The sequence below is a fragment of the Manduca sexta genome, chromosome 12 (assembly GCF_014839805.1).
Source record: "Manduca sexta isolate Smith_Timp_Sample1 chromosome 12, JHU_Msex_v1.0, whole genome shotgun sequence".
In the NCBI taxonomy this organism is placed as follows: domain Eukaryota; kingdom Metazoa; phylum Arthropoda; class Insecta; order Lepidoptera; family Sphingidae; genus Manduca; species Manduca sexta.
This window is the reverse complement of record NC_051126.1, coordinates 14,337,341-14,599,344: the sequence shown is the minus strand read 5'-3', so window position 1 is coordinate 14,599,344 and position 262,004 is coordinate 14,337,341. Positions and strand designations below refer to the sequence as shown.

Genomic DNA, 262,004 nt, shown 5'->3' with positions numbered 1-262,004 from the left:
TGAGGAAGCTTATTCAAATTTCTTTCTTTCCAGACCTGACGACAGAAGTGATGCCTACTACTGCTACGAAGATCCTATTGTAAGTATTTTATTTTATCCTGTCATTGAAGTGACTGGATTCATTTTTTATATAAATGAATGAAGAAACGAGCAAACGAATCGCCTAGTGGTAACCATCTCGACGACGTTAATGGAACAGTAGCAATAACACCCGAATTAACGTAGAGGAAGCCGCGTGTAAACACATGTATAAAATCTACTCAATGCCCTCCCACAAGCGAGTGTAATTACATTATTTTTCATAATAAAACCTTACAAACGCCACAGCAAATACACGAGTAAACCCACCTCGATACCAAAGGATATTCTTAGAAACACACAGCGGTGTTTGCGTTCCTTTATCAAATGTCACATTTTATTTCCAACTGAATACACTTCATTTGTAAGCTTTCAAGGAACTTCATATATTTTACTTGTTTGAAAATTATTTTTATTGTTAACTATCGGTGTATAATACAATTAAATATGAAAACTACTACTACGCAGGTGTATATCGTACTATGTACGATATACACCTGCGCTGGTGACTTATCAGATCTATACTAGCCAGAAAGATATGACCGCAGTTTTGTCAGCGGATTTCTGAATTTGTGTATGGTGGGGGTAAAACGTTGTGATCGGAATTATAATAATAATAATATCAGCCCTGTATTATATACTTGCCCACTGCTGAGCACGGGCCTCCTCTACTACTGAGAGGGATTAGGCCTTAGTCCACCACGCTGGCCTAGTGCCACACACCTTCGAAAATCTTATAGAGAACTTCTCAGATGTGGAGGTTTCCTCACGATCTGTTCCTTCACCGTTAAAGCGAACGATAAATTCACAAAGAATACACACATGATTTTTAGAAAAGTCAGAGGTGTGTGCCCTTGGGATTTGAACCCGCGGACATTCGTCTCGCAGTCCGTTCCACACCCAACTAGGCTATCGCCGCTTTTTAAATTATAATGCTCAGTAATTAATATCTCTAATGGCCATAATACAAGATCCTAATCTTTGCACACGGTTTCATAGTTAAAGTAATGCGGTACAACCCATACTCTCATACAAAATATTTCACAATTAACTCGACCTAAAACTTAGACTATAGATAAACAAACCGAATTAAGTCCAAGAGTTTCATAAAACAAAGATCAAATGTAAATTGCAAACTGAGTTAAATCTGCATAGGAGTGAAGTTGGTAATGAAATATACAAGATCAACACTGACCCGAAGCCAGTGAAGTTAGCCGTGCATGCAACGACGGTAATTGATTACAAACCCCGACAAGAGGAATACTATCTTTAACAACTTGGTTAGCCAGTCGTGATTTGTTTAGGTTAACCTTTGAAACGTTTTGGATGTTTAGGCAGATGATGGATATATTATGAGCTACTTTTTAATTCCGAGGGAAATACCTTTTAAACGGTCGGAGCGGCAAAAAATATTGTGTAATTATAAAAATAACCAATATAATAATAAGGCACTCACTTTAGATTCAGGCGGGCTCTCACCTATGACATACTTACCACCGTAGGTATCTCATATGTGGGAGTCCGCGTGGTAGGTACCATAGTGGGTAGGTAGCAGAGTGTAGTTATAGTTGTGTTCCGGTTTGATGTACATTGTAGCCAGTGTAACTACTGGACATAATGAGACTAAACATCTCATGTCTCAGGATGGCGAGCGCAAAGGAATAACAAACAACAATACTTTTAATTCAAGGAGTTCGATGGTGTTTCTACTATTTATGGGCGGTAGTATCGTTTACCATGGGGTCAACGGCAAGCTTTTCTCGTCATTTAAAGCAATAAACAAAGTAAATTTTTGTATAGATACATTTTTATACATTATAATTTATTATGCAAAGCGAACTTTTCAATAAAAACCACAGAAAAAGCCACAAAAAATATAGCAATTTTAATTTCATACACTAGTATGAAAAAACATACGTTACCAACGTCTGTCTCTCTTTCTGGGTTTGTAACATTTATTTATGAGCAAATTCAAAAAATGCTATTATATTTAGGGTAAAGTACTTAAATATTCAGTAAGATTCACGAAAAAGGTCGACTCAGAATAATACGTCTCAAATTTTCTAAGAAGTCAAACTCAGACGCAAACTATCTTTGCTAAAATGATGAGTTATCGTTTTCTAAACTAGGCAAATAAGAATTCAAGAATACCCGTTTGATTTAGAATTCAGATTTTCTGTATTCTGAGCGGATCTTAGTATTTGTAGAATACGCCAAACAACGAACATGTACGATCTAAAGGCTAATAAGATAATTGAGCTATATAGTCTTCTAGATGGTTTAACATTCAGAGGAACAGATCAAGTGCAAATAGTCTGCATGAATGGATCTGCTTATCTGGGGTGGTATCAAACACATTGAACAGTATAATTAGATATAGACCGGGCGTCAGGGCCAAGTTTGTGCTCCAAAAGCTATTACTAATCGATAATAAGTAAGGGTCTTACGTGAAACGTCCGTGTGATAAGAATTAAGATGTCATAGCGTTCTTAGATATTAATACAAAAATAACAAATACTAATATGCGCATTAAAAAGTGTAAATTACAATATGGAAAAAATAATAGCTGCTAGTTAATAGTAGTTTACATTGGTGTTTTGTTAATTAACGGTAGATTGAATTATCATCGCAAAATTTTTGTATGACAATGTTTTCAATGTACACTGGATATAATTTGAACTCTTTGGGTGTTGCCAACGTTCTAAGAGACAGGCGTATTAGGTTCGTTGTAAATGTGGAAGATAACGGTAGCGGTAACCAATAACTCTGTTAATAATAGACAATTTGACATTCGATTTTATCTTATTTGCAATATTCACTGTTCGTTGGAGTCATTAATTAAGAAACAGCAGTGTAATCAATCAAATGCGAGCACGTTTTGATAGATTTATTGATTTAGTAAGCAATTAGGCGGTTTTGTGAGCGACTAGCAACCCGCTATCTTGCATATTTATATAATAATGAGATGAAAGGAGGGCCAAAAAGTCGCGTCGCCTTCCCAATTTGAATTTACCTTGGTTATGTTTGTAAGTATTGTAGTCATCATCATAGTTTCAAAACCTATTTGCCTACCCTATTATATAAATTATTTATAGATTTAGGTTCAATATACCCAAATCCTATCAGTTCTGGTGAATGCAGTATTTATAGTCGTAATTCTTGGTACAAAGTCACTTAGACTTATAAAAATTTACCTCGTGTACCTTCTTACTATTCTTAGAATTCCAAGACGTCAATACGCAAAAAAATACAGTCTCATGATGGGTCTGAAGGATTTCGGTAAATGATCTATTTCAAGCCTTTTCGGTAAAAGCCCATTTTAGAAGCGCTCCAGGAATCTTAATTTGAAATTAAGTATTACACTATTTATTTCGAGCGCAATATTTTTACAATGATTTATGGCGTGGCGACTGCCTAAAATACAAATTGGTTGATCTGTTCATACACGGTGGCGCAGTGTCCGGTCAGTGTCAGGACCGTCGTCTGCCAGGAATGACAAGTTTACTGCATAATAGTGCAAGCATAACCTGTCTCATTTGTTTTAAGTCAATTGTCAAACTAAGAAGGCCTATGAAAAGGTAGAATCCATCTGGGTATCCAAAATCAATTTATCTTATCGTTGTACAGCTTTGAAGAATATTATAACTAATATTATCACTGGGAATATGTGACATAACACTCATAATATGGTGAAGAAGTTTTAGTCACAGCGAAAATGTGTTCTGAAGCGCCATTTTGGCGATATCAATAATCTTATTTCAAGATAACTGAAATAAAAATCTTCAATTGTCTGTGAAGTATAACTTCCTTACGAAGATATATTTTTGCCGTTCTTTCACTGCACGGCCGCGCGCGACGAGACGTTTCGCGAAAGGCTGGATTTGAAACGGTTTAATGTTTTTGTATATAACATTTAAATGGAAGCACGTACTGCCGCAGTGCTACTTGGCACCGACTGCAGACGCCACGCTTATATTTTCTAAGTTTCTTTAAAAGAGTTCCAGTAATACTCTCTTAATTCCTGCACTATACTTGGCGCGCCTGCTTGAAATGTAGTTTTTAAAGTATTCTACTTATAAGCGTAAGCCCCGTCTTTATCACCGCGGAGGTAGAACGATGGGTAATATAAATATGATGTTAGAATTTATATTCAGTTTTCTTCTTTTACTTTTTTTATGGACTTTCACCGTTTGTCTAATAGCTTTAGTTTTAATGTTATGCATTAGTACTAAATTATACTTTTATATGTATAAGACAATAAATAAATGAATACAACTATATAACACATACAGTTCGCCGAGCTGTATATTATTAGGTCAGAATTTTATGTTTGTTCATATTTTTTACATCGCCTCTCGACAGCAGAATAGTTGAAGGCGGTTCTTTATGACTCGTATTTAACAGTGTTAAGTTATTGCCGTTTTATATCCACGCAAGGCGTAAACTCCACTCTGTAAGGCTGAATGATTAACTGGTAGTCTCGTTACATTGTTTCTAAGAGTAGTGTAAGGGCGAGTAGCAATGTTATGTACAAAGAAAAAAACTTATCCAAGAAAGACATAAAGAAGCAATCTTCAAAAAACCTGTGGGTGGCGATAGCTCGACTAAGTCCATAGATTAGCGGACTCGAGATTAGCTAATAGAATTGGAAGAAATTTGAGAAAAGGGGGAAGAGATATATTTAAGTCTCCAAATATATTATTACTGGAATCACTGTAGCTTCAAACATAATTGAAAGAGGAACTGACGGGTTTTTCTTTACTTATGTAGTGGTTCCTCTCTAGTCAGATAGAAAATATATCCATCAGTATAACCTGAAATCGAATTAGGCATAAAAACGGTTCAGTTGTAAATTATGACGATCCACCGAGTATGGTCGGGAAGCTGATTTTACGCGCCATTTGTAACGGAATAAAGTCGCTTCTATATCAGCAATAAAAGAGGGTTAGCCTTTGAACATTCAGAAGCTATATCGTCCAACTGACTGGATTTATTTGTAGGTCTTCATATAAATTTCAGGTATCTACGGATTCTAGGTTACCGAAGTAAATGAATATGTAGTTATTTTATTTAAATCATGCTTCAGCCAATAATTTTCTTTTATATCGGCAGATCGCAGAGAGAAACATTGACGCAAAGAACTTTGTTAAGTTTTAAGCATTCACTTTATTATCAAGGACATATTTCCCTTCTTTAAGCTGTATCTCATCAATTTAATTATCAATTTCAAGGTGGTAATCACATACCAGGTGCTTTATATGTTATTTATCTGTGTTACATTATTACAATGCGTTATAATATGTGAGCACCAGAGTTACAGTTTAACATTCTCTGTAACGCGATGAAAACGTAAATTATTATGATTTCCTCTTGAAAATACGCACTTGGCATTTCCTACCGCAGTTAGACAGGGATATATATATAACAACAGCACCTCACTCACTCATAAGCATGGTAGATATGTGTACAAGACTTGAAATGTCGCTTGTTATTTATATTTCTAAGCACCGCCAACGTTCATTAGCCTGTGAAATGCCAGGATTTGCAAACATGTTTGAGACAAAATAAAAAGACGGCAAAATATATTTTAACACACTTTCATATTAGGGATCAGCCGATACATTCCGTAAAGAGACATTATCCAATTGAGAGATGAGTTCTCTTATCCAGTAAGGTTATATGATTGGATCTTGTCAGTATATGAGCGCTTTGTCTTAACACACCAAAGCTACTCTCAAAATACACTTTATATCAGATGAAACTACAATATAACACATCCGCGGATAACACCTGTGTCATCCGCGGATTTTGTGTATTGCATAATTAAATAACTCGAGAAGTTCTGAGCTGAATTAGTGACTAGTTATTAACGTCATGTTTTAACGAAGTTAACGCGCGCAAAGGAACCTAATGGATTTGGATTTTCGAGAATTCTCAGTTTTCTTGATAGAAATGAAAGATACATTTATAATCGCATTACGCTTAAAAGGAATTATATTTTAAGCTTTAAAGTGGTTTTAATAATTCATACTGATATTTTTATAAAGTTGAAATTTTTATACAGTTTAAGACTTAATTCGTTGGATTTGCGATGTCTGTCCATGAATAGCATTGCTCAGAACATAATTCAAATTATAAATAACGATACAGGTCCTTTCTCATTTCGGTATTTAGCATCTTTTTAGAGGGAGTCGTATACGACCGATCAATCTAGCATTGGACAAAAAGTTTCAGTCTCAGGAAGCGACATGCTTATATTAGGTACAAATTCCAGATTCCAGGCTTATACTGAGCAGAAAAATCCAATATCAGGTCCCAATTAATTAATTTATTCGAACCAAGTAACTCAGATGCTAACAACTACGTTACTGAAGCATTCCTTAAATAATAAAACAGGTGATGTTTCTTGATCCAGATCGATGAGTATGAAGCCGAGCAGGAGCGGCTCCGGGCGGAGGAGGCGGCGCGTCGGCGGCAAGTGCACGCCAAAGTTGTGAGTGCTTGTTTACTTCGTTAGAACTAACCTAACAACTATTTCATTAAGCATTCCTAAGGGTTTTTTTCACTATTTTTCTTGGATGCTACTGGCTCGAGGCCAGAAGCAGTGGTATGAGAGAGGTCTATAGTCAGTAGAGGAACCTTAAAGGTTGTGAACGATAGATGCTTCATTTGGTATCGCCTTCCAAGTCTAATGTCATTGATGGTACATAAACTGTGTTCTGAAGTGCTGGATTTAATGTGGTTTTTAAATATTGTGGCTTTGATCGGATTCTTCAGCGAAGGAAGGGAGACTTTTGTTCCGCTTTAGATTTTTCTTTTGTCATTAATTAAATTACGTTTAATTGGGGGACGTATCAGGTAAAAAAAAATGTTAATTAATTTCAGAGCTCATACTGGAGTCTTCAGTGGCCCTGGGTCAGTAAAAGAAGGATAATATGGAGGGAATCCAACTGTTTCATGGTGCCCAGCAAATATGAGGAAAAGCACAAGTTAGTATTTTAATTATTATGTTTTACATTATTATAACATTATCATCCCTTACTGTTCCTCAACAGAGAGCTGTAGGTACAAGTTATAACTCTTTACCCACTTGTTTTCCTACCTACACATACACCCACATATAGGCAAACATATACGTACGCATATAAACACGTACACACGTCCTTTATCCCCGAAGCGGTGGTCAAAGGCGCAACTAGTGCGATCGGGGCGGAAGTCTATATCGGGCTAAATTCCACACTCCAGGCTGATACTGGTAAGAAACCAATATCGTTTTGCCCGACCCGAGATTCGTACTCGAGACCTCAGAGCGGAATGGCACCACGCACGCAATACGCCATTGTGGCAATTATTTCCTACCTATCTTAAATAATTGTATGTTTCTATCAATATTGAATGTATTTATTACTTAGTAATAATGTTGAGGCTCTTAGTAACTAATGGCAGCCTAATAACCGTAAGATTCTGGGTTAAATTACAGTGCCAGGCAAACAAAATGATTATGAGTTATCGATTTGATAAAGTTCGATATGGTGATAAGCTTGCCCCTATCATATAAATGCGGCAAAATTCACAGGTCTCTACTAGTTGCGTCTCTGCCGATGCCTTTTAGATAAAGATGTGAACTTATAATTATATAACTAATAATAGTAATATAGGCTATTCATTTAAAAAAAATACCATTCATCTAGTTCCTTTGTAGCAAACTCATTTTATGAATGGCAGTTCTAATTTAAAATAGGAAATGAATGATTTGAAATATTTATTGATAAATTACTTTTCAATATTACATTTCTAAGAAAACGGACGGAGGAGCTCTTGAATAGAATGTCTTTTTTTTAAATAGAATGTCTTTTTTTAACAAGAACAATGTTGTAGCGCATTTATTTTAGGTCTGGTCAGGGATGCACCTATCTAGTGGTCATGGCCCGCCCTAGAATAGATGCTACGAGTACGCGACCTCGGCCCCCGAGCTACTGCAGTCACTACCAACTTTCCCTTCCATGAGTGCAGTATCCACTCCTACAGGCCATACTTTCCTTTCCCATAACATCCTCTACCCACAAACCCTATTTCTTCTCCCCGGCTGATGATGGGCAGCAGCGTCATCAGCGTGAGTCCCCTCCTGCGCTCGCCAACCCGCCTGCAAAGCGTGGCGAGTATTGGCAAATACCCCCCAAAGATGGCGACACACAAAATGACCAGGCCCCCAGTCCCCGGCAGCCCTGCTATTCCTGGCTCCGGTAGCGGCCACGGTAACGGCGGGGCAGGGGGTGCGAAGAATCCCCGGGTTGGACCCCGCTACCACCCTCGACGACGACTGGCCCTGGTAACACACAACATTCGCACTTTGAGGACAGACGAGAAGATTGTCGAACTGGAAGAAGAATTGAGTGGGTTTCACTGGGACATTATGGGGTTATCGGAAGTCCGAAGAATCGGGGAGGATACGATAACCCTGAAGTCCGGAAATCTGCTCTTCTACCGGGGGACGACCAACAGTCCCGAGGAGGTGTCGGATTTCTCGTCCACAGGTCTCTCATCAACAACATCGTATCCATCGAAAGTGTGTCGAGCAGGGTAGTGTACCTTATACTCAGAATATCAAAACGATATTCGTTGAAGGTCATACAGGTATACGCGCCGACCTCGACACACCCAGATGAAGAAGTAGAGGAGATGTATGAGGACATAAGTCGGGCCATACATACTTCCAAAACCTACTTCAATGTTGTTATGGGGACTTCAACGCAAAGTTAGGCATGAGAAGCGATGCAGAGTTGAAAGTGGGGAAATTTGGATATGGGCAACGGAACCTCAGGGGTCAGAGGCTGGCCGACTTTCTGGAAAAAGAGGGACTCTTTGCGATGAATTCTTTTTTCCAGAAGCCGCCGCACAGGAAATGGACCTGGCTGAGTCCTGACGGTTCTACGAGAAACGAGATAGATTTCATCTTGTCGACGAATAGACGGATGTTCAGTGATGTCTCTGTGATCAACAGGGTGAAAACCGGCAGTGATCACCGAATGGTTAGAGGCTCATTAAATATCAACGTCCAATTAGAAAGGCGTCGCTTGATAAAGTCTACGCTCCGACCTACTCGCGTCCATGTCCAAAACCCCGAAAGCTTTCAACTTGAGCTGGCAAATCGCTTTGATTGCTTAAAAGAAAACCTTGCAGTCGACGAGCTAAACAGTGGTTTGGTAGAAGCTGTCCATACGGTGGGATCTAAGTATTTTAGACCTCGCCGTAGAGATAGACCACAAAACTCTCGATCCACACTCTTGACCTCATGGCCGAACGTCGATCAATGGCGCTGCAGTCTTCCGATGACGCCGAAGCATATCGGCGGCTCAATAGACGGATCTGGAAGTCCTTGCGACACGATGTCCGTGCTCACAATACTGTGAGCATTAAAGAGACAATTGAGCGGAACGGAGGCTCCAAAGTGTTTGCAAGAGACTTGTCTATTGGGCAAAGCCAGTTGTCTAGGCTGAAGACGGACGGCGGCCGCATGGTATCGACGAGGGCAGAGGTATTAAGGGAGATCGAGAGGTTCTACGGACAGCTTTACACCTCGGTTGCCAAACCGACTGCTAGCTCGGCTGAAGACCCGAGAGCCGAGTTGATCCGATACTTTAGCGATGATATCCCGGACATCAGCCTGTGTGAGATTGAGATGGCCCTGAAGCAACTTAAGAACAACAAGGCGCCGGGTGAGGACGGAATCACTTCAGAGCTTCTGAAAGCGGGCGGAACGCCAATACTGAAAGTCCTTCAGACGCTCTTCAATTCCGTTCTCCTCGAGGGTTCAACGCCAGAGGCATGGAGCAGGAGCGTGGTGGTACTGTTCTTCAAAAAAGGTGATAACACTTTGCTGAAGAATTACAGGCCCATCTCGCTCCTGAGCCATATCTATAAGTTGTTTTCGAGGGTCATCACAAATCGTCTCGAACACAGGTTTGATGACTTCCAGCCACCCGAACAAGCCGGTTTCCGAAAAGGCTTTAGTACTATAGACCACATTCATACGCTTCGGCAAGTCATACAAAAAACCGAGGAATATAACTTGCCGCTTTGCTTAGCGTTTGTGGACTATGAGAAAGCCTTTGATTCGATCGAGACCTGGGCTGTGCTACAGTCTCTCCAGCGGTGCCACATTGACTATCGGTACATCGAAGTGTTGAGATGTATATACAATAACGCCACCATGTCGGTCCGAGTACAAGATCAGAGCACGAAGGCTATTCCACTACAGAGAGGCGTGAGACAGGGAGATGTTATATCTCCGAAACTGTTCACTGCCGCGCTGGAAAACGCCTTCAAACTCTTTCAGTGGAAAGGATTCGGCATCAACATCAACGGCGAGTATATCACTCACCTTCGATTTGCCGACGATATTGTAGTCTTGGCAGAATCGCTGGAAGACCTTAGCACTATGCTTGAAGACCTTAATCAAGTCTCCCAACAGGTGGGTCTTAAAATGAACATGGACAAAACGAAGATCATGTCGAATGTCCATGTTGTGCCCACCCCCATCGAAGTTGGGGCTCGACTCTCGAAGTTGTAGACGAATATGTCTATTTAGGACAAGTGGTCCGGCTAGGCAGGTCCAACTTCGAGAGAGAGGTCAATCGTCGAATCCAACTCGGTTGGGCAGCGTTCGGGAAACTTCGCAACGTCTTCTCATCCAAAATACCTCAGTGCCTTAAATCGAAAGTCTTCGATAGTTGTGTGTTACCAGTAATAACATACGGCACCGAGACGTGGCCTCTCACTGTGGGCCTCATTAGGAGGCTCAAGGTCACTCAACGAGCTATGGAGAGGGCTATGCTCGGTATTTCCCTACGAGATCGAATCAGAAATGAGGAGATCCGTAGGAGAACAAAGGTTACCGACATAGCCCATAGGATTAGCAAGTTGAAGTGGCAGTGGGCCGGACACATAGCTCGAAGAACCGATGACCGTTGGGGTCGAAAGGTTCTAGAGTGGAGGCCACGTACAGGCAAACGAAAGGTCGGACGCCCGCCTACAAGGTGGACGGACGACCTGGCTAGGGTCGCAGGAAGTCGCTGGATGCAGGCCGCTTCCAACAGGTCGACGTGGAGATCCTTGGGGGAGGCCTATGTTCAGCAGTGGACTTCCTGTGGCTGATATGATGATGATGATGATTTATTTTAGACGTTTCTTTTACTTGTATTTGGTTGTACTGATAATGATATTATTAGCTCTGCTCAGTATGTACCCCAATGTCTATTTCTTCCGCCAAGCACTATGCAGTCACTGTTGTGTTCCGGTTTTAAGGGCATTGTAGCCAGTGTAACTACTGGACATAATAAGACTTAATAGCTCATGTCTGAGGATGGCGAGCGCAGTGGAATACCAAAAAATACTTTGTATTCAAGATGTTGGATGGTGTTTCTACAAAATAAAATTATTAAAACTTACATGACTTAATAATGACTTCGTTATTATATTTCAGGGACAAATTCTTATCCCGCGAAGCAACAAGAAGAGAAGACGACATCGTACTAGATCGCGTGAAGAAACCCTCAGACCGAGCTACGCCTCCGAAATTTGTCAGAAGTAAATCGTATGAGTGCACAATTGAGGATAATGCACTTGAAGAAATGGATGACGAATCTAAAATAAATGGTCAAGAAAATGGAAACGAAGAGAAATCATTGCAAAACGGTGAAGTTAATGACATCGATGATAGCGATATTGAAGAAAACTCTGTGATAGAGAATTATGAAGTAGACCACATTGACAATGAAGTTGACGATAATAATAATGTTGTGGAAACAAAAGAGAAAGATCCTACTGATTCCGAAGTAAATATAGAAGAAATTAACGAAGAAGAAGAAAACGTGGAACAAGACGCAGAAAATAAAACAGAAATACAAAATGTTGAAAATATTGAAGAATCAAATGATATTAAAGAAAATGGCGATATTGTCAATGTACATGGAAATGACGAGATTTTAGAAGAAATCCTGAAAGCGGATAATGATGTAACGATTTCTGAAGAAGATTCTATAATTGATAACGTGTTGAATGAAAATGGACATGAAGCCAATTCTGAAACTACGAACGAGAGATAAATAATATTATATTATATTTAAATATTTGACTGATTTAAACGATAAACTAATGTAAAGTAAAATAAATGAGAAAATATTATTTTTATTGTATCTTTTTAGTCACGACAAAAATGTGACATTTCTATGCAATAAATATTATACATAGTTGCACTAATAACAAGTCTTAACAATTTACAATAATGATTCTCCAATGACCAAAAATCATACCAACCACCACACAAACACAATTCACGCATTTATCCCCGAAGGTGTATACAGACGTGCAACCAGGGCATCCAATGCCGATATATAATTGACCGTATTTTTTTTATATGCAACACATATTATGCATAAATTTTATTTTTTAATTTCCATTAAAGAAAAAAATATTAATCTCTTCTCAGTTTGACCACAGACTAACCATAAAAGAGTGTACATGTGTGTCAAACATATGGAAGTAGTAATTTATATTACACAAAATTATTAACTTCTTGATCTCCTCTATACAAACTTTAACTACCCCAAATTCCGTACTGCTCCATGCGCGTAATTTTCGTAAAAAGGACTACAAAGTTATTGCTTCACATATTAATACTGTCTTTGTATACAAATAACAATTTTAAATTTCTTATAAACTAAGAGTATTTACAAACATTAATTATTTTTAAAATTGAGTATTGGACATTCGGAGCCCGGTACATGTTGTCTCCAGCTGTCTTTATGAGTTAGATCGGACTATTTAATAATTCCTAAGTGGTACTTCGATTTGGCATACAGAAAGTATCTCTTCAGAACAACCTATAGCAGGTCCAGTCAAGTAGAATACATGTTCTTTCTATCCCCATATACATTGCCATCAAACCAATGGCGATGGAATAATGAACGCATATACATAAAGCAATGTACGTTCTACATCCTGAGTACTGTTTGAAGGTCGAAAACAATCCGCGCCCGTAACTGAGATCCCAGCTCCGAATAAATAGACAGTTTCTAACTTCATTGTTAGGATTGCGATCCCTTCCAAATTTTACCCGAATAATAGAATTCTGTGAATCGCAAATGGGGTTTCCTCATTTTATTATTTATCTGCACCTGCCAGTGTACCTGATAAATCATGTCTAGCTTCTACCTGTTCATAAATTTGACTCAATATACTTTATATTTTCAGACAATGTATTTGTTTATTCGAAAGCTATTTATTATATATAAGTATTAAATTGAAAGAAGTTATCTATATTTTGGGTAAATTTTAGATTTGGTAATTTGGATCTGAGTACACTACGATAGCTTAGTATGAGTTGGCGGGAGTATTCGAAATCCATTCTGAGCATTGTTACGTATGTATTCCTTATGATATATTTCTTCACTTTCAAAGCGAGTGATAATGATAATTGTTAAAGAATATTCTAGAAAGCACAGGGCTGATATACGCCACACAAGTTATAATTATAAGTGGTGTTATTCCAACATACTTCAGTTTCCCAACAAAGTATGTACATTAATGTCGGAGACACTATTTGCTCATATTATAATGGAATCAACATGCCTCGCGCCCTGATTACCAGAGTAATGAACGAGTTCGTGCAGTTATTTACTTGTCTTGTTAAAATAATATACGTGTCAGGTTGGGATACATCAACGTCTAATGACATTAATTAATGTATTAGTAGATGTATCGATATATATGTACTACGTACTAGATTTGGTGTTCCGAACATTCACCGTGTTCAACTGAATTGAAGGTGTATGGTTTATCGCGATGATCTGCCAAAAAAGTCTATATTAGGAATTCGAAACTTAATTTAACTTAGTATTTTATACGTAGCTAGCTGTGCCCACGGCTTCTCCTGCGTGGAAATCATTGTGTCATAAAGTTTTTCCCGCGTGAATCCCGACCCACGAGATTTGTTAAAATCACAGTAATCGTTATATTTCAGCCAATTTACATTAAACCGTAATTTACTATATAACTGAACTTTCCTCAAGAATTGCATTATATTTTAGTAAAAACCGTACAAAAATCCGTTTAGTCGATATTGAGAAAATCGATCACATACAGACAGACAGCTTTTTGACGTTTGTTTTATAATATGTATAGATGGGATAGAGAGCATTGAAACTAACTATAACGTGCCGCCAGCATCCGAGAGATATGAAATTGAAATAATAAGTTATTAACCTAATGTAGAGTTTAAAAACCTCTATGGACTCTCGCTGTTTATTTCGAGGCACACAAAGATAAATTCTTTTCTTTTTTATTGTACAAAACATCGCTTTATTCATTCTCTCTTAATTATCTGTTCATTATGGAACAGTGCTCTTTTAAACGTCAACATTTCAACTTGAAAAGTAATATTTGACATATTTTCGCATAAAAATACATCGAATTTCGTTTTAAAACAGTTTTATGAATAAATGCTGTATTGTTTGAATGTTAGGACTTTGAAAATTTCCTTTCAACGCGTACCTTCTGCGTCATGACAAGTTACCCAAAGGCTAGTCTACATAAAGGCACGAACAGCTTTGAAGCGTGAACGGGCCGGTGCATCTAAGGTACCACTATCTCTATCAAGATTTTGCTGAGAGTAATGTTAGGTTTTTTGGCCTGTTAGAACACTTAACACAAAAATTGTCGCTAGCTTAGTGACTGCCTCGGTGGACTGGTCGCGGTATAACTACCGGCTATCCTGAAGTCTTGGGTTCGAATCCCGGGATCGGTAAAGTGATGTTGGATTTTTCTACACAGTATCAGCCTGGAGACTAGAACTTATCTCTGAAATGGTGATAGACTTGCCCCTACCACATCATGGGAGTGAACACATAAGGCTAAAATCAGGTGCCCTGGTTGCACCTCTGCTTACCTCGTGGAAAAAGCCGTGATTTGTGTTTGTTTTGTGTTAACGTAAACAGCAAAATACCGTGAAAATTATCCAAAACGATCACGACGCGAAAATGTAATTTCCATGGTAATACATCAAACGTAATGTAATACAGCGCTGTGTTGTCTCGCTTACGAATAACCGCCCGTAAGAATGATGAATTACTCTGTACATGTGTTGGAGGATATAGCTACATACTGTCTGTAGCATGAATAGTAATACTAACTATTACCTACCAGCTGTTATATCAGTTATTCCTTAATAAGAGACTGTCTTTGTTTTAACTTCACGTCAAAGTGACCTCCTACATCTAAGCGTAAGTAGAGTAGGTTCCAAAGAGAACGTCGACTGACGAGAGATGATTGCCTCTCACCAGTCTACACAAATGTTGGTCTGACTTCAATAAAAAGTTAAAATAATCCAAAACTTCGATGACAGAGCTCTGTATGGATTGGCTAATGTTTTAAGATCCGAGGATGATTACGCTACATTGGTAGCAGTATCAACCAACTTTGAAAAAAAGGCAGTAATAATCCGAAGAAAGTGAAACCTACCAACCTCAAATTTACTGAAACTTTTTCTACCTCCATCCAGTTAACCGTTAATTTGATATCTGTCTCCACCATCGTACATAGCAATAGAGTTGAAAATAAAACGTATTTCCTGCTTTTATTTGACATAGTACCCCTTGCCCAATCCTCATAACTCATATAACCATGGTCGTAAAAAACGTCAATACACGTTCTTTAAACAGCAGAGCACTAAGGGCAAACACATCGATGCGGACAAACAACGACGACCTAGACACGTTCGATCTCAATATTTGCCCGGAATGGAATTAGGGATGGGACATTCGAGGACGAGGTCCCTTGTTTTGTAACTAACTCACCGAGGTTTTTAAGATCACAAAATTGCCATTCATAAATTCATTGTTGGTTTTGTTTCGTAACTTACGCAATCCTGCAGTAAGTATTGGTAAAATTTTATGAATATTTATGGATGTTTCTTACGGATAAGGGCACACGGCGGAGTGAGTTCAGATCAACGAATGCTACATTTTATTCCGCATATAAAGTGGGACATTAATTCCAGTAAAGATTCGCGTGAATCTGCGACCAAAAGCTAATTTAAAATTGAAATCACTTTCGAAAGTGTTTAGCAAATAAAAAGGCACCAATTTCCCATCACTGAGTATTTTTTTTCTGAGAGAATCCCCTCTCTATTCGAGGGATACAGTACGTCATCAGAGGTAATGAGGGCTATTCGCTCGCAACGGACAGGTCGCATATAACTGAGACGATATCAATACGATATGTACTGTGTGCTTAGTCTTATTTGTCCACGGAATTAGATTCTATTATATTGTGATTGTTTTTCTTTGAATGCTAATAATCTAGTAATGATGCGAGCAACACTTGTATTTTATGAAATTATTGAACAGTGCAAAAACTGATTTTTAATAATGATTTATGTTGTATAAAAATCCTAGTACTTCGAAACCTACTGAATCCATTGATAATAATAAATAAACAGTTCTAGAAACTTTCATTACAAACTAGGCAAGGCCCGCTTGAAATGCTTTTACCAGAATAAAAGTAATCAGAATAAATGAAATATAGCATGTGTTATTTGAGGATTTGTTTTGATGTTAAAAGAATTTTGAGAATTGATTAATTAATATAGACCTTCTTAGTATCGTAGTTTTATGTACGTGCGCGGTGTGGCGCCGCTCTGAGGCCCCGATTTAGAGCAACAGAGGCCGAAACAGCTGTTTTTAGAATTTTTATCTATCAGAATAATCATGTACATATATCACGCAAAAACTACTGCAAAACATTGAATGCAGTTTTCACCAATGAATTGCTAATGTAACTGAAAATGTAGGTATCATTTTACAGTGGGAAAATATAAAGCAGGGTTGTTATCCAGGAAAGCTTTTCTTTTTTGCAAGCCAAAGCTAGTTATACATAGAAATATTTTTACCCCTGTATCGAAATAGATATAGCACGCACTATTAACATTTTAACTCTTCTACGGTCGATTTGCGCTACAGCATCATTGGATGTGGTGAAGCTGGGCGGGCGGACAATCGTCTTCAGCCACAAACCAATTTGTATACATAATTTTGCGGCTTCTATTGTCTGTGGGCCGGTGAAACACTATTTGCTTGAATTTGGATACATTTGTTTGATGTTAAATGAATTTTAAATGCATATGATTGTAATATGGATTGAATATTGTTACAAGAGAAAGAAGACAGATCAGTTAAACAGTCCGACGACAATAACTACAAAAGAAAATAAAAACCAAAGAATTACAAACCAAAGAAAATAACCAAAGAATTACAGCTTTTCAAATAAGCCTTTTATTTACATATTTTGCCCGTTATGTAAAGAATAAAACAGGTAATATTAAATAGTGCGTCGACATTTATTAATATTTCAGTTTTCCGTTCCCTAAATAAGGACCAGAATTATCATTCCTCGCTTAGTGAGACTAAACCTAAAAATAATGACAATAAAGTCCAAATACAATATACCACAAGTAGCTTAATTACGGTCGGCAATGTACAATACAAACAATAATTCAATAATACCTGAACATCACAAGGCTTCAGCAATTCTCATATCTTTGTGCAAAGCAAATGAGGTAGTGCTGGAATAGCCGGCAGTCGGACGGACGCAACGCTGCGGACCGGAAATGAACGGGCAGGTCGGGATCGTTTCCGACCCTCCTTCTGATCTCTCGGAACTTGGAGTTAAGGATTTGTATTTCGTTTTAGTCTGCACCATTGTATAATTCAAGATCTCGTTGTAGATTACAACCAGTTGGAGCTGTAAAGACATGCTTAGTAACCCGAGGGTGCCTATGAGTTAGTTGCTACTGGTAAAACAATGTATCTGTGGGACAGATTACATAGTGTCATGTATATCAGTGGCGATGGGTGAACTTTTTGATAAGGGAACCCGATGAAAATATGCCTTAGTTAAAATATCGCGGGCAATTTAATAGAAAACGAAGACGAATATAAATAAACGTAAAAGGGAAGCCGGTAGGAATCGGGTTGTATGGACTTTTCACCACTGATGTATACACATGATTTTGATTTAGAGCGTTTCACATCTTCTGAGTAAATGCTACTACACTTAAGTTATAAGCCGACCAAATATAAAAGTCAAATTATCTATGCACCCTAATAAATAGTAATAAAATGAGTATCTGCATTAGCTGTTTAATACAGCCGTCATAAAAATATTTGAAACTGAAATAGGCCCTTAAGTAGTTGCTCAAATTTAATATTGTTCAATATTAAACATAAATTCATATCGTCTCCTTAATTTGTTCTTTGTTCGTTGTTAGCCTAAATAAATTAATCTCTCTTGTTCTTCAAATAAATTGAATAACGCGAATTAAACTGCTCATTAAAAAGGACTTATCAAAAGAAATTAATAATTATGAACTGAAGCTATAAAAAATGTATTTTGCAAATTATTTCAAAACGAAAGTAGAGACTTATCTTTCGTATAAGTATAACTATAATTACTAGGCTTTTTTCCAAGCTCCGCCCGCGTTATGTATTTTCTCAGTAAAAAAAAATATGTTAATTCCTCGATACCGGCTTAACCTCGAGGTCATACATAGTTCTGGTTTCTCTCACTGTCTAGAGAACCAGGACATGAGATAAGATTATCGGAACAATGGTGACTGTACCACCACTCTCCCCTAGGGTTGGCAAGGTGTAATCTAAATGGACTGGCACAAATTTATCTCCAAATTACATATCTAATAAAAATGACACCCCGACACGGCCTTAATACTTTTTTATGTAAGTGATATCAAATAAGTGAAACGAAACGAGTGACTGTCAAAAATAGTTTGCGCCATTTCGTTTGTTATTTGACGCGAAAGAGTTTCCCTTTGATACGTGAATAAAATAGCATCTCACTTTACTTGTCTGCGTTAGAGAGGCAATTTAGAATTTTTACTTATTAAGAATTTATTATGCATTCAATTTAATATGAAACAGATCTTAATACAACTCAATGAAAAATAGAAGAACGTGTAATTTGTTTCTATTGCAATTTTAGTGTAGATACTTATTTCAAACTGGTCTTGAACTTATTATAATAAAAATAAAATAATACTTAATCTGCTGTATATTTTATTTATATCCGATTGAAAACTTATTAAAAAAACAGTCTATGGTCCTACGTGCTGTACTTTAGGACCAAACAGCAACTAAGCTTCAATTAGCCGAAGCAAATTCTTCGCTTCGCACGTACGCTTCTTGTGGCCATCAAAAGCGGCCCGTCAACATAATAGTGACGCAATCCTTGCTTGCATAAATAGACGAGAGTCGCCTTAAGAAAGTTGCTGCAAGAAAATTACTCCGTCTCTTTAAGGCGTTACAAATGCAGGTCGGTATAAATCTAGCGATCGGTGTTAAGATTATGTAGTCTTCAGATGACCTTTTTTATTGACTTTGTAGGAAAACGAGCAAGCTGTCCTGATGGTAGGCAGCATCCGCCGCTCATGTACTGCAAACCCTTTTTAGGTCTAAACGGTATACCAGAAATAGACCGACATAATTCGGGCGATTGAAAGACGCAGTCTCTCGTTGATCGATATAAAGTATAGAAGTATTATAGCTTGTATATATACTGTACACTACCAACTCATAATAAACATCGTTCCGCAATTGCAATCGAGTCTCTTTTACTACAGAGAAGGCCTTAATCCACCGCGCTGGCCTTTAGCGGGTTTACAAACTTCATATACTTTCGAAATTCTAATGTAGAATTCTAAGGTAGGTTTCCACACAATATTTTTTCAAATTAAATCTCCACCGTTTGAGGGCCAAAAATCTTTAATTTAATCACATTAAATCAACAGTATTATCATTAATGAAAGAATATATAAAACAAAGGAACGTTTGAAGCGCACTTAATTGAGCCTACTTTCAGGCCTGCGAGGCATTCATTCATACACATTTTTCTAAACTAAATGAATCATTTTCATTACAAATATTAACTTAGGGCTGAACCTGGGTAAAGAGATTAGACGAGGGAAGCGTAATGCTGGGTCCTGAACACACACTAGGTAATATATAATAATAATATCAGCCCTGTATTATATACTTGCCCACTGCTGAGCACGGGCCTCCTCTACTACTGAGAGGGATTAGGCCTTAGTCCACCACGCTGTCCTAGTGCAGATTGGTAGACTTCACACACCTTCGAAATTCCTATAGGGAACTTCTCAGATGTGCAGGTTTCCTCACGATGTTTTCCTTCGTCGTTAAAGCGAACGATAAATTCACAAACAATACACACATGATTTTTTAGAAAAGTCAGAGGTAATATTAACCTGGATTTTGGATATACCAATAAACATTTGAATATTAATAACTAGCAATTTTAATTAGTCACCAAAACCAAAATTGGTAACCAGTATATGGGTAATGTTTAATTACTCTTTGGGTTTTTGAAAGCGGTACAATTTTTGTTAAAAAGTTTTTATTTTTTGCTTTTTTATGTTAGTAAAAATCAGTATACGTTGACGTCAGTATTTTAAGAGTTTTCTGATGTATTTTCGAAGTCAAGGGTTCAACAATAATAAAATTTATATGGGACCACAAGGGAAGCACCATCTTTCAATAAAAAAAGAATCATCAAAATCGGTTAACCCAGTCACAAGTTCTGCTTTTACAAACATAAAAAAAATACAGTCGAATTGAAAACTTCGTTATTTTTTTTAAAGTCGGTGAAAAAGGATTATCACTTTCTTTTGCTTAACTTTTAAAGGTGCAAGAAAGGAAATGACGAAGATTTAAATATGACATTAATATATTTAATGTTTATTACTAAGCATTTTGTACAGAGCGTGTGGTGCATATTGCCAGCCGTCTGACTGATGTAAAAAAACCTAGTATTGGCAACGAACCCAAAACCCCCTACTCTGGAATCTATTAAATCACAATGTATAAAAAAATACATTAACTTTGCTCATATTACAACTCCTCAGTTGTATCCTGTCCGTCAATGTGCGTCGGGCTTAAAGAAACTCGGCCGTAAAGTTAATTAAGAAGATTTTAGCGCCATTTTCTGTTTTAACATTTTATTTCTGCTCTAATTATTTTATTCATCTTAAATTTAGGTTGTTTAGAGTCCGCTAAAAGGTATCTGATGTCGCGGGGGCAAACAATTTTTAATTAAAAGACATTCAGCGGCTTCCGGCAGTAATATCCAAGAAGCCGGTAGTTGAAACATCATTATTTGTAAGAAACGGGATAGACAACACAGCAAAATAAATATTAAAATGAATAGACAGTGGTCGGTGTCCGCCTGTTGATTTCATGGTTCTATACTTCACCATTAAAACTCACCCTCTTATTCATAGAAATACAACAAATTAGCCAATCACAACGGCCCTATGTCTACGCACTGCAAAGGCTACCATGCCATCAGCACTGAGAAACAGGCTTGTTATCACAGCTTTATTCCGTCCTGAGATAAAAAAACCTCTATGAATAAGGGGGTAAATCTATAGATGGTTCTTCTTTTTTTTAGGATTATGGCTTCTCGGTTACAGCGGTGATTTTACCAATTTCAATAAATAGTGATGACCTAGATGATTTTTTTGCGGTCTATCTACATATCAGTTTGTTGTATAGATCGGGCAGTATTATTTGTTGGTGGTAGGATATATTTGCTCAGATAGCGACCACCATACACAAGTTTAAAATCCATTATAGTGGTCCATTTAAGTATTCCGCGTGCCGAGATCAGTCTGTGTATATCCAGTTCTAACAGGCCAGCATAATTGTGTCGACTGTCGAGGGGTAATCATCTCTCGTCAGTCGACATTCTATTGGACCTCACTCCACTTATCATCAGGTGCAGAGAGGCCAATTTGCCATGACCGTACCAAAAAATACTTCATGACATTACATTCAGTATCTACCCTGAGATAAAATAGTTAAACAAACATTTTAATTACGTTATTATTAAATTATTTGAAAGGATCTTATCTTCACCTATCACATCAACTCGTGTAAACCAAAATAAACTGTAGAACATATTTTATTACACCAGTTAATCAAAACAATAAACCGTCTTATTTTCAGTGAAGAAAATAACAAAACATCCATTAGTCAAAACATTAATTAACGTTTATAGACGTAAACACGAGCTCCAATAATACCCAGTAATTACACCGGCTTCAGTAATCATAGCGAATCTATGATTGAATCCAAATCATACAAAAGCGACATAAACAAACAAACGGAGATTGAAAGGGAAAGTACGGGCTTGATTAAGTAATCCCCTTCCGAGAACTGGAACGGACTTAATCACAAAAGCCCTCAAATCGTAGCGAAGTCATTGCGCCAATCAAACTTTATACAAACTCACTTGAACATCTGTTTCTGTTACTGATCTTTAAAAAGTAGGTCAGAAGGTGCTGGGGGCAGTGGGATAGTATTGATGAGTATTTTTTTATGTGTTTTTTCTAAATATAACATTGATTAAGGAAGACTTGGTATCAGTCGCTAGAATAGTGCTGGTCTGGGATTAGAGGTGGTGGTGGGATATTTTTATGTCTTTTGTTTATTTATTAATATGGGACAGCTAGTAGTTGTTATAATATTAGGTGCATAATAGAGAGTTCCAAAAAGTTTTTTTGTCTTAAGCAACCATCTGCGAAGCGTCTATATAACCGATTCCTGCCGGCTTCCCTTTCGTAATTTATGTAAAATCTAATTATTATTAAAGCCTTTTGTAGACCGCATTTATGCATATACCTTTGCCACTGATACAAGGTAAACCTGCCATAGTGGCGCACGTGTGTTGCGTACAGGGATCACCTTGTGTATATTTGGTTTCAAACAGACCGGCATAATTATGTCGATTAGCGAGGTGACATCTCTCGTCAGTCTACAATCTATCACGACCCTATTCCACATATCATCAGGTGCAGTGAGTCAACTTGTCTATTACAAAAAAATAATCACTTTACATGTCTTTCAAAGAAGTGGTAAATACAATTCAATTTATAAAAATATCTAAAGTCAACTCTTTATCCTGTCACAGGCAGGTATCTCAGGAAGGTGCTTTTGTTAGAAAAACTTATCTTAACGACGACAATTAATCTAGGTGTCACCTCCACAAGTGACGCACCACGCAGCTTGTATTAGACAAACTTTAATACAGTGGAGTTTTTGTTCCGGCTTTAATACAAGCAAACCTAGATCTTAAATGCGATAGATTTAGAACGCATTTCACCTAAAGTTTACGCCTTCAACTTGACTGCGAAATGGCGTAACTAATACAAGAAATTGACATTATTTTTCATTAATACAGTATTATTTATATTAGTTCTTGGTTTGGTGCCGTTATTTTTATCATACAATGAGATATCCAAGGCAAATAAAGCGCTTTATAAACAATATTTTTTCTTTGAAAAATCCTAATGTTTTGATCAAATATAGAAATCAGGGTTAAAGCATGATGCAGAAAATAAACGAGCGATTACTTCACCTGACGAAAACTATCGTCAGCCAACACTAATAAACGCGGGTCCTTCCGCTAAAGGTAAAGTTACTGTTGGATCTCCAAAAATCCAAAAAATGTGGTAATTATATTAGGAAGAACCGGTGACCTGAGATGCTTTGTTCATTCCTGGAGCCGTTTGAAACCTACGCCTCATTAAATTCAATTTGCATTTTGTTCACGGATTCTTGTTTCGGACAAATACCGCTTTGATTAAATATAAAGGCGTCTTTATTTCATAATATGCTTTGATGTACCACCACTTTAATTTGTAATCTTTTATGTGATTCATAAACACATTCTCACTAAGCGCATATTTTATCGAATATCATAGGTACAGCAAACTTATGCTTACTACACTTCTAGATAAAATATGAATAAGTCAGTCAAATAAGTATTATTAAATCAGCTGTATTTCGTTTTACTGACAGATATCATTTACTTAGACATTGGGGAAAGGCTCAGGCGCTCAAAATAATACAGCCTGTTTTTACAATAGTCTGATAAAAGGTATCCATCAAATAATGTATACCCCGATTGAATACAAAGGTGGGAGAATTGAGCAATTAAGTTTATACAACTGTAAATTCGTTCGTGTTATCCTACTAAATTTTTATTTGATGATTGAATAACCGGTCCTAAGTGAATTATAATTGCATCGTCTGAAATCTTCGATTCTGTACGTCAAGAACTAACGACATGTCCTCGACTTCAATTTCTTTACTAATTACTAGAAAGTAATTAGTAAAGAAATTGAAGTCGAGGAGTTTACTCATGCCCACGGAGGTAGGCAGAAACGCAACTGGCTTTCCGCTGTGTGTATTCTATTCCAATAAACCCATATCGGGTACAAATCCAGTCTCCGGTCTAATACTGAATAGAAAAATCTAAACCATTTGACTGACTCCGGGATCGAACCTGCGATCTTATTACTGTGTCTTACTGTAATAAAACTACACCACCTAGACAGTGACTAGTATTTTAATTAAGGAACTGAATTTAAAATTTTCAGCGTACCTCGACCACTTCTGAAACAATGGCGCAATTTCGCAAATAACAATCGCATTTAATTTAGTTTGAATATGAGTTAAATTAAAATGAAATTACTCCGTGCAACACATTGGTGATTGAAAGTTCGCGCGACAGGTGCGCTCAATTCGGTTCGCGTCAAACTTCAACTGTTCGTTACGGGTTTGCAGATTTTTATTTTTTACTAAACATTCCTTGCTGCTCTGCTCTGAAACACTTTCCCAAATGTCCTGTGTTTTCCGGGATGAAAGTAGCTAGTATATCCAGTACATGATCTATTTGTCGAATGTCGAAGTTGTTTGCAGTTTCCATTCCAGCATTATTAACTTGAAATATCGTTAAGATTAGTTTTATGATCATGTTTGGATTAATAAATGTTTCAGTGCATTAATTTTGTAATTTAGTATCGAATCAATTATCCACTGCATATTTATTAATATTGTTATTATTTATTGTTTAATAACTATAAACTACGAGGCTATAATAAAGGCATGGTTTCAAGATTGAGTAAGATTCAGTATGAGTTCATAAGAATAATATAGTCAGTATAATACTATAAACGATATGAAAAAAAAAATACATTTTATTTTCGTCAACAAGTATAATATGTTACATTTCACTTAAAGGTGAAGTCTCCTTTTAAGCAAAATATTGCTTGTATTGGGCGACTTCGCTCTTCAGTACAGGTTTCCTTAAACTTTCATTATATTTAGTAAGAATTGCTGTAGCAATATTACATAGGACGAGATATAAATTTTGTCAAATTTGAAACTAACTCAAAAGAATAAAAGTTGTGTAAACTAAGCGCACATATACTAAATACATATTTAAATTTATGGTCTAACGTTAAAGGGTTCACACTAAGCCATTTTGATGTTCTGAAGCTGATTTGAATCTCGACTCGTCTATCCCTTGTATAAACATTTTATGTTAATTAAATAATTAGCTAATTTAATGGGACTGGTGTTATTGAATAAGTGTCGAACAGTAATTATGGTTCAATCATCAGTCGTGAGATACGTCTGGCGCCGAGATAACTGACTGTGATTAGATTATGTTTAAGGAGTATTTTCACTGTACGTCGGAAAAGATACATTATTATCTAATTAAATACGACACAAAATATCGCCAACAAAATGTTTATATTCCATTTAAAACAAACTTACTCTTAGTAATAATATAATCGCGAATTTTGATAAAAAATTTGGAGTATTTATTAAAAGTATACGCAGCATCAGTGGCACCAGATTTGGATGAAATTTGCTACATGCATAGACCAAATATGTGAAGTCTGCCACATTAGGTCATCTTGGTGGACTAAGGTCTAATCTCTTTCAGTAGCAGAGGAGGCCCGTACCCAACAGTGATTAAGGCATATTTGTACAGGGAAAAGGCAAAGTCAAGAGTAAAACGTAGTTGACAATCAAAATGACGGTTATCTCAAACAAATACATTTATTTACGTTATAAAACGAAGTATAAGCGAAGTAATATTAAGATATTAAAACACGAGTAACCTAACAAGTATAGTTTGCGTAAAATCACTCATAGAATCCACAGCGTGATGAATATAATTAAACTAGAACTTCACTCGCCAAGTTTACTCAGGAAGTTAAAGTTCAACGTCATAACGGCGGTTTTAATCTATCAGCGAGGCAACTCAAGTTAGCAGTTACTTGCGACGCGCTGCAACCTCTGTGACAGTAACTTGGGAAGGAGTTACGTCATGCTGTCATGTTTGTGAATTTTAAAATGCTTCTAGATTTATAATTTGAAAGGTAATATAGTAACTAAGATTGAAAGACATCCCGGCATGATTTGGGATGATAATGAGAGATTAAGAGAGAAGAAAATTAGAGATTATGAAGATGATGGACGAGAGACGGGCCACGAAAGGTATTTATCGAATGTGGATATGGGTGGAAGGGGGCTTGAGGAGAACGTATACTGATCAAATATGATCCACGAAAAGGGCAATTCCGAAGTACCCTTAACCGGTGAAATTGTATGAGGAGAGCTATGAATTTGGTAGGGGCGAAAGAGGTTTGTCTAGATTGTACCATGTGACGCGCAATATGTTTTACCCCTATGGGATGAGAGTATGTGTGGCTGGTAGTACGTGGAGAGTATGCATGTATGGTTTATTTCTCCCATTTTTTTTTTTTTTTTTTTAGGTTCACAAAACTGGTTGTACACGGTAAACAGAGTTCAAGATAAAAATATTACATTATGTTCATTAACAAAAGTGAACAACCTTCTTGAAGTGAACACAACATGCATTAAATCTAAATTTCGGCTTAAATTATATTAAATAGCAAGAATATAATATAAACAGTTAGGGTAACAAAGTTTTTTAAATTTTAAAAAAACATTGTTTGTATGAATACTGGCGTTTATGAGACATCTAATGCCATAGGATGATACGCGCACAGCTTTGCAAAGATTAGTGATAAAAAAAATCCGTGGGATTATTACAATTTATCGGTATTTGTCACGTTTTCCATGTATCGAGCAGCTCGCTCGTCTTGACAAACTGCACCCTTAGTCAAAACACCTTTTTATAACCATTAAAGCTAATAAAAAAAACTTGTGGCATACCCTTTGGGCAACTCTTTCGTTAATTATGTCATTCACATACATTTTTTTATTTTTTATTTGATTTAACGGTTGTAGTAAGGCATCCTGGCTGCAGCCCCAGTGGTATAAAAAAGCAATCGATTGTAGTATTAAGTTCAGTCATTCGATAATAGCCTCAAACAGTGTGCAAACATCTTTAAACAAAAATTTATCACTACTAGTTAATTATTAATGATATATACATTAACCATCGCAGTAAACATGTTTAACCCATTACTAAACGTAATTAGCTAGTCATTGTGTATTTGAATTTAATCAGTTTGAGTTGGAATATCGATGTCAAGTCGAATCAAATGCGGTAATTGGTAATCAACTATGGCAGAAAAGCTAGTGGGCCATTTATCCTGCTATCAAATGTAGCTGTGAAAATGTTTTTATGTTGAGATAATATTTGTCATTTTTAGGTATGGCAAAGTGATCTCAGTGTGCCTGATGTCAAGTGGAGTGGAGTATAATAGATTGTCGACTGACGAGAGGTGATTACACCTCGGCAGTCGACACGATTATGCCGGCTTGTTAAAACCGGATATACACATGCTGATCCCAGAACGCGACACACTTATGTGGGTCACTATAGCAGGTTTTAACACTTTTGTACGGTGGTCGTTATTCGTCCGGATATAAAATATATCCTACCACACAATGCCAAGACATTTGTCAGTTGCCAGTAACTACACAGCATTTAATTCTAAAAGGAACAACAGACAATCCCACTTCATAAAACAATAGTATCTGCCCAGATAACGGAATAGCCTATAATACTGAAGTATGCAACACGGGCAATGCGGAAATCAGATATATATCATAACTTCGGCCATTCACAGTATTGTTTTAGAGAAGTCACGTGCGACAGTAAATCGTAAATTGGGTTTATCGTTAAATTGCTTACGCGATTTGATAATTCCGACCAAATGACGTAAGTTTCAATAGCTGTGCGCATGCAATGTTTAATTAAAGTCATGGCAATAATATTATGCGTTGGTTAATGAGACAATAGCGTTAATTTTAATAAATTTAAAAAAGTAAGATGTCCTAAGGAAAATTTAAGCTATGGAACATAACAGCGAGACAAAGGTCTCGGATACAATTCCACCTCCTGAGCAGATCCTAATTTTAGAAATAAGGTCCGCTTTTATTGTTAATTATCACTCTCTAAAAATTGTTTGGACAGAACACAATATACCGCGCTTTATTCTAGGACGCGTGGTGCAACCAGGGCACCCATTTTCCGCCTTGTGTTTTCCATCACATGATGTGGAAGAGGTGATGCTGACGCCATGCCGGGCATAAACCCAGACACTGAGCAGAAAAACCTAATATCACTGTCTGACCCGGATTCGAACGTGGGAGCTCAGAGCAGTGTCGTACCACGAACGCAAGATAACTGAGCCACCGTCCTTCAAGCGGAGCGTGAAGAAGCAATTATGCAGGCCGGCATGACTGTGCTGACCGTCCAGAGATGCTTGTATTTTTGGTCAGTTGTCATTTTCTATTGGCTTCACTTCGTTTAACATTGAAGTGAAGCCAATTGCCGAGTCCCCATAAAAAATGGCAGCAATGACTATTTGACCATAAGCCTTTTAATGTTTTTCCTTGATCTCTTCATCAATATTAATTTTATTAAATCCGCGTTAGATTAATGTTGGGAGACATCATATAACTTTTTACTCAAATAATTTCTTTATGGCTACCGTTATTTTATTAGCCCAATAAAAATAATCCGTTTTAGCCAAGTATCAAGGACCTGAAACTCAAGACTCCGGAGATTTCGAGTAATTTTTCTTGTGCCAAAATAATTACGATTCACGCCAGTCTTGTCACAGATTAATGGCAGAATCTTTCCAACTCGCCACTTTATGGCTTAAGTTGAAAGGACCTGAATATTAACGGCGCTTACACATGGGGCGAATGTTTGCTATTAAATCGCGTGTACGCGTTATTGCAGTTCGGATAGCTGTGATGGGTAAAGGATAGTAGTAGTATTTATTTTATTCAAATTGGACAGTATCTCACTACCTCGGTGGCTTAGTTATATTGCAGCACGACTGTATTTCTGAGGTCTCGAATTTGATCCCCGGGTCGTGCAAAAGGGTATTGGGTTTTTGTATTCAATATTGAAATGAAATGAAATGATTTATTTGAATCTGTAAAATGTTATACAATATTTAGATTCCGTCAATATTAACTCTACCACCAGTTCGGAAAGCAGTTTTCACCAGAGAAGAACGGGCAAGAAACTTTGGTGTTGCTCTTTTCAATCAGTTTAAGGTAAAGACTACAGTACATGATAAAGTGAGAAGAGAAAAAAAAAAAGGTTTAGAGCAGTTCATTTAATATTATCCTGGAGTCTGAAATTTCTGCCGATATCTACTCAGTATCAGCCTGGAGTCTTTCTGTCCGTTATGGCGATAGGCTCGCCCCCTATCACATCATGAGACGGAATACGCACGACGGAAAGTGAAAGCTCCAGTTGCGCGCATGTCTACCCCTTTGCGGATAAAAGATGCGAGAATGTGTGTTCATTAGTCAGTGGGTGTTGTACGTATCCTGAAAAATCCACAGTAGTAGCTAGTTTCGTGGACTCTCATTCCGGTAATAAATAGTAAGAACTTTCGCAAAAAAATTATAAGACCGACAAAAAGGCCTGTGTGTAAGCGCCTTAAATTAGTAATGAAATCCACTGGATTAACAGGAGTAATGTGAAAGCCCTAATGAAATGAATGCAGTGATAATTGCTTTGGATAATTTTGTGAACTTACCTCGTAGTTTAGCATCGTGCTGTCTCTCTCGCACGCTCGCACCGTTATTGCGGAAACGTCATCGTACACGATGACGATGATGTATAGAATATGCACGAACTACAGTTGGTGCATCTTTTATTTATTTAAACCAACAGTTGTTTACACATTTCACAACAAATTTAAATCATTTGGATCCATTAACTTGTGTAACGACCACTTAAAGGCTAACACAACATGCACACGTAGCAGTTGTAATATATATTGCAATTATGTGAATTAGTAATTAAGTGTGGTTGGGTTTATCTGTTATATTACACTATTTGCTACTCGAAGATTTCTACATTTTCAAACACATTATTTATTTATTTTTATGGGGACTATAATTAAATTTATATATTTTTTAAATTTTAGACTAGATTATGTAATTATTTTACAAAAGTCTTAATATATCAATTAAATAATAAGTCGATAAATGCTATTGTGTTCTCTAATCAATGCCAGTCTTAAACCCATATATAACTTCCTAAGCAGTTATAATTCTCTCGCTACTTTCCAATTACAGTACTTATTGAAGAAACTTTCCTCTTTCATTTTTTCCAAGTACCTCACGAATATCAATGAGATAATAACAATTTAGAAGTTTTCATACTTTAGAACTCTGTTCAATCAATATGCTGTCTTAGTCAAAGTGAGTGCGGCCGGCAGTTCGTAACGTGGGCTGTGAGACGAAAACCTGTGGGTTCAATGCCTTCACTCTTTTGTAATCGAGTTAATCTTAAATTTCTTTACAATATTTTAAGCTCTAATATTCATAAAATAATATTCATAAATTTTTTAGATCAATAACAAAACGCCTTATTTAAGCAAGTTTGGAAAAGTAGTCATATAGGAAGCATGAAGGTAATCATGAGAAGGTAAAAAGCTGTTGTATTTCCTTTTCAATGTAAGTGAATTCTCGTTTTCCGGTGCTGCTCTGTCAGGGCTGAATGCCTTTTCTTCTTATTAACCCCATTCAGGTTATAACATAGCATTGTGTCGACCTCTATTGTCATAATGCAAGCGCGCAATGGAGAGATTTTTTTTATCATTAATACTAGGTGTTGCTCGCGGTTCCGTGCGCGTGATAACCCATTCCAGATATGAAATATTTACTTACTCTTTACTTTTTGGGAATAAGCTAATCCAATTGCGAAATCAGAGTGCCTAAAGAATATCAGATCTGTGTCATATATTGCCCTAGTGCTGGCCACGGGACTCTTTTACTACTGAGAGCATTTAGGCATTTGTCTACCACGCTAACCTAGTGCAGATCGGTAGATTTCATATACCCTCAAAATTCCTATAAAGAACTTCTCAGGTTGCAGGTTTACTCACGATGTTTTCTTTCACTGTTAAAGCAAGCGATAATCACATAGAATATACACATCGTTTTAAAAAAGTCAGAGGTGCATGCTATTGGGTTTTGAATCTGTGAAAATTCGTTTTGGTGGTCTATTCTACTCCCAAATAGGTTATCCTCTGTGTACCAAACTTCATCTAATTTCATTCAGCGAGTAAGGTTTTTACTTCTACCAAATATCCGCAAATCTTAACAAATTTCAAAATTACTTTAGTAAGGATAAATAAATTACGTTACACGTAATATTTTTAAAAATAATCCTTGTATTTATTTATTACCGGTGCCCGCGGTTTCGCCCGCGTCACAAAGATATCCTCACGAGATTTTTGCAACTACGCAACCTCTTCAACAGTAGTCGTTATATTTCAGTCAATTTACATAAAACCGTAATGTACTATCAACTTAAACCTTCCTCAAGAATTGCACTACCTTTTAGTAAAAACCGTACAAAAATCCGTTCAGTAGATTTTGAGAAAATCGACCACATGCAGACTTGGGACTTTGTTTTATAATATGTATAGATTATTAGGTGCCATTTGCAATCTACCGGCTTACATATGGAGGTGCGCTCATACCAGATTTTGAGGAGATCGCACGTGCAAAAACCCGTAACAACATTGCAGATATGAATCACATTGGAGATGCACAATTCGATTTCCATCCCATCAAGAGACGCGGCCGCCATCTTTGCCTCGTTATCGTTGCTGTGCGATTAATATTTGCAAGATGACGTTTGCATACGTTTGTGGATTGCATTTTGGTAAGTAAAGCCCGAGCAGAAAAATAAAAAATGTTTTTTTAATTATCAAGAAATTAGCTCCATATTTTATTTTTTTGTCTTTTATGTTTCCGGTCAGGTTACAGTTTATTTTCGGTGTCAAACTGTGACGGCGAGAATTCGCTTTATTTTTTATTTAAATTTAGTTTACTTTCCGTAGAGTATACTTATTACAAGTGTAAGTAATAGAGAAATTTCATGATTCCTGAGAGGGTTGTGCAGTCATATAAAAAATTTAATTAATTTATTCCTTATTTCACGAGCCTATAAATGAACTGCTCTAAACTTTTTTGTTTTTTTTCTTCTTACTTTATCATGTACTGTAGTCTTTACCCTACACTGATTGAAAAGAGCAACACCAGAGTTTCTTGCCCGTTCTTCTCTGGTGAAAACTGCTTTCCGAACTGGTGGTAGAGTTAATATTGACGGAATCTAAATAATGTATAACATTTTACAGATTCAAATAAATCATTTCATTTCAGTGAATGCAATAATTATATGCATTATTTAACACAGGAATGAAAAGCAATATCATTGAGAAATTGTTAGGGCTAATGTCATTAAATTCCCTATTTCGTTGTGAAAAACATTGTTCTCAATGAGTTATTCAAATTTAGCCCTTCAAAGCAAGCCACTTAAAGCAGATTTTCTGTACGACAGTAGTCAATCTGTCGAATCCGTATGTTGTAGATAAAATACTTTACAATTATTCGACATCGACGCTCTGCCAATATTTCGTAAACCTTATTTAATTTACATGATTGTTTTATTTTTCCCAAATGGTATAAAATTCGTTCCATTAAAACAGAATAAAATTCAGTAAAGCAAATTAGTCCCCGATGACAGTTTAAGCTCAAAGTTAAATGTTTAACCCCTAGGGCGGTTAATGTTCACATTCTCACACCATTATCGTATAAACGGCAATTATAATATATCTATATGCAGAACAGTATATTGTTAATTTGTTCGTACGTCAAAATAACTGAACTGTTTTTGATAAAGGTTTGGTTCTGGCTAAGTAAGATTTTTTAATTTTATTCGAACAGTAAACTTCTTGCTTTCTATTAATCTTTTTTTTAATGAAAAACACAAAAATATTTTAGCAAAACACATAAAAAATTACATACAAAGAAAGTTAAACTTTAAAACAGTATAACAATTTTTTTGTTGATCACAATGTATCTGCGAACTATTTCCTTCGATTTCCTCAAGCCTGTATCGAGGAAATCGTCTAAATTATCGTGAAGATGCCTGCGTAGTTAATCACCTACTCTGTAAACTTGATGTTCATCAATTATAGCATTAAACTACCATTTGTTTTTTATACAATGCCCGTGGAAGTTACAACAGACGCTTGCGTCCGCTAATTAAATACATGAATAATCACTCAATCCCCGAATCAAAATACCTCACAACCAAAATACGCCACTACACCAACACATCAAATCTATTCTATCATGTTTTCCTACATTTGTATGAAAATTTCGTGATGGATTGTTTAGTCTCTGTGTGTTCAATATGCCAGCGCGTGCACTGTCATATTTCCTAATATTTATTGTAAGCGATGTTGAGACGAGATCGCTCGCATCCCGCGGGACATGCTATCTATTCCGGGATGGTATTTGCGAACAATGTTTGGCGTCTAGTTGTCGCCTGCAGAGTTAGAATTTTATATACGGTCGCTTACGGTTATCCGTTACTTGGGTCAACCGGGATTTATCGTATGTCGTTTAGTCTTAAGGTAGCATTTTGGTTGCGCATAGAAAGTTTTTGGTTTCCATTCCAGAATAAGCTTGTCATAAAAAAGGCCGGGAGTTTTGAGATGAGATGTTGATGATCAATCAATCATTATTTATTCACTTGTAATACATAGATAGTTACATAGTTAGAATTATAAAATTATGTTTCACTAAACATAATTTTATATGCCAGTATAAGGGTCATTATAGAGCACTCTCTATAATGACCCTTATACTGGCATATAAGTGTTTCTGATGAAATGAAATGCTGAAATGATAATGAATTTGTTTACGTTTTTATCTGGGATAGAATTTCAAACAGCGAACTAAAGCGCTGGTGGCCTCTGCCTACCCTTTCAGATAAAACCGTGAACCAATACATGCATAATTATGAGAATTTTGAAATACTCAAGTCGCGAACGTTATTCAAAAAGTTTGCAAAGAAAAATATTGTCTCAAATTATTCGCGTGAGTTTGAAATCAAAAGCAATCTTTGTTTTACTGAAGTCAAATATTAGGTTTTTTTGCTGTTTTTTGTACTGAAAAAATAATTTTCATTTGTTTTTGATAGTTAATACTAGTTTCTGATAAAACACAGTGCAATATACAATATGTATTTTTTCGTGTACAATATAATATACTAGCGGCTTCGACAGTAACTTATTTCTTTTCAATTATTAAAGCACATTTTCATATATTACAGACAAATAACCTTTGGAGCACAAATTTTGTCCTGATGTACAGTCTATAACTAACTATACTGTTTAATGTCTTTGTATGCTAACGTCCCAAGTCGGATAATATAGTCATTAAAAACCTTCGCATAACCTATCCTCTTTAATAATATAAAATATCATTTTCGTCATATCAAATAGCTGCATTCAAAAAACAGATCTATTCAACGTGAGAAAATGCAGTTCGCTTTATTCTATGAGTTAAAACATTCTTGTCACAAATCAAACGGACCTCGGCGGACAGCGCGGCCCCACACGTTACAGCCGTACTGCAACGGGCTGCAAGAATCAATTAACTTAGTTACCTACAGACTGCGGGTATCCGGTTGTAAATGTCTAAAGTAATTACTTTAAAGCTTTCCGTGATTCTTCTGGTATTCAACGGGGATATCACTGGTGCCTGGCGTTGCTCAGTCCATATATAATTACAGTGACAAAGAACTATTACAAAATGTAAAATTATAAAACGAAATGATGATTGTAAATGACGTATGCATGCTGTACACCGTTTCATAGTTAATTACGGGTGTTCTCCTTTTTTTTTCTTGTTATTACCCTAACTTGTAAACGTAATGAAGTTAGCCTACGTGATGCATAAAACATTTTTTAAATTAAATGTAAATAATGTTAGGGTGGAGTGGCTCATAATTTGGACTTTCGGAATTTCACTCATACCAAGAAATAAGCTAAGTGACTTCAGCTTAGCTGGCATAGCTGAGATATGGTTTTTATACTTGCGTGCAGACAGAACACCGTGACAACTGAGCTATACTCTATGTGTATAATTTATTCAGCTTTGCGAGATAAGCTAAACTAATTTAGCTTAATTATCTGTTGCCTCCCACATTATGCTGTAATAGACTATTTGTGTAGACAAATTACATAATTACACATTAGTGTCTATTACTAGGTACCTTCACTTGCAATACTACAAGTTTAAGAATTAAAAAAAAGTGTAATATTATCAATATATTTAATACATAATTCGTACATTATTGTTAAATACATATTTGGCACTTTGGTTAAACTTATTTTGCACATTGTCTAGGAACAACGAGTATGAAAATTTAATAATAATAATATAATTATTTATTGGCCAACCAATAAAATACAAAGAAAAGCAAAAGAAAGCAAATACAAGAAATGGTTACACAATGGGCGGTCGTATCGCTAAAAGCGATTTCTTTCAGACAACCTTTGAATGGACAGAAACAAGTGTAAAAATAGATGGATGTAAAAATAGAATTAATTTTTATTTACATTTTCTGGCTCGGAAAACCTAGCATTTGACGTTGCAATGCAGTTGAAATAATGAGAAAATAAGCATTTTGACGCAACTTCAACAATTATACCGGCTGTGTAATTGGACAATATCCTCTAAACGCAGTATAGCACCTAACACCTAATATAAGGCAAGAGGGAACACAGCCCGCAAAGTTTTCCACAGAGTAATAGCGTGGTAAAGGTAACTTGCGAACTTTTTGGTGTCTCCAGGACACCACGAAGCTGTGGTTCCGCAACCAGCTCTGTAGTTCTGCCGTGCTCGGACGTTCTAACTTTAAATTTAATTCCGTCTAAATTTATGTTGCGGCTTCCATTGAAATTTAGGAGATATTAACGCTGTTTAGTTCAAGGAATTTGCTTTTGGCACTTTGCTATGCTAGTTTTGGTCACAATTCGCGCGCGAGAGATATAATTTTATATTAGAAAATTCCAACTGCCATTTTACCTTTTTAAAAATGGAACATACATATTTCATGACGCTATAATCAATTAGCTTATCATAATTGTTTTCTAGTTATAGAATATTTATAATTAATTTAAAACATGTTGCTTATTTATAGATTTATCACAATTAATTTTGCGTAAGAAGTAGTGGACGGGACGTAATAAAAGAATCATTTTTGTACAAGTGAGCTAGCATTGGGCGGGATGCGGTTATAGTATATTATTTTATATATCTGCATGTAAAAGGTGGTCAACAAGCAAGTAAATGTCGACGTGGTAAGTTAAAATATCCGCCATCTTTCTACTAGACTCATATTTCAGTCCGTTATTATCGATCTGATTGTAATATAATTCTGACATTTGTGCGTCACAAATTTTTTCGTTTGGAATTTAAATAGACCCATTTCAAATCTTACTTCTAATACATAATTCATCAATATCAATTTCTTTGTAATCATAAAATTCTTATTTAAAAATCACTCTTATATCACAGAAGTAGAGTTCAGAATTCCCCGTGACATCTTCGTATTGGGGTGTTTTCTAATGGTTCGGAGCAGTTGGTGACGTCCAGATTGTACCTCTTGTTGTACCAGAGGAGGACGAGCAGGCACACCAGGCAGAGGATTATGAAGAACACCAGCATGAAGAGGAGATACAGCTAGAACAAACATTCACATATATTTTTTGCGTCCCTGCAGTTAACACTGGGAGAAACCTGCGAACGAGATGCTGGAAATGGGGGTAGAAAGAATGGAGGAAGGATGGGAATATTCTAGGATGTCCCTTTAAGGCCCTAATGTGTATTCGGACCACGAGGTATTCACACTTAACTGTGTGTCGCGACAAATGGCCCCAAATGCATGGGCGTGCATTCTGTGTGGAGACCGAGCGCACAAGTATTGCCCTAGGGGGGCATTAACTCGGTTAGGTTCGGTTAGCGCCATTCAGTATATAAGTTTCGAATTATCTCGCCAGAGGTCGTGTGGATAGACTCTAGGTACCACGGTAATATTTCTTCTGAAGAAGTTCACGGCGGGTTTTGGTAGGTATGCCGGTGGTATATAGGAGTAAGGGACTCGGTCCAATGCTCGCTTGGATGTTATACTCCCGAGTGACATTGAGCCGTAAGACCGATGAAACCGTAAACCAATATAACCGTAACACTCACCAACACCACTCCAAGTAGTGGAAGCGATAACGCGTTTTATCTTTAACAAAAAAAAGGTAAAATTTTCTACAATCAAGTTCTAAAATCAAGTATTCGTAGCTTTGTATTTGGATTTGTAGAACATTGTAGGCAGTTACTAGTCATCATGAGATTGAATGTCTCATATCTTAGGGTGACGACCGCAGTACTGTATAAATCAAAGTTACTATTATAATGAGCAGGGCAGTTGATTAGACAGCTTAACATGGCGCTAAGCTATATAAATAAATAGATTGAAGACATAAATAAACAAAAAATTAAACTGCCTTGAAACGCCACTAAAAACCAAAAAATGTACATAACTGGTTACGAATTTTGGAGTCAGTGACTAAAAAATTGAAACAATTCGGTGACAAATAAAACATGATATTTTCCAAATCGGTTCAGAAATTACCGAGTTTTGAGGTAACAAACACAAAAAAACACGTCAAATTGATAACCTCCTTCTTTTTCTGAAGTCGGTTAAAATACATTTCTAGCGCATGTTACACCCACAATGTTTGCAATTAAGGTTCTTTTTCGCGCGTATCCTAATTTATCCAGCCAGGTATTCACGGTTGTTTCAAAAATCTCTAAAAAGACAAATAGCAGTAGTTAAACAAACGCGCTATAAACTCGTCGTAAACCTACTGCCGCGGAGTAACAAGCGACCTCTCCACGGCAATGAATAACAAGCAAATTTACAACTTACACGTCTAGATGGAAAGTTGAAAATAGCTTTCATTAACTGTTAATGGTGTTTCGCGCCATTTCATCGACGTGCTATATTAAAATTATTATTATTGTATTTCTATTGGTTTACTGCCGGACTAGTTGCGAGATGTTAGGTCTCTCAAACATACTGGGTTCTTCATCCTACCCACAATAGCACATGGAACTCGCGAACAAAATTACTTTTAAAATTTGAGTACCTTTATTAGCGGCTACCTTTTTCTCTGATATTTCATTTTACGTTCCACTTTAACGCAAAAAATACTGCCATTGTAAATTTAAGGAGATTCTCACGCAAGCCTTTAAGTTATCAAATATCAAAACCACATTACCACCCGGCATCTATTCGCGACAATGTCCATAGCGACCTACTTTATTGTGCAGTGTAAACATTCGCCAATAGACGCGCTGAAGAGCAGACGTGACATCATTCCGGAAAACAAAGTACAGCGCATGCGCACTCACCACCAACGGGAAACCAATGGAATTATTTACAATAACCACGCGGTTCGGACAGAGACACGCTTACAAAGGTGCAGGTTCAAAAATTTTACACTTTTTTCAATTCTTTAAACACTTGATTACCTTTAACCATCATGGGAAGTACACGTTTTCATAAAACACAAGTCCTGAGTTGAATCTGTTTATGTTAATGTAACTGACTATAACACTTTAAATACTTAATGATGAAACACTTAAAACAAAATCAAAAACTTACCCCGAAATAGAAGAACATCGTCGAGTATGGCGGCATGGTGTTACCGTCGTAGTTTCTTATGGGCTACTGACGCATGCCATGGCAAACGAGGCATCCTGCCAACTCCGTTATGTAACCATTTGTTTGGTAATTTTTTATTGATTTACTTCTTTTCTCTGACGTTGTCAACATCTCGTGACGCAATCCGAGCACTGGCTGTTAAACAGCCATTCCTTTTATTCCTTTTTACTTGTTGTTCCGTTTGCTTCTATTTTTAAATAAGTTCCTGTTTATTTTTTTTATTTTTAATTAGTATGGCATTCTATTTTTAAAAACACTGTCGTATTCAAATATATTTATCTATAAAAACTATGGTTTTTAAAAGTAATATTAGATTAAAATCACCTCCTTAGTTTAAAAGAAGTACACTTGGGCTACGAAGGGTCTGATACTGGGTTCGATTTCAAGTTAGGGTAACAAATATTGTCCAGGGTTGTCTATTTGGAGAAAGACAACGCAGCTGACCAGGGTTAGAATTTGTGCTCGGTGCAGCGATAGATACACCATCAATAATATCGTCGGATGCGTAGACGCCGGGTGAGGCTGTTTCAGTATTTACACCCCTTATTTATGTTAGCATTGCAAATTAGTATACACCCTGTTTCATTATACTTTAAAATAATCATACCCTTCTTTATGAAATGTGCAATATGAAATGTGCAATAATTATACTAGCACTATTTTGTTAACCAATGAAAATATATAATATACTTTTCTTCGTTTTTAAATACCTACTAGCAAAAAGAAAACAATTTTAAAATTCGTAACATAACAATATAGAATAGTTAAAACCAAATATTTACTTTTACTTAGCCGAGTGCATGTTACGTTCTAGGCTACGAAAAACAGCGCTACGAAAATGTGCTACGTAAAACTCTACAATTAGCTACGGGTGCTATACTGCACGTAATGTGTTTGACATGATGTGGAGTTTTAATTAGCGTAATTTTGGGCTTTTCATCACGCTACCTCGTTTCAACAGGGTGGATACGCTTTGTGAAATAAAAATATACTACATTTAATTATGAATTAATTAACTACGTAGAACATGGAAGGTCTCATTTTCTCTATTTAGTACCGTCGCGTTTAGTTTCTGGACTCCTACCTTTGAGTGCACAGTCGGTAGGTAATTGAATCGGGGAATACAAATTAAAATTTAAAAACAAAATCCACAATCAAGGCTGTGGGAGAGGAACAATACGAACTAAGAAACTATTGGTACTTATAAACGTATATCAACTAGATATTAATGAATATAATATTTACGAGATACCCATATAAATACATAACTGAATGTTGAGGCTATACGTTTGATTTTTATCTTCTAAAATTATTTTTATATGTATTTATTTTGCAAAAATTATTTGCCTAATCTGCTGAGACGCACAAAAAAATTTATAACAAGGTACAAAAAAAAACAAAAATACAGAGAGGGTTTAGGCAACGTGCATCCCACGATACTGCCGAAAAGGTTCCACTTCAGGGGCCTTATTCTCTATCCCGCACGTTATTTTGACAGTGCGTAACAAGCACTTAACACAACGCATCATGTTTAGGACTATAGAAATTTGGCTTACAGAATACCATTTCACGCACATTTCTCGAAGATAACATGACACGGCCGCGTTACGCGTTTACACTAACTTACAGAATAAGGGCCCAGCACTAAATGCCGGGCAAGATGTGCCTGGCGCTGATTTTCTACTTGAACCTTTACCTAGTGATGAGTCAATAGGTAAAGGTTCCATTAGAAAATAGGATTGTGTTCGAAGAATAAAAAAATAAAAAATATATAGTTAAGACTGACGGAAAAATGTTGATCAAACCTTAAATTTTTTATTTCACATCTACAAATCCAGTAATTTGTTGAAAACTTTATTCTGAGGAAGATAAGTATAAGGTATTATTTACTATCGCGATCTATAATGACCCTATATACTGTCTGATTGAGATACCTTGCGCACTCGAGTTTATCAGCTCGGAACAATTTTAATGTTATTATAGGGCAAGACTGTCTTCGCTTCCATAACTCTCTGTTGTACTTTCTCATATCGCTTGTTATGAAAGTTTCCAAGTGAATTATGTTGTTACAATTTTAAAAGCAATTTCTTGTTCGAAACTCGGAATTTGCTGGAAAATCATTGGTTTAGTGGTAGGAGCTTGTGCTAGAAAAGTTTTCGGTTTGATTCCGTCGCCCAAAAAAAATTTTTTAAATGTAAATATATTCCCATAAACAATAGAAACACCATCCGACACCTTGAGTTACAAAATATTGTTTTATTTTACTACGCTTGTCATCATGAGACATGAGATGTTAAGTCTTATCACGTCCAGTAGTTACACTGGCTATAATGTCCTTCAAACCGGAACACAACAGTGACTACACACTGCTGCTTGGCGATAGAAAAAGACATTATGGTGGTACCTACCCAGACGAACTCTAACATATGAGAGCTCTACCACTAGTAAATCAAAAAAAGAACAGTCAACAAGTATTATGAACTAAACGTATTAAAATAAAAAAATGTCTAAATAAATAAAGTTTATGTTGCTGTCATAACCTAAACATGTTTGCAAATTTCTCGCGAGCGTGTTGCAGTCAAGAATGTATTTGATTTATAATATTTTCAAAGGAAATATATGTAGGAGTTAGATTATTTCCGACACGCACTGGATGGGTACGGCAGCCATAATTTAATAATACTATCACGCTTTTATTCCCATAGGGGTAGACAGTTTTCAGTGTAAATAAGTGTGCAAATTGTTAGCATTATATGTTTTATAGGTTATCTAATAGGTGATAGAAAAGCTTATAGAGCATTGATCAACTCCAAATTGAAGACGTTGTGACAGTATAAAAAATAATTAGTTTTTTTAATGTCTGTCAAAACGAAATACGACATTATTTCCAATAACAGCAAAATACAATATTTGTGGTCGCCCCTAAGGTTGCATAATATTTTTGACTAAAAGAACTTCTAAAACAAATATAGTTTCGTTGGAAATGGCAAACATGTTTGTTAAATTGAAATATATATTTTTTTATGTTATACGGTGACAACCGAGCACACGGTTCACTTGATGATAAGTGATCACTGCCGCCCACGAACATCTAAAATCCCAGAGGGTAGAAAAGTGCGTTGCCTTTTAGGTGGGAATACACTCTTTTTTTGAAAGTCGCCAGGTCGTATCTGTCCGGAAATGGTGCTAGTGGCAATAGCTTCCACAGTTTCGTAGTACGTGGTAACAATGTCGGCAGAAACGTACTATAATGGATCGCAAACCGCCGAGGAGGTGATGTGGATGGAATTTGGAGTTTTGTCGCGTTGTACGGTGATGAAATTCGAACTCGTGGATGGATAATTTCGAACAACTCTTCAGAGCACACGCCGTGCGATACTGAAAGATTTGTTTAATGTTTGCATGTAAATATATCCTCAAATTTTCTTGTAGTTGATACTATCTACGAAATTTCTTTGTGTTCTTTAATTGGTCGGTGAAGTTTCCGATGTTATCTTAAATATTATTTACAAGTTTTTCACATCCCTCGGTCCAGGCTAATAAAAGCATTATCAAAGCCCGGTCCTTCCAAAAACAGTAGTGACAAAAGACAAACAACGTTTGATGTCCTAATTTAGGTAATGGCAATAAATATCAACAAGTTTTCTGACAAACATCCCCGACTTGTCTCTAGGCTGAGTAAATTTGAACAAGCAATTATTTCAGAGAAAAATACTGCGTCAATATACGTTCTTTTAGTTAGAATTATTAGGAACTGAGTTAAGCTAACGGACTGAAGAAAATATTACCTTTTGCAATATTTTTGTCAACGATGTTTTTTTAGCATGCTGTGAATGGAAGATATAAATGTCGTGTTGAAAAATTTGCTTTTAGTTTCTCATATATCTTAAATTATTTCAAAATACAATATACTTATTTTTAAAATAGTAAAGGTAAAAAAGCTTCACCGAAAGTAAATTGCTTTTTCAGCATATTGTAAATGAAACTAATGAAATATAAAAAACAAACAATGCACGTATAAATATACGAAAAAACAAAATATTACGTTCGAAATATGTTTTTCCAGAGATCTGTTTATAAAAAACAAATTTCATTCATTTAATATTCTATAAAATATTTCGCAATTCGAAATTTCGCCGAAATTTTAATAACTCACTAGGGGCGTATTAATGAATCAATCTCACATATGAGTAGGATCTCAAGTATACATTTATTGTATTGAATCATCAATACAATTTGCGTGAAAAGCCGTTCCCGTTATAAAAGTATGTAAATTACTGTATCCACAGCACTATTTGTAGGACGCCAGTGCCAAATATTTAAAAAAAGGAACAGTTAGATAAAAAGTAGCATTAATGTCAATCCAGGACATGGCCTATCCATGTACCAAATATGTAGGTATGCAGTTTAAGTATGAAAAATAGACCACTTTCGATTTGACAATAGATTCACTCTCTGCTACATAAAACTTAACATTGCTAGCAGAACGTGTGCGTCATAAAAGTCTATTCCGAAGTTTAGATGCAATATTCTGTTAGTATTTTCTGTTTTTATACCGATATGTTCGCTATTTCTCGAATGAACTCGGCGATAGGTGCACTATTTTCTCTGCTTACTACGAGAGATCAGATGCGTGGGTAGCTATACCATGATACGAGTATAAAATGTCTTACTCATTCTCAGTGGTTAACAAAACGCTAAAGATATTATGCCATCTCAAGCAATCAGAATGATGGCTTTAGTCTTAGATATCTAGAATATTACTGTCGCGTGGCTACAGCCTTTTAACTTGAGTGCCGTTTGGGCAACCTTTATGTACACCACGCCAAGAAGAGATGGGGAATTGTGACATGACAAGAAAAATGTATAAATTGCTTAATAAAGACTACCGAGAGGCATTAGGTATAAGAGAATAGTTTTGTTTATATCTGCCGCCAAGCACTTGCTACAGAGTTCCGATTTAAATAATATTAAAGACATTATTACTTGGCATGTCGGAGTGAAACTCTTTACTTGATTATTTTTTACATGACCGGTAAAGTATCACCGGTCTATATTTATTTATTGAGTCAGTTATTCAATTATTGAAACACTTCTTTACTTCACTAACAATTTACTGCATAGTAACACTAGCGGAATGCACAATGTGCTCGGTTCGAGCGTCGAAACAAGACTGCTGAAGACTACTACAAGACTGCTACAAGACTGAGCTCTCGTCGTTCGGCCGGTCCTTATATTGACAGCAGTCAACCTCCCTCCTTTTGTAATACTTCCTCGATGTAATGATAGATGGCGCCAGTATTGCTCCGAAAAATCAAAGACTAACGAGGTTCTGCGGCGACAGGCATTATAAGAGCTATGTTATCAGCTATGAGAGACGAGAATAGAGCAGTACTTTATAAATATTTACTTTGACTTACCATCAGACGAGCAATTTACTGCCAAAGTTGCCAGTTACATTCTTTGTATAATATGAAGAATAAAATATAAAGTTTTCGAATAAAGAGAATGATGTACCCTGCACTCGATGTTTCTAGAAAAAAATCTCAAGAATCGAGAAAATTCTAGAGAAAATTGTATTTGCATTTGTATTGTGATATATATTTTTCAATTCCTTTTACGTTCGGGAGCGATTTGCGAAAAATCCAAGATAACAAAGTTCGACAACACGCGTTAGAGATGTTCTTTACATTTACATGTCGGGATGAAATTGAATTGTCGTAATAAGAAATATTTATAGCATTGAAAATTGAATGTCATGATTCTAGGATTCAAATTCTGGGTTGTTTGTTATAAATTATATTTAAGAATCAATTCCGAATTGTTTATGTTCTAAAATAAGCTGATTTTGATCAAGGCTGGAGGTAGTGTAAATTTTTCTGAACAATAAAATTTATTAATTTAAAATAAAACGTAATCTTGGTTACTAAGTAGCAATTTGTTTTAGTAACCATAATTTGTAGATTTAATAATTTAATTTAGGAACTATCTACCAATTCTTCATTAGTCTAGTAATTCAATGAAAGCAACAGTCAGCTATAAGTAATTGTACAAAGTATTGTTAACATGTTCCTGCATTTTTGTGTTTCTATCGGTACTCAGTGACAGAGTGTGCGTGGCGCCTAAACGTGGCCTCACGTGACGTGACACCACTATACCATCTACGCGTCATTACATACGCCTTGTAAATTTTAACACGCGCGCCTCCATTACGCTTTGGGAACATTTTTAATTTGTCAGATTGTGAGGTTTGCATGCTACAAGAGTTATGGCGGTTATTAGACGCCCACGTTGACGTTTAGGTAATGTAGATTCAATATCATTTCGCATTTAAAGTTTGAGCGTGATTAATGGCTTATTAATGCGTAAGCTTCAATTCTGAGGAATTAAATAGTAAAATTTCATCTTTATCTCTCAATAGGTAGGTAAAGCGCTATTTCACAGATGGTGTGGTACACTTACTTCCATCGTGATGGTAATGAATCCATCGCCATTTCGGAATCAAATTATAATCCAGCATAACTCACATATATCGCGGGCTTACTTTATAAGGTTTTATTTTATATTTATATGAAACTGTAATTACATATATATCACATAATTCAAAATATTTTTAGTGAAAATTTCTAATAATCCCTAACGATAAATAATGGGGGAACCATGGATAATTATTGTTTTTAAAATTTTTACCAACAAGAAATTTTTATATCTCATTTTTGGCAACATAAATAGAAATTAACATTGGACCTTGTAAAAGTGAGCTAGCGATACGTTTCAAACGCGAGTTTCTAAAAAATCAAATTTCCAATGCCCGACTTTAGAAAACAACTTCGAACATCGCAGTATACAGGCCAATTGCGTCCCACTTGCCATTACGCGATTTTGTAATTAAATGTTACATAAATAAGGATAAAAAATTAATAACACCATACAAATATCAGAAATGCTATAACTCATCGTCCGTTTGATTTACGATCGCGATTTAAACCTTTTATAACCGCAAAATGGCGCGCAAATTATACGAGAAAATTACATTACCCAATGGCAAAAAAAGATATCGTAAGAGCGAAGACCCTTTGTTAATATTTAAAATATTGACGAGCGGAAGTAATTTCTGTAAGAATTTGTGATTAGTGTATTTTTTTTGGCAGGATTGTAATTAGATTTTATTGTCTTGAGTTTTGAATGAAAATTTTGTTTAAGGATATATTTTTCTTTTTCATTCTATAAATTGACAAAAGAAGTCGCTTGGCTGATTGTGAGCGTTAACACGGACACTAAATTCAAATAAGACCATCCAGAACCTTTGCACTTGCACTTTGTACACACAGTTGTAAAGCTCTGGTACCACTGAATTACTCTCAACATTTGATATTTCTTACTTAGTAATATAAATGCAAATCTTTCTGGAAATGTTTGGATTTTTGTCCGCAGAAACCTGTGAACGGATTTTGTACATGGATAGACCATGTCCTAGGTTAACTATTATCGGCTACTTTTTATTACAATAATTTGCTCTACTAGGATATATGATCTTTTTAGTCTGGTTTTTGGGTAGATGGCGCTGGCGTCGTAGAAATGGTATTATGGATCGCTACAATGATTAATGGGTAAGAGAGTTATGTGGCGGGAATAGTCACGCTATAGTCGCGCGCAATACCCAATAATATTATATGTCTCAAAATACCTAGTCTCGCATGGAAGAATTAGGTTCTATGTGTGACCAACGCTTTGTCTATAACTGCCAACAGTCTCAGACCTGTTTCAATTCAAAGGATAGCGAAATAACTGATTAAAACTAGTACATCGACTTATTGGTTTTTGTTATAATGTATTTTTTAAGTTTTGTTTTTTATACCCGAACTAAATATTCATTCTATTAGAAGAGCGACGTGTTCTCGTCGTAGACTTGTAGAAACATATTGAAATCAAAAGCAGAGCTCAAAGACTTCGAGACCTCTATAGCACGATTCAAAGGCCCTTTGTGTTTGATATTTAAAAAGGATGTTATCTCCGAAATACGCTCGCGAAACATGTCATATCATTAAAAATAGATTATATTTGCGTTACAAAGCGAAATTGTTTTTAAATTACCTCGAGTTTTGTTCTTCGTTTAAATGTCAGACGAACGTTTAACAATGTTATTAAAAAATCATATTGAATATACACGTTGTATTTTGATATGTTTATTAATAATATATAATAATAATATCAGCCCTGTATTATATACTTGCCCACTACTGAGCACGGGCCTCCTCTACTACTGAGAGGGATTAGGCCTTAGTCCACCACGCTGGCCTAGTGCGGATTGGTAGACTTCACACACCTTCGAAATTCCTATAGAGAATTTCTTAGATGTGCAGGTTTCCTCACGATGTTTTCCTTCACCGTTAAAGCGAACGATAAATTCAATAAGAATACACACATGATTTTAGAAAAGTCAGAGGTGTGTGCCCTTGGGATTTGAACCTGCGGACATTCGTCTTGGCAGTCCGTTCCACACCCAACTAGGCTATCGCCGCTTACCTTGCTTATTGGATATGTTTATTAGGTGAATGAAACTATGTTTTTACTACCGCAAGAGTATTAAGCATTCATGTTGTGGGTGTAGAGATCTTGGTGGTGGGATATATTTTGTATTATATAGAAGGCTCTCTACACAAGGTGATAAAACCCGCCATAATAGCCCACGTGAGTGTTTCGCGTTCCGGGATCAGCCTCTGTATATCTGGTTCAAAGGAGCCTGCATAGTTATATCGGCTGGAGTGGTAATCCTTTCTCAGCAGTCGACATTCGATTGGACCTCGCTCCGCTTATATAAATAACAAAATATTCTGTGCAATAAAATAACAAAATATCTTTTCTTGGTGAAAAAAATGTTCTATATTGATGTACAGGTGTTTTAATGATGATACGTCCTATTTATAAATTAACAAAATAGTATATTTTATTAAGTATAAAAACAGTGAGATGATTTCTAGTAGGATATTTTTTTTCATAACTTTATTTATAAAAATAAAATTATATATAAATAGCTAATAAATAAGTTTATAACATTTGATTTCAGGCGTATAACGCATTTTTACAATAAAATTATATTGTTTAATAGAGATTGTTATTGCATAAATACATAATTTTACAAATGAATCTAACAAAAATTTAAAATACCCATAAGTTGATAGAATTAGCCCATCTACCGGTCATGATAATACATCCGCTCTCTATTAAATCATGAGCGGGAAATGAGATCGGCGAACCGTGAGGTGTAGTGGCGTCCTTACCCTCTCGATGACGTGAGTTATAACAGTTTTGTCCGAGCCGAAACTCTGTTTATGGGAGGGTATTACCACGCTATTTTTTCTGCCAAACATTGCAACGTTCCAATGAAGAACAATGGTGTCAGTTAATTACCATGATTTATAAGACATAGTGCCTCTTCATAAGTTCGGAATAAATCAGAGATGTCAGAGTAATAAACTCCTTTCTAAGTGTGGTTCAAACTGCCGATATACATTTTGATCCCATCAGATGTTTATATAAGTATAACATATTTAATTTAAGTAAATTATAATTGTTAATTGTACTTAGTATAGTGAAATATTGTGAGCGTTTTGGCTTAGCTGTAAGTTCACAATTGTGTATATTTAAAATAAAATAAATAAATAATAAAATGCTTGTCGTATAAATGTATAAGCCGACAAAATATAAAAGTCATACGCTAATCTATATTGCCAGATAAATAGTAATAAAATGAGAACTATCTGCAGTAGCTGTTTAATGTAACTGTCAAATAGAATTGTATTGAAACTTGTGAAAAAAGCTCTTAGCATTACTCAAGTAAAAATAGTGTAGTATATCTTATGAATGAATCCCTCCTAGCCGAATTTCGGCCACAGCGGCCGATGATAAATATATTCGTTATAGATGTTTTTGGCACAAATTTAGCAGTGGTAGTGAAGAAGTATGTGGTGTTATTTACTAACTCAATGACCCTTATAAAGTTGACACTAATATTATGATAAATAGTTAGAATCAGGCGACTCGCTTATCTGCAGTAACTATGAATAAGACAAAAAAAATATATTTCATTCGCGGTTTCGCACTCTACAATATGAAAGTGTGTGAAGTCCCCATTAACAAGATTGCCGTCCCATTCAACATCGACGGCCCATTCAGTTTTTAGCCGGGATTTTGTTTTATTACGCAGACGTAGCCTTAAAACCCTTACGATGTTTTATACAGGATGGTTCGAAAAGAGGGTACATAATTTTGTTCCTAAGGAATATAACTGACCTGCGGGTGATTTCAAGACAGATATTTGTGTCTTCCAGGGCTGTCTTTATCCGGGCGCGCAAGGGACGCGTAGCACCCAGGCGCAGGGACCAAGGAAGCGCAAATCGACCACCCGCCACAAAAAAAAAACCGAAAAGAAGCGCCAGTATCTTTGAAACTTGCAAAAAAAGGTTTTTTTATTTTACAAGGGGTTTGTAGCTTTATTTTCACGTCCTAGCGCCCAATATATTTATGAAGGGCTAAAGACATAAAAATGTGTCGAAATAAAATTGCGGCCATATAAGTATACTATAATAAAATTACTTAAAGTAACACAACAATAAAATGACGTCAGGATCCAATAAGTATTATTATTTACGATTAAACTAATAGTATGATTTATGAACATAAATATATTAATAACAGTATACTAACTACTATAAAATGTTTACAGTCCAAGTTTTATTTTTATTTACTTTAAATTTACTCATTTGTTTTTACCTTTGTTCCGTTAATTTGCATCATACTGTATATAAGCCGAGAGTCGTCGTTCTAAGTTGAACGTTTTGGAAAATGTACACTTTGAATTAAATTTTCTCACAGATTTAGATATAACACTTCTGTTTATACACTGCGGTAAGATTTAATTTTAAAAAGAGAAATGCTCCTAAGTTTATTAAATCAAATAAAATTCCTTATAAACAAGTGTTTTCTTTGTCATAAATGACTGTTAACTCTAGCTCTATATCTCATTACAGTATCAAAGAATACAACGTAGATTACGTATACAAAATATACAAAATTGAATATGAATTATTAATTCAGTACGTCTCATCGCGCTCCGACTTGATATTAAAATTTAATTGTATCAATTCTTTTTAGTCTATGCATTAATATTAAACTCACACGAGGCGAGATCCCATGTTTGAGGCAATCAAGTCTTGACGTTGTATGCGAAGAATTCTTTGTGTACCGCACTTTGGCCTTTGTTCTTATATATTATTGTTATACGCGCGGCCAAGCGACCCCACTGCACTTAATTGTAAATAGAGTGGGGTCTAGATAGAAAATAGACTGACAAGAAATGATTACCCCTTGCTAGTCGACATAATTATGCCGGCTTTTTGAATCGGATATAGACAGGTTAATCCCGGAACGCGATACACTTACGTAAGCACCTATGACGGGTTTTACCACCTTGTACGGCAGTCGCTATCCTGGCGGAAACGGAATATATCCTGCCATCAGCAAATTTATATGTTGGTACATTGATCGAGAGGCCTCTGCGACGCAACGTCCTCTTAGCACTCGCCCCTGAGGATGACCTACTTAATAGGTCGAAACTGGTCGGCGATTCCGACTACTTTTTATACGTGAGTAAAACCGTGTTGTTTTTGACTAATTTAATATGTCTCGCGTAAGTTTTAATAATATTGTTGATAAATTGCTTGGCTTTTTAAAGTCCTCATTACAAGGAGTTCGTAGCAAGTAGTCTCCATAGCTAAATCTACCAGTATTATATTATATAATCACTGCTTTTGAAAGTTGAGGCCATTACAATCCTTACGTAGAAGACAGCTCGGGTATATGAGTCATGAATCTAGAACTTCTCGTTTTATAGCACACGTAAGACCCCGTTAGACTATCGAAGTCATTGTTAATAACAATGAAGGTAAAAGTTTAACTTTAGGATAATTCCTTGATCCTCATATCCTATTTGAATTTCGGGTCGACACAACATATTTTTCTTAAACCATGGCTGGGGAGAAATTAAATTACTGACAGAAACTTTTGCTCTTTTCTAAGCAAGCAAACAATTTAAGTATAACAAAAATATTGTTTGAAACAAAAGTATATACATTAGTGTTCGTAAATTAAAGCTGAGGTATAAAGATTTACGGTCCCTCCGTCAATAATACGAGGAGGAAATTAGAGTGAACATAATTATAACAATGTTTACGCTCGCACTTCGAGTTAATATCGTGGATTGCTCGGGGGATTTCCGATGCCTTAATATCTCAGAGATTGGTTTTATTTATAATGTAATCTTTTATGTATGGGGTTGGTTGAATCCTGGTTCTGGCTACGTATAGTATTAGCGACTTTTGTAGGGGGAAAGGCTTTTCATACGAGCGAGGCCGCGAGAGATTGCTCGTTTCTAAGAAAACCATATAAACAATCACAATACGTTAAGGAATAGCTGCAGATTGTAGATAACTAATATATTTATAGGCGGTATTTCGTTTTTATAGATTTGTCGTGTATAATTAAGATACTTAAAGTACACTTTGTACCTGTTAATTGTTTATTTAATGTTTTGTTTAATTGTAAGGAGCGACACAAGTTTTAAACATAGTGCACATCCTAAGTTGTAACCTATATTATATTGAAACAGGGACTTTGACTGAACATTTCAGTAGCTTAGTAGTAGCTCTAGTAGTTTGAGGTACGTTCTTTGTTTAGTTACTCTATTATTTATTTATGCACTATATATATAAAAATGTGTGCAGACAGACTTAATACCGAAGGCATTCTCTCCTAGTCAACCTTAGGGTGGTTATTTTAAGGAAAAATTTTATCGTCGTTGTCAGCTTTTAGAATTTTTTTTTTGTTTTATGCTATTTTATAGCGATGATAAGATGATTCTTATTCAAACTGAGAAACATATAAGCCTTACTAATTTTTTATTAGATAAATTCTTTATTTTTTTATCTTCATAATATTGACTTCGCTTCGCTATATAATTATTGCAAAATTTTACTTTAATTATTGTGTTTGGGACTTCATTGTTTAAAGTAACAATTTCACAACAATTTCCGCGTATTATTTCAAATCCAATTAACTTATAGTTCTATGCACGTGACACGTTTCTAACTATAATTGCATGTCAATTATTTTGAGTGTAATTATACAAGCTTAGTTTAAATTGAATGTGAAGCAGAAAATCGGCATTTGGCCTATACTTTGCAAGTTTGGTTTATTTCAACCTAATATATATAAAGTTAATGTTTGTAGCTTTAAATATATACTTTTAACGTATTTTTACGGAATTAGATATTTTTTATTTCCCATATTTGTAGTAAAAAGACTTTCGATCACCTCCAGTTTGAGTTAAAGCTGGTGTTATAATGTTAGTTTTATTGTTAAATTTTTCAATAAATTTAGATGTTTGGTAAACCGATAGATCATCTTTTGCATTCATAATGTGAGGATATTAGTTTCAAGCATTCCTATATAAAACAATAGACAAATCTGTATCAAGTGCGGTGATTGACTCCGAGTGACACCGGAGCCCTCTCAGGGGATACAACAGCACCTGCCTTATCCGTTACTCAGAGGGCCGAGGATATAGAGTATTATGTGAGGGCGCGAACGCTCCTCGCTTTACATTTAAAGTTGCAGTCATGAAATTGACAGAGAAGTATGGAAGACAGTGACTTTACCGCGTCATTTTGATAATGTGTTGATAAGTGAAAACATATATAGAACGATGTTCGAATGAAGTGTGGAAGGAATAACAGTATGGAGATAATAAAGTTTATTCACAAGACACACAGAACAGTTCACACACAGTACAGTACTAAAGAAATAGAAGGAGACAAGAAGAGCGACAGTAAAAATACAGTGATAGTTATACGAACACAATTCTATTTGAAATAATACTTTAGCATATGTTAGTCTAACCATAGATGTGAAATTAAAATATGTCCTAAGGCAGTTAGTACTACATGAAGAGCGTTCTGTCGGAGGGGCAACATCAAACTTTCAGTACAAGTACTCCAAGTACTTTTTTAGGGTTCCGTACCTCAAAAGGAAAAACGGAACCCTTATAGGATCACTTTGTTGTCCGTCCGTCCGCCCGTCCGTCCGTCTGTCAAGACCGTTTTTCTTAGAAACGCTTGGAGGTATTAAGCTGAAATTTATATCAAATACTCTAGTCTATTCTCCCTTGGAGCTGTGAAAAAATCAAACTTCAAAGCTAACGCAATCAAAAGATACAGCCGTTTATGTCGCAAATTTTCGAAATTCGCAAGGGAATCAAAACCTACAGGGTATTTCCCGTGAACTCAGAAACTTGAAATTCGATATTTATCCTCAAAGGCTCATCCAGCAAAGTAAAGTCCTTGTCAATCTATTCCCGTGACTCCCGGGGGTCGGACAATGTCCCCCATCCGTCACGTGTGATATCCGTTACACTTACTATCCGGGGTAACACTTCAGATATCTTGACAAAATGTGTGTTGACGTGTATGAGATTGATAATGTTTCTGTCGCATACAGAACCGGCACGCAGGTACGTTATATGAATCACTAGGAGTTTGCGTTCCTGTGAAAAGCCTTTCTCGCTACACAAGTCCCTATATCACAGTAGCGATTTACAGGCCAGTATCAACTATTTCAAAATCAGATACAAATTGAATAATGTCTCACGAAAGAAAATTACCGGCATAAAAAGAAACCTATGTATTAATCCGAAACATTCTGTACAAAAAAATTAAATCGACAAAGCTGTTTCTGCATTTACTTCTAACAAACATCTAATTATTTTAAAAAACTTTTACCGCTATAATATTAGTTAGAAGTTAAGTAATCACGCCTTCATCCCTTAAGAGTTAGACAGAGGTGCATACAGTACTTAAACATTTCGAAGCGCTATCCGTTTCATGTCATGAAATCTCAAAATTAGATACGAGGTGCGAAATTGCGTTATGCACCGGTTATTTTTGATACTCTATAATATAATAGTGTGAGTGAAAGTAGGGATTATACCCTAACCAGCACCTATTTAGTAGTTTGTTGCCATATCATAAAAAAAAAACAATGTTATATTCAGTAAAAATAGTGCACCAATTTTTAAAACTGAATAGATAAAATTGTCGTCATGTCAAAGTGTGCTATTGTAAATTGTTTTTCCCTATATCAACTGAAAGTAATTAGACTAAACGTAGAATCAACAGCTGCTAAGTAACATAAACAGTCGTGCCGGATCCGTGTCAGGACCGTGTCTTCTCAGTAATCATAGCTTTGTTAATACGATCATCGTCTACTTTTAAAATAACTTGTAATCCGCTCATTCTATCCTGACTAGTATAATCGATATTATAACATATCAATATTATAACTAGTATAATCGACTGATACGTAGCTGAACGGACTCGAAATTCCAAATCTTTTGTGTTTTCACCAACATTCGTTTTTCCTACACAAACATAAAATAAAAGGGATTAAATACTTTACGTGACATAGAGAACAAAAAATATTTCAATTATAATCAAGAGGCTTTATTCCGTCTAAGGGGGCATATCCGCCTATTTACAATTATGGGAATTCGTATCGAATGATAGCTTTGGTCGTCATATAGTCATAAGAGTCAATAAATCCCCTAGTTATCTATTTGGCTATCAAAGCCATCCTTCGATAAAAAAAGCCCGTAATTTCAAAAAGACGGGTATATCCTCCTAGACGGAATAGGGCCTGACTATATATTTAATGTGCATAGGCGATTCGAAGCTTTGAATTTGTTCAGCTATTGTGGCTGATAACAATGCAGTTGATCTCCACTGTTCACACTGACACGGCGTGGACATTGCCCGGACACTGCACGGCTGTATGTAACCCTAACGTGATTGTACAGGTCGGCAAGAGCTTAAGGCATTCCTTAGCAAATTAATGTTACTTCGCAGAACTTGTTTAGACAACAATTCTCGGAACGGATGTAACATTAAATATTCTTTAATAGTGAACGGATACGGCTGAATGTAAATGCATAATCATCGTCCCAGGGGTAAAAAAGGTACGGAAAAACTAACTTAATAATTATTGAAGTAAAAATTATATTAATATAGACGCCATTTAATATTTTAAGGTTTTAAAATTCAATTATTTTATTTAAGTGGCGATAGCTTAGTTGGGAGTGGAACGGACTGCCCAGACGAATCTCCACAGGTTGAACACCCCGCACATACCTCTGACTTTTTGAAAGTTATGTGTATTCTTTATGAATTATCGCTCACTTTAACAGTAAAGGAAAACAACGTAAGGAAGTCTGCCTATAGGAAGCGTACCTGAGAAGTTGTTTATAAGAATTTTGAGGGTATGTGCAGTCTAATCCGCACTAGGCCAGCGTGACGAACTAATTAATGCCTCTCAATAGTAAAGGAGGCCAGTGCCTAGTAGTAGGACAGTTTTTATTTAATACACAGCTGCATTACTATTATTAAATTCAAATTAAAATTATCATGTTTTCTTCAGAAGAAAGATTTTATAAAAACAATTGCAATACAACTAGACTACCGAGAAGTTGAAGAACTCTTAAAGATATAACTTCGATAAATTTTACAGTACATGTCTGTATATTCGATCTATATTACTTTTTTCTTAGCATTTATCAGATATTTAAGCTGTCGGTTATCGCACAGATGGATTTTACAAGCCCAATGACCCTAGTGTAACAAATTAAATTATATTTAAGATGTCCAGATTGGTTTAATGACTTTTCCCTTCATAATTTAGATGAACAGCTAGAAATTTGCTAAGGTTTTAACACATGAACGTAATTATCACACACGAAATAATTTTATAAGGTCTCAGGGCTCACATAGGGGTTGTGGATACCGATTCATTTATGTCTACCGCTGAGCGATGTGTGAATACTGTTACGTTCCCTCGACATTCTATCCAATAAAATTAATTAATAAATAAAAATAAAATACAATGACTATTAGTATCAGAGACGTGATTTTTTTTGGAGATCTGCCGTGTTTACCACCGGGTGTACCCGGCGAACGGTGTACAAGCGATCCGCCGGCTTAGCAACCACGGCAGTCCCTGTGAGGATTTGGGCCCTACCGTTATCATCGAAGATACCAGCGGACCGTACGCTGGCGACCCACGGCTATCCGGTCTCAAGGCTTGGGAGGAAGAAGGGAGGGGATAGGGCGAAGGAAGAGAAGAGGAAGGAGAAGGAGCCATCTCAAGATAGTTGGAAGGGAGAGGGAGGGAAATGTTCGCGAACCCTTATAGGCCACAATGTGTATTTAGCAACCATGAGGTATACATACTGAACTGTGTGCCTAGCATATTGGCAAATGTGCCCTCATGCATGGGCGTGCATTTGGTGCGGCGACAGAGGCGTGATTTGCTAATCATGTCATAATAAAAGCAGACTGTTTTTGCCTGCCTGTCTCCTATCAGAATCATCATTTTTCAGCCCTTGAGTCGTCCACTGCTGGACATAGGCCTCCCCCATTGAGCGCCACAGGGACCGGTTCTGGGCCGCCCTCATCCATCGGACTCCGGCGACCCTGACCAGATCGTCGGTCCATCTCGTGGGGGGCCTGCCTACGCTGCGTCTCGTCTCTCTCGCCTATTCCTATCAGAATATGAGACTGAATACACGTGGCCACAAGTGAGTGTACAAGCTGTACCTCTGCCTACCCTTTTGGAAATAAAAGGCGCGAGAGTGTGTGTGTGTAAAGACGTTGTGTGTGTGTGTGTGTGTGTGTGTAATAGCTGATTGCAATTAAAAATCTAATTACACGTTGTTTTTAATCCAAAGAGGCGAGCAAACAATCTGGCCACCTGATAACCGTTATCAGCTGCACACACTTGAAAATACCAGCCGGTGGCTAAACCTGTTCAAACCACTTAAAAATAAAAACCAGCGGAAAATCTAACTGGGAACGGATTCTAGTTCGTGGAATGAACGAGAACATAATCATTTTGTTCCTATAGCGTAAGTAGCAAACGTGCAAGGATGACCATCGCTTACAGACACCCACAATACAAGGAGTATCGCGGATGTCCTGCCAGAGGGATTGAGGACAGGAGGAAAGTTGCCTGGGTTCCCGATATGTCGATTACCATATGAAACGTAGCAAGCCCATTCATGAAGTAGAGTGTAAACAAAATCTACAGCATGGAACGACAACTTCAAGCTCCTATTGTTAGAATAAAATCCTATTCGCCCTATAAAATAATCCTAGTTTTAAATTACATGTACTTTTGTAACTAAGTATTTCGGTATTATATACTGTAAATTTATATAATTGAAATATAATTGAATAAATAAATATAATTGAAAACATATAAATGATGTAGAATATCCAAAATGAAGCCGTCAATTACACGTCCTAAATACATCGTCGCTTGCCAACATCAATAAGGCATCAAATGAAATCATTAACACAATTTTATAACTAACTTTAGCTCGTACCGCGCAATAGTCCCAGTGGGATGGCGAGGCTTGACTCGCTAGCGGACAGCGTAGGCCCGCGGGAATGATTCCACTTCGGTGCAAACCTGTAGGATTACTCGGAGTCCCTGATGACCGTCCGTGAATGCTCCGTCAAATCCGAATTGATTGGTATTCCTTACCCTAGGGTAGCTACAAAATACCGATCATAAATGTTTGAATATCGGGAGAAACAAGTCTGGTCAGATTTTTTACGCGCACGTCAAAATGGCCCTACAATTGGTGGTGAATTGTCTCCAAGATCAGAATGTGGCGATTGATAAGAGTTACTCACCTCTCATAACATCGAAACAAAAATATAATTAATAAGACTCTTCATAGACAGTTTATTTTAGTTTATTTATATATACATAAATACCACCGTATACCGGTAAATATGTGACCGACATATTTACCTAATAACTATAAACCTACAAATCTTGATTAATGCTCCAATAATAAAAGCAATTTCGATAATACAGGACACAGGTAATTTGGGCACGTCGGCGACTCTTGACAAAACATTAGACGAGAGGAGTTGAGGGCCGGTCCTCACTCCTCAGTCCTCGGCACTCAGTTGATCGCTAGCCGCCGAGCTGAGAGCACGCGCCTCACTGCCTCCCCGTGCTATCGTAAACGTAACGTTTCGATTTCGAAATTTGAAAATTATTTATTTTTAAAACTTAAAGTAGAAAAGTTTTTTTCATTAAAATTTCAAGCTGTGTTTTTTGTGTTTAGTAGTGATATAAGTTTTGTATATTTTGTGACTTTTTGGTGACTTCGATTGCAGCATGTAAGTTTTTTAAAACTTTTTTAATAATTGTTTTATTTTTTTAAACGTGTTTTCTTTAAGAATACATTAATTTTTAAAGTTTATTTAAAACTTTTACTGACAATAGCACACGTCGCGTCGCGGCATCTGTTTAAGAACTATTTTCTTTCAGGTTTGATCACTGTAATGTAGTGACATTATTAATTAGCTTCCTTTGTGGGTAAACAAAAAATATATTACGTGTTAATAACGTAATAAACTTAAACAGATGATGACATTTTTAACGCGAGTTTTAAATGTTTTATTTAAATCTCGTAAAATTTTGCTAGTACCTACATTGGTTTTTTATAAAAAAACATGAAGGAGATTATTATTTGTTTTCCTATTTTCTATAATATTATTCCTTATTATTTGATATAATAATATAAAAATATAAGTACCCTAATTACTTTTTTGAGCGCGCAGTATTAGATAATACTAAACGCAGATGCGTTTACTTACTTCTAAACATTTCTTAGCAAAAAACCAAAACGGTTTCAACACGTAGATACAAATATTCTTAATTTTTATAGAAAAAAACCTGATATTACGGTGTTAAGTTATCTTTTGAATAAGAGTTTGAGGTTGAATAATATATCAAGTAAACTTAAATTAAAATAACTTGGGTCCAATTTGATTACCTAATTTCTCATATTTCCAAAAGCGTTTATTCAAATTGGAATCGCAGATATCTTGGAAGCCCTTCAAGGTAGACCCTTTATTGTTTAATTAAATTTTAAATTGGTTGAAATATGATAAATTATGTAAGAGAGGGCCTGAATAGATCGTTAGTTTGATTCCCGCAACAATTTATAAAATAGAAATATTAAAGGGTACATTAAGATTATTTTGGCTTCAGTAACTTAATACATATAACAAACGAATAATAAAAAGAACATAGAAAAGGACGAAACAGCTAATCACGTAGTTTGAATCACACAATATCGTAATCATCAAATACATCATCATGTTATTTAGCAAAACAGTTTTGGACGCTGAGTTTTCATAAGATTTCACGCTCAGTATAGAGTTTTAACACATTTATGACATAGTTGTTCGTTTTGTTCTAATATTCCTATAACTATCACCGATGGTAGGTCTCCCATATGCGAGGGACTCTCAGACGTATCACTTGATTTATCACTTGTGGTATATCTGCCGTATGCAAGGGACCGTCTGAGAGGTACCATCACAAAGTATATTTCTACCGCCAAGCTGCAGTGGGTATACATTGTTGTTATCCGGTTTGAAAGACATGGTGGACAGCGTAATTACTGGGTGTTATTAACGCCTTATTTCTTAAGGTGATGCACGTAGCGGAGTGCCACGCAATACTTTGTAATTCAAAGTTCTGTATGCTGCTTCATATTGTATGTGGGTGGTCGTATCACTTACTATGAGGCTAGCGGTAAACTCGTCTCATCAATCGATTGTATTAAAAAACACGATAATTAATTAATATAAAGCAATATTTTAGATTTTATCGCTTTTTTGTATTACAATTTTCTTATTTATTCAAAAACCGCGATAAAATACGAAAAATAGTTTTATTTTAATGTTTAATGCGCGTAAACATTAAAAATCTTTATGATAGATAATACCTACTGTTTGGCAAAGTAGCTTAAATATGTCTGCAAACTTTACTAACTTGTAATGCCTACAAAGTCTTAAAACTCAGTACAGTTTTAATAACTTTTATCAGTTTTAAATTGATTATACAATTCTCTATCGACATGGTCATGTAGGAGGCAGGTTGAACTACTATAATGGCACACGTAAGTTTATTGTATTTTTGGATCAGCCTGTATGTAACTGGCATAAACAGGCCGGCATAAATATCTCTCTGCAATCAATATTCCATGAGGAACCTATTCCTCTTATAATCAGGTGCAGTGGGGTCCTTACTGTGCCTGTATAAAAAGGATTATATGCGGATACGGGAATGAGCGTAGCACAATCTGGCAGGCTATAACATGGAATAAATATATCGTAAAGAATGCGGCGTACAGAATTGCATATGTGGTGTCGAACAGTCGACAATATTTTACAACTTGGCATAAAGATAGTATAAAGTATCCGGCGTAAAGAATTGTTAGCTGGTAATGAACAGTCGAATATTGCGTCGACTGTCGAAATATAATTATTTCTCAACAATCGATATTGTATCTGCATCAATATCATGACATTAGGTTTATTGATATCACTTCGCCGTAGCCATATAAATGGTGCCTATTATTTCTCTGCTAATCTTAATACTTACTAAAACAAATGCGCGAGTTTGAGATAATGTTGGATGTTCCTTAGAAGGACCTTCGAAGACTTGTGGACAGTCCCCCCCCGTGACCATGGAGCAAGAAAGTCACAATATAACACCGCGATAACATCCGCAAAATAGTTTTATTTCAATGTCTAACATTCGCGGAAACATAAATCATTATAAAAACTCACGTCGAATTGAATAACATCTTTTTTGAAGTGGATTAAAGAGTAAAAGAATTTCTAATCAGTATTTTATATACCGATTGTAACAGTGTTTCTTCTGTAACACATCCTCCCGAATGTTCTCCTAAAGGCAGTAAAACAATCTATTCGGTACAAACTATTTCGTGAAATAGCGCTATAAACTGACCTCCACTTTATTGTAATATTACCTACATATATGAGGGATACTGCGAGAAAAACAATGTGAGAGTCAACACACAGAGAGTATCAATTATAGTTATAGGTACAGAGTGTGGGGAATTTAATTTTCTGAGAAATTAAAATGTAAATAATACTTGGAAATTACTATCAATATTTTTATTTTCGGTCTATTTATACAAGTACTGACACCAAAGATTACCACCGGTTGTAAATAAGACAAAATGGCGATTAAATTATTTAAAGTAATTCCAAATCAGGCAAAGTGATATTGGGTTGTTTTACTCATTGTCAACCCAGATTCTGGCATTTGCAATATAGTGATAGGCTCGCCCCCTATCACATCATAGGATAGAACACACTTGGCGAAAAGTTGTTGAATTAATAGACCGAAAACTAAGCTACTTTAATTCTTGGTCTACAACCTATTTACATTCACATCGAAGTATTTATTGTATTAATATAATTTATTCTGTAAGCGTTTCATAGCACTTAATGCTTTCACTTAGCTTTAAATAAGTTGTTATCATGCAACATGAAGAGATGAGAATTACAGACGACGCGTTTGAGAATATAAAATATAAGGTATCAGTCCTATAACCCTGCAGTTCAATTATATTTTGTATAGCTTTGTATTAAAAGTGTTTGTTAATAGACTGGCACGTGGTCTTGTCGATACTAGACGATTTTGTGCTCGCCGGTTACTATTTAGTATCGATACTTTGCCGTCCAAAATTTTTAGTTTACCCACTCAGTCTTTATATACATACATAATCTTAATTTATTATAGGTAACCATCATTTTATTTTATAAATAGTTTTATCTGTAAGTGAAATTATGTAATTCTTTATGAGGAAATAAAAGATCTTAAGCAAAAAAAAAAAAATATTTTTTAACCTAGTAGCATGGTAAAGGAAGTTTACAAGAAAGATTTAGGAATTATTATGAGAAGCATTATATTATATATTCCTTTGGACACCTCACCCATCATATGATATGAAAAGCAAGCAGTCACATCAAGTCAGATTTCTGTGAGAATGTTATCACAACAAAGCTAGTCCGACCTTTCAGACAAATATCCGTTTATAAAGTAAATGTTATATACGTCATACTTGTATGTTAAGTCGCTTTGTAAACCTTAATATAACCAGACCACTTAATATATACTATAATGTTACAGTGCTAAGAAATAAGTACCCACTTTACTAACATGTGAATTTAAAAGGATGTTCTAGGTCACAATTACCCACTACTAGACCTAGGTTCTTTAGTACTTAAATCTATGCCTAAAGCTTTAAGATAAACTTTAAGCTTACGACCTGAGCTTAATTGCCCATTACTGTAGACATTATATCCGAAACGCAAATTATGCGATTATCTACAGAATTAATTCAGGAAAACAAGGACATTATAGTAATCGGAGAGATTACTTTTCTAAAAACTCTTTAAGCTCAACGAGTAATTCGGCTATAAAATAAGAATCTGCGGGTTTAATTCCCGCGGATATAGTTTTGCTTCCAAATATTTATTTAGGTTTGCGTGTTTTGTGTCAGAATTATGATGATTTGATACTCATTTGTACACTAATAAATAGGATTCTATTTACAGATAGGTCCATTACATATTTTCATTTATGAAATATAATTTAATCAGTATTATTTGCGACTTGCGAGGCTCAAGACTTATGTAAAGTTGGAATAAAACAATTTACGGATTCTATCACGATTATTTGAATTATTATTTTTTCGAACACTGCAGCCTTCATGATCACAGGGCGGACTGAGGTATTGGTCATCCGCAAAATCAAAGTTACAATATCCACATACATTTAACAATTACACAAATTTAATTTTAATATCTAACCTTCGCGTAAACATAAGAAATCATTATTGAGAATTGTTTGTGTGACAATATACATTTCGGAGGTAGGCAGAGGTATATAACACCATGTTAGATCCCATGTAAGAGGGCGAATCTATTTTTATTTAACGAGCACTGTTCTCCATTCGATTGTATAAAACATTGTATTTAGTATGACTGCAATAAGCGTGCGATGCATCGTATAAACGAGACCTAAGATCCAGTAAAACCTAGATAGAATGTGAAGCTGCAATGTAATGTGCTATTACGGGTCTAATGGCGCACTCTCTACCAAGAAACGGTATGGTGTTGGAATTCGCAATAGTTTTAATGGAAGCAATGTTTATTGTAATTGTTTTTATTGCTGTGAAATTACACGTTGCTTTGTTTTTTTTTTTAATTTATTATAATGTTGGGGTCATTTCAGCATTTTATTTAAATTTGTTATTTATAAGCGTCGATAGCCTAGTTGGTTGTGGAACGGACTGCCAAGACGAATGTCCGCAGGTTCAAATCCCAAGGGCACACACCTCTGACTTTTATAAAATCATGTGTGTTCTTTGTGAATTATCGTTCGCTTTAACGGTGAAGGAAAACATCGTGAGGAAACCTGCATACCTAAGAAGTTCTCTATAGGAATATTCGAGGGTGTGTGAAGTCTGCTAATCCGCACTAGGCCAGCGTGGTGGACTAAGGCCTAATCCCTCTCAGTAGCAGAGGAGGCCCGTGCCTAACAGTGGGACAGTATATAATACAGGGCTGATATTATTATTATTGATATTTATTGTCTTTGTAGGCAAACGAGCCAGCTTTTCGCCTGATGGTAAGCAGCATTCGTCGCCCATAGACTTAGCAATGTCAGAGGCACAACAAGCCATTGCTTACCAAAATATATTATGATTTATAGACTAGGTACAAGATTTTGTCGGAGTTGATGTAAGGTGGTTGGCTAGTCGTAAAATTGAGTCAAGTTTCTGCAAAACGTTTGAAAATATGTTACACCGACCCCACATTGGAGTTGAAAGCAAACGGTAGCTGTAATGTTTTATATGCTTGATAATTAACTTTATGATTATACAATGTTTATAAACAGCCGTAACTTTGCAATACGTTGCTCTGACAGCCTAAGATGGTAAGTGTTCAAATTATAATTAATTAAAAAATATTATAAGAACATATAATCTTATCAATAATTTCAAAACATTAGGTGAGACTGCACTTATAAAGTTAATTCACGATATTGGCATAAACTTCAAACCGAAAACAATATACGCGTACCACTGCTCAGTTTTCTTAGATATAGTCCTACTGTACCTCTACCAAGAGTTCGCGAGTTAATTCACTTTTTATAGCACTTCAGCTATCTATAATCTTAACTATTCTATATCCAGGAAATTAATATTGTATTTGATGAATTTGATAGGGGACACAAATTTATTGAAATGAAATAATTTATTTGAACTCGTAAAATGTTATACATTATTTAGATTCCGTCAATATTAATTATACCAGTTTGGAAAGCAGTTCTTACCAGTGAAGAACGGGCAAGAAACTCTGGTGTTACTCTTTTTAAAATCAGTTTAAGGTATAATCTACAGTAAATCACATAGAAAGAAAAAAAAATTATTTTTTTATTGTTTAGAGTAGTTCATTTATTTTAAATTATTATGAGGGTTTTTACGTTTCTTTTAATTCCCTAAATAATATTGACATTGAATTCTGACCGCCCGCACATACAATACACAAGATGGGCTATTGTGAAAGATATTTTTATCACCAATGATTCACTTCACAATAGGTGACAATAATCCTCAATTGGTACAATCAATTACCACTCCTTAATAATTGACAATATCAATTTAGGTACAATCTAGATTCATAGTTGAAACTAGCTGTAATTGGCAAGCTCTTAGGTTAAATTCTAAGCCCGCGCTGCAGTTGCAAAGGGTTTATAGGATTTCTACCGGCTTACCTTTAAACTTAATTGAATAAGTATTTTAAAGTATTACGCATTCATGATAAATGAGATGAATGGCTAAATTCACTAAAACTCCTCCTTTTTAAAGCCGTTTGAGAATAGTAAAATATCGGCTTTCTTCTTAAACTATTCATCTTTGACGGCATCATTTACGAGGCGGGTTAGGATAAAACTTACGAGTTAGCACTGTCTCATTGAAAACTAGCAAGACGTCATCTTTGCTGCGTTTCGTATAATCATTAACATTGCCGAAGGTCTTAATAAATGTTCTTCCATCGGCAATCATTCTTTATCCTCAAAGATTACTAACGAATTCCCTTTGCTATGTGATAGTTCGAAGTTCGTAGGCTATCGTCATTTGTTTACAAATGTTTACATTATAATTCTTGATCAAACACCATGACCTAATTTTAGCCGGTAATCCAGTATATTTACCTAAGACCCTAACCCAGGTTAACCCTTCTATTAGTTTTAATGAAGGACCCCCACCGTCCCTCGTATGTCCTTATATGCAAATTACCTAAGCAGTTAACACTTCGTCGAGTTATTACCGGGATTTCATTAAACCTTCTCACATTAAGTGTGTTGGAAATATTGGGTTAGTCAATCATTTTGTTTGTCTATTCCGTAGCGTGAGACGTGTTAATATCGGCTTCACCTATTTGCGTTAAATTATAAAATGATAACATTGAATAATCTGATATAGTATTGATATTTTAATATTTAAATAAAGTTATTCATAGGTAAAAATAGAGTATGCATTGGAATAAAAATTATAGTCGTATGATTGCAATAATATAATTACTTCATTAATTTTGTATTCAGTCAGGTTAATAATATGTATTCAAGTACTAATTATAAAATATAATTGTTAAAATCCAGTCCTACGATGGCTTCATTTATATTCACTTTCAGATTATTACGATTGATAAGTATTTTTTTTATCGTAGCACGACAGTGGCTTCACTGCAGCCGATTCAAAAGGAAGAGAAGCCAAAAGAAAATCACGACTGGCAAGACAAAAAAGCGTCCTTAGACGATCGGCACAGTAATGCCGGCTCACCTAATTGCTTCTTCACTCTGTGTTGAAGGAGCTTCCACAGCCTAATGGTGTGGCAAAAATATAAGTCCTCAAACCTTTTGCTTCGAGGCAGGATGAAGACAAGGTTGGGGATTCGACAGCCACACCGCGTAGTTATGTTAAAAAACCTTGTACACGATATAAAAAATATTCTTTCGGTCCCATTTAACATAAACAATTACGTTATAGCTTTACTCGGGCACAACTACTGGACACACGGTTTACTAATGAAGCTTCTGCAAATGTAGTTGATATTTTAGTCTGTCAATTTATGTAACATTTCGAGTAATCACATCAATCCTTATTAGTTCGCTGACGTGGATTTGATTCCATTACCAATAGCCGAAAATAGTGGACGTATCAGTTAAATTATATGTGGGCGTTTCTCACAGTCTCGAAGTTTCAATGTGATTTGATGATGAAATTTTTTTGTGCTAAATTATATTTTTGGTACAAAACAGCGATTTTTATTTAATACAGACTAATTTTTCAACTCAAATATATTGACAGGCTCGCCTCTTATCACACGGAACGGACAGAACACACATGGCTTAATTTTTTATTTTTTCATAGTCGGGCGGCAAATTGGCTTCATTGCACCTGATGTTAAGGGAAGTGAAGTCCATAGAAAGTGCTGACTGCTCCAGGTCCACCCTTGGTTGCACCTATGCTTAATCCTTCGGGCTTAAAGGCGTGACGTATTTGTTTTTTAAAATTATATGCTGCGATATCCAATATTACAATAGGCTGGCCATATATTACCATTAGGTATTATCTTCGGATTTGTAGGCAAACAATTTTTGAAACAATTGTGAATACATTGAAAAAGTTGTGCAGTTTTGCGCAGTTATCCAGGTGCTGTGATACAAAAATGTCTGTTAATCCGTGCTATTATACGCTCCCGAAAGTATTTTAATGCTTAATATACCGAAACTGGTATGTATTTGCGGCTTACATTAAAGCGCTGTTGGTAAAATCACTATTTGAGAAGCATTGTTATCATAAAGTAAAATTAAAACAGTTTTAACCCAAATTTGTCGCTCGGATTCTACCAGTTCTCATACTACTGCTACGTAGGATTAGTGCAACACTTTTTCGAAGCGAAGAAGATTTTGTTTAGGTTTTACGGCCGACCTGTCCGATGTAATCCTTTATTGGAAATACTATCTAGAGAGAATCGAATTAAAATACCCAAACTAAATATGCCTGACCTAAAAATCGAACTAAAGACCTCTCAGTCCACAGCCCACGCACAACTCCTAGACCACGATATCACTCAAATTAGAAACAAAATACATTAATCTAACAAAACAAAGCGTGTAAATCTTGGTTCAGTTAAGAGCAGGCGTGAGTCGTGACGCCGAGCCATCTTGTCTTGTAATCTGTAACTAACTTTGTACTTAATTGCAAATTGAATTTAATTAACATTCTTGTATATATATCTAACGTTGTAAAGTAGTGATCTATATCTTTAGACTAGTACAGGGAAAACAGATCCTGTACTATATACTGACTCATTTCTAAAAACAGGCATTATTATCTACTACATTTTTAGGGTAGTAAAGTATGGAAACCGCGAAAAAGGTCTGATCTGAGAGAGATCCTGTATTATGACTAAGAACAGGCCTTTCAATTACTGATAGGATTTTATATTAAATGGTCTTTTGCGAGTTTGTAGGACTTCACATGATATCTTCGAAATGTATACTTAAACTGATACACGACAAAGATTATACACACAACTTCGAAAAATTAGAAGTGTGCCTTTCAGTGGCAAAGGGTGAAATTTTTCAAAAGGTAACGCGAGGCAAAAGAAAACCTGAGTTTAACATATCGCAGCCAATTTAACTGAAAATCAAAACTAAGACAAACGGAAGTAAACCTAAAAGGGAAGCCGGTAGGAATCCGGTTGAATGGACGTTTCGCCACTGGCTTGTGTTTTGAACCTGCAGATCTTCGTTTTAATCCCTATTCTCAACCAGGATATCGCAGCGCAACATTAAAATTATTTTTTACTAGTTTCTTCATTGATACTTTGATAAATTAATTGTTTATTTTACCTTAATAATGATGTTTGCATTGTTGAAGATTTTATGGCTTTAACTTTATCGATGTTTGTATTACGGCAACTTTTTTGGATTTTGCTTTAACGCATTTTCATTTCATGAATAATGTTCATGCTGTAAATATAATTGCTGCCTCGTTAGCGTACTTGTACTGCCTGCGCGCTACGGCAGCGCTCTGAGGTCTTGGGTCTTTTTCTGCTCAGTATCAGCCCAGAGTCCGGAATTTTTGCCCGATATGGCAATAGGCTCGCTCCGTATCATATCATGGGACGAAACACACTTGGCGAAAAGTGGGTACCCTGGTGGCGTCTCTGCATACCACCCTTTCAGGGATAAATGCGTGATGTGTGTGTAAATAAAAATAAAAAAATGGTATTCCCCGTTTATCGCCTACTTATTATAGAAAACAGTGATATTAATAAATGAACCGTAACATAAAAGCAAAACTGATTGCAATGATTATTAAGTCTCGCTAACGATTACCAAATGTGGTTCCACGAGCGAAGCGTTAATGTAACGAGCTTAATGCGTTCATAAAATCTATTATTTTACTAATAAAGTAAATTTTACAGTACAAACATGCATTGGTTTAGTTTATCATTGATAGATAAAAATATTGGATGTATGTCATGGAAGTTAATATTGCTTTAAATATTACTGCCTACATTTTTCGTGTTATGTTTCTATATATTTCAATTCGTTTCTAAGTTTTAGAAATCCAAACAAAACCGCGTACCAAAGCTAAAAGAAAACAGAAATAATTTACTAATTATTTCTTATTTTACTTATACGTACTATACTTGTTACTTACTTTACTTGCTTATACTGAGGTACTTACCTAATATTAAAAATGCGAATGGTTGAATAAATATTTGGATGTTTGTATGAAGTAAACTCGGTAACCGCTAAATGGATTTGGATGAAATTTGGCACACAGATAGACCATGTCCTGGATTAAAATATAGGCTACTATTTATTGTATTAATTTGCTTCCGTAGAAAATATTTATAGCAGATTACGCTGGCGTTGTACAGATGGCGGTAGTGGTAGCTAAAGTGATTCACGTACTTTTGTAGCGAGAAAGGTTTTCCACGCGGGTGAAGCCGCGAGCAACACTGGTCATGAACGGCGACAACAGACAATTTACTAAAGATTTTAGCGAAATCCCGCCCGCTCAGAATCTAATAACCCAGTCTACGAAGTTAGATATTTGTTTCGGCTTAAATGCTGTAACTAGATTACTTTTTTTACTAAGAACAAAGTAATCTGCCTTCGATATAAAATATTCATCTTCATTCTGGATTTCTGTTGTGGCCCGAATGACTGAAGGTTGGTTGTATTTTGCTGAATAACGATACATTTTGTCGCCACCTTGATTATAGTAGAAGAGTATATAAGGATGTAGACTACCCACTGGAAGCCCCTCGATTCACTTCCCAGGTCGGGCACTTTGTATCGGTTTTTCTAAAACAATATACCCGGGGTGGGATTCACTAATCCAACTGTTACTGTAGTATTTTTTAAATTGCAGTCACCCCACAATTATGCGGGATTAGGCCAGTTTAAGGAACGTTGGAACTGAATGACAATCGAAAGAGCGTCAGCTACATCTGACAGACAGAGAGAATTCCAAACCGCAACAACACTCTCATCATACCTATCAGTTTTATAATATACTTATGTTGTTGTTATAATTGCTAGTCAATGTCATTATACACTTTGATAAGCAACATATAACTTTGGGATTGTATAACTGGGATTATTTAACTTAGAGGTATATAGATCTCTTCACGATTTATTGTTTAAACTGTAATGAGGACTACAAAACCCTGAAAATTTACGAGTGCTTGCTCTAACAATATCAGCCCTGTATATACTATCCCACTGCTGCGCACGGGCCTCCTCTACTACTGAGAGGGATTAGGTCATTAGTCTACCACGCTGAACCAGTGCGGATTGATAGGATTCACACATCCTCAAAATTCCTTCAGAGAACTTCTGAGGTATGCAGATATCTTCACACATAGTTTACACATACAAACGTCAAAGAATTTTACCCTTCAGACTTGAACCGGCAAAAATTCGTCTCGGCAGTGCGTTCCACAACCAACTAGGTTATACACTAAAGCTTGTTCCGCTCTAACCTACCTTTACCACTCAACCGAATTACCATAACCTGACCGTTTATCTAAGACTACATTATCTTTAATACCGAAGATGATTGGTCATGCAAAAAAGGATCCTATTTTTATAGCCTATTTAAACAATCCACCCAAGTCCGTAACATCCACTTTGAATTCACCGTAGCACAGATTATAAATTTGATTTATAAGAAATGTTTACGAAGAATATTTTCTAGTTAATTTTAGGCTTAAGATTTTGAATCAAAAATTTCTTTGTATTTGCTTATTTAGTTATTCCTTTGTGTATTGTAAGTCGTTTAAAGGAGCCCTCATTTTAAAGCTTTATTCGTAAAGGTATCTATTTTTAAGACTATACCATATTTTTATAAATTTTATGACGAGACTAGCAAATTCGTCTGATAGCGTCACGACAGCTCATTAACAATAGCAAACCTACAATGTTTCTACGTTTATTTGCGACTAAATTTAATCGCCTTAGTTACTCGTTTCGGCACCTATCACAATATGATGTGTCGTACGTTAATAAGTGATGCGAACCGTAGGTGTGCTTTACATGCTCTTTTCATAGATAAAGTTGTTATTTCGTTGCATTAATATGTATGGAAATAAGTTGATGTATTAACATATTTGTAAAACCACATTTGAAAAAAGAAGAATTCATTTAGGCATTAGTGGCGAAGGGTTCATACCTATAACCTAAATTATAATTAAAACAACTTACCGACCGTATTTTTGCATATTAGTACGTATATGGGTTCCCTTTTGAAAAAAAATACCTTTCGCCACTGTTAGGCACACATTACTACAGGCGACCGTACACAGCGTGTTAAAACCCGCCATACTGTCGCGTTCCGGGATCAGCCTGTGTATATCCGGTCCCAACAAGTCGGCATACTTGTGTCGACTATCGAGGGGAATCATCACTCGTCTGTCGACATTCTATAGGACTCCACTCCACTTACCATCAGGTGCAGTGAGGTGCTGCCGTGCCTGAATAAAAAAAATGTTTTCATGATATAAAATTGAGTAGAAACGGCCATAGATCCTGCGCATTACGGTTATAATATTTATTTAAGTCTGCAGCGGCATCAAAGACAAGCAGGTCAAGTGGAGGATTCCTGCGTCATGGTTTTCGGGGCTTATCGTGATTCCCCGTTCATTACCCGTGGCTTCTCTCCCGTCGTAAAGTTTATCGGTCTTACTTGGATTTTTTTCGAGATGAGAATTACGTTAGATAAATCAGGAAATTTATTCAAAGGTAAATCTTGCGTGAGATTTCGCTTGTAAGACATTTTTGATATAAATCGCCAAGTGGTTTATATACTAACTAGCGGATTACATTCCTCTGCCTTGTTTGAAACCTTATCAATCAATCGATGTTTGTGAGTTGTTCCTTTCCATAAATAAATAAATTTAAATATTGAGAAACAGACTATACTTATCAGGTCTACTATACTTAATAAAATTCAGAATAAGAAATAAAAAAGGTCAACACAAAAATCATAAACAATACGCAGTTGAGTGCTTCTCATGAAATTCGAGTCTGAGTGGGGTGAACGCGTCAGCTCGAGCTGTGAGAGCTCTCTCCAAGGGCGTGGTGGAGGCACAAATTACGAAACCTCCAATGAGTGAGTGTGATGTTTTAAAAGTGTTTCAACCAGCGAGAAAGTCACCTGATATGTAAATCTGTGTTTAAAATTTGGAGGACGGAAAAAGTTATCATTGCCTGTTCTGGGATTGACCCTGCACTTCTATCTGCAAACCACTCAACCGAATGACCGAAAATTGCATAATTTAAGATTTGTGCTTGTAATAGTTTCACTGGCTGGAAGGAACAGCAAATCTGCTCCTTTACTGTTGTAGTAAAGCAACTAGGGACCCCGTTGTTTATTCTAAATATTAATAAATGAAGCAACGTTCATGACTAAGCCTAAGTGAATAGTCTCTTATGTGAAAGTCCGTCTGGTTTATTTTTTTCAACATGCTCTATTTACAATGTTTAGTTCCTCTTCAAGGATATTGCAGCTACAACAACCACGAAGTCGTAGTAACTTTTGGTTTTATAAGTTGTGTAGAAATGGGTCACGTCCTGAATATAGCAGACCGTAAATGTGTTTCTAACCTTATTTCCAAACTAAAAACATTTGACATACGAGCCCCTGCAAAACATATCTGATTACTAAGCTATGACGTCACGCATGTTATGCAGAATAGTAAAAAATAGATGGCGGCTATAAAACTCGAGGCCATCAGTTAGATAAAGCGGTTATCAAAGAATTGTATTAATTACGCCAGGCATTCGAAATACACATGTTTGACAGGAATTTCCCCATACTATCAGCGTTTACAACCACAGATATTGATAATAATAATAATAAATCTTTATTTGGAATAATAATACACGTTTTTTTAAAAACACAATGTTCGGAAATATCTGCATTAGTTGGGTAACTGTGTCGCAGATATTAACGCCCACCTCCGTACAGTCAACAGTTGTATTCCACAATGTATAAAACTTATAAAGAACACTTTCTATAGGTACTACAAAACAAACAAAACAAAAAAAATACACAGTTATCTTCAGATTGATTTCGAAAATAACTACTTGTCGCAATGTTCCGTCCGATGTGATAGAGGGCGATCCTATCGTCATATCGAGCACAATTTATATCGTTTATTAACACCACCACTGAGGCAGTCAATAAACTAATTATAGGGATATATAGGGATTATTAATAACGGCATTATGTGAGGAGGATCGCTCGTCTGGAAAGCATTGTGTCCATGAATAGCAGCTAGATTTTAATAAAACTGGTACAGATCTTTGAATACACAAGTCTACGTTTTATTACGTTTGGAATTCTAAGCCCAAATCAAGAATATGTTCATTAGGATGTTTTAAATATCTGCTTTAGAATGTTATGGCTTTGACGAAGAAGCGCTGCGGAAACTCTCCCTCATTATATGTGTTTTATAATACTTATTTATAGAATGTACACTGGCAATTGTTTCAGCTCATAACTGTGCTTGGTGGGTAAAATAGATACAAACGTCACGCCTGTATCTCCGAAGGCGTAGGTAGAGTTGTAACTAGGGCACCCACTTTACGCCTGTATGTTTCGTCCCATGACGTGATGGGGGGTTAGCCTATCGCCATATCGGGCACTAATTCCAAACTCGGGGCTGATAGAACAGAAAAAGTGGGTCAAATAGACATACGATATATTATAAACTATCTGTAAAAAAAAAATTATAGTTACAAAACTGTGTAATAGGTATTCTAAATTGTACTCTAATGGTACGCAAATTAGGTATTATTGCTTCTAGGAATAGTTAAATCTAGGCTTAATATCAAGGTTGATGGAACATATTTTTGATTCCAACCGTAACACTAATGCTATACATTAGCAATGGCACAAAGTTGTAATAAGTATGCAGAAATATTTCCAAGAGGCCATGAAATAACCGTTAATTTTCAATCTGTCTTTAAAGAAATCACGCGAAAAAATAATTTATAACATCAATAACTAGCTTCTATAAGCAAAAACCTGATATTTATTATATTTTATACATTATTAACCGACTTTATAAATAGGAGGAAGTTATGAATTCAATGTGTAATTTTTTTTATCTGTGCTGCCTAGTTAACTTGCTATACAGGAACAAATATACGGCAACAACTACAGAGTTCAATTTTAATTAGTCACCGGCTTCAAAATTGGTTACCAGTACATACTTGTTTGTTAAGTTGTTCTTTAGTTTAAGTGAAGTGTGTTTTTGAAGGCATGTAATTTTTGTTAAAAGTTTTTTGCGTTTTTATAAAAGTGACTAACAGGCAAGCAGCCTGATAAACACTACGATTAACAATAACAATAATAATGTTCATTTCTGGGAACTTCAGATTGCAAACATAAAACATTAGATGCTATTGCACTAAGATTGTCAACATTAATTTTTTCCCCACTCAATAAATATGCTGCCTATAGCGTCGTGAAACTGGTATATTCTTAACAATACTTGGACATATTCGCTCAGACTAATACCATAAAAAAGTTTTTTTTCTCACTATTTCTCCAATTTTTTAGTTTATTAGGTTTATTATCAATAGTGGATCATAAAATGTACTCTAATTTATTTAATCAAATCAAATCATTGAAGGTTGAATAGAACGCCAAATATATCTTCTTTTATAGCCTTTTATATAAATCCTTAAATAGATTGCAAAATGTGGGTATCACGTCTATCCCCTAATGGCGTTACGATACGTAGAAAACATGGCCTATTTTATGTGCAATCGGGCAATAATGGAGGAGTTTGGGCCGCAATATGCTAGCTCTTTAGCAAGCCGTGCGTTTCGAAGTGCAGCGCAAGCCTCAGGGTCGATCGAGCACTTATGCAGGTTTTACATGAGCTGGAATTCGTGAAGCAAATCAACATATTTTTAATATTTTTGAACCTCTTAATTTCGGAATAATAATAAGTTACGCTCATAAGTTAATAGTTGCTTACATCAAACTGTTGCCATGGAAATTCACCAGTTACGGAAATACAACAGGTCTTATTAGGAATCCATAGATGCAGTATGGCGGTTGATAATACAAGTAACTCAGAACAATGACAAGCAAAGTAAGCTCTAAACAGAAATATTTTTTGCAAGAAGCATAATGTTTAGTCTCACGTCAGTGTGGGTAAAGGCAGAAAAAATAGGCGACAATATTCAGCATTTATTGAGACTTTAAACCTTATCACATTAATTCCTATATAACATACCTGAAACCAGGTAAGATCAGTTCTTCAGATTCAGATATTCATTTGACACAGTATCTCATGATTTGTCGACGGCACACGAATGTACTCGAAAATTCTAATGCATAATTCACTGCGAAGGTGTGTGATGCAGATGGCTCATGAATTATTTAGGGCTAGCATCGCGCCACATTCTTCAAGTTGATGGAGTTTCAAAAACCGAAAAGTGATTTTTAAATATGTCGTGTTATGGGAATCAAATATATCTTGAGAACTCGTGTTAATTTATTTATTTATATACTTTGTATACAGAGAAATATACCTTAGGATGACGCAGAGATAAACCAGGTAGGTGCATCTATAAATGGTGAGAAAGATAATTTTACTAAATATATAGCATATCACATATGTATAATAATAAAACAAATATGTATATATTATACAATAAATTTAAATATATAAACCTTATGCGTATAAGAATAAGATAAATAAATAAATATATAATATAATGTAAATCACGACGGCGATTTCTCCATTTTATTCCGCAGCCGTTGTCTGACTCTCATTTTAAATGCTAGCCGCGTGGTGGACCTTCTGATTTCGAGGGGCAGTGAATTTCAAAGGATTATAAAATTAGAATTTAATTTATTTGTAACACGTAAATCGTATTAATGTATTATAATAGCAATTGAATTCATCGCAAAGTTATGGCCTTCACTAAATTAAAAGCAATTATGAAAATAATAAATAAAGCGTTTGATAATTATAATTAATAATGAATACACATGTAACTTTGAAGTTCATGCTCAGAGATCCAATACTTCATATTAGTAATTCATCATCAGCCCTGTATTACATACTGTCCCATTGCTGGGCACGGGCCTCCTCTACTACTGAGAGGGATTAGTCCATCACGCTGGCCTAGTGCGGATTGATAGACTTCACACACCCTCAAAATTCCTATAGAGAATTTCTCAGGGATGCAGGTTTCCCCACGATGTTTTCCTTCACCGTTAGAGCGAGCGATAATTCACAAAGAATAGGCACGTCATTTTTTTAGAAAACTCAGAGATGTGTGTCTTTGGGTTTTGAACCTGCGGACATTCGTCTCGGCACTCCGTTCCACACCCAACTAACACTGACACTAACTCAAAGCCGGCAAAATATAACAACATAAACATCACTAGACACAATTTCGCTTACAAAACCAAATGAGACCTTCCCCTACCAGAAACCACTTAAACGCAGCGTTCTTAGCAAATGTTTGCAGTCGTAAAAAAGACTTCATTTTTTCCATTTCCAAGATACGAACCCGCACACAACGCTGACCGAGCCAAGCGTAAAATGACTTCTCCAAATGCATACTCTGGATGTAGGTCGACAACAATGGGAAGATTTTATGTCCGGGATAAAAGCGAATCTTTGGAATATCCTTGGGGTCTCAAAGGGGTTTTATATGAAACGTCAAACTTTGCTATAGAATATGGCTATTGAGGTCCAGGGACGTTTTATGAAATTTTAAATAAGATAAATATTATGCCAAAATATTTCGTAACTATATTTAAAAACGTATATTTTTTGTGTGAATTACTTCTATTTGCCTCATTGATCAAGTGGCGGTGAATGGACCATAATGTCCGACTTAATTTAAGTTTAGACACTTAACTTTTAAACGATAATATGTTATTTAGATAAATTATGTTTAAACCTATCCTAACCTAAGTCACCGACTCCAAAATTGGTAACCAGTATGTAGGTAATGTTAAAGGGATTTCAGATTTTTGATGGTTTTTGAAGGCGGTATAATTTTTTGTTAAAAACTTTTTATTTCTTTATTTTTTGTGTTAGTAATCAATACTGTTACTGTTTTTGTTCCCTCCTAGCTGAATTTCGTCAACGGCGGCCAATCTCAACGGAGATCAGCCAGGCACTCAGGATATGGTAACCCCAGCATAATCGCTCAGTCGCCCTCCATGAAGGCTGCGCGGTAGTAATAAGGGACTTTCTCCGCGAAACCAAAAACAAAAAACAAAGGTACTCAGGATATACTATAGTGCACAAGTATGTACGTTAAACTCGGGTTCACTCTCTGTTCCTTCACTTTCATTGTCGTTTTAGACGGCAAATCCGACATGACCGGAGAGATATCAGGTGCAGGACTTATTTTCGCCCCGACCCGAGATTCGAACCCAGGACCTCAGCGCGGTAGTCATTACAGCTACGCCATCAAGGCAGACAATTTTCAATAATTAAAATATCAAAGAAATAAATATAAATGTCTGAAATATAACTAAATAGTACGAAAGGAAAACCATTGACTTTGACATTTACGTTAAAAATCTTTATTAACCCAATTATTACTAAAGACATCCATAATTTCAGTTTATAATAGATAAATCACCTATTGTTCGCAGTCCTCACAGCGTTGTAGAAACCTTGGCATTTTGCCACGCTGTAATGTGACCCCAGAGATATATCTTAATCGAGTTCATCTTCATTGTAAACTAGCTATTTCTAATACATTTGACAATTATTGTACATTATTGAGTCATTAATCCCGTTCTGGATTCGACCTCTTGTTAGGCAATTATAATTGTGAATTTTTGATTTAATACATTTGATTAGTGGCGATATGGTCGGTACCTATCATATCATGGATGGATCTTACACGTGATGAAATGGAGTATTAGGGCTATGTTTACCTATTTTAAACAGGCCGGCATAATCGTGTCAACTAACTAGGGGTATTTATCACATCGTATCCCACTCCGCTTATCATCAGGTGCAAAAGCTCACTTTGCTGTGTCCGTGCATAAATAAAATTGTCCGGGTGACTCAATTCTGGTCGAAAAAGTGATGAACCCAATATAACTATACATAAAATAAAATAACCTTCCAGGCCCGGTAGTGGCCATTACACTTTCTCCTCAAACAAGTACATTAGGAATACCAAAATAACCCTTTTAAGGGATACATACAAATATGTTTGTATTGGTATTGGACTATATATATAATTATATATTTGTTAAGAGTTTTGTAGAGAGTTCATTGTCAGCTGTGTTCATCTCTTATCATTACAAAAAACTCTATATCGTATAACAAAACAAGGACCAGATGCCCCATTCGATTCACGTTAAATCGAGGCTTATTTAGTTATCGGCTTCGGAAAAAATGGCGTCGCGTCAACTGTCCGTCTCCATTATACCTCCAGTATACAGTGACTAGCGTTCCGACAAACCACGCTCACAAAATCTAGTTAACAATAACCTAATTCGCTATTCAATTTAGCCAATAACGAGCGATTGAAATGGATTTTTACTTTTAATTGTTATGGCAAAGAGAATTAAATTTATACTCGGCTTTTAGTAAGTCTCAATATGAATATAATGTCGGGGAAATATGCTCCACGTCTGCTTAACTGCTCGCGCTTAATGCGTGAGGTTGAGTTTTGTACAGTACATTGTCCATAATATATAAAATATACACAATACAGATTCTTATTAAATTTCTCATGTTATAGTGTTTACAGAATTAAAATCTATCCAATATTCAAGAAAACAAACGGTTATATCAAAATTGACCGTTGTATTTGTCTTTTAATCATATTATGGACCCTCTCGTAAACAAATACTTCCTCAAAACTAATTCCCCAGTTCCTACCTTATTTTTATTCTTACACATTCTAACATCACAAAGTTTAAATGTTGCCAGACCTTTTACGACGTCGCGGAAATGGACCAGGCCTCTCGGCAACGATTTCGAATCGGCGCACGAAATTCTTCGGAACATTGAGTGGAATAATATTGTCAGGTAACTTGAAAATGAAGGGGAGGTTTGAGAGAGGTTTGGAGGGATATTTTGTTTCAGGAGGAGGTACGGGCTAATTTAAAAAAAGAACTAATATATAGAGGCAAAGTTTGTAGCTACAGTAGTTACGGACTTTAGGTTTTTGTACGCTTAAGTAGGCGATTTAAAAAACCTGCTGAGTAGTGAATTTGATTACTTTTCCTAAACTTTGCTGGTTGTAGGATATATTTTATATCCGCCTGGATAGCGACCACCGTACACAAGGTGTTAAAACCCGCCATAATGGCCCACGTAAGTGTGTCTCGTTCCGGGACCATCCTGTGTATATCCGGTTCCAACAGGCCGGCATAATTATGACAACTGCCGAGGGGTAATCATCTCTCATCAGTAGACATCCTATTAGACACCATTCCACTTATCATCAGGTACAGTGGGGTAACTTTGCCGTGTATGTATGTAAAAAAAACTTCTTTTTAACGAGAAAATATTTTCCTTCAAGTAAAACGATAATAAAAAGTTTGTGATAGCTATGCAAAATACTTATAAATAAATGACAATAATTACTATATGTACGTACGAACTTCAAGCCAGTAAAACATTCATATATTTTTTGACTTGGGCAACACTTTGTCAGAATTAAATTCTTACCTGTAAACAAAATAGGCTTCGCATTAAGGGACGGAAATAACTAGTTTAAATTCTACCTTTACAAGAATGATCTTATTTTTCCCAACGAACGATGAGACGAGCAAGACAATAGGCTAATAGTACATGTTAAGCTAGCCGATAGAAATCATAAAGTGGCATTGAGCATTCAAAACCCATGAAAATTTCGTAATACGTACATACATTACGAAATATTTACACGTCAACAAATGTATATACAATAATTTGATTAAATTATTTGGCATTAGTTTGTGAAACGTTTGTATTGTACGGGGCGAACAAATCAATTAATTTGGGCTTACGGTTGCCATGGCGACCGAGTTTAATGAATAGAATTGTTGCGGTTAAAGCTGTGGGATGTTCCTAATTGTTTGCCAAATATATCAAAATTTGATATTTATTAGATACATTTGTCATGTTAAAGACAATTACAAAATGTAAGCCGCTAACAAACATGGGACCTGTTCCCTAGTAATTAAGGTATACATAATTGTTTGCCGTCCTCAATATATTGTGAAACGAATATAAAATCTTTAAAATGTGAATACAGTAATTGCGCTCCTGTCTTACTCTCCGGGGATAAATATCTGCGCTTAAGGCTTCTATTTCCTAGGTAAGGTCTGACTGTAATGAGTCTACAGAAGTTCTTGGAGGATATATTGTTTGAAGTTTTTACCTAATTTTATTTGCTAGCAAGCTAAGTAAATACACAAAGAATTATTCAATTTAAATCAAGCGGAGATTTAAAAAGATATTGATAGTCATATAATTATAAAAAAGGAAAGATTACATTGCCTGTGTTTTAATATTTATTAGTAACCCATATACAAAGTTCAAACATTTATTGATTTGTAGTGGTTTTTAAATCGCTTTGTTTATTCAAACATTTTTCAATAAAAGTGAGGGAAATATTTTTGGTTCTGCTATTTATCATAAAAAAATCCTTGCACAAGTGTTTTTTAATTAAAAACTTGCCTAGACAACTTTGTTTAACGAGTTGCCTACTTTGCAAGGAAACCATAATGATGCAAAATATATGCTTACAAAAATAGTGACCTAGTATCGTCAGCTGATTATAACATTAATTCATAAGTCCAGCGTCTAAGTCATGTGATATTTCATTGAACGTGACAGGACGTCGTTTAAAGAGCACTCGACGTCATAGCACGTTACCGTCAAGAGAACGCAACGGCGTAATTAGACGCGACACGCCTTCACAAGTCTTAATATATCTTTATCGGTGTAGAATTTAATGCTTTTCATGTTTTAATTAGAATATTTTTATAGAACGAAGCAAGTATCACAAATTAAGGTTTAAATCAGTCTTTTTACAGCAAAAATTCCTAAGATAGACGTTGATTAATTATATTAGGTTAATGATATTTTTTATTGTAGTTCAAGTCTGTGTGAGTAGGTATTGATTTGTCTATTTTTGACGACAGTTGTAATTTTGAATATAACTTATAAGCATATTTCTTACTTCAAAAGACTAATTAAAACTCCGGAAATATTTTGCTGTTGTTAATGTATATAGCACTCTTATCGCTTAATTTAACAACAATTGGTCAATTCAAGTTATAGAAAAAATTGCTCTACAATTTTATTTTTTATAGTTCTGTAAATACCTCGAAGAAGAAACTTATAAGATCACTTTGTAGTCCGTCCATCCTTTCAAGACCCTTTATCTTAGTATGGCGTAAAGGCATCATAAACAAACAAAACAATATTAATATGCCGGTCCGTTTTTGATATATATAGAATTAGACCCAGATATACAAGCTGATCCCGGAACGCGACAAATTTACACCTTAAAATACGTGGGACACTATGGTAGGTTTAACTTGTAGGAATGGTAGTTGTCCAGGATGAAAATACCCTACCACCTACAATTTAGTTTTCTTGTTCTAGTAGCAAAGTATACCGTGAGCCGAAGTTATTGAGGATCAGATTCCAAGAACAAGCAACTGTGTGTGGGTTTGTAGACCATTTCTAATTTTGTTTTCCCTCTAACAATGAAATTGCGTAGGTGTAAACATTTGAGATATTTTTCTTTATTTATTCCTCCTGTTTTAACTTTAATGAGAATTTCTTTGATGTATTTTTGTAACTCATAAAAATAAACTTAATCAAAGTATTTAACATTTACATTGTGACAATAAAAGTCCTTAAATACGCAAGTGGGCGGGAAAAACTGGCCTATCTTAAGCATTTCTGAGAAAATCACTTTTCATAAGACTAAGTGTTAACCGCTACTTTTTCTGCTACCAAAATCTTAATATCATACGACGCTAGCGTGATTTATTTTCAAATCAGATTAAAAATACCATTATTTCCCATGAGAGTAGAAACACGCTCACACACATCATAATATTCGCATTAAGTTATAGAAAAATTTGAAAACTAAAACCGGGATTTTTGGCGAAAATATTCGTTTAATGTATGGATTATTTTTAGTACTGTGTTAGTCGAGTAAAATACGAGTGTGTGGTTAATTTAGTAAGGTAATGTCGAGATGACCCTGTATAATTTATCACATTATAGAATGGAACATACGTGGCGAAAAGTAGGTGCCGTTGCACCTCTGTCTACTCCTTCGGTGATCAAGGCATGACGTGTGTTTCATATGGTTTGTAAGATTGTCAATAACTGAGAAGTCAGTCTGCTTAACGATACAGTACAATAGGGTATTTGACTTATTTTTTTTTTATAACTCTTATAAAATATACGTTGAATAAATTATAAAACAGAAGAAATAATTGAAATCTGATGAAAAATCCACAAATTATAAGCCATTGAAATTTGATCGTAGGAGTAAGTGACAAATAACAGAAAAGAGACGAAATACTTGCATGTGACGTCAGCGGGTATTACGATGAGTGCGAAAGAAAGAGACGGAGCGATATCCCTACTCTACGCCCACTCCTGCACGTAGCAATATTTGAAATATAAATTACTGCTTCAGTTCTGATCGAATTTTAATGCTGTTTTCACAGGATTTCTTTTTCGTACTAATTGCTTTTACATATTTAAAAATTCCCATAATCAGACATAGTCAAATACCCTATTCAAGCAATGGGTTTTCATCGAGAGAAATCCTTTTCATGTCTAACAAATATACTGAATGAATGATATCCCGTGACAAGTCTGGGAACACTAATTAGGCGGCCTTGTCGAGCTCCAACCAAATTTATTACAAGACGAAAAGCAGAGTAGACAAGTTTCTTTGTTATTTTTTGCTTTAATAATAAGAGTGTTCATTCTTCGGAGATTGAATTTTTTAAGAATTTCTGTCATTAATTATGTTAGATATAAATCTACTGAATTTGAATTTTTTTTAAAGGAATATATCGGGAATGAGTCTGAGATAGTAAGTAAAAATTGGATTAAATATTCTACCCGCCTTAGGTTAGGATGGTGGATGAAATACATAGGATAAAAAAATATTGAGTTTCATAGAAATCCGTTTAGCCGTTTTCATATATTGCCCGAACGAAACAGTTTGAGAGATTCTCTTAGTATGTCCTTAACTGTATGACCTCTCTTAAACCGAATGAAATCGGACACTTATCTCGTGAACACAAAGACCTTAATTACTATCTTAAATGAGATCACTTAGAGAGCATAATATAAATGTTTTTGCATTTTCTTAGAATAGTAATTTTCTTCTTAATAAGGTTTATGACGTGAATATTTGAATACAAGTGCCCAAAAAATATTTTTCTACCTACCTTTCTTTTATTGTTTGTGATATATGACTTGCATTTGTCTTTAATAAAAACACAATATACATAACCATAAATTGTTGCGGAAATCAAACATGTTTTTAATCTAACAATTTGTTAGATTAATAAAAAGCAAAACAAATAAAAAGCAAGTTACGTTATTAAAATAATATTTAAAATTGGAATGCAGTGTTGTATTATTCTTGTTCGTTTAAAATTGGAACAGTGTTTTGTGTTTACTCAATATTTTTTATCACATTCAAAAGCTATGCAGCCAGTAAATAAAAAGATTTTGAATTCACAATATGAACTGTGGCTGTACGGTTTACTGCCTTTAATCATCATGGTTGAGGAACGAATCGTTACTCTATATTGTAAGAGGCAAAAATATATTATTCACTGTTTTTGACGGTACGACAAAGTAACCTCACTGCACCTAATGGTAAGTAAAGAGAAGCCCAAAAACATGCCGTACCCGTAAGAGATAATCATTCCTAGACGGCCGGCACAGTTTTACCGCCCTGCTTAACCTCTTTACGCTCCGCTTGAAGGACCCAACTTGTAGAAGCCGGTACCACGTATTCTGGCAAATTGTTCCACAATTGGGACAGAAATATGAATTACTTTGTTTAAGTATAACAGTGGACTCAAGATTACTTTAGGATTTCTTAATTAATTCTATTAGCTTGCTCTAGGTCAGTATAGTGTACGAATGGTCTAACACTACAGAGTTAATTACACGGCTGATTACGTTCAGCGAGACAGACATTTCTAAAACGAACCCTTTTATCTCTAAATAAGGTCTACCTTTGTTTGATAATTCCGGAAGAGTGAGGCCACAAAAAAATAACGCAATAAAGAGTCGTGTCCCTCGTGTACACTATTTGAAAATGGAACGTAAACACAAATGTGTTGGATTGTCACTTCTCGCGCGGCATCCTGGGCTAGAATTCTGTATAGACAAATTGATTGAATTCCCCGAGTTCTTAGTATGGAATCGTAAGTGGCTAAGGATTTCTTAGTCTGATTTTTTATTACGTGAAATATCTAAATTATTTGCTTTTAGTATTTATTTATAGAAAGATTATTACAACACGGGGGTTAAAGTAGTATCGTATTATTTTATACAGTTAGAATGTAATTTTGGCGTGTCTTTCTTAGCCGTATTTTATTTGGCGACAGAATTAGGTACTGAAATACTATATTTATTCTAATATTATAAAAAAGGTTGTGTGTTTGTTTGTAAAGGCTATTCTCAGGAACTACTGAGCCGATTTTGAACCATTACTTCGGAGCGCTTTAGGTTTCTTTTTATCCCGAGAAAAATATTTGTCCGGAAAAACTTTATCACGCGGGCGGAGATGTGGGCAAAAACAAAGCGACTGTATAAATACCTGTTAAGTAGTTAACATAATTCAACGTGTTTTCTGAGTAATATGAATTCCGCGTGAAATCTAAGTTCTCACACGTAATAGTTCCGCTATATCTCGTTAAATATTGTTTCTATTTATGCTTCAAAGGGGCCTATAATTGGCTCCCATTTCTGGACACTTTCTTTGACCTCAAAGGTCTATGTGATAACTAAATTGGAATTGGTTGTGTCAATGTGAAGGAAATAACGTCCTTGACACTTTAATTAGGAGTGGTAAGTTAGAATTGAAGCATGGCCGAAAAGGTTATATCATCTCTTTTGTATATTGTCACCTCTTTGGTTTAGAGGCATATGTGGGTTGTGAAACGGGGGTCATAAGATTCAGTTCCAGGCTCTGGGACTCATTCTCTTAGTAAGAGTTGAAAACAGAGATACCTAACAAAGTACGGTCTGCAACCCACGTATGGAAGTGTATTGTGCCGACTACACATCATAATGAGATTACAGTTTGATAACCCTGAAAAGAATATTTGTATTTGTTGATGGAGAGCTCGGAATTTTTTTGTATTAGATTTTATTTCACCGTAGCAACACGTAATATACATATGAGTGCGATAGTGTCTTTTGTCTTGTTTGTGTCATATAATATATATGTCAATTATAAAATACTAGCTGATCCGACAGACGTCCTGGTTTAGTTGTGAATATTCATTTCAAACAGGGGCTTTACAGTTTGTTCTTATTCGAAGCCATCGTGAGAACTAAAGTTATATAATTAGTTCTTATGTTTACGCGAATGTAAGACATTAAAATTAAACTGTTTTTCAGATTTTATCAGATCGGATTTTTTTTTCGGATGAATAACATCTCTGTCCGCCCCGTGACCATGAAGGCTGCAAAGTCTTCGAAACGTCGGGAAAAAACTTAAACACTAAAACCGCGATAAAATCCGAAACTAGTTTAATTTTAATAACTAAATTTTTATTTCAAAATTCACATTCATCCAACGCGCAAAGTTAATTCCATTCCGATCATGTTGCAAAAATCCAAGCACACATAACCCTACCATTAAACCAAACCAATAATCTGCCCAAAACTCTCAAAATAAAAGCTAGCAAATTGCGCGCGGGGTTGTGAGCCGACCCATTTGTTCCTGAATAAAAAGAACATTCTTCGAATGGGTGAGAGTTACTTCACGTCCCACTTAGGTTTTGTTGTTTATTTTACGTTCAATAAAACATACTGGCAGGTTTCTTGTACGAGTCTGCATATCATTGACTATTTCTACCAAGCATTGTGCATTTACTGTTGTGTTTCAGTGTGTAAAGTGATGAATTTATTGCGCATTTAAATAAATAAAAAGCTTTGAGATTCATATTGGATTATAATAATATTAGCCCTGTATTATATACTGTCCCACTGTTGGGCACATGCCTCCTCTACTACTGAGAGGGATTAGGCCATAGTCCACCACGCTGGCCTAGTGCGGATTGGTAAACTTCACATACCTTCGCAATTCTTATAGAGAACTTCTCAGGTGTGCAGGTTTTCTTACGATGTTTTCCTTTACCGTTAAAGCAAGCGATAATTCACAAAGAATGCACACATCATTTTTAGAAAAGTCAGAGGTGTGTGCTCTTGGGTTTTGAACCTGCAGACATTTGTCTCGGCAGTCCGTTACACACAACCAACTAGGCTATCGCCGCTTTTATATTGGATTGTCTTGTTATAATTAAATGTCGAGACAGGCATGTCGCTCGCCTGATGGTAAGCGATACGACCGCCCATAACCAGTAACAACACCACAGAACTTTGAATTACAAAGTACGGCATAAATCTTTATAGCGCTCCACCTCCTGAGACATACGTTGTAAAGTCCCATCAAGCCGAGCGATTAAGCTGGCTATATATCCTTCAAAACGATAAATTGCCTTACATTGTGTTAATTGATTTTGACTATTATTTGAAAGACGACAATGTCGATAATAGTTTGACAGTAAAAAGTTCTCTGCCATACATGCGCCGGCGCTTATTTACTCTTCACATTTATTTGTATTTGTATCTTCTCACTCTAACCAGAATAAATGTAAAAGCTTATGGAAATGTATGAATGTTTGTCAGAAATAAATGCAGGAATCGCTGTAGGATTTTGGATGACATTTCGCACACGGACAGACCATATTGTCCTGGATAAAAGCTCCTTTCATTCCAAATTTACTCCTGGAATAAACATTAGTTTTTTTTAACAGCAATAGCGCCGAACTGGTAGCTTTAGGGATCGCTAGTTAAGGATATTTGTAGCTAGAATTTTCACGCAGCCGAAGCCGTGAGCAAAGCCTAGTTAGGTTATATAAAAAGTTACGCTAAGTAAGGATACGCGAAGACTCGCAAACTCTTTGTGCGATTAAAACTTATCCGTCTAACACAATCGAGCGTTAGTTAACCAACTCCTAATACCTACTTTGTTTTAATAAACTCAGTTTCTGTTGAACGAAAGTTCGATGAAACGAATACTGAGCGATAAAATAGAAACTTCTTTGAAATAAAGAAGCATAGTTGCTTCGTAGAGGATACATTAATTGGCTCCGTTAGGTTAATACTGCCTATCAGAATACTGACGTGGGGATTGAATCCGAGACTTCAGAAATGTCGTCCATAATACAAATACGCCACCAAGGTAAACTCCTATTTCTATCTCCATTTTTTTCCTTTAGACCTACGACCGAATGTCCTCGTATTAAATTTTGTAGATATGTAGAGGACATCATATAAAAATTTCATTACTAGCCTATGCTTTAACAATAGTTATCAGTCTAAGGCTTTAATATGACAGCCTCAATAACCGCCTTGGTGTCGGCGTAGTTGTAATTCTGCAGGGTACGACTACCACGCTAAGGTCCTGGGTTCGAATCCCGGGTCGGACCAAAATAATTGGGACTGGGTTTTTCCATCTTAAAAAATTACTCAGTCGCAACTCGGAGTCAGGAAGTTGGTGGTTTCATACCCCCGTGTCTCGGAAAGCACGTAAAGCCGTTGGTCCTGCGCCTGATTTCTCTCCGGTCATGTCGGATTGCCGTCTCACCGAACTATGAGAGTGAAGAAACAGAGAGTACACCTGTGTATTGCGCACACACATTATGTCCTGCGTACTTGGTTGATCTTTGTAGAGATTGGTCGCCGTGGCCGAGATACGGCTAGGAAGGAATCAAATTAATCAATAAAGCAGTCGATAAAAACTATCGATTGATGCGAAGTCCCTTGTTCAGCCGACATATTCGAAGTATATCTCTACGGGACGGTGTCGTCTCTTTGCCTTAGCAAAAAATAAATAAAAACGTCACATTGATGAATGCGAGCCGCTTCAATCGCTTGTAGACAATGTCAGCTTTTTCATCAACTTCAAACGTATGAATATGTATACTATTGAGACGTAATTTTTTTTTTATAGTGGCACGGTATAGTGAGTGCACTGTACCTGATGGTAAGTGGAGGGGGCTCCAATAAAATATATCCTACCACCAGTAGTTTCAAAGGGCCTTTGAAACTACTGGTGGTAGGATATTAACATAGCTCTGCTTTGCGAACCCACTTATTACAATATGTACTCGGATACTAATAATAAATATTAATCAATAACAATCCGTATGTATATGTACTTCATAGTGGTACGAGCGTGGAACAAGCTCTCACAGGATGTGGTCGCAACAGGAAATGTGAACGGGTTTGAGAACAAACTTGACCAATATTTTGGTAAGAAGTGAAAGCGGAATCAAAAATTGCAGGATACAGGCATATCAGTTAAACAAGCTGCTTGCCTGATAACAAATAAGAATAAATAAATTATTAAAAGATGGCAAGCATTATGTATATACATGAAGGTAACTTATCAAATATTATAACAAACAAATATGCAGTAAAACAAAATATGAAAGCCCACAAAGCCATTAGAAATTTAATATATGGAAAAGCGTTTAAACTTTAAGAGAAAAACAGGAAAATTTCAATTGAAACCGCTATTAAGTATTCATAGCGGCAATCCGGTTCGTTTTATTGCATTCTATGCGATATATCTGCCACAAACGCACAATAAATATGCAGTTTGTCATACAAGCGCGTGTTCATCGCATAATTTTTATTATTTTTCTACTTGAAATAGTACGACATTTGTTATGGATGGGACTGCACATTAGTATTGACTAGATTCGATGCTGACGTTACGGATTCTAAATTTGCAATGAGGAAAGTAATAATGGGTGTTTCTGCTTAGTATCAACTTGGGGTCTTGATATTAAAATTAAACTATTTTTCGGATTTTATATTTTAATTGTCTCCCCATGTTTTAAAGACTTTGTAGCCTTTGATAAATAGAAAATAATTCGGAGTCGAGAATTGTACTCGATAAATTGAAATAAGCTTACCCTTTATTATATAGGACAAATATAATCGTAATGCGATTTGTTGCACGTCTACCTACCTCTGAAAAGAGAAAGGGACGGGATGCTATATATGCATGTTATTATTGATAATTTTTCTCTAAACGTAGGCTGTGAAATATTAAGTTCGATCTCTTGCGCATTGGTTTTGTGTTCAAGAGGTGCTACTCGACATAGAAACTCTTTGGTTGCATCCAAACTGTAAGAATTTTGATAATTTTGTATTAAACGTTTATAAAATTTAATTACTTCTAGATTTGTACTCATTTTTAAGGCGGTTTTTGTATAGTTTCTTTTTATTAAAAAACTAAGTGAAACTTATATTAAAAAATTAAATCTCGTCCTAATTTAAACATTTAGTTAAAGATTTCCCTCTGCATCTTGAGGTCCATTAGTCTATACCAATGACAATATTAAAATGGAACCATTCTCAGAGTGTACAGACTTCAACGCAAATATAATTATTTAAATCGGACTACAGGGTAAAAAATTATCGCTGAACAAACGAAAAAAAAGTCGAATAGAGTAATCTCCTTTGTAGTTGGTTCAAAAATTGGGTCCTTTAAGGAGAAGCTACTTAACCTTTCTAGGGCTTGGAAGTATACAGCGTGATATTTTTTGACTTAATACCGTCAACAGAGATATAGTATAATATATATAGATATAGTAACATAAAACCAAAATGTATATTTTTTATTCCTAGATCCCTTCCTGACAGATTAGAATTGATGAATGAATTTACAAAACGTGGACAGACGACAGGTTGGGAAGACCTCCATTTTCCGACAAAGTAATCCACTTAGGATCGTCCGAGCCGTCCCTTAATATTTAGAAATGAATTTTTATATTGTTGAAGTAATTGTATTTTCTTATTTCTTAATCCGAGTTTAGTTTCAAGATTTTGAGATTACCGTTTAACCTAAATACGGTACATAGTTTTGTAGCGTCAGTAGTGATTTGCAGTAATGTTTAATGAATAAAACACTAGATGTAATTCAGTTGATTTTAAACTAGTTAATATTATTTCAGTACTCTTAAGAACTTACCTCAGCGTTTCACTAAAAATATATATCTTTGTCGACGTAAACATACGTTCCATTTATATATATTTGCGTTAAAGATTCTGCGCAGCCGCTATTATATTGTTACCGCAAAACAAGAATTGTACAAAATTCTACATCGAGGTGTAGTCTCTACAACACTCTGATTATAATTATATATACATATATCTTTATATAATAAGACTACTTCATTCCCATATTACTTTATATTGGCCACTGCTAGCACAGGCCTCCTCTAATAAGTACTAAAAGGGTTTAAGAGCGTTTACGCATCCGCGCGCCGTATGTCTCAAAAACAGCACTTTTCGAAGGAGATAATATCCATCAAAACATTATTTTGAAAACATATGAATTAGTAATTATTATAGAAAATTTTGTTGTCTAAAAAGTTAGTAGAGAACATTTTTAGATTTATTGAGTATTTGTAAATTATTCAATGAAAACTGAACATAGGTTTTCAAATTTGCGCTTCGAACGTCTATTTCGAAGCTCAAAATATCTTAAACCACTAAGGAACATAACAATATGTTATTTTTATCTAACTAAAAAGATCCTGAAGAAAAAAGTTAGTAGAGAAAAATATCTTTTTATGTTTAATTCATGAGAAATAAAAATTCAAAGAATTCGAAAATTTCAGAAATGTTGGTCATTTAAATGATTTTTTTTTATCACTATATCTTACTTAATTGAATATAATATTGGATTACTATAATAGAAGAACATCTCCTTAAAAACATACAATTTAAAAATTCAACAAAATAAGTTCTGTTATTTTTCTATAAATATTTTAAATACCACTATAAAATGCAACGCGCAAATCGTTTCAAATTAGTCCGCCTTGAGGCTTTCTAGAGAGAGGACGTATCGCTCGTCGCTCCGGCCGGACTCCAGTTGGCCTTCGCTGTGCGTAGAAAAAATAGTCACGTGTATACAGTGATTGCCACATCTTAGTACTTTAGTAAGAAAAATATTTTTTCTTTAATGAGTGACAATCATTTTAGTAGTTACTATAAATTATTATTATATTATTATATTTCAGACACAATGGGAAGTAAAGCTATTTCTAGGCAAGAAAAGGAAACGCAACAACGCTGAAAATTCGGCTAAAACAAAAGCTAAAAGATTGATGTACTAATGTTATAATATGCGTCTGTAGTTATGGTTGTTGCTTTTTTTACTCATTAAACACTTGAGCAACAGTTACGCGAAGGAAAAAAATGGAACCTTAAGCTAAAAACAATTAGCCCATTGAAATGTTACATGAGCTTTGTATTTTTTAGAGGACCCAAATTTATTTTTAGGACATGTGTGGGGGGTCAATAGAAGCTTAATCTCAAGTTTGTGGGGTCGCCCCCTTGTCCCCTGGCCGCCATCATGGAAAAGGGGTGAAAACACTTTTTCGCGATATCTCGGAAACTATGCGTCTTACATAAATTTTGTAAAGTCATAATTTGTAGCAAATTGTTTTGCCTATAAATATGTTTATATAACTTTTTGCCCTAAATTAAAAATTAAAGAAGTTATAAGCAAATTGTGAGAAAATGTTTATAAAAGTTTTCTTTTTTACTCTATAACTTTTTTTTTACATTTTGCAAAAAAATAACCTCAAACTAACTTGATTATTATTTATAATTTTTTTTTATTTCATTCATTTAAAACGCTGTTACAGCGCTCCAAAGTTTACCGGGTTCGTCAATGCTCATGAGAATCCGGTCGAAACAAAATGTTTAACTTATTTTTGATTTTTTTTATTGTAAATATATTAGTACAATTTTTTTGTTAATTTCGTACAACTTTACTTATTTATTCCTAACTCTTTTCTTTGCCATAGAACTTACCAAATTTAACTTATCGAATGTTATGCAGGTAGAAAAGGTATGAGTTACCATTTGGGGATAAAGGAGAAAAAAAACATATTTGCAGGCAAAACATTTTGCTACAAATTATGGCATGGAAAGAGAATAATGTTTGCTTGCAGTCAACATTTTTAATGAAGTGTAATATGTGCAATATGGAATTTAAGCGCTAAGAGATATACTGATAGTATGGACGTATATCGTGGAACTGTGAATGGAGCTATGATGACTGGAGTTGGTAGATCAAATTTAAACGAACAGTTAGCTTCCATAGATTTACCAATATTAACGCAAAATGTTTACATGAAATGTTAAGACGAGTTAGCTAAATGATTGAAATTAGTTGCAGAGGACAGGATGCAAGAGGCCGCTAGGGAAGAAACCGATAAAGATGTTGCCTGTGGCGATGTAAAAGACGGTATTCCAATGCTTACAGTCATAGCTGACTGCTGTTGGTAAAAAAAAAGTACAGAACCAACTATTTTGCTTCGTCGTGTGTCGCAAATATTATTCAAAACTATGGATACAAAACTGGTAAATTGTTATACATGGATGTACAATCGATCGATTGATGATCGATGTCACTGAGAAGCAATACCTATTAAAAAAAAACTATCCAAAAAAATATAACCAACTTCCGAAAAAAGAAGTCTTTTATTTCTCACTTTTTAGTTATACACCTAAAAATGACATCTCATTACATACACCTTCTGACTCAAAATATAAATTCCAATATGTAATTTTTAATGACTTAATTTAAACTTTCAATACGTTCAATATTAAAAACTGCAGATCTATGGAGTAATTATGTGGTCCATTATAAACATCGTAGCACAGTAATTTTCTTGATTTACTGTCTGATTACGGAGTTCTGGTGCCTATCTTTCGGCTTCATGACGAGCTCCACTTTACTAAAGGGTACTTTCTAAATGCAAATGCTTAAATTTTTTAAGCATTTGCATTTAAAAAGTGAAAATAACAATTTGTAAAATTGCCGTTAAAATTTGTTAAAAATGTTTATTTTTTTTTTATAATTACAAAATGATACATATAAACTATTTCATGATGAATTCTTATATATTTAATAATAGAATTCATCATTTATCATAAATTCATAAATCATAAGTTACATTCCAATTAGATAATTAAAGCGAAAAGATCAAAATTGGTTGGTCTGACTATAAAGATAGCCGACGCGCTAACTCTACGCACACAGCTACGCACGCTGTCTGTGTGAGTGAATTTTGCGAAGAATTACCTATAGTTGACTTCACGCGCGGCACGTAAACGCTCTTAAGCCTTAGTCCACCACACTGTAATAGTGCGGGTTATCCTTGATTTATTTTATGTGTAAAATGTTAAAATGCACGATGGTAAGTATTTAGTCGAGCGGAAAACATATACAGTTTCCACCCAGACTATATTCAGGGGGTTGTTTTTGCAGGCCATGTCGATCAAAGTTGCAGCGAACTGCGGAACGTTAACTTTGCGGTCGGAAACTTCATAAATTCTATATGCATGGATAATGAGCTAATTTTAATATTAAACTGACGCGCTTTTGAAATATCGTAGAGAATGTAGATAGTTTTATGTGATGCATAATGGGGCATGGAGGGTACCATTAAATACGTATTTTGAAATTTATGAATATTTATAGCCTAGTTGAGAGTGGAACGGTCTGCCGAGACGAATGACCGCAGTTTTCAAGCCCAAGGGCATGTCTGACTTTTCTTTTTCTGTCATCCCAAATCAGGCGACATTATAGATTTCCTAACACGATTCGCCCGAATCCCCAAGAGGCGACATGTTTACCCAAACCTTATACATTAGTCATTAGAAGCCGTCATGGCCGAATTACCGTCCTGGCACACTCCCAAGCCCTATAATTAAGATGACGCCACTCGCGTTACAAACGTAACGTCAACACGAGCCGAGCGAGCGGAGCCGCCGTTCGCTGTTTTCAAAATAAACAATAACTTCTAAGAAAATGTAGCACTTAATTCATTATGTTTTAGTTGTTTCTGATTCGTATGGTGGATAAGATAATTTTATTTTATGATCAGATAATTTGTTATTTATAGAATACTAGCTTTTGCCATCAGCTCCGTCCGCGTGAAAAGTTTTATCGGAATAAAAAGTAGCCTATAGCACTCCGGAATAATGTAGCTTCCTATTACAGAAAAAAAAACAAAATCGGTTGAATAGTTCCTGAGATTAGGGCATTCAAACATACAAACACTTCAGCTTTGTATGTGAGCATAGATTCAACATAAGAGTTGTAGTAATGTTAAAGGTTTAATAGTTTATTTTATATCCAGTCATGTTAATTGACCCCTTACACTATTCAGTAAAAAATGACAAGAATTGTTAATAGGTTTTATATCTGCCGCGTACACACATGGAACAGTGCCCAATGTTTTGTCTACTTTTGCAGCTACGCAACAGTTTCAATCACTGCTTGCTTCCAATCATGTAACCTTCATAGAAAGATCATGAGTATAACAGAATACAGTATATTATTAAGTCCTAATTGCCCTTTTACTTATAAGCAGGGCTATTAACCGAATGACCCGCCTACATCAGTCAGTCGTACAAAATCTTCATTTCATAAAGTGTTTGCAATTTGCTTAATACGTTAAATCCATATGTAAATTGCATTAAATTCTCATTGGCGTTTTACATGTGAATGGTTATCCCTTTTAACCCTCCCGACACATTTTAATTCGTTTAGCGATAATGAAATCAGTACGCGTTACATTGCTCGTACTGGAGAGAATACTTCCAAATTAGAGCGCGTAATGTAATTTGTGCGGGTAATGGATCTCGTATTGCTGAACATCTTCGAAATTCGTTTTAATTGGAATTGTGATGGATTTTATGCTAGTTCATTATCTAATTGCGACTCCGAATACGAATGATACTATAGTGATTTTATTACGAGAAATGTAAGGATAACTTCACTGAACACTTTAAAAGTGTGAATTAAATAATAAAGTAGCAAATTTGAGTAACTTACTAGTATAAATGCGATAGTATTTTGCTCGTTTGTATATCTTCCGCATAGAAACAAAAATTAAAATGATATTTATTTAGTTTGTAGCAAAAGAAAGTGATATCGATTACAATGGCGAAGGGATTTTTTTTTAAAAAGAAACCCGAGGCAAAAATGATCTTTGTTAACATATCGCGACCAATTTAACAGCAAACAAAAATGAAGACAAACCTAAATAAACCTTAAAGGGAAGCCAGAAGCAATAGAGTTGTATGAACGCTTCTCCACTGATAGGTTGCTTTTTATTCCCAAAATATGCACGGAGCCTCTAGAATTTTTATTGAGAAACTCAAGAAAGGCGCGAATAGCCGAATAGCTATTACATTATTTAAAATGACAACAGTCTCAAAATGGCGGCAAACTTATGCTTTAATATGAAGTAAGAACTTGATGTTCATTGCATTTTCCATATTTCATTTCCTACTACGCAGGCTACGCTCCAGTTAATAAATGACGAATTCTATTTCCTAGTTAATAAGGTTTTGTATCCCATCGTTCCTTATCTTGATCGGAAGCCACGGAGTTTCAAGAAATATAATTAAGCCGGCACGTCGCGCTTCCATAAGAGAATTAGCTCCGCATTATATATTGTTGGCTATTATTTTTTAATCCCCTGATAGGTAGGTCGGTCATCTGATAATCTCCTTTATTCTGTAAGGGAGATATTTAAGTTTGATTGTAGTTTTCGAGGGAGAAAACTTAGTTTTAATTATGATGTTTGGTATATAGGGTCATTTTGACATTGTGTTACTAAATGAAACCACATACTCGTCTTCACCTTTGCAGACATTGTGCCAAATAACGAATATTTTCACGTAAAATCCTGGTTTTACTCCTCTGATTTTTTGATCATTTTGTAGTTTAATGCGAATATGGTGTGTGCGTGGATGTATTTCTAACTGAAAGTATGATGTTGCCGCTGCAACGAATTCTCTTATAGTAGTAGTGGCTTTAAGGCGCGTTAAATTAAAATCACTTTTTATTAATGTTTCTTTTATTCGAAACTTACACTTTTTTATTTTACATCTAAAGCTCAAGTAACTTATTGTAAAGTGTTATTTCCAAGAAGATAAGTATGTAGTTTCATTTAGTAACGCGATGTCAAAATGATCCTGTATACCGAAATCATGCCTGAAATGTGTATGTAGACATAACAAGTACTGTTTACAGAACGAAATAGCTGGCTTAGAAAAGATAACTATTAAAAAAGGACAAGACAAAAGTATTTTAATCCTACAGCAATGTATAAGGAAACTGAAGAAAGTAAATGAAGCGAACATAGTACTTACTATAAGTAGGTATTGTTACGTTGATTCGTCGACCAACATCTAAGTCCGCCCCGTGACCAAAACGACTGTAAAGTCTTCGAAACGTCGAAATAAAATCATATTATAAAAACGTGCGAAGATCCGAAAGTTAGTTTTATTTCGTTGTATAACATTCGCGTAAACATAAGAAATCATTATGCAAACATAGTTACTAATGAGTCGTAAAATGTCGGACAGCCCATTCTCAAAGCCATTGTGTACTACAGTAAACTACCAAAGATAACTTACAGCGACAATATCGCATCAATTTGACGTTGACCGTTATAAATAATTTGCGCCGCCGAGCTAACTCCTATACATTTATCACTTTATTTAACGCTTTCACGCAGGCTTTATGCTAATGCATTCGCTAATGACCCACTAAACCTAGGATCAGCAACTTATCTAACAAAGATATAAAATTACCAATGTTCAAAAGTACACAGATGCATTGTTAATTCGATATTTGAGAAGGAGAAATAGGGATAAGGAGGTAGATAAAACTTCAACATTCTCATTGTTAGTACAAAGCCACCAAAACTATCAGTACCTCGGTCGATTTGCCCTAAATGCTCTGGATTAATATGAAACCTTGATTGTACGACTTCAGTCCTACAAACAGTCATCACGTCATTTAAGGAAGTAAGTACTAGTACTACTAGTCATATTTCACGGGATATGATGGTTCACGTTCTTCGCCATTTACTGTCCATAATTCCGAAATTCGGGCTAAAAGACACGATTTCATGAAAAACCCAAAATAATTTTATCCGATTCGCGAAACAGTAGTTATACTGCATATGCAATACACCATCGAAACACTTTCATTGGTCATTCAAATCTGTAGTTTAATCACTTAAACTTTGGGTTATAAATACACTGCCACGATGCGTCAAACACCTGAATCACAGGATTACTGATAAACTTTATCAAATAAAACGGGATTTGTAGTCCATAGGTGCGAACGCGAGTCAACAGAGTTTGACGCGAGCCGCATTCGCTAACATATTGACGTATTGCTGACCTCATGTGTGTTGACGTTCAATATAACGTGATGGGTTTTTTGCCTCTCCGACGAATTGACATGGTGTTCATGGTAACATATATATGGTAAGTGTGGGGTTTGTGTGACTATGCTTGAGTAAGGTTTTTGGTTTATTATTGTAGAATACATTATAATTTCACACTTACTTGTAAACGAAAATAGAGAAAACAAATGCGTCTGTGTTTCCCTGAGGATATTTCTTTTATATGAAGAGGTTGAAGATCATCATCATAAGCACAAAATTAGTCTCGATTATCTTTTAATAGGCAAGGTGTTGGCCGCGGTGCTGTCTGTGCGAAAGAGTTTTTCCGGGATATATTCCCACTATGTACATTTTTGAGATAAAAAGTTAATTTTATTATAGTTCAAATTACTCCGATGTCATCACAATTCGAACTAATCAATGAACAATTTCATGTTATAAATTTGACCCTAAAAACACAGCATAATAAAACTTGTATATCTAAATCGAACTCAATTATCGGACTAAAACAAAATTACCATTTATAACCCGACTAATTTAAGAAGGCCCGACGGTAATCCGACTCGCGCAGGCGGCTCTTTAATTTGACAGGCTTTTATCCTAAATTGTTACAACTTTATACAAACCTTTCAAGGGCTTATTTTGTTTATTTTTAGTTTATTTGCTTTCAGGCGAGTTATCGTCTGGGCAAAAACGCGTTAAAATTTTAGTTTCCAAGCAATGTTTTTATTGGGCTTTCAATATAAATATTACGTTTAAATGGGGCCATTTTATTTCTGAATACTAATTCGAGACTCAAAGTAGTCACCTAAAATGTTAATAATGATACAATAAAGCAAACAGAATCTGCACAATTTTTCTAAAAAGTTTCTGCTAAAATTGGTCACCCTAATACCTAGTACATTTTTTATGTCCAAGTCTTTACGTCACCCCTAAGTAAACAAGAGAGTATACAAAGGCGTAACATATCGTTGAGTTTACTTCCTTTGCTGGTGAATATATTTTATATCCGCCCGGATAGGGACAATCCTACATAAGGTAAATGTGTCGCGTTCCGGGATCAGCCTGTGTATAGCCGGTTTCAACAGGCCGGCGTAATTGTGTCGACTGATGGGGGGTAATCATCTCTCGTCAGTTGACATTCTTTTGGACTCAGTGGGTTCCAATGTAGTGCCACTTACCATCAGGTGGAGTGCGGTCACAGCCGTGCCCGTATTAAAAAAACTTCCCTATCATGTCAATGAACTAAGGGATACACTTACTTTATGTTCAAAAGGCAATATCATGCAATTCACAGGTTAATAATCAAAAACTTAGGTCTTCTTCTTCTCAGTCGTACACTCCTGACGGAGTGACCGTGGTTATGGATCGTCTGAAAAATGTATTGCGACTTTTGCGAGACTTCTCCATCTCTCTCTATTCATGGCACTGCGTGTAAATCAGTAAGGGAACACTTTGAAAACGATTTAATGACGTCTGCCCATTTGGTGAGTATTCGACCGCGAGGACGTTTACCTTCTACTCTTCCCAGTACCAACAATTGTTCCAAAGAGCTTCAAAAACTTAGGTACATACATTTTAATAGTACCTCCCAGGAGTCGAGCCCAGAATTTTCCTGCTAACAGTCCAATAACTAGTTCAATCACAATTTCATTAAAATTACCATACAATTCTCACATAGTAAGCCAAACGGTTCGAATCAGCGCTTTCCAGCTCCCAACAGGCAAGTCAAATGGATTACAATTTGCGCTCGATCGAACATTTGCTCCGAATTTACCAGAACAATTTCACTTCCAGTCATTACCACTTTGTCGTAATATGGTAAATTTTAGGATTCCGTACTGAATATGAGGCAAATGGTTTAGTGCATGGTTGCACAGACTTATTAAGACTAGGGGCCACTCGGGCAAATCATGAACTGATGGTGGGCTGGCCGCCAGAAGTATAGGTAATTAAAGCAGGGCCGTAGCTAGACTTGAATTTAAGGTAGGGCAGCTGTTTTTACAAGCAGGGCGGAAATAAAAATGTTATTAGATCTAATTTGCTCAATCGATTTTTGGTTTCCTCAACTTGTGAAGGTGAGCAAAAAAAAAAAAAAAAGTTCATGAATTATGATGGGTATTTCACCCATCAATACGAATAACACTTACTATGGGACCAACTTCCAAATCGTAAAATAAAGCCGCTGCTCCATATATATTAATTATTAAGGTAGGGCATTAGTATTTTAAGGTAGGGCATTAGCATTTTAAGGTACGGCATTGCCCTCAATGCCCCCCCCTAGCTACGGCCCTGAATTAAAGACAATAAATAATTGATAATAAATTATTAAAATTGAAAAAGACTTTATTAATTTGAAGCGTGGCACTGCATAGTGCTTACAATCTTTTTTTATATTTGGCTCAAATTTACTTGTAGCAACACGTAAAACTGCTTCCAAACTTTCATTTGCAAGGCGGTTTCGATTTTTTGTTTTATTATTATTTTGCCCGCGGCTCCGCTCGCGTTATAAAGTTTTTCAGGCTAAAGTTTTCCATTATAAAAGTAATAGTTTCCCGGGAGCCTATGTTCTTCCCAGGGTTTCAAACTGTCTCCATACCAAATTTCATCTTAATACGTTGGGTAGTTTTTGAGTTTAAGACGTTCAGGCAGACGGATGCAGCGGGGGACTTCGTTTTATAATATATTTTTTAGAACTTTTTAAGAGGAACAATCCCGTCATACATCATTGTTGCATAACTTTAACCGTTTACGCAGCGCACGCAACGGAAGCTCTCAAAACTAATAAATTGTCCCCGCATTTGCAACATGTTCCATTACTGCTCCGCTCCTATTGGTCATAGCGTGATGATATACAGCCTATAGCACCCCACAAATAAAAGGCCATCCAACACAAAACGAATTTTTCAGTTCAAACTGATAGTTCCTGAGATTAGCCATTACTGCTCCGCTCCTATTGGTCATAGCGTGATGATATATAACTTAGAGCACTCCACAAACAAAGGGCTATTCAACACAAAAATAATTTTTCAGTTTGGCTCGGTAGTTCCTGAGATTAGCCATTACTGCTCCGCTCCTATTGGGTATAGCGTGATGATATATAGCCGATAGCACTCCACGAACAAAGGGCTATCCAACGCAAAAAGAATTTTTCAGTTTGGACCGGTAGTTCCTGAGATTAGCCATTACTGCTCCGCTCTTATTGGGTATAGCGTGATGATATATAGCCTATAGCACTCCACGAACAAAGGGCTATCCAACACAAAAAGAATTTTTCAGTTTGGCCCGGTAGTTCCTGAGATTAGCCATTCTGCTCCGCTCCTATCGGGTATAGCGTGATGATATATAGCCTATAGCACTCCACGAATAAAGGGCTATCCAACGCAAAAAGAATTTTTCAGTTTGGAGCGGTAGTTCCTGAGATTAGCCATTACTGCTCCGCTCCTATTGGGTATAGCGTGATGATATATAGCCTATAGCACTCCACGAACAAAGGGCTATCCAACGCAAAAAGAATTTTTCAGTTTGAACCGGTAGTTCCTGAGATTAGCGCGTTCAAACAAACAAACAAACAAACAAACAAACTCTTCAGCTTTATATAATAGTATAGATTGAAAAAGTTTGTTCACATATATAGGTAGAACCAAATAAGCTGGCTGGCTGGAATAGAATTCAATATTTTTCGAATGTACGAGAGTATTATTTTTGCATTTGGTCTGTGCATCCGTGGTTTAGTGGAAGCGCAAGTAATTCATCAGAAAAGGATTGTACTTTACCACTGGACATATTTAGTACTTACCGAGATAAGCTGCTGTCAATATCTTGTTCAAATAGCTTGATTGTTTCTTTTTTTTTGGAATTGTGTTGGAGAAGGGAGTAAGATTCTTCAACCTTCGACCGACCTTCGTGCTTGTTTTTTGTCTTTGCAACAAAAATAGCAATTTGGTTCGCAAGCAATCTAAAACTAGAGCCTATCGAAATTAGTTTCGTTTGATATTGCACGCCTTTGCCGCAACCCCACCGTAAACTACGTGATCTGCTGCCAGTTTTTAATTCAACTGTAAAAATTTTTCTGCACTGCAACTGGGCGCAGTTTTCAATTCAACAGCAAAATGCGCCTGGAGTTCGATTGGATCCAGGGCTCCAACTTATTGACTATTTGTGTGACAAGCACTAACTTTTCAAATAAAATCTTTTTCTGATGTCTTTTTCTCCATTCCTATATGGAGTCGTAACTCCATTGTAGCTATCTTGCTTATCTATCTTGTAGCTATGTCTCTTTTAGCTCGTTCTTGATTATTGTTGTCTCATATTACTATTTATTATAAAATCTGAATTATCACTTTCTGTTTGATCTACTATATCGACTTATATTTTATTTCTTTACGTTCCAAAAACAAGTTAAAGGAATGAGAATCAGTCATATTTTTTTTTATTCTATCGAAGACTGTCAGGCCTTTGTTAGACAAGCTATTCAAATCCATCAACCCTAAAAATTATAATTGAAATTCGTTCAGTAAGTCATCAAAGAGAGGATTAAACTTTCCAAGGAATAATAGAAATTCAAGTTTCAATCAGTTACAACCGTTTGTACGGAACTTTAGCTTTCGAGTTCATTTCTCGCCTAGTGAGCATTATTTGTGTCATCGAATCCCAGACGGATTACAGCGCGTCGATGGAAGTGAAGCATGCGTAATGATCGAGCAGTTCACCCGTTATTATGCAGATTGTTGGCTGCTAGCTGATTCGTTTGACGTCGTCTTTATCGACATTTTTTTACTCGAGTTGTTTTCTAGATTCTGACGATTTAATAATATTTTCCACGTCGTTTAATATACGATTTCTTATTTTGAAGGTAAACAAGCCATTTACCTATCACAGTTGCCGCAGAAAGGATGATGCTTAATTTTTACGACAACTGTGTCTTAATAATAAATAATAACAGCCCTGTATTATATACTTGCCCACTGCTGAGCACGGGCCTCCTCTACTACTGAGAGGGATTAGGCCTTAGTCCACCACGCTGGCCTAGTGCGGATTGGTAGACTTCACACACCTTCGAAATTCCTATAGAGAACTTCTCAGATGTGCAGGTTTCCTCACGATGTTTTCCTTCACCGTTAAAGCGAACGATAAATTCACAAAGAAAACACACATGATTTTTTAGAAAAGTCAAAGGTGTGTGCCCTTGGGATTTGAACCTGCGGACATTCGTCTTGGCAATCCGTTCCACACGCAACTAGGCTATCGCCGCTACACCTACATCAACTGTGTCTTACATCATCTCATTTTAAAAGATTTAGTCCTGAGCTAGTACTAGAAATACTCCCACAGCGTACAGCCAGATCTGGGAATTCATTATTGCGTTTTCTATTTACTAGTATTTAAACTACACTATCTAAAGACCACGATATACTTTTTCAGTCTTATTGGAAGAACCATTCATTCAAAGTTAACTGAACTAAGGCTGATAAGAACGTGTGAACTAGTTCGTGAAACGTATCAACGTATTGAAAGTTATTCAATAAACCCGATCCGGACCCTTGTGGATACTGAAAGGAATTAAACGTGAAATATTGCTTTCACAACTATTGGAAACGTATTTCACTCGTGTTTTTTTTTATCGTGTGAACGAGTATGTGGGACACCGTAAATATTATGAACACCTACAATGCGATCGCCGGTATTTGGAATAAAGGAAAGGAGTCGAGAGGATTTGGAGTGCTGTTAGAATTTGTTTTTTTAATGTACGAAAATTCATTTTGTATTCATACAACTTATCTTACTAGAAACACCATCCAACAACTTTAGTTACATATGTTTGATATTCCACTGCGCTCGCCATTCTGAGACATGAGATGTTCAGTCTTATTATGTCCAGTAGTTACTATGTTCTTTAAACGGGAACACAACAAATGAAAAAATGAAAAAAAATGAAAAAACCTTTATTTAAAAATAAGAAAAGTACAAAGAAAATTACCAGAGGTTCTCAAATTAGGCTGAGCCTGTGTCTTGAGAAACCAATTAATTAAATTGCATTAATTTGTTAAGCGCGAGTTAGAGAGCGTCATATTGTGTGTGTGTGTGTGTGTGTGTGTGTGGGTGTGAGTGCGCGCGCGCGCGTGTTTGTGTCTCTCTCTCTCTCTCTCTCTCTCTCTCTCTCTCTCTCTCTCTCTCTGTGTGTGTGTGTGTGTGTGTGTGTGTGTGCGAGTGTGTGTGTGCGTGAGTGTATGTCATGTGGTAATAGGGTTAATATACCTAAAAATAGAGTTGTCTAATTCTGGATTTCGCAGTGTAGTAAATATTTTACAGTGTTCCAGTGTGAGCTAAAATATTTTCAGTCTCCTCGTAATTGAGGTTCAGGAGTACATTCCTTATTTTAGTTTTTGCTTCTTTAAGCGTACACTCCTTAATATCACATATTTTAGCTATAGAATTATATGTTGTGTAGTGACTAATCCAGGGAAATCTATCGGCAAATTTTGTTCTAGTGGCAGGAATAGGGAGCCGGAAAACACGCTTAACCCGTAATTCAGAGAGAGAGTCAGAATTTAGAATGTTTTTATGTACTTCTAAAGATGCGGATAAAATGTAGAGCTGGCGAACGCGTAATACATTAACTTCTTTATATAACATGTCTGTAGGGAATCTGAAGGGTTTCTTAAGCATCCTCTTCAAAAAAGCGCGTTGAGCTCTTTCTAGATTCAGAAAAATGGTTTTATTCGCGCTTCCCCAAACGTTGACGCAGTATGTTAAGCTCGACTGACAGATGGCAAAATATACTTGTAATAAAGTATTTGTATTGGCGCAAGTGCGTAGTTTAGTTATGATACCCGATAATTTACGCACTCTATTAGACAAATTGATGATGTGCGGTTCGAACGTTAAGCGTTCATCGATTTGGAACAGTTACTACACATTACTGCTTGGCGGCAGAATTAGACATTGCGGTGGTTCCTACCCACGCGGACTCTCACATATAAGAGACCTACCACCAGTAACGTGTTTATTCATACTGCGCTTTCCGTCCAGAAACGTCAATTTCCGTTAATTTCTTTTCAATGGCCGACACTCGACCGTATTGGCAACAAAGCGTATACTTGCAAGCCAAGTTAAATGCCTTATTTACATATTTGAATTTGTGATGTTTTTGGTGGAGTTTGGCAAGAGCGGTCAAGTTTGTTCTAAAAATTATCAACCAAGATTCCATAGAAAACACGAGAAAGAAAATTCTTAAGGAATCGCACTGCTTAGCAATACAATCCCTACAGATAGTACGTGTCGAATCCCTACTGCAGTCTCAATTAAACGAGATTGGCAGAATGAAGGTGTTATGTCACAGATCCTATTTCTTATCCAAGAAATAGGTATTAAAAGCATCTGTAAAATTCAAATAACATGGAAAGCAAGTCATTGAAGATTCAAGTAACATCAGCAGTGAATGATATTGCTGTTTAAACGGTTTGTTTTCACAATTCTTTAATGAATTTGCATTATGGATATTAAAGATCATTGTATAACTAAGTTGCAAGTACAAGCGTATTTTCACGCACGTTATTTAATATCTACCTACTATTTAAATATTTCTAGTTTAGTATCCGCTATTCTGTTATATACCTTACGTTCATAAAAATCCCCCCAAGAATTTTGAAGGTATGTGAAGTCTGTCAACCCGTACTAGGCCAGGCCCATGCCCAGCAGTGGGTACGTAATCCAACGTTAGTATTATTATATTGCACTATGATAGATTTCAGGCCGGTATTAAATCGTTATTAGAGAGACATCTTTACGATTTTGAAATTAGTTCTTTCCTCGAAATTCCACAAAAATTTCGAGCACCAAATTAGGAAATAATATAACAATGCAGTAAGCAGTGACAAAGTAAGCTGACGCACCGCAGAGCTCCACGTTGACAACACAATGCTCTTCGCATGACAAGGCTCCGAAATTAAGCGCATTGTCCACCCTTAGCCGATATAATTAAATTCCTTGGACTACAAAATTAAAAAGATTTAACGTAAATTGCAGCATTATTTATACATAACTATTAACTAAAACCAGTCAGTGAAGTCTTTTATAAACGTTGAAAATGTCAGTTAACATTAGCCATAAATAAATAAATAATGCACAAGAAATAAAAATCGATTAGATCACATAATAAGTGGTCACCATAATTGATGGATACCTACAATCCAATAGGAATTACTTTATCAACCTTTAAATTTGGAATACATAATGGAAAGACATAAATCTGCATGTCTACTTTTCTTTTGTATTCCTTAGTTCAGAGAGACATCAAACCAAAAATACAGTTCTTCTTCTCACTTACACTTCTCACTACCACTTCTCTAATCTGGTACAATTTATAGTATTCGCTTAGGTATTGAGCTCGTCTACTGATCTGCTATAAAATAAGTAAAGTGCAAATTCTAAGTGCATTGTCCGACCGGTACGAGAACATACTACCCTCAGCGGATTTAGTTCACGATAAAATTGCGACGTAGCTCCCGAGGGAATCGCGTGATAAGATCCACGTCATGTAACTTGTCAATATTGATATCAAGAAAATTATTTCAGGATCTTGAATTTTTATCTTCTTTTTTTTGATAGATTGATGAGATGATTTATTTTATTTAGCTAAACACTTTTCAAACTAATTGGGTGAGACGTGGATAGATGTAATTCCCAAGTTAGTATAAGTTGTAACATAGTGCACTCGCGTTAAGCACTCGAATTCACATACAATAGAACGCCAGCGTTGTGTCGCCGTGTCGTCCCGTCCGTTGTTTGTCGACAGCTTTAGTAGTGGCCTCAGTGGTAGTCTCGCTATAAATATAATTATTTATGGTAATAGACAAGCTGGAAGGAGGTAACAGCAATGTATCACCGAAAACCAATGTGTAATGTCAGTTTGTTGTTGCGTTTCGAATGAGTAAGATTTCCTGAGACTTAAAAGACGGGTATATGACCCTCTTAGTATTTTAGGTGTTCAGAAAGAGATTATTTTACACATAATCATTTACAAAGGACATGTCCAGTTTCTGTATGGCGCTGTGCCTAATTCCTCAAAGCTCATGTACATTAAATTTGCGTTCTTGAAATTTAGTTTGCTCCAAGCTTAAAAGTACAATTTAGTAAATTATTTAGGGCGCGTATTATCAACTGATCTAGGAGTTATGAAACACATCACTGTCAATAAACCTTCATGTAGATCGGAATGATAACGCATGTTCGGTACTTGAGATACGTAAGTTACATAGTGAACGACATATGCGTGCTTTTTTGGTAGCGTTTTGGTTGTCTATCTAGCGCCATGTGCTGACCTAAGGGAAGGAGTCTCAGGTTTAATACTTCAGTCGTACAAGAGAAACGCATCACGCCTTTATCCTCGTAGAGTTAGAAGTGAAAAGAAAGCTTCCACTTTCCGACTTCAGTGCTCCATTCTATAATGGGAGGGGCAAGCCTATTATTATCTGGTGCCAATTCTAGACTGGTGCTGCTACTAAATATAAAAACTAAATTATGATATTGTCCTTCCCGGGATTCGAACTGTGATATTACAGCAGTGTCGTAATGCGTTTGCAATATAACTACGCTAAAGAGTCATACAATATATTCTATGCTACAATATGCTAATATGGTACCCGCTCCGACCACGTGAAAAGCTTTTCTGGAATAAATATTTTCCCAGGATAATAAGATATCTATAGCTCTCAAATGTAATGTAGCTTCCGATTAATGCAAAAAAATCAAAACCAGTTTAGTAGTTCCTGAGATTAGCGCGTTCAAACAAACAAAATCTTCAGCTTTATACATTAAGTGTAGATAAAAAGCTTAGCCTCTTTGAACTAATGACTTCGCATGTAGGCAATGGATCGCGAAGAGTTTGGCTAGTAACCCGAGTGGCACTACACTTTGTTAAAAATACCACTGTTACCCTAATTAACATACTAATAAGAGAAATATTCTGAGGGTGAATGATAATCTCGAAACACATATACCACAAGAATCAATGTTTTCCAACATTAAAGCAAAGGAATTTGATTTTCAAAGCCTAACAAAACCTGCATACTAGCGGCGAAGAGTCAATATAACACGATTCTTACCGGTTTCCATTTCGTAATTCATGTAAAATGTAATTATCATTAGAATGATTTGCAGACGGTATTTATACATATTAATACTATTATATCGGGTTCTCTTTCAGAAAATTTCACCCTCCACTGCTGTATACACCAGAATATAAACTCGAGAGCCTATCTAGATAAACGGCACGTGTACTCCGTTGTACAAAGGCTGTTCACAAACTATTGCGTGACTTGCATGCATGATTGTCATTGTGAAGCACCGATCGACTTCGACTGCATTTGAATATTTGGGATTAACCTAATTCGTGTTTAGCACGAGCGTGGGGGACAGCCGAGTTTATCGTTCTTATAAAATAAAGAGTTGGACAATTCCCTCGCCTGATGGCAACCGCCACGACTGTATATTGATTTATAGAACTTTGAATCATAAAACTTGTCATTGTGCTGCTCTCGTTACCATGAGAAACTTCGTGATCAATAATTATACTAGTGTTAGGATAAAAATATTTTTGTGAGGGTATTTGTGACACATTTTGCTGTAAAAACACTCGGCATTTGACAGACCGAGGCAATTGATCTTGAATGAAAAATAAATAAATTACAAGTGTTTGGAATCAGTTAGAAATGGTAACTGTCAAAATGGAAAACAAATGAATGTACACCAGCGTGACCACGCCAGGGTTCGTCGCCAGGATGCCTTTCTAATCGTTAGCGCTAGTATAAAACAGAAAAAATGTGAATGACATATCCAATCGATAAATCTATCGCTAGGATATGACATTCTTATACATAATGTTAGCGTTAACGATTGTAAAAAGGTATCACAGCTACTGGCAAGGTGTTTAACAATTGTACTGTTACGCCCACAAAAGAGATGGAAAGATATCTGTTGTTATTTACAATATGGATTTTATACCATATGTTTCTATCAATTTTGATGTTTTCGCAAAATTGATTCTATTTTATATTACTGACGTATAAAATTAAGAAATGAAATATGGTCGTCCACTCAATTTCAAATGACATAATTATAAATATATCCTTCTTCCATATTTCGGTTTCATAAAATTTACTGGTGGTAGGTCTCTCATATGCGAGAGATGGGGTTCCTACTGTTTATGAGCGGTAGTATCGTTAACCACCAAGGGAACGGCAAGATCATCCTGTCATTCAAAGCAATAAAAAAAAATATCGCGTCGTATCGGTTTTTTTCTATTGCCAAAATATAATACAAATTGATCAATGGACTGCCAATAATTCCCTTTTCCATTCAGAAGAAAGGTAGTTAAATAATGCTTCTCGGAATCTTATTGTCGGTGAGTTGTCAGTTTTGAGTGACGGCTAAGTAGAATTGATATGCGTTATATTTCGAATATTTCCATTTATTCCAAGAATGGAGCATCAATATTCGTATAAATAATATAGGCCGTGATAAATCCGTCAGTTCATTTTAAAAAAGTATAATTATTATGAATTTAAAATAAGTGTTTATTTTTATAGCCGCGCTGTAAAACGTGAAAATAGAGAAAACTGATGGTGAGCTATGATTTATAATATGTAATGTAACAACACTTCCTTCTTTTTCCAACTTAGATTCCCAGACAATTGTAATTTGTATTCAGATTTTATTAATAAAATACGACGTTCACTGAGATTCACCTGAGTTGCCCGAAATTATATCAATTTACCCACTGCGCTATACAGTTAGCTCATCGATCCACAAACTAGACCTACTGCTTACCTCTTCGAGTACAAAGGCGTGATAATAGGAAAGAAACATACATGTTTATTTGAGACGTAATAGCGCAGTGACAAATTACCGGCTATGACACCAAAGAGCATGAGTTGCAGAGGACATAAATGAGTATATCAACATTATGTGATTGTCAGACGCACGACGGTTACAAGGCATTACGTACAGAAGGATAGATGCTGTTATTAAATACTGATATTATTAAGAGGAAAAGTTGTTGAGTTTGTTTGTTTGTGGATGTGTCGGAGCTAATCTCTGGAACTATCGAACAGATTTTTAGGAAAACAAAAACAGTAATAGGATTACTATAGCTACATTACTCCTGAAAGCTGTAACTTTTCATCCCAGAAAAATAAACGGCGGGACTTTTTCCAGGAAAAGTCACGCGGGCAAAAGCTACTTTTAAACCTATACGAAGGTTTTGCTCATAGTTCTTTTTCAGTATAAAAGCATATAATAAAAGTCCCACAATAAGTTCCCGTTTGAGAAGTAGTGTAAATGGTAATCCAGAATTTTGTTTATGTTTACCATATTTCATCCAAATCTATTCAGCAATGCGAATACTTCTAATAAACATTTTAACAAATTTTCGAATGGTGTTGCATGTCAATTACCACCAAGCGGTATGGCTTCAATTGTTTAAAAAATATCTAATTAAACTAATTAAAATATTTATTGTTAATGCTCGAAAATTTCACATCTGGCTGCGACGACGTATTTTATTTAACCCTGCTGTTCGTTGCCGGCTGTGTCCAAAGTTTCCAACTACACTCACAACGTAGTTGGCCTGTGAAACGTGGCTTTGATATAACTTCTCAGTAATGTTATTGTATTTTCTTTGTTACAAATGCTTTCGCATCGAACAATGAAGCCGGGTAATAAAACTTAACGGTAATATGTACCGACTTGCTACTGTAATTTGATTTGAGTTTGGAAACAGGTTTTTTTGTAAAAGACCCTGCAGTCTATACTAGGGGAAACCTGCAAATAGGATACTGGAATGCCCTGGTTAAGGGACTGTAGGAACCCGAAGGAGAGTTGGGAGGGAACAATTTGTGGAGAAAGTGTGGAGGAAGGATGGGAACCTTCTTAAATATGGGCGGAGTGGAGAATGAAGGGAATTGTTCGTAGGGCCCTTATAGGCCTCAATGTGAATATAGCAACTATAAAGTATACACATTTAACTATGTACCCCGGGCCGCACCAAATGTCTCCCTGTGCATGGGCGTGCATTGGGTGTGGAGACCGAGCGAACAAGAATTACTTCCAGGGGCCGATCAGAGGGTTGAGTGGCATGACTTGAAGTTAAAGATGAAGGAACGGAAGTTCCTTTTTTCTTTATTGTTTGTTATTAGTCCTCTTGGGGTAGCATATATAGACTGAAATAGAAATCCCTAAGCTCGAATCCTAAGTCAAACAAGATTTATGCGGATTTTTCTAATACCCGCGATAGGATTTCACGGAATGTGTATATTTGTTTATAATACTCTATTGTACATCAATGGTGAAAGTACAAACATAAAATATGTCAATTAGATTTAAAACCCTCCGCCAGTTATCCATGCTATGACTTCTGTATTTTAGGCGGTTTAGATTACTTGATATTAGCTAATAAAAAGCTCAACAAGCTTAAGGGCATCCAAGCTGACTTACCCACGACAAAATTAATCAAGAAGAAAGACGCCGCGCTAGAATTATAAATTACCCAATCTCGAGCACAGTAAAGCGCGACAATAATATATTGGACTGAGAAGTTAATTAGCCTCGTGCGACGTTTACAACTGGAACAGTCTGATTTTGTTATATGTGCACGGCAAAATGACCCTTCTTTACCTCATGGTAAGTGGAGTGGGGTCGAATAGAATGTTGACTGATGAGGAATGATAACCCCTCGACAGTCGACATAATTTTGCGGACCTGATGGAACTAGATATACACAGGTTGATCCCGAAACGCGACACCGCTCCGTGGGCCACTATGGCGGGTTTTAACACTCGTGTACGGTTGTCGCTATCCGGGCGGATATAAAATATATCCTACCACCAGCGAAGAAAAGCATTAAAGGAAATAACAAACATAAAAAAAAAATATTACGCGTCAAATAGATAACCTCCTCCTTTTTTTAAGAAGGTTAAAAATAGAGCCAACCTGCCTAGGTCGGTTAGCTATTGATTGATCATGTACTGGAATCAATAGTTGCTGCTAACTCATATGGGTACAGGTATAAATGATTATGTAAAACAATTTTTTCTCAATATATGTTTTCATAAGTATTGGATCAGCATAATAAATATGCTTTTTATAGTTATTTTATATGCTCTCAATACATAGCGTAACCTACATCCTTCAACATTGTTATTCAATTATAATATTTCCTACGTGTGTATCCTGGTTTAACGGAATGCGGCAAAATCTGATGCTAATCTAATTTCTAGGCAATCCATAATCTTGCTCTTGGGAAACATATATAATTTGAAATAAAAAAATAATTATTTTAAGTCCCATTTTCGCTATGATACGTAATGATTTCCAGCAGAGCTGAAAATTTCGATTGATTGTAAAAAAAATCAATACAATAATAGGACTGGTTTTCACTATTCGTTTAATATCAGAATAAACAAAATATTTACTTACGCTACAATAGATAGATACTGCAATTTTTACTCTCAAATTCTAATTTAAAAGATTAAATTATATCTGTCGGGAATTCAAGACAAACACCTATTAAGCGAATATATGCTTTTAAAGTATATTCTTGTTCACTTTGTATCGTTTAGTTTTTATGTAACTTGAAGCCAATGTGTTAGTTGCGAAATGTCGAGACACCGCGGAGAGCTCTCGAGACTGACTCGAGATCGTCGGGGGGCGTTAAGCGGTCGGTTCAAGATCCTGTCAAGCGGCGCTCGTGACCTTCACTCAACCTGGAGTCATCGTGGCTCGAGTTTAGTGAATTAATATCGTGAAAAGCTGCCACCGATAAAAGGTCATAAAAATGTACATAATATTGCAAATGAGAGGGTTTTGGTAAGCAGTTTTTGTTTCAGAACAAAAGTGTATAACGCACTCTTAATAAAATAAATACCTATTCCAAAATTGTTAGTTTGTGGAAATCTTCATGCTATAGGTTTCATTTTTGACCTATCTTTAATAATTTCAATTTTATAACAACTTAAAAAAAAGTCGCAAACAGAAATGAGTTTTTTGACATGGTCATTATTTTATTAATAATGCGAAATATTCTGAGAAAGACTGTCTAGTAAGGCTCATGGCTTTGCCTAATTCTACAGTCGATTACATTTGTGGAAGCAATGTATTTTTAACCCTGTGAAAGAGGGTGACAACACATGTCGGCTAAGAAAAAGTTACTATCAAACCCTAAATCTCATGCTAACAGCTTTAGTAAGCTGTGACTAAATCAATGAAGAACATATTTTATAATCAACAATAACGGGAATTAATACCTGTAAGAATTTTAGACAAATCATTTTTTTTTCAAACCATTGGCAAAACAGCGACTTTCAATTATTGGAAACAGAATTTTATGAAAAATAATTATAATAGGATTTGTAGCAAACCGCTTAATGGCGGACGCAGACGTAAATAAATGATAAAAAAGGGTCGGCAAAATAAAACATTGAATACTCCAGCGCACACGGAAAGGGAACTAACTAGAATTATAGCAGTGAAGTCAAGATTCTCGTTAATTCGTATAAGTTGAGTATATTATTTAGAAAAATAGAACTAGAAGAATATAATCTAGCAATGTCACCTCAAACATAAAACTACAAAATATAACTTAAGGTCCACTACGCATATACCCTAAGACGTTAAATATTTCGGAAACAATAATTACGTATTTACAAACAATACTATGAGGACGCACTGTACGCCAGAACGCTTACGCTAAACTTCGCTTAGCAGTAAGAACATATACCACGTGATTATCCAGGCAGACCAAGGCCTTACCTAGTAAACATGCGTGAAAACAGGCTTCACTACCTAGTATAAAACAAAGTCGCTTTCTCTGTCCCTACCTTTTATATGCTTAAATCTTTAAAACTACGCAACGGATTTTGATGTGGTTTTTTTTTAATAGATAGAGTGATTCAAGAGGAAGGTTTATATGTATAATAACATCCATTAAATAGTGGAGAAATATTGCACCCGTGCGAAGCCGGGGCGGATCGCTAGTACTAGATGAAATACATTGATCGTTACCCAAGTCGGACAGTTAAATATCGGTCACAGACGAAATCTGTAGTCTGCGCGCGGTCTACATGGTTTTTAAGCCAATGCCCTGTTTCAGATAGGTCGGTAAATTGTTTTTTGAAACAATTTATTTGTAATAAATAATCCTCTTATAGTTAAGCTTAAAAAAAACGGACTTAGGCCTGTGGGCGTATTTAGACCTGAAATATAAATTGACTTAATTCAAGTAACGTAAACTTTATATTTGGTGCAGGCGTGCATGTGAATCGTAAAGCTGTGACGGTTCCTGAGTTAACTCAAAATATGTTTTCTTATCCACTTACGGTGTTGAGTTGTATAGCGCAGTCAGTGTATGTAAATGACTAGTGAGAGTATGAGTGAGTGATTAATTAACAAAGCGAAGTGTGAAGAAGCTATTAGTCCGGTTAACACATGTCAGTAAGATAATAATATGAGTTCCACTTGTAATCTAGGGTAATGTGGATGGTTGTTGTTACACCTCTATCTACCTTTAAAAAGGAAAAAAGCGTGATCCTATTTATGTTTTATAATATATCCTACTTTACAACCACTCACCCAACACATGCTCAAGCTTTAGTGAGGTAAAGGTGCGAAAAATAGCGAGCAAAAGGCACGATCTATACATAAAGGTGCGAGACATCGCGATTCCCACAGCCATTATAGCATATCGAATTTATTTTACGACGCAAATCCAATTTGTATTATAAATATTACGATTTTCGAAAATGATTATCCAAGTCTGGTTTCGATATATTTAAAATTAAAATAAATCTGTCAGATTCCAGCATTATGTTCTGGAGATCATAATAGATCATCATGACATGTAATATTTCTCGTTCCATATTATAAATTGACCAAAATACATCCCCGTCATGTGTAGTCAGTAGTCATCTTAACGTTCAAGAAAATAAGGTATAGAATAGGGTAAAGCAAATTATATTTCATAACATGAGTCAGGATGCTGATTCGAAATTCAAATTTCAAAATAAGTATTAACTTCTATTTATAAACTGTACCGTATTGTTACACTGCTTAAGTCCATTTTTCAATTCAATTACTGTCTCTGTGATAAGTCTGCATCAACCTCTATATGTCGGCTTTTGACACACCTTAATACCGCACAAAGTGACAACGTGGCTTTTCGAGGCTTAACTTTTTTATTTTCTTGCAATAGCTATTAGCTTTATTGGGGTTTAAAATGTTTTGTAAATGGAAGGAACAAATTGTGCGGAAGGTGACATGTCATTTCGTAGACAGAGAACACGTTGCATGGATTCACGTCGCATTACGGAAATCAAAAATATTAAACACTTATATTATTATTATTATATCGTCTTGTCATTAACTAATGCGGGTGACAATATATTTTGAATAGATAGTGACGTCACACACAGAGTAAAATCACAATGGCTTTTTTTTCACCAGGTTTTTTAAGTTTTCAAATAAAACTATTTCCCGAATTCCATCGCCATATTTTATATTATTATTTTCTTCCGAGGCTTTTAAGTCTTGCAGCCTCCCTCGTGAGGCGAGAGAGAAGAGAAGACTGATAAAAACCGCAACATAATTCGGAAAATAGTTTTATTTAAATGTCCAACATTCCCGTAAACATAAAAAAAACATTAGGTTTCATCATCATCACCAATGGTGAACATGGGCCTCTCCCTAAGTTTTCCAGATCGACTTACTGGAAGCGGCCAATTAGGTTTATTAATGTGGAATTTGGCACACAAATAGACCATGTCTAGACTTAACATGACTGCTACTTTTTATTCCAAAATCATCACGATAGTACTTTTATTCTATTACAGGCCATTCACACGACCGAAGCCGCGAGCAACACCTAGTTAATAATTCAAATTTGTTAGTGTTACTACTGTTTATGCTAAGCGCTTATCATTTGCCTGTGTACACAAGATAAAACAACCAGCCCAGATCTCAGGCACCTGGGCTGATCCAAACAGACATCTGGTTTGAATATTCATCAGCAAGGAAGTAGCATGAACTAAATATTAATGAGATTTTCTGATTAATGACTTGGTTAAGGAATGAATTCTAGAACACTCTTGTGTTTCGTGAAGGCAATATACTAGCTTTTATTTGCGGCTTTAACTGTATGACACTTCTGGGCAAATAATGAAAACTATATAAAAAAAATTAATTAAGGATTACATAGTTTTTTTTCTTAGAACGAGTTAACACTTCAGTAATTTCAAAAATGTATTATAATCGAACTCAAAATGGACCTAAAACTACCCTCTATAATATTAATATACAATATTCTTGCATAATTTTGCGCAACGCATTAGCGCCCTTCGGGTGCCCTCTATCTAAAGGAGCTAGAGAACACAATCATATAAAATTCCCTAAGGAACTCTAATTAACAGCGTTCAATCCGTTACTACGATACTATTAAGTAAATCTGAACCCAGTCACACTGGATCAACCACTATCAAGTCAGAAGTAATTGTCATTCCTATGGATTCCGTCTCAAGTTTTGTGACAGGTTATTGAGAATAGATAATGGAACTACGGACTTACCTGACTCGCAGGTTCTCCCGAGACATTTATACCATGCTTCACTGACTGCTTTCTGATCACAAACACTTATTACACACTTCACATTTAAACATTTCACACCAACAATTATTAGCATAGATATAAGTCATAGGCATAGGCATTAAGTTCGCCTTTATACTTTTTGTATATGTGTAATTAATAAATAAATATCATAATACATTAGAAAACACGAATAAATAACTGGACATAGGCTAACCATGAAAACACAACTACTGAAGCTTGGGGCGCTCTTTTTCGAACACAGCTCTGTCATTTTGAATATAAAAGTGTTTAAGTGTAGTCTATGGAAGTGTTCGATATTTGAAAATGAAAATCTCGGTATTGTTACTCGGCGAATCTCTCGTTTGCGTTTACGGCTATGAAGGAACTGCAATGTCTCCGAGAGCAGGCTGCTTTCTGCAAGTACTGTGAATACACTTAGCAAGTAATGTCTTAGGGCAGAGCAGGAGCAGGGATGGCGAACCAATGGCATGCATGCCAATGGTGGCACGTGACAAAATAATTCCGGCACGCGCGTATCATATCAAACGAAAACATAGTTGGGTCATAAAAGTCGCTAAGAAAGGGCACTCTGATAGATAAAATCAGTCCTAAATGGCATGGTACATGCTATATTTCTTTACAATATAAATGGCACATTAACCATTGAGTGCGCAACCAGGTCTGAAACATCTCGTGTATAGTGTATAGTGCGACAAAGAAAAGTATATATTTATGACCAGGTGTGAAATGCCTTGTGCAGGAATGAAAAGTATAAAAAATCCGTGTCGCTTCGAAAGTGTTAAGGCTTCGAGTGCTGAATACCACTTAGTGTTTCCTAATTCAAAGTTGTGAGTAATGGGTACTGTTCATTTGAAATGATGACGCTTTCCATCAGACGAGTTTATTCGTCTCGTCTAAGGTCTCGTCAATTGTCCAAAAAAGAGCAACGAAATAACTAACAATGTACAAAGCCGCTCTGTCGATCTTAGCTCACCTCTGTTCACTATATTCGCAGAAATAAAACAAAAACATGAACACTAAAAGCTGCCAAAAGAACGAACGAAGTAAAAGCTTCTGGGAAGTAATTTTTAACTCCCTTCCATTTATACAGTCCCTTTCAAACTAATTGTCTGAGAGTAGGGATGTACTCAGGTATTGAAGCGAAGATACTTAAAAACCAATTTAATTTATCGCATGTTTAGAACGATATTGGTTTTTCTACTCAGTATTAGCTCAGAGTCTGGAATTTGTACACGATATGGTGGTGATACGGAATACAGACGGCGAAAAGTGGAGACTCCAGTTGCGCCTCTGCCTACCCCTATGGGGTATTGAGATATGGAGATAATGCGCATGACTGTCAACTATTATGTACTTTATCAATAACAATTGCAGGCTCAAAATAACTTGATTAAAACGAAATATTGACAACTTATTACTGCAAATTAATATCACACAAGCTGATAACAAAGTAACTGACCTACATTTCGTAAAAAATACAACATTATTATCGATAGTCACATCTCTATCCACAACCAATAGTGCGAGCAATAAACACGGGCCTCACATAAATCTCTCCATAGCTCGTAACTCTGGACACAAACTATGTCGAGAGCTGGGAGCGTTTACGACAAATCATATTTCAAATATGTCTGCCAGAGTTCTACTGTTTTTATTTTCTTGTGCGTAAACTTCGTCCCAGTCTCCAGGTATACCTATATTTTGTTATACTGTTGCTAGGAACTTCTGTGTAATATTTATGAATGATAAAGGCTCAAAACGTTTTAAAGATTTTTCCATTACTATCAAATTACTAACCACCATACACAAGATGTTAAAACCCGCCGTAGTAGCCCACATAAGTGTGTCGCGTTCCGGGATCAACATGTGTATATTCGGATTCAACAGGCCGGCATAATTGTGTCGACTGCCGAAGGGTAATCATCTCTCGTCAGTCGACATTTTATTGAACCCCACACCACTTACTATCACGCCATATTGTCACTGCCGTGCCTATATTATCCCTGGCATTGCTTTAGTCGATGGGCAGCAGATGCAGAAATAAAAGAAAATATTTAATCTATTCATGTTTTCATTCGTGGTTTAACATGGCCACTGTATCGGTATTGTAATTAGTGCAATATCTGCACGTGATGGTACGTGGAATGGCGTCTTGATAGCGTACGAATTAACAAGATATGGTTACCCCTCATCTGATACAATGATACGTTCAAAACCGTATAAACACAAACTGATACCGGAACACGACTCACTTACATACAAAACTATGGCGAAATTTACAATTTAAGAACGGCGATACCACCCACAAATATAACGTAAAATTATTATATGTTTTGCGGAGTTGTGTATCACACATTTTATCAAACAGGCCGGCATAATTGCCTACTGGCCAGGCATAAACATCATTCGCCAATCAAAACTCGATCTGGACCACACTTCAGTTATCATCAGATGGAGTAGGGTCACTTTCCACATAAAAAAATAAATCATTAACCAAATGAAAATTGTGATTATCTACCATCTACCTTATCATAGCGCCGCTCTCCTAGCAAAAAACCTATTTACCATCATTAACTACATGAACCTATAATTTATCGTCCGATATAAACCCAGGTATTTGTTATTCTCCCGGCTCTTCAATAGCAACCATTGTTACTAGCATACGATTATACCGAAAATGTATGTTGCCAACTCCGAACCCAAATTGAATATAGTTTGTTTACTTATTTAAAGCTTTATTTTTGGAACCGCTATAGTTCTCTAGAGCGTGAATGAGTTAGTTTGAACTGAAAGCATTGTTTGTAGAAAATTAAAGAGTGCGATGGCGTACTATGCTTACACGGGAGGATTATTGTAGTCAGGTCTCGGATTCTATTTCCGGATCGGGTATAATACGTTATCTGACCAGTATTAATGTGGAATTAGGAATTCTGCTCGGTATTATGAACACCACCAAGTTATTGGTATTATCAAAGAATACGTTGACATCTGGAATTTGTCAGTTATATTTATTGAAAAAATATAAATAAAAATACTATAAACAATAAATAGAATGTACATAAATAAGTATGGTACCTTCTTTTCAAATTAATATTTTGTCAGTTTCATGGAATAAAAAAATTTAAAGTGGGTAGATATTGCGTACATTTATTTTTTAATTTCCAGCAGAAAGTATAAAATATGCAGCCAATATATTTGCAATCACACCAACATAATTGGTTTCAGTGCTGGGATCAAATGCGCTTAACTTTTTTACAATACCAATTTCATTCATAGCACTGCACACGTAACAGTCTTTTCATAAGGTCTGGGTACTTCGACTGGCACAAAAATTGACTATGTGCTTAAGAAAATTCATCTTTCTATGTACCAAATATTATAACCTATTCGGCGATATTTGTATTTACTTCAAAATTTAAATATACAATTTGAACATCTCTACAAGACCAAATATTTATCAGAGTAATCTAAAAAAACTGTAACATGAACTCCAATAACATAATTATGTGATTTGACATCAGACACATGAGGCTGAACGATATTCATAGAGCGATATCGCTTCGCGCGCAATACAAGTACGCTGCCGAGCCAGTCGCCACATTTAAAAACACATACATTTATCCCCGAAGGGGTATACAGAGGCATTGAGGGCACCCACTTTTCGCCGAATGTGTTCCGTCCCATGATGTGATAGGAGGCGAGCCTATCGCCACATCGGGCACAAATTTCAGACTCCAGGCTGATACTGAGCAGAAAAACCCAAATATCACTTTGCCCGACCCGGGACTCGAACCCTGGCCCTCAGGGTGCTGCCATATGGCGCATGCAGTACAACTACGCCAATAAGGCAGGCGCCATATTTAAACAGCTGAAACAAACTGACACACTTTTTTACCTTATTACCCTAATTAGATCAGTAGCAACACTGACGCCAATGTAATGACATATAACAGCACACCGTACTCCAAGTAATATTTCCTGTGCCTGAATTTTCCCCATTCCCATACCCTCTGATTAATGTCTTGGTTAAAATGTATCTCGGGATATATGAGAGGCACCTGTCTGAGTCCTGTTGTATCTAATTCAAAACCACTGTTTTAATTAAGTTAGTTTAGGATTCATTGCAGTAGATAAACTAGGGGTATGTTATAGTCAAATTGGGTGAAACGAAACGCGTAGTAACCTTCGTGTGACTACGTTACCATCGTTTTTGTCATCAACATAAAAATGTTTAAGCTGTAAGTATATTTATTTTTTACTAGCTATTGCTTGCGATTCCGCCCGCGTGATAGAGTTTATCCAGCAACAAAGCCGAGGTTTATAATTTCTCGGGATAAAAGTAGCCTATGTCCTTCCCAGGATCCCAAAGTATCTCCATACAACATTTCAGTGGAATCGGTTCAGTAGTGCTTGAATTTATCACGTTGAAATTTGGCACACAAATCCTCAATAAATTAATAGACTACTTTTTACGCCTTGTGTACCTTGTATTTAGAGAAAGGATTTTCAAACAAAAACTATCTTTTATATAACCGAATCTATGTTTTTTGTAATAACGTATTTTTTTCTTTGATTTTGTTTATGTCCGAAAAACAGCAACGTTGACTACTATCTAATGCATCAACTATAATTCCTTCTTACCCTTTAGCGACTCATGTAAACTTACAAGATATATGTTTTAAATTGAATTTTGGACAAAGAATAGTTTTTCTTGTAAACAACGTCGTAAACTGCAGGTTGTGTTGTTCATTACAGCAAAAGAATTTAAAGATGTCATTAGAGATGCGAGAGAACGTTAGGAATTCTTACACAAAGTACGTCTGTTCATACAAGGGACTTTAGTATGTCATACTGGCAGATAATGACCGGCTCTAGACTTCGTGACCTATTTTAATTGATAGGTAGATATAATCTCTATAATATGTATGATTTAGATATCTTCGACTTTGTAGAAACCGCGTTGATGTAGGTTTGGGGGTAAATAATACAATCTTTATGTAAGTACTACGTTGTCTATTCTTGTTGGCAAATAGTATAACTCTGCTGTTTAAAAACATGGTAGCCAGTGTAATTATGGGTGCTTGAGACATAATATAACTCGAAATGTCGAAACTTGTATGTGATATTCTATCTTTTAAACTACTGGGTATACATATTGTTTATGAGGCAATGAACACTTACCATAAGGCGTTCAATAGCGAAGAGAGATCGAAATGAATAGACTTTTCGCTAATATATTAAAAAGAAAATTGTATTTTCATAAAATGAATAGAAATAAATCACCTAAAATATTAATGAATCAGTTTAATTTTGTTATAAAACAAAATGAACATCCATCATGTATTAGTACGCTGTAGCGCTCTTTTTTAAAATTAATTTACGTTCAAAGTTGTACATATATGCGTTTAAAAGATATCGAATACTTTGCCAGTATACGTATTCTCTCCTTTCCACCACTCACAATCGAAGAACGTGAAGAAGCGAGAAGACAGGCTGACATAAAGGTACCGACCGTCCAGTGATGTATTTATTTCTTGCCGGTCGACATTTTTTGGGCTTCACTTTACTTTACATCGGGTGCGGTGAAGCCTCTTGCTGTGCCTTCTATTAAAATACCAATTCTCTTTACTTAAAATTACCCGCGATCCTTTTTTATACAAGCACGGAATAGAGACCCCAACGCGACTGCAATCAACACAATTATGCCGACTTGTTGGAACCAAATATACACAGGCTGATCCCGAAACGCGACACACGTGGGCCACTATGGCGGGTTTTAGCAACTTGTATACGGCAGTAGCGAAGGGTGAAGTTTTCTGAAAGGGAACCCGACACGACATAGGTACTAATATGCATAAATGCGGCCTGCAAATCGCTCTAATGATAATTAGATTTTACATAAATTACTAAAGGGAAGACATAAGAAGTGGCGATAGCCTAGTTGGTTGTGGAACGGACTGCCGAGTCGAATGTCTGCAGGCTCAAATCCCAAGGGTACACACCTCTGACTTTTCTAAAAATCATGTGTGTATTCTTTGTGAATTTATCGTTCGCTTTAACGGTGAAGGAAAACAACGTGAGGAAACCTGAACATCTGAGAAGTTGTCTATAGGAATTTCGAAGGTGTGTGAAGTCTACCAATCCGCACTAGGCCAGCGTGGTGGACTAAGGCCTAATCCCTCTCAGTAGTAGAGGAGACCCGTGCTCAAAAGTGGGCAAGTGCATAATACAGGGCTGATATTATTATTACTAAAGGGAAGCCGACAGGAATTGAGTTATATGGACCCTTCGCTACTGGTATAGGGTGGTCAGTATTCGGGCGGATATAAAATATATCGTAGTACAAGCAAAAATCCTTCATATATATAGTCTGTTCAGAACAAGAACCGTCGTGGGATTTGAGGTCGCTACTGTGCTTAATTACCTCTTTTGTTTAATTCTAGGTACATACAAAAATCCCTAAAAACAACACGCAAGATCATTTATAACAATGCAATACATGACAATGAGTTTAACATTTACCAAATGGCAGGGAAGGGTTTATTTATTTATTTAAGGACCTTCAACAAAGGATACGAGGCATATAATATGCATTATTATAGGGTACAACGCGAAGCGAATCGATTAGATGCTCAATATCAATCAATAGTTGCTCAAACAAGAAGTTTTTTTATTATTATAGGTTTGACTATGTTAAAATCGAAAGTTAGTTCACTTTTCGGCCACGACGGTTCTCTTTCTGAACACACTATAGTTTTTTTTTTATTTATTTATTTATACATATATTATAACACCATAACAGTTGAAACTAATGCGATGTTATACAGATTTAATTTTAACAATTTATTTCATTGGGTGGATGAAACTTTTAGCAGCAATTGCTTGTTTAAAACACGGGGCAAAGTCAAAGCCAACAATAGTTCACAATGAAATGTAATTTTACGGGGATTCAATTACAATCAGCTCTCATCAGAAGCCGGCATTATGAGGCTTCATTTTATTAACAACGGTCTGAATAAGTTTCTCCATGTTGAGTTCATACTGGCTTTTAATAGTGATTCTATTGCGAGACCGTTTTTCCTTTGAAAAAAGGAGATTTGATAAGTCAATTTCACTCAGGGATAGTTGGTCTATTTTTTAAGGAAAAAAATTAAACTCAATATATAGGTAATATGTTTTATTAGGAAAAGCATTCTTTAATTCTACTCACTACAAAGGAACTTATAAGCTATCCGTTTAAATGTCATTATTTATTTGTCATTTTTGTTTAAAACTATTCCATTAATTATTCCCATCATTATATACGAGTACATCAAATTAAAATGTGTTCCAACACACAATGTTTCTATTCACATTTCTTATGTGTTCAATATAACCTATACATATTATAAAACAAAGTCCCAAAAAGCCGTTTGTATGTGATCGATTTTCTCAAATTCTTCTGAAAGTATTTTTGTACTGTTTCTACTAAAAGATAGTGCAATTCTTGAGGAAGGTTTAAGTTAATAGTAAATTACGGTTTTATGTAAATTGGCTGAAATATAACGATTACTAAAGAGGTCGCGTGGCTTTAAAAATCTCGTGAGTCGGGATTTACGCGTGAAAAGTTTTGTGATGCACTGATTTCTACGCGTGCAATGCTGCGGGTATAGCTAGTTATTGAATAAAATTAATTTATTTTGAGACTACTTTTCCCACAAAATCCGATCAGGTTAAGTGAAAGGTGTGCTCCCTCCGCTCGGTGTCTCAACAGCTCATTATAAAGGCAGGTGAGGACGCTCGCCTCCGTGTCTTGTCATGAATCCCTCTGAATAGCTCTCAGGAACTCCCCGCGCACCTCACTCCGCTTGCAAACGTAGCTTCAATTTATTAACGTTTTGTATTCTACACCTGGTGTTATTTTGTTCGGCTTCAAGTCCCAGTTATTATATATTTTCAAATTTGGATGTTTCTCGTTGAACAAATTCGTTCCCAAAAAAAAAAATATATTTAAATGTAGAATTTTCTTCAACCTCACCCATTTAGTATATTCAGATAACAATCAAATTAATATTAATAGCAAAACAATAGTACCCTTTTCATGGTTTACGGTAAAAAGAACCTTATTCATTCGATTATAAAGTGCTGTTTCAGATTCACGCGATACTTTTTTATTAAACTGTGTTTAGCTCCATAGACAACAAATTGATTGATGGCCTAATTGAATCTCCGTAAATTGAGTCTCGGCGGAACCCATTTGGGTACCTCTCCCACTGGCAACGCGAAGCGAATCGATTAGATGCTCAATAACAGTCAATAGTTGCTCAAACGATAAGTTTTTTTTATTAATTAAACCTCTATGAAAGGAAAAGTTATTTAACCAAATTAGATAATAGCACAGAATACATAATTTTAATAGTATCTTATTTCAGAAAGATCTTTGGTTAGAACCTGTCAGTTATAGATGAAGTAAATGATTTGTACAAGGCAATTAGGCATTTTTTAATAAACGAAACCAAATACTTTTATCATGACAAAAAACACTTTACATTAAATTACTCGAACCGTAGAGGCAAAATAAAAAAGTGTTAGTTGCGAACAAAATATTTATATCACTTTCTTTTAACTTTAACTCCGATCGATTCCACTTACCTAATGGAGTCTGATGCTCTGAGCGATTCCTTATGGTGGGGAATTTACAGCCACAAAGCGGTGATCCGTGAGTCATCCGGCGGGAGGCGACCAGCAACACACTAATGCCACTTCTGCTCTAAGAGAATTTGCCGCAGTGGCAACATCACTCTTTTTGTCATAAATACACTCAAGCTCAGGCGATATTCACAGCTAACTACAAAATGATAAAAAATAAAAGTAAAACCAAGATTTTTGGTGAAAATATTCGCTATTCATGAACGATTTTTGGCACAATGTTACCAGAGGTAACGACGACCACGCGATTTAATTTATTAACGCAATGTCAAAAAACTCTTCATATTGGCAGCCTATTTACCATAGTGAAAGGGCAGTCTATTATTCGTGCCATTTTCTAATACAGAGTAAAATCATATAATCAAGTAAATGCTAGTAAACGTTTGTATCAAGTGTCGTTTAAAAGGTATTCAGAGCGCCAAACTATTACACTTCAGTGCTTATAACTATTTACAAATAAATGTAGCGAGATTTACCATTCCCTTAATCTGATTATACATTTTCTCAGTTATGAGAATTACTAGTAGCTTTACGTTTCAAAAGCGATAAAATTGTTTATAGCGCATCGTCGACAGTGAAGCAGGGCCCTAGGTACAGTTCGCGGATGTTTGTTTGAATTAGTAATGAGTTTGCATAAAGCGTAAGTGCTTACACATTTCCACAGAGATGGGTAATATGTATTCTGACAATATAATTTGCAGATATTTGCAATTAAATATAAACCACTCGTCTCGTTATAAAAAGGTACGAAAAATACAGTCACCATTCATACCGTATAAAAGTAACATAGTTACTTGTCCGTACCGTAAAAAACACGCAACTAACGAGGAAAAACTGAACAATCGTTGTTCCCAATCACAGCGCCGCAAACAAGCCACTGTCACAGAATTTTCGGCGAAAACATAAAATGGATCTGCAATACAATATTTGAACGCGAAACCATAAATTGAAAAACTACCTGATGTACCAGATTTTTTTTTTTTTTAGGTCCACTAAACTAGTCTGTAACACTAGAAACAAACTTTAAATTTAGAACATAGATAGTTAAGAACATAACCGGGTGCTTGACTTTCTAGAAGTGAACACTACATGCTTAAAAGTGAAATAAGAAATAAGTTACACTGTGTCTGTGATAGCAATAACAAATTAGCTGAAAATCACAAATTATGAACGGAATGAATTTGAAGTTTCTTAATCTGAGGGATTTTTACATTAAAAATATCAATTTCCTGAAGCATATTATTATATGATTTACACATACGCCGCAAAGGCGAGTGTTGACCATAATTGGTCGTCCGTGTTGGCAAGTTAAAAGTCACTCTATTATGGAGACGGCTGCTAGAACAAGGCACAGCAAAATTAAGCTTCATTAGCAGACCAGGGTTATCAATAACATGCATCGATACGCAGTGATATGCAGCGCTTGACTGCCTCGGTGACTTGATCTAGAAATAGATTCACCCCTATTACATTATAAGACGGACTACACATGGCGGAAAGTGGGTGTACTGGTTGCACCTCTACCTACGCCTTCAGGGATAAATAGCGTGAATGTTTGTGTGCTTGCGTGGGAACTGTTCGCTAGTCGTCATAGTGGTTTTGACAAGTCGTATTCTAGGATTTGTTTATGTACATTCAGTCGTTTTACACGTAATGTCCTCTCTTTAGATTCATATTGTGAAACGTGACGACTTTGATATAGTTTTCAGGTCTGACTATTCATTTGAATTGAAAAATTATCACGAATCGCATGCTATTGAAGTTTTTGCTAAATATAGTGATAAACTCGTCCATACATGTTCTGAATAAAAGTATAGCGTGCCTGTCGCTTTAAGTCCAAAAATATGAACTAATGTATGTAACCTCGATATACTTTTATAGTAATAAATCAAACGTTATGAACGGCTGTCGTTTCGTATGACTGCCCATTCTGTCCGATCGAATTTCACGTCGTATATCAAAACATTTTCATCAAGACCCGTCACGCGGCCGAATTTCAATTTGTAAATTTAAATTGCTAGAATGATTTCGTAGATTTGTATTGGAAGGTCCAGCTTGACTGGGATGGTATCACTGTTTCGCAGAAAGTTGTAATGAATACCGATTATGGGCAAGTTTTTGTTTATCAAATAACAAATTTGAATTGCCTAATAATATTATAGCTATTCAATATTTTAGACATAGGACAGCATAGTTTGCGCTCTGCACACAAATAAGAAAATACATCTCATCTATGACAGCTAACTTAAAAGATCATGAAGCCTGCAAAGTCTTCGAAATGTTGTGAGAAATTTGTAATATGTAAAATAGTTTTATTTTAATATCTTAGTCGAATAAACTTAGTGTCTGATCTACAACCCTTATAATACCGACAGGAGATAGCCAAATAATACTAGTTGTATCTCTGCTGTCCCTAAGAACAGTCGTAATATGGCGTAAAAGGGGCAGCGCTCAGTCATTGGAAGTTGATGAAAATTCCACTCGCAACACACAGGGGAAAGCGGGAACGAACGGTGCAACACTTTGTTTCAACAATTCTGATTCTGTTTATTGAATTGTTGGTGAGAACAAAAATTAAAAGATATTTGAAATTGCTGTGCAAACATACAATGGAGTTTCTCAGGCAGAAATAAATGGTTTAAAGGTTTAAATTACTGCGATGAATAGCTAAATTAACCTAAAGTTGATTCGTAATTAGTTAAAAGAAATCTTAGTGTATTTAGATGTATAAGAAACATTGATAGTTGATTGCCATCATTTTGTATCACAATGATGCATTTGATAACTAGTTCTGGCAGAGAAAGGAAGAAATAAAGCCAACGTGTCTACTCGGCAAAGGCATAAGGATATTTCAGCCAAAGAAACTCAAGTTTTCAGCTGATTCTGTCCTACATAAGGAATATGACATCTATCTTTAAGAACATGCAACAAGTGAATAGCTTCAACCAAATACATTCAACTATTGGTCCCTTATTGTCTGCCAACTGCGAAGCGGTTACTGGCAGCGCTTTGAGAGCGACCTTAATGGACATGAAATAAAGTTTAATTTTGTAAATTGTTTTGGCAGCCAGATGGGTTGCGTATAATTGAATTATCGGAACTTGTATTAATATTGAAAGAATTTGGTCAATTAATTTCGATCGGACGATATCTCCAGTCTATTAATAACAAGTCTAAGAATTCCTACCCGCCATAGTCTAGCCGCATTAAATTTTGGGTATTTCGGGATCATCCTGGCATTCGGAATGTCGACTGATCGGAATACGTCGTACATTACCCTTTTATTTGAATTCACGAATCAAGTAAATGATATAAGACGATTCCGTGAAAAGAGGTTGGTCTTTATATTCATTATTGAATTCACGCCTGCCTTTGAAGGGTTCTGGGGACGCAACTAGTGGGTCTACATTTCTTCGAGCTTACACATCATTATTTTTAGTATATTTCAACCCGAAATTAGTTTTTCGAGACTCAAAAGCACAATCCATTTCACCAATCTTTAACATATGGTATATTTTATCCCAAAAACATAAAAATTTCGTTGTTATTATTATTTTTGTATTTGTGTGATCTTTTACATAAAAAATTAATTTGGGTGTTTCGGCTTTATGGAATACAAAAAATACTTCCTATGATGTGATAGGGAGCGAGTTTATGACCACCAATATCATCATCATGTGACGTGAAGTCCACTGATGAACATAAGCCTCGTCTAAAGATTTCCAGACGGACCGAAATTCGGCAACGTTGCGTATAACCATAATGAGCATAAAATGCAATCCCGAATAACTGACAATTTTTCGAGTCAATAAACTGACATAAATTACAAACACACTATCATTAAAAGATCAAGAAGAATCTAATGACATTTCCACTATCAAAATCTTCCAGAAAACATTACTCTTTATAATCGGTTAAAAATATTCCATGACTCAGTGAGACTACAAAACATTATTCAGTTTCGAAATATTTGCTATTATCAAAACAATAATTTATACTAGTAATTTACGATGGAAATGAATTTTTATTTCCCACTTAAATTGAAAAGCAAATAGACATAAAAATAACCAATAACTCATCCTGTAACAGCTGTATTGGGACTGAGTAGGTATCCCACGCTAGGCAACTATTCGCGTGGGTTTGTTTTGGAACCATGATTATATGGTTTACGAGCTGGTGATTATAGTATAAAACTAGCTGTGCCCGCGGCTTCGCCCGCGTGGGAATCAGTATCTCACAAAGTTTCCCCGCGTAAATTCCATCACACGAGATTTTTAACAACCAAGCGACCTTCAACAGTAATCGTTATATTTCAGTCAATTTACATAAAACCGTAATATACTATCAACCTAAACCTTTCTCAAGAATTGCTCTATCTTATAATATAACTGTACAAAAATCCGTTCAGTGGATTTCGTGAAATCGATCACATACAGAGGGACAACTTTTTAGACTTTATTTTATAATATATATGCACACATAGGGACAGAGAAAGCGACTTTGTTTTATACTATGTAGTGATTATGGCCCCACGTAAAGGCGTCAGTTCATCAAAATTTTCGATAATCATTTCTAGACTGTATACGTGCAACTGAAAAAGCCCAAAATATGCAACATCATTTAATGAAAATAAACTATTATCAGGTCTTTTTATTCAAAATCAACGTACAATTTGTGCGTAACAAATATTGTAACATAATATTCATACAAGTAAATGAATATTTTGTTTTCCTTAGTAATTTTTTGTAACTTTATGTATTATATAAAAATATTTATATATTAACATGTTTCTCAACAATTACTTTGCTCCACACTTGCCAATTTAGACCAGCTTGGCGGACTGGTTTCCTCGAGACGACTGACTCCCATGCAATACAGGGCTGATATTATTATTATTTATTATTTATATATTCTGAAATTCTATTTTAAGGAACCAGTACACAGCGACCCTAGTTCATGAACAACCCTCAATACATCTGCAAATGTTTATTGCTGTCATACTCTATTTGCCTTCAAAATCGCGAAACCCCAGATTTTACAACCCAGTCTAGCCCTCTTTACAGTTATGATGTCATTGAAAGAGATCCGGTATACCATCTGTGACCTATTTCGTAACAGTTATTGGACCCTGGGGTGCGATTTATTCGTCTTGCGGCCTTTGTGCGTCCGAATAGACAAACTTTATTAATTTAAGCCCGGTTGCAGCATTGATACGGTTTGAATTTATGGCTGCGTGGTATAATTGCGCTTGCAGACTGTGGTCTTGATAGTAAAGACGAAAATGAGTGACGAAAGAAGGTATGTTTTTAATTTGTAATTTCTAATGGGGTTCTGTTAATAAAATAGTGGCGGTGTGTTGACATGAGATGTTGCAATGCTTTCAGAATTTGTAATACATTATTCGTTTAATAATTAAGATACATGTATTATATATTGCCTACTCATGAGCACGGACCTCTAATACTAGAAAGTTTGGGGCTTCCACCTGACTTAGTGGACGTTGGCTGACTTCGCATAGCTTCGAAATTCTTTTAAGTAAAATCTTAGGTATGTTTCCTCACGTTTTCCTTCACTTAACTTTAACTTCAAAAAGTCAGTGTGCCTTGGGTTATGACCAGACATTCGTCTTCGCAGACCGAACTAGGCTATTGTATATTTTATTATTCGTTTAAGGTTATTTAATTAAATTTCTTATTACAATGAAAGAAGACAAATGATGGAATATTTCTGAAATTATAAGATATGTACCTATATACCAAATTCACTCATTTATAATCATGAGAAACATTAACATTTAATAAGGTTACCAAAAAAAACAAGATTTTCGGTAAATAACAATCTGGCATCTTCGATATTGACAATATGTTAATATACCTAACTGTTTAATCGCCTTGGAATTGTATCAAGGTCATATATTCCAGCTCTAAGGCAATGAAAATCCAGACTTTGGGACATTTCATGCCTCAATCAATCAAGCAATACATTTAACGATTTTACCCGCATTGCTTATTCTGGCAATAAATTTCGTTAACAAATGTATTGTAAACCAGCTCGGGATTGCCAAACGCTTGTTCTAAATGGAGAACACAAAATGGATAATGGTTGACGCACACTTATCTTCAGACTCAGGCCGCAGCAAAACATCAATGAAAAACTTATTTGATTCTAACCATTTTCTATAAAAAGTTAATACAGGATTTGGTTTGTCTGTGTACCAAATAAGCTCCTAAAATAATTTTGGCTATGTGCTATTCACTAACAACCAAATCTTTACATATACATAATTTATTGTTAAATTACTTTCGCAAAAATTTAAATGGTATTCAACATATAAGCAATCGAAATTCATTAAATTGTTCCTAAATATTTTGTGTGATGCCAAATTGCTGCATTTAAAAATGAATGGCAATTATTATTTTTTTTGCACTCAGTTTTATTTTTATTTATAAACTGGCCAGTATCAAACCTAAATCACTTAACGGCAAAGAGGACTGCATTGAATCGCTTCGAATCGTGCCTAACGGCTGACTTTGATCGACGACCGATGCCAGCCTGAGACCTAGCAGCCGACTGTCAGCCTCTAATGACGGATCAATCATTGCATCATACGTCAGTGACGCCTACATCTGTCATTGTGGTTGCGAAAATGTCAGCGACGTTACAGTGTTTCAGGTAGCGAGGGTAGCCATTCGATCTCTCACTTTACATAATCTGTAGCGCTTTGTCTGTGCGCGTCTAACTTTTAGTTCTATGATGGACAGCCATTCGATTTCTCAGTTTACATTATCTGTATTCTTTTGTTGCTACGTGCGCGCTTGATTCTACGATGGAAAGTCCTATTTTAATCAACCTACTAATTTATACAAATTATAAACATAAGTTTAAGTTTCCTATTTGCTAAGTACCTATAGGCTACAATTTTTATAATATTAAAAATATTATAGTGCTAAATATATACGCTTACAGTGTTTATAAACTTAAAAACACTATAAGCGAGACTACATCTCAAATACTTTGGAGTCGGACTGCGCTACGTATTTGATTAGCTCATGTTTTAAGGCGCCGAGAATTCGGTTATTCATCTGCTATCAGCCACTACATGTGTAACTATAAGCCGGGTATATCCGGATTTGGCGGAACTTACCCGGGCATATCTCTTTGTGTACTTATTGACATTGGATCACGATAGCTTTGGCTGTGCATTACCTTTCGTTCCGTCTCCCGGGTAAATATAGTGAGGTGTTATGTACCTATATTTATCGACTAATCGGCTTGCTTTGCGACATATTGAAGGTTATTTATGTTGTGGATAAGGCGCGGCATAGATGTGGCTAGAATTGCTTAATAGAAATACAACACAGGTCATATTAATAAGTGAACATTTTGTTTTCGTATATTTACTATATTAATTAGCCAGTAGCATTAACAAATTGTCAACCTAGTTAACTATACATTGTAGATTAAAGTCGCTTGTCGTTCCCTCTTTAAAACGTAAGTTAGGCTTTATTACTTACTAGCTTCCGCGCGCAGCTTCGCCCGCGTGGATTTCGGACTTCAAAAATGGAGCCGGTCGCGAATGTTCGAGAATGTTCGTTTTACGAAGCTACTCGCTAGGTGATTCGCTAGCCTCTAGGTACCAAGCAAGCCGCCTGCGTGTGCGTTCGCGACCTTATATATATATACAAAAATAATCCTTATAGCATGATTCAGTATTCACGCATGATGACTTATTATAGTGTTTCTATACCGATTTCTATGATTCTTTTTTATGGAATATTTAATAATGTTTACTTTTTAAATTAGGGATTACTGAGAGTGTTATAAACGAAAGAGTAGACAAATATAATGAGAAAGCTTCGAACTGCTAAGCTATAGGAAGTTACACGTGTTATTGTGAGTCAACCATAAAAGATAGACATATGCTGTCGTGGGATATTTTTTACATAATTTTAAGGAGAACATTTCCCTCATACATGATTTCTGTGTAGCTTTAACCATTAAGGTTGCACACGCGATGGAAGCTTAAAAAATGGAGTAACTTCTCCCGTTTTCCCAACATTTCCCTTCACTGCTCTGCTCCTATTAATTGTAGCGTGATGAAAAGTATAATATAACCAGCACAGAAGTATGACAAATAATTGTACCAAGTTTCGTTAAAATCCGTCGAGTAGTTTTTGTTTCTATAACGGTTATACAGACAGACAGACAGACAGACAGACAAAAATTTTACTAATTGCGTTTTTGGCATCAGTATCGATCCCTAATCACCCCCTGATAGTTATTTTATTTTGGAAATATATTTCATGTACAGAATTGACCTCTCTACAGATTTATTATAAGTATAGATATAGATATAGATAGATATAGATATAGCTAATATATATGGACATCAAATGGTAAGTAGTATGATATATTTTATTCAAATGTAGTCCCTCGTTGTTGTTTCCTTCTGGTTGATACTTGACCGTTTTATAATGTAAAAAAAATATGTACTATTGACTAAAAATAATGACCATCGAAGGCTAGCGCTTCCATATTACCTATCGCCATTGTTTCGGGTCTCATTTCAGAAATAAATGTTGTCGTCTGCGCAGCGCCTACCAGCCGTACGTATCAGACGGTAATCCGTTCCACATCATGTCGGCAAATGTTATTTGTCGCCACTAGGTCAACAAGATAATGGTACTGTTCCATTTCTCTGTATTATAAATATTATATTACGCGTCAGTGGCAAAAGGTGAAATTTTCTGAAAGGGATATTATGCGTCAGTGGCTAAAGGTGAAATTTTCTGAAAGGGATATTATGCGTCAGTGGCTAAAGGTGAAATTTTCTGAATGGGATATTATGCGTCAGTGGCTAAAGGTGAAATTTTCTGAAAGGGATATTATGCGTCAGTGGCTAAAGGTGAAATTTTCTGAAAGGGATATTATGCGTCAGTAGCTAAAGGTGAAATTTTCTGAAAGGGATATTATGCGTCAGTGGCTAAAGGTGAAATTTTCTGAAAGGGAACCCGACACAACATATAAGTACTAATATGCATCAATGCGGTATGCAAAAATATCGTTCTGATAATAATTAGATTCTACAGAAATTCTATATCAAAGAAAGCTTGAAGGAATAGGGTTATATGGACGCTTTGCCATTGTTCTCTGTCATTATATCATTAATATGCAAGAAAATGTACACATATTATAAATAAATAACCCGCCTATTAAGGTTCAAAAGAGCTCTTTAAAAATCCATATAAAATGATAGTTTATACAGAGGTAATTAAAAAAATACACCGACATCCTCCAGTTAGGGAACCCTAAAAAGAAAAACCTAAAATCAGACATTGCTAATACATATTTAAATGGAGATAAATGTACTTCAGGACGTAGCGATGTACAAATATGGTAGCCAGGTGTAACGGAACGTGCACGAAATGTTTATATTCACTACGCGAACAAATTACCTCGTAATTGAAACTCCGCCTTGTTGCTGGGTTTCGGTTGTTTCCAAACATATTTCATACGTATTTGCAATTTTAGAAGGGTCCTACAGGATATTTTAAACTTTTATAATTTATGTTTGTGGGGTTAAAGGTCGCGAAATTTTGAGGTTCTAGCTTTTTATAGGTAAAATGAGGTGGTGTGATGGTAGGTGAAATGTACGAACAGCGGCGATAGCCTCGTTGGATGTGGAAGGGACTGCCAAGACGTGTTATTGTGTTTTTCATCCCTATATTGATTCCTGAAGGCGCATTAAAAAATCAGTCAATCATAATAAAACAAAAATCGGCCTTCGCTTAGGAGGTAATAACACGGAATGTTGAGATGAAGGTAGGTAGTGGGTTTGGAAGTAACTCCTACAGCAAACAACTCTGAGTTCTGACTACAAAATTATTAGCCTTTTAGAAATTTCGATGGCCTTGTTGGATGTGGAACGGACTGCCGTGACGGATGTCCGCAAGTTCAAATCTCAATGGCACACGCCTCTGACATTTCTAAAATTATGTGTTATTCTTTGTGAATTATCGCTTGCTTTAACCGTGAAAGAAAACATTGTGAGGAAACCTACATGTCTGAGAAGTTCTTTATAGGAATTCTGAGGGTGTGCGAAGTCATTCCGCACTATACCAACGTCGTGGACTAAGGCCTAATTTCTCTCAGTAATAGAGGTAACCCGTGCCCAGTAATGAGACAGTAAATAATACAGGACTGATATTATTATATCATCATAATTACTTTCCATAATTTGTTCAACTCCTGTGAAATGAAACAATATTGATTGCGTCGCATTTAACGGAGTTAACACACAAATCCTTGTTAAACATTTTGAAATGTAGACAGATAAATTGCAAACTGAACAGTGAACTATTTATTACGAAATAAATTTGAATTCGACACGAATTAATTAATTCTGTAATGGATTTACATAATTACATTAGTGAATGTTGGTTGATTACAGTGGTCAATCGATACGTATTTTACATAAACCTGATGGTGAATGTGCTAAATTTTGTCTAGAATCTAGATAGGTTCAACAGATATAATATAATATAAACCTAAGATGACTGACGAAATCACATTCGATTTAATTTCCTCATGAACAGGAACATCATTATTCTTACACATCACTGAGTAAGTGAGTGCCTCAGTAACATAGTCGTACTGCGTGTGTGATTACTTCTGCTATGAGGTCCAGGGTTCGAATCCCGGGTGGGGCTATGTGGCATTAGGTTTCTATTCTTCATCTATCATCGTGTATTATAGAATTTGTGACATTCTTAAATGAGCCTTGAATTTGAACACTCTATTTGGACCCCACTCCGCTTACTACCAGTAGAGTTGTAGAGCCGTAGGTGTATATAAAATAAACACGAATACGCATTTTACAGTATTTCCATTTGTATAGATGTTTGGGACACGTTCGGACACTTTTGAAGTCAGCAAACGGGAACACTTGACACACTTCCTTTGTCGGCCATCTTAAATGACAGCGGGCGAGTCTCTCCAGGAAAATAGCGTTTGGAGTGTAAAATTTCTTTCCTGAACACAACAGTCAGCGAAGAGTAACAATAAAGTTTCTGATGTATTATTTATTTTATACTAGGTGTTGCTTGCGGCTTCGCCCGAGTGAATGACTCCGCCTTCAAAAAATCCTAAATAACTTAGCGATTCATTGAGTAATCTGCACTATCTACTTAAAAATCAATTGGCATTCTTGCAATTCTGCTGCCAAGCAGCACTGTGTAATTACTTTTCTGTTCCGGTTTGAAGGACATTGTAGCCAGTGTAACTACTGGATATAATGAAACTTAACATCTCATGTCTCGGATGGCGAACGCAGTGGAATACCAAACAATACTTTGTAATTAATGTTGGATGGTGTGTCTACTGTTTATAGGCGATCGTATCGCTTAACAGGCGAACGGCAAGCTCGTCTCGTCATTTAAAGTAATAAAAAAAATCAGGCTAAGTCTTAAAATATTTCAACTACAAATTTTAATATTAATCCATGACATGGTCAATGTGTCATGCGACCGAATCCGTTCAGCGGTTGCTGCGTTTACTTCTAACATCCGCATTTATAATATAAGAAAGTTAATATAAATTATAAATATGGGTCTTTCTGTTCAATATCAGCCCGGAGTTTGAAGTTTGTGCCCGATATGGCGATGGACTCGCTCCCTATCACGTCATAGGATGGAACAGACTTGGCGAAAAGTGGGTGCCCTGGTTGCGCCTCTGCCTACCCCTTTGGGGATAAATGCGTGATGATATGTGTGTGTATAGAATTAGTAAGACATTGTGAATAAGATAAAAATAAAGCTCATTAGTTGTATTTATTACTATATATAAGTGCAGCGGTACATGTGTACATTGTCACATCTGCACTTACTCCTCCAGGACGTGGAGGTCGCGGAGGTACAGGAAGAGGTTCATCGCCCCCTATCTCACGACCCTGCTGTAAACGCATTCAACTTGCATCTTCGCTAAATTCTTAATTTCTTAATGCCTTGCTACAGATAATTTATTATGACATCAGACGGCGTACATTTTGTAGTCACGTCGCAACCTGCTATTGCATTGCATTAAGGTTCAATTTAGTAGAAAAATAAAGTGGGATACATGATCTCCGGTGAGAATTTACATCTAATATTTCGGCTTGTATTGTTACTGTTGTTGAATAACGCTTACTATTAAGGCTTCTTTGTGTTGCTATTAATTTAAAAAAAACAAATACCTAAACATCGAGATAATACATAATATCTACACAAATTTATGTATTATTCCAAATCTACGTTTAAAATATAAATTGAATAACTTAAAAACTTCAAGCCAATATAATCTTACATAAACATTTCAAACAAAATCAACCTCTAAATTACATGATTTTTTTAGTTCATAAAGACTTTTTGAACTCATCCGAGTCTTAGAAATGTTTAAAAGCAATAGATTATTCATGAGATGGGCTCTTGTAAAATACGCGAGTGAGTTCAAAGAATTCATGAATCGACGTTAAATATGTAAAACTTTGTTAGGAGGTAATATGTTGATATAACTTTACTCCCCTATATTGCATGGTAGAGTTACTTTATTTAATACAGGCAAGTCGCTCGCTTGATAAGGGTTGCTAACTATACTATAATATATAGTGTTATACTATATTTGTATAGTATATACTGTTGAAGAAATATATGGTACCCAAAAATATTATATTTTCAATACCCATAGCTAACAAACAAATCCTTCATTTTAAAAATATATGAACACTCCTTTGCTTTAACTTTTGAGTGATGGGACGTGTATCCGAACTTTTATAAAAATAAATCATTAACAAATACATATTTGTCTATTTTTTGCATTTTCCGTAAAATACTATAATTTTATGAAGTGTGTATATTTTTATAGCTTATTTTTATATATTTCCTCGAAGAAGTGTTGACAACCCTACGCCTATAGCTAAAAAAGTATATCGCGAATCTTAAGCCAAGTATAACGACAGCCCTAAATCCGCAATAGTGGTCCACGAAGTGTGTTGCGTTCCGGGATTAGCCTGTGTATATCCAGTTTCAAACAGCCCGGCATAATTGTGTCAGCTGGCGAGGGATAATCTCTCGTCAGTCGATACTCTGTCTAGACTACACTCCGTTTACCATCAGGTGTAGTGAAGACACGCTCTCGTACGTATGAAAAATACAAAAAAAAAAACACAACAGAAACTTTGAATTGCAAGACTCAAAATACCCAGCGTCCTGCAACACTTACAATAAATTTGAATGCGAATTTAAACTTTAATAGCAGGGAAAAATACACATAAAGCCGTGAAAGGCGTTATGTCTAAATCATGCATGTCAATCATTAATTTATTTGTATAGAACGATGTTTAATCGGCTTTAATTATTTGTCAAATTAAATAGCTGTTTATTGGAACCGCAAGTAATCAGTTAAAGCGTTCTGTGCCAAATAAATGTGGTTTGCATATATTTGCTACTAATTCTATGTTTTTAATTAATAATATATAACAAACGCACATAAGCTCACGCCTTTACTCTTGAAAGGGAGGTAGAAATATAACTAGTGGACTCAGGGCACGTTGAACCTATTTGTGTCCCCTTACAAATATATAGTTTTCTTCAAATCGGAGTATTTTTAAACATTTTTTTTTTACATTGACTCGACTGCCTCTGTGGTGAAGTTATACCGCATTTGCGGTACGGCAGCGCTCTGAGGCCTTATGTCCCAATACGGGGCGGATAAGGCGTATTTCAATTTTTCTGCTCTGTATCAGCCCGGAGTCTGGAATTTGTACCCGATATGGCGATAGGCTCGCCCCCTATCACATCATGGGATGGAACATACTTTGCGAAATGTGTGTGTGTCGATGTGTGTATATTTTCACATGTCGAAGAAATTCAATTGCCTTCAAAACAAAACTTTCTTCATCTGTTACTTGTAATCCCATATTAACACTAATCTAGCATTGTAGATATCAACTTTGAGGAACTCATAATCGCATATCATACAAATATACGCAAAACACAAACTCATTTTGTCCCTCTTCGGAAATAGAACTCACAACCTATCTTCAAGCGTCACTACACCGCGTCAAACAGAAATAGGGGCAACATTCCAATAACAAGCTGTAAAGAAGCCAATAGCTATCGATTTAGTCATCGCGCGAATAAAGCGAATCCGATAGTTTACTCACGTCAACACTTACGCACATTGATGACGACTGTTTTGTCTGAATGCGGATACAAACCTCTAGATGTGGTAGAGAAATTATGCAAATAGCAATCGGCCTTGGTTTTTATTGTTGTACCGGACTCAGGACCCCGGACCCCGGACCCCGGACCCCGGACCCCGGACCCCGGAACCCCGGACCCCGGACCCCGCAGTCAGCAATGGGGGAAACCTACGAAAGGTTTAATTTTATTTATTAGGGAAAATAAACAATTGTACATTACAAATAAGGTACATAGTATATTACGTAACGTTTAAGCAAATGCACAATCTACACCATTTTCCACGGATTTTATAAGTAGTATTATTATTATACTTTATTGAATACTTGATCCCCCCGGCTTAGCAACTGTAGTGACCTAGTTGAAAGACGGGAGAGGATGTGTGGATAAAGAAGAAGGAACTCTTTTAGAATGGGAAGAGGGTAGAAGGCCAGGGAATGTTAGCGAGCCCTCGTAGGCCTCAAAGTGAATTGGCAACCATGAGGTATACACACTTAACTGTGTGCCTAAGGCCGCGACAAATGTCGCGTGCATGGCCGTGCATTCGGTGTGGAGACCCAGCGCACAAGATTTGCCTTGGAGGTGGAACCGGTCTAGGCATCGCACGGATAGCATTATTTATTTATAGCCACATGACTTCACAGGATCTCCCGCTGGGCTAACCTGAAGATTACCTAAAAATCTCAATGAAACTTCTCCAGTAGTTTTAGAGTCCATAAGGTACATACATAGATATAATATGCAGATTTAGCTTAAATGACAATAAACCTTTTTATTAAAGGAATAGGGTCGTAAACCTCTTCATATTATAATAAGGTCGCATAAAGAGCGCCCTCTCCTGTTTTATGTTTTTGTTGGTCTCGATTTTTCTTTAAATGAAGCAAACATTTTTAAATTTAATAATATACCATGAATGTTATCTTTAAATTGATGTAAAGAGGAATCTGACAAAATCGTGAACAGTGTACACCTTCCACGATTTTTTGCATCATATTGCCTACATGATACATTCTCGAAATTACATAAATGTGAACAGCGCTCCGTGAGTGTATTTGGTCTTAAAATAGGGCAACATAGACTTTACGCGCGTGTAATGTTAAATTGTAAATCGTGTAACCATAGTAAGGGTAGATTCAAATTCTATGAAAATGAATACAGTTTGAAGGATATGTATCCCGTATGAACACTGAAGTGTGAAGTTCTGATTATGGCATTTCTAGTAGAATATACTTCATAATATAAACATCAGAGCCAATATTTTTTGTTTACCCACCCATTTAGAACTCCATTATAAATTACGAACGTAAACACGGTGTAAAAACGTAATCTCTTTGGATCTCAGACAAGATGTTTTCATTTAGATTTGTGAGTTTAAGATCAACTCTCGATTTATATGTTTTTTACAGAGCTTCTTGTTTATATTATTAAATTAGAGTCTTTTACTGTAAGTGCTGTCTGTCCATGAACAATATAAAAACTTTGTGCTACAGGCGCTTCGCAAGCATTGACAACTTTTTGGCATGAAAATTGTTGATTTCGGCATTTGTAGCCAATGTAAATAAGACTTAACATCTCATGTCTCAGGATGGCGAGCGCAGTGGAATACCAAACAATGTTTTGTAATTCAAGGTATTGGATGGTGTTTCTACTGTTTACAGGCGGTCGTATCGCTCACCATCAGGCGAACGGCAAGCTCGTCTCGTCATTCAAAGCAATAAAAAAAACTAAACAAGGACTGATAACCCCAATACGTGGAATGGTTTTCATAGCTCCGTTTTGGAACAATTATGGCGACGGTCAAAGGATGCCGACTCTCATTGATTGAAGTTTTTAGCCAGCGTAGTCATTTACTATGACTTCCAAAATCATCATTGTGTTATCCCGAAATCCTTGAAACATTTAATACTAAATCCATGCATCCTTGAGACATTATGTTAAAGGTCATGTAATTATGTTGGCTTCCACAACCTTCACAGAAACTTTTATACTTTAGACAAATAAACGATGTGATGGTATTACGACAATAAAATACGTAATTTACTTGGCTTCACCAATCATAGTGCCAGACGTGTTTTCTAATATATTTTTAAGTTTTTTTAAATATAAATGGATATATAATAATATAGCTTCACTGACTGCCATACCGATAGTTAAAGCAAGCTAGTATTCCGCGTTTTGTCTCTTCTAAAATACAAAATAGCAGCACACAAGTATATGTTTAAAATAATATTCATAAAGTGTTATAAATATTTTTTTATTATAAGTATTATAAACCCATAATCCAAATGGAAGAGTGTTGCTTGTTTGCGGCAGTAAAAAACAAATATTGGAATGACCCAATTGCTGACAGCCGGCCTGTTCTGCGGAACGTAAACTACAGAACGTGAGGGGATAACGAGCACTAAACATTACTTCTGTACCGTAAATACTAATTATAAATACACTGCGGTTGTAGTGTTAATTAGATTTGAATATAACTAAATTACAGTCGATTTATATAAAAAAGCTCTTTGTACTGATTGATTGACTGACAGTTTTCTAACAAATAATTTAATAACATCAGCCTTATGTTTTATACTGTCCCACTACTGGGCACTAGCTTCCTCTACTACTGAGAGAGATTAGTCCTTAGTCCACCACGCTGGCCTAGTGCTGGTCTAAACTTCACACGCCCTCAAAATTCCTACATAGACATTTTCATGTATGTAGGTTTCCTCACAATGTTTTTTTTTCCTTCACCATTAAAGCAAGCGATAATTCACAAACAATACACACATCATTTTAGAAAAGCCGGAGGTGCGTGCCCTAGGGATTTGAACCTGCGGTCATTCGTCTCGGAAGTCCGTTCCACACCCAACTAGGCTATCGAAATTTCTAAGTGGCTCATAAACTTGTAGTTACTTCCGAACCTTCATCTCAACATTCCGTGTTATTACATACTAAGCGAAAGCCGATTTTTGTTTTATTCTGCTTGCTTGATTTTTTTTATGTACCTTAAGGAATTAATATAGGAATGAAAAAAAAACTAACTATGTAATACGTTTATTGTCAAAACCTAATAAATTTTGGCTGAGATTGATGACTAGGCTATTTAGATGAAGGTGACCTTATTACATGATTTATTGTTCAATATTAAACCCTTACCGTAGCAATAGTGCCGAATCTAGCTTTATTTTCGGGGACATTTTCTGCCAACTTTTTTCATTAATCAGACTAAATTCGAGTCTTTTTCGGTGTTATTTCAGAATCAGGAACTAGGTTGATGATACACGGAAGGTATTTTCACACCTCTGAGCAATCGGTTAAGTATACTACACAAATCTTTAACTTTTGTAGACTACTCTATGAGAACTAACAAAGCATACATACTGAAAAGTTTAATTAGGAATTTTTTATCCTTGTCGACTGGTCGTCCATCACTGGACCGGTGGGCCTCACTTTGTTTCTCGTGGGGCCTTGATTTAGTACCTAACTACGCCACTGCGCACCGCTGATTTTCCATCCATCACCTTTATACTTGATAAAATTCATTGCGAATAACTAGTAGAGTTGCCGAGTTTGTTTGCCTCCATGCAGTATGTTATGTACCACTGTTGATCCTTACAGAAGTTACAAAGACACTAAAGTCAAAGCTATAATCAAAAGCAACGCGCAATATCTTGAAAGGCACCATCTAAAACACGCTCAATTCTTCAAGCAAAATGGGCGTCCATTCGTCAGCATTCTGCTCGTTTGCTCAGCTTTTGTAAAAAAATCTGGCTATAATAGAATTTAAAGGCATGGGGTAAATATTGCAAAATCACGTTAACTTCGCTTTTGGCGACCAGGAATGTATAGTAAAAGGTACGCAAAAAATGGCACTAGATAGATTTAGGATCTAAAGTAATTATTAAATATTGAGTAGGTACATATACTTCTGAAGTTTTATGTTTGAGAAATATAATAATTATGTGGATAATGTGGTAATGCTAACATGTATTGTACACTTAGTTGAATAACTGCAAAAGTTGCACTTTATATATTTTGATTTAGTGTAGCATTTTTTTGTGAACCAATTACAATTTGAAAATAACAAAACTATTTCTAAACTACTTCACTACACTCACACACACGCACCCATTATTCTCGAAGGCGTAAGCAGAAGCACAATGAGTGCAACCATATTTTACAATGTGTATTCCGTCCCATGATATGATATAGGGCAAGCCTAACGTCATATTGGGCACAAAACCAGGCTCCGGGCTAATACTTAGCAAAAAAATCTCCATATTAAATAATATATGCAGTTTTGCTCTAAGATATTAGACATTAAAGTTGTAAATGGCCAGTAAACAAACAAAATTTGGTTATAGCGTAGGTGTTCTTAACTAGTAGCTTAGTAACACCATATTATGATAATGACAGATTTTAAAGTTCCTGAAATAGTATTAATTTTCATAATAGGGTATTATCTTGGAAACAGGTTGTTAGCTCCTGTGCAACGCATAACATATATTATACTAGCGACCCGCCCCGGCTTCGCACGGGTGCAAGGCTGACTATTTAATGGATGTTATTATTATACATATAAACCTCTATCTTGAATCACTCTATCTATTAAAAAAAACCGCATCAAAATCCGTTGCGTAATTTTAAAGATTTAAGCACAGGGACAGAGAAAGCGACTTTGTTTTATACTATGTAGTGATCATAGCACCAAATATTTCTAAAATTTAAACTGCTATAAACAAACGGGTTTCATATTTATTACTATAGCCGAAAATGCTAACTAGATTCCAACAACTATCTGGTAATTAAACTTTTTGTTTCCGTTATTTATATGAAATTTTAACTGTTTCGGAGCGCTACAAACTAATTTAATTATTTTCTATGAAAACGCATTGGAACATTTAAACTGTTTTAAATTACAATACAAACTTATATTTTTAACCCAAAGAGTGATCAGACGCTAGTAATAAACCGAAATAAGTTATGATGAGATAATTTCATAATTATCTCAGCTTATAAAACCCGTCATAGTGGCCCACATAAGTGTGTCGCATTCCAGGTTCAGCGTGTGTATATCCGCTTCCAACAAGCCGGCATAATTGTGTCGACTGCCGTGGGGTAATCATCTCTCGTCAGTCGACATTCTATCGGACCCCACTACACTTACCATCAGGTAGAGTGAGGTCACTTTGCAGTACACGTTTAAAAAAAAATAATGCTTTTGGCGTAAGTCGACATACCTTCAAATAAACTATATGATTTGACAATATGTTTTGATTCCCCTGGACATACCCTTAAATGTAGTTTAGGTACTTTACCCGGGTAAAACTGTGAGCATCACCCGGACGAAGTCATTACCCGGCCGAAACTACACTTAGCACGGGCTTATCTATCGAGCTCATTTGGGAACAGCGTATGGCCCAATTCAATGTAACATTTAGGTAATCTCACAGTTCTTTATTACTTAAGGCTTCGCGCAGACGGCTTGTTTTTATTCATCGTTAGAGTCTGCAAGGTGCGGGACATTTTCTGTTGACGCACGCCATAGGGCCCGCATGCTGAGAGCGTTTGCATCGTTTGCATGGTGTCTGCGTGCAAGGTGTGGAAGATTTCTGTTTAACCAAGCCATAGTCTCCGCATGTGGTATAACGACTGAGTTAACAACCAGTGAAAAAGAGGCATAATGCTCAAAAATTCACGATAGAAATGGAAGCAAGAATCTGTCATTTAATTTTCGTATAACTATGAAACTGATATATTTTTCAATGAATTATAACTGTTGATTACTTAGGAATATGAAATATGAATATGAGTATTTATATTATTATTTTTTTTATTTTATTATCTTTCTTCTCATATTATGACTTTGTTATTGGTATTTATGTTTCATTTCTTTTTAATTTATTATATTACCAACCTATGACATTTTTTATTTTTGAGGTAAACTGTAGATAACGTTGTGCGTTGTAAACTTATATAAATATTGATTTCGTGACAACCGTTTATAAATTTTGTCCTGCAGCTGCTTGTTTTCCCAAAATAAATAAATAAATATATATCCTATCTTAATTATCGCCTAAAATAGAAGCTTTTCCTTACCTACTTTAATGAAACGTTCGATTTGACTTCATGATTACACATATACACGTAAATTCACAATGAATCCTCAACGGGTTAGCCAGAGCTGCAACTTTATCATAACCTTAAGGCAAGAGCCTTACTTAAACCTTCCAAGTACCAGGGTAAATGTTTGGAAGTCAATATTACACATTAAAGTTACGAATGCCCAGTAAACATTAATATTTGTATATATCGAATTATTTATATTGCTGCGTTATATACATCGTATTATTGCCTTGACTTATCATAAGCGCAACTATGTTCGCCTACGTGAATAATAAAGCATTTTATTTTTTTTATTGCTGTAAGTCATAGATGTTAGGGCCGAGGTAATATTTTAATTCTTGTCGACGTAAATTCGAAATATTCAGACACAAGTTAATTTGTTAAGTGACATTAATCTTGGACTACAATGTATTTATAATAATTAGATCCAGCTTAATCATTGTCCCGTGCCAGATAACAAAAAAAGTCTATGTAATATTCTCAAATACAAGTTTATTGTGTGTCGCAATCTGATTTCGCTCCGGGTCTGCTTTTGAACGTCATAACTCCTCATTAGGAGGATTTGTATATCTGTCGTCTGCGTCCACTGTTATTCTAAATTGAACCATTTGCAATGTAATGAGACTGGCCGTTAGCCAAATTAAATGTCCTGCCGTTTGTGCTAATCGAACGGATAGGTAAGTTATGGAGCTATTCAATGTAGTTACGAATTTAGATATCGTGTAGTTTATTGTGAATAGTATTGATTAAATGGCGTCCTACTTCCTATTCTGGAAAGATGTAGGATTATACTAAAAGTGTATCAATTACAAATAAATTTTGCACATAGATAAACTAAGTGAAGAAATATAAATTATATTGTACCAACATCCCAGTCCGCCCCGTGACCATGAAGGCTGCAGCCGTCGAAACGTCAGAACTAAAAATTAAACAAATTAATCGCGAAAATATATGCGTGAATTTTATGAGTCAGAAAACAAAAAAAATATATTCCTTACCCAGTACCCACGCTAGGAATCATTTCTAGGAACTCAGCTTATTCCAAACACACTACATTTTAGCCTGATGCGTGAACACTATCATAGTATTCCAAATTTCAAAGACATTATACGAAAACTTACAAGTATAAAATGACAAGACAATATGATAATGTCATTTTATGACATTAAATTATTTAGTATTTTTATAAGTAATAGCAAGCTAATTACAAGCTTCGCTGTCATCAAATTTAGGCCTAATTATAATAGTTCAAATATTATACAAGTAATATTATACGCCTTTACATTTTTTTCATACCTAGAAAATCAGAATTTCACTTAAATTAATAACCCTATTTTCGTTGTTACAGGTAATCCCATAAGTTCATCAATGACAATTAATTTGAAAACAATAACAACTAACCTTCAACTGTAATATGAACCTCTGAATATTCAAAATGGAGTCAACAGACGACGAATTTTATAGTATATGCCTGAACCTCACCTCTGAAGAAGCGATTCTTGGAAACTGTAACTACAGCGCTGAATTTGAAAATGGAGAACTGCTCGAGAAAGTGGTGTCCAGGGTTGTGCCAATTTTCTTCGGTTTTATTGGAATAGTTGGTTTAGTTGGCAATGCTCTGGTCGTCCTGGTCGTTGCTGCCAACCCTGGCATGCGCTCCACTACCAACCTGCTCATCATTAATCTGGCCGTAGCTGATCTTCTCTTCGTGATATTCTGCGTCCCTTTCACCGCAACGGATTATGTAATGCCCAGATGGCCTTTCGGAGACTGGTGGTGCAAAGTAGTCCAGTACTTCATCGTTGTGACGGCCCACGCTTCCGTATATACCCTGGTCCTCATGTCCCTCGACAGGTTCATGGCAGTTGTTCATCCAATCGCATCGATGTCGATTAGAACCGAGAGGAATGCGCTGCTAGCAATAGCCTGCATCTGGGTTGTGATACTAACTACAGCTATTCCTGTGGGAATCTGCCATGGGGAAAGAGAGTACTCGTATTTCCACAGGAATCATTCCTCTTGCGTGTTTCTGGAAGAGCATGGATACAGCAAGTTGGGATTTCAGATGTCCTTCTTTCTGTCATCATATGTGATACCTCTCGCGCTGATCAGCGTCCTGTATATGTGTATGCTGACAAGGCTATGGAAGAGCGCTCCCGGAGGGAGGGTGTCCGCGGAGAGCAGGAGGGGGAGAAAGAAAGTGACCAGGATGGTAGTGGTCGTCGTTGTCGTCTTTGCTGTTTGCTGGTGCCCTATCCAGGTAACTATTTTTTATAAGATACAAGTAATTTCAGAAGTAAACTTACATCAACTGCATAAATATTATAGGAAGGACATGAACTTGCAGTTGAATAAAATGTTTCACATCGCACCGCAAAATAACAAAAAACTCCAACCCGTACAATTTTTAAGCGGTTTTGCGGAACTTTCTAACCGAACGCTTCGAATGTTCTAGATTTTCCGAAGCATGTGTGGATATATTTTTGCCCCAATTAACACCGATGGTGGTATTATATTTCATTTATTTACTTTTAATTCCATATAAAATTTAATCAGTTTTTATTGATTTCGCGGCTATGTGTTATATTTAACTAATATGCGTGATAGCAGGTCTACCGTTTTCAAATATTTTAACACTAAACTATGTATGAGAATTAGTTGTTATGTCACTGCTTTATTCGGTATGCAAACACTGTTTAATTCTCTGGTTTATTCTAGTTTAACAACCATTGTATATACCGTTCCGAAGACAACGTAGAATATAAAGTTGCAAGCAAAAGGCAGTAGCCTAAAATTCAAAATGAATTTGTATAAGAACAAATATTAACTAAAACTAATAGGAAACTTCGTATAAGGAAATTTTTCTACGAACACTAATGCGATCTGACTGCTGAAGGACGTAAATACTGCTTAAACTAATTATTACCAGTACTGCACGTAATCTCAGTCGAACGTAATTACCTTGGCGCCACGGAAATCTTATTTTCCCAAAAACCTTACGAAATTGGACTTATCGGTCTCAGTTCAACTATGTACTTGAGTAGCTTTGCTTGTTGCTTCGTCTGCGCTAAAGGCACTTCCAGGAAATTGATGTGATGAAATAACATAAAATTGGTTTCCTTTTTATAAAATACTATCACTTGACACTATGTTTCTACATTCTTGAGATAGCTAGTAAGTTTTACCTATGTACTACACGCCATGTTTACAATTTCGTCTCATGTAGTCGAAATTATTATGAGACATTCCCAATTATACAGATTTTCTTTGTTTTTTTTTTTACTATTAAATGATCTGCTAAGACACCATTTTTCTGTTTCAGAGTAAAGATTCCTTTATTTCTGTCTATTATTAAAACTTATCAAGAAAATTTTTGCACCCAAGCTAGCCTAAAGACAGCCTGTGCTACAATTAATTACCTTCAAGATTTATGTAAAAATTTATAATATTATAATTGTTTTCTTAAACATTTTAGGTTGGTAACAGAATTAATTTAATTTTGCAATAGTAGGGATAACTCCAAAGTTCTAAGATTCCACTGAACTTTCCTTTAGAACTGATCTCTTGCACATTCTGGCATTCCTTACACCCTCCTTAAGGTCATTATTTCTTTCAAGAATCTTCCCCATTTTCCACAAATTTACCACTCTACTCCTTTAAAGCCAGTAATTACTTTTCTTAATGAAAATTCCGTTTCCACTATTGTGTTTCAAAGGGTGTTTACATTTCAGGCTTCAGTTGAACCGAAGATAATTCGTTCTAAACAGACTCTAACTGGAAAATTAAATCTCGGTTAAGTTGGTTTTGAAATTGGATCCTCAATAAGTCCTATTGAAATGGGAAGCTAGATAGAACTCAATGCCGCATAATAAAATCGAGTTTATTGTTTGAAATATGAATATGCAGATTTTATGGTTTTGAACAATAGTGTATGCTGCAGGTGTTATATCACATAGTGGTCGTTGTGAACCCATAACACCCAATGGCGAGCATTGGGGTTCAGATAGTGTCGACTGACGAGAGATTCTCCCCGCCAGTCGACATAATTATGCCGGCCTGTTTAAACCGGGCATACATTGCTAATGCCCGACACGCGACACTCTTACATCAGCTAGTATAAGCCGGTAATGATGGTTAACATTTCTCGCGAACTGCTGTTTGGCGGCAGAAAGACTCCAATAAGTAGTAACGAGGACTCTAGCAAACGACAGACCAATCATCTAGTGCTATTTGGAAGCCCCTGTTTTTAATACAGATTTATGAGGTATACTATTTTTTGCTCTCGCTCTGGCCGCGTGGCAAACATTCCGAAAAAACACTCTATATAATCTAGGACATGGACTATGTCTTTGCCAAAAAAATAAACCAGTAATTTCAGAGATTTCTTAGTCATTTCAAATCAAATAATAATATATAAATACCTAAACATCTTTATAAACATGTATTCAATATTATATAATCGGGCTGTTTTTATTTTTATTATACTTTAATAAACTCAATTCAGAGAATAAAATTCTTGTTTGAAAATGTTTTCCTCGTAAAATTGTTATTATTTCAACGAATTCATTTAATTATTCCCTGTAAATATGATTGGTTCCGTGTATTCAACTATAAATTATTTGTTGTTCCAATTTTTTAAAATACTGTTTTACTGGAATGAATTAATGAATGTATATTCATATGAAAATACCTTAAGGTAAACAGAATATGAAAAAAATTTGAGCCTTTACAATTTATTTCTTGATATTCAGGGATGGAATAATAATGCATTTAAATAAGTCCCAAATTATAAGACTCATAACACATATCAGTGCTGGCACAATGTACTTGGAGGCAATGTATTATGTATATCCTTCCTTTTGACTTAATTTTATTTAAATTAGGTTCAATGAACTTTGTTGTGATAAAATAAACAAATAAAGAACTCCGTAAAGGTACTGTTGAAACCCACATCTTTTTTGCAATAGAATGGACAAGGCATGTAATGAGGCGATGGAAGACCAAAAATACAACAACAAAACATTTTTTTTTTATTAGGGGTAACAAACAATAGTACATTATATTTTTTTTACAGTTTTTTACATATATATAGTGATAGTTAAATGTACTACCCACAGCGCTACCCACCGATTACTTATAAATGATGTTTATAGCAGTGACGTGATAATTTAAAATACATTGCTTTTAAGCTAAAAATGATTTTTTTCCAATGAAAACAATTAGAAATTATAACCAAATAAACTATGACATATAATACACAATTTATCCGCGTGTACTGCAAAATGACTCTTATTATTATTAACATGCTGATCGTATTCCAGATCATCCTGCTGGTAAAGGCGCTGGACGCATACAATATCACTTACTTCACGGTGACTGCGCAGATCGTGTCGCACGTCCTCGCCTATATGAACAGCTGCGTCAACCCGGTGCTGTACGCCTTCCTCTCCGAGAACTTCAGGGTCGCTTTCCGAAAGGTACAAACACATGTCTTTTATTCCCAATGAGGTAGGCAGAGGCGGTGCTAATGCATCCACTAAAGTGTATATATCGTCACATGGTAAGATAGACGGAGAGCCTATTGCCATATCGGGCTCCCTTCAAAACCCAATATCACTGCTCAAAATATAAATGTTATAAAAAAAAATGCACCAATTGTAGATGCACCTACCTCCTTTATCTCTGCCACCCTAAGGTCGACTCGTAGAAATGGCCTTTGACATTAAGTCCGACTATATACTTCTCTATACATAAAATGTTGAAATCAATAAATAAAAACCCAATAACATTTTGCTTGAACCGTAATTCGAACTGAGATCTAAAACCTCAAAGCGCCACTCGTACCTACTCAATACAACTACGCCCCAGGTCTTCAGAAGGTAATATATTTTCTCATACAGGCACGGCACCTATGACAAAGCTACATGTGTATTCTTTGATAATTATCACTCGCCTTAACGACGAAAGAAAACATCGCAACGAAACCTTATTTTACCTTTAACTAGGAATTCTAAAACAGAATTTTTATTTAATCAAAATTCTACTGACCAGTTAAGAATGGCGAAAGTTGAAATCTGAAAGGGAACGAGAGATAATATATAAGTACTGATGTGCATAAATACGGTCTACGAACCGTTCTAATGATAATTCGATTCTTCATAAATTTCACATAAAGAGAATCCTAGCCAACAAGAATCGGATTATAAGGACCATTGGCCACTGCCAGCCAGTACGCTTCCTATAAAAAAATCAAACTTGGCAACTGCTGAGAAGCAATTTCTTTTATTTTTCGACTTAGTACACTTATGATTAAATTGGAGATGATGGAGTCTCTTACCGCGTTAAAAATATCAGCAAAATGTAACTGTTCTTATCATAGTATAATTAAGTTAATTCCAGAGGTCCAAGGTCTCTCATACTATTATAGTCTCCCTACTGAGTTAATGGGGAATACAGAAACGAGTCATTAGCAAGGATCAAGCATATAATGACGCAGATACGGGATTATTAGAGAAAGATAATATTAGAGTTAGTTATCCTTTGATGTCTGAGTTTAGTTATTATTACAATAATACTAAGAAATATTATGTAATTTTATAAATTATCATAATATAACCCTATGTTTGTTATCCTTGAAATGGTATATAAAGCCGCAATTACATTTTTTCCAACTTATATTTGTCAACCTTTTAAATGGAAAACTGACACAAAGTATATTTACACTCGTATCACCATATTTGTTATTTGTAATGTTTTTCAAACATATTTATAAAATGGTCTGAAATCCCGAAACCCACTAGTGTTATATCCACGCAGCATAGGTAATTGTTTAAATGTATGAAAGAGTTTTTTCATATTCTAAAAATATTTTATATAGCTTTATTTTTAACGAAACGCGATACGACATAGAATTGTTCGTGGAAGTTGCCGCTAAAAAACTTAAAGGCATAAAAACAAAAAATGAAATGATTTCTTATGAATTCTTATACGGGTTGTAAAATGAGACTATTTTTCGATCCTACAAAATATATTTTTTTGTGGCAACGATAGTTAACTACGCTGAACCTATTGATAGTTAAATTAAGATTTAAAAACCTTAAAGAGAATCCCATTCGATCCTTTGCTCGTATGCTCAGAGTACGATATTAATTAAGTCCAAATATAAAGTCGAAAAGAAACGTTGCGTGAATTACCTGCACCATAATGAGTTACTATTTATGTAATTTATTTTTATACGAAAATGGCAATGTGACCCACTCCACCTAATTGTAAGTGGAGTGGAGTCCTGTAAAATGTCGACTGACGGGAGATGATTAAGTCTCGACAGTCGACACAAATATGCCGGCCTGTTGGAATCGGATATACACAGGCTGAACTCGGAAGGCGACATACTTACGTGGGCCATTATGACGGGACTTAACACCTTGTGTGAGGTGGTCGCTATACGTGCGGATATAAAATATATCCTACCTTAGCAAAAAAAAAAAACTCGCCTACCCGTGTATGAGAAACTGTCACAGAATGCCAGATGTAATATCGCTATTTTATCGTTATCTATTTACGTTGCTTCAATAATAAGTTACTAAAAAATGGGACATATTCTGCGAAAACGAAGTAAATTTGTTTTAAGATTAAAAAATAGCGGCTAAATTGCAACAACTTTTCGCATGGCCGTTGCATGCATGTTAAAATTTATTTTTATTTTTTGCTCACCGCCAACTTAAACGTTTTAGAGCAAAGCAAATTTTCAGCATATCTGAAAATACTGTTTAATTTCTTGAAAATCTGTTGTTCATTCCGGGGTTGCACAGAAATTATAAGAGCGCAATTTGCACGTAGCAAAATCTGCGACGACGCCATCGCGCCAATATGACTGCAGTAACTTTGCAAGCTTTGTGATGCTAATATAGAAATTTAGATAATTTTACAGATTAAATGAATTTACTATGTTTAATAAAAAGCAGTGATAGCCCAGTTGGTTGGGGAACGGACTGCTAAGACGAAAGTTAACAGATTCAAAACCCAAGCGCACACACCTCTGACTTTCTAAAAATATGTGGGAATTCTTTGTGAATTATCGCTTGCTTTAACGGTGAAGAAAACATCATCAATTGCGTTGGCGTGTGAAGTCTAGGTCTAGTCTAGTCTCAATCCGCACTAGGCCAGCGGGATGGACTAAGGCCTAATCCCTCTCAGTAGTTGGAGGAAGTTCGTGCCCAGCAGTGGGACAGTATATAATACAGGGCTGATATTATTATATTTCGTTATATTTATTATTATTATAAAAATGATAATAAATTGTCACGTACATTGTACACGTACAGTCAGCCACAAAAGTAGCTGAACAGATGAAAAAGTTCGAAACACCTATTCACGTAAAGTTTTATTTAAACATCTTTATATTTCTTTGTGTGAATTAAAAAAAGCTCTTATTTTATTTTGTGGCGATTTGAAGTTTTGAATTTGTTCAAATCCTTATGCGGGTGACAACTGAGAGTCCACTCCCTAAATGAAATTTGGAATCGAACTTTAAACCCAGAATATGCACGTAAATGCTATAAAAATGAAGCCTGATAAAGCCACACTTTATAAAAAGGGGTAAACGGATAGATAAAACCGGTCTTGGAAGGCACGTAACAAGTCATTTTTTTTTTATAAATAAGGGCACGTTAACCTTTAAAGGTTCGCCCTCCTTGCTTATCATTAGGTCAAGTGTTACTCTCTCATGTTCGTATAAATATACCTAAAACCGTAGGCCTACTGCAAATATCTATCATAAAATAAGTATTTTCACAACAAATAAGCCCTGATTTTCCTGGAATCAGGCCAAATATTATCATATAAATACGGTTTTATGTTTTTGTATGTCGTGTAAGAACTTTCAATAAGAGGGTAAAATATTATGTGGATCAAGTCCATTGTGATGTGTTTCGTATTGGGTTATTTACGTCTGGTAACAATATAAATATAAATTCAACTGTTGCTATGGGCTTTTACTGCTTTTATAGAATTAATATTATGTTTAGTTTAGTTTTGATTTATTTTTAGTTTGTTTTTCATGTGTCAATAGACACCATTCTCCTTACTTAGGTCTTCAGCTCTTAGTCTTTTGAAGATAAGATTAGATAAGATAAGATATTTTATTTTTAAAGAACACGAGTACACACAAAGGCATGCCAGATGTTACATATTTAGAATAAAGACATCTTGTTCGGCCGCTATAGCAGAGTACTAAGAAGTGTATAATCAAAGTACAATTAATTATATACATACAATTATTACAATATTTTGTCCCAAGTTAAGTATTTCCATACATTTTTTTTTTAATTTAGCTACACAGAAAATAGTCAAATTAAAAACATCAGTCAATAGAGCAGCGAGTCCGTTAAAATAAATAGTACAATTAATAAATTATTCAATACTATAGGAAATTTACTGGTGGTAGGTGTCTCATATGTGAGAGACCGCCTGGGTAGGTACCACCGCAATGTCTATGTCTGCTGCTAAGCAGCAATGTGTAGTCACAGTTGTGTTCCGGTTTAAAGTACATTGTAGCCAGTGTAACTACTGGACATAATAGGACACATCTCATGTCTCAGGAAAGCTCGTCTCGTCATTCAACGCAATAAACAAAAGTTCTATTACTGGCCTCTATAATTTATCACTAGTTAACTCAAAGGGTTCGGCCAAAACCACTGGATCACTTTCGTATTCAAATGGTTGAAAATAAACATGGTCAGACACAATTTAACGTTCTATAATACTGGCAATAAAGGAGGGATCCCTAAAACTTCGCGTTGAGTACCAAAGACCCGCTCGCTCCCCGCTGAGAATAACAAAATGCGAAATAAACAAGAATTCGGTAAACATCCCTAATACTATAGAAATACATCAAACGAGTTATTCTTAGATTTTAAGTTTCGTTCCTGTTTTGTTAATGTTAGGCTGAGTGCACACTCGAGCGTTGATACTCGTTGGTTGTGTTTTTTTTAAATGATTTATTTATTATGAACTTTATATACATAATAATATATGTATATCGGCGGACTTAATGTCAAAAGAATTCTCTCAATGATTCTATAAAGTTACTATATATTTTCGCAAGTCTATTACAAAAGTAATGTATCTAGTATTTTATCCTCTTGTTGGTTTACACACAGTGTATTTGATGAGTTTCGATTCCCATGTTGGCATGTAATGACGATATAGACAGACTAATGAAGGCTTTAGCGAAGTGTATGTGTATGTTTCCCTGTATTTGGAAAACTAGTATAATTATAAAACGTTTTACGTAAGCACCTTAAATGCGTAAGCAGTCCAAACAAAAGTCATTTACATAAGTTGAGTACTACTGGGTTGCCAGCCTGTGACTGTGGAGCAACAGTGCAAACTGGCACATAGTGGAGGACTGCCCCATCAGGAGCTTTCAAGGTGGTTTAAAGTCTGCACCAAGTGACACCAGAACCCGAAACATGGCTGTCTAAACTCAATATAGGTCCTCGATAGATGAATTGTTCATAACGCCATACGATAATAATAATAGTCCAAAAGATTAGGCTATGAATTAATCTTCCAAATAAATTTCGCCGCAAATCTGTTCAATACATCAATTTTCTGTTTGTTATAACTGCAATGTGAACTCGCCTTACAGATGACGCGTTTCCCCACGTCGCAAGCTATAAACTGAGATATGATTTTTAAATAAATAACTCAATCGATGCATTATTCATATTAACAGCTCATGTTTGAGCCGACAGCATGCGTCATCGGTTCTTTAGAAATTAATTGGAAACAGAGTGATCTATTTTTATCAGTCCTGATTATAATTTTCTGCGAAGGAACATTGTCCAAGTGTTGTGTAATAACTGATCATTATATGATTTCAAATCAAAGGCACACAAATGAAGTTAGCTATTTACCTAATGCTATGATAAAGTCTTTCTGAGAACTTTCGGTATGACAGCCTTCGCAGAACGTAGAAATAGGAATTTTGGTTATATATTTCTTTATTAAAATAATTGAGTACTCCCACATTCAAATATATTCGCTGTTCAATGTCATTCCTGTTAACATTTTTATATTGTTGCCTGGTTCAAATGATACGCTATCTTGACAGGCTAGCTTGTTAGTAACAAGTCTCACTAACATTTTTTTTCGGAGATACGATAATTTAGATGATCAATAAATCGACTAATACATATTTATGCAGTGCAGATTAGAGCATGCGTACCTATACGTTTCAGAAAGTGTAAAGAGCGGGTAAAATACCCTACATGGCATCCATAACGCATTCTTGATAAATACATTTTCGAACAAAAATTAACACTGTATTAAAAAAAACTTTGCATGTATAGAAACAAACCGTCACTGTTAAAATAGGTTCATAATTCAATTAATGAAAGGTCACATTAAAGAAAGAAAGCGTTTATTTTGATTCCAAATGTGTTGCGTCCGTAAAATAATAACTTACATAGAAAAAACTTGGTGTTGCTTCTATAGTTGGCTGCTGATGTGCTGTTTCGGGTGTCATCAAATGTTTACCTCCTAAAAGGATAAAAGGCGTGATGCCATGCACACGATATGTAGGACATACAGAAAAATGGAATATTATAATAGTATCAGCCCTGTATTATATATTGTGCCACTGCTGCACGGGCCTCCTCTACTACTGAAAGGGGTTAAGCCTTAGTCGACCACGCTGGCCTAGTGCGGATTGGTAGACATCACACACCCTTAAAATTCTTATAGAGAACTTCTCCGGAATACTGGTTTCCTCGCGATGTTTTCCTTCAACGTTAAAGCAGGCGATAATTCACAAAGAATATACACATAATTTTAGAAAAGTCAAACCTGACTTTTCTAAAATTATGACTTTTCGAACCTGCGAACATTGGTCTCGGCAGTACGTTACACATCCGACTAGGCTATCGCCGCTTAAAAACAAAAATGTATATTCAAAAATAGATAAAGAAAATAGGAGAATATATTATATATCATAATAATGTGAATAATGGCCCATCCATTCCAACTGTGTTGGGTTAAAGCGCGACCGGAATATATAAGTAACTTCTTTAAAACCAATATTGAAAAACTCCAGAACAAACGAGTATGAAACATTATTATAAGTTGCGAAGTGAAATCCCCTGGAGTTGTGCCAGCTGCTCGGCTATGTGTTTACACCGTTCAAATTTACACGTATTCCGATATTTTCATGTGCTGCAAATCAATACGCGCCGTTTGGCTAATCCATAAATTTCAATTGATGGAACAATATATAAATCAATAGAATTTTTGTGTTTATATTTTTTACGAAAGATATTGCTACAAAAATTGTCTAAGTCCTAAACAATAATGGACTAACGAAGACTAAAGGAATTTAGTTTTTAGCTGTCATGCGAAGGTGTGCTACACACACTTCATTTAGACTATATATTATATTCTCTTTTATTATAATAAGAGCATTTCTACGCTAGTCTTAATAACATTCATATATATGTACACTATTATATACAGTTGAAAAGTTTGTTTGTTTAAATTCGCTAAACTTAGGAACTATTTGTCTGAATTAAAAAATAATTTTGTGTTGGATAGTCCATTTATCAAGGAATGCCATAGACTATACAACAACAGGCTATGGTCGAATAGACTACCATGGAAAGACATAGGCTACTTTCTATCCCGAGAAAAAAATAGCCTAACTTTTATGCCGGAAAAATCTTTCGAGCTAAGCCGGAAGCAAAAGCTATTTTCTTTTATGATGAATGAGGACAGCAAGTCAGGCGGTTTATGGTGAGTGCAGCAACTACTCACAACAATAAGCACTATGCACAACTTCAATTACGAAGTTCCATATGACACTACGTTGTGCTCCTAAAACATTAACTCTCATAACACCTACTCAAGGGTAGAATGACATTACCGTCATGTTTAGCAATGACGTGGCGTAAAGATGTTATGTGTAACGGCTTGTCGCATTTTGGGAGGAGCCTGTACATGCGTTTTAAAGCAGGCTGACATAATAGTTTTTTTTTAACATGACCCTACATTTGTTAGCCTGGCACGGGCCGACTTATACACACTGGACTTTTGGGTGATCACTTTAGGCGCTCGCAACCCTTGAAAATTAAGCAACTATGCTGAGGGCAATCCACCGGTTACGAACCTCGACTCAGGACAGTCACTGGGAGAGGATAAGTCAACGATTATGATCATAATTGTGTAGACTGGCGAGTATATCTCGACTGTCGATACACTTTCTGGAGTCTGTTTTACTTAGTATCAGGCGTAGTAGGACCACTTTGCCGTGTAAATAAAAATGACATACACAAAGTATTTTTTTTATTGTTTTGAATGACGAGACGAGCTTGCCAATCGCCAAATGGTAAGCGATGCGACCGCCCATAAATGGAAACATCATCCAACACCTTGAATTACAAAGTACTGTTTGGTATTCCACTTCGCTCGCCATCTTGAGACACGATATGACAAGTCTCATTAAGTCCAGTAGTTACAGTGGCTACAATGCCTTCAAACTGGAACACAACAGTGACTACACACGCTTGGCAACAGAAACAGACATTGCAGTGGTACCTACCTGGGCGGACTCTCACATATGAGAGACCTACCACGTTTATAAATAGGCGTAAGATGGTGTTTTATTAGCATCTAGATGGAGCAAGGCCTATGGGATGTCAACAAGCACTATTCCTAAACACTCACGTCTAAATATCAAAATCTCCAAACACTAACATTTTTGATTTGTTTGCTTACACGATTCCGGCCAAAACACGATTACCAAATGTAATATATCCGTGTGTTTATTTGTCTGTAGTATCGCAGTTAAATCATATCGTGCATATTGAACGTTCCGAATATCCTTTACAGCTGGAGTGGTCTATTTCTAGATTATTCTATGACAGCATAACGAGGTCATGTCAAATAGGGAACTATCTGCACAATGCCTAATACTGTTAACTACGTGTTCTTGAACACTACACTAGTCAAGTGTGTGCCGCCTCACAAAAACTTACAACTCCACACTTCCTTTCGCGATCGGTATGCGGCGGGCGGCGGTTATTTTTTCACTTTTGTATTATATTTTTTATTTTAACTATGAATGAAGAAATTGTAATTTAACATCTTAAAATGTGATATTGTTCATTAAAAATACACCTACCAATGACTCACCACTATGTACCATTGACGAAGGGTCCATATAACTCGATTCCTGCCGACTTCCCTTTATATAGAAATGTTGTAGAATCTAATTATCATCAGAATTGATTGTTAAATGTCCCCGCCCTATTTGCAAAGTTGGTTCAATATCTTCAGACCTTAAGTATCATCCATTTAAAAAAAAAACCTGTATCAATAGAAATAATTTTGATTTTAGGTCAATAGCTATTTTTGCTCTTCGATTTACAGCTAAAAGTTCAGTTATAGGTTTGTAATTTCTACGTCAGATTCTACGGAATACTAGCTGTTCTCCTGTGACTTTCTCAGGAGATTTCCTGGCATGTTTTTGACGTGTGTTCTGCATTTAAGGAATTTTAAGTAAACCTCAAAACCTAATAAATAATACAACATTCTCTTTAATCCAGGTGATGTACTGCCCTCCACCGTACTCCGACGCGGTCTCCGGCCGCCCACAACCCACGAAGACGACCAGGACTGGCAACGGCAACTCCTGCCACGACATTGTTTGAGACTCGCGCCGTCGGCCCCGCCACGGCACGGATCAAGTAACCGTCGTCTAAATGGCCGACTGTCAACAAATCCAGGTCTAACCTGACCTTTATCAACAACCTTCGATCTATCGTTGTCAAATCGCGCTTTAACTGAACAAATTAAATCTCGATCTGATTCCCCCGTTTGTAAATAATGTATGCCGCATGATATTTAGATATTTGTAAATATGTTTTAATGTAATGTACATAAGAGCGTTTTCATATAATGAGCCCGTATGAAGATGCATGTAAAAATGTAAATCTATATTAGTAGGTATAAGGCATAAACATCGAAATAAGTATGTAGCTTTTTTGTATATACTAGATGTAGAAATATATGTTACTGACTGAAACTGTTATAGTATGTTACGATTATTTATTCAAGTGTTAACATAGATGTATGAGATACATTCGATGTTTCGTTTAGTCGTATAATAAGTGATCGTTAATGTATTCGACATAAATTTAAAATAGTAAATAAATGTTTTTATAATTTGGGTGTTTTATTTGTCATAATATTTAACAAAGGGTATATTGAAATAAGGTAGATTGGAAAAACGACTAGTACTTTCTGCTACTTTGCACTCTCTTATTATGCATTTCTAATACAAAAGAAATGAAAAAAAAAAGCAGATTAACTACATTCAAAGATAAATTAAATTCTAGCATAATTTTATTGTAGGTATTACTAGCAAACTTACACACATAAACCTTCTATGATATCTTCTTGAACTAAAAGTAAAACAAAGCCTCTTTCGTACAACAAACACAAAAACCTAACTATGTATAGAAAACAAACAATTCATAACATGTACAATGATAAATATAAATGGAACAGGACAAATAAAACATTGGTCGCTGCCATCTTCAACGTTATTAAAAAGGGCCCCAGATTTGCTCCAGTACAAACTACAGCACTGACCTTTAAATATTCCCTAGTCTGGACGCTATGATACAGCTAGCACATGATTGATTGATTGACTTGATTCCTCTCAAACCGAATTTCAGCCACGGCGGTCAATTTCAACGGTCATTTCAACGGAGTTCCAAAAAGTACGCAGAAGATATAGTGCACAAGTGTGTGCGCGAAACACAGGTGCACTCCTCTATTCCTTCACTCCCACAGTGCGGTGAAACGGCAATCCGACATGACCGGAGAGAGATCAGGCGCAGGACTGGATCACAACGCCAACTTCCTGACTCCGAGCTGCGACTGACTAATTTTTAAGATGAAAAAACCCCGTCACAATTATTTTAGCCCAGAACCTCAGCACGGTATTCATACTCGAACCGTGTACGTACAATCAGGGGTTTGGGATCGATTGCATAGATCGATATCAGTCGTAAGTCTGCTGGCTACCTGCAATGACGTTACGTAACACTACCGAACCGCTGCTGAGTGTATAATAGAAAACGAAATTAAAATTGATGCGCGCACGTCTATGCTATGACGATAATTCCTATACTTGTAAGATGCATATCGTCGGCGTAAGGAACGTAATAACAAAAGTTTTATAGTTTGGAGACAATCGCGATTTACAGTGTTTATATTGTTAAATTTTTTGGCATTATTTTTTAATAAATAAGAAACGACATTATGTTAATTATTTTATATCATATTATATGCCTGATTACCTTCTTTTTAACTTTTAACAAACCAAACTTTATGTTGTATTAAAAAAATAATCATTTTAAAGCAATTTCCGCCATATTTGTCACAACTATATTTTGTTAGTAAATTATGATTAGCTACTTTTTTAAGCCGTTTTTTTAGTTTTCGGTCTCTTTAAACCCATAGTCTATAATTAATTTATTAAATAAATTCAATGGCTGCATAATATTATGATTGAATTTTGAATCGTAAAAATTTAAACTGTTCAGTTTATTCAATTCGTTCAATAATTCATATTATAATAATAAATCATAGTTAATAGATTTCATTATTTGAATTGTTATTTTATTTTATTTCAAAAACTTAGACGATAACATTTTATTCCAATCTCTGTATTTACAAATATTATGTATTAACATTAAAGTTAAAAATAATTGACCTAAAATTATTAGCTTCTTGGAGATATTGTTTTTTTTTATTTCCTCTTAATGATCTTTTTTTATCTTAAATATGAATAGTTTTTGAGTTAATAACGAAATACCTTTTTTTCATCCTAATTTGAACTATTTAACACCTTTTTGAAGTAGTTAATTGGACTATTTATCGATATGCAGCGATTATTATTTATTGAATTTGAGGCGAGTTTAAAGATTTTATGTGTAAGTGGTAATATGCTTTTATTAGAGTAATATTGAAAGGCCAACATTTTTATTGCTGCAGATGTTGTTTGAAAAGAATAAATATATCACATAAAAATGGTTTGTTAAAGAGCGCAATTTTTATCAATGTTTGTATTGACACCGGTCTTACGTGGACGCATTTATCGTTAAACTGAGTCGATTGTTATGCTATTGAATTTAGAGGCATTTAAATATTATAAGTGTAGGCGTAGATTTGAATTCTTATTACAGTAGTATTTGCAAGGCTAACATTTTATTGCTGCACATGTCCAGTTTGTAAATTTTAGTTACTTTCTTTAGCCAATTATTTAGTTTTCGCTGAGTTAAAACCCAAAGTCTATAATCAACTTACAGTTATTGATTTTTTACCGATTTAATAGCTGCATATTATGATTGAATTTTTGAATTATATAAATTACTTAAACAGTTCAGTTTATTTAATTCGTTAAATCATTCACATAATCATAAATTATTGTTATTCGTTTCATTATTAGAAATTATTATATTTTTTTCTCAATTGTTTTTATGCTTTTTTGAACATTTTATTTACTTTTAAAGGACATGTCCGTTTTTTGTATGGGCGCTGGTTTTATGTTTCGAATAAATTCCAACCAACCTCAAACTTATTGAATAATAATGTGCCAAAAATTAGTAACTTGGAGTCATTAAATAATAATTTTAGACCCTTCATTGATAAGAAAAATAAGAAAGAAAAAGTCATGGCTGAGTAATTAATACAAATAATTTCACGATTCGTCAAAAGATATAACTACCTGTTTTTTTTTACATAAGTAAGTGTTATTATTATCATTTACGGATATAAAGGGAAAAATTTTAAAAGTAAGAAAATTTGAAAAAAAAAAAAAATTTGAAGTAAGTAATTATTCAGAGATAACTAAACAAGATTTTTGATTACTTAACTTTTTTCGGGATGCCTTCCAAATGTAATAACGTTTATATTTGCAGAGTTCATTTTAAGTGTAATATTTAAAGTAAATATTTTTTTTTAAATCTCACAATCAAATCTTTCAAATAAAATGATTTATTTCAATAGGCTCGTTTTGTGAACCAGTCGATGAGGCTCACGCACATATCGCTACGATATATAATTATCAAAAGTTAAAATCGAATATAGTAGATAATATATTTGCAACACCAATAAATAATGAGATACACATGTAAAATGAAATTTCGTAGAAAGTCTATGTAAATAAAACACATTTTTTTTGTTACTTCAGTGATATGATTTAATTGTATTCATTACAAGTTTGATACGCTCAGCAGGCAGGTTGAGTAGAGTGTGCGCTCTGGATCGGTTGGCGATGAAGCTCTCATCCGCATCCTAGTGTATACATCGAGGGACAGTGGTTCTCTGTAATACAATTAAATTATATATTAATTATTAAAATCTATTATTCTAATAATATTTTAACGTAATGACTACAGTGCCAAAATAATAAAATTTATATGGGAGTAGAACGCCAGTGCGGCCGACACAAAATACGTGGGTCAAGTACGAAATAATCCAAATTAAGTAAAAAAAATCAGCTCTGTTTTCCATAATTGCACACATTTTATTGAGATAAAAATCCCAAATTTGCATTAAATCGGATTGTAATTCTACTTTAATTCTGTGCTACATATTATGTAGTTGTAAAAGAAACAATAATAACAGAAACCTCTGGGTTAAACTGGGTGGGACTTAAACGTCTATAAGCGGATCTTACAAACGCGCCGACATAGTTAATTACTCTAGTAAGAAATCATATTACCACTACTTAAAATCTCTAAACTCGTCTAAATTCAATAAACAATGGACGCCGCTTTCCGATAAAGGCGTCGACATGGAACCGGGGTTAACAAAAACATAAAAAAATGTCGTCCTCTAACAAAGACCCTTTTTATGTGAAATCTTTACACTTTTTAAACTGCACATGTGCAGCAATAAAAATGTTGGCTATGCAATATTACTGTAATAAAAACAAATTATCGCCTATCCATAAATTATTTATACTCGTCTATATTTTTGGCATTAAATAAAAATTATTAATAAAGGAAATAGAATTTTGGGCGTCTTCTTCTTTAAATTGGAAATTTCCTCCTTATTTCTTAAATAAGGAGGATTTAAATTGGAAATTTCCTCCTTATTTCTTATTTTTTAAGTTATCGAAGAACCTCTTTATCCTCTTAATAACAATTGTATTTTTTAAGTGCCAATGAACACTAAAGATTATTTTTCTAGACGTCATGTTATCCAAATCGAATGAGCTATCACTCATATTTTTGGATCTTTATAATACATAAATTGACACCTTTTTGAGCTTATTGACTGGACTAAAAGGCTTACCGGCCTGTCTTAATATATTCCCAACATTAAATTAGAGTTTACTATTAAAAGTTGACGGTAAAAGTTACGCTTAATGCTACTGCTGTTTCAATATCGAAAACTCTGAATTTTTAACTGAGATCAAGAAAAGATAGGTAACACCTATAAGTATAGTGAGTATACCCGTCGAAGTAGTTTATTTTTGCATTGAGTACTTTTAAGTTTTCCAATTATATTTCTTTTTAATATTTTGACATTTGATTATTCGTAAAGCAACTTAAATAACATACTACATAGATTACTACAAGTATGATCAATAGCACTATGTTAATTTTTTGGCAAAAAAACACACAATGACTAATGATATTTGACCCTACGATAGATAGGATAACTTAAGGATTAATATAAAATATAATAAGTAGCATATTGAAGTCTGTTTTACACAATTAAAGGAATAAGTATTCATCAAAACTCAATAATATTATAATTATATTTAAAAGAGCTTAAAAGGTGGTCTATGTTGGCTTTAAATATAATTAATTATGATGACCAATAATTAAAAAAAAGCCATAAACCGCGATTTTCTCAAAACTGCAAAATTTTAATTATGAGTTCTCTGCCCTGACGATATTTTTCCCACGCATATTAACGTCCACTAGTTAAAATTAATATTAAAATATTATATAGTATAGTATGACTGATTTACTTACTGTTATATTTAATTCCCGGAATATATAATCCATGGTGCAGTAGTCACGTGACGGGTCGGCGACTAAGTAATTAAGAGTCCAGTAAACGAACATAAGTCTACGTAGTGGCAAGATATCGGTGTCCGTAAACGAAAAAATAATTGTGAGCAAAATACTACTGGTACTCAATAGTTGCGTGCGCGTCGTCAATCAGTAAAATACAACTAAAGTAAACAATAATAGTTATCTGCTGTTCCTTTCGCACATCTCCAAAACTGTCGTAATTGGTGAAATATGAGACAGGGGCGTGTCTAAATATCTCGGGACATTAGACCGGTCAAGCAAAATGTGTTTGGAAGTGTACTAGCACCAACTTGTCCGATTGTACGTTCTGCACCATAAAGGCAGTCGTTGGTAATTAGCACATATACAGTATACATAGCACCTAAGTAATAATAAAAAATCGAAAATATGTGGAATCACATATATGTAAATACCAAGTGCCTTATAAGCTTTTCGATCCTGTTTATTTGTTTGAGGATCTCCAACGAACGATTCACAACATCATTTAAAAAAATAACGGTAGGTATAACATTTTCAAAGCCTACGATGTCACGTTCAATTACAGGAGATCACAGCATAGTTGCTCTTTATGCAGTATTCATGATATTGACGACTAGCATCCTCATCTAGTCAACTTCAAAATTCAATATTCAATGATATTCTGGCGCTTCGCATGACTCCCACGCCGCGTGCTTTCAACAGCTCTTCCTTATTGCATCAATAAAAATGAAAACATTTCCTATTGAAGTATTCACTTCCCTTTACCGCCGCTGGACCGACGCCAGCCGAAGCGGCGGCACGTTAAATTTAACGACTGCGAAACTAGACGGGACCTTTTTAATTGGTCAGAAGCGAAACTTGCCCAATTTCGTAGTTTCAAAGGCCAAGTAGTATGAATAGAAAGCGAAGATTTTTATCGATGAACTAGAGGCTGGTGGCAAGCGTGTCGGCGTAAAAGAATATATTTATTTCTCTCACGTTGTAAGTGTGAAAACAGTGTGTGTTTTGGAAGAATACAGTTCTTCAATAGTTTGGCGAAAATCTATATGATGGAGAAATGATTATGAAATGAGTGTGTATATGTTTATATAATTCCTATGTAAGAAGTAAATTAGAATATAATGCTATTATATGGGATCCCCGTGAAAAAATGTATACTCTCATGGTGGAGAAAATACATAAAAAGTTTTGTCGGCACTTATATCTTCGGATGTATGGGTACTATCCATTTTTATTTCCTTCACTTTTTGTGACTGGGATGGTAGGTTATGATACGTTGCAACTCAGGCGCAAATTAGCTTGCATTTTACATTTTTATTTACTTTTGCGGCATAAAATTGACAATCCATCGGTACGTGAAAATATTCACCTATACGTTCCAAACCAGTACATTCGGGCCGTTGGGCGGAGAAGACACCATCTCCTCACTGGTCCAGCTGTTTGGCATCTTACGCAAACAAGCAATACTCCCACCGCCAAGGCTATAGCTTTATTAAATGCGTATCTTGAGAGTAGGCCGGATGCCGACATATTTGTCGATAATAGTCACACCATTTATAAAAATGTGTATTTATTTTTAAGTCATTTTGTTACTTAATTTAAGCATCTTACTTAAATTTAATAAGCTGTTCCCATAATGTAGAATGTAAGTAGTTGTTTTTCTTGATAATTTTTATTGTTTAGTTTTGTTTTATTTTGTCTACTTGTTGTTTTTTCTTTTTGTTTTTTTTCACTCAAGCGTCTTGGTGTATTTCCACTGTAAGCTTTTGTGATACTTAATTGATAAATAAATAAATGTTCAATATAGACTCCGAAACAGCTGAAGCGATCTTGTGAAATATTTAGATAAACATCACATTAGCCCAGCGGATAATCTCGTGGAGTTTGATGACAATCGAAGCACCAGAAGCCATCTAGCTATAAATAGTTAGTGCTACTCGTGCGAAGTCGTAGCTGGTTGGTAGTACTGAATATTTAACTAGTTTTTTAATTGGTTTATTACTGAGCTACGCAGTCAAATTGCAGTTATTCATTCAAGTCCATGACCGGTGGGTGTCGTTTACCATCAGGCGAATCGCTTGCTCGTTTGCCTACTTAGACATTAGGTAATAAAAAATAAAGAAGAATGGTCAATAACCGAAGCTACATAAAGTATAAGGGTTCAATAAATTATTCACATTTCATTTCACTTCAGAATCATGAAAGCCGCTTTTCACCACCTACGAAAGTCATTGATCACGTGTCAAAAGTTCGCGATAAACCTCAACTAATTTTGTGAATACAATAAAAAATTGTTTCTGAATACAGTCCTTTGATAAATCGTTTTTTAATTACACTCATTGTGAGTTATTTGGTAGATTTACTTGCTAATATTATTTATTTACTAAGCCATAGTTGTTGATTAAAAGTTCTTGGCTTAAGATACGCTGTTAGAAAGCAGTCTTAGATGGTGTCACATTCCTTTGTGTGTAATTAAACGACACACTTTGAGCTTGTCTTAAATTTAACGCGCAAACTCAAGCTTCAGCAACACACACGGTATAATAATAGTTTTGAACACAACCGAAAATATTACCATCCGATGACCCGCTCACCTGTTAACTTCGCATACTTACCAACTAATTACTAGCAGACTAAGAAATAGTATCTATTTTTTTTATTTAATTCACAAAACTGATGTTCAAACATATTACATGCTATAAGTAAAAGGTATGAAACAGTACAATAATATTGATCAAGTTAGTGCTTAAATTAGATCGTAAAATTATACAAATTACTAAATTTTAAAGAAAAAATATAATAAGAATGAATTATTATTTTTTATCCCTAAGTAATTAACTTATCTATAACGCCATCGCCTTAAATCAAAGGTATAAAAATCAATCAATCTCGTTTACTGATGACCAATAGTTTTTGGTATTCAATGAAATTAATAAAACTAGTAATATTCGCTTATTAATTACGTAAGCGGCGATAGCCTAGTTGGGTGTGGAACGGACTGCCGAGACGAATGTCCGCAGGTTCAAATCCCAAGGGCACACACCTCTGACTTTTCTAAAAAATCATGTGTGTATTCTTTGTGAATTTATCGTTCGCTTTAACGGTGAAGGAAAACATCTTGAGGAAACCTACACATCTGAGAAGTTTTCTATAGGAATTTCGAAGGTGTGTGAAGTCTACCAATCCGCACTAGGCCAGCGTGGTGGACTAAGGCCTAATCTCTCTCAGTAGTAGAGGAGGCCCGTGCTCAGCAGTGGGCAAGTATATAATACAGGGCTGATATTATTATTATTATTATAATTACGTCAATTGTAATTTTTATTTAACTGCCTCGGTGGCGAGATTTATTACAGTACGACTGCACTGAGGCCTCGGGATCGATTCCCGGGTTGAGAAAATTGATCTGGGGTTATTCTATTTAAAAATCATTATTCCAGCTATCTTAATTAGAAAGAGAGCTCACAGAATGACCAATCCTAATAAATCTATTTTCCAAATCCGTATATCCTTTTTACATCCAAAACTAGTGAATGACACTATAGTTTCCTGTTACCTAAAAATCCATTTTTGGCTTCGCGTATAGAAACATCCAATTAATATTGCACCGGCAGGAAATAAAAATATTTTGCCACACAAGCTTTCAGGGTTCAAACCGTGCCAATGGGAATCTATAACATGGCCCGCTTTCCCGATAGACATGATCTGCAACCCGTGCGACATAACAGTGCACTTCGGCGGAATGCCTTGTACGATCTCTATCCCACTTCGGTTGCTTTTTACTTACCAACAGGTAAGTAGTGAGCTCGTCCCGTCATTCATTTGCAATAAATAAAATTAGTTTTATAAAAATATTTCACGAAATTAACTTTATTAACAAATAACAAGAGTACAGTTAACTCACATGGGTTATACTTTTCACATCAATCCGTTTAATATAATTTAGTTTATCCTTATTTATAATTCAGCGACTATTAAAAGAATGACATACACCAAAAGGTTAGTTGGTGGTAGGACATATTTTCCATCTGCCCGGATAGCAACCACCGTACACAAGGTGTTAAAACTTGCAATAGTGGCCCATATAACTGTGTCGCGTTCCGAGATCAGTTCCGTATATATTCGGTTCCTTCCGAGTAACTATCTCTCATCACTTGACATTCTATTGAACTTCACTCCACTTACCATCAGTTGCAGTGTAGTTACTTTGCTGTGCACGTATAAAAAATAAAAGCTTAACAGCTTAGTTCATCTCTGGTAAAGAAGCAGCAATAATGGTTCATTCTTTTCGATAAACTACCGCATTATGTAGTCAATAAACACTACACGTAATTTAAAACAGTTTCAGCAAGTTACTAGTTTTTATTTTTATTGCAACAAAATAACGTGACGACTCACAAGAACATATACGAATTAGAATAACAAATTAAACAAATAATAAAGACAATGTGCTGGAGTACGGGACCCTCGTCGCCCGAATGTCCCTCCACTGGTTTTTCAATTATAACACTCGGGTTTCAAAGGATTTGCACAGAAATTGATTAAATGGACCCACGTTTAATTGTAAGCGGTTGTATATAAAAGTATGTACCAGTCAGTCAATCTCACATGGACACATGATCTAGAAGCCTTACGCACATTAGAATCTTAGTGGAGTCCCTTGCCATACGCGTTTGAAAAATATCGCTAAAATTGTCGTATACAGGACTCAAATCCCTAATTTTCGCTTAAAGAACCGCGCCTCAATGAAATATTTAACAAAACTTCACGTTGAATCCTTTCAGGGAAATTATCTGAAGCCACACCAGCGAGCCTCTTGAGAGTTTCAAAGGCTCCGTAACTTTGGAACTGTTTAATGTTATCAATTCATGGAGCGCGGATTTCGGCGGATACCGTGAACACATTTATTGGGAACTTTAATATTCGGGAATCTTTGTGTAATTATGTACTGTGGTTTCGCTGTGAAAACAAACTGTTTGTTGGGTTTACTGTGAAATATACAATGACGACTTTAGTGACGTAGTTGTATTGGCGTATGGCTGCCGTGTTCATGCTGTGGTTTGGGGTTCAATTACAGGTAAAGTGAAATTGGATTTTTCAGCACGGTATCAGCACAGAGTCTGAAGGCATGGAGTTGATGTACTATATGGCGACAGGCTTTCTGTACCACGCTATGTAACACATATGGCAAAAAGTATTTGTCCTGGTTGCCTCTGCTTACTCCTTCGGATAAAGGCCTGAGTGTGTATCAGCCTAGAGGCTGCATGTTATGCTCGATATAGCGATAAGCTCGGCCATATCACCTCATGGCGAATACATTTAGCGAATAGTAAGTGAACTGTTACCCCTTCGGAAATAAGGTAAGAGTTTGTATTCATCTGTAATTATAAAGCTTGCTTTTCCTGACGAAACATCGTGAAATCAACTGTATTTTTTAAGGTAACTATAATACGTAATGAAGTTAAATGGCGAAATTAACATGGAGGAGTACGTAGTGTGCTCGCGGCAAGTTTAAGTGGAATTAATTGCAGTTCCGGTAGAGCAACTCCTCACTGCAATTTAACATACGATTGAAATGTTTCATTTCACCAGTTTAAACACGGATTTAAATAATCCGCTTGAGTGAACACGACTTGAAATAGTTCTATGAAATGATTGCCATGTTGAGTTTCATATTAAATTGGTAGTAGGTTTCTCATTTGTGAGAGTCCGCTTGGGTAGGTACCACCGCAATGTCTATTTAAATTAAAGCAGCGTGTATAGTCACTGTTATGTTCCGGTTTGGAGGATATTGTAGCCAGTGTAACTACTGGACATAATAAGACTTAACATCTCATGTCTCAGGATGGCGAGCGCAGTGGAATATCAAGCAATACTTTGTAATTCAAGTTGTTGGATGGTGCTTTTACTGTTTATGAGGGGTCGTATCACTTACCATCAGGCGAATGGCAAGCTTGTCTCGTTAAAGCAATAAAAAAAATAAACACTATATTACATAATTCTTTTCTTTTTTTTTTGTTATCAGAGTATCGAATGATCAGCATTGGTTTTATACGGACTAAGTACTACGTGTCACTCCAATGTAGTACCTTACACCCAGACATGAGGTGTTGTACTTACAAGTACCAATGGCTACAAGAAATACCAGGCGACATATTTGCTAGCCTTACCGTTCAGTTATAAAGATGGATAGCATAACAAATCTGAATTGAATATCCATTCCTTTGACAAATCCTCTTAGAAATGAGAATATAATTTCAACGTTGTGTCTTGTAACGTAGAAATGTAATTTGAATAATTTATTACCATCATTGTCCAGCTTTCCGCCCCGTGCGCCTTAAAATTGGCTTTCCAGCCACCCTAAGTCCCATTTAAAATTATCAAAGGGCGATTTAAACAATTCTATCTCTAACCAGCAGAATTGTATTTTCATCTTGGTATACTTAAGAGATTACCTACATAACATATAAATCATTTTAAGGATTTACCGATAATAATACTATAGTGATGCTCACGGCTTTGCCTGCGTAAACAGCTTTTCTGATACAAAAATCTGTATATAATTACTTAGCGATCTATAGTGCCATCTACACAACTCTAGCGCAATCTTTTAAAAAATCAGATTTAAAATTCAAATATTTCTCATAGTTCCAAATTACCGAGATAAAAATTAGCGTACATGGTAATCCAGGACATAGTACGAGTATATCCGTGTATAAAATTTCATACAAATCCGTTCTGCTGTTTCTGCGATTAGTTCTAACAAACATCCAAACATATTTACAAACATTTGCTTTTATAATATTAGTAAAATAAATAGTGGATTTTATTTGCAATTACTCAACGATTAAGGACTCTATGGTAGTATGTATGGAGTTTATATTACCTTGTTTCCTTCCCGTCTGGGTATCGGAAGTATTAAGTATCTGATACCATGTTAGATGTGGTATTAATGGCGTGTATTCATTCTCAATTTGTTACGAAACCTGACTTCTCTTTACTGGTGTTGGACAGCCTTAGTTCCCCAATTAGTGTTATTACCACATAAACTTAGACTCCTTTAGAAACGCAACTTTGACCCTAAACCTCACGAAAACGTTTTCAAGAACCTTCGTAGAATTCACATTTAGTTTGTTAGTCATATCTTTGAAAGGCTTAACCTTTGAGTTTGGGGCTTTACATGAAACACCTTTATATCAATCTTTGAAGAGTTTGAAGTTGACAAATTTGTGGCCTTTGACTTTATCCTGAGTTAGTTTTAGCATAATAATTGCGAAATTCAGACAAATTATGTTGAGATTATTAATATCATTGAAAAGTAATAAACAGGATACAAAACCGCTTTGTTTATTAAGTAAAACAAAGTTTTCTACTTTTAAAGATATCGAAATCTGTGTTTTATTATAGGGCTTTAGGAATAAGTACATAATTTTGACATTGCCTTAATAAAGGAAACCATTTATACTTGTTTGACTTTCGCTAACATTGTGTCAAAATTTATCCAAGAATAACGATTGTTTTCACCATCAACTCCAGTTTTACTTTTCTGAATATTTTATTATTATGTAGTTTAGTGCGAATATGGAATACGCGTGAGTGTATTTCTGACTGAAAGTGTGACATTGCCGCTGTGACGAATTCTCTTAGAGTTGTAGTATAAAAGTGCCAAGAGGTCGATTGATGCAGGTCACTTCCAATAGGCCGATCTGGAATTTTTTTGGAGAGTAGTAGTTGCATTAGGACGCATAAAAATAAAATTACATTTTGTTGATCTTTGTCTTCCTCGAAACTGACACTTTTTATATTACATATTGGGTTCGAGTAAATTTATATTTATAAATTGACATTTTCGATAAGATAAGTGCTTGGTTTCATGTATAGAATATTTGTGTATAAGCAATGTAATCTCAGATACCGCCTTATAATTCAAACTTTTGGTTAAATATTTGATCTTACTACAGTCTTGACGCTCACCCTTCCACTAAGATTAGCTTACTTATCATTTAGTTTAATATTATTAAAAAAATCTCAAACATTGAACATTTTAGACCCGATTGGACAAGAAGGTATTTCCCCCTGCGAGGCTGCATACGACTGAAAATATTTTACGAAACATCGAAGTTTCAATTTAACAAAGGAACGAACAAAATACATACTCTAAAGTTATAAAAGCTTTATAATAAATCATGCATTTTAGTTCCGAGCTTAAAAGGTACGTAGCTACTGTATTTAATATTCATGCCTTTAGAGAATTTAGTTATATGGAGTCGCGGTATTGAGATATTTTTCATTGTTTTTTAAATATTAAAAGTAAAATAAATTCTTCGCGGCTTCTAATCTTGTTTTACCCCCACGGAAAGATGAAGATGCATTAATGGTTAAAGTATTGTATGAATTTTATTTATGTGCAAAATAATACTCTCTACATTATTGTGTGCTAGTAGAAAGATTTCTTTGTACGTACAAATAGGTACAATATGTCATATGTTATTTTCATCTCGAAGTTGGCAATTGCGTTTAGGTTAGTGAAATTTGATTTAGAAGATACCATAAGTTTAATTTTTATATTTTTTAAATTTTCCGTTCTATATTATGTTTTTTTATACTGGCCTAGCCCTGGCCTTTTTTTAAACCCTATTTGAAATATAATGCGGCCCATATACTGCCGATTTATAAACAGAAAAGATAAATCATAGCAGCGCTGTAGGTCTAAAATTCTCAAATATACAGCTTGACTACCTCTATTATTTTATAATAAAATACGTTCTTCTTTGATAATATGAATGCTTAGAGCGGTGAGCACGTATGTGATACACTATGTGAGCACTTGATAGTATTATCAAGTGACTCGCTTGCTCATTAGCCTCCCTCTACTATAAAAAGAAAACTATGTACACTAAACACGCCACGCAAAATTGGCAAATTGAGTGGGCGTTACCGATATGTTGGAAAATCTATCGCATAAATAGCTATGTTTAATAAAAACACTTTTCCACGAAGTTATAGATTATATTGATTTAACAATTCGAATAACCCCAAAGTTTCCCCAAATTAATATTATTTCAACACCGCTGTAGTTTATCACAAATACCCAAACAAAATGGAAATAGTTACGGCTCTGCCTAACCCATTGAGTCAGTCGTGAGCTTATAAAAACACGCGTGGGAAGGTCGGAGTCCTAATCAAATTAAGACTGGAGCCTGTGCGTTTCCGCTAAGTGGTGTGGTTGTTTCCAACTAATATGGCTTGTCTGTGTTCCTCAAACTTTACAACCCCACGACATTGTGACGTCACTTCTGACAGCTCGTCCTTAATTAGTTCTGCTGATTAGTTTCTGTTAGAACTTGAGTAACTTGACTAGACTATAAACATTGATAAACAATTGGAATCATAAGCTCTATTGAATAGTTAATCACTAGAAGAAAATCCTTTATTCTTTCTTATGTTTCTGATTTCTTATATTTATGCGTATATTAGGATCGAAGTAGAACTAGTTTTAGAATTTTATCGTACCTACCTAGGCTTTAAACTTCTGTGAACTCATTCCGCGTAGATCGGACCGTCAACAACTAAAAATAAAATCATAAATTGAATATTTAATTGTAATATGTCGGTTGTTAAATATTTTTACTGACATTTTGGACTATATACTCCTCAGTCCGCTTCATGAACATGAAAGCTGCAGTCTCCGAAATGTCGGGAGAAAATCTTTAAATAAAAACCACTACATAATCCGAAAAGTAGCTTTATTTTGGTATCAGTTAAAATATGTTACTTGACCCGATTTAAAATGCCTTTTCAAGTCCATTTCCTGTCACATAATAAAGTAGTACTCGACAGGAAATATTACATTTCAAGCATATACAAAAAGATTAGCATTACCTTTGAAGAGCAGTGTCTCTGATAGATTTGTAACGTTTTGTCGCTGGTTTGACGAATCATAACTGTGTATTCACTACCGAATACTGTACTAATCTATCTACGTATTTCCTATGCTATTTAACACGCTGTGTATGGAACAGCGCTGCGAAGTTGCAAAACCGCTGGCTTTGAACTGTTATTAGTTTTAATTAATCGTAGTTCTAACACAGAATTGCAGTTGTATCAAGTTGCGGACTCTAGATTTATTGGTAACAGAGTTTGTATGAGCCTACTTCTATAAATTCATGTGTATTCTTCTAAGTTTTGATAAGGGTCATATTGTATAACCTAAAAATACCGCGAAACTATGGTTATTTTTTTAGGCAGTGGCGTATATTTTTTCATGCCTTATATTATACACCGAATCTGATTTTATGCTATTTGCAGTAAAGCAAAACAATGGAAATTAGCTCTTCTTAACACTGATTGAGGCTTCTGCTTAATTTTGTAGATCTTATCATACGACTTTAAAAGCGTTTTTAGAACGTAGTTCGCTTACTCTGCGAACGTCCGATCTTTTTTAAGGGTTCTGAAGTTATTAACACCTATTTTTAAAGCTCACACGGGGAGAATTGAGAGATGATTAAATTATCCCAGAAAGTATATTTAAAAATAAGCAGTTTGATGTTTAAAATGCTGGTATCACTTCAACATTTTAAGGGAAAAAATATTTTAAACCTTCTTTTAAATTGGCAAAACATCCAAAGTTAGTTGAATGCAGTTTACCGTGTTTATTAATAAAGTTGATAGGTGGAACGATGGAAACAGATTATTTTGTTATTTGTATATATGAAAAATTGTCCTTAGTTGCCTCTTCTTGACGATCAATAACACTTATAATTTTACTTACATACTGTATTAAAACCATTTGAGTAGAGTTAGATTCGTGTCAAATATTATTAATAAATGGCCTGTAATTTCTTAAGTTCAGGCTTACTCCACACAAAAATTCTAAATTTCATACAAATTAAGAAACCGATGGAGGCAGATCATCCGCTCCAGATGCAACCTTGATGCTGACCACGATCCTCAGATATGAGGGACCGACTAGAGAGAGAGAGATATAAGTGCCTTAATCGTGAAAAGTAACGGACAGACGGATCCCGTAGGTAATAGTAAACAATGAAACTCATCCTCATACCCACACTTCAACTCCTGTAAGCCAGGATCAGCAGTGGCGCGCATTTTATAAAACCGAATGGTGAAGCTCGGTGACTCTCAGTAAACACTAATTTGTCTTGAAACAAGGAGACGTTTATTCAAAAAAGTTTTTTTTTTATTTAATTCTTATATACTGTAGATGTATACAGGTGGACTTAATGCATGAGGCATTTTTTTCACCTTTAGGTGATGCAGAGATGAGAGAATTTGGGTGTAAGTATTTAAAAAAATAAATAAGACAATACAAAGTATAATATATAAAATATATATTCTACATAAATACAGATATACTTATACTATAAATTATATACTTAATATAAAATATTATAATTTCCAGAGACAAGTATGTAAGTGAATCTGCTACACCATTGGCGAAAACATCGCATAGGCGAAACCGCGAGCAACACCTAGTATTCACATAGTTTCGTTTATCAGCGGAATTGTGACCTACCTTGAACAAAGGACACGAAGGGCTGACGTGTCTGTCGTGTTGTAATCTGCAGCTGGCAGTTTCGCAGATTATCCGAGCCCTTGTCTAAACAGCCGCGCGGTAATGACGACGCTTTGCATACCTTCTTCTGATTTATATCACTTATTAAATTAATTTTAGTAACCGAAGGAAGATATAAAATACCTATTCATTAGAGGGAGCAACCGAAGGAGGATAAAAAACCTATCCTATTAGAGCGCGAATAATGAACAAGAAGAATAAAGAAAATGATTTATTGGCCACATAGGTGGCAAACATAATTAACAATAAATTTAAATTCTTGTAAGGAAGGCGAAAAAATTAAAACAACATTTTATAGTCAAGTGGGTACCTACGTAGAGACATTTGTACTCACTCACTCAGTGTTGATGGTATATATCTACCATAATGGAATATAAAACATAAAATTACTTAAACCATTAGCAAAAGAACCATCGCTGCAGGCTTTCATCCATTCGTACTTCAAACGTGAGTCTCAAACACTGACCACAATTAAAAGGTCAAACGTATTGACGTAAGAACTCCTCGCCGAAACGTAGTAAAAACTTTCAACTGCTAGATGACGACGCACTTAATGAAATTAAAACGCAATTCACATCTGTGGTATTTTTTCTAAGTACCGAAGACCTCCACGATAAGATAGTACAGCATTCACAACACAACTACGCCACAGACGCAGTTAGTCCGCACGAGATATCCCAAAAATCCATTACAGCGTCTATTTCTCCGTACAACGGTTAAATTCAGTCGGATAAATTCCAGAAACGTAGACAAAATCACATTCCAAGGCGTAGTAACTTAGTTTCCCGGACCTTTACGGCTGGTATTGTAAAATATCGAAGCTATCAATATCCGATGTCCGCCGCCGTATCCCAGTTTCCGCTTACTTCAATAATGATGATATATCCGACATCGGCCAAGAAAGCGTCGCGTGCCGACATTTTCTGCACTCAATAGAGTTACCGGATCACGGAGCGGATTTAAGGATATATCCGCAACTATAACGTTACAATGCGTTTTTGTTTAAACATATGAATGCACTATTGTCAGTTTTGATATAATGTTTGTCGAATAATCTGCGTGGTGCTTAATTGTCAATAACCTCATTCCTCTTAGTAATACGGATGATAATCACTTACTCAAGTCCGCTCAAGTTTTGTAACAAAAACAGGAACATTTGCGGACGCTATCCAATGCTAAACACCTCATATTAAGTAATGTATAGGAGAATAACTCATAAATAATGTAACTCGCCATCAACGGGCCTTTTGAGGTTTAACGCGATGTCGTTACCGCGACCCGCGGCCCAAGATTAAGGAAAGAGGCAGCGGATGATCTCCAAAAATGACGGTTTAAGTTGAAATTTTTGTAGAAGTAAAGCGCGTTGTAGCGATTAAGGTTTTCCATAAATACCAAAGGGTTGAAGTTGTCTTAAACGACAAGCGTATAATGCCAAGTTTTAAAATAAAAAAGTCGACAGATGAGTAAGTAGAATATTTTTTATTGCAGTTGAATATTGAGACGAGCATGCATCTCGCCTGATGGTAAGCGATACGACCGCCTATAAAAAGTAGCAACATCATACAGATTTGAATCACAAAGTATTAGTACATTTCACTGCACTCGTCACTCTGCGACATAAGATGTTAAATCTAATGCCCTTTCTCATAATTATATGGTTATGGTACACACAGAGACGGACCTTTGCGTACGTGATACCTGCTACCAATGTAATCAGATTACCTAATTTCGAGGAACTTCAAATATAAACATGCACATAAGGAGAAAAGTCGTGACTACGCCACCAGTCTTATCTCATTAGTCCGGTCAATTTAGCCCAAAAGTAGGGGTAACCTTGCATTAATTCCCAGAAAGCTGAAAATTTACATAGATGTTAGGGACACCATTATTATGAAATTGTGAAAAGTCCTCATCGATCCCATGTCTGCAATTTTTTTTATTCAAGGTCAAAGGTTGCAAAAATGTGTTTTTCGAATTTTTCAGCGAAACGGTTAGTTTTATGAAACAATATGTCAGACAAAAATTGTAGATCATGCAATTATCTACAAAAATTGTCCTTACACATTTTTTCATAACACTAACCATTTTTGAGAAAAAACAATTACAGAACTTTCTTACTTCTCTATAGTAAGCGACTGTCAACTGATAAGCCGCTGCGGGCAAGCCATTAAAAGCGACTAGTGGACATGGAATAAAGTCCATTTTTATTTAGCAATATTTGACAACTCCGACAATCCACTGGTTACAAGAAAAGAATTAGAATAATCTCATTACCCATTAGTACTTTAATAGCAAGCAATTAAGTTGAAACTATTTTTACAATACTACTATAGTGACTGAACTCATGCTCAACACAAAATATCTACGGTGTCTCTTCAAAGAAGGTGGTGTAGCTGTGTTGCGTGCGTGGTACTACGTGGTACACTTCGAAGTCCTGGTTTCAAATCCCAAATCAGGCAAAGTGACATTAGGGATTTCTAGTTAATATAAGTTGTCTTTTTTTATGCTCAAAATAATGATAAGCCACCAAACACATCATGGGACGGAACACGCGGTGTAGTCTCGCCCTGGTTGCATCTCATTCTACCCCTTAGAACATAATGAAAGCAGACTATGTCCATCGGTCTTATATTATAGGACATAAACTAACATAAGGTTTATTATTGCCGTTTTTCATGCTGGCATTAAGAAAGTAAACTTTTCAAAACTTACAATCTACTGAATTAGTAGGTAACTTATTATAATATATCCTCAATATTAAAATGAAAGTAGAAATGAAATGCATCATTCTACATCACGTCTAATTATTTGCAAAAAATGATTTATTTGGGACAAGCTAGTCGAGATAATCAGGTGAGGTTGTTTAGAAAATAATCTCTTTATTTTTTGTTGCTGGATCGTCTACGGCATTTTCAGTTAAAAAGTTTTCTTTTTAAAACGTTTAGTTTTGGGAGTAGAGGTACTTCATTACAAGTCTCTTTCTGTATTTTTAAAATTAGTCTTGTTTGATAATAAAAAAAAAACCGAAGCTACTTAAAAAACTTGCTTTGTTTTGTCTGTTTCATTTACAATTGCACTTTTTTTTCTTTCACTTATTTTTTTGCAAGCAACTTACTCGTCTCGTCATTAAGTTATATAAAAAATGCCCCGGACACGTGTTCGCAATGAATGTCACCTATTATGAGGAGTACGTGACTCTCGCAGCCCGTTTATTTAAACCACGAGTGCACTCATAAAAATATGGTTTTAAAATATATTTTCCCGTTGTCTGTTTTTATAATAAAATGTTGGATAATTTGTATGTAGTGAAGGGAGCATAGAAATAATGTGATTAGAATCAGTGTTAGTGAAAGCGATAGTCTCTGACTCTAACAACATTTTACGTGAAGAATACAGAAGTTAATTATCAGTTTTACTAATGTGTGAGAATACTAAGCACTTAATATAAAAATAATAATAGTATTAGCCCTGTATAAATACTGTCCCTCTGCTGGGCACGAGCGTCTACTACCGAGAAGGATTATGCCTTAGTCCACCACGCTGACCTAGTGCGGATTGGTAGACTTCATACACCCTCAAAATTCCTATAGAATCTTCTCAGGTATACATGATTCTTCACAATGTTTTCGCTCACTGTTAAAGCAAGCAATAATTCATAAAGTATAGACACATAGATTTAGAAAAATCAGAGATGTGTGCCCTTGGATTTTGAACCTGCGGACATTCGTCTTGACAGTCCGTTTCTCAACCAACTAAGCTATCACCGTTTAATATATTTTAATATAAAATGGCTCAAGTTTAAAATATATTTTATTTTGTTTTAAAACACGAGTACGCGCTCTCAAAGATTCCTATTAAATACTTAAGAGTTAATAGTCCATTTATTATTAATCCGCTTTTTATTTATTTCTAGAGAGTTCATTCGCTAAAAACGATTTTATTAAATTATTCGTCACTCTCGGTTAATTTTAGCGAAATATTAAATTGGTTAAATTTGCTTCAAGTTAAATTTTAATTAATTTTAATTACTCTTGGAGTAAGTTGTAAAATTATAGGTAAAAGAGTAAGAAATACTCTATTTACCTATATGACTATCAAAGCTGTCCTTCAATTAGAAAGCCCGTAATTTCAAATAAACGGATTTGCCCTCTTAGACGGAATAGACCACCTGACTATATTTACTTTTACTCCCAAATCACTAAAACAAAATTTTTAGACCAACATAAGCATAAAAATCTATGCAAAATTTATAAATTATTTTTCTTCTTTCCACTTATTAGGTACATTGCGAACATCAAGCATTGTCAGGCTGGTATCCCAAGAGTGTACTCAAACGATACAAAAGGCTAGATATATTTAAATGAGTCTTATTAAAGCGAGGCAGTGAACTTGACGAGAATTTATTAGCGGCAATTTATAAATACCTCGCCTAAATATTTTTTTATTAATAAAAAGGTCGCTCATCTAAAGCCAAGAAATATGGAAAATTTTTAGCTGTTTTGGTCGTTAAAAATACTTAAACCTCAGATGGTCCTATATTTCTTCATTATAATAAGATAGGTAGGCAGAAAAGATTGGATTCCATTTTCTTGCTGACTGTATTTCTTTCTAAAGCTGTCATTATATTAAAATGTCTTTGAAGGTCACGGTCTTTCATAAATGTTTCCGTGGAACTACAGAGATTTGACCGTGTACCTTTGTTGTCTCATCTCAGAAAGCTATATAGCTATTAACAATTCAAGTATTATAAGCTGAAGAGTTTGTTAATTGTTTGAATGCACTAATCTTAGAAACTACTTAGCCGATCTTTATTTTATTTTCTTATTACTTTTTATGCTCGGAAAATATTTATCCCGGAAAAACTTCTTCACGCGGGCGGAGCCTCAAGCAAAAGGTAGCTATTTATAAATCCGGTATAACCTCCATTATTGTGTCCTGTAAATGCTATACAAAGTAAATGTACATCTACTATCATAACGATTTATCCGTGAAGAAATTCGATTTTCAGATATCAGAATTAATGAAAGCTAAGACTGGTGTCGACTTTATCACTCGCTTCAAGAAGAGGGAAACGAATGAAAAAACGTACGTGAATTTTAATTTCTGTCTGATATAGCGTCGCCCCTTAAAATATTATCATCAGCTCCGTAAAATATGGATGCACAGGTTCCGCCTCTGCCTAACCCATTCGAGAGATAACCGCGTGAACTTATGTAGACATATTATAATTTTGACACCGTCCTCAAAATTTAAGTGATGTCAAGCATTTAGAATATCAAGCTGAGCCCACAATCAACACAGGTTGAAGATACAGCGTTAATTGCATTGCGTTAACATAAGTGGATAACACGGACCCTAACCTACAAAAGGGTCCAAAACGACCCTCTAGGAAACTTGCATAATTTATTGTTTGTAAAAACCTTTGCGCCGTAGCGAGTAATAAACCTGTGAACGCGGGCGTGTGGGTTCATTCCTCAAGACAATAAGGTTTATTATCCAATGACGTAACACGGGTCGCTAAGCCTATATCCATCCCATAATCTGGTAGAAAGCTGGTAAGATATATTTTATATTTGCCCGTATAGCGACCACTGAACACAAGGTGTTAAAACCCGCCATAGTAGCCCATGTAAGTGCGTCGCGTTCCGGGATCAGCCTGTGTATATCCAGTTTCAACAGGCCGGCATAATTGTATCGACTGCTGAGAGGTAATTATCTCTAACCCTGACCCTGGACCCTACTCCACTTACCTTCAGGTGCAGTGTGGGCATTGCCGTTCCCGTATATAAAAACAATGTTTTGCTCATATCAAACATATTCCGATCCAATTTGTGATTTCTTATAATCAAACCTTGCACAAATTTATTCACGACAGTTGACAGCCCAAAGCTCCTACCAATGGAGCAAGGAAACTTATTATTCCCAAAACAATAACTTTGTTGTTTTTATTCCAAAAGGAGCCACAATTTTCCGTGCCATGCAATTCTGAGCTGCATTGCGGATGCGAAGCGAGCACCTCATTAAATCAATTACAATCAGAGACAACGAGCATGATAGCGAGGCGACCGCCCGCATGCTCCAAATGACCACATATATTCTAGGGTTTGGAAAACCGTGCGATATTTTGAAAATGCGGATATAACATTATTGGGAATGAATTGGACTGCAGAGAATCGCGAGTTCGCACCCAACCATAAAGGCATACTCTTTCTTTTCTTATAAAGAAGGAAGACATGGTGCAGAAAGACCTATAAATTTTAAAAAGACGAAGTCGACTACATTGCGAACATAATGCTCAAAATATTAATACAATTTGCAACAACTATATATTGCTTTTGCGATTAATGTAGGCGTATCAACCGACTTGTATTATTATAACTTCTATCTTTAATATCTTGCAAATAAAGACAATAAACAGTAGGTATAGTTAGTTATAGACTGGACATCAGAACCAAAGTGCTCCAAAAGTTATTACCAATTAGTAATAAGTTGTTGCCTGATTTTAAATGGCTGTGTGACAAAATATCATAACTGGGCCCTTATTCTGTATGATAGTGTAAAGGGGTTACGCGGCCGTGTCATGTTATCTTCGAGAAATGTGCGTGGAATGGTATTCTGTAAGCCAAATTTATATAGTCCTAAAAATGATGCGTTGTGTTACGTGCTTGTTACGCACTGTTAAAATAACGTGCGGAATAGAGAATAAGGCCCCTGGCCTGTCAGTACTAACTTCATTTCGGTATTTTTTCACAGAATTTGCATTTAATTTGTCCAGTTAGACTTTACCTGACATAATCACAGTAAGATATCGTAATAATTTTTAATAAAATTTCATATTTATTAATTTCATGATTTATGAGAGTTGTGCACTTGTATGGGTAATAATAAAATATGGTTTGGAAAGAACGATCATGATCATCATACCAATGTACAATAAATATGCCTAATTATTCATGTATTTATAAACGCTGCCATCTAAGTTGACAGTATTTTTATTTTATTTTACTTTATTCGTAAAACTACAGAAAAAAAAATCATTACATTAAAAATAATTAAACAACACATTATCGACAAAAGTTTCCACAGATTAGAATATCATGTAAACAAAAACAAAAGTGGCGCGGCGCGATGTAAGTACGCACCTACATCCAGAATCCAATAATTAAAATTATTAAAATATGTAAGCGGCTATAGCCTAGTTGGTTGTGAAACGGACTGCCGAGACGTATGTCCACAGGTTCGAAACCGAAGGGCACACACCTCTGACTTATCTAAATATTATGTGTGTATTCTTTGTGAATTATCGCTTGCTTAAACGGTGAAGGAAAACATCGTGAGGAAACCTGCATACCTGAGAAGTTCTCTATAGGGATTTTGAGGGTGTCTGAAGTCTACCAATCCGCACTAGGCCAGCTTGGTGGACCAAGGCCTAATCCCTCTCAGTTGTAGAGGAGGCCCGTGCCCAACAGTGAGACAGTATATAATACAGGGTTAATATTATTATTTATATATGCGCCATATACTTTAAACGGGGTAGTCACAACGCTCCAATATAAAAACATCATGGAATATCGTCCCTTAATCAAACCTCGCTACACCAAAACATGATTGCCAATTCCGAGGTGAAAATAACATGTTATGAAATATCACGTATCTATTTGTACGAAGAAATCCTTTTGAGGTGAAGCGAAATTAGAAACCGCTAGAGAATTATATCGATGTTTTATTACATACTAAGTATAGTTCGTGGGTGTACGTATGTCTGTTTCTGGGAGAAAGAGGCTTATCTCTCTCGCAATGTTAAGTGCATTTTAAAGTTGTTTTTTTAGAATCATGACAGGCAATAGAGTAACTACATCGTTTATTCGTAAAACTGATCCCTCGCCAGCAGTGATAGTGTCCATATAATCCGATTCCTATCGGTTTCCCTTTCATAATTTATGTATAATTTAATTATCATTAGAATGATTTCCAGACCGTATTTATGCGTGTTATTAGTACCCATTAGTTTTGTTGGGTTGCCTTTAGAAAATTTCACCCTTCGCCACTACTCGCCAGTGCTGTCACTTTTTCCGGTGACCTTTTGTGCCCTAATACACAAATAATCTCTTTTCTCTCTCTCTCGATCCTCCTCCTCTCATGTTGAAGCCTTTAGCATTTAGCCCATCATGCAACCCTATTGTTACGTCAGTGCGAGCGGTAATTCCAAAAATAAATGAAAAAAAAAATGAATGAAAAAAATGAAAAATATTTTTATTTAACACAAAAGATCTTACACGGAATGAATATACAAAGTATGAAATTTTACAGTAAAGTACGAATTGAAACAATGTATTGACAACGGTCCCCACACTAGGCAAGCCTGTATCGTGGGGTCCCGTGAGATCATTCAGAAGTGCTTTTTGTCACAATAGACTTTGTTTGTAAGGTAACATAAAATGAGATCATATTATAATACATTACTAAAAAAACAATTAGCATCTAGAGTACATTGTAACAGTAGCTAGTTTATTAAGAATTATTACATTACCTATACTACTTACAATATTTATTAATTAACAATTTAGTTAATCGTTATATTAGAATATATTCGGCAGATATTATTATATATGGATAGAGTGTTTACTAACAGAATTAAGGTTTAAAATGAATTAAATTTAAACTTATAACAAATAATGCAAATTATAAAATATCGTCTTTGACACTAAAACACTACTTATTGGGTTATATTAAAATAATTTAAAACAAGGTCTTAATTAGTTGTTCACTATCCTCATATGTAAGATTGTTTATAAGCCAATTATGTAATTTTATTTTAGCCTCGTTCACTGAGCTTAAGCGTATGTCACACGATTTAACAACGTTATTATAAATGTATGGGAAAATGAACGGTTGAAAACGTCTTGCAAAAGCAGTACGTGCAGTTGGTTGTGTTACACTGAAACGTCTTCTCCTGACCATGTCATTGTATTCTGGCGAAAGAAGAACTGACTTATGAGTGGTGAGAACTGATGTGGATATAAACAATTTACGAACAGTTAAGATTTTTGAATCCTGGTATAGCTGGCTAGTGGGATAGCGACGGGGTTTATGCAGCATTGCTTTTATTACCGCTCTTTGTGCTCTTTCCAGGTGCAACATGTATGACTTAGGTGCGCCTCCCCAAGCTGAGATACAGTATGATAAGAGGGATTGACATAAGGCGAAATAGGTACTTTTTAGTGTTTCTATAGTAGCGACAGGCCGGAGATTTCTCATTATGCTAATAACTTTTCTAATTTTACTAGATAGTGCATCAATTTGTTTATGATAATTGAGTTTTTGGTCTATAAATATTCCTAGATATTTAACTACTTCTGCTTTAAGAATGCATTCGCAACAGCAGGCTGGATTATTTGAGCAGTGTGATGAATGAATTTTAAGTGAAGATGATGGCGGAGGAGCTGACGCGGATGTTATATGGAAACATATGTAATTGGTCTTTTTCAGGTTAAGTGTAAGCAGATTGCCTTTTAACCAATTGGAGATCATTTGCATGCCCTTTTCAGCATTCGAGAAAGCGTCCTTCCAATTATCACCATGACATAACAGCACTGTGTCGTCAGCGTAACAAATGATTTCGGAGTTCTTAATAGGAAGTTTATGGATGTCATTTATATATATGTTAAACAAAGTAGGCCCAAGAATACTACCTTGTGGAACGCCGAAACTTATGTCCATACAGTCACTAATGTTGTTGTTGACTTTCACGCACTGTTTCCGAAATGATAAGTAACTACTGAACCACGCGTGAGAAACACCTCTTATGCCGATGAGCTCCATTTTCTTCAGTAAGATGGGAATTGACACTGTATCAAATGCTTTTGATAAATCAAGGAAAACGGCAGTGCATTTTTTACCACTATCAAGAAGTTCCGAAACAGATGAAGTGAGCTTGCACACAGCATCATTAGCAGATTTCCCTTGACGAAAGCCAAATTGTTTTGGAGAAATTAGGTTTTTTTGTTCTAAATATTTAGTTAATCTTTTACTTAATATTTTCTCCAACAGTTTAGAAAATACTCCTAATAGTGAAATTGGCCTATAGTTGTCCGGTATATGTTTGTCTCCACCTTTGTGTATGGGAGAAACAACAGCTGTTTTCCACACTTTAGGAAATATTCCTGCCGATAAACTCCAATTAAATATGTCTGTGAGTGGTGCGGCTATTTGTTTTTTTATAGACTTAACAAGATCATTATGGATTCCATCGATGCCGGGCGCCTTACCATTTGATAATTGGTTTATCATAGTATCTACTTCGTTGACATCTGTAGGTTCTAAAAAGAAAGAAGTAACTGGGGAATTGTCGCAACTAATTTTAGCTGCTAATGTGATTTCGTCCGTCCTCGCTGAGTCCAGGATATTGCTGGCTAATTTTTGGCCGACGGTACAGAAGTGTTCATTGCATTTATCTAGAGATTGTTTCCAGTGAGAAGTACCAGCAATTCGTAATAACTCCGTCGGTTCTGTATTTGTAGAATTTAGGTGACAGATATCTTTAATTGCTTTCCAAAGTTTTTTATGGTTATTCTTGTATTGTAATAAATTTTGATTATCATAATCATTTTTAACCTTTCTTATTAGGTCTATGAAAAAGTTTCTGTAGCGTGTGTATATAAGTTTTGCTGTTGAGTCTTTTGGGTTAGATTTGGTTCGCATGTGAAGTCGATCTTTATGTTTCATGCAGCGCATAAGACCCGGCGTAACCCAGGGTTTTAGGTTAAATTTTGATCTACTGATCATGATTTTTTGTGTGTGCTTATCAAAGATCTTTAAAAGCGTTTCCATAAAAATATTCGCAGATTTGTCAACGTCGGATTTATCCAGTATGCTCGACCAGTTTATTAAGTCTAGATCTTTAGTGATATTATCTATATCCCGCTTTACTCTAAGTCTGCATGGCCGATCCGTAGTGTCTTTTTTGGTGCTTAGCCCGAGTATAATTGGATTATGGTCAGTTAGATCCATTTGGCAGACTACACTTTGGCACGGAGATTGAGATCGGACGAAAAAGTGGTCCAGTATGGAAGAAACCCCTCGTGGGTTTTGAAATAGCAGACATCATTCCATGTTCAGCTAATAGGCAAAGGTATTCTGAGCTGATGCTATCAGTGATGGCGCCAGCTATGTTAATATTTATATCTCCGGTTAGTACTAGCGTGCTTTTATCTTGATATGTTACAAGATTCCTTTCAAGAGCGTTAAAAAACTGGTCACATCTTTTGAAAGAGGGAGATCGATATAATGCAAAAATTGTAATAATTTTGGGTATATCAATAATTAGACAATCTGCATCATCAAAATTAGGCTCTATGCTCGTGACGTTCCAGGTTTCTTTAACGTAAACCACTACACCACTATTTTGGTTAATGACTTTGGTTGTGTTGAACGACTTGTAGCCTGACATTTGAGGAATTACTAATTCATTGCTCAATCTACATTCGGTGAGGCAAATAATATCAAACGCAATATTCATTCGTTTTAGGGCAACCAGTAAATTATCAAAGTTTTTATTAATGCTTCTAATGTTAAGTGTAAGTATTTTGAAGTTATATTCAGCTGTTAGTTTAGTTTTACATTGCTCAGCTTCTTCTAGCGAATGACAGTCAATTGTATATGAATCTAATACATCTTCAATATTATTAAAAGCCATTATTAATGTATGGTAATTGTAGTAAAAACATTATTCCAATAATAGGTATACTTAAGTACTGTATACTTATATCGCTTTGTTGTGGACTGTCAATAATCAACAAAAGAAATTTAAGGAGGCTAAGTAGTACAATCGACTTTTGACATAATTTATTTAATATCAGTCTTTTATGTGAACTTATGAGGATACTTTCTGTATAAATAATAAAAGTAGTGTCGTGGAGTAACATAATCAGTAAAATCAGTAAAAATATAAAAAATAATAATATTGTACGATATCTATCTAAGAAATATTCTTTGTTAAAATTAAGCCTATAAGTATTGTGTTAATAAACATACCCTTCTAAATATAAATACGAAAGTTTGCAAACATTTTCGGATGTTGTTTAAATTAGGAACTGTTAAACATATTTGCCTGAAATTTTACATCAATTTTAACAAAATTTACGCAAGTTTTATCCTTGTAATACAGACAGTTGGATTTATGTTCCTAGAATGTCTGTCACACTCACAGGACCGATAGCAACACCAAGTTTCACATATTTCTATCCAAAATGTGACCATATATAACCCCTTTGTTCCTAACTTCCTCTTAATCGTCAGTATTCCCTAGTTACCCTAAGGAAATGACGTCATAATCCTTGATAAGGCACAGAGTCGCACGACATTACATTTAATGGGGAGTGTAAAAACAAATCGCTTACCAACGAAGTCAAAATCTTACCTGGTTACGCAATTGTGACAAAACTGCTATGACACTCATGTAGCGAAAAGGCTCATACGGGAAACTTCGATCGTTCTTATTGTTCCTTTACCATTAAAATGGAGTGCCTCGTTTGTAAAGCTGTGTTGCATCCGGACACCTGCCGCGTTAAGGTCAAGTTATAATTCCCGAGGCCGGATACTGGTGGTAGGTATCTCATATGTGAGACTCCGTCTGGGTACAATCGCAATATTTCTGCCACCAAGCAACGTGTAGTCACTGTTGTGTTCCAGTTTGAAGGACATTATAGCCAGTGTAACTACTGGTCATAATAAGACTTAACATCTCTCAGGATGGCGATCGCAGTGGAATACCAAATACTTTTAAGGTGTTGGATAGTGTTTTACTGTTTATGGGCAGTCGTATAGTTTACCATCCGGCGAACGGCAAGTTCATTTCGTATTTCAAGAGTACAAAAGAAAGAAGTTGGTAACTGTAAACCTTTCATTTTGCCTTTTGATATATCAAAAGTTAATGAAATTGACCGTATCCAGTAGCCTTTGTATAATATGAAAATAAAGCAGTGTCCATATTGTGTGTCAAAATAAATAAAAGGAATCAACAATCCCGCAATTCAATAATAAACAAAGAACAGAATATTTCAAAGAGAAAGACTTTATAAATAAGGTAGCAAACACAATAAAGGACTTACGCCATTTTTAACACACAGAAATCTCATAATATCCACGTACTTAGAATTTACAGAAAATCCGTTTCAATAAAACATTTACAGGTGTATAAAAAGGCAATTTCCCCGCAATATTCTGAGGTCTGGATATTCCTTTGATCTCTTTTACTAAAACCTCGGATGGAAGATTACATCGGCATTACTTCCTTGTTTCGGATTTCGTCTATTGTAAAGTTTGTGTTGGAGTACTCAGTGATATTAAAACTGATATAATATTCAGACGAAAGGTATTCAACAGTCTTATTCCATGAATAATATCTGCCTACTATAGAAATGTTTATTGAAGAGTAATTTATGCATAGTCTGACTTATGATTCCTCGCAATTATCGCGGCTGCAGTGTTAGATTATCCGTTAAAATAATCCCTAAAATTATTATTATTCAAATCGTAGAGCGTCATTAATTAATCTCATTTATACAGCTGCCTAATTTTTTCCCCTTTTAAATTAATCCTATTTCAGTTTGAAATTTACAAATGTTTGTGCACATTTCCTCAGAACTACATCACTGGCATGTTGTAATTCGTGCGCTTAAAATTACTCTGAGGTCCTGGATTCAAATACCGAGTCAAGCAAAGTGATATTAGATTTTTCTGATCAGTATTAGCCCGGTGTCTAGAATTCGTGATCGATATGCTAACAGGCTTGCCCCCTATCACATTATGGGACGGAACACAATTGGCGAAAAATAGGTGCTCTGGTATCACCTTTGCCTAACCTTTCGGGGATAAAGGTGTGATGTAAGTTTGTTTAGTTTAACTGAACTCCTATCTAACGTCAATCTGACTCTAGATCTCCTGATATCAATTACTTCTTGATGGATGTCCCATCCCATGACAAATTTGCTAGCCAAACTAAATGAAAGTCGACTTCGAAATCGAACCAAAATGTGCAAGACATCTGCAATGGACTAAGCGATATTCAAAACAACATTACACCCAAATTCTTCTCAAATAAAACTCCCTGATCAGACAATCCGTCCAGCAGAGCTATTTATCCATTTTAGCCACAGAACGTGACCTCCACCCGAAATGCCAACTCACGTCGTACAGGCTTACTCAAACCGCACTCGGCCAGCTCAAGCACGTTAGTTCATTAATATTTGTGCTTATAATTTAAATGTTCGGGTTTTTAATGTTCTAATTTATATAAATCAAACTTGCAGACTCTGTAAAATCGTTGCACCAGATATACGACTTAAACGACCACTAGTTGTTAATATTTTATTTTAATTTATTACTTGACTAGCTATTGCTCGCGGCTTCGCCTGTGTGAAGGAGTTTTCGGGGATAAAAGTCCCGCTATATATTTTCCCGGGATAGTAGCCTATATAGCCTATATAGCCTATGTAGCCGGGATAGTTTAAGACCTTCCCAGGGTCTTAAACTATCTCCATACCAAATTTCGTTTTGTTATACCACGTTTTATGTTAAGTCCCGTTCCCATGGGAACGGGATGAAAAGTATCCTATGTCCGTCTTCTAGTTATAAGCTACCTTCCCACCAATTTTCAGCCAAATCGGTTCAACCATTCTTGAGTTATAAATAGTGTAACTAAAACAACTTTCTTTTATATATATAGATTAGGAAAATAAAATATCTCGTCAGGTTGTGGTGGAATATTGAATAACTTCTTTTACTGACATCGTTGACTTTAAAAGGAAAGAGGCGCCATCAAGCAGGTTTGTTATTTATTTTCCCATTCAGACTATATCATTCTGTACACAGATTAGACAATGTCTGCCAAATGCCTTATGGAATAAACCTGTACAAGTACATTATTTTTTATTCCTTTGAATGACGGGACGAGCTTGTCGTTCGCCTAATGGTAAGTGATACGACCGCCCATAAACAGTAGAAACACCATCCAACTTTAATTACAAAATATTGTTTGGTATCCCACTGCACCAGCCTGACATAAGATGCTAAGTCTTCATATGTCCAGTACACTAGCTGCATGTTAACTTTAAGTTAATATTTCGAAAACAGATGAATCAAATATGAAGTTATTTCATACAACAGTAAAACATATACCATTTAAACCAAAACAAACTCAAACGTCGCGTTATAAGTTTACCGCGCCGGGTCACGTATGCCGCCATATGCCGCCGCAATAACATTTCAAATTCAGCCCAGGCAGCCACTCATCGCGCAACGCACGAATTAAAAAAACTTTTATACACAGTAATATTTGGCAAGCGGGATATGAAATCTAGATTTAGTTTAACAGGAATTAATGTAGAAAAGGGAAAGAGGTGTGTAATATCGTAACATGTGAAGCTGAACTGCCTACCCTTTGAGATGAGGTCGTGAGTATGTATTTAGTTTAATAAAGTTTTACTAGTCTGGTCATCGAACTGTACAGTCTAAGTATAAACATTCTAATTGAAGGAAAATAATAAATAATCGAAATAGCTAGTCGTCAGATCAAACATAAAAATAAACCTATTGAAATAAGTAATATCGCTCTATTGGTCTATTGGCACCGATCCTAAATCAAAATGCTGAATGTGTTGGACTATATTCGAATAAACACATGTAAGTTATGAAGAAAAAAAATATTTTTTAAATAAAAGACAGGTACAAAAAATAATTGTCAGAACATCTCAAATTAGTGTGGGCCTGTGTCTTAGGAAACCATTATATATTTTATAATATACTAAAATGGGTTAAGCGCGAGCTAGAGAGCGCCTATATTTTGTGTTTGTTTGTATACATATGTGTGTATGTTATATGTTTGTAAGTGTGAAGGAGAGGAGTTTTAATTTGTTATTTATACCCTATGATCAATATTATAATAGACTCATTTCCTATTACAATATCATCACTTGTTGCGCCTCTGCCTAACCATTCGGAGATAAAGGCCATAGCTTATGTATCGATATCATTAGAGCATTTTCAAAATATAAACAATATTATATTCTATTTTATGTTGTATAGTTGTGTACAAAAAATCTCACTGAAAAAATACAAGGTTACGCCCTACATTGGTAATATTGTGAACATAAGAACTTCGAAACGTCAGGGTATTATAAATCTTTCGGCTTTGACGCTGGGGAGCAATATTTTAGATCGCCCTTCAAGTTCGGACCGACGAAAACTTTGTCAAACATGTTCCACTCACAAAACTTATTGACGTTTACTGCCCTCTGCGAATTAACAAATTCAGTTTTTCGCTTTATATTTCGAGGACAGTTTATGTGGACCGGAACATAAATACAAACACACACACACTTACACCTTTTTACTTCAGAGGGGTAGACAGAGGTATAACTAGTGCACTTGTCACTTATTTATTCTGTCCCATAGGGAGCGAACCTATCGCCATAATGGGACTGGAAATAAAAATAGAATAAAAGGAGATGTTTTTGTAGAAAAGGCTGCTAAGCGGGTTATCTTCGATAAAATGATTACCGCCGCCTTGGAACCGTCACCGATAAACATCTTCAATCCCGAAGGACCGCGGGTTAGTGACCTTTAAGGAAATAAAATTGTAGATTTGCGGCATAGGGCTTCTTGTAATAAACATTTTACTGTTAGTGAATACAAAGACTAATATATAAAACTTGATAACATAAAAAAATAAAGGATAATGCTGTCAGTGTCTCAGAATACAAGCAGACCTGCATCTAATACACTAGCGAGCGAACCCATTGCTAAAAATGCAATTAAAATGGCTTATAATTTTTTATAAAAAAAATTCAATTTGAACATCACGCCTTCTGATTTCAGTGGAATTGCAAGACTAGATGATAATTCATTGAGGTTTACGAGTAAAGCCTAAGTTCACGCCCTAAATCACATCTGGCAGTTAATTTCACATGACTTGTAATCTGCCAACCGCTAAGATTTACTGTCAGGCTGGGATATTCGACAACAGACTTGGATTGAATCAAAGTCCTTGTAAACTATATATTGTTTACAATGGTTGTTTCTCAAAAAGATATTTTTTAATAAAAATGTGATAGTGCATAGAAACAGGAGTGTAATATCAAATTGTAAAATCTCTTCTCGGTACTGCACTGTGCAAAATTAGATGGGTCTCATATTAATCGGTAAACACTCGTCTATAATATCAGCCATGTATTATATACTGTCCCACTGCTGGGTACGGGCCTCCTCTACTACTGAGAGGGATTAGGCCTTAGTCCACCACGTTGGCCCAGTGCGGATTGGTAGACTTCACACACCCTCGAAAACCCTTCAGGAAATGTCTCAGGTATGCAGGTTTCCTCACGATGTTTTCCTTCACCGTTAAAGCAAGCGATAATTCACAAACAATACACATATTTTTTTAGAAAAGTCATAGGTGGCCTTGGGTTTTGAACCTGCGGACATTCGTCTCAGCAGTCCGTTCCGCAACCAACTAGGCTATCGCCGCTTTAAGAATACCTAATAAAGCAGGCAAATGAACTATTTTCAATAGGAAGCTTTATTGCTAACTTAGACGTCTTAAAGTAACTTCGGATACCATCTCACTGCAAGCGATCAGTTATTTCTGCCTTCTTTCCAACTCCTTCACTTTTCCACTAACTCCATCTCCGCCTCTACTCTGCCATGATAATCGAAAGGGCAGTAAGTCAAAAGCGGCGATTATTTCTTTATTACTGATTTGGGTACGTTAAACGAAATTCTTCCTATCTAGGTTTCATACATCTACGTAAATTATAAATGCATTTCCTTGTTTGATTAACAGCAGTAAGAGCGATAAGATAATCTAGTTACCCAGTAATAGAGCAGTACCAATAATACCCAGTAATAGTACCCTTTCTGACTTATTTATTTATTTATTAACACTTCAGATACAAAGAAGTATATAGGCGGACTTAATGCCAAAAGCATTTTCTACCAGTCGACCTTAAGGTGGTGCAGAGATAAACAAGGTAGGTTTATCTGTGAATGGTGAAATAAATGTATAACTATATAAATATATATAATAATAAATATAAGTATATAAAAGAATAATTTAAATAGACATTACGCATATACCAATAAGATAAATATATACTGAACATATAATAAACTGTAAATCATGGTGGGGCTTCTTCCATTCTATCCAACAGCAGTTGTCTGACTCTCATTTAAAATGCCAACCGCGTAGTAGACCTTCTGATTTCGATAGAGAGTGAATTCCATAAAAGTATTAATTGAATCAATGACTTATTTCCCTTTCGATTACCACGGCAGTATTATCAGAGAGTTCTTAATTTTTCATGTTGTTTTTCTTTTGTTCCGCGTCTTCACAGCGCACGTGAATAATAAAAAAAATATTTTATTGTTGTTGGCTTTTACGGCGCAGAGGGCAACGATCCGGGTGAAACGAGAAATTACGAATGTCCGCGCCGAGACGAGTTACATTAGAATAGAACTTTTTTACGTCCGTAAACCCTATAGCCTTCAACCGATATAATACTAGTGTAATAAAATTATTATTGAGAGTATTTGTGACATTTCTTGCTTCAAAAACACTGAGCATTTCACAGACTGGTCGTTCATAATCGTACTTATTCTGTATGATAGTGTAAACGCGTAACGCGGCCGTGTCATGTTATCTTCGAGAAATGTGCGTGGAATGGTATTCTGTAAGCCAAATTTCTATAGTCCTAAACATGATGCGTTGTGTTACGTGCTTGTTACGCATTGTTAAAATAACGTGCGGGATAGAGAATAAGGCCCCTGGTTGGTTAGTTGATGGAATATTTGTGAAAGTATTTCTGTAGTCAGTGATAGTTCTTTTTATTTGAAATCAAAATCGCTTTAGTATCGGAAAACTAGTATCTCAGTCTAGTCATGATTATTCTGCAGGTTGTAATATTGACTACCGACCTCGGATCTCCAACTTTGAATTTTATTCTTTATGTCTTTTAGTTCAACACCTATTTTGCCTTAATGGCCACTGTGGTTAACTAAATAATTAAATTACATCTCCTCGTATACAGATTACAGAGCTCTGATCGAAAGACAAGTATATTAAATAGTTTGCAGTACGATGGTCGTCTTAAATGAAATGAAATCTTACAGCTTAAGCTTGCAGCTTCGATATCATGAGGTCCTTTACCAGAAATAAAGCGCTTCAGAATGTTCATGCAATTTTCTAGGATAAAAGTGACTTGTGGCACTCTATAGGGTGGTAGTCTTCACGTAAGTTAACGATCGTAAAATGAACTCTTAAATTAATCGCATCGATATGAAATAAAATGCAATGAATAAAGACTTTATGAACTGACTGACTGTCTTTGATGACATAACGATGGGAACTAAGACTTTACGATCGTTAACTTGAACTATCAAGCCTGTTGATTTCAAGGGAAATTAAAGAAATATCTCCATCTATTATTTACAAGGTAAACTACAATTTATATAAATAAAGACGCCATAGAGAACCTGAATAATATATGTTCGCGAAACCATGCCTAAATTGTTAACGAGGTTTGTTACTAATGTCATTGTTGTTATCTAAACTTCGGTTAGGAATATGTCGGACAGTAATTAACACTCTATTCCAGTATGTCCTTAATGACCATAATAGGGAACCGGCCTATGTTTGAATTTGTTCATTATTCTATATATAATGGTTAATAACACGAAAAGAAGCACTCCTGCGAAAACTGCATAAAAATTGGTTAAAAAATGGGCTAGTAATTCATATTTCAAATATTATAACGTGCAGAAGTGGGCGCGTTGTGGGGGTATCGCTTCATCTCTTTCTTTCGCACGCGTCGTAATTCCCGATGACGTCAAATGTGGGTATTTCGTCTCTTTTCTGTTTCTTGTTAATAACCCTTTCTATCGACATTCAAAGACTTATAACTTGTTGATTTTTTAACGGATTTTAATAATTCCTTCTGTGTTATAATTTTTATAACGTAAATATTTCATAATAGTAAAGAACAAAAATGAGTCCGGTACCCTATTGTGTTAGTTGAAATATTTAAACCACTAATTGTTACTTTTAACTAATTTCAGAAAATGAAACTAAATTAATTATAAAATATTATATTGCTTATATGTTAAGTGCAAATATTTGACAAAACATTTGGATGTTTTTAGAAGTAAACGCAGTAACAACTAAACGGTTTCGAATGAAAGACACACAAATAGACCATGTTTTTATCCCGATAATTATATACTCCCTTGTTTTATCCCAGTAATTATATGCTCTCCTGTTTTATCCCAGTAATTACAGGCTCCCATGAGAAAAAATTGTATCCTTAATCCGATTTTTTGAATTTATAGCGCTGATGTTATACAGATGACGCTATAGAACGCTAGTAATCCTTTTAACCGAAAAGGCATAATTTTAACTTTCTTGCTTCTCGATAAACGCTTGTTCTTCTTGTTGTAATTTCTAAGAGCTACTGGCGCCAAAACTAAATATTTTTTTGCTTATTTCGAAAATTAAACAATTATTCAACACATATTATGCGAAATACAAAACAATGTAGTATTATGTGTAGATACTGTATTGAACAATTCGGGTTGTATAGTATTTTACTTTATGGGGTCAACATGAATTCAAACTACAACTTATTCCGCAGTCAGGCCCACGCAGTTAAACGCTCTAACAATTACTGCGATGTCTTGGGGCTTTCCCGACAGTTAGTAACTCGAAACTTCCACGCTAACTGCGTTTAAAACTACCACTTTGTGGTCGCTTGAGTTGTAACAAAACCTTTTGTGGTGTTTAGAATGGTTTGACAGAATAATTTATTCGTTTATTTGCATATAATAAACGAGTTTTACTACAATTCAGTTGAATGTACTTAATTTTTTTATGATAAAGACGGTAACACTTCAATGGTTTGACCATTTATCTTATGGTATCGAATTTGGCGTATTTGAGAAAATATTTGCATGATTTAAAATTTAGTAATAAAGTTTTAAAATTTCTGTATAAGCACAAATAATTTTATGGATATGTCAGCCTCATGTGAAAAATATATTGCGGTTTAATGTTGTGCCAAATAAAGTTTATTATTATTACTTGGCAAGTCCACCTTAAATTATGTCTTAACGAACGAAGTCAATATTGCTTTACCCAAAAGGCGTATTTTGACAAATAAACTAAGTATAGTGTCACCATTGCATTAAATTTTTTTTATTGCTTTGAATGAAGAGACAAGCTTGCCATTCGCCTTATGGTAACCGATACGACCGCCCATAAACAGTAGAAACACCATCTAACACCTCGAATTACAAAGTATTGTTTGGTATTCCACAGCGCTCGCCATCGTGAGAGATGTTATATATTATTATGTCCAGTAGTTACTCTGACTACAATGTCCTTCAAACCGGAACACAACAGATGGAGAAACTGATGCAAATGGTAGTTCTTCATAGTGTTTCGTATGGTCTTAAAGTTTCTGGAAATGTTATAAATTCTCCTCCTTTTAAAATTTATATTACTACGTAATTACCACTTATAATTTCCATTTAATTTGCCTACAAACTTGCAAACGATAAAATTAAAATTTTTGCAAAAAGTGCTAATAAATTACACGCGAAATAATCGCCGGCGCAGTTTAAAAAATCCGACAATTGCGAGTTGGGCTCGTCACTGTGTTCCATATAAACTTGTAGGCAAGGTATTTTGAGTATATAAGTTCAATAATTCGCCTATAAATGTTTCTTAATCGATGATGTCTTTGTCTTCTCCCAACGAACGCGCTGAGCCGAGGTCCATACTCCACTCGGGAGTGCCCTCAGCGTCGTCGTTTAAATTTAACGGGCTGGAGCGCCTAAAGCGTTCAGTCGGAAGAACGGTGCATCTGAACAAACCGACTCGCGTCAGGCTATCAGCAGAAGTTATACAAAAAAAAACCATAAATGTAAATTAGCTTTTTTCATTAAATACATATTTACAGTTTTTAGATTTTTTCATTTACATGTGCTGTAATGTCTTACCAATAAACAATGTCTTGTTTCTTGCCAAATTTCATAATTCTTGATCAACGGGAATTTATAGGTCAACCGTATAGGTTTTGATTTACTTGTGAAATCGCAGAATTTCTGACATAAACAGTCATAGATATCTTTCGATCGCGTTGATTATAAGTTTAATTTTTTCAGAGCTGCAAGAGACCTTAGACCTTTATATTTGATGTAATTTTAAATAGATACTTTTATGCGTTCTTAAGTAAAAGGATCTTGAGAAACAGATAAACGGTCAACAAAATTATTGAACATTCCTTTTAAAATACGGAACCCTAAAAATAATAATCGTCATTATTAGCAACCAGTCTAAAATGTAAATCATAATGTAACCACTTTAAACAGAAATTATATTGCAATCAAATCATTTGTCGCTCCACTATGAACAAAGGACACGCGAACTTACAATTTGGACGGAATTTTCCTTGCGAAACCTCTTGTTCTTGCAAATTCACATTCAGATCTTATCTTACGTTGCTTTTAACATTTTCAAAATGTATTCACGTATTATAATATAAGAATAATGTATTATAGCACAATATATGTGGGTGACGATAGCCTAGTTGGTTGAGGAACGAACTGTCGAGTCGAATGTCCGCAGGTTCAAATCCCAAGGGCACATACCTCTGACTTTTCTAAAAAAAATATGTGTGTATTCTTTGTGAATTATCGCTTGCTGTAACGGTGAAGGAAAACATCGTGAGGAAACCTGCATACCTGAGAAGTTCTATATAGGAATTTTGAAGGTGTGTGAAGTCTACCAATCCGCACTAAGCCAGCGTGGTGGACTAAGGCCTAATCCCTCTCAGTAATAGAGGAGACCCGTGCCCAACAGTGGGACAGTATATAATACAGGGTTGATATTATGTATTATAGCAAAAAACAAGAAATCCAAAAATTAGGTGTATGTGTCTTTGATTACTTTCTACGCTAGGCTCTCTCTCTACATGGGACCTAACAGAGATTAGTTTGGGTTGATAGACTATTTGGGAGCGGGACTACTGATATTAATATCTGCAGGTTCAAAACCTATACATGCATATCTTTTTTTTATTTAACAAAAGGCATAACACAGAACACAATCATTATAAAGAATACTTAAGCACTAAATTACATTAACACTAGATTACTGACTTTAATAGTTATGTAAGTATTCGTTATGAATTATCGCTTGCTTTAATAGTGAAGGAAATATATGATAAGTTCTCCATAATAATTTCGACGGTATGCAAAGTCTGCCAGCCCGCACTACGGTGGTAGACTAAGTCCTCAATCCTCTCATTAGTACAGGAGGACAGTGCCCAGCAGTGAAACAGTACAAGGCTGAATTATTATTATTATAACCTAGTGTTAAACGCTCTTTTTACAGTAAACATTATATTAGCAAAATAATTACAGAATACAATTTTAGACATTTTTTGACTACGTCCAACCAGACAGAATAATAGAATAGCCACCGCGTGACATATCTTCTCTTCGCCAGCCTGCCCGCGCAGCCGAATACTTCCGGAAACGCCCGATGTCATCGGCTAGGATAGCGGCGCGAAGCTTATAAATTATAGGCCTATATAACTTCTGCTCACCCCTAACTATATAACCTCTGCACACCCCTGAAAATTTCTCAATAAAAAGAAAAAAGTGTAACGTTAGGTATATAGTTTGTAAGCGTCTAGCCAGTTTATTTGGATTGCGAGCCGTGAAGTTCTAGAATCGATTTTAAGATCGGACAAATATTTGTGCAAATTTTTCGATGTAAAAAACATAATATTGCCCGAGATTGGAATCAAACCTCGAAATTCACGGTTTGTTGAACTACAAAGTACAGTCAACAATAAGAGTAACTGAACAAATTTATTATTATTATTAATTTATATTTTTTTTATTTATTAGAAATAATTTATCTCACTACGCTCCCTTAACACGGGCTATTGGATTTTGGTATGTTATATCACAGGAAGTTAATATAATTAATTGTAGCTTACTGAAATTAACTGAAGCAGCATATAAGTCAGTAGAAAAAAACTTAAATTTTTGTTTACTATAAGAATTAAGAATCTAATAATAAAATGTATAATACTAATTATAGCATCATATTAGTGTTGACTGTAATTAATGTTATAATTTAATTTTATAAATAAATTCAAAAACTCAAAATGGTTCTACACATAAATTTATATCAAAATCTTTATCTATACTAATATATAAATCTAAATAGTTTCATTTGTTTAAACGCGCTATTGCGGAAACTACTAAATCGATTTTGAGTTTTTTTTGCACTAATGAAAAGCTACATGACTCCTGCGTGTTATAGCGAACTTTTAACCCGGGAAAAAATGTATCCCGGAAAACTTTTTCACGTGGGCGGGACCGCGGGCAAAACCAAGTCTAAATTAAAGTAAGCCCTCTAAAGGTTATTTAAGTGAAGAAAAAACGTTTGTTAATACGAACACAAAAGTTTAAAGATAATTTGAAACTTTGAATTTGTTCTAGCTGAACGTCTCAGTCTTTTGAGGCTGACTGTACATAGTACAGTGAGTCTGAGTTGTCTGTCTTGAGTGATTAAAAGTTAAAAGAATAAAGAAAACTTTAATGAAGAAACATTTTATTTTTATGGACTCTAACTTCGCTTTGATAAACGCTACGTAATTAATTACAAGATTAATTTCTTGCTTGTGTTATTTTAATTGTATTAGTTGTTTAATAAGTTTTATTACTTTTTTCTAAACTAAAGGTAATAAACCAGCAATAGCGCAGTCAAAAGGACTGATTTTATCTTTAGGCGTCGACCTTGACACACCCTGACCCTTACCCTGACATCGACTTTGACATTGACTGACAGTAATGTTGCTATTGACAATACTGACATTTCCATACAGGCGTTGACTCTTATACAACTACGTTTTCAACTCCGAATGTCAAGTTTGGGGATTTATCGAGCCTCCAGAAATATTGACGGTACGAAACACAACCTCTATTTCAAGTCAAATTTACTGGTGGGTATCCCATATGTGAGAGTCCGCCTGAGTCGGTATCAGCGGAATATCTATTTCTGCCGCCAAGCAGCAGTACGTAGTCACTGTTGTGTTCCGGTTTGAAGGACATTGTAGCCAGTGTAACTACTGAACATAATCAGACTTAATATCGCCTGCCTCAGAACCAAAGAGAATTATAATATATATGCTCAGAACAGCGAGCGCAGTGGAATACCAAACAATACTTTGTAATTCAAGGAGTTGGATGGTGTTCGTACTGTTTATGGTTGGTCGTATCGGTTACCTTCAAGCTAACGGCAAGCTCTTCTTGTCATACAGAGCAATAAAAAAAAAGATTTATGTGAAATATTGACATGAAACCGATCGACCATTGTTGCAGACAAGTCTCAGCAAATGAAACACATAAACACTTCTCACAACAACAAAACAAATACAATGCCCCAAAAATTCACCGTATTATCCCGAAAAATACTTTCAGCAACAATGTTTCTTATAGATATATAACTTTGCCGAAATATCGTGTAATTTTGTTGTTTTATACTAGCAAAGGCTCGCTATCTAAGTTGACACGCTTTCAAAATGGCCGTTCTGTGTGTCGCCTCGTTGCGTCAGGGTCGGCAGAGCCTCGTAAAATCCATATACTATAGCGGGTATGCTGTAGAGGATTGTAAGAGTAGTAAAACATAGGTCTTATCTCGCAGAAGGGGTAGACAGAAAGGCAACTACTGCACTCACTTTTGCCATATGTAAGTCCCATGATAGGAGCATTTAGCCATAACAGGCACAAAATTGCGGACTACAAACTTATGCTGAGCAAAGAAACTCAATATTAAATAGAAGTCGTTATCTAATAAAGTACAGTTTTTTTTCTTTGTTTCGTTTTCACGCACGCCAATGTGACCCACTGCACCTGATGGTAAGTGGAATGAGGTCCAATAGAATCTCGATTGATGAGATGAGATAACCCCTCGACAGTCGACACAAGAAATGGTCTGTATTTACCATCATTTCCAATGATCTCGATTAATTAAACTATTTTACAGATTTTATCACGGTTTTTTATTTTATAATTTTCTGCCGACGTTTTGAAGACGGCCGCCTTCGTGGTCACGGGGAAAACTAAGATGTTGGTCATCTGAATACTCGAGATCATTCGAAAAGTTGTTGGTCATCCGAAAAGTCAATTTTACAATATCTTACATTTTTCAAATATACAAAAAAATATTTTTTAGCTGTTGACACCTAACCTAACCTACCCAGTATTAGCTCACAGTGTATTGACGTCTGGCAGCCGATAAAATCCGTAAAATAGTTTTATTCCAATATCTAACATTCGCGTGAACATAAGAAATCATAACGCACAATAGTATTAACATTTAATGTCATACGTTACTCTAGAAGGGTCCATGTATCTACAAGAGAATTGATGCGTGGTTTAATAGGATTAAACAACAAACAGGGGCTATATTAATATACGGCCTGATGGACATCATGGACAGGGTACAAGATATTGATATGGTGGATAATGGTTTGCAGAGCTCTGGGGTAGTTTCTTATATTGCCATATCTTTAAACATTTTCATTACCTGTTCCTATAATTAGAAATATTTCCTCTTGCTGCAACCTGCTTCTTTGCGCAGTACTAATATTAACAATCTTAATGATTTCTTATATTTACGCGAATTTAGACATTGAAATTAAACTAATTTTCCGGATTCTATCGCGGTTTTTTGTTTTTTATTTTTCTCCCGACGTTTCGAAGACTTTGCAGCCTTCATGGTCACGGGGGGGACTGAGGTGTTGTTCATCCGCAAAGTCAAAGTTACAATATCTACCTACATTTTAAAATTATACAACTTTTTTAAAAAAAATTGCTGTTGGTGGTCCGATCTACGCAGAATGAGCTCACAGTGTCTTGAAGTCTGGCAGCCGGTCTTTTGGGTTCCGATTTAATTAAATGTAGAACTGGATCCCAGGCTTGTGCAAGCTTCCAACCATCTTCCCTATTGAAATTAGGATGTTTTTTAGTTTCAATAGCCTCGCGAATCATCCTGGGCAGGAATCGGTGTTCTTTGGCGAGGATTTGTGGCTTGTCTAGTCGCAGATAATGATTGGCGCCTCCTTCAGAGTGTTCAGCGACTGCAGACTTCGTCGAGCGTCGGTGTTTCACGTCAGCTATATGTTCTTTTACGCGGGTCCCTATATTTCTTTTTGTTTGCCCGATATAAGAGAGGCCACAGTTGCAATCTATTTTGTATACTCCCGGTTCTTGTAGAGGTATATGACACTTGACAGGTGGTAAAATTGACTAATCTTCTTAGGCGGCTTAAAATAAGTTTTTATGGAAGCACGCTTCAGGATGTAGCCAATCTTGTCGGTGACTCCTCTTACATATGGTAATACAACCGGAACACGTTCAACTGTGGCTGGTTTCACTCGGTTTCTGTGACGGCGGCGTGGAATTTGGAGCTTGTTGTCTCGCAGTACTTGCTTGACATGTTGCAGCTCAGCGGCCAGGTGTTTCTCGTCACAGATTCCTTGTGCTCTCTGAAACAAAGATTTGCCCACGGTAGCTAACTGTTTTGGATGGTGATGAGATTCACCGTACAGATATTTATCAGTATGGGTCTGTTTCCGATACACAGTATGACTTAAGGTCTGATTAGGATTACGGATGATTAAAACATCTAAGAAAGCAAGAGATTTATTGTGTTCTAACTCCATAGTAAATTGGATTTTATTGTTACAGGGGAGCCCATCGCTACCCCGATGTAACGATGGGCTCCCCTATATCTCCGGTAGTCGCCGATATATTTATGGAGGACTTCGAGGAGACAGCCCTGAGTACAGCCCCGGTCACTCCAAGGTTTTATAAACGGTACGTAGACGATACTTTCACAATTTTACCATCTGATAAAGTAACTGCATTTTTAAATCACCTTAACTCCATCAACAATAAAATCCAATTTACTATGGAGTTAGAACACAATAAATCTCTTGCTTTCTTAGATGTTTTAATCATCCGTAATCCTAATCAGACCTTAAGTCATACTGTGTATCGGAAACAGACCCATACTGATAAATATCTGTACGGTGAATCTCATCACCATCCAAAACAGTTAGCTACCGTGGGCAAATCTTTGTTTCAGAGAGCACAAGGAATCTGTGACGAGAAACACCTGGCCGCTGAGCTGCAACATGTCAAGCAAGTACTGCGAGACAACAAGCTCCAAATTCCACGCCGCCGTCACAGAAACCGAGTGAAACCAGCCACAGTTGAACGTGTTCCGGTTGTATTACCATATGTAAGAGGAGTCACCGACAAGATTGGCTACATCCTGAAGCGTGCTTCCATAAAAACTTATTTTAAGCCGCCTAAGAAGATTAGTCAATTTTTACCACCTGTCAAGTATCATATACCTCTACAAGAACCGGGAGTATACAAATTAGATTGCAACTGTGGCCTCTTATATCGGGCAAACAAAAGAAATATAGGGACCCGCGTAAAAGAACATATAGCTGACGTGAAACACCGACGCTCGACGAAGTCTGCAGTCGCTGAACACTCTGAAGGAGGCGCCAATCATTATCTGCGACTAGACAAGCCACAAATCCTCGCCAAAGAACACCGATTCCTGCCCAGGATGATTCGCGAGGCTATTGAAACTAAAAAACATCCTAATTTCAATAGGGAAGATGGTTGGAAGCTTGCACAAGCCTGGGATCCAGTTCTACATTTAATTAAATCGGAACCCAAAAGACCGGCTGCCAGACTTCAAGACACTGTGAGCTCATTCTGCGTAGATCGGACCACCAACAGCAATTTTTTTTAAAAAAGTTGTATAATTTTAAAATGTAGGTAGATATTGTAACTTTGACTTTGCGGATGAACAACACCTCAGTCCCCCCCGTGATCATGAAGGCTGCAAAGTCTTCGAAACGTCGGGAGAAAAATAAAAAACAAAAAACCGCGATAGAATCCGGAAAATTAGTTTAATTTCAATTAACAATCTTTTTGTCTGTTTCAAAACTTGTTGACTTAATTTTTGTTATCATTATTTTTAAGACGAAATTTATGAAGTATACCACTGTTTTAAATAATCTTGATAACCATTAAGGGGTTAATTAAGGGTGTGTTCACACCAGAAACGTAATCCATGTTCTGTTCATTATTGAGCACCTAATATTAAACTTCGCGCAATTTTAACTTTAATATTATACTCAGGAAACATGAGCTTACTTCCTCGTGGTTTTGTAAGGGCGCGGTATGATTTTCAGCGAAAATACCGTATTTGAATATAACAATAATAATTTTATCCGGATATATCGGCTTTTTTAATGTCTTCTGCTAAATTGTGGTTTTGTTCGAGTTAAAAAAATGTCGTTGTCAATCAAATTAAGAAAGAAATTTCTGTAAGACATATGACAAAAAACTATAAACTCCATTTATTATTAAAAGCATGGTGGGCTTGTGAACTCCAATTACCTAGATAAAGAACGCTATTTATTTTTATGCAGTGTTTTGTAATCCAAAGTATTTAGTGGCAGTGTCACTATGCATGTACATAGTAATTTATGGTAAATGCATGGTAATTTGTCATAATCTACCATCAAGGAAATAAGATTGATGACTGAGTTATATTTACACGTATTATTCGTATTTGTTAGAAGTTCTCAAATTGTGGCTTCTCTTTTTTTTCGTTGAGTTCGTTTTACTGACTAAAGAAAATTTTGTATAACGTAGTATTTTTATCATTGCACCACCATAATTCTCAGGCAGATAGGCGACCGACTTCCTCGTCCCGTCAATCATTTGTAAAAAAATATAGTAAATATCAAAACGGATTACGTTTGTCCCAAAGCTTTAATACTAATAATTATTGAAATTCTCGAGTATTCAGATCCAGCTTTACTTAGTTATCAAAGCGGAAAAAAAAATTCAATATCCCAAACAAAAACCAGCCAGTACTAAGGCTGAGCAACTTTCTCCGCGAAAGAGCAACTTTTGAAACGAATTCATCAGTTTTATTGCAGAGGGAGTTAACTATAGACTGATTTCCCTCATGTAACATTAAAATTCAGAGCCTGACATGAAAATCCAATGAATTATTGAATAGTTCCTTGCAGCCGTCTGGGCATTCATCGTGTGACACACTGTTGAGCAAACACGCGGTTTAACGTGTTGGCTGGATTAGTACGAAAAATTTATAGTTACAATACGTATTTATTTATCGACGCTATACAACTAGAGAAAAGATGGGTAATTAACGATACGACCGCACATAAACAGTAGAAATACTATCCAATATCTAGAATTACAAATAATTGTTTGGTATTCCACTGCGCTCGTCATCCTGAGACATGGGATTTTAAGTCTTATTATGTCCAGTAGTTACACTGGCTACAATGTCCTTCAATACGGAACACAACAGTGACTATACACAGCTGCTTGGCAGCAAAAATAGACATTGCGGTGCTACCTACCTAGGCAGTCACATATGAGAGATCTACCACCAGTTATCTTTCTACAAAGTGATTATTTTTGATAAGGGTTCTAACTAAGTGTTACTTGCGGTTCCCATCTCGGTTCTTGCATAACTACTAAACGTTTAAAACAAAGGGATCTTCCAATCTATTCTCTTTATCTACAAACGAGAAATCTGCCGTCGCAATCGTCCGTGTGTCAATATTTAAATTCAGATCATTAAACATTAATCCGGAAAGTTTGCGGCTGTCCCGATTTATCTTTTAGTGGTTAAATTATTTAAGGACGTCTCCAAATTGGTGTGTGGACTTAGGACTGGGCGTCATACCCTACTCGTGTACATTAAGACTATAGTTTTCAGATTGTGAGACTCTTTTAACAAGCATATAGTAAAGGTTTAATGGAATTCATGATGTAATCTAAATCCCACTATCTCATGATATGAATTTCATAATTTGTGATGGTGTTTCAATGTTTGTAAAGCAATACGTGTACATTTGACTGCCTCGGTTGCGTGGTTGTAATGCGTACGCGGTACGACTGCGACTACGGGGCTGAGGTCCTGGGTTCAAATCCTGGGTCGGGCCAATAACAATGGTTGGGGGAGTGAGCCCCCGTGCCTCGGAAAGCGCGTAAAGTCGTCGTTCTTGCTCCTAATCTCTGTCCGGTCACGTCAGATTGCTGTCTCACCGGACTATGAGATTAAAGGAATAAAAAGTGCACCTGTGTATTACACCCACCCTTGTGCATTACAATATCTCCTACGTACTTGGCAGATCTCCGCGATTGGACACCGCGGCCCAAATTTAGCAATAAGGGATGCACATGTACATTTAAATTATACGAAATATAGCACAGAAATAGACCACATCCAATTATAACTTATAAGAAGCATAGTTTTAATCTAGTAATGCTGTTTCGCATTTTTTAACAAAACTTTTTTATGGCATTCTAGACGATCAAAAGTAATATAATTCTTGCTATAAGCCACAAAGCATGTAGCTTGACGAGGGCTATAAAGCTGTGAATGCGTTATGCAAGCAGCGGTTGGCAGTAAGTTGCCGAGGTCGCTGGAAGGCACCGTCAGCACAGCTGTGTCGAATCTACGTTATAACAAACTTTGTCCTGGGCGTATGGTGTTACTAACAGCGATTTTACAAGAGGAAGGAAATGTATGGTGCGCTTTGGTCTAAAAATTACAAAAAGATTTCTAACTTACAAGAATTCCATAACTTACCCGTAGTCGAACCATGACTTTATAGATATTCGCACGTAACTTCAATATCGGGAAGGAATATTATTTGTTTCATACTTTCTATTTGATTTGGTTGGAGTTCAGTTTTTAATATTTTTTTTATGAACTAGATTTTAATTTCATCCTCATTCGGTTAAATAACCTTTGCGAAATAAAACTCCACTGTATACTTTCAAAAGCAATCTTGTGCGAAACCACATCAAAATATCTTTTGACACATTTTGACGTTTACATACGAATTATGATCTTGGGTTAATTTTTATTAAAAACCGTAAAATCTTGTGACGAAGTCCACCCTTTAAGGCGGTTTATAGCTCCTATTTTGTAAATAGTTTGTTGCTATGTCATTGACTGCGGGCGACAGGCTGACACATTCACATTGAGAAAAATGTCACAGAATATACAAGTATACGATGCGGAATGAGAACGAATGATAAGAAATAACTTCGATGCTATGGCTTTAAATAGCTGAGGTGACAGGAAGGACAACGCTGACTGGGTTTTTGACCGAGTATTACTATTAATAAAATTTTGTATAATTGTAAAATGTGGGTAGATATTGTAACTTTGGCTTTTAGGACGACCAACACTTCAGTCCGCCCTGTGACCATGAAGGCTGCAAAGTCTTCGAAACGTCAGAAGAAAATTATAGTATAAAAAAATCGGGATTAAATCAGCAAAACAGTGTTACTTCAATTACTATTAGTATCATAAATTTTTGGTATTAACTACCATCACACGAGGGGGTAGGAAAGGATACAGTTCATATGTATATTTCAAGCTTACTACTTAATTAATTTCGTTGCGAAGCAAACAAATAGGTCCTCCAAGACCACGCTTCACCGCTAGGAGTCATAAATGCCATTGTCGATCCTCCTTGCTGAAGATGGAGTAGCGGGTGTCTGGGCAGAATAATGTGGCCCATAAGGCGTCCACTGTAACTGCCACAACAATTCTGCAAATCTCACACAAATCCAATGTTAAAAAGTATAATAAAAGTTAAAGTTACTGAGCGCTATCAAAGTTTTTTCGTCGCAGTTCCGGCCGAAACACGTCCCTCGGGATCAGAGGCTCAATGTCTGGGAGATTAAATGCGGACAGCGTTCGTGTCATTTTATTTTTGTAGTCGCCGGTCGGAGGAAAATATCCGAAAATACATAGTGGCTTGTTTAGACAAGTTCTGGCATAATTTTAGCAACCATCGAGGAACACAATAAGTTGTTCTTCATCTGTCTGCCCTTTCGAAATGCATTATTCATTTATTTATACATAATATATAATATATAACAGTTACAGTATAAAAGCGATGTCATACAAAGTAGGTATTAATTTTAACAATTGGTTTCAACACACCTGCGGGCCGCGAAATTATTATGGAATCGACCCACTTTTTCAAGCTTCAAGCATATTGCAGAAATGATAATGTAAGTTTTGTAATTAGTTGCCTGCGTGTGGGCTCAATTTTAAGTCAAATATAGGCATTTTAATTTACCAGTAAAAAGAATTAAAAGTAAAAAATAATATTTTACAGTGCCAAATTCTAAAATTCTGTACAATGTCAAAATATTGGGCACTAAAGATGTAGAAAAAAATAACAAAAAATTACATACCTATTCATCAGTCAAGTATTAGAACTCTTGATGAGAGTTGTTATCTTTTTTTTATAATTATAATCTAAATATTATTGAGTATTTATAAACCATCAGATATTATTCTCGTCGCTAAAGTTATCTTCTTGTCCAACATAAAAATTGCTTTTCCATTATAAAGGTTGAAGAATATCAGGATAAATGCTTCAATAATACGAACAAAAAGCTACCTAATTAATTTAATTGAAAGGTTTGTATATAACATCAAGTCTTACGTTTAATTTTCTAAAGGCAAGAGCCTATTTAATGATAATATTTAACCTCATTCGATTAAGCTAAGTAAAGATTAGAGAGAGCCTTGTTTGCATAAAAAGCTAAGTATCTTTGACCACAAATAGTTGTGTAGGGAACGTGCAGTGGCAGGACTGCGTTATTTTTATTTCGTATTTAATTATTTTTAAATAGGATTTAAACTTTGACATATTAACAAGAGACAGACGTGTCCGTTTTTCTTTATTAAACAATATCGTAACATTAAGGCCCTTCCAATATCACAATGATCTGATAATGATTATACAGGAAAGAAACTCAACAACACTCCGAGATTTTGTTTTCAACAATCCGTTCCTTTCTGCTACACTCAGTTCCTATCACAATAATCCTGCAAAACAATCTGTTGCTTTCCGAATACTCAGTTCCTATCACAATAAAGAGTTTAAACATAATATTTCTTTTCCAATATCAACACATAGCCCACGGTGCCATCCCTGCCACGGCACGCTCCTGTAAAGTGCGGGCCACACGTGTGGGCGTCTGCGGTTAATAGACGTCGAGACTGCTAACGTATGGCTGCGGTGAAATAATTCCTTTAAAAGCTATGCGATAAGCTCTTCAAAAGGTAACGAAAAAGTAGGGTTCGGTAATAAAGCTGTGTTCATACTTGCATTTTTTAAATCGCAAGAATCCTGAAAAAACTATTGAAAGGACAAGTATGGTTTACTATTTCCTGTTAGGCGTTAATCTTTCCTATATATAAAAGTTTAATCGTGCATTTATCTTAGATATAAAGAAGCCTGTGTTATGTTTTAAAATAAGTCTGTATATACCCGCTAGCTTATTTAAGCTATAAAAGCTTAAGGTCGATTTTTATTAGCACACATATACACACGCACGTACAAACACAAACACGCACATGCACACACAGTCTCTTACACCTTTTATCAAAGGGATAGACAGAGGCGCACTTGGTACACCCACTTTCCACCGTGTGTTCCGTCCATACTACACTCTACATATCAGATAATTAGCACTGTTACTTTAGTAACTGTGTATTTAGTATATTTTTATTCATCACATTCAGTTCCATATATTTTTCGTACATGTATGAGTTTTAATTATTTTACCTTAATGTTGGTCTAACTTTTTACACCCGTAGTTTACGGTGGGGCGGCACCTTAAATAATCAAAACATGACAACATTAGCTTTAATTAATTAATTAATTGATTCGCCGATTCCATTATAGTAGTCTTTAATTTAATTAATAGCTGATCAACAAAGGACGTAAGGTTTTTTAATCAAAGAACTCATAAGACCATACCGCGTGATATTCGAACTACATTATACGTAACGATATTCATTATTCTTTGATATGATGCTTTTTAAATATTTTGCCAATAATAACCATTCCTTTTTTATCAATGTGAATTCGGCTTTGCAAAATAAACGGTCCAACCCTTTTTACATTAAACGGTGAAATTAAACCTAAAGGCCCCAAATCATTCACAGATGCCGGCACATAATCACGCATTTGCCCCCGAAGAAGTATGCAGAGGCGCAACCAGGGCACCCACTCTTCGCCAAGTGTGTTCCGTCCCATGATGTGATAGGGGGCGAGCCTATCGCTATATCGGACACAAATTTCAGATTCTAGCCTGATACTGAACAAAAAATATAATTTTGCCCGACCCGGGATTTGAACCCAGGACCTCCGAGCGCTGCCGTACCGCACATGCAGTAGTATACTACCGAGGCAGTCAATTCGTCAATTCGTCTCTAGTTTTTAAATATTTAATAGCATGATATTGATTAGATAAATTAAGTTACATAATTCCCAGATATACAAATTACAGTTAAAAAAATATAATTTAGATATGAGGGAACAAGTGAACCAATAAACTTTTGTACATAAACGTAATATAAATATCACATACACAAAACAACAGTTTTTCACTTAAACAAACATAAAACACGAACCACACTTAAAGTTACAGACACAAATAAAATCGTTTCAAAGTACCACACAGTAACGACAGGCCCGGAGTTAGACTCTTATATCGGGGGTAGTAGGGGTTGGCGCTATGAGTGGAAATTATAAATGAGATTAATAACGAGCCGAATACTTGATAGCATGTAACCGCGAGTTTAAAAAGAGTGCTCACCTTCCTGTAGGCATCGGCTTGGCTGTACCTCTGGCATTGCTTTAGTCTATGAGCGGTGGATGCTGCTTACCATCAGGCGGACTGCTTGCTCGTTTATCTACTAAGGCAATAAAAAAAATAAAACTACTTAAAGGAAGAGTTATCAAAAACCATTTATTAATGCTCGCCTACGTTTAATAAGAAAAACATGAATAGCCATGTATTATGTTCAGCTGCAGACTTCACGGGACTGATGGTGATGATGATGATGATCATTTATGATTTAAGAGGCAGACTGTCAATCAGTAAGTGAATGTTAAAAAAAACTATTTTTCGTCAAACTCTTATTTGCAATATTTTTTACCCAAACTGAACACAATTTATTAGTACCAGATACTTACTACCCAGCTAAACAATACTTCACTACATATATCTTACTAAGTAAACTTTTCACCAAATATATCTTACTGAGGTAACATAATGATACCCTCATGCCACTACTTACCCAACCAAACAATATTTCTCCAAGCGAATTTTTCGCACATTTCGGGGGTTCGATAACCCAACTCGCTCCGTCTGATTACGGAACTGTTTAAAGAGTTTGAACATAAACTAGACCGGAGGTTAGTACCGAAGTTTGTGCATAAAATACTGCAAAAACTACGTCTGATGCTGTTTTAATGCGCCGAAATGTAGTTTGTTTGATAAAAATAGTTTAACGTAAATATTTGGTATGGAAGGAATAAGAGACCGGTGTTTTAATTTTTTTTTTTCATTGTCTTAGGCAAACGAGCAAGCGATCCACCTGATGGTAAGCAGCATGCGTCGCCCATGGTCTTTGCAATGCCAGAGGCACAGCAAGCCGTTGCCTACCGGAAGGTGAGCACTCTTTTTAAGTCTCATTTGAAGGACAAGTCATAGCACTCGCGCTACACCGATGCAGGGGATTCATACCAAAGGTTGCACGTACGCGGTAAAAAGAAGTAATGAAAACGCACCGTGCTACTGCTATATGTAACTGAGGGATAAGCGAGTGATTTTCAGACTTGATGGTTAACTACAAACCAAATAGCAACATTTAAACCTTCATACCATATATAACTTGACATTGCTTGGTATCATAAATAGATAAAGCTTTAGTACCTTATTGGATACAATAGGTAATAAAAACTCATCCCATTTTCCACGCTTGGAAACTATAATAAATTAATTTGTATACAATTCTAAAGACACTATTGTTTCATATTTTCGCAAATTAAATTATATCTTCTCCCCACATATCCATAAACATGTGACATCAAGGTACGATATGTGAAGTTGGAACCCTTTTTTCATTTTACTTTTATTAGCTTTCCAAACATAAGTACCAAATAGTCTAAATATGGTTTGGTGTGATGAAAAGATGCTCTATAAAAATATATTAAACAATAACTTTTGTTCTCGGCTCCATCTGCGAATAAATATCGGATGAAAAAATCCAACAGGTACATACCTTATATTATTTTACAATAGAATTTATATTTCAAATTGGTCTTTCAATATCATCCATATGTATAATATATATTTAAGTAGTTATGTAATTTTTAAAGCTATACTAGTGTTTATATCCTTAAAAATAAAAGAAACTACTTCGATTTCTTCAATCACTTGGTTATTCGAAATCACTATAGGAAATTCCCAATAGGAAAGTCTTAATCAATAAAAATTAGAGCCGTTATTACACACGGACAAACAGACAGACAGCAAACAGATTACTAATTCTGTAATTTTCTATTTTCTCATTTTTCGAGATGTTTCGCTCATAAAATATTCAGGGCAATTTAGAGTGTTAGAACTTGGTAATATTTATAATAAAACCAATGTAGTCGCCAGTTTAAACGCCATCTAAGTTGTTTCGCCGAAAAGGTCGCTTAAATTACTTTTCACCAACATTTTGGCAGTTTCATTTTTATTATATAAAAGTGAATAAGCGGATGAGCAAGACGCTCGCTTATGGTGAGCTATAAACCCGCCTATAAATAATAGTAACATCAAGATTTTGATTTACAAGAAACTGTGTTGACATAAGTTGTCTCCTTGCCACTTAAGATGGTAGGTCTCACTTGGAGAAGGGTCCATATAACCCAATTCCTACCGGCTTCCCTTTATATGGAATTTATATAGAATCTAATTATCATTATAAAAAGCGGCGATAACCTACTTGGGTGTGGAACAGACTGCCAAGACGAATGTCCGCAGGTTTAATTGCCAAGGGCACACGCCTCTGACTTTTCTAAAAATCATGTGTGTATTCTTTGTGAATTTATTGTTTGCTTTAACGGTGTAGGAAAACATCGTGAGGAAACCTGCATACCTGAGAAGTTCTCTATAGGAATTTCGAAGGTGTGTGAAGTCTACCAATCCGTACTAGGCCAGCGTGGTGGACTAAGGCCTAATCCCTCTCAGTAGTAGAGGAGGCCGGTGCCCAGCAGTGGGCAAGTATATAATACAGGGCTGATATTATATCATTATAACAATTTACAGACCTCAATTATTATACGTATTAGTACCTATATGTTGTAACGGGATCCCTTTTGGAAAATGTCGCTTATCGCCACTAAAGTCTCATAATATCCAGTACCACAAATATTATAGTCCTTCGAACCGTACATTGACTGTGTTTATACATTATTGTTTAGCGGCAAAAATATACAACGATGATACCTTCTCAGAAGAACAATCGCTGATAAGAAGGTCAGCATTTAATCAAACATCAATAAACGACAAAAATATCCTAATAAGACAAATCGTTGTCGCTTATAATTTGTGCTACACAATACCATAGCATATGCAGTTCTGTGAGTAGCACTACGACGCTATCACATTTTTTATCCCTAATGCTTGAAAATAAAATTTAATTTCAGTCGTAAAAATTCAATTTTTATTCAAAAAACCGCGGCCACAAATCTCTTAAAGAGTGACGCAAATGGACATTTCGAATTGTCTTTATTTTATATAAAAACTGACGCGTTTAGGGAAATACGAAGTTTGATACGAATTGATGATATGGAAAATATAGTTAAGACTAGCAACACCTACTTGGGCTTGGTGTGCAAGCAGTGGACACGTCTTTACAAAGCATCTTTTTTGCATATTAAACGACAATGTCGGTTAGTCATTAAATACGCAACGCGATGACTAAAAACGCGCGTTTTTACTGCGTGGTGTGACTGCGCCCTAAAGTAAAATACTGACTACTACCAGGGAGTTATTCGTAAGCATCTAATGTGCTCATTTACTTTTATTTTGTAAATTTTTTTGAGTACATTAACAGTGTTTCTCAGTCTCCACACGTGCGAGATGTAAAGCGTCGTCTGTCCCTTTATGTTTGTAGATTTAAACTTCGTTCTTTTCATTTTAAAGCACATTTTTGCATAATCAAATATGAGACTGTGATATAACAAGACTTCAATGTAACGACTTGCACTTACAAAAAAAAAAAATTCAACAAATAATAACATTATAAAAAAATGGCAATAACCTAGTTACTTGTCAAACGGACTGCCGAGATGATTGTCCGCGGGTTCAAAACCCAAGAGCACACACCTTTACCTTACCTTAAATCATGTTTTCTTTGTTAATTATAGCTTACTTTAATGGTGAAGGAAAACATCATGAGGAAACCTGCATACCTAAGAAATTGCCTATAAGAATTTCGAGGGTGTGTGAAGTCTATCAATCCGCACTAGGCCAGCGTGGTGGACTAAGGCCTAATCCCTCTCAGTAGTAGAGAAGGCTCGTTCCGAGCAGTGGGACAGTATATAACACAGGGCTGATATTTCTTTCCAATTACTGTAAGTACACTGACATAAGAAAGATATTTCGCTAGAAAAGTTTGTAACTTAAAACCTTAAGGGGTTAAGATATGTAAAACTCAACTTTATGTCCACTTTGGGCGTCCTGCAAAAAATAATGTAAGCATTCTTTGTAAATATTTTCCAAGAAATAAGTAGTTTGGCTTATGGTCTTTTGCACAGCGGCGTATTTCTTTTATTAAACACGATACCGTGAATAAAATCATAATTAATATCTGCCAAACATTGCTCAACGGTAAGAATTTTACATCGTTAACATTTCGATATCTCTCTTATTTACTTGAGTTAACTATATTCTGAAATAATACTATACTCTATTTTTAAATACACACATCTTATTTTTTTTTAATACCGTTATATACAACAAAATATTTAATTATTTTTAAAAACGCCTACTCAAACAACAGATTATAGTAACAGGAATATTTGCAGTTACGCGCTGTCAGGCGCTCTCACAAAATGATGTCGACATCATTTCATCTAGGATGTGTATATTATGTACTAAGTAACATAAAATATTCTAAAATACTGTATACACTCTATGTAAAATTAAAAAAACAAATAAGAATTAAAAAATATTAACATGTGATTTGAACTTCGTCTAATTTATATTAAATGCCTTACCCTTCCATACTAAAGGTTTTTGACAAACTACAATATTTTTAGGTAACTATGTATATTTTGTCACTCGGTTACTAAGAGTAATTTTCGGTGTTGCGATATATTACAATAATTGGAATTTGGGTGTGGGTGGATGTTTGAATTATTTTATTACAAATATTGATATTATGGATCAATGGTCACTAGACAGAAAAATATGTTAGATTTGATATTGTTGGCCACCATTTTGAATATTATTATTTTGGGCTGCGTTTTAAAGTCGATACCTGGACGTGTTTTGGACCACAAAACAAGAGTCTAGTACACACTAGAGCCGATTTTAGACTAGCAAGTTCTCGCAGTACTATATTGCACAAGAACTTTTAGACACGTTTATCTTAGCGGAAATATTTTTATAAGTTTATACAAATGCGATTTTTAATTTGGTATGGAGACAGTTTGAGACCCTGGGAAGAATATAGGTTCCCGGGAAAATATACAGCGTGACTTTTATAACGGAAAACTTAATCCCGAAAAACTTTATAGAGCGGGCGGAGCCGCGGGCAAGAGCTAATACATAATATTTTCAAACGTAACTTTGACATACCTAATATTTTGACAATCAAGGATGTAATAATTTGTTTAATACCGTGTAGCTATACGTATCGCCATCTAGTTAGCTTTGGTGTAGCGCCCAAGGTCAACGCTCAAGGGCACTGGCCTCACTTCCATTCTTAATAGTCATTTTCAATGCTCATTTAGAGTGACATACTCATTTCCCACAGATTTATGTTATATGTATTTTAATTATATTAATATGAGGAAATTTGTAATTGGCCATATTTTTACCTAATGTAATTAAAATAAACATTATAATTTTCATTAAGATCGCTGTAAATTTCCCAAATAAATAAATTAATTTAATCAAGCAACTAGCAACCACCAACTCTTCTGTAAGATAACACGCCTATTAATCAGTAAATATATGTATTGCAATTCCTAAAAGTACAATTTGTAAAATAGTCATAAAGTTGTAAACCTACACAGCGGGGGTCATTGCCCCTACATTTAATTTTTCTTTGTCGTGGGCAAAACTGCACAGGATTACTATTTTTAGAGATCCCTGTGTAATAAAGAGTTTTTGGATATTATAAAGCATTGTAGATGAATTATGCTAATATAACAAGATGTTTTAACTTACATAATAGCCGTAAGACTTAATTTAAATTAAGTGCTGATGAACGTAAATAAATAAAATAATTTACCGATTAGGTATCCCTTGTTCCAATGAAAAACCCGCTATAAAAGGTATGATCTATACCTATGCATAAAGGTGACGATTTGTTTGTTTTGTTTGATCGCGCTAATCTCAGGAACTACTAGAATTAGATTTTTTTTACTTATTAGTAGTTATATTACACTTGAGTGCTATAAGCTAATTTTTATCCCGGGACATAGGATAAATAAATAGGGGAATAAGGCGGGACTTTTATTCCGGGAAAACTTATTCACACGAGCAAAAGCTAGCGCTTTATATTATGAACCATGGAATACGGGCGCCTTGAAATCTGCAATCTAGACAAAGCGCTTCAATTAGCTGCTAATGTTGCCCTGGAAATCAACTTGCATAAGACAGAGAGCATAACCCGCCCAGGGGAAACACAAACCAAGATTACAAACCCACAGTACCCTCATAATATCATTAGTAACCGCTCGTAATAAATTGAAACAAGGGAGTCCATCTACAACGTTCCGATTACTCCACAGAATTGTTTAGTTACGATCCAAGGGATTAAACTGTAGTCTATAGTTTATTTGTCGCAGCTGTTTAAATGTCCAGACTTTGACCTCTTGTTCTTGGCTGTATATTTTCGTTGCCTATGCCTGGATTATTGGAATATTGCTTTATAATTTATACATATACCAGCTTTTGCCCGCGGCTCCGCTCGCGTTATAAAGTTTTTCAGGCTAAAGTTTTCCGTTATAAAAGTAGTAGTTTCCCGGGAGCCTATGTTCTTCCCAGGGTCTCAAACTGTCTCCATACCAAATTTAATCTTAATACGTTGGGTAGTTTTTGAGTTCAACACGTTCAGACAGACAGATGCAGCGGGGGACTTTGTTTTATAATATATTTTTTAGAACTTTTAAAGTGGTACAATCCCGTCATACATCATTGTTGCATAACTTTAACCGTTTACGCAGCGCAGGCAACGGAAGCTCTCAAAACTTATAATTTTCCCCGTTTTTGCAACATGTTTTATTACTGCTCCGCTCCTATTGGTCATAGCGTGATGATGTATAGCCTATAGCACTCCAGGAACAAAGGGCTATCCAACACAAAAAGATTTTTTCAGTTCAAACTGATAGTTCCTGAGATTAGCCCTTACTGCTCCGCTCCTATTAGTCATAGCGTGATGATATATAGCTTATAGTGGTCCACAAATAAAGGGCTATCTAACACAAAACGATTTTTTCAGTTGAAACCGGTAGTTCCTGAGATTAGCCATTACTGCTTCGCTCCTATTGGTCATAGCGTGATGATATATGACTTTGAGCACTCCACAAACAAAGGACTATTCAACCCAAAAATAATTTTTCAGTTCGAATCGGTAGTTCCTGAGATTAGCCATTACTGCTCCGCTCCTATTGGGTATAGCGTGATGATATATAGCCTATAGCACTCCACGAACAAAGAGCTATCCAACGCAAAAAGATTTTTTCAGTTTGGACCGGTAGTTCCTGAGATTATCCATTACTGCTCCGCTCCTATTGGGTATAGCGTGATGATATGTAGCCTATAGCACTCCACAAACAAAGGGCTATCCAACGCAAAAAGAATTTTTCGGTTTGGACCGGTAGTTCCTGAGATAAGCGCGTTCAAACAAACAAACAAACAAACAAACTCTTCAGCTTTATATAATAGTATATAGATAAACGGTAGCTTACTGGCTAGATCGCAGGATGACTTACACAAGAGGGCCGACAGCGACTGGATGCATAAAGCAGCAGACCGAGCTCTTAACGTACCTTGGAAGAGGCCTATGTCCAGCAATGGACTGCAAAGGGCTGACGATGATGATTACGATGATGTACCAATGTATCAAATATAACCTAGATGAAGGAAGACATAGCTTGGTGTCGCGTTTGTGTAACATGTAAGAGCTAATTGCTAACCTCTCAGTAAACGCCGAGGCTGACTATAATAAATAGCAGCAAAATCTGATGGTCTTCGAATTTGTAAGTCAAATTTGTAAACATTTAAATTGCGTTTTCAGTAACAAAGGTATTATGAAATGAAATGAAAGAAATAAAATAAAATGAAATAATTTATTTGAACCTGTAAAATGTTATTCAATAGTTAGATTCCATCAATATTAATCCCAGTTCTCTCCAGAGAAGAACGGGCAAGATCTGGTGTTGCTGTTTTCAAAATCAGTTCAAGGTGTCAACAACAAAGATAAATAAATGCAATTTATTTCTTATTGTTGTTTAGAGCAGTACATTCATATACTCCCAAAATAGGCAATAAATAAATATTTAATTCCTATACAAATGAACAACCCTCTCATCGATGGCTCTATATGCGCTCGTCCCAAGCAATAATTACCTGTTATTATACAATAACAACCTATTTATTAATACCTTTCAGCAGTAAATTATTATTAAAAAAATAAACGAGGTGACACCTCCACATGTTAAATAGAAATAGACGGGAAACTAACAATTCACATGTTACTTTGTTTACAATTTTATTTTATCTTTTATTGGAATATAAATATTCCAAGGCCAGGGGTATCTGGTACTTTCCGCTATCAAGTGCAGACTATCCACGCTTATTAATATTTGCTACAACTCTGCACGACCCCCTAGACAGGCAGTATTTGCCTCCATCGTATCATTTGATTGATGGATCAAATTAACAGCATCTGCGCGAAGCCTCAACGTTGAACTCACATAACCTACCAACGAATTAATATACCGCCTGTTCTTGCATCCCGCATCGCCAAACAAATAAAACCGTATTCGAAAAGGCGAGCGGTGATATATCGGTTGGTGGCAGGGCGTGACAGATGGCCGGTTCGCGTCAAACGCAGTGCTCGCTCTGTATCACGGCGAGGTAAATATGAACCCGCACCTCCCGCCGGCGGCCTATTTGCAGTGTGAAGGGTGGGATACAGCAAAACCGCGATATAGCTAATGAAAAGAAGCGAAAGGTGACATTTTCCGAATACGAACCCTACGCAATATATGAGTATGTGGCGGTACAATTAGTGCATATACCGCCATCTTGTCAACATCGCCGGAACTGCAAGAAGATCGATGCAGTGACACAACTACAGTGATATCACACAGCAATCACGATAGATGGCGACATCGATCCTGAATCACGCTTGCACAATTTGAGCGACGTGTAGAATATATACCACCTCCGAATAGGAACTGTCGGAGGGGCCGCGGCCGGTCAGGCGCAACATCTGCCTGACTGGGAATCTTCCCCTTCCATAGAGGAACGTGTAACCATCTGTTCCTCTACAGTGGCGTTAACCTTTACGCCGCTAAAAGTACTACGAATATGCATAAATACGGTTTGCACACCGTTTCTACGATAATTAGATTTCTTATAAGTTATGAAAGGGAAGCCAGCAGGAATCGGGTTTTATGGACTGCTAATAAGCTTACATGTTGATAAGAAATCAGCACGGATGCGAGCTCCAGATCCACGTTTGAATTTATAAACTTTGAATGATAAAATATATTATATTATTATGAATTATTTAAAGTCTGGTAATTTTCCACTGGAAATCCTATAACTATTGCCTTTCAAGCGGAACACAACTGCTTGTTCGCTCGCAAAAATACTGTCATTACTCATTAGTGGTGTACAACAGACACCCTCTCGCATACCAAATCAACTATATTATAGAAGGTATTACGCGAACCACAGCGTTGCGCTACGTACTGAGATGCTTTAATGTGTTTCGGCTGTATAATACATATTATTGTAAGTATATTTTTTTACAAACAGTCCTATGTAAATTGGTTGTTATCGTGTATAATTAATACAAACATTTATATTGGCTCAGCGTTTTTCGCTTTGGTAACTCTTTAAAGTACAGAACACATTTGCTACAAGAATCGTTGTGTTCTCCAACTGTTAAAGAATTAAGCCGCTTAAATGGATTCACACTGAATGGTTCCGGAACCTAATATGTGGAAATAGCGGCTTCTTTCCGCCAGTTCTAAACATTGTGTTTTTCTTCTATAACGGGTATTTGCAATTATATACGATTATCATCCAGGGTCTGGTCTTAGCATCTGTCACTACAACTCGTGTAAGCTTGGATCGACAGTAGCGCACATTTTAAAGCAAGCCAATTCAACTTGGCAAGTCACTTAGAAGTTAGACTACTACTCTGTCAAAATTCGAAACGAAATTAATCAAATAGAAAGCCAGAGAACTTAGCAAAATTGACACTTTCCTCCGTAGCAAAGTTCCTAAAGACGCAATTATCCGAACGGGTACACGTTTCGAGCAACTCACTACAATACCTATTATTTTGTACAGATGCATATTAAACGTATGAGGACCACCTACATGCATTCTAGCGAACAATGTTGTCTTCATTCGCAGTCGGTGCGGAGTCAAAGCGCCGGGCGAATGTTGTACACGTATAACTCAAATGAATGGCATTCCACTAGTGCACGAGCTTTAAATTAAGTACAGAGGTTCTCAAAGGGTAACGCTCTTCTGCTGTAGACGTACTAAAAAGGGAGGCCATATTTCCTATCCCTCTATAGGGTAATGGTTGTCTGTATAGATATGGCATAACTTCAGGCGATATTATGGAAGTCCCTCATGTGAATACATGTTTGGAATATATGTGATAGTTTCTACTAATATACTATCTCATCTTAATAGTATACAGGGTCATTTTGACATTGCTTCATAGGTAATTTTTTAATTAAAAAAAAATTACTTATCGTCTTGAATATTACACTGTAGCTTAAATTATTCTAACCATATATTTAAAATAAAATAGCGTAAATTTCGAAAAAAAAAACAATCAATAGAAGTAATTTTTATTTTACGTCGCCTAAACTGACTACTACTACAAGAACAAAATTTGTAACATCAACATTACAATTTCAGTCAAAAATACACTTACACACCCTATATTCGCACTATTTTACAAAATCCTAAAAAATCAGAACAAAAACCGTATTTTGTGGTGAAAATATTTGCTATTAATGGATGATTTTCGGCACAATATTAATAGAGGTAAAGACGATGTAGTTTAATTTAGTAACGCAATGCGAAAATAATCCTGTATATGTACCAGTTCCTTACAAAATAGATATAATTTTAGATATGATTATAATTACACACACACCACAAATTCCTCTTCCAGTGACCGTCCTGAACCGAGGTTCATAACCCGTTTGTAGGTTCCCCTCAGCATGGTCGTTAAATTTTCAAGGATTGCGAGCCCCTAAAGGGTTCATCCAAAAGTCCAGTGTGTTTGTATAAGCCTGCCCTTGTCAGGCTAACAAACGTAGAGACAAGTTAAAAAAAACACCCGCAAATTATCTTTGCATTGCCATCTTTACGTGACTAGAGATTTTTTTTTATTATAAATACACAATAATTACCTGATCATTAACATATAAAGATATATTGCTTTGATCAAATACCAGCCCTTAAAAGAAATGTCCCAATTAATCTTTTTTTCATTAATAGGGCAACACAAATCAACTTTGAGAAACACAGTCTTGAGAGAAAATATGCAAGCGGGTATCAGGTGGGATCAGACTTAGTAGTACATTCGATTGTCAGAAGTATTTAAAATTGGAATAGAATGATACTGCGCATCTGAACCCTATTGTTATAGACGTAGAGTCGAAACCATGTCGAACCGAAGTCGGGGCGCATTTTTATCGTATTTAAATGAGCTTGCGGTGTTAAATGCTGTTCTGAGGAAATAATGCATTTCAATAATAGTGGTCCGTTATTGAAATAGCCATAAAGAATACAAATTTAACATACATCACACCTTTATCTCCGAAAGGGTACGCAGAGTTGCAATCACCCTTTTCGTCTTCCGTCCCATAATGAGATAGTGAACAAGCCTATCTAAATGGACATTCATTTTACATAATTTTTAAGTGTTTTCGAAGTACATGGTAAAATATTCCTAAAAGGCACATAATATATCCCTGATTTATTCAGGAAAACAAACTATCCCGTACTTAATATGATAAAGAATATCCTTAAGAAAGGTATTTTCCTTTAAGATAACGTAAGAATACGTCACATAGCATTATACGTATATACGCCTAACTTAAGGAAAGTCTGCATGGGTCCAGAAACGATTAACTGATTATCTTTACCAGCCTTTGTGATATTTAATGGGGCTCTTAAACAATTTGTAGAGTTAATATCTCTTGATTAGTACGTAAATGTTTGCAGTATATTTATATTAGCTAGTGAAAGGCTGGTAAGTTAGCCAGGCTAGGGCGCATATCCTCATCGCGACGACTTAGCCTTATACTTCCCCCTACCTACCAACCCGAGCTGGCTATTCATAAAGTATTGTATAAAAATAGCAGGTAAGGTACTAAAAAGAAATAGTGATAAATATTGCTAAATATATAATATGATATTATGTATCATTAGTAATAAATTAGAAGTAAATAAATAAAGATATATGTATAATTAAGATAAATAGAAATAAGTATAGGTAAATATAATATAGATGAATAAGATAACTAATGTGAGACATACAGATAGAAATAAGTAATGAATGTGGAAGAAAAGAATAAAAGAAATAAGATAAAACAAAAGATGAGAAAACATAGAAAAATAGAAAAATAAAAGAAAAAAGAGAAGTAATATAAATATATAAAGAAAATCCCTTGTCCATATCTTTATGGGGACCATATCTTTTAAAAAAAAAAAAAAACCCGAGCTGGCTACTTTGTTTACCTTATGTCTTATATACCTTAAGAACTTTATCCCTAATTTAAAATGTCCGTAGTGTTAGTGAGCTTAAGTGTTATTCTGAAATAATAATAATTATCCTTATAAGTTGTTTGACGTGTCATAAGTGCAACTTTGTCCCATGATCTCTCTCTCTGATCGGTCCCTCATATCTGAAGATCGTGGTCGGCATCAGGGTTGCATCTGGAGCGGATGCTCTGTCTCCACCGGTTTCTGTCCAGCGCGTCTCTTACAGTTGTGTAGAATTTAGAGGACGATGAGTATTTTACTCAATCGGTCCATCTCGTTGGTATAGGACCGCGCAATCTCCTGCCTTCGGTGTTCCCCACCACTGTCAGTTTTTTCTAAAAATCATAAAAATGCCTACGTGATAAATAAAGTTTTTTTTTTATTTTATTAAAAACGCTCGTCGGCGCGTTAAAAAACGTCATCTACGTAAACCCTTAGTGCCAGTATAACAATTACGCTCTTTTTAAAGAGATAAGCCCGATGCTGGGTAATTTAATTCTGCATTACCTTTAGTATGAACATTAGGAACTGCGGACTCTGAACAACCTTATCGTGTATTTTTAAACCGTACCTTTTTGGTGGAAAATTGTTGCGAACGAACATATTACGGTTTTAAAAGTTCCACGCGTTTTAACTTGTTAGATGTACATGTAATGATATAATTACGTTCAAATACTTTTTAAACTGAGCTATTTTATTTCTTCTTTTTGTATTATGGCTTCCAACTTATCGGTGATTTCGCCAATGCCATGTGGTAGCTAAAAGAAGATTTTATATTTTGTATAAATCTTTAATCGACAATAAGGCGGCGCGTAGATGTTGACAATTTAATGTCGAGAATCATAACTAAGCAAGACATAGCAGTACAGATTTTAGCATCAAATTCAGATCCGCGCTCACTATAATATGATTACAAAACAAATCAATAGATACATACATAGTATCACGCCTCTATCCCATCGGAGTTAGAAGAGACTATGGATTGCCACTCTGCACGATTCTGGCATACCTCTCTCGTTTCCTGCACGTTCATCGAATTTTTCATGCATTCCCGCCGGTTCAGAGTACTTTTGAGTTGGTCTTTACTGAGAATGTCAGATATCTGAAATTCGAAGGTTCAGTGCGATTGACCCCTACCGGCTCTTCCATCCACATTCGCTTTACATATCCTCTTTGTCAGTCTCCTATCAACAAACCTCTCCAAATTCCCAAACCACTATACCAACCACAAATCGATACGATTATCATTAAATACATTTCTCCTAAATCCCGAATCACAAGCAAAAACAATTTCTAAACAGATAAAACAGTTTTGTAACGCACCCTCTAAAACCTTTACATCGGTTTGACAAACTTCGGGGCCGATTAATGTCGCCATTCCACCCCGTCGAATTGCGGTGGCTCGCTCGAGCGCGGCCCATTTTTTACTCCGACCTACTATATAGCTTATTCTTCGGTCAAGTACTTATAAAAAGAAAAATTTATAATATTTAACAATATTGCACATTAAGGACTAAATACATCGTAAATTTTTTTTGTACTAGTTCCGCCTCTGCTTACTCTTTTGGGAAAAAGGCGTGAATATCCGTATGTACAATAGGCGTGATTGATACGTGGGTACATATTTACCGTTCCTGGAACCATATATAGCTTACGATACAGAACTATCAAAGAAACTTAGAACTGTATTCGTTAAAGCAACTCAGTTTCGCTCTGAACTGCGATATCAGCTGAGATGCTGTCAAATTAAGGTCAGCATCTTAAGTATAAGCTATTAAATAAACAAATGTCAACAACATCTCAAACTATATCTTATATCACAGTATATTTATGATGTATTCTGATAGCAATTTTTTTTTTATTTAAAAGCGATGACTCGGCTGAATGAAACCTTTTAAATGACAAATTAAGCATAATTAAATACATTAAGTGTCTACTTAAGATCCAACTCAAGGTTGAGATTGATTTATTAATACTGCCCTAAGTATTTGCCGCATATTCGTTTTTTCTTTTTAAAAACAATTTGCAAGGATATTGCAGTCTCACGAGCATCATGGCTATGGTTTTCAAAGACGAGATAGTAGGAAAAATGCACAATTTCAGATCAAATATTGTGATTGGACCGCTGGTAACGATAAGTATGTGAATTGACCGTGCATTCTTGCGGGACAGATATTCCGAACCGTACTCCCGGTAATCGAGGGCACTGTATAATAATATCAGCCCTGTATTATATACTTGCCCACTGCTGAGCACGGGCCTCCTCTACTACTGAGAGGGATTAGGCCTTAATCCACCACGCTGGCCTAGTGCGGATTGGTAGACTTCACACACCTTCGAAATTCCTATAGAGAACTTCTCAGATGTGCAGGTTTCCTCACGATGTTTTCCTTCACCGTTAAAGCGAACGATAAATTCACAAAGAATACACACATGATTTTTTAGAAAAGTCAGAGGTGTGTGCCTTTGGGATTTGAACCTGCGGACATTCGTCTCGGCAGTCCGTTCCACACCCAACTAGGCTATCGCCGCTAATAAGAGGGCACTGTACTGTGTAGGAAAAAGGACTGCATTCGGGATTACTGTATGAGGGAGATATATAGAATTAATATACGTATCAGGTAAGCAAAGTCAAATATGCCATTTTGTTTTACATTAACTTTTACCGTTGACTATGGTCGCGGTATTTCCTTTTGGACTATGTCCCAGTATGTATTTATTTGAGATAACAAAAGCATAATATGTTAATTCAAGACGTGATCTATTGATGTGCTAAAGTCCAAATACTTTAAAATTAAAATATTTTTTGGATTTCATCGCGGTTTTAATTTTTTAGTTTTCTCCCTACGTTTCGAAGACTTTGCAGCCTTCGTGGTCACGGGGGCGACTGAGATGTTGTTCATCATAATTTTAATGTCTAACATTCGCGAAAACATAAGAAATCATTATATCCAAACGCATTTAGCGCACTAAACATCCAAAGTATTGAGTTATATTAGTTATTGCAAGAGACTCTCGGAGATATATTATGATATGAATATATATTAGTTCTTTTATATTTTTTGAATACTATGAATGTAACTAAGCCAAATCTAATAGTCCAGTTTCAGAACAAAAACGATACCCTACATTAGAATTTAATTTAAATATTTACGCTGTCAGCTGTTCAAATATCTGTAAAATTTAATATAGCAAATGTATTCTTTTTTATCTTTACAAATATTTGCGAGGACAGCTCCAGACGGGCACTATATTTTTTATTTTCGCTCCCAACAATTGAATGTGGAATATTTGGTTAAACAACTTGGTAACAAACACTTTTCTAGTATTTTTATAGAGAGCTTTGTATTTATTACTTATATAGTGTTTCTTGACGGACAAAATAATAAGAGCCAAAACTACAATAACTATGGTAATACCTTGGATAATACGTTGTATACCTAGTCTTGCCATAAATATTGTAATAAAGAAAAAAGAAAATTGTTAACTGCAAATAACATTTATTACTTTTACAGTGTGTCAGTTTAATACATAAATATAAAACAATTAAAAATATAAAAAGCTTATTCGAAGTGGTCTCCATTGGCTGCAATACAGTCCTTTAAACGATGAGGCCAGTTATCAATAGAAGCACGCACTCTTTCCATGGGAAAATTCTTCACTGCCAATCGTATAGATTGTTTTAGGGACTCCAAATTATCATGGCGTTTAGAGCAAGCTGTACTCTCTAAAACTGACCACAAATCATAATCCAGCGGATTAAGATCGGGACTAGACGACGGCCAGTCTTCAGCTCTGATGAAGTCCGAAACGTTCGATCCAACCAAGACTGCGTGGACCGAGCTTTATGACCCGGCGCCGAGTCTTGCTGGAAGGACCATACTTGGTTATTGAACATGGTGATGTTAAGGGGCTTAACTACCTTCTCAAGAATGGTATCTTGATACACTTGTGCCGATGTTTTGATACCTTTTCACAAAAATATGGCTCAGTCACTCCTTCATAGCTAACACCCCACCAAACCATCACTGAAGTCGGATAATGTCCACGTTGCACTCTGTCGACTAATTGGGAAGCTTCCTTAGAGCTTTGAGCATAAATACGGTCATTTTGTTTGTTAAAATGTTGCTCAATTGTAAAAATTTTCTCATCCGTAAACAAAATTTTTCTGTGACCTCCCTTTGCGTACCGCTTCAGTAGTTGTTTCGATTTTACCACCCTATTCTTCTTTAAATTATCAGTTAAGAAATGGCCAGTGCGTCTCTTATAGGCTGCAAGTCCTAAGTCATCTTTTAAAATACGCGACATGGTTCTAGGTGCTATCTTCATTTCCCGAGATAAAATCTTTTGCTTTCGGACAGGATTTCTTCGAATTCTTTCCCTTACTGCTTTGACCACCTTTTTCGTACGAACACTACGTGGACGGCCTGATCTTTTCTGTCACAAACAGAGGAGGTCTCATTGTACCTATTAATAGCCCGGTACACAAACATTTTACTAATACCAAGTGTATGGAGAGTTTTAAAAATTGCATTTGGCTCCATACCTACTTTGTGTAATGCTATCACAGCGATTCGGTTCTCTTTATCACCCCACACCATTTTAATATCGCAAAATATTTTACAATGTATTGGCGCCAAAATGAGAAAACACAATGAACAATCGTATAAAAATGACAGATTCGAAATTCAAATGTAATATTTTTTTATAATTAAGTGTAACAGTATTTATGGCCAGACTAAGTATAAACATGTTTGGCGCTAGATGTAGTATATTACTTACTCTAGAGCGCTAAACACACGGTTGGGTTTTGTGGTCTGTAATTTTTTTAATGAGCAATTAAGTTGGTAGCTGGTGGTAGGATATTTTTTACCCTGATAACGGTGTACAAGCGATCCCCCGGCTTAGCAACCACGGAAGTCCCAATGACGATTTGGTGGGCCCTACCGCTATCACTGAGAGTACCAGCGGACAGTACGCTGGCAACCCGCAGCTATTCGGTCACGGGGCCCGGGAGGAAGAAGGGAGGAGATAGAGGAAAGGGAGAGAAGAGGAAGGAGGAGCTTTATTAGGATGGTTTAAAGGGAGAGGGAGGGAGATGTTCGCAAACCCTTATAGGCCTCAATGTGTATTTGGCAACCAAAAGGTATACACATTACACTATGTGGCTAGAGTCACGGCATAATGTTCCCCCGTGCATGGGGCTGCATTCGGTGTGAAGACCGAGCGCACAAGAATTGCCTCGAGGGGCTGGTGGTAAGATATTACTATTCGTTCGTAAAGCGACCACCGTACAAAAGGTGTTAAACCCGCCATAGTGGCCCACGTAAGAGTGTCGCGTTCCGGGATCAGCCTGTGTATCTGGTTCAAACAGTCCGGCATAATTGTGTCGACTGCCGTGGGGTAATCATCTCTCGTTAGCTGACATCCTATTGGACCTCACTCCACTTACCACCAGGTGCAGTAATGTCACTTTACTGTTGACGTAAAAAATGTATATATTAATATTTATTTTGTTCGAAGCGTTTTGTTATTTTACATCTATTAAAACAACTTTTGATTTTCAAGATAAGTATGTGGTTTTATTTAACGCAATGTCAAAATGGCCCAGTATATACTTAGAATGTGACGAGTGACGAGACGAGCGAGTCGCTCGCCCGAACATACCACGACCACCCATTAACAATATCAATAATAACAATCATTTATTTCAGACAACGGCGATCCATATAAGAGTTAATAATAATAGCAGCCTAAAAATATGGTTAATAATAGGAATACAGAAAATTTAAATAATAATAATAAGCCTTGATGAGCCTTACTGAGGCAACAATGCCAGCAAAGCGTTAGTCTTATTTGACTGCTTGGAGTTTTATCCAGCGAGATAGCAACGTTACCAATTTGCTATTGCATTCAGGATAGTCTCAGTGCTGTCACGCACATGCTGGAGTAACAATAACAACACTATCCTAAACATTAATGATTTACAGCTGTAGTCTATGAGTACTATTCGATCGCCACGCAATGGCCAAAAACGAAGATTTTTCTATATTGTGGGAATTAGATACAACTTTAGAGTTTACATTATGTTTTGAATATAAGTTGGACGTCTGCGCCACGGCTAAGACCACCTTTGTAGTACTCACCTAATTTACAATTTTGATAGAACACTTATTTTTCACTAATTAACAAATTATAGCATTTTCTAAGATAATAATGTATTATTTTATGTAAATTTTAATGCTAACAATACATATTGCAACCTTATTTACGAATAAAGAAGAATAAAAAAGATACTGTAATTAATTAAGGTATAATATATTTTTTCCAACATCAATTAATATTTTTTAACAATGAGGATTCTATTCGATGTTTGAAACGTTAAAATTACCTACGAGACCTTTCAAATATGTTTTATATTATTTTTAATTTATCGCATAATATGCAGGCACGGTATGGATGGGGTAAATACACGGAAGCCCTGCATCTCGCTGAGGAGCCGGCGGGGACGAACGAATGACCAACACGCGTGACCTAGCAATAACCTAGCTTTAGCCTCGAGTACCAACGGAGGTGCGATTTGTATGTCCTGAGTATTTTCTTCCTGGAATAGCACACGTAAGCGGTATAGAATAGCAATGCATTCGTTACGAGCTATCGTCGCCGGTGGAGCAGAACCGACACTAACATCGTCTCTCATACAAGAATTAGCATCATATTAAACCTACTTTAAAAAGAAGGAAGTTAAGTTAGTAACAATTGGTCACGTTGTTATTTTCTTTAATTTTTTCAGTGAATAAAAAAGCATCATTATACGGCCTCCGCATTAGTTTCCTGAGTGTGCGAGCCTCAAGTTCAGGGTTTCATTTCTAGCACACGCCATTGAAATAGGTAAGTGTCGATTAAAAAAATACATCAAGGTTGCCCTAGATTAGATTTTGTGTCCTATAATATCGATGGTTGAAAGTCTAATTGACATAAGCGAATTTGTTTTCGAAAAAATTTAACTAGTTTAGAAAAATATAGAAAAAAATGCTGGTTTTAAAAATGAGACTTATTGTCGCAAATAATGTGTCTTTCAACCGTCGATGTGGTACATTAACTTAGTGTTATAAGTGACAGTGAGCAGTACAGCCTCACCACGAACACGCGCTTAGCGACGACCGGTGGCACGTGGTACGTACTCAATATAGTTTCACGATAGTAGGATATTAAAAATATCGTTATTTGACCTTGAACTTCTAAGATTCAGAATAAAACTCCTTAAAACCGAATAGAATATAAGTTAGGCACAGTAGAGCTTCAAAATACTACATATGTCAATTTGTTTAAAAAAGCATATACCTATATGTATAAATATGTACATATATATATTTACAGCGAATTAATAACCTCCTCCTTTTTTAAAGAAATGTATTCAAGTATTCTAAACACGAATAATAAAAACAAGTCTAGTACAAAGCTCTTTATTAACACTTCATTACCCCACTATTTCGTTATTCACTGTGCGATATTATGCATCGCAGAACAATTTAATTGGTCTATAAATAAGCTGAATGAAATGCGAAAACGTTTGTAAAAATGCGCTTGAATGAATTCACTCACTCAGCAATAACAAGCCCTAGCTTATAAAGTTAATTATGTCGAAGAAAACATTCGCGTGACATGCAAATATTTGTTTTGAATCAGAGAGGTCGAAGGTCGGTTATAGTTCAAAGACACATTCACGCTCTTTATCCTTATAGGTGTAGGCAGAGGTACAACTAGTGCATCAATTCTTTTCTTAAATTGAATGAAAAAAAAGTTATAGGGGCGAGCCCAGTGGTTGAAAAACACGACAAAAAATATTTATTAGATACTCCGCTAAGGTGATGAATACATGATATATACAATATACTGTACGTTCACATAATGGAGTAATCAGGGAAATGAAGTAAACTAGAAGATGCCCGTATTCCCATAAACAGGCATATATTATTAAAATTAAACTATTTTACGGATTTTATACGGATTATTTCGAAGACTTTGCAGCCTTCGTGGTCACGGGGGGGACTGAGGTGTTGTTCCTCCGCAAAGTTAAAGTTACTATATCTACCTACATTTTACAATTATACAACTTTTTAAATTTTTTAGCTGTTGGTGGTCCGATCTACGCAAAATGAGCTGGCAGTGTCTTGAAAAAATTTCAATAATTAAAAACCGCGATAAAATAGTTTAATCATAATGTCTAACATTCGCGTAAACATAAGAAATCATTAGGCATGTATTAGTTATTCCAGAATTCAGTGGCATCCAAAAGACTTATTCACAACATAAAGCCTGTACACTATAAGGGTGAATTTATTATCAATATTCTCTATAATTAATTATGATTCTAATAACTTTCCAGGTACCACAACACCAACTGCTTTTCCGTAACATTTTGCTAATCTATAATTACGTTTAGCGTCCGTCTTGCGCGGCGTCTCGGCACTAAATAAGATTACTGCGCCGGTGGCGCCGGCGGATGCGAGCGTAAACACGATTTCCTTCAAGATGCCACACTTTGATAATTACCTATTGTACCTAATTATCGAGAACTGATAGAATTATTTGATATTTTGTAGCATAATAAGAATTGCATTAAATGAAGTAAAAAAAATGTTGGTAAGACCGTATATTCTTGTATACTGTCTATTTCTAATTTAACTCAAAACTTGCATCTCCCTTTTTGGAGATGGTACAAAATTGGGCCAATAAGCCAAAATTTCTTACATAAAAATAATACACGATTAGTAATCAAATAAAGAATACCTGTATTATATACTGCCTACTGCTAACTACGGGCTCTTCAACTGAGAGGGTTAATCATAGAATAACAAAAACGAATTTAGTTTTAAAACAAAGAAAACGATAAGTTACTAAAATAATAATAAAAAACATCAAGCCGATAGTACAAATAGTACAAGGAACTGGACTTTGGACCCTCTATTTGTTTGACCAGCAAATCTATACTAATATATAAATCTGAAGGGTTTGTTCGTTCCACCGCGCTAATTTCAAAAACTACTAAACTGATTTTGAAATATTTTTCACTAATAGGAAGCTATTACTCAAGTGCTATAGGCCTTTTATTCTAGGAAAATATTTATCTCAGAAATACTTTTTCACACGGGCAAAGACGCAGGTAAAACCTAGTGTAAAATAAATATAATAGTTTCCAATGTCGAATCAATTGAGAGGGTCCTAGGCCCAAGTTAGGTACAGAGGCCGTGTGAACCTAGACATCTAGGAGTAGCAGTACGTGGAACTCATTGTTGGCTAGTTATTTATCATGATTATGTCATCATCAAAAAGCGGCGATAGCCTAGTTGGGTGTGAAACGGACTGCCAAGATGAATGTCCACAGGTTCAAGTCCCAAGAGCACACACCTCTAACTTTTCTAAAATCATGTGTGTATTCTTTGTGAATTTATCGTTCGCTTTAACGGTGAAGGAAAACATCGTAAGGAAACCTGCACATCTGAGAAGTTCTCTATAGGAATTTCGAAGGTGTGGGAAATCTACCAATTCGCACTAGGCCAGCGTGGTGGACTAAGGTCTAATCCCTCTCAGTAGTAGAGAAGGCCCGTACTCAGCAATGGGCAAGTATATAATACAGGGCTGATATTATTATATTATATATGTCATGATCATTAATCATTTAGTATATTAACTTGGTATGTAAGCCTATTCGATTCCCAGAGAACGCAATAATTTATAAAGACTTTTATTCTAGAAGTAGGTATTGGAATTCGTTCACAGTATCTTATGTGATTGTCCCCCATCGTGGTATTTTTTCATACGTGTACAGCACATTGACGCTACTGTACCTGATAACCATCAGAGCGGAGTCCAAACGAATGTCGATTGACAAAAGATGATTATCCCTCGGCAATCGCCACAATTATGCCGGCCTGGTGGAACCGGGTATACACAGGCTGGTCTCGGGTGTTGAAACCCGCCATAGTGGCCTGCGGTTTGATATGAATACAACATAAGTGTGGATGCAATAGTTAGTCATCAAAAGGAGGAATAAGAGTTTCTAGACCTACCCGTATTGCAGATAATTACTCTAAAAACATATAAATAATTAACGAAATTATAATAGTAAATAAAATATTCCCAGCTAATATTAGGCTAAGCCGTGAACTGACCTCATAGATCTCAAGCCAGTACTCTTGACACTTCTAGAATATTATTATATGTGTGCACATAACATGATGTTATACGCCTATACCGCAATTATTGGAAGTTCAAAACAATACCTATTATTAAAACAATATTAAACTAAATCTTGAAGATCCCGAACTAACAACTTCATATCCGTATAGTAAAGTTATTACTGTTCGGAGCATGGTTCCTCGTTTATTATTAGATCGGAGTTCGAGCGAACTTTCAACGGATATATGATAATATATTCCGATAATTATATATTAATTAAATGCAAATTGTCTATGCATTCCTCACTGGAAGCTTGCGTTCTTGGAAGTATTTGCAGAGGTTTTCGCAAGATGGTTTTGTGTATTTCTATATCTAAACAGTGTGCCTACATCTGCTCTACTGCAGAAAATGCAGTAAGATACAAGTGTACCAAATCGATAGTAAATATAAAGTTTCCTTTTGCCCCAAGGCTTTACCCGCGTCAAAGTTCTTTTCCAATACAAAAGTCCTTCTATGCACTTCTCGGGAATATAAAGTTTCGTATATGTTAATCTAGAACAAGGTCTATGATGTTAAGTTCTACAGTATATACACCAACTTTCTACCACTGTTTAACCAAAATCAATTAAACAATTTATGTGTTTACTTCTAACATTCAAACTTCTAAATGAATACTTTTTACAATATTTTTTTTATTGCCTCAGTAGGCAAAGGAGCAAGCGGTGCGCCTCATGATAAGCAGCATCTACCGCACGTGGACTAAAGCAAAGCCAGAAGTACAGCCAAGCAACGGCAACGTCAAACATTCACATTTATATTAGGAGAAGGATAATTTTACTAAAATGCACATTATTGATTTCTCGAATATAAACACAGTTAGGTAAATAGTAATTTGACAGAATATTAAACGGTGTACTCTATTTATAGCATATATTCTAATATAAAGTGATATTGGACTTTTCGTCTTACTACATACAGGTCTACTGTTTATGCCCGATATAGAAATGTGGCTCGCCCCCTAACACATAATAGGCGGAATACTCATGTCAAAAACTATGTGCATCACTTGCTCCTCTGCTTACGCCTTTGAAGGTAAATGCAATTGTATATTGTTTTTTAATATAATTATATTATCTAATGCATTAGGTATTTTACACAAACATAACATTTTTTATTTTCGAAGATTAAGCATACTAATAGCTATGTTAGGTTTACGAGCTAATTGCCAATTACCGAGCGTTCCAAACTCCCGGGTGTCAAACCCGGAACCTCAGTACGCCAATCGTACACGATGCAACTGCTACTGAAGCTGTCAATACATTTTTTTTTCAATATGGATAATATAATGATTACTTATGTTCAGCGAATGTTAGACATTGTAATAAAACCATTTTACGGATTATATCGCGATTTTTTATATTATAATTTTTTCCGGAGAAAATAATTATATAAAACCCGCAATAAAATTGTTTTATTTCAATGTTTTTGACAAAAATTAATAACAATTTTATAACACATAGCTTATCCAAAATAAAAATACAATTTATTATTAAATTATTTATTAAAAAAATAATATTAACAATAAGTCAGTCTTTTGTGTTCCTCTCTCGATGATATAATTATAGAAATGATTGACACAACGGCCCCGAACGATATCGTTATATATCTATTTCCTTGACTCAGAGATATTATGGGTCAGTATAAACAGAACGTCATTAAAGTAGATAAGTACTTTAAATTCTAGGTGTTCTATTATAGGACATTGGTGTCACAAAAATTGGCATCTTATGTTTTTAATTTCTACAAATACAATTTTAATAAGAACCAGTCTTTTTACCTTTCTGCCCTAGAATGAAAGTATTTAGTAGCATTGTATTGTATATCTGTTTAATCTTAATTCCTTTGCTTCTCTTATGATTTACTTTATAACTGAAGCTCAGGCCAAGTCCGGGTCTCTTGACATTCTGCGCGTTGCATGGAGTGACGTATACCATTAATTATGCATGATTAATTAATGTTAGGTATTTGCTAATATTAACATGAGTGTTAGATTTAGAAAAGCGATGAATCATTTTTTATCTTCAATCCCTCTTAGTATACTGCTCGTCTTCATATAAATACTGTATTGTAATTAAAATGTATGAATTACATTCTTAACGATACGAATCTAATATGATTGAAATTGTAACCAGAATGGACCTCGTATGGATTGAAGGACTTATGCCGCTCTTCAGCATTGAATGCTCTTTCAAGGTACTCCAAAACCTTATTATTGAGTAATCTTGGAGCATTAATAGCCCACAAGTAATCCAAATGGTTGAATTCTGGATCGGGAATTAAATACATTTCTTTCTTGGACTCCAAGGCATGATACAGCTTCTTGACATCATGTTCTGATGACAGCAAATCATTTTTCGACCAAAACAGAGAAATAGGTAAGGTTATTTTGCTTAAATCGTACTCCGGGGGATATACAGAGCCGTATATCTCGAAATTCTTGCTGCCGTAGTCAAATTGCTGGAATTTGCCTCCCGCATTTATCTCTTGAGCGAAATGAACTACCGTCTTCCAAGAAGTTCCTGAACCTAAATGGGATAGGAAAACTGGTAGCAGAGAACTATTAAACTGCTTCTCGTTGTACCCACATATGTAGAAGGCTATGTTCTTGCACACACTAAGGTCCGCGGCGTCTAAGCTGCACGTGCTTGTTATTTTACCCAGAGCAGAATTCTTTGGAACAAACTCGTGAGTATTTGAGAGCATATCCATCGATGCTGCGCTACTGGCGACCGGAGCTAGGGTTTTGATTGGAGACTGGATGTCCGATAGGTACACCACGGGGGCTAGCGCGAATCCAGCAGTCAATTTATCATTGTACTCCGGGCGAAGCGTCAACATCGCAAATAGTATTGTGGTACCCATGGAATGCCCTATGTATGTGATCTTAGTATTTGTACCTTTAAAGTCCAGGATGTAGTCTATAACAGCGGGGATGTCATGCTTAGCTACATCGTGCCAGGAGAAGTTCCAGTAGGCTTTCGAGTTACTGTTCAAACTGGTATGTTCCCTGGAGTACCTGTTGCCCCTGACGTTTGACATCCAGACATCATATCCCGCGTCAGCTAGCACATATGCCAGTCCTTTGCCTGGACCGTTGAGGATCCAATCAACAGAGCTCGCGAACAAGCCATGTTGTAGCAACACAGTTTTCGTAGGCACAACTCCACCTCTTTTCGATCTAGGTATCCTGTGAAAGTTTATTACGTATCCCTTAGACACAACAGTATGAGTTTCGCATACGTATCCATGACGCGATATGATCCCAGGAGCAGTCAGGAACTCATCAGGATTCTCAAGTTTGGCCTCATCTTCATCGATAGACCACGGCTCTGTGATCTGCCGTCCGCTGTCTTTAACATTATCTATGTACTTGTAAATGTCATCGGTGATTTTCTTGTGCTGGTCTTCAAGGTAAGTCCGAGCGTCGTCGTATCCATTCACAAGTTTTTCGACCTGATCTTTCTGTTCTTGGATGAAGGTCATCAGCTTGTTCTCTACCAAGGACTGTAGTGACCATGACTGTTGCTCCGCAAGCGGTAAGAGCACAGCAATTAATAACACAATGTACTTCATTATCGTGAATTGTAAACAGACTGAAGCTGAGCGCGTTCGCTTGTATTTATATAGTTTGATCCACTGATCCCGGGTCTTAGGGCAACACGTCAATTAATAAAAAACTGGACACATGTGAAGTGAATTCTGCTGAAGGTTCCGCGTGTATAATAAGCTTTTATTTAACAATTTCTGTGGTCACAATTTTTTTTCTTCAATTTAATCATCAAACAAACGATGGATTAAAATGGCGCATATCGCATAAAAACAAAATATTTCGTGATCTTCTTGTATATGATATGTGTGAATTTTGTGTTCTTAGTATATCTCCTAATCACCAGATAACATATTAAACACCTAATGTAGATAGTACTCACTTAATTACCATTTGAGAGCAAAGTTTACAAAAATTAATTGATAACCATGTATTGTTTATACGGGGACCGCAAAGTGATGCACCATTTACATGATGGTATATGGAGTGAGGTCTAGATAGTCTTGCCTGATGAGGTATGTTTATCCCTCGCTAGCCTATGTGAAATGGGATATACACAGGCTGATATCGGAACGGTACACAGATGTTTCTTTTTGTGGCAAGCCTCTTATTGTCATCTACTCTGGGAATGGTCAACAGACGATGCCTGGCATAGCACCCACAGTGGCCCCGATAGGGAATGGGAAAATAAGAAATAAAGCAATCAATTTATTTTCCAAAAAGTTACACTTCTTATAACAATTAGCAAAGATGTCCACACTACTCCACACACTAGGCTATGCCTGTATCGTGGAAAGGTTAGGAACTTCCTAGAACGGGCGGAGGGGAACTGTTCACGGGTTCCTTTAGGACTCAATTTATTGTACAACCATGAGGTATGCGCACTGCACTGTGTGCCACGGCCGACGACAAATATCCCCCTACGCATGTGCATTCATTTGGTGTGAAAACTGAGCATACAAGAATTGTCCCGGAGGGGCGGAAGGCGACACAATAACGTGCACTATGGCGGCTTTTATACAAGTATCCTTCCAGCAAATAAGGGTTAATCTATATATATATAAAAATGAATCCCTATTTACCTTGGTCACGCCATCACGCCTGAACGGCTGAACCGATTTCGCTATTTTTTTTTTGTTGTGTTTGTTGTTGTCAGGCGAAGGTTTTTATAAAAGAAAAACTTCAAAACTTTGCGCGGAAAATTAGAAAATTTAAGAAAACTTAACGAAAATATTAATTTTATATAGCTGTCAATTGTTTGAAATAACTGACAGCGATTGACAGAATGCGCGCTGAAAATTCATAGTTAAGAAAGGACAACGTCTGTCGGATCAACTAGTTTGACAATATAAATAGTATTTAGATCACCTCATATTCTGTTTGACGAGTTACAAATATCAAAGCACGTCGACGTCAAGAAGACGTCGTAAAACAGGCAGTAAGTCTAAACACCCTTATAATTGCGGAACCCTAAAATGATATCATTTTACAATTGCAAATGTCTCGTTGTTTATTACAACGATCTCGTGTCATATCTGTGACAAAGCTACGTTGTTTTTTAACCGTTTCCCGTGTATTATTAAAGTGTTTTTAATTGATAGTGTTTGACGTATTTCTTTATCACCTATATTATCTACAGTGGTGTGGACTTAAATAATTTACGTATGAAAACTATGGCACTTGATACTAAAATTTTATGTTTTGGTTGGTTGGTGTAATCAAAAGCAAAACAATATCAGCGCATTATTTTATCCTGACTAGTCGATGCAAACTTTAATTATTAAGGGGATTTTGCCTTTAATGACCACGCTGACATATGAAGCCTAAAAAAATGAGAATATCGCTTGAGAGAAAGTTAAGTGAATTTAAATGTTATCAAATGTTACGAAATGTTCTGTTAAAGATGTACCTGATCGCGACGGTTGTTCGTAGTGCACTGCTCTTAATTAGTGTGTGCGCATCAATAATATGCAATGTTGGCACCAAAATACGTCGTGTGCTTGGGTTTTACCATGCCAGAACAGTGGGTTTTTTATCCATCTATCCTGACCTTAGTGTCCATAGATTAGTTTACAACACTAGATAATATATTATAGTATTTATTTATTGAAATTACTGGACTGTATTAATGAAAATTCTAACTTTAGAACGATACGTCTTATCACCATGTCCAGACGGGTCAGTCCAGTTGACGCGAAGGTTATCTACTGATAAACTTTGTAGAATCCTGCATCCACAAAAAAGTATTAATACAATAATAAAGAAAACTTAATGAAAATAGTTTAATTTAATAAAAAAATAATGACCGATATAAGCGATCAGGCTTTAATACCCCACTGTTTCCGTCATAGGTAAAAAATACGTTTTTCCTGCAATAAGGCGAAGGTAAATAGTGAGGTTTCTTACAAAATTACTATACCATAGCCAGAAAGGGAAAACCTAAATGTTTTAGATAAACACCCTACATACTTTTATCTACATAACACTACTTAACCAAGCCAAGTAATAATATGATTCCCTATATGATATTAGCAAGCGGTCGCTCGTTAAATGTAAGCCAAATTATTTTTGCTACGTGAAACAAAACATACAGCCGAACATTGGACTTCCTTTTTTTGAAGTCGGTTAACAAATGTTGTGCGTTGTCCTTACACGATAAGAGCAGATGTCTAAAGGCAGTAGTGATATAATACCGAAAATCATCCATTAATGTTGTTTATTACGAATATACTGTGTGCGTAAATGTATTTCTGACTGAACGTATAGTAATGTTGACTTTAGGAGGGGGGGGGGGTGTTGGGGTTAAAATTATTTTTATTAATATTTATTTTATTTAAAACTGTCACTTTTTTATTTTATATATTTTCAAGAAGACAACTATATGGTTTCATTTATTAACGCAATGTCAAAGTAACCCCGTATATTATGAGATAACACTGCTTATACGCAATACGTTTTCCCTTTTTGACGACTACTTCGATAGCATAGTAGCATAATGGTACGATTGCACGCTGAAGTCAAGGGTTAAACTGCTAAATCGGATAAAGTAATATTGGATTTTTCTGGTCGACATCAGAGTCTAGAATTAGACCCGATAAATGGCAATAATGACCCCTATTCCAAGACAACTGAGTGTGATAATAAATTCTCAACTCTCAAATGGGGAATAGGCATGATACTATGATAATACTACTTTAAAAGTTGGTAGTTCTCGCATATGTGAGAGTCCGCCAGGGTAGGTACCAACGCAATGTGTATTTCTACCGCCAAGCAGCAGTGTGTAGTCACTGTAGTGTTCCGGTTTGAAAGACATTGTAGCCAGTGTAACTACTAGACATAATGAGACTTAACATCTCATGTCTCAGGATGGCGAGCGCAGTGGAATACCATACAATACTTTCAAATTCAAGATGTTAGATGGTGTTTCTACTGTTTATGGGTGGTTATATAGCTTACCATCAGGCGTTCGACAAGCTCGTCTTGTCATACAAAGGAATACATATATTTTTTCATTCTTTGAATACAGCATATTTTTATACGTGCACGGCAAAATGAACCCACTGCACCTGATGGTAAGTGGAGTAGGGTCCAACAGAATGTCGACTGACGGGAGATGATTACCCCTCGGCGCTCGACATAATTATACCGGTCTGTTGGAGCTGGATATACTGGCTGAACCCGGAACGCGACACACTTACGTGGGCCACTATGGCGGGTTTTAACACCTTGTGTACGGTGGACGTTAGTGGATATAAAATATATCCTACCATCAGCAAAGTGATACATGAGTGATACATATTGTAAACATTAGTTCAATGAATTTCTCACTACCGACCACGAGAGCACACGTTTACAGGGTTTTAACCTTTTCCTAATCAAATATCCAGTTATAAACGTTATATAATAAATAGATAATTGTAATCGTTATTTCCTAGTAAATGTTATCAGTTATTTACAAGTGTGGCGGGACAAATGATAAACGGTTCAAGCAACGCCTGAATGGCAGTCCACTACGCTTGTTCTAACACATTAGTCAGTCTCATTAATACACTAATAGATCAGTGTTTGCATTTCACATAGCTTCTAACTGTTTTCTATACTATAAATAAAGTTTGTTAGAATTGAAACCGCTGTCAGATTTCAATGACTTTTTGTACGTAATCGTATCTCGGATTCCATGCAAGGTTTTTACCCTGGGTTCGAATCATGGGTCGGATTTTTCAGGAGCAAAAAGCTTGCCCCTCTCATATCGTGAGACGAAACACAGGTGTAAAGTAGGTGGCTGGATTGCATCTCTGCCTACCCCTTCCCCAACTTACCCCCTGTGTCTTAACCCTGGAAAACACATACTTAGTGGTGACTTTGTTACCGGGAATAGTCTGACACACGCGGAGGCGCCAGAAATACCTAGTTTTTATTACAAATAATATTGTTAGAAACTGAAGCGATTTTTATTAAAATAAAAAGAAATGTCACTGAATATAGATATACTTTCACATATATTACACAAACCTAATAGGTACTACGGTCAATGAACAATTGCTCGCTCCCAACTAATGTCAAACGCTCAGTATTTTATAGCATAACGTGTCACAAATACCTTTACAAGAATATTTTTAACCTAACAATGTAATAAACAAGTTATTGATTCGGCATTCGCCTCTAGGCATACTTAAGTACCTTCTTGTTGATACCTATGCCACAAGATATCTCATAGGGTCAGGGATATATATTGTGGAGATTTCCGTTGATATTACCGACAATCTCAGAGTTATCAAGGTTTAAACTAAATTATTTCAACAAAACTATTCCATTTTTATATCATATATTTAGGTATGTCGTTTCGTGTATTGTGTATAAAGTCTAGGTATAAAGACAATATAACACAGTTTAGTGTTACTAGTACCGATAAGCCGAAAAAAGAAACAAATACGTTTAAAAATTTATTACTACGAGTTTGTCTCTATTAGAAACTGTATATACAGGGTCATTTTGACATTGCGTTACTAAATAAAACCACATACTCGTCTTCACCTTTGCTGTCATTATGCCAAAAACATACATTAATAACGAATATTTTCACCGAAAATCCTGGTTTTAGTATTGTGTCTTTTTTATCATTGTAGTAGACTGAAAATACGATGTTGCCGCTGCTTTTTTGCCCTGTTCTTCGTGGTGGTAGTAACTTGAATCGGGAATGAGGAGATCTGTAGAACGAATATCGTTGACAAAGCCCAGCAGATTAGCAAAGTGACATTGGACGGGGTTCTAGCTCGTAGGACTGACAACAGATCTGGTAGGTAAGGTCTAAAATAGATACCACGTACTGGCAAACGCAACATTCGGCGTCCTATAAAGACAGACGACCTCGTAAAAGTCACGGGAATCTGCTGAATGTGTGTCGCTTGTAAGAAGTTGGTCTGGAAATCTTTGGGGAGGTCTATGTTGAACAGTGGACTTCTAAAGGCTAAAGAAGAAGATAGTAGGATATTTGTATCCGCCCAGATACCGACGTAAATAAGATGCTAAACCCGCCGTAGTGGCCAACGCGTGTCGCGGGATGAGTCTGTATATATATACGGTTTAAAACAAGCTGGCATGTGTTGACTGGTGAGAGATAATCTATATATAAAAAAGTTAATTATGATTCAATGTGAGTTATTTATCTATGCAGGAGTCTTGATTGAGCCTGGTATATAGCAAAACTCATTCACATAAAATGGAACCTGTCACCTGTGTACCTAGCATATTGTGAGTGTTTTATAGTCCAGCCTACGTCTGAAAAGAGAAAAATGTGTGATGTTATGAAAATATATCCAAGAAAAGACGCCACGCAAGTAGAAATGCGAGCAAACTAGATTGCTGGTGGTAGGATATGTTTTATATCCGCCCGAATAGCTACCACCGTACACAAGGTGTTACAACCCGTCATAGTGGCCCACGTAAGTGTTTCGCGTTCCGGGATGCTTATGTATATCCAGTTCCAACAGGACAGCATAATTGTGTCGACTACCGAGGGTAATCATCTCTCGGCAGTCGACATTCTATTTGACCCCACTCCACTTACCATCAGGTGCAGTGGGGTCACTTTCCCGTGGTCTTATAAAATAATGATAATAATAAGCTGCAAAGCATTAGGACAGATATTATCCAAAATGTATACATATGTGTTAATAGGTAAGTGCTCGAGTGTCGACCCGAGAAGTCAGACGGTAGGTTATCTCCCTTCGCATAATAATATGTCACAAACAGTTCATTATAGGTTATTTGTTTACGTGGTGATACCTCACCGCGTGTCTGTAATTGTTTCAAATGATGCCACTATTTGTAGGTGGTTGTATTTCTTACCATCAGTCGACTTGTCCGTCACAATAGTTTAATAGAAAAACTTACTCCCTGTGTTTGTTAAGGCGCTTTCCTCTAGCAAAACGGCACGCTAGCTGTGTTTTTCGAAGCTATCTATTTGTTCATAACACATATGGAAAAAAATAAACATAATACACACATAACACAAATAATTAATTTCAAAATAGGATCCCACGAAATACTTCGTATTTCAGTCATGTATATTGCTACTGTTATTGCTGTAGTTATCACTTACTCTAAGGTGAGCGGCATGCTCGTCTCGTCATATAATTATGCCTAAGTAATTGTGAAAATATACAAATACATGCAAATTCATTTATAAAAAAAAATACAGTGGTTTCGAAACTTCCGTGACATTGGTTGACGATTCATTATATTTGTAAATACTCGCGTACGACCGGTAAAATCGGACATACGGAACGAGATAGTCGTGAAATAACGACCAAGCTCCTTAAATGAAGATTAAAAGAAGGACGCGCGCTCCACTTCTGTAAAACATTAAACGTAGTAGCATATCCAAGAACTGTAATATCGTATAATAGAGTCCGGCGAACAAGTCCTATCACAAATATATGGCGGCAAACTCAAAATCTACGGTTCGTAACCCCGAGAGATGAGTTTGTAATGATTTCTTATGTTTACGCGAATGTTAGACATTGAAATAAAACTATTGACGAATTTTATGGCAGACGGGATGGTCCGCCCCGTAACCATTAAGACTGCAAAGTCTTCGAAACACCGGGAAAAACTAATTACATAAATAACCACGTTAAATCCGAAAACAGTTTCATTTCAAATAAGTTTATCTGTAATTTTTTATTTGAAAAATTATTATTATTTTAACGAGCATAAATAAAAACATTATTTAATTAATGTTTACATGGGGTCAGAAGTAGGGCTGCTATTCGTCCGGCTTTCCCCGGATTTGTCCTAGTTTGAAGGGCGTCCGGGGGCCGTCCGGCAGAATTTTTAAAAAGTGTCCAAATGTAACCCGGACAATTTGTTGTCACGGGAAATCCAATATTTTATTATAGATAAGCGATAAATTGAAATAAATCTTAGTTAACAATTCATTAATAATGACCCGCATCCAAGAAGGCACGGCAAAATAGTCGACGATCGAACGCCCCCACCTTAGCTCGCCTAGCACTAGCACCTAGCTAGGGAAAGACCCATATTTTGCCCAAATGACCGGGATTTTTGCCGTGTTTATCCGGCGTCGGCAATTTAGGTGATGGCAGCCCTAGTCATAAAGAATATTTTTTAAAATTTACCGCCATACTTTCCGTGTCGCGACTCGCTGGCTAGACTCTAACTGCCGCGCTCCACTCATGCGCATCTTTTTCATACCATAGACAAAGTAGAAGTGAATTTATTTATGGAACAACATAAATTTTTCCGTTGTTAATATTTTTTATAACAAAAGTAATTAATTACGTGGTAAGTTATAGTGACATTATCTCGGCATTACACTATACTTATACAATACTAGCTTTTGCCCGCGGTTCCGCCCGCGTTATAAAATTTTTCGAGCTAAAGTTTTCCGTTATAAAAGTGACGTTTCATTACGGCTCCGCTTCTATTGGTCATAGCGTGATGATATATAGCCTATAGCACTCCAGGAACAAAGGGCTATCCAACACAAAAATATTTTTTCTGTTCGAACCGATAGTTCCTGAGATTAGCCATTACTGCTCCGCTCCTATTGGTCATAGCGTGATGATATATAGCCTATAGCACTCCAGGAACAAAGGGCTATACAAAACAAAAATATTTTTTCAGTTTGAACCGGTAGTTCCTGAGATTAGCGCGTTCAAACAAACAAACAAACTCTTCAGCTTTATTTAATAGTATTTCTATATGTGTTGTCACGATATAGGTGGGTTCTATGCAAGTACTGCCAGCAATCTCATTTGTATTTTTGGTATCTAATGCTTAAGGTTATTCGTTATTCAATGACATAGAAGCTAAATAGAAGTACATTATTTTAAAAAGTAATTAAGTAATATGTCATGCCAATAGATAATGTTGATTAAAAAAATATATATGTACAGGGTGGTGTTCATGCGACATTCATTTTCACATGGCTCCTGATCGGTACTTAATTAAAATAATAACAAATAACTCGATATTTTTTTAAATGAATGAACAATATAATTAACAAAATAACCAATGTTAAGGTGGTAGCTCAAGGTCCATTTTCATACATTTTGTTTCGGCTTTAATCTGGGTAACTAAACAATATTGATATTTCGGCCTTTAAAATTTAATATGACGAAATTTTAAAGGCAGAAATATCCATGATTATTAATTATTTTTACATTTTTCTTTCAACTGCGAGAACTAATCACTAACTAGACGTGAATTTAAATTCTTTACTTGCCAATACTTGTTTAGTTACCCAGATTAAAGCCGAAACAAAATGTATGAAAATGGACCTTGAGGTATCGCCTTAACCAACATTCATCACGCCTTTATTCCCAAAGGGGTTTTTTTTTTTTTTTTTTTTTTTCAAGTACAGACCCCACAGTCAACACCGGGGGGGACAAGCGAATGGGATACTATGAACCCCCCGGCTTAACGACTGCGAGGCCCTGGAGGAAGAGAGGAAGAGGAGAAATAGGGGGGGAAAGAAGGGGGAAGGAAGGGGAAGTAATAGGATGGGCGGAGAGGAAAGGGAGGTGAATTGTTCTACGAGTCCCTGTCAGACCCCCCATGTGAACTTGCAACCATGGGGGTGTAAGCATCACCTATAGTGTGCCTAGGTCCGCGACATAATGTCCCCCCGTGCATGGGCGTGCATTCGGTGTGGAGACCGAGCGCACAAGAATTGCCTCGGGGGGGGTCCCAAAGGGGTTGGCATAGGGGAAGCCAAAGCACACACTTTTCGCCATGTGCGTTCCGACCCATGATGTAAGGGGTACAAAGTTCAAACTTGGGGCTGGTATTGCGTAGAAAAACCCAATAAAACTTTATCCGATCTGGGAGTTGAACCCATAGCGATGTCGTACCGACCGCGTCATACAACTAAGCCAATGAGACGGTCAGTTTTAACCAAATAATCAAAAATCTTTGATAATTTATTATTCACAAAGAATATTAAAATCCCTTTAAATAATAACTAAAATTACCAAGGTTCTTGGTTATGTATTGATTATTTTAATAATTACTTAGGAACAATAAGTTAACAATTGTTCCATTTTACAGTAAGTTGCAAAGGTCTATACATATAATGCATTCTAAATTAGATTTATAAACTTTCAAATAGCTACTATTATGTATAGTTAGGTTAGGATAAAGTTAAAATAATAAAAGTATCGTCTGCCCCTTCATAAAACGTACTGTTTACCATATTGAAGAAGAAAGAATGATTTATCGTTGAGGCAATATCGATATAACATGTACAATAAAAGGAGAGAAACACAAAATATTACACAATCACACCCATTGTTCTAACAATGGGAACCCTCATTCCCCGCCTTGCTGCAATACTAGCCTGGCTGATACTGTAGCGCCGATTTCCAATGAGGGTGATGTACGGACTAAGTTATACCGATTTTAAGTTATTGAATACACGGTAGCTGGTACCAGTATTAAAGACATTGACATTTTACAGACCATAATGATTTCTTATGTTTACGCGAATGTTAGACATTGAAATTAAACTAATTTTCGGATTCTATCGCGGTGTTCGTATTTTATTTTTTTTACCACCTGTCAAGTGTCACATACCTCTACAAGAACCGGGAGTATACAAAATAGATTGCAACTGTGGCCTCTCTTATATCGGGAATCTCAATCTCAATAGGGAAGACGGTTGGAAGCTTGCACAAGCCTGGGATCCAGTTCTACATTTAATTAAATCGGAACCCAAAAGACCGGCTGCCAGACTTCAAGACACTGTGAGCTCATTCTGCGTAGATCGGACCACCAACAGCTAAAATTTTAAAAATTTAAGAAAGTTGTATAATTGTAAAATGTAGGTAGATATTGTAACTTTGACTTTACGGATGAACAACACCTCAGTCCCCCCCGTGACCATGAAGGCTGCAAAGTCTTCGAAACGTCGGAAGAAAATAAAATACGAACACCGCGATAGAATCCGAAAATTAGTTTAATTTCAATTTTACAGACCAGTGAATTTAATAAAAATGCGACGGTCACATGTGCCATGGAGGTCTGTGGAACATTCTCGAAAGATCTAGAACGGTCGGAAACTCTCAAGCAGAATTGAGGTCCTTTATCGAGTTTTTACTGCATTCTGGAAATATAGAGATCTTTCGAGAACGTTCCATCACAGAACCTTTCACATTAAGGTAAGCGCTAGTATCGACGAGTGCCAGTTAACAGTACTTCATATAGCGTACAGTGGAATAATTGTGCCGTCCCGTATTTACAAAACACTCTGTATATGCCATATTAAAAAATAAAAAATTTAATTGTTCTATAAAATGCAAATTTTTGTTAAACTTTTTTGTCACAGATATGTAAACACCGCCTTATCAATCCATATATTTGAACGGTTTACACGTAATTATTTTTAGTTTCTGGGCCGAATTTCAAGGAAAGGTGGTGTCTTCGCTCTAAGGATATCCCGAAAAAACAGCAGTAAGTCTTAGATTTTTTTAGGTCAATTTTGGACCTTGTGTCAGCGTTTTCATCCATGTTTAGACCCTGATGATTTTGAAACTAGACATGCGTTCGTTAGTAATAGTCGCGGGACGCGTCAGCGCCGTGGCTCACCGCCTGAGAGGTTTCGCGGGGATGCGGCCCGGCCTTCATTTTTAACTATGCAACTTCGTCGTCAGCGTAGCAATTTACAACTATACAATATTTAAAAATGGGTAGATAGTGTAACTTTGACTTTTCGGATCAATCCCGCCCGTAACCACAAAGGCTGCAAACTTCGGAACGTCGGGAGAAAATAAAAAAAAACGCGACAAAATCCGAAAAATGGTTTTTTTTAATGTCTTTCCCGTAGACATAAGATCATTAATTATTGCGAAGTAAAATTTGTCACATTATACTATACTCTCTCCAGGCCATGGACGCGATGGCAGCTGGTAAGATGATCCAGGGAGTGCAAACCGCCTTCCAGATGCTGAGTATACTCAAACTCACGGACAGCATGTACCCCCCGCAAGCAGATATAATAAGTAAGTGTGCGTACTTTATGATTTTATTTCAGGCATGGCATACATTGGACCTGGGGCGATAATCTCAATTTATATTATAATTGTAGATTTAACAATGCTATATTTAAATCAAGTAATATTTAGATAGAATTGATAGCGAATTACCGTTAAATAGTGTCGGTAGGAGTTTATGGTTCTTCATTTATGTCCACTCTACTGCCCTTAATAGTAAGTAGTATTCAATGAGGTACTGGCGAAAGACATAGCCTGTCTTTCTATGCAGGTGCTTTTAAACAGGCCGGCATAATTGAGTCCTCACTATACAGGTGTTTTCAAATAGGCCGCCATTTAGGTCGAAATGCGACGGTAATCGTCTCCCGGTTGGCATTCTATCTAATTCCAGCTTCACTTACCAACCCTCCAACGCAATTCTTATGCGCTCGGCCTCCACACTGAATGTACACCCATGCGCGGGGGTACATTTGCCGCGGCCCTAGTGACACAGTTCTTTATGTATACATACCTCATAGTGGTAAATTCACATTAAGGGATACAAGGGCCCGCGAACTATTCCACTCCTCCCTTCCTACTCTTATTCGGGCTCCTGCGGTCGCTAGGCCGGGGGATTGTAGTTTCCCCCAGTATAGACTGCAGGGACGCCTACAAAAAACTTCATTTACCATAAGGTGTAATGTGGTCACTTTGTCATGCCTTATAAAAAGATTTTAATCTACCAGACCCCCACTCTAGATATTTTGAGTGAAGTGTGAATAGACTAGCTCGACATGGATTAGAACCGCAACCTTACAGGAAACCAATTGTTGAGGGTAAATTATTGCCAATATTGGACTTTCAAACTGTACATTGTTGGAACAGGGCGCATTCCCTGTCATGTTTGGGAAATAAATTTATCCGCGTCTGCACAACTAACTGATAAATAATTTACTTGGATATTATATTTTATTAGTAGAAATGTAGCGCGTAAATGTTTATATTTGAATTTACATAGTTGAATTAATTATTGTGAAACAACGCATTGACATACATTGATAATTATAATATATTAGGCGTTGCTCGCGGCCTTGTTCGCGTAAAAACATTTCTCACCACAAAAGACCCTATATTACTGTACTACTAATAGCTGCCCCTGTAGGACGTCAGCGCCATCTATTTGAAAATAAGATTACCAATTATATTCTTTCCATTGGACCAAATTACCGGAATAAAAAGTACCTTAAAGATACGAGAACAAGGTCCATTCCTGTGCCAAAATCTAAAGAACATCCAAACATGTTCACACTTTTACATTTATAGTATTAATAAGATAAGATTTTATGGGGTTTTAAACTCTTTATTTTTTTATCCTAGATTTTTATTCCTTTTTTAAATTAACCGAGACTAAACTAAAATAAAATGAATAATGTCTCATCAGACTTGGGATGTAAATGGTGACGATCACAGTTTGAAATCCGGCACCCCTAGCAGGAATCTACATATAATTGTAACGAGTAAGTTAACATTAATGCGACAATGCATTAAAGTATTTCTCGATAATAATATAATAAGAATATCAGCCCTGTATTATATACTGGTCCCACTGTTGGGCACGGGCCTCCTCTACTACTGAGAAGGATTAGACCTTAGTCCACCACGCTGGCCTAGTGCGGATTGGTAGACTTCACACACCCTGGATAATTCCTATAGAGAATTTCTCAGGTATGCAGGTTTCCTCACGATGTTTTTCTTCACCGTTAAAGAAAGTGATAATTCACAAAGAATACACACATAATTTTTTAGAAAAGTCAGAGGTGTGTGCCCTTGGGATTTGAACCTGCGGACATTCGTCTCGGCAGTCCGTTCCACAACCAACTAGACTAGGGCCGCTTTTCGCTTCTTTCTCGATAGTTGTTTGACAATAATATAGTTAAAAATTCGTATTGCCGGTTCCCCTACATTTTGAGTTAACCGATACTAAGGTTACGTGATTTACTCAATCTTTACACGCGCGCAATCTTCACGCTGGCATATTTTAGTTCCAAAAACACTCACTGGGGCGCTGTTCAAATTTGCATACAAAAATATTTTTTAACGAAACCATTACGTCAACGATATGATATCGCGTAACTTCAAACTAGAGATACAGACTAGGCAATCCTGTAACAACAACCTATGTATTAAGTATGTACTTATTTTTTTATTTATAACTTTTAATAATATTCTAGCTTTCCCGTGCTACGACGTCATCGTGATCGGCGGAGGGACGGCCGGCTGCGTGGTCGCGAGCAGACTCGCGGAAGATCGAAAAACTCAGGTCCTTCTTATCGAGGCAGGAGGGTTTCCTCCGTTCGAATCCACCGTAAGTACGATACATTTTTTTTCTGTGCATTATAATACAAACGGATTCAACCAATCAATAAATCAATCAACCTCTCTCCGTCTACTGCTGAACGTAGGCCTCCCCAAGTGAGCGCCAACCATCCTGGTCTTGAGCAGCCCGCATCCACCCGCTACCCGCCACCTTTTTCAAGTCGTTCTAATCCATCGAGCAGTAGGGCGTCCCACACTACTAATTATTATACATGTATTAATGGGATTTTTTTCTTATAATATTTTTCTTATTTTACAGTTACCAGGCTTGTTGGTGTATCAAAAAAATTCAACAGCAGATTGGAAATACACGGCCACAGATTTTATAGCGGCAGAATCCTGTCAAAAGAACACAACAGAGATTTTATCACTTGGCAAAGTGCTTGGCGGAACCAGCACTGTCAACTATCTCATTTACTCTGAAGGTGGGAAAAAAGACTACGACCAATGGGGTGCAGCTGCCAACGACTCCAATTGGAACGGGGAATCAGTACTCCCCTACTTTATCAAGAGTCAGCGGTTGGAGGACCCCACTATTGAGGAATCCGCAGATGGAGATTTCTATGGATATGACGGCCCGATAATTCTCACCAAAGATAGGACTCAAGATGCTGAAAATTATTTAAATGCATTCGAACAATCTGGGCAAATTGTACGAGACGATACAAATTTTGAAAATCCCGTAGGATTCAGCCCAGCAATGTTTAACATAGGAAATGGTGTCCGGCAAGGTACTGCCAACACCTATATTAGTCCAATGAAAAACTACACGAATTTCCATGTTTTAAGAAATGCATTGGTAACTAAAATAATTTTTGACAAATCAAAAAAAGCTGTTGCAGTGCAAGTAACTGTTGATGGACAAAAGTTTACAGTTAAAGCTAAATTAGAAATAATACTTTCAGCTGGCGCGATAAACTCTCCGAAGGTTTTAATGTTTTCTGGTATAGGTCCAAAAGAAGAATTGAAACGTCAGGGTATTGAAGTTATCTCAGATCTTCCAGTTGGCAGGAATTTGCAATATCAATCATCTACAATATTAGTATTCCGTTTTACAAACACTCGAGGCAAGCCAGCGTCTATGGATCCAGGCCAATACCCTGCTACAGTAATCGCCGGCTATGTTGCTTTAAATAAGTCTTGCGACCGACCCGACTATCTCGCTCTCAATTACATCAACTACGCAAGCTTTCTGTCACTTTATAGTAAATTAACTTATCAGTTTCCTGATGAGGTCACTAACGATCTCTTCTCACCATGCGGTAAATACAGGAGTAGTGACCAATACCAAATCATGTTTTCTGTCCTCTCCAATTTGAATATGAAGACGAGGGGCGTGGTATCATTGAGTAGTACCAACTTCGACGATCAGCCTACAATTAACGTGTCAAAATACTACCAGAGTTCTGACTTAGACAATCAGGTTAAGTACATTCAAGATTTTTTCAAAATCGTAGACACGCCCTTTTTTAAGGAGGCTGGAGGAGAATTCCTGGCTCCAGTATTGGAAGAATGTGATGGCCTAGAAAAATATAGTACGGAGTACTGGAAATGCTATGCTCAATGTATGGGGTCTATAAGACCTTTGTTTGGAGGTACTACGTCTTTGGGCTCTGTAGTCGACAGTAGACTACGTGTGAAAGGAGTGAAGGGGCTCAGAGTGGTCGATGCTGGTATAATGACGGTACTGCCGAGGGCTGTCCTTCTGGGGCCTACAGTAATGATAGGCGAAAAAGCTGCTGATATGATCAAAGAAGATAATCATTTGTGAGATATTATTTCTGATGTCATTAATATAGTTTCCGTGTGTTTTAAAAGCTTGTGTAATTTCTAATATAGTGAACAATACGATGGCATCATAAAGAGTTTATGATATCGTATGTTTACACGAATGTGAGACACTGAAATAAAACTATTTTACGGATTTTATCGGTGTTTTTATATTATAATTTTCTCCCGACATTTCGAAGACAAATGCAGCCTTCGTGGTCACGGGCGGGCCTGAACTGTTAGTCATCCGAGAAGTCGAAGATACAAAATCTAGGTAGATGGAAAGAATGTATAGTTTTAAAATGTAGGTAAATTTTTTGCGAGAAAATTATAATTTAAACACCGCCATAAAATAGTTTCGTTACCAATCATAAAAAGAAAAAAAAATGTTATAGAGATGAATTTTAAACAAGATAATGCTCAATTATTGAATACAAAAAAGGAAAAGAAACGAATAATTAAACCACACAGTATAAATAAATACAAAGCTTTCATGTAAATTCCAACATAGGTCAGATAATGTAAAATAAATATTTTTTTTTACCACAATCAGGGTTATTTTTTAATAATGTCACAAATATTATTATACTAGATTTTGCCTGCGGCTCCGCCTGCTTGTGCATCGTGGCACGTTGAGATGTCATGTCGTGAATTTTTTACGTTGCTTGTCTTAGATTTTCACGTTACGACGGTGCAGCGTGAAACAATATCGCGTCGTAGCACGACACGACATCGTAACGCGCCATCCAATATCCAATATTTTCTGGGTATCTATTTTGAAAGAAAAAAAGAAAGTTTCTTGTTTCCTCTTTAGGTGTCTTTTTAATACCAACAGGAGAATACATCTATTGCGGTCCATTTTTCGAGATTAACTGCAGCACCATATCAATGTCGCCAAGCCGTGCATCTTGGCGCGATGTCGTGTCGTGAATTTTTACGTTGCTTGTCGTAGATTTCCACGATACAGCGTGCAACGATGTCGCGCCGTAGCACGACCCTACGTCGTGTCGTGTTTGTGTGTAAAAGCCCTTACTCAGAACTATAACAGAAATACAACTTGTGTAAAGAACTAAGAAAAATAATTGAAACTGCCACATTATATTCCAGGAACAGACTCATACGGTCGGAGCTGCGAGAAAATCTGATTTGTTGTCAATACGTTTGCTTTTATTGTGTTGAATATTTTAATAACATACGTAGTCTGAGATTACGATATTCGATGGTGTATGGTAAAAACTGGAATGTCGCGTATTCTTGAAGGTTTTAAAAAATATTACTAAGGATTATTTCTACCAAATAATCATGCCTTTATTATAACCATTACTTGACCCGACAGACGTTGTCCCGTCTTAACTATGAATTTGCAGCGCGCATTCTGTCAATCGCTGACAGTTATTTCAAACAATTGACAGTTATATAAAATTAATATTTTCATTAAGTTTTCTTAAATTTTCTACTTTTCCGCGCAATTTTTTAAATTTTTTCTTTCATAAGAACCTTCTCCTGACAATAACAGACACAACAAAAAAAATAGTGAAATCGGTCCACCCGTTCACGCGTGATGGCGTGACCAAGGGAAATAGAGATTCATTTTTATATATATAATAGATATATATAGATAGGAGTAATTTGACTAGATATTGTGTCATCTTCCTTCAGCGGGTCATTTAAGTCGGAGACAGTACAGCGTAGGTACAAATAAAACTTACTAAGTAAATTGCTCATAACTGAAACCACCTTCATTACACAAACAATTTTCTTTAACCTTACCTCAGCAAAAGTGTACTCTGAGCGTAGACAGGGTTCTTATCATCAGCAGTCGCACCTCAAGTGATATCGCTTAAAATATCTGAAATCTTTACAGAGAGCTTTGCTTCACGCGCACTCTTTGTGAGATAAGCAAAAATATAGCGCGGATTATCCTTCAACGGTAAACATTTTACTTCTGCGTGAAATCCTCCTTCTGTTGTATAAAATAAAGTCGAGTTTTAATTGGCGATGCGATTTGTATAAACTGACGTGGGTGGCTCTTGGAGACAAGTATAGCGCTACAAACGTCTTTCGTTAGGTTTTAGTATTTCTATCTGGGTATCTCCGCTTTGTCTATTTCCGCCGCTAAGCAGTATAGGCATAGCAAGGAGGGATAAGGGTGGTCTGTGTCTACCCTATAAACGTCTCTGCTCACCCTAAAAAAAAAACCTTACGCTTACAATAGCTTCGCGTGATGTGCAGGCGTTTCGTTATACGGGAACTTTTCTTCGCTCCTGATAGCTGCACCGCCTAGAGAAAATACGTAGCAGCACCAATGCTTAACAGTAAGACTATATGTTATGACGAAGAGAACGACGCAGTACCTTGCAGTGTTTATAATAAAATCAGCCCTGTATTATATACTATTCCACTGCTGGGTATGGGCCTCCTCTACTGCTGAGAGTTACGCCTTAGTCAATGCTAGTCTGGAGAGCATTGACAGACTTCATATACCCTTAAAATTCTTATAGAGAACTTCTCAGAAATGCAGGTTTCCTCACAATATTTTCCTTTGTCGTTAAAGCAAGCGATAATTCACACAGAATACACAAATAACTTTAGAATAGTTAGAGGCCCTTGAGTTTTGAACCCGTAGTGTTATACAATCTCAAATTTAGTTAGAGCTGCAACTGTCTACACGGAGTATTATTCGTTTCTTCTTTTAAAAATTAAAACATAATAATAAAAACATAGACTAAATCATATATGTATAGAATAGAATGTAAAATAATTAAATCATCTAGGATTCCAACCACAGCTTTACCAGTTTAATGTTCATGAATCTATTCAGCATTTCAACTGGGAAAAGAATTCTTACGTTTGGCTGAAAAATGAACACACGTAAGGAGTTGGCAGTGTCAAATGGATTTTTAAGCGGTATGTGAGAGGAATTCGAGAGAATCCGGCAATGGATATAGTTTGTTTAGTGTGGAACGTATTGCCACGTCTCCATACTATAGGGAGCTACACTCAAGTTACAATTTAAGCAATGCCAACGAATAATTTCCCATCTGAGGTAACATGAGTATATAGCAGTCGTATAGTTGTGAAACTGGTTAATAATCAACAGTAGCTAAAAAAAGATAACTATTTATCGCAGTGGCGAAGAGTGAACTTGTTCAAAAGGTAACCCGAGGAAAAACAAATGCCCTAGTTAACATATCGTAGCCAATTAAACATAAAAACAATAAGACAAACGTAAATGAACATAAAAGGGAAGCCGGTAGGAATCGACTTGTATGGACGCTTCGCCACCGATTTATCGTACGCTTACTTTATCTTTCTCAAATAAGGGCAAGATTTAAGAAACGTTTCCAGCTATCTTCGAGCCGGTCGCTGTACTAGATCAATACTTTTTTGATATGATTAATGATGACTGGTTTATTCTCAGTATCGATAATCGCTAAAATCGTTTATGAGCTTCAGACAGGAAAAGGAATTTAAAAAAAGTTTAAATAGATTCCAATTTTACGCACTACAAACTCACTTTACCTCTTTAGATATAGCACAGATATTAACAAGTAGCGGTCGACCCGTACCAGCTCAATACATTTTGCCAACACAAGTTTTGTATTCAAGTGGGCGTCTACAATTAATCTTCGTTTAGGAACGTAATCACAGCCCCGTTTAATAACCGAGTCTGTCTCGGCCACCCATTAACTACTTAAGAGGAGATTAAACCAGGATTGTGGTAGAGTACTGATTAATAACGTGTAACCCTGACTACTTCGAACGCAGCAATGCGAAATGGGAATGTATTCTCATTTAAAAATTTAAAACTGTGTAATTGGCCAGATTCACAAAAAATGGTAGTGTATTAAAGTTGTTGTAGACATAAAAGTGCGTGCAAAATAAAGTAATTTTAAATAGAAACGCTAAAGACTAAAAGAATCATATGATTCTATTCACACATATGTGTGTGCCTGGCTTGAAGGTAAATAGTGGTTAGGGAAGGGAAGTGTTTGGACCTGCAAATCTCACTCACCATACCAAACACAATGAATCTCTCTTAGGCAAATGCTGACCAAGGCGGTCAGTCATAATTATTTTTGGCTCGACCTGGGATTCGAACCCAGGACCTTAGCACGGCGATCATACTCGTATTACAACTACCATCGAGGCAAACAAAACACAATTGTAGCTTCACGCTTCTATGCGACAGTGGGACTATTCCAGTCAAATCTATACCGTAGATAAATATATCCAGGGACTATACACATCACGCCTCCACGAAGAGATAGTTAGAGGTCCAACTAAATTACCCAACACTTTATGCCAAGTATGTTCCGTGCCATGATGTGATAGGGGGCGAGGTTTTTGCCATATCGTACACAAGACTATGGGCTAATTCTGAGCTAAAAAACAAGTCTTAATTTGCCCGACCTATGATTGCAATCCAGGATCCGAAAGTGGTGTTGTACCTGGCACTCAATACAACTACGCCACAGAGGCAGTCAAGGTACTTAAAAAATAGTTTGCCCATCACCACGGTATTGCTATATAAAAATACACCGAAACGAATTCGCGCAACCCGAAGCAGGGGTCGCGTTTAAGATTCGTAGATCTCATTTGTTAGTGTCACCTCACAGCGGATACCTACGACTACGGTTTAGGGATGGAACACGACTCAACGAAATATTTGAAACATTGCTCGAAACTTCGTCCAGATAGTATTCTGTTTATATTAATATCAGCCCTGTATTATGTACTTTCCCACTTTTGAGCACAGGCCTCCTCTACTACTGAGAGGGATAAGGCTTAGTCCACCACATTGGAATAGTGCGGATTGGTAGACTTCACATACCCTAACAATTCTCACCTATGGGTTCCTCACGATGATTTCCTTTACCGTTAAGCGATTCACAAAGAATACACACATAATTTAAGAAAAGTTAGAGGTGTATGGCCTACGTTACATGTTGTATATGTGGGAATGAAACATTATTGTGATGCATGGAATGGAATGTAAAGTGCGTGAGCGAGATGAAACGAGAAGTTTAAATAAAAGACGAGATTTGGAAACGATTGTACTAAGGACAGTCATTGTACTAAGTCAGACAGGAAAAAAATATTTTAAAATGCAATTAACTTGAAAAGTAACGTTTTATTTTGGAACAAATCCCACATATATATCTTTGATGCTTTTTGAGGTAGTCTATATCATTTTTTGGGTATCAAGCTTTCTCTGTACAAAATTTTACTAAAATCCGTTATACTACAATTTAGCAGTATAGCATAACAGACAGTTACTTTCGCATTTTTATTAGTATAATGGAGCCCGACAGTCTTATGCCTTTAATTACAAAGCATTCCAAGATATCTTTTAACGATCGCCGCAATTATGCCTATCTGCATAATTGTTTTTCGCATTCAGGAAGTCTGCTTAATATAGTTCGTAAGAATGCACAACAAAGTTGACTCTAAATACTGCAATTTTGCACGTAAGTTCCTCATAATATGACATAAAAGACTATTTATGACTGCATGCAAATTCCAAAGCTCGCAATATAAAATAACTAATTTATATAGTAATAGTTTATGAGCTTCCTAATCCCAATTCCTTATAATTTTTGTTTCTCTGATTGAAACTTAAGCGATTTTAGTCTTACTAATCAAGACTAGCAATTTACCTAATCTTACAAATTATCGAATATTTACCGCAATATTCCAATTTTTGCCAAATACATGGCTCAATGTCTATCACTACTCGCGATTTCGGACAGTTTTCACCGAATTTCGATCTCGCAAACCCGAAGGCACGTCCCAACACTGACGTCAATCAAAATAATAATCGCCCTGGATTGACAAATCGATGGTGTTCCGGGCCGCGCGAACCTTTGCCCCGGATATGAGCATTCATTTCCAGAAACTTTCAGTAGAAACATACATTATTCAGGTCACCGCTTTCTTTGAATGTATTTCAGGTGTTTGTGGATTTAATAAATTCGTTTGTAAGCGAATTCACAAGTAGTTCTGTGATAGAAAGCGATACACTACTTTATTACATTGGTCGATCCTTCCTTATATCTGAATGCCAGAATACTTAGCAATATACTTCCATAATATGGCTTCACTGTATATCGCCTCGGCTTCTAGGTACTTTTAATTTAACATTGTACTTTGAAATTATTGGAATTTTGTGGCTTTGACGATTCAGCAGTTGCCTACACCAGCTGAAGAGTAAACTGACTCGTAAATCAACAGAAACACATAAAACATCCAGACAGATAGCGCGTAAACCGCACAATTTATAGAGATTTATTCATAACCTCGTCGCGATATGGTTTATAGTTTTGTCTTATAACATGCAATTGCCGGTGGAAGGGTGCCAGTTACATTTTGTATACAATGCTATAGAAGTGGTGAAAAACTACCCTTTTAATGGCCAGCTCCCAAGAACCGCGAACCGAGGTCAGTCAGTATTTTTAATTGAAGAAAGCCTGCATTTTATTTAGCATGAACTATACTTATAGGTGAAGTAATTTTGTTGTGCCATAAACAGCAAACATCGCAGTGCAGTTTGGTGGTGGAAATAGACAAATCGATTGCTCTCGCAAATGACTGACATACGTTAGTGCAGAAAAACATAAGATAATACTTATGAAATAACAATACTATTTTTGAACATTTATAATCTGGAATACCTGTAACAAGAGTAAATTGTTTAAATGAAACTATTTTACGAATTTTATCGCGGTTTTGTATATTATAATTTTCTCCCGACGTTTCGAAGACTTCGCAGCCTTCAAGGTCACGAAAGCGACTGTGTTTTGGTTGTCCGAAAAGTCAGTTACAATATCTTTAATAACATCGGAACCCAAAAGACCGGATGCCAGATTTTAAAACACTAAGTTCGTCCTGCATAGGTCGGACTGTCAACAGTAAAAAAAAATTGTGTATAATTGTAAAATGTAGGAGGCAGTATGGTCGAAGGACTATAGCCTGTCCTGTAAGGACGCATAAAAATAATTTTAGAAACATTTTAAAATGTAGGCACATATTGTAACTTTGACTTTTCGGACTACCAACACCTTAGTTCTCCCCGTGACCATGAAGTCTGCTAAGTCTTCGAGTAGTCGAGACAAAATTATAACATAAAAACCGCGATAAAATCCGAAAAATAGTTTTATTTCAATGTCTAACATTCGCGTAACCATAAGACTAAATTAGCCTAAGATCCCGCATATTAGCCAAAACAGAATAAATTATGAAAACAGCTCGGCAATTTAATAAGGCCTATCCTCACCAGATGGATCTATTCATTTTAAATTCTAAACGCCGCCACATTTTGCTTATGAAAGTTTAATTTTAATTTTCCATTAACTGTTCTTTGAATTCTGTATGAACGGATTAAATTGTATGAAGAACCAATTTGGGATAGCACCTGCGTCTTTGTCTTAAAACGTTTGTTGTGTGATGTTAACAATGAAGATTTTAAATTATCTAATTTATTATTTGCTTCAATTAATTATAAGCATTTTAGTTAAAATAACTTTCACCTAACCAACTGCTATACTGCTGATATATCATAGCAGTGTGTAGTCACTGTTGTGTCCCGGTTTGTAGAACATTGTAGCCAGTGTAACTACTGGACATAATAAGACTTAACATCTCGTGTCTCAGGATGGCGAGCGCAGTGCAATATCAAACAATATTTTGTAACTCAAAGTGTTGGATGATGTTTCTACTGT

At 35.8% G+C, this 262,004-nt stretch overlaps 4 protein-coding genes across 4 annotated transcripts; 3 read left to right on the top strand and 1 right to left on the bottom strand.

Annotated features, from left to right (window-relative positions):
- Window positions 1–37: 37 nt before the first annotated feature.
- LOC119189129 lies at window positions 38–12,238 on the top strand (the record flags this gene model as incomplete). The annotated part of the gene is given in 4 exon segments (XM_037438019.1): window positions 38–79; window positions 6,494–6,571; window positions 6,964–7,067; window positions 11,561–12,238. Coding segments are annotated over 4 exon segments (846 nt in total), but the record flags the coding sequence as incomplete, so codon positions are not given.
- A 45,926-nt stretch (window positions 12,239–58,164) lies between these two features.
- Window positions 58,165–160,113, top strand: LOC115447070 (allatostatin-A receptor). The gene is made up of 4 exons (XM_030173987.1): window positions 58,165–58,367; window positions 146,243–147,154; window positions 150,216–150,371; window positions 159,495–160,113. Exons 2-4 carry the CDS (start codon window positions 146,330–146,332, stop codon window positions 159,597–159,599), a joined length of 1,086 nt encoding a protein of 361 aa, XP_030029847.1. The 5' UTR covers window positions 58,165–58,367; window positions 146,243–146,329; the 3' UTR covers window positions 159,600–160,113.
- A 76,467-nt stretch (window positions 160,114–236,580) lies between these two features.
- Window positions 236,581–238,706, bottom strand: LOC115447078 (lipase 3-like). Its single transcript, XM_030173994.1, has one exon. It carries the CDS (start codon window positions 238,669–238,671, stop codon window positions 237,184–237,186), a length of 1,488 nt encoding a protein of 495 aa, XP_030029854.1. The 5' UTR covers window positions 238,672–238,706; the 3' UTR covers window positions 236,581–237,183.
- Window positions 238,707–249,547: 10,841 nt separating this feature from the next.
- LOC115447075 (glucose dehydrogenase [FAD, quinone]) lies at window positions 249,548–254,442 on the top strand. Its single transcript, XM_030173991.2, has 4 exons — window positions 249,548–249,619; window positions 250,053–250,167; window positions 252,369–252,502; window positions 252,773–254,442. The coding sequence occupies exons 2-4, from the start codon at window positions 250,056–250,058 to the stop codon at window positions 254,282–254,284; spliced, it is 1,758 nt and encodes a 585-aa protein (XP_030029851.1). The 5' UTR covers window positions 249,548–249,619; window positions 250,053–250,055; the 3' UTR covers window positions 254,285–254,442.
- The last annotated feature ends 7,562 nt before the right edge of the window (window positions 254,443–262,004 follow it).

Excerpts from the sequence above, each read along its gene's own strand:
- LOC115447070 (XM_030173987.1), top strand. The coding sequence starts at position 146,330 with ATGGAGTCAACAGACGACGAATTTTATAGTATATGCCTGAACCTCACC. Across the intron at positions 147,155-150,215 it reads TTTGCTGGTGCCCTATCCAG|ATCATCCTGCTGGTAAAGGC; the intron begins GTAACTATTTTT and ends ATCGTATTCCAG. Across the intron at positions 150,372-159,494 it reads TCAGGGTCGCTTTCCGAAAG|GTGATGTACTGCCCTCCACC; the intron begins GTACAAACACAT and ends TCTTTAATCCAG.
- LOC115447078 (XM_030173994.1), bottom strand. The coding sequence starts at position 238,671 with ATGAAGTACATTGTGTTATTAATTGCTGTGCTCTTACCGCTTGCGGAG.
- LOC115447075 (XM_030173991.2), top strand. The coding sequence starts at position 250,056 with ATGGACGCGATGGCAGCTGGTAAGATGATCCAGGGAGTGCAAACCGCC. Across the intron at positions 250,168-252,368 it reads CCCGCAAGCAGATATAATAA|CTTTCCCGTGCTACGACGTC; the intron begins GTAAGTGTGCGT and ends ATAATATTCTAG. Across the intron at positions 252,503-252,772 it reads TTCCTCCGTTCGAATCCACC|TTACCAGGCTTGTTGGTGTA; the intron begins GTAAGTACGATA and ends CTTATTTTACAG.